The 288,358-nt window shown below is 43.1% G+C and overlaps 2 protein-coding genes across 4 annotated transcripts; one reads left to right on the plus strand and one right to left on the minus strand.

The window, feature by feature from the left end:
• The first annotated feature begins 3,209 nt into the window (after window positions 1-3,209).
• Window positions 3,210-133,400, plus strand: Gng12 (G protein subunit gamma 12). Of its 3 annotated transcripts, none has more exons than XM_090334632.1 (4): window positions 3,210-3,242; window positions 58,851-58,903; window positions 127,069-127,187; window positions 128,988-133,400. In XM_090334632.1, the coding sequence occupies exons 3-4, from the start codon at window positions 127,095-127,097 to the stop codon at window positions 129,111-129,113; spliced, it is 219 nt and encodes a 72-aa protein (XP_090190758.1). In that variant the 5' UTR covers window positions 3,210-3,242; window positions 58,851-58,903; window positions 127,069-127,094; the 3' UTR covers window positions 129,114-133,400. The 3 variants fall into 3 exon arrangements, with proteins under 3 accessions (XP_090190758.1, XP_090190759.1, XP_090190760.1); XM_090334633.1 differs by lacking the exon at window positions 3,210-3,242 and adding an exon at window positions 3,818-3,903; XM_090334634.1 differs by lacking the exon at window positions 3,210-3,242 and adding an exon at window positions 18,819-18,839.
• A 13,493-nt stretch (window positions 133,401-146,893) lies between these two features.
• Gadd45a (growth arrest and DNA damage inducible alpha) lies at window positions 146,894-149,884 on the minus strand. Its single transcript, XM_090334635.1, has 4 exons — window positions 149,596-149,884; window positions 149,064-149,165; window positions 148,620-148,857; window positions 146,894-147,570 (listed from the first exon to the last, which is right to left on the minus strand). The coding sequence occupies exons 1-4, from the start codon at window positions 149,637-149,639 to the stop codon at window positions 147,457-147,459; spliced, it is 498 nt and encodes a 165-aa protein (XP_090190761.1). The 5' UTR covers window positions 149,640-149,884; the 3' UTR covers window positions 146,894-147,456.
• Between the last annotated feature and the right edge of the window lie 138,474 nt (window positions 149,885-288,358).

Consider the following 288,358-nt stretch of genomic DNA (forward strand, 5'->3'; position numbering starts at 1 on the left):
CCCCTAGGGAAAAGGGATTTTCCTACCATGGAAGGAGCTTTATAAACAGTGCAGGCCCACCCTGGAGTTATCCCCATTAGGGGCAAAGGAGCCAGAGTATTATTACCTTCATACTTCTCTGTCTCTGCTTAAAGGCTAGATTCAAGGATAGAGAACAATAGTTACCAGGCACTCCTGGCTGCCCCATACCTTGAAAAGTAAATCCTACAGCTGAACATGGTACTGAGACCACGAGACCATGCAGGTGCTGGCAGGCCGGAAGTCCAAATTGACCTAGTGTACACCAACTGGAAAAGGATTCCAAGGGATATACAAGTGTTGGCATGGATTGAGAGAGTTAGTGATGTTCTTCAATGTAACCGAGGGTGAGAGAGATGCTTGATTATCAAACATATGATCATGGGTTAGTATTTCATCAGCACAATTACTAACTATGAAGGTAAAAAAAAGATAACAAAAGCAGGTCAATCAAGTATATAAACAGAAAATAGGAGGAAGAGCAATATGAACGTGAGATATGAGTCTCTGAAGTTCAGAAAACAGCAAAGAGGACTGGATCTGGGACTGTAGGTAAAAACACAAAATTTGGAGCTCAGTGACCTGTGCTTGAATCCTGCATCTGCCACTTTCAGACAGTATGGCCAAACTTAACTTGCCTGGTAGGGCTTTTAAGAGGATTAGAAGATCTAATATATGTAAAGCACTTAACATGACACCTGTCATACAGGAAGTGCTGGTTAAATGTTAGCTGTTATTACCTTACCTTTTATCTAATTAGCTCAGGGTTTCTCAAACTATCTGTACACTTGTCCCCCATACTCACAGGGAACTGGTACCAGAATCACCTCCCCCCAAACCACTTATAGCATAGTCTCACACAAATTTGTATAGAGTCTATGTATATCCTTCCCACCTTTTAATCATCCTTACTTATAATACCTAACAAAATGTAAATGCTATGTTGATAACTGTTATGAAAAAATATTTATAATTACTTCAGATTTTTTTCAAATGCCTTGTATCTACAGTTGGTTGAATCTGAGAATTTAGAGCCCACAAATATGGCTGCCACCTGCATTTTATTTTCAATTTGCTGTAGGCTGGTACTTTTGTATAACAAGATGATACAAGGTAGTCTGAGGGGAAAAAGGCATACAAAATAAAAGGTTATCTTTGTAATGATTAGACTCAACAGATTCTGTTGTGTTGTTAAGTTTCTATGTATTTACCTTCCATTGTTGTTCTGGTGACACTTTATAGTCTGGTGCTGTTCTAATATGGCCAGTGCTTGAATAGTCTGGAAACAGAAAGTCTTCAACAAGCCACTGAGCTCTTGATGCCTCTATCTCCAAGATTTTACTGAGAGGAAAGTATAGTACAATACATGAAAAGCCTGCCCCTGGAAAAGGAAACTAGCAATAAATGCGATTGTAGTAGTCAATTCTGGTGTCAGATTGCTCTGTATAAGGTGTCTTTGAGCTGTCAGTACCTGAAATCAGTCAAGTGTTTCCTAATGCTGTACAGCAGGAAATGAACGGCTTTGCTAACAGGCTATGGCTTGTACCCCAACAATCATGCCATCCACAGGTTGCTAAGACTATACTCCTTGAGCAAGGCATCCAACCATGCACTTCCTCTACTTGTGATGTCCCTTCTGCACTCTGCCCAGATGAATTCAGCAAGACTTGAGAAGGGGTCAAGAGGAAATCAAAGAGGAAGATAACTCCTTATTGCAGTCCTCAGTGCTCCCCCATGGGGGTGATGTCATTGTCTCCTCAGCATGCAGACATCCTTAGCAATGCTTTAAGACTCCACAACAGGTACGGGTTCTGCCCACATGGGTCCTGAGTAACCTACTTTGGCTTTACCTTCTCTTTTACCTCTATCCTGCCAAACAAGAAAGCAGACAGGAGCCGGTGAATGGGGGGCTCACACCTACGATCCTAGCTACTCAGGGAGTTGAGATCTAAGGACCCTGGCTTGAAGCCATCTGGGGCAGGAAAATTCACCAGACTTTTATCTCCAGCTCATCATCAAAAAGCCAGAAATTGAGCTGTGGTTCCAGTGGTAGAGCGCCAACCTTGAGCAAAAAAAACTCCAGACACTAAGTTCAAGCCCCAGTATTGGAACGTGCATATGTGAGGGTGAACACACACACACACACACACACACACACACACACACACAGGGAAATATGCACCACCACCACCACCAACAACAACCCTCCCCACCACCCCCACCCAGACCTGATACTTAGGAATACTCTAGAAGTCAACCAAGAGTTAAAATTTCAGAACATTTTAGTTCTCTTTCTGAAGTAGAAAGTTTTCGGGAGCAAACCTCTGTTCTTTGGCAAATCACCCCCATCACCCGGCACACGATGGTGTTCCCCAGTTCACTGATGGGCTGCATGAGCAGAGTGAAGTCTGCAAGCAGAAGCAGACCTTCAATCTACCCAACCCTGAATCCATCCAGAAAAGACCAACCAAATCCAATTAATTAATTGCACACCATTCTGCCAAGTTCTGAGCACTGGGACACGGAAATTCTATGGGCTAGAAGAGGGGGAGGAGAGAAGTTCAGGATGAGTGGATAGTACTTCAAATTTATCAATCTGATCATACCTTCATTTCTGGGAAACAAAAACCACCCCCTTAGCCTCAGGGCCCTTTAAATGTGACTGTGACTTGTTTTCCTCTGAAGTTTCTGGGAGTGGAGCCTAACTTTTGTGTAGGGGTTTGGCAGCGGCTCTTCATCACAGCCCAGGAACCTTAGGTATGGGGCCGGTCAAGGCGTTCGCCTGTCAAGTGAACTTGCCAGGAGTCTGGCCGGAGTGGGGACCCAAGAATCCTTGAACACCCCCACCCCAAGTGCCCGGAAAACTCGGGGAGGAGGAAGGCGAGGATGGCCTAACGTAGGTTGGAGTTCTCACAGCGTCCCAATCTGCAAGAGCCCAGGCGGGGGGGAAGGGGGAGTCCGGGTGTCGGGGTGAGGTGCCTTCCCGCGTTCCTCCCCCTCCCTCCCCCAGGGGCCTGAGCAAGCTCTGCGGACCGCAGCTTGAGCCCAAAGCTCCGCCCGTCGGGCCGCAAGCCCCGCCCCCAAGCAGTCCGCCCCCGCCCACCCGAGCAGGCGGAGCCCGCGCCCGAGGAGCGGGAGGAGGAGAGGTCGGAGCCGTCTCCAGGATCCCTTAGAGACCGAGTCCCGGCAGTGGCGGCGGCGGCGGCGGGCCAGCGCACTGGCAGGCGAGTGAGCGGGCGGGCGGGCGCCGGGGAGTCGGTCCCCGCCGGGAACTGGGGCGCAGCGCGGGGCGGTGGCCCCTCTGAGTCCCGCGAGCTGGGGAGGAGAGCTGGAGGGGGAGCGGGGGTGGGAGAAGGAAGGAGGGAAGAGTGTCCTGGAGGGCGGGGGCTGGTCTGGGCGCTGGGCGCTGGGCAGCCGGGTGGAGGAGAGAGGGCCTGGGACGCTGAAGCCGGGACGGAGTGCGCGCCCTCGACGGGCGTCGGCCCAGAGGCGCGGGAAGCCAGGGTCTCCGGGACCGGGCCCCGGGCCTCGGCGGCCGGGCAGGGTCGGGCAGGAGGAAGGCCCCCCGCGTGCCCCACCGCTTCCTCCCGGGCCCGCGGCGCCCCGCACCCGCGGGGGAGGCCCTCGGAGCCCGGCTTCCGAGAAGGCTGGCGTCTGGGGGAGCACCGGCGCGCCACGCCCCTCTCCCGACTGTCTTCCTCTTCTTTCTCCGGCGGGCGGGATAGGGGGGGGCGCAGCCTCAGTACGCCGTCGGGGGGGGTGGGTGGGTGGGGGTCTCCGGGAGGAACATAGCGGATCGCCGAGGGAACCCCCAGTGGCAGCTCCCCCCTTCCAGGGGGATCCAGGAGCCCACACCCCCAGCGCCGTCCTTGAGACCATTTGCAGGTGAGAAGGGGGAGGAGGTCAAAGTTCAGGCTTAAGCCATGCGTGATTTTTCTTGTTGTTGTAAAGATCGTACTGCCTGGCAGTTGATTCCGTGTACGCGGGTGACCGCCTTTCATTTTAATTAGGAAATATCAATAAGTGCTTTTTTATATATATAAAGTTTGTCACTAAGGTCTCCGCACCCTCACTTATCCCCCCCTCCCCCCACCCGCGCCTAAAGTATCTCGTGCACTTGGCTTCTACCATTCATAACTTCTCAACAGGGAGCCGGATTCTCACCGAGCTCCGGCGTGGAAGTTGTGTAAAGGATGTCAGAAGGAGCCTGTCACCTGGGGGGCGGAGGTGGCCCTGTGCTGAGTGGGTGGGGGGCGAGCCTGGCACCGAGCCCCGACCGGGGAGGGTCCCTGCGCCCACGTGCCAAGAGGCCCTTTCAATGGCTGCCCCGACTGGAAACAGACCGGTTATTTCTCAGACCTTGTGCACTTTGGGACAAACTTCACATGATCTGCTTCCTTCCCATCGGTTATTTCCTCTCGGCCCTGCTGTCTTTGCGGACACTGTTTATATTTCCTGGGGCGGTTGTGGCTTCGCCTGAATAGATTGTCTATAATGAATCTTTTGGATGGTCTGTGTCTGCTGTGTGTTCTCCGTTTTAAAAGCAGAGGCTTGGCTTTGTTTTGTTTTTTTAAAAAAGGAATAGTCCCCTGCTTGCACCGTTGCGGGTTGCTGCTGGACTGTGGATGTAAATCATCCCAGAAACCCAGCCCTTGCCTCTCCCCTCCCAAGGGAAGCCGAAAGGCAGGAAGGATTGCATTTTAATCTTGCCAAAGAATTCAAGTAAGGAGCTGGTCTACTTGTTTTGTTTTAGCAAGCCCCTTTCCCAAGACGCAAATATGTCATGCACACACGTTTTTAAAAGTCATCGAACGTGCAGACTTAAATGATAATAGAGGGTTTTCATATCCAGTTTCGGCCTCTTCACCTTTAACTGGCACCATAAAGCTCTGTTTTAAGTCCAATAAATGCTCAACAGTTTAAGTACTGTGTGGTTAAGTCTTATAAACCAGGCAGCTCCGTTTTAGCCCTAGTGATTTTTTACATCTGGAAACCCAATGGATAGAAATATATAAAAAGGTAAACCTGTGTTTCCTAAGAGTCAGAAAACTAGTGTAAAGAAAACTAGTTGAAAGGCCCAGTCTTGAGAGCTTAGCTCTCTTTAACAATTACGTTTGTGGTGTTGGGTTTCTGTTGTCACTTGCTAGAGAATGAGTTGTTGGTCAAGTTATGAGAGCAAAGGGCTTGTTAGTCAAAAACCTTGAGGAAATGGTTGCCTAATGCCTGATTGTTTTTTGTTGTTGTTGTTAAATACATCCTTCTAACAGGAAATAAAAGAAAACCTTGAATTTTGACAGTGCAAGACTCATTTGGTGGATTTATTTGTTTCTTTTGCCTTTTGTTTTAAGCCTATCCTAGGAAGGTAAATTCTGGAAGTAAATTTTCTTGAGCCCTAATTAGGAAGAGAAGCAGGTTAACAGTGGTTTGGGGGTAAAATTTGGTGGAAGATACGCATGGATGAGGAAACTCATTATTTAACCTTTGTCAGTTTGATTTGTTAAACAAGGGTATTAGTGGTCTCTAGCTTTACTGTAAGGATTAAAAAAAAAAACCTTTGGAAATTCTTAAGCTGAAACCACCCTTCAGTAAATATCTAAATTATTTATTTATGTAGTTTGCTTGGTCAGCAAGCTATTGGATAGATTCTAAGATGGCAGTCTGAACTTTGCTGGATGGAGAACATTTAAATTTCAAAGAAGTTGCTTCAACTTATGTGTGTGTGAATATTTATGTATATGTGAATACATGGTGTTTCATCCACAGCCTGTGAATGATCATGATTGAAAGATTAGCTTTAACATATTTTTAGGAACAACAGTTGCATCGCATTTTAAGATCAACTGGAAATGTTCCATAAATTGTCTTTTAATTTTTTAATGATTTATTTTTTGTTACAAATATTTGTGATGCTACAGGAAGTTAAACCATGAGCAGAAGAATCAGGATGGTTTTTAATTAAAGTGTGAAAAAAAAAGTGACCTGAGGATATCCAGTTATTTGCTTTTCCTGTACTGATGTCCAAGGCCAACAGATAAGCCTTAAAATGTGCTAGGACTGATTGTGGGTGTTTGCTTTATTTTTAAACTTTTGTGAGAATGGATGTTCATTCAATGTTGGGGGTGGGGAGGGAGTTCAACTCATTACATCACTGAATCCTTTGTTAAAAATCTGCAAAATTGAAAAAAGAATCCTCCCTCTTTAAAAAAATCTTCTTTAAGCTTCAGTATGTTTTCCCTTAATGCATGTGAGGTGCCTAGAACTTGAGAGATCAAATCTTAGCTCATGCTAATCTTGTTAATTGTTCCATGGGGACTCAGAAATTGTGGTTTATAGTAATTTTAAATAACTTCTAAGAGTTCAGTGTTATGAATTTTTTCTGGCCTATGACATTATACTCTGACACAGTAGAGGACTTGATGGAATGAATGATTGATTACTTTTACTCCTAAAACATCGTAACATAATGATGGATTCATGGTTGAGACTTCTGAATGTGTAGACTGGGGAAGCTACTTAATCTCTTTATGCTTCATAAAGAACTGTGTGAGGAATGAGTGCACCAATCTATGTGGAGCATCCATTTCAGTAAATGGTAAATTCAGTTATTGTTCCAAATGTTCTATAATGAACATACATTATTTTAATCACAGGAAAACAGCTACACAATATTATTTCCCCCAAATCTAAAAAGGCTCAGTAATTTAAGAGTTCTGCCAAATAGCTGGGTGCCAGTGGCTCATACCTGTAAACTTACTCAGGAGGCTGAAATATGAAGATCACTATTCAAAGCCAGCCCGGGCAAGAAGATCCATGAGACCCTTAATCTTTAATTAACTTCCAAAAAAATATTTAAAGCCAAAGTGGAGCTGTAGCCTTAGCTTTGGGCTTTAGGTAGAGCTTTAACCTTGAACATAAAAGTTCAAACACAGTACCCTTGCACTGAGTTCAAGCCTCAGGACAGGTACAAAAAGAAAAGAATTCTGCCATACAGTACCCACAAATTTAAGAGAATATACAGTAATTAGATAGTAGCTCCTTTTAAATGTCAATTGTGATACTAATTGAATAAGCTAGTTCTTCTAAACCTGCAGTCAATTTCCTTTAATAGAAACCTAAAAAAATCAGTGATACATGAAGTCTGTTATAAGTGCAGGGAAAAGCCATATATAGGTTATACTACATTATAAAATTACAACTAGTTTAAAATTTTATTGCCTTTTTTTAAAACAAAATTATGCTGCCTCTCTCCCAGTTTCTCCTATTTCACACCAACTAGCATGTATTTATAATAGGTAATGAATGCATGTGTGTACTTGTTACTGGTTTGTGACTACAGGTAGCAGAACTTTTATCATTGTCTTGGAAAAAAACACCACCTTTCATGGCCTAAACCTTTGCATTAAAAGGGAGGCTGTTTCAGAAGCTTGGATGTTTTATCTTTGTAAGAGGTATTTGCAAAATCCACTAGTAGGTAATAAGGATCTGCATATAGGCCAAGTCTACCAACCTTGACTTTGTAGAATGTGTCACTTCCAGGGTCCAGATCTTCATTGATGATCTGCATTTGTATTCCATCTTTAGTCAGTCTGTCAGACATGTAATAACAAGGAAGGATACATTAGGTTAACAGGAAATTTTCACAAATAAAAAGTGACTGTAGCACACTTACGTGACTCAACATACTGAGATGTGTTATACCTTGGACCCTTCCTGGGCCCTTCCAAGCCCTTTATAGTCTTGCAGAATTTCTACAACAGCCCAGATGAGGAGACTGAAATTCCCTAATGGTCTGAATTCAGTTCAAAGAGCAAGAACAGAATCAGCCCCATAGTTGGGCTGCCTGCACATCTCATGCATTGGGTGTTTACCAGGTCCCATGGTGCAGATGCATTATGTTAGAGGGGGGCCTACAGAGGCCTTTATGGAGGCAGCTTTGGAATGCTGTCAGTCAAATCAAGAGAAACATGAGCAGAGGATTCTTTCTACAAGATGAGTCACCAGAAGTCTCTTCATGGACTCATCCCCCTTGTGCCCTTGTGATCAATGCCTCCAAAATGAGTGTGTTACTCAGCAAGTCTGAAGTGAGTGCAAAGACCAGTTTTTCAGATACCTGTGAAGTGCTTCTCCCCAGGATACCTTGACAGTGCAGATGAGAGGAATGGAGACCAAGTCCTTCTCTCCAGTCAGCTCCTGCCAACAGGTTCTGAGCTCCCACCTTTCCTCCTCTCCCAGACAGGACTGAGGAGGCAGCTTGGATTAAGAGTAGAGTGTGGAGGTGATTTGACTAAAGGTAATTTCTAACTGGATTATTCCATTAACTTTCAAGTCTCTCTTGAAAATCATTCCTTGTCTCACTTAATGTTTGGTTTATCATGGCAGGTTTTATTGGGTCTCATAAAAGTGCTTAGCTGCCAGTGTCTGGTTGCCATCCTGGGACAAGGAAGGTTTTTGTCTTCTTTTAATGGGTCTGTCTGCCTTTCAGAAGATTACTAATGATCATGAAATCAGAGTGTTGCAAACTGTTCAGATTTGATACTTGCAGCTCTGCTGGAAGATTAGTTATAAACGCAAATGTTCTAGTTCTCTCTGAGTAAATAAGTTGCTAGAATTTTCCGCACCTTTCACTCATTGATTGCAAATAGTTGAGTTGGCGGTGGGGATGGGGGGCTTCCTTGCCTTTTTAGGCAAGGGCATATAATTGATCTGGAATCCCCTTTGGCTGAGGAGGAGGGAAGCCTAAGTCCTGGATGACTGGGCATGCTCAGTAGAGTGTAGTCTGAATCCACTACCACCACTGCTTTTGTGTTCCCACTAGAGACTTTCCCTCATTCAGCATGGCTGTGTGTAAATCTCCACAAGCCCATAGGGGTGGGGTCTTTAGTCTGCAGAGGCAAATAGGTTTCTCAGTAGCTTAGATGCTTCCAGCCAACATGTCCATGACCACCGGACACTAAGCCCTCAGTCAGCCCACCAGGATGTTGACACTCCCGTGTTTATGATGACCTCAGTGTTTTGCTTTTTTGGAGAGAAATTATTACAGGGGAGAAGCATGAGACTTCTCAAAGTGAATTCAAACGCATTAAACCCTGACATTGAAGACCCTATGTAGATAAAACCAACACAGAAGGTTTATTCAAGTTCAGTTGCAGGTAAATTAGAAATAAGGGTTTCAGAAACCAGTAGACTAGATTTCTGAGCTAGGTTTTACCTATCGTGGTGAAACCTTTTGAATGTTTAGACCACAACTTGCATATTAGACCATGGTACTTCATGTGGATGTATGCAATCACAATTGGCTGTTCAGACAAATTTTCATTGGAAGGTTGGATATTTAGCCAAAAAGTAGGATTGGATTGTGATTTATTTTCAGGACTGTGTTAAATGTTGGTGTAGGCTATTCACTATTCAAAACTCTAGTCAAGGAAGCAGATTCAGCGGGGAGTGGGTTGCAGATCCACCCATAGCCATGTATCCTGGGGTAGATCCTACCTTGCCAGGATGTAAGGTACTTCTTTGTGATGCTATCAAGCCTGCAAAGCTCGCTCTATTTAATTTTTTGGCTTTTGCAAACTTCTCTCCCCCCAAGACACAGACACACACACACAGAGTCAAAGGCACAGTATCTAGCAGCAATTCAAAGTCCTTTCAATCTCAGCAGCTCCATTAATTCTATGAGGAGCCTCAGTGTTGCACTAAAATATCAGTTAAATAAAAGCACATTCTTTGTGATATATGCATGAGCCATTGTTTTTTCCTAATTTAAAAAAAAAAAACATTGTATTTGTTAGGAAACACACATTCAGTGGTAACCAAGGCCCTTCCAATGGCCTTCTTCCTCTATTCCGTCACGCCTAAAGGCAGAGAGAACCAGCACTTACAGTGAACTAAACAGCAGCTTGTTTGCTACTCCTGTACATGCTGAGGTGATCACACCATCACATAGTGTGTGTGATGGGGGATGGAGTAGCAGTAACAGCTGGGTGTGTGGATAAAGAGTTGTGTATGTTCTGCCCAGCTATGCCCTCTTCCTTGGGGCAGTATGCAAAGAACAGTAGCTGCTGGAGCCTTTGCAATGGCATCTTTTAGGGGGGAAAAAAAGACTTTCTTGTTTGAGGAAGAAGTGGAGAGCCTTGTTGCCACAGCTACCAGAAACTCAAGAGTTTCTCTGCATCCCCTTAATGCCAACTGGTTCTTCTCATACAGCCCTTTCTCTTTAAAGGTGGGCCTGCAAAAAACAACAACAAAAAAAAATTAAAACAAACAAACAAAACAAAAAAAGGGCTGGCAGTATGGCCTAGTAGTCGAGTGCTTGCCTAGCATGCACGAAGACCAGGGTTCAATTCCTAGGTACCACATCCATAGAAAAAAAGCCGGAAATGGTGCTGAGGCTCAAGCGGTAGAGCTCTAGCCTTGAGAAAGTCGAAGGACAGTGCTCAGGCCCTGAGCTCAAGCCAAGGATTGGCAAAAAAACAAAAAAAAACAACAACAAAAAAAACCTGGGCCTGACTGCAGCAGACACAGCAGACCTGCTGTGAGAATTGGAATTCTCTCTTGGGCTCTGCTCCTGGGAGGAATTCACAGGCAGGTGGATGAATTCTGTTTGGTAAGTCTAGCTACTGAGGACCTGGTGCTAAGGATAAAGGTGCTGGTCTGTACTCAGAATCCTGCTGTTTTATGGGGAAATTATACTTTGTGGAAAAAGTCACAAGGCCCTAAACCATGAAGCCTTTTTCTCATTTAACCTGGTTAAATATAGTCTTCATCACGTAAATTCAGAATCCCCAAAGCGGAAATAACTAAGATAACAATTCTCAATGGATTCTCTATGAGATTTCTGTAAATAACAAACTTACGGATTGGATTTTCAGATGCTTTGGTATTATAAAATTCTAGACATTTCAACTTTTCAGGAACATCTCTTAAAATTAGATATTCCACACGTGTTTTCTTTTACTTAACATGCATATTTGATAAGTAGTATGCTTCAGCTACTATGTTGAAATCCAGGGAGCAAATAAATGTTCCTGGCATACTATCTAGCCTGACCCTAGTGTTTTACCTTGGCTTCCTGCTCGCCTGAAATTCTCCTTCTTCCTTCTTGCTTATATCAAGGGCTCCAGGCCACCCACACTCAATGGGACAGAAGTTGTCCTGTGCACACTCACTCTACTTACCTCTTGAACTCTGGACTGAGGTTCACTGACTTGCTGACTCCATGTGAGAACTTCCTGCCTAAGCCCAGGTCTCCCAGATCCTTCTCCTGAGCCGAATTCCTTAGCTTCATTCCCTCTACTCCTAGAAAAAACAGCGAATATAACACTTCATTTAACCCCCCCCCCAAAAAAAACCAAATCCCTGAGGTGATAGATTTATCTGATCTCCCAGACCCACTCACACATTAAAAGGAAAACATTAATAACAACCACCACAATAAAAAGAAGCCAGGTGCTGATGGTTCATGCCTGTAATCCTAGCTCCTCTGGAGGCTGAAATCTGAGGATCACTGTTTAAAGCCAGCCGTGGCAGGAAAGTCTTTGAGTCTCTTATCTTCAGAAAACTGGAATTAGAACTGTGGCGCAAAATATTAGTGCACTAGCCTTGAGCAAATAAAAGCTCAGAGAGAGTGCACAGGCCTTGAGTTCAAGCCCTATGACTGAAAAAAAGAAAAGAAAAAAAGAGAAACCCACTTTATCCCCATCTGAGCCTGTTTTTTACACTGCCTGCAAGTACTGACTTGTAAATGCAATCAAATAAGAACATGTAGTCAGTCCCACGTTGCTTACCCCTATAAATCCTAACTACTCAGGAGGCTGAGACCTGTAGTATCATGTTTTGAAACCAATCCACCAGATGTTTCCAAAATAACCAGCAAAAAAGGCAGGCTAGAAATGTGGCTCAAGTGGTAGGTAGAGTACCAGGTAGGAGCAAGTGGGAGATCCTGAGTTCCAACCTCAGAACTACCAATAAGAACAAAATAGGGGCCAGGAGTTTAGCCTAGTGAAGAGTGCTTGCCTAGCATGCACAAAGACCGGGGTTCGATTGCTCAATAACACATTCAGAGAAAAATGCTAGAAGTGGTGCTGAGGCTCAAGTGGTAGAGCTCTAGCCTTGAGAAAACCCAGGGACGGTGCTTAGGCTCTGAGCTCAAGTCAGGACTGGCAAAAAAAAAAAAAAAAAGCCAAACCACCAAATATGGTATGTTGATATGTTATTCTACATTCTTTTATGAAACCTGGCCTTGCTTTTTAAAATTAATATAGCCCAGAGATTGGTAAGCATAGACAAATTTCTTTCTTTTAAAAGCATAACTGTTTTTTAATAAATGCATATACCATGGACCATTCTCTGGGCTGTATTCATTTTTTGCAGTGAGGAATATAGGCTAAATAAGTTATTCTGCTAGTGCATCGATGTACCTCAAAACTGATTCACAGAAGTGAGTCAGCTGAGTCACTGAGCTCTGTATCCCCCCTCATGTATCCCAGCTCCTTCAGAGCTGAGTATTGGCTGACTCCCTCCTATAACTCTGCCAACAAAAAAAGTGTCAGCTTGTTTTGGTTTTGCAAGTCTGATTAGTGAGAAATGGCAATTTAGAAGAAAGATGTTCACATTGCTAGAGGAATAATGACGTTTGGGCCATCTGTATGCCTTGACTTGGCATCATCGGGGTCAGTAGATCCTCCTGTGGATCTTTCTTGACCTTTCCTCTGGGTTGCATCTCTGTCAGAATCTCTTAAATACAGACTTAAGAATGTAATGGCTCTTTGGGGGCCTAAGAATAGAGTAGGTTGCCAAATCATCAGTGCAAAATCAAGAGAGGTGGAAAGTAAGGTTTTATGCCAGTTGCTAATGTCTGAATTATAAATAGTTTTCAGCTAATGGTATTATTAACCTGGGGCTTCTCCAAAACCATGATGAAAATGATCTTCTAGTCTAGAATTTCTCCCCCTCAAACAAAAAAACAAGGGAGGGAATAACTGAAAATATGTAAATTCCTATCACATTTCTCACTAAATCTTTTAAGAACTCTAGAATTCTCCAGAAAAGTCACATATGTGAAACTTCCTTTTCTTTACTTTCTGAATTGGGCTCCTGTTCTCCCTTTAGTTCACCATCAGGGAGCTGTTCTACTTTCTTCTAGGTGTAAGAAGACAAAGGTTTAAACTGTAACATGAGAGAATGGGCCACATCCCAGAATCTTGGAAGACTGAAGTTGCATCTTGCTTTTGGAGATGTTCTTCAGGCAGCTCCTGGTTTGTTGTTTTTGGTTAAGAGTTTCATCTTTTTAAGAGTAAATTCTCTGAAATGCAAGAGAAATAATGATTTGGTAAAAAGATAGTTGTGCCTCTTTGTTTATAGGAATTCATAAGTAGTCCTATATGAAGCTGGTCTATACCTCCATCAGAAAAAAAAATCAGTAAGATATCTGGGTATGGTGGTACCTACCTGTACTCCTAGAACTTGGGAGGCTAACTTGGGTAGATTATGAGTTCAAAGCCAGCTGAACTGTCTACATAATCCCAGGCCAGCTTGTGTTGAAACTCTTGTTCAAAAACAAACCTGTAACGATAAACTCTTTCTCTGAGTCTTCTTACCAGCAACAAATGAACGTCATGAAGAATCCCAGAGGGGATCTTGCTTCCAGGTTGGGGTGCTGTGCCTTCTCAGTCTCCAATGCTGTCTGTATACTTTTTGTAGCCTTTATCTGGAATTCCCCCTATTGTATTGATTTCCTCCAGTCTAGAGCCAGTCCACAAAGACATGATCTCAGTCAGACATTCAGTCTCTAGTAACCAGAAAGATACCTTTGGATGCCCGCTTAATAGTGGGTGAGTAAATACTGTTGAAGGTCAACCTTCCGAATTCGCTGGGACTTTCTGGTCAGTGAGCTAGTGGTCCCAAGTCAGACACTGGTCTGAGGAGATAATACTGGATGCTCACAGGTCTTTGAATAGGATCCACTAACTTTTAGGATCTCTCTAGCGTCATCATAGATGATGGGTTGACAGCTCTAGTTGTTGTCGAAATCAGCTGCACAAGTCACCTGACCACTTAGTCTGCTGTCCATTTGGAAAACAAGAGATATTAGCACCATATTTCAACAACGCTAAGATTCCATCCATTACAAGACGTGCCACTTTTCTCTTGTGTCACTAAAGGGAAAAAAAATGCTACCAATCGCCTGCCAACCACAAACATCACCTACAAAGAAGATATTTGTTTTCTGACAAATTAGCACAAACTTAAGTAGTGTAGTACAACTCAAATTAATATGTCCAAATTCTTTAAGTCAAAAGTGAAGGTGAGTGTGGCTAGTTTTATTGGGTTGAAATTAAGTGTTGGCCCACTTCACTCTTAATGCGGGGCTCTGGGAAGAATCCATCTCCAGGTTCATTCATGTAGTTTTTAGTTCCTTGCAGAGAGAAGTTTTGGTTCTTTGCTGTCTTTCCAGGTATGGCCCACCACTCTTGTCTCTTAGAGACCTCTCTGGTACTTGGCTATACTACTCTGTATATCAGTTTTTGTCAGGCCTGAATCTCTCTGATATCACTTCTGCTCTATATGTCTGTCCCCAGCTAGAGAAAAATTTTCTGCTTTTAAGGGTTGTCTGGTTAGTTTAATTAGATTAGGCCCACACAGAGACTATGCCTCCTATCTCTATAACAAAGTATGTGAGCAAAAGAATCTTATAATTGATAAATATGGTCTTGGCCTTAGGAGTAGAGGAACTACTGATAAAGCCTTCCATATACTAATAATGGTGCTCAGGTGTTAACTGTTGTTGTAATTATAATTGACATTACAATCGTGGTGGTCACATAATATCCATCACCTTTAATCTCAACAAGTTTTTCATGTAGTTAATTCCTGTGCCAAACCCTAATTGAGAGAGTATAGTGTATGGGCAGTAAATTCAATGATAATTAAGATGGTGGTTATTCCGTGAGTTCCAGCTTTGTACTGGCTTCATACACATGTTTTTTTGTAGCAGTACTGAGGTAAGGAGCACTACCCACTTCATAAGGAGAAAGGTTTAGAGAGGTTGAATACTGTGGAAGGGTATGAAAATGGGTATGTCTGACTTGGACTTCATGCTGTCTTTATGGTGTTCTGTTGCCTGTCCCACTACCCTGTTGATACTGTGTAAAAAGTGGAACAGGATATGTCATGTGTTCACCTGTTAAACTTGAGGGGTAAGGCAGCCTGCTGGAAGGGGAAGGAACACAGGAGAGGAGCCATTGTGCTGGGGTCTCTCTCTCTTGTTTTCCAAACTTGTTTTGCTATTAGATGTTTGTCTTATTGAAGACAAAGCTCCTGTCTCTTTATCCATTTTTAAGGGGTTGTTGTTATTGTTATTGTTATTATTACCACTACAAGGTTTGAACTCTGGGCTATACTTCCTCAGATTGCTTGATAGGCAAGAATTCCACCACTTGAGCCACACCTCTAGCCCATCTTTTTGCTGGCTGTATGTGGGCTGGCTTTGAACTGTGGTCCTCCAGATCTCAATGCCTTAAGCAGCTAGGATTATAAGTATGAGCCATGGTTACCTTGGCAGTGACCTTTGTTTCATTTAATATACCTATGAGTTTGCCTACCTGTAGGGATAGGGTTTTGAACTAGATAGGCAAAGTCCATTCTGATAGGGATGAATTCTATGAAGGCAGCGAAGTGGGGAGTGAGAGATGAGAGATGCGCCACATGGATGCAGGCTTGCCTTAGCCAAGTCTTTAGTAAAGACCACTCTGCAGAGGTCACATCTGAATGGAGACCTGGGGGCACAGGGATATACAAGAAAGGAAGACCCTTTATTAGGAGGTGAGGGAGGAGAAGTAAGCAGGGCAAGATCATAGGGATCATCGTAAAGAGTCTGCTTGCACACGCGCGCGCACACACAGGCACACGCACACAATGTCTTTATGCAGGGGGAGGGAAACAGGGACAAAAACATAAGAAGAGGTATCAATGTGTGAGAAATGATGTACCCACTACCTGATGGATGTAACTGTAACTCCGCTGTACATTACCCCAATAAAAGAAAGAAAGAAAACAAAATAAAACAACAAAAAACAAAAATGTGTATATGCACATGTGGTCTGGATTTGATGAAAATGCAAGTAGCTTCACAGAGAAATCTGTGATTTGTTTACAAATAAGCTGTAGTGGGCTGTTGGGACCGTGTGTCCTCTGTGTATATTATGTTATTCTCAAGGAAGTGTTTTTACCTTACTTTCATTCTTGTGTTTCTTTGTATTTTTGTTGTTGTTGTTGTTGTTGTTGTTGTTTTTAACTATCTCACAGGGAACTGAGGCAAAGGGGAAAGGACAAAAAGAGGAAAGTGTTCTGCTAGAACTGAACTTTTAAAAAAATGGAGCTGCATATAGTGGAACGCCAGCTGTGAGTGAACAAGCTGAGTGAGAGCAGGAGGCCATTCTTCTGGCCCCCAAAACAAGGAGCCACAGGAACTCATCAAACAATTCAAGGACCATAGTTCTAGAATTTTCTCAAAACAACATCCAATCACCTACACAGGCTCTTCAGATTCAGGTAGACATTGTTGCTTTTACTTCTTGGTGGTCTGTTAGAGACTTCTCCCACTTTCTAGGTTACAGGACTCTGTAACTCCTGGGTCATGTGACTCACGTTTGTCTTCCTCACCTCTTACCCTTAGATTCCCTACCTCTGACCAAAGCCAGCCCCCGGCCCTTCCTGACCAACCCCTGCCTGTACAGAATACTACCTCCCTCCTGACCTCTGTCCTCCTTGCTGCCATGGGGGTTTCCTGTAAATCAGAGATCTAATGAGTTGCTTCCGGGCTGACAGCAGGGAATTGGTCGTGAGTTCTTAATGCCCAGATTCAAGGACTGGCTTTCCAGCTCTGAAACCTTGAAATGTTGTCAATTGCTCTTTGTCTGTTTGATCATCCCCCAAACTAGGGTGATAATAGTACCTGCAGTAGGTGGGAAGCACTTCCAGTAGAACCCTGGTACACTGGGCATTATTAGCTCTCAATCCCTTACCATAGGCTGTCCCCATCCTGCTTGCTGCTCTCCATGTCAACCCTCCCCCCACCCATTTAACAAAGGACAGCTAGATCTAAGCACTGACATGGAGAGGATACATTTAGTAATTTTTGTAACACTATGACCATTATTTTATATCTGTTGTATCCATTAAAAAGCTGCATTTTCATTTTGTCCAGTTTTAGCCATTCATTTTTATCACATTTTACAAAAACTATCCTTCCAGTAGGTCTTAGCTGGGGACCAGTGGCTCATGCCCTGGTGAAATCCCAGCTACTCAGGAGGCTGAGATCTGAGGATGGAGGTTTGAAGCCAACTGGGGCAGAAAAGTGTTGTTGAGACTCCAAAACCACTCAAAACCTGGGAGTGATGCTGTGGCTCATTGGTAGAGTGTTATCCTTGAGGCTTAGGGACAGTGGCCAGGCCCTAAGTTCAAACCCAACACTGACAAAAACAAAACAAGACAAAAACAACAACAAAAAAACCAGCAGGTTTTCTTGTCCAGATAGTGAGGATCAGTGCTGCATTCCTGTACACCCCATCCCCCAGTGTTATTCCCAGTTTCCTCTGCCTGGAGACAAGACACCTGTAATTATAAGACTGGATGAATAGGGTACTGTCTTGACTTTTGAGAGTTTCTCTCACACCATCCTCCTTTCTGCCTGTCTCTTGAGATCTAGCATATTGTTATGGTTTCTTTCATCCATTAACCAGACATTTATTCGATACCAGTGATTTACTAGGCCCTAGCAGTCCTTCATTCTTGCTGTAAGGGCCACCATGCTGATGTGATCGATAGATGGACAATAAGGAAGGAAAATCTGATAAATGTGACAGGAGTAACAGGAGGGTGGGGAGTCGGATGGTTTCACAGTTAAGGTATAGGCCATATGATAGAAGAGTAAGATCCATATTTTGGAGTCAAGCCTTGGCAAAGCCCTGCAGTGCCACTTACTAGCCCTGGACTGACCAAGTGACTGTCTCTCTGACCCTGAGATTCCTTATCTGTAAAGTAGAATAGTGGCCATTGCCCACCTCCTATGTTGTCTTGAGGCTTCATTTGAAATTGTATACCTAATGTGCTTGGATATACCTCTGACAGATGCTCCATGTTGCTCCCTGGTATCAACTGGCTCTCTCTTACCTCCATCTCTCGGCATATTTAAGTTTTCTTGTCTGAGTTTTCTGTGAAAAGTAGTCAACTAGAATACTAATGATTATAATGGATGAGGTAAGTATTTTTTATTTTCTGAAACTAGTCCTGGGGCTTGAACTAGGGCCCCAGGCACGGTCTCCGAGCTTTTTTGCTCAAAGCTAACCCTCTACCATTTGAGCCACAACTCTGTTTCCAGCTTTTTTGGTGCTCTTACGAGTCTCACAGGCTTTCCTTACCTGATCTGGCTTCAAACTGATCCTCAGATCTCAGTCTCCTGAGTAACTAGGACTAAATGTGTGTGTCACTGGCTCCTACTGGGTAATTTTACCCACAATTTCTGTTTTCCCCACTGTATTTCTATTTCCTCTGTAGAATGTGTTTTACTTTTTGAATTCGGTAGTGTGTTTCAATTTTTATATTGCTATTAACAGACTGTGTTGGGTGTGTAGAAGACACAATAAGTTACTAGAGAATTTGCAATGAATTAAAATAATATTAAAATCGTTTAGTTGACACTGGTGGCTCATGCCTATCATCCTATTTTTTAGCCTTAGATTTGAGAATTGAGGTTGGAATTCAGCCCAGACAGAAAAGTCTGTGAGACTCATCTCCAGTTAACCAGCAAAAAGCCACAAACTGAGGTAAGGCTCATGTGGTAGAGCACCAGCACTGAATGGAAAAAGCCAAGAAGTGAGAGCATGAGGCCTTGAGTTCATACATCAGACTGGCACCAAAATAAATAAATAGGGATGATCTAACTTCGGGAATTTTTCAAAAAGCTTTGTGAGGAGTCTGATCAAACAGTAATTTCCACCATGCAGATAGGAAGTTTGAGGCACTTTCTAAATAGCAAATCTTTACCCTGTGCACTGAGAGAGGACTATGCTAGCCTGGCTTAGGATGTCTTATCATTTACCTAGCCTGTGTCTAGACGGCTGAGTGGGCAGGATGAGGCAAGAGAGCCTCAGGCCTGCTCCATAGGTATTTTTCAGCCACACCCAGAAGGTATATGAACTGATCTGGAAACCAGGGAAAGAGCTGGAGGCTCTGAGAAAGAGAGGACTTAGTAACCAATTCTAGATGGTTAATTTGAGTTCTACACCATAAGAGGAGCCTGATGAAGGAAAGGGGTTGGGAAACCATGATTGCTCTTGCAGAGATGGCTCCAAGGGCAGTGGCTCTCATCCAGATTTCCCTCTTTAGCCAATGTCTTGGTACTGGCCCTACCTACCCACTCCCTTTGAAAAAAGTCCCTCTGCACTGTGCTTGTGAGCATGTTCTGCTAACCATCCAAGTGGGTATAATTGTTACTGTGTGCTAGGCAAAGGGGTGAGTGAACTCATAGGAAGGAATCTGAATTCTAGCTTTCCTGACTTGAACAGTGTTCAAAAGTTTGGCCTACATTATATCTCTTCTTCCTCCCCCTTCTCCTTCTCCTCCTCCTCCTTTGTGAAGAAAAATTGTTCTCAGAAGGATTAGCACCCCAGCATTTTCACTGGGGGCTGAAGTGACCCGAATCATGGCTTGCAGAGGTGCCTGCAGGTTCATATCAGCTAGGAGTCAGTTTGGAAATCACAGTGCCAACTATGCCCATCCGTGTGGTGTACCACCCAAGGGCAGCTGGCCCTTATCCGGTTTCCACGGGATTCTGGCACTGTAGGAGAACTCTGGAGGGACTTTCTCCTGAAGGATGGTAGGCAGGTATGATAATGAATCAGGCACTGATGGTTGAGGAGTCAGAATGTTGGTTTCCTTTCCTCATCACCTTGATCTGCAATCCATGTGAATCATAGATCCTGACTCACACTGTACTCTGTCTAATCTAGCTGTTACATTAACCCCCCCCCCCAAAAAAAAGATGCCAAAGTGATTCCTACTTACAAACAAACTATTGGTGTTACCCTGTTAAGTAAAAACAGAAAGGTTCCTTTCCTTTTCTAACACAGTCACAGCACTTCTGCAGAGGCACACAGGTATACAGGGCTCTTGTCTGAGGCCTGTCTCAGAGAAGTCACACTGGATGAATTCTTGTTTTATTTTAAAGCCCATGGGCTTCCGTAATATGCCAAATTTATATAGAAAGTCTAGGAGCAAAATGGTTTTTGCTGGGGTGGAGGTAGATAGTACTGGGGATTGAACTCAGTGTCTTATACTTACTTAGAGGGTTCTCTACCATTTGAACTATACCTCCAGTGCAAAGTCTGCTCTCTCCACCCCCACCCATGATATGGATACTGGCATTTCAGTTAGGCCTGAGCACTGTCCCATAGCTTTTTCATGCACTTCTGGCACTCTCCACTGGAGCCACAGTTCCACTTGGGAGATAAGAATCCTATGGACTTTTCTGCCCTGGCTGATTAGGATTCCAGGTGTGAGCCACTAGTATCCTGTATAAATTGTTTTAAAGGTTCTTGAGTTTTGACTAGAAATGGCTTCCATTGTCAACATCATATTTGTGTTGAGCCGCATATTTTATTTTTACTTAGGATTTAGTAAAGGTTGCAAAGGAAGGCAGCTTACAACCTTCACAGATAGCTTAGTTTTGTTTCATACAAATATAGGGCCCCCTCCCTTTTTTTTAGAAAAGAGAAATATTGTGCTGCGTGATTTATACTTGTAAACCTAGCTACTCAGGTTTCAGAGATCTCAGTTCCAGGCCTACCTACTTTCCTGGCTACCTTAAAGGTAGCTAGCTGGGCACGGTGGTTCATGCCTGTAATCTTAGCTACTCTGGAGGCTGAGATCTGAGGATCACAGTTGAGAGCCAGCCCTGGTACTAAAGTTTTATCTCCAGTTTTAACCACCAGAAAACCCAAAGTGGCACTGTGGATCAAGGAGTAGGGCAGTAGCATTGATCTGAAGAACTCAAGGACAATACCCAGGCCCAGAGTTCAAGTCCCACAACTGACCCCCCCCCAAAAAAAAGGTTCATAAAACATACCTCAACAGATAAAACAGAATATGGTGGTATTTCCCAGTTTTCCCAGTTTGAGTGGGAAGCATAAATAAGAGGGTACAGGCCATCCTAGGCAAAAGTGTAACCCTATCTCAGAATTAACCAGAGCAGAATAAGCAAGAGATGTGGCTCTGGCATTACGGCGTCTGCCTAACACTTCCGAAGCCCTGAGTTCAAATCACAGCATCACACGCAAAGAACCTCAGTTTTGTTTGGGCTCAATTTCCAGTGCTCACGCATTGCCCAGTTGTCCCTGAGAGCTAGACACTTTGGTGTGGCAACACTTTGCCCAGGCCACCAGAACTAAGGGTCCCTCAGGAGCTGTATAGTTGCAAACAGAATGAAGATGAAAACTGAAATCTCACAAATACAACTTGGTTTTGAAAGTTACTTTTTTCAAGCATTGGTTATAGGAAGGAGAAGAAAGTCCCTTCTTTTGTCTACCTACTCTTAACCAGTATAATTAGTTCATTTTAATACAATATAATTTAGTTTGTTCATTTGACAGAGGAGTAAACTATAAGAGAGGTTTGGGAACTTGCCCAGGCTACCTAGCTCGTGGGAAGCAGAGCACAGTTCAAACCTGTGTCTATCTGATTACCCCATCTTGTCCCTCTCAGACTAAAACTTACAATTGGTGTTCTTTTTCTAGCACATTTAGATGTGTGTGTGCGTGTGTGTGTGTGTGTGTGTGTGTGTGTGTGTGTGTTTAAATCATTCACAGAAGTTTGTCATGATCTGTATATAAAGCATAAAAGCTTGAGGCTTAGGGAATCGGCATGGAGTGGGAGCAAAGTCCAGGGAAGAGAAAAATGCCGGGTTAAAAGTTGTCAGCCACTGAGGCTGAGATCTGAGGATCAAGGTTCAAAGCCAGCTGAGGCACAAAAGGACCTGAAACTCTTATCTCCAATTAACCTCTAGAAAACAGGAAGTGGGACTTGGCTCAAAGGTAGGGTGGTAGCCCTGAGCTGAAGAGCCCGGGGACAGTGCCCAGGCCGAGTTCAAGCCCTATGACCCACAAAAAAACAAAAAACAAAAAACTTGTCAGCCATCACTCATGCACATGCACTTTAGATTGGCTTGCAGGTGCTGCTGGCTTGGTTGGCTTTTTCTTATTTGTGATAGGTGGGAATGGTGCAGATTGTTCATATGATTTTTGTTGATTGTTATACTGAAGGCAGGGTCTTTGGTTAGTTTACTAAAAAACAGTGCTGGGGAAATTTTAGTGTCAGTGTTGGAGAAGTGATAGAATTAAAGCTTTGGCATTCTCCAGAATTTCTGTAGGAAGAGTTAAGATCTGGAAAGATACTAGGGGCAAATCTGGCAGCTGTTTTCTAAGCAAAGTTTTATGTGTGTATACATACATGTATATACAGCATGCATATATAATATATATTACTATAACACATAATGTATAACATGTACAAGGCATGTATAGTATACACGTATGTAACATGTGATATATAAGATGTATCACATGTACACGTATATGAGAACATATAGAGATATATATATATATACATGCATAATGCTAGCACCTGTGTGTCTTACTTTGCTTGTGGGTTTGTTTTTTTATCTTATTTTATTTTATTGTAAAGGTGATAGAGGGGTTACAATTCCATAAGCAAGGTAATAAGTACATTTCTTTTCCAACAGTGTTTTGAAAATATACTTGATTAGTATTACAGAGGAGGCTCATGTAAGTGGCAGAACAGTAACCTGATCAGCAGGATTTAGATCAAAGCTCTGTTACACATTGCCTGTCTGACTTTGTACAACAGTGCCTCAGTGTCCTCTCCTGGAAAACAGAGGAAGTCAGACACAGTATCTTCCTGCTAAGCCCACTGTGGTGTGAGTTAATTCAGTCATTTTAGGATAATGCCCAACATGGAGGGATTACCAGATTAATAAGTGCTTGCAGTTGTTATTTTAATTAATTGAAGCTTAATTGATTGGATTTTAGTAACTTTAATGATAATGGGGAGAGTAAGGAGTCAATGGCTCATGCCTATAATCCTACTCAGGAGGCCGAGATATGAGGATCACGGTTTGAAGTCAGTCCAGGCAGGAAATTCTGTCAGACTGTCATCTCTAATAAACTACTCAGAAAGGACGAGAAGTGGCACTGTGGTTCAAGTGGTAGAGCGCTAGCCTTAAACAAGAAGAAGCTTAGGGACATTGTTTAGGCCCTGAGTTCCAGCCCCAGGACAGGCAATAAATAAATGGGGAGAGAGAAAAGGATGTGTGGAAAGTGCCACAATACAGCCTTTTATGATTTCTTCTAGGCGAGATAATTCTACTTAGTGATTTCAGTTTCATGTTTTTTTTTTTTTACACTGCATGTCACATGTGTATTCCTCATGTAAAGTAGGAAGATCACTTTACTGTTGACTGTTCTTCCAAGAGATATGTGTGACCTTTACACTTCTGGGATGGAGTGCAAAGAGACCCACTTGCTGGCTGCAGTTGTGTGGAGATGGGGCCTTCCATGCTTCAGCATTAACAGATGCCTAGAATCATAGGAAGCTAGGTCACTTTCATTTTGTGGTAAAAGAAAACATTCTGTTCTGGGGAAATAGAATCTTTCTCCAGACCCTAAATGGTGATTTGATTTACCATGTAGCTTGTAGGTTCTTAGAGGAAGGACACTGGGGACTGCTGGGGACAGCAGTCCTGCCTGGTAAGTAGTTTGGAGATTCTACTTGTAGTAATTTTTTATGCTAATTTTAAAGAAGTGACTATTTCTACAGGAGGTAGTGAAGTTCAAGGGCATTGTGCAGTTGAACTAATTTGATAGATTTCCAACCTGGAAGCTCTAGCAAAGAGGAACAGGTAGAGCCAAGAGTCTGTCATCTAGAGTGTTAGGAACAGAATTCTGGGATGACACAGCTGAAAGAGGTCTTTGTCATTGTGGAGCCTCCAGCTGCTTTTCACAGATGAGGAAACTGAGGCCCAGTAATTTTTGCTTGAGTCTACAGAACTGCCTTGAGGAAGCTCTGGGATTCCTGTTCCAGAACCTACAGCCTTTTCATAAAGACACAGATAATGACAGCTCCAGCAGAAGAATGCACTGTAGTGGCAGAAGTGTTGCCTGTTTCCTCTGGGAGCTACTTACCACATGTGGCTCTTTTGGGAACTTAAAATATGGCTAGTTGTCATCAAAAGCACAAATGCTTTTGCATTAGTTTCAGTTTAATCTAAGTTTATATGCCATATGTGGCCATTGGCTACCATATTGAGCAGACCACCTGTAGGGATATGAAGGAGGAGAATGGGGCCTGTCCATACCTGCAGCGTCAGTGCCACCAGTGGCTCATATCATTCCCAAGCATTTTCCCTAGATCTATCCATCTCTTCCCCTTCTCTAAGTGAAAGGTAGTCCTGAGGAATGAAGGTTTACTGGATCTCTATCTGAGGCCTCCTTCCCGTCTTGATGCTTTATGATTACATCTAGCTCTACACTAATCATCATAGTGACCTTTAGCAGGCTACAGACCTGGCCTATTCCTGTTTCCTCATCTCTCAGCTGCAGTTAACACCCATCTTCCTCTCTTTTAGACCTTGAACTAGGAACATGAGAGGATTTCCCTTTGCAAACTTGCCTTCTTCCCCTTCTCCCTCCTTTTTTTCCTTTTCTCCTTCCCCCACTCTTCCTCTTCCCCTCTCTCCCCCTTGCTTTCTCTTTAATAGTCTAGTATCTGAAATACTTTTGGTTTGATACTGTTTGTGGGTGGATTTTCTTTTCTGTCATATGCTGCCATTACATGAATTGTCAAAGTGCTCTTCATTGTTGGGGCAGAAAGACAACACACAGCCCACATGAAATATGAGCTGGAAGGCAAGGATACTGAGGTGAGATGACTGATTTCACCAGTGTGCCAGTTTTCAGATAAAGCTTGATTGAGTAGGCATTTTCTAGGCACCGTCACAGCCTGCTCTTTCATCTCAGAAACCACTTCTCTTGAGGACTATGCCTCTCTATTTTCATTTTCTTTCTTTACTCACCCTCCTCCTAGTTAAGTCCCATTTTGATCCTCAGTGCTGTGTGTTCTTCAGTAAGCAGAACCATGTCCTGATTGTTGCCTTGATTATAGCCTCTACATCAGTGGTTTCCAAACTTTATTCCTAGACAGTGATTTTTCAGCCCACATGCTGCAGCTCATTGATTGGCCTCAACTCCCTTCAGGAATGTGCCACAAAATTTTTATAAGACCAAAAGAGAAGAAAATGTATTTTTGCTATCACAGAGTTAGCATGTCTTATGCCCTGTTGTAAAGGCGCATGTACTTGTCTGAGTAATGGGCACTGAAACAGCAAGCAGGAGCTGGGAAAGAGCACTTTCAAAGGAACATAGGCTCAATGGTTTCCCTCATTTGTAATAATTAGTACACATCTAGGAATCTCCTAGCAGAGGATTACAATAACTCAAAACCTAGGTACATAAGGTCATATAGGATGAGACTAAATGAAAGGACCTCCAGGATATGGAAACAAGAGCCATATAATGTATGATTGTTGTTCTTAATGTACTATGTTATTTCTCATCTGTTTTGTTGCCCTTTGGTTAATCTCATATTGTTACAGTATCTTACCTTGTTATCTGGTTTATTGTATATACATTTATTTGTTTATTTGAAATAGGAAAGGGAAGGGAGGAAAACACAGGGAGTAGAGGAAGGGAAATGGGGACAAAAACATGAGTAGGGATATCATTGTGTGAGAAGTGATGCACCTAATATCTGGCAAATGTGAATATAACCCCTCTATACATTACAATAAAAAAGAAATTCTAAAAAAAAATAATTTTTTTTAAAAAGCTTCCCCTGTACACATGAGAGAGCCTCAATTGAACCAGCAGTAAGCTACTGGATGGTGAGCCTGGAGTATGACCCAATAGGAAATGGCTTAGCTGTGGATGTCCCTGGAAGCCTCAGGGAGTATTATTTTATTGCATCAGAGTCTGTCTTGTAATTATAGTTGAATGGTTGACAGTTGTGTTGAGTCTCTTCATTCTTTCAGTGGTATTGCTGAAGTTATATTGTCTGTAACTATGGCAATGACTGTTTTAGGTCCCATGGCGGGACCCTGAGGAAATATGCAAGCTCTCTTAACCCATTACACTCAGATTAATATGTTTTACAGGTTAGCTTTCTGAAAATGTGATGAGTGCATATAGAGATTACCTTCTTGAATACATGTTTGCTAAAACATGACATTGGAAATATGATGTAAAAATCAGTGTTAATGAAATCTTTAAGAAATTTGAAGATTGCTCTGCTTATAAAGGAAACAAAAAAGTTGCAAACTACTACTCTGGAACAACAGGCCTAAGGTTTTAGGAGCATCAGACTTGATTTTCTTGTAGTACAGTGGTTCCTAGCCTGTGGTCCAAGATGGGAAATGTGGGGTTGGATTTATTGCAAGGACTTGGCAAATCTAGATAAAAAGCAGGCACTGGCTGCCATCTGGATATTTTACAGATTAATGTATTTCTGTTTTAGCTTTAATCAATAAATTTACATTCTGGTGTAGTTTTAGGTTCATAGCAAAATTGAGCAGAAAGTACAAAGAGTTCCCCAATAACCACATTTTCCCAACAGCCTCGTCTCCACTGCTCACATTAGAGCAGTGATACATTACAGTTGATGAACTTACATTGACACATCCTCATCACATAAAGTTCATAGTTTACATTGAGGTTCATACTTGCTGTACTACAAATGGTAAACACATATTCACTACCGTGGTAGTCACACAATAATTTCACTTCCCTAATAATTCTCTGTGCTCTGTGTAGTCATTCATCCCTCTCCTCAACCCCTGGAAGCCACTGATATTTTCCAAATGGGTCTTTTTCTCTTAGTAATAAGCATTTATCTTCTGCCAAAGTCCATTTTGGCTGCTTCCAAGGTTGGGCAGTTATTTTAAAAAAATTTGCTATGAATTACCCATGTTTTGTTGTAGATATAAGTTTTCATTTTACCTAAGTACATACCAAAGAGATGATTACTGGATTCTGTGATAAGGTATGTTCAATTTTGTAAGAAATTTCTGAATTGTCTTCCAAAGTGGTTGCATCATTGCACATTTCTACTAGCAAGGAATAGGTAAGAGTTCCTGTTGCTTCACATCCTTACCGCCATTTGATGTCAGCATTTGGAATTTTGTCCATTCTAGTAGGACAAAAGTGGTATGCAATTGTATCTCATCGTTTTAATTTGTAATTCCTTATTGTTGTAGGATATTGAATAGGTTTTCATTCGCTTATTTGCCATCTGCATGTCTTCATTAATGAAATAGTTTTTTAAATGTCTTAGATTTTAATATATGGGTTTTTTTGTTTTCTTTTTGTCAGTCATGGGACTTGAACTCAAGGCCTGGGCACTGTCCCTGAGTTTCTTTTTGCTTAAGGCTAAGCGCTGTACCACTTGAGCCACAGTGCTGCTTCCAGCTCTTTGTGAGTAGTTTATGGACTTTTCTGTACAGTCTGGCTTTGAACCATGATCTTCAGATCTCAGCCTCCTGAGTAGCAAGGATTATAAGTGTGAGCTACCAGCATCCAGGCTTGTTTGCTTTCTTATTATTGAGTTTTAACAGTTCTTTATTTTGGATAACAGTCTTTAACAGAAGTTTCTTTTCCAAATATTTTCTCTCAGTTTGTAGCATGTCTTCGTGAAATACTCTTTTCATTATTTTTGGCAAAGCTGATAAAAGTTGACAGCTTCCAACTTAATTTTTCTCTTTTATGGATCATGCCTTTATTTGTTTTTGAAAATTCTTTTCCATATTCAAATTGATCTACATTCTATGTTGTCTTATAGGAGTTTTGTATTTAGGTGTGTGATAAATTTTGAGTTAGTTTATTCTTGAGAAGGTTATATGGATTGTTTTTATATTATTTAATGTATTTTATTGCAGGATGTTTATTTCAATATTTTCATGTACCCGTGGATAAATAATATATTGCAGTTCATTCATATTTAGTTGAACACTTCGAAGATAACCTTGTTACTTTAAAAACTGATTTGTGATCCTAGCTCCAACCACTCCTTAGATATTTGATGCTATAACTTGCATGTAGACATGGATGTTTGCGGTCTAGGAAAGGTTTCTGAGGTTTCATAGCCATTCATCTTCCTGTTCATGCATGATATAAGTCTTTGCCAGAGAATTGGAAGGATTTTTTTATATTCTTTTTTTATTGTAGGTTACATTATATTTGCCAGATAGAAGATGCATTACTTCACAAATGATGTGGATGTTCAATTCAAGCAGTTTTGTTGAAAACCTATCTTTGTATATCTCCTTTGTTCCTTTGCCAAAGATTAGCCAACTGTATTTATGCGAATCTGTTTCTGATTCTGTTGTCTCCCATTTATCTATTTGTCTATTCTTTTGCCAGTACCACAGTCTTGATGACTGTGGCTTTATACTAAATCTTGCAGTAAGTAGTATCAGTCCTCAAAATTTGTGCTTTAATAGTGAGCTGGCTATCCTTGCTGGGCCTTTTACTTCATATAAACTTTGGAATCAGTTTGTTGATATTTATAAACTAGTTTTCTGGGATTTGATTATGTTGATGCTGTAGATTAACTTCTTTATCACAGTGAGAACGTTTTATCAAATTTACTGAGGCTTTTTTTAGCCATAAATAAGGTTTGGATTTTTCCAAGTGCATTTTCTGCATTTGCTGTGATCATGTGGTGCTTCTTGATTAGCCTATGGATCTTATGGATTACATTAGTTGATTTTCAACTCTTGAATCAGCCTTACTGACTTGAAATAAACCCCATGTCTTTTTCTTCATAGGTTCAATTTGCTAGTACTTTGTGGAGGACTTTTGCATTTATGTTATTGAGAACTAACAGTGTGAGTTTTTTCTCTTCTAGTTATGTCATTTGACTGGTTTTAGTCTTAAGTAAATTTCAGCCTCGTACAATGAGTTAGGAAGTATTTCTTCTATCTTCTGAGATTCTATAGAATTGGTATAATTTCTTTTTTAAGCGTTTAGAAGAATACGGGTGACCCTTACCTAGCGTCATGGTTTCTTCTCCATACAGCTATTAAATAACTATAGATTAAGTTTAATTAACTGAAGCAGGCCTATTCAGATAGCTTCTTCTGTGAGTTTTAGTGGATTATGTCTTTTAAGAATTGATCCATTTCTTCTAGATTATCAAGCATATGAGCATAGGTTTATGAATAATAGTGCTTTATTAACCTTTTCATGTCCATGGAATCTTAGTAATGCCACCCTTTCAATTCCAACATTTGTGTGTCTAATTTGCTCTCTCCCCCTCACCCTTTTCCCCTTTCCCTCTCTCCCCCTTTTCTTCTCTCTCCCTTTTCCTTTCCCTCCCTCCATTTCGCCCTCTCCCTCCCTCCCCCTTCCCTCCCCCCTTTCTCTCTCCCTCTCTCTCCCTCCCCCCTCTCTCCCTCTTTCTTTCCTTCTCTCCCTCTTCCACCTTGAAGTCTCTGTAGAGACTTCAATGTTATTGACCTTTTCAATACATAAATGCATCCCAGGACTCATCTCTACCAAAAAGCCTGAAGTGTAGGTGTAACTCAACTGGTAGAGCATCAACCTTGAGCAAAGGTCTCAAGCTACAACATGAGCCCCTGAGTTCAAGCCTTGGTATTGGTGATTTTTAATCTCTTCGTATTGTCTCACTCCATTCTTTCTCATGTGGATTCTAAAAGATCAATATAATTATGATTTTTTTACTTCTTTGCAGGTTTTTCTGTTTATTTGTTTCTATTTTCTTCTGTCTCCTTTCAAGACATTCTGTTTGACTTTTTGAAGTTTGAATATACATCAAGGTATAATATGCATGAGGTTTTCTTTGGCAGTGGTGGGGGACTATTTGTTCTCTGAGTTTTCAGAATCTGGTTTGGTATCTGATGTTAATTTGGAAGGAGTCACAATAACTATTGATTGATGTAGTTCTCTGTTCCTTTCTCTGTTTCATATTCTTAATACATGAGTGTAGTTGTCTCATAGTTTTTGAATGGTTTGCTCTGTTTAGGGAATTTTGTTACTGTCATTATTTCCAATATTTGTTCTTATTGCTTTCCAAACTTGAAAGTTGCTATTGTCTTATTCTCAGACATAGGAATTCTCTTTTAAGCTATGTCAGTTCTGCTAACAAACCCATTAAGGACATGTTTCATTTCTTTTGTTTTTCTTTTTTTGTTTGTTTTTGTTTCTAGTTTTTTTTTTGAGGCTTCCATATATCTGCTTATATAATCCATCTAGTACTGAATTTAGTCTAGCTTTTACTTTAAAGCCTCTGGCATATTCATGTCAGTTTTTTTTTCTTTTTAATTCCTACTCTGGTAATTCTAACATTCCAGCCCTATCTGGCTGTAGTTCTGATGCTTGTCTCTTTGAAATATGTTTTTGATCTTTTCATATGCCTTGTAATTATTTCATCTACAAGCAGACACAATGTATGGATAGAATGAACTGTGGTCAATGAGCTTTGACAAATGTAGTAGCACAGTGTAGGGAAGGGCAACTTCTGTTCAGAGTAGGTCTTGGCCCTTCCATGAGCCTTTGCCCCTTGTGGGTGAACAGCTCAAGTGTTTCTTAGCGCTTTCCCTTCCCTTAGGTGGCACAGAATGACTGGAGGGTGCTGAAGTTTGGTCTTTCATTTCTCCAGTTAGATTAGGCTTTGATATGGACACACACACACACACACACACACACACTCTCTCTCTCTCTCTCTCTCTCTCTCTCTCTCTCTCTCTCTCTCTCTCTCTCTCTCTCTCTCTCTCTCTCTCTCTCTCTCTCTCTTGTTATTAGGACAGAGCAATCACTCTGAACTTGTATGCCCCACTGGCATTTTTGTGATAAGGACACTGGGCAGTCCTATCAGCTAGACAGAATTAATGTCGATCTAGCATCTTTTTGATTATGTTAAAAGTATAACTGTAACTGAGGGATTGGGGTAGTTGTTTTTGCTTTTATTGTTTATCAGTGGAAAGAAACTACTAGAAGAGATTGAGAGTTAGTCCACTGTGAAGCACTGTGTCTGATCGTCAGTTTGGGCACAGTGGAAGTTGGGGTGGCACAGTGTTAATGCCCTGATTTTCATTCAGGAAAATTGCAGGAGAGAGTAAAGCTAACAGGTTGGTGGCTAGCATTCTACCTCAGAGACAGGATTTCTTCCTTCTTACTCTCTCCTGAGGCCCTACCCACAACCCTTCATCAGCTTTCCTTCCCAGTCTCTTCTTTCTCCGATGCTCACTAAGATCAGTCTTGCTATCTGGTTTCCATCCCATCTGTCCTTCCTTCTGGACTTTTTATCCAGCAATTGTATTCTCTCCTGGATGTGTAGTTTACTTTTCTGCTTTCTCCTTCCAGTAATTTTTTTTTGATAAACTAATTATGTAGCAGAAAGTCCTTCCCCTTTCACAACAGGCTCTACTGGCAGTTACAGTCATGAGGCATTTACAGTGTGTTTCCAGGTTAGCCCCTGGATAAATTACATACATTCTCTAGGCATCTGCAAAAAGGGAACATAACTTCATGAGGTACTCATGACTGTAAAAGGAAACACATGTTTGTAAAGCTCTTCACACAGGCTTGCCCATGAAAGGGAGTATCCCCACTGCTTCCTCCTGATCCCCTTCTCTCAGTCCTCCCTGCCCTCTCTTCCCCCTTCCATGCATAGCCTTTCCCTACACCAATGCTTTTCAGCCATTTTCATTATCAGCAAATGGAGAGAACTACTTAAATGTGAATTAACTTGAGATAAAGTAAATACTAAGAAATAAGATTTTGTGGTAAAGTGCAAGAGTCAGAGTTCAGTCCCCATACAAATATTCATTGAGTAGGGTTGAGTTTTGGAGACTAGAAAGCACTATTATACCTACCGAAGATTGCTTTTATTCCCCTCTCTCAAAACCACTTTCTACCCATTGGTGGAGATAGTGTCAGTGTCCAGAGTGTTTATATTTGAAATCTACAAACTTCTTTTGAACCTCATCCTCCTTGTTCTCCATCTCTCCCTCTCTGTCTCTCATTTTTCTCTCTCATTCTTTCTCTCCACCTCTTTCTGTGGTCTGTCTGTCTCTCTTTTGTTTCATTATGATTTCTTAAGATAGGCTGTCTGCCTGTCTGCCTGCCTGCCTACCTACCTACCTACCTACCTTTCTTTTTGCCAGACCTAGGGCTTGAACTCAGAGCCTGCACTGCTTTCTCAAGGCTAGTACTTGACCACTTGAGCCATACTACTTCAACTTTTACTGTATATGTGGTACTGAGGAATGGAGCCCAGGGCTTCATGTTTGCTAGGCTGGCACTCTATCACCAGGCCACATTCCTGGCCAAGACAGGGTTTCTAAATGTAGCCCAGGCTAGTTTCAAAGTCATAATCCTTTTGTCTCAGCCTCCTGAGAGCTAGGATTACAGGCACGTGTTACTTCCTTGATCTCTCTTAACTTCTCTTAGCTCTCTGGCCAGAATGATACCATATGCTTCCTGTTACTTCTCTGGAGGATTCTTTCTTTTATCTGCTTTCTGGCAACCAACAGAACAATAGGGAAGGGCCATCTTATCATGTTCGGAATGTCCTAGACACAGTCGTATTGAGACAGAGAAAGACATACTCACACACCTTATCCCAGAACGCTACAGCAGAAAGCAGACAAAGGAGTAAGGAGGCAGGAAGAAGGAATCCAGTGGGATCCCTGGAAGAGGAGCTACACTGCCCAGACTGAGGCAGAGAGGAGTGTGTGGTGCTTGGAGGAAGGCACCAGGCAAGAATACAGGGGGAGCGTGAGAAGAGCTATACCATAGGAGCCCACCGCTTCTGAGGCACCACTGTGGCATCTCGCAGTGATTACTTTGCTCTACTCTTACCTTACGACCTTAAAAGTAGGAAATGCCTCTTTTTGAGAAACTGCTTCAGGTGAAGAAGAGTAAGGGTGCTGTATGTCCAGATGGCATGGATCCTAAGTGCTGCAGGTCAACAAGGGTGTGTTGTTTGAGACAAGTGCTTCCTTTTTGTTTCTAGTCCTGCTTTTCCATTTGCCACAGGCCCACAGGTGTGTCTCGATCCTTTACTCCGCCCTTCCATGACTTACCCATCTCTTCTATGCCTCAGGCTTTGTCCACATGCCCCTACTTTGTCAAGCACAATACCAGTCTACTTGGCACCTCACCTAGATGCCCTGTGGGACCTTTCATATCAGCCACTCACACCTGAAATCTTGGAATGACTAGGGCTGCTTTCATGTTCTCTGGTTAGGAAACCACAAGTAGGGCTTGTAGATGTATCTTCCGTCTGACACTAACTAGTTCACTGAGCAGTCTACAAATACCACCGCTACCCACCCTCCCTTTATTAGTATCCCATTGTGTAGTAAGGACCAAACAGGAAAGATAATTTGTCCAAATTCACAGTTAAGTGTCAGAATTGGGGAAAACCTATGAGAACTGTCTGATCCATCACACGTTTACTATAATGATTTATTTTTATTTTTTTGCCAGTCCTGGGCCTTGAACTCAGGGCCTGAGCACTGTCCTTGGGCTTGCTCAAGGCTAGAGCTCTACCACTTGAGTCACACCATTTTCAGTTTTTTCTTTGTATGTGGTACCAAGAAATCGAATCTGGGTATTCGTGCATGCTAGGCAAGTACTCTACCACTAAGCCAAACTCATGGTCCTCCTGTCATGATTTGAACATAGTCCAGTGAACTATGACCCAAATCTCTCCTCTTCCTGTCCATCTCTTTTCCAAGCCATCCCAGATCACAAATGTGATCAATCCCCAAAATTTCTTCACTCCATAGATGAACTGTAGTTCGACCTCCATGTACATACACATACACACAGACTGTGGTGTCTGCCACTTTGAAGGCATTGGCATATCTTCAAACAGGATGTAGCATAGTTGAAAACCTATGTTCAGTCCTGGAGTCATCATTTCAAAGCTCTGTGACTGGGAGCAGGGACTTTGTCTCTGAGCCTCATTGGCTTATTCATAGGAAGACAGTTATTGTGTGCTTGCCATATGCTGGGCTCAGTTTAAATATTTGTTACTGAAGGAAACAGGCATGGGCCTTGCCTTCAAAGAGCTCCCAAATAGCCTCCGGGGTGCACTTCAGACTGATGGGGGTGCTATGTAACAGGCTGTGTGGACCCTACAGACGTGATGTGCAGAGAGTACGTTTTACCCTGTACAGAGTGCTAACACATCTGGAGTTGTTTTTCTGTTGCCTCTACTCCAGGCACCTTCTACTTTTCTAGCTCTTAAGTTTTGCCTAAGCTCCTTCCAACTCTACTTTCTTTTCACTAGCCTGCATGATCGGAATGGCTTCCTGGAAGTCCTCTACTTAATTGAATTGTATTTAGTTATTGAGAGATTCAGCAGTTTATTTTTTGGTAAAGATTTTATTAACATTGATTTTTTTGCATCGTATATCAAATGTCAAGTTTAATAGATGGTATTCAAGAGTGAGATCTCTGTATTCAGTCACTGGCACATAAATTTAAGAACAAAATTAAAATTAAGCTGAGAATTTGTATGTCATAGATACATATCTATCTGTATAATATAACTTGTCTATAGAGTATTTATCCCATCATAGATTTTTATGTCTATGTAGTTATATCTCCAAGATCATGTCAATGACCTTGAGTATCTGAATATTGAGTTATTGCTCTTGTACTATTTGGATCTAATATCCACATATTAAGGATATCATGTGCCTTTTGTTCCTTTGGTCTTGACTTCTCTCACTCAACATGGTTTGCTCTAGTTTCATCCACTTTCCAGTGAATGCCATTATTTTATCTCATCAAATTCAGCAGTTTCTTACTAAAACTTTTTGAAAAAATATTTTTCAAAGTGTGGTCCACAGACCTTGTGGATTCTTTGATGGACTACAAGGTTAAATACACTTTATAATATTAAGATATTCTTAATATGTTTGTTGCGCTGACCTTTGAAGTAAAGGTCAGTAGATAAACTGCTGGTGCTTCCATGCTTATCACAGTGGTAATGCTTTCTTTACTCTCTCACTCTGAAAGTAAAAAGAAGTCAAAACAAAACCCACTTTTACTGAAGAATGCCGTTGAGGCAGTAAAAATTACTTGTTAAGGAGTAGAAGTGGGGCTCAAGTGGCAGAGCACTTAACCACTAACACCAAAAGAAAAGAGAGCTTATCAAGCTGCATCCTTTTAAAGCAATTATCTCTCTTTATCCTGCTGTGTGACAGTAGGGAAAAGAAAGCTCCTCTGCTGTAATAAAGCACAGTGCCTTGAGGAAAACACTTGTGTTATCATTTCAGTTACAAGCTGAACTAGCCATTTGTTCTTTTATCTAATACCATTTTTACTGGAAAGATTATTTAACTGAGAAGCTACAATAACTCAGATTTGGATATTGAACAAATATTTTATCAGGAAAAGTGAAGTCTACCTGTTACTTTAATTAAGCAAAACAACTATTGTTATTTGTTGCCTATAATAAAAAAAAAGAATTCTAGCTTTCAACAGAAATTAGAATTTTGGGAAGTTTGTGCCTGCCAATTGATGCTTGACCATGTCCCAGTACTTAAGACATTTTGATGAACCTTTTTGATATTGTGTATGTAACACAGTGTGAAAATGCATGTTGAAATCCTCCATTACTTGGTGAGCCACTGTTCCTCAGTGACCAACATGTGCTGTTAAGAGATCCTGCATTGGCTGGATATGGTGGCTCATACCTGTATTCCTAGCTACGATCTGAGGATCGTGGTTCAAAGCCATCCGTGGCACTAAAGTCCCTGAGACTTCATATCTTCAATTAATCACCAGAAAACTGGAAGTGGTGCTATGGCTCAAGGGGTAGGGTGGTAGCCTTGTGCTGAAGTGCTCAGGGACAGCACTGAGGCTGAGTTCAAATATCTTAACAGAGAGGGGGGAGGGAGAGAGAGGGAGAGAGATGGAGATATCGAGATCCTGCCTGGCTAGAGATTTATGTCACTTTGAGATAACTAATTTAATGTAGCACGGTATGGAACTTTTATCAAAAAGTGTTCCAGCTAACCTCTAAGAAACCATTGCTTGTCAAGTTTCAGTGTAGTTTCACAGAATGCTTAGTTATCACAAAAGGCTTCTCATACACCATCTATGTAAGGCCAGACTCTTCACAGACTGTAACTAAAGAATTGTGTCATCACAAATTAGATTATAGAAGCAGACATGAAAATTCATCTATCTGCTACTAAACAGATTTGCAAAGAAATATCACATGAAAAGATTTACAAACTATAAGGTTGTCTTTAAATTTTATTTTTTAAGCCTGTCATACTGGCTTCTCAGGAGGCTAAGATCTGAGGATCATGATTCAAAGCCAGACCAAACAGGAATATCCATGACACTTTTATCTCCAATTAACCACCAGGAAATCAGAAGTAACACTGTGATTCAAAATGGTAAGAGTACTATCCTTGAATAGAAAAGCTTGAAGATAGTGCCAGGCCCTGAATGAATGAATGAATGAATGAATAAATAATAAATAAATAAGCAAGCAAGCGAGCTTATTTTGTTTCAGAAAATGTAGTTGTTGCATAAAATGTTGCTTTTGTTAAGTTTTAGAGGATTTATCATTTTTAGTGCACTAGTTTTTCAATTTTCAATTGGAATTTCTTATAATAGATACCAGTAGGCTAAGCTAAATAAACAAAAGCCTCTTGAGATTCTCAAATTTGAAAAATATTAAAGAGTCCCTAAACTAAAAGATTAGAGAACGCTGTATTAGAACCATATTTGACCAGCTGTAGTCACATCCATGCAAACTGAGTGCCCTAGGAAATTTTATCCACACATATCGCTGTAGTGTGGCATTGATGGTACTTCCTAAATAGACAGTATTCTGCTGTCTTTAGCCTTGCATGGGATGTGTATTATTTATGAGTTCACTAGAAATGTGATAAATAGTTCTCCCAAAAAACGAATGACCATAAATATGCCTGCCTTGCCCGGGTCCCTGTCATATCACAAAATCTCTTATTTTGTCCTTATCCTGTTCTCTGGCTTTTAGTAGAGAATGAAATGCTCTTAAGATGATGAGAATAGGTGTGCTTAGACTTGGCAGCTTCCTAGGTAGGTTTAAGGGCAGGCCAAGGAAAGATTAAGGCTGATACTTCCAGCTCTACCCTCTAACTGGGAGGGGAGAGGGGCTAAAGGTTGAGTTGGCCAGTGATTTTCATCAGTCATGCCTATGTAATGACACTTCCATAAAAAGGTCAGGATTTGTAGAGCCTTCCGTTAGTGGAACACATGGAGGCCCCTGGAGAGGGTGTGGAAGTGCCAGCTTTCTTCCCATATGCCTTTCTGTATCCATTTCTTTATCTGGTGTTCATGTCTTTTGTAATACTCTTTATAATACAGTGGTGGCATGCATATGTCTCTGGGCTCTGTGAACTGAAAATTAATTGAACCCCAGGAAGGGTTGTGGGAACTTGAGTTCCACGCTAGCTGGTCAGAAGCATGTGGCTTTGGACTGGTGTCTAAAGTCATGAGGACTGAGCTCTGAACCTCTCAGATCTGGTGCTGTCTCCAGGTAGCTTGAGTCGAAGACACAACAGGCAGTGTCTGCTATAGAACCGCTTGCTTGCTTGCTTGGTATATTTGGGGAAAAACATACATATATGGCCACAGAAGTCCTCAGGGTTGAAACTGAATTTGATTCCCCCCACCGTCCCCCATATAGTTTCAGAAGGCCTTTCTAGAGCAGCTCATTGTGTGCTTGCTTTGGCAACATATTTATTAAAAATGAAATACTACAGAGGTTAGGTTGGCCATGGGCAGAATTTTTAAAGAGAAAAATTTTAAAGGCTCCTTTTCTCCACTGGGGAAGACAGCCTGAACTGTTCAAAAAGAACAGCATAGTATGATTTTTGTCTCCCCCTTCCCTTCTCCTGTACCCACAGCTGATGGGGTCAACAAGTGTCCTTGACACCAAGGGCTACTATAAGGAGAATAGCCCAGTGTTCTCACTCATGCTGTGCTCTGATTCTTTGGATGCACTTGAAATAGGAGATCCTTATGTAGAGATGAAAGATACCTAGAGGGAGTCAGCAAGTTTCTGGGAAGACAGTCATAGAAGTCACGAATGAAACAAACTCTTGAGTGATCAGAGAGGGGAAGGGATCCAAGGTGTGGTGGGAAGCTGCAGGATCAAAGGTTGAAGGGCTGGGTTCTGCTCAAGGTTGTGTTTACCCACTTGCTGCTGAGTGGAGACCAGAGTCCAGCTCTAATATAGCCTTTGCCCTTCCTAGTTCTCGAACTGGGCAAGGCCTATGTCTAGGACCCTTATCATGTGTGTCTTTATAACCAGTCTGTGTTCTTTCAGATCACCACAGAGAGTCTGTTGCTTTCCACCAAAGAGTCAGCTTATAAAACACGCACGCACGCACGGAATGGGAGAGGATGATGCCTTTAGAGGGAGGTAGAGTTAGCAAGGCCCGGCAGAAGTAGACCAGGGAATTCCAGGTCACAGTAACTGCAGGTCAAAGCACAAGAATGTGTGAGAAGGAGGAGGAGGATAAGGAAGAGGAAGTGAAAGTGAAAGTGTAATCATTACAGCACAGAGGGACCAGGTTGGTTAACTCAGGGGTCCACATTTTGTTTGTCCCTACTGCAAGTCAAGATTGAAATGGGGTTTATAGCACAGTGCTGGTAAATATGCCCAATAATGGTTTAATATTTCATCAGTGGTTCTTTGTTAGTTATTACTGTTACTTAAAAGTGATTTACCAAAGTTCACCAATCACTGGACAAGACAGAGTTAGCAAAAGGAAGGGTGGAGAAATAGAGGCAGAGGCAGAAAGCACCCTGTGTGTTGTCTCCACAAAGAAAGAATGTCACTGCAGAGCCCTGCTTGTCTGAGTGTGCATTGTGTTTGCCTATTGGGCTTACACATCACATAACATTCACTCTGTGGTGGCCCAAAGACACTGAGAAAATTTTGTGTGTGTAGCCTGCAAATAAATTATGTCTTTTAACAAGAAGACATTCATTTTCATCATGTTTTTCACAGGTATGTTTTTCAAACTTGGTCACATGTTAAATTGTGAGCGTATATTCTGCAAAATTTTCCAGCATTGATAATATCGGGGTGTGGATATAAAACAGAAAGGAGAGCCAATAATTGCATAATGTACTTTTATCGTACTATACATATGGCAAAGTACTCTAACAGGCCCAGATTCATGTCTTCTTGCCTGTTTCCATGGGCATAATTTTACATAGTTGACTTTTACACAACTAAGGTCAGTGTCATCCTCTCTGGTGCTTTGTTTTTGCATCTGATCTTGGTTTCTGTCACCCAGTTCCCTTTTCATGTGTTCTTTCTTACTTTATATTCTTTACTTTGTAATGACAATAAAAATAAGTCCCTGTACTAAGTGTCCACTGGTTTAACTTTTCATCCCAGCACTAGACATTTGGACTGTTTCCAGGGTTTCACACTTAGGAACATATTTGCTGTAAACATTATGTACAGAAAGCTTAGTCAGCTACTTTCTAATCACCTTTCTGGAGTGAGATTCTCTGCCAAGGACTTTGAAGTGGTATTAGCTCATTAAATTAAGAGTCTTGAGAACTGGCATTCAGGAATCCCTGAGACAGCAAATTAATTCTTCAGCTTATTTTGCTTCAGACATTTAGGTGCTGGGTATGTATGGAAGACTAGAGTACACCAGGCATGGTGAGCTAGGTAGGAAATTTCCTCAGAAACATACTGCAAGGTGAAGCTGTGGGTGTATAAGGTGTGGCGGCATTGTCATCGTGACTCAAATCTTCCAGGTGAAAGTGCACCTTTGCTCCAATCCCAGACATGATGTGAAATAATAACTAGTGTGAATGGTAGAATCTGGGTCAGTCAAAAAATGTAGAGTGTCAAAAAACAAAATAGATTCTATTTACTGTGTTAGGCAAACACAGTGAAGGCCACTGTTGGAGCTGCACAACATAGAGACTGCACAAGGCTTGTGAGTTCAGATGATATTGCCACATGGAGACTTGTATTTGGAACCTCATTTCCCTGACCCTGTTTGTATCTCTAGTACCTACTACAGTACCCAGCATGGCAGAAATAAAAGAAAATACTGATCGGTGGAGTGAAGTGAGAAAGATCAAGAGCCTTTAGGCTAAATAATATAAGTACATCTACAGTAAGTCATATTTACCATATTGTGTTGATGTTTGCTAAGCAAATTTTTCCACATCTAAGTTGAAGGAAGACCAAATTGAAGAAGCCACAAGCCCCTCTCTTGTTTCACATATATCAAGACTGAAGATGTAACAGAAATCTGCAAAGCTGACCTGTTTTGACTCTAAGAAGGATAGAGTGTTGTGCCACACTTCCAGAAATTATGGAAGAATCAGGTTCATCTTCCATTTGTCTTTAAGGACTTGTGCGCTCACCCCTCCCCTGCACCCTGTTGGTTGTGTGGTTTTGAATTTTAACTCACTTTGTCATAGTCATCAGTGGCTGTAACCATTTATCTTGTGATCAGATTCAAAGTGGAGAGTCATAGAGGCCCCTGTTCATCAGGTTGCTCCCTTTTTTGACGAAGAAACACAATCTTTTCCTCACTTTTCTTTTAGGCTCCCACTTTTGCTGAGCTCACAGACTCTGGTCTCTAATAACCTGGCTTTGTTAACAGAGAAGTGATCAGACTCTGCTGATGGCCAGTATTTTCACTCAAGTCAGCAGAATGGGAGGAGGAGGCAAAGGTTAAAGTTTAGTGGATTTGATTTACAGAAGATAATACTTACCTATGCTAAGGGATTCCAGGTTTGTAAGCACCTACTGTGGCTTGGTTTTAAGCTGAATAGAAATGTTTTGTGACATTATGTCTCTTTGTTGTATGTGGAGCTTTCTCACCCTTTTTGGATGTGTAGAATATACAAGCGAAAGAGTTCAAATAGGGAAATATTTTCTGGGGTTAGTACTGGGCCTCTGAAATGTTCCAACCCTGATGTACTCCAGAAACTGTGCTGAAACCAACCAGACTGTTAACAAAATACTTTCCCAACTAAGCCAAGTAAAGAGAGAGAGTGGGAGGGTAAAAGATTACACATATACCCCCTCCCCCCCACACACACAGTTTTTCAGGAGTCAGAAGAGGGGCCAGGGAAAGAGGGTTAGCAGTGAGGCTTTGCCCAAGACTGTAGAATTTGGGGGTTCTTCAGAATGTGTCAAAAACATGTGGTTTATGTTGGCTCAACTCAGGTTGGGTGTGTTCAGAGAGCAGACAGAAAGGAAGCAACTTGCATAGTCTGAATAGGATGCAGAGACTGTTGTAGGCAAGATTAAGTCCAGAGTTTAATTACACACACATTCTAGGAATTCAGAATTGTGGTTTCAGAAAAATAAAGTGTTTTGTGGGAAACTTTGACTTAGATGGCAAAATGTTTCCTTCATAATCGATATTTACCATTTTCTCCTTTTTAAAATTTTATTTTATTGTTGGGATGATGTACAGGGGGGTTACAGTTACATTCATCCGTTAGTGAGTACATTACTTATTGAATGAACATTGTTACCACTTCCCATGTTTTTCTCCCACTTTCCCTCCTCCCCACCTGTTTTCTCCTTTTGGATAAACCACCCAAGAACTTAAATTCCTAAATGATTAAATAGGATTATATACTGCCAACCTAGAAACATAAAGCCTTAAAGAAATACTTCCACATGTAAGTAAATAAATTGTCAAGATTTGCATATGATTGAATTTTATTTCTTAAAGAGTCAAAGAGTGGAACTGATACTCTTCAGTGTTTTCTATTTATGTTATGTGTAATGTTAAGTTGGATCAGGCTGTGGGCACTAGTGGCAAATTCCTATAATCCTAGCTACTCAGGAGGCTGAGATCTGAAGATATTGTGTTTCAGAGCCAACCAGTGCAAGAAAGTCTTTGAGATTCTCATCTCCAGGTAATCACCAGAAAGAGCTTAGGGATAGTGCCTAGGCACTGAGTTCAAGCCCCAAGACTAGCAAAAACAAAACAAAACAACCCATATATATGTATATGTTTATGTATGTGTTTTTACCAAATTCTTGAGCTGTGCTGTGTATGAATTATTTCTCAAGTGATTTGCATTTAAGAGTATCTTATTTTGCTGGGTGTAGTGATGAAGACTTTTACGCCTCGCACTATGGAGTCTGAGGTAGGAGAATTGTGAATCCAAGGTTAGTCTGGGCAAAAAACTGTTGTTAAGAAGAATTCCAAACTCTCATCTACAAACCTCCAGAAACACTGTGTTATAAGAAAGGAAGAAATGGCACCCTCGACAATTGCTAGTTGACTGAAATCTCTGAAGCTAAGACTTCCTAGGCATCCAAAGAAAGAAAAGGTGGAATCTGTGGGGAGGTAGTCACTGCCTTGCTGAGAAGATGCCAGGGCAGGCTGGGAAGATGCCAGGGCAGGCTGGGAGAATGACCAGCCCCTTGAAGCTAGCATTGCCCATTTAATGCGTCGTGATAAAAGGGGCTCATTCATGGAGCCCACTCCTCCAAAAAGCACTCATACTTGGCTAGGCAGCCAGAATCCCACATGCACTAGAAATGCCTGGCAGAAAAGTTTTGTACTTACTTCTGGGTCTTCTCCCAAAGCTTAAAAAAAAAAAAATTCCTAGTATTTTCTGTGGCTTGAAAGCCCAAAGTGCATGGTACCATACGAAAGTACCGCAGCAACCCACTTGGCGATGAAATCTGAGCCAGCTGCATTCAGATGAACTGAAGGAAACACCACTGCCATAGGTGAAACAGACAACTTCTTGATGGGATTGAGTCTGTGAGCCATTTTTTGTTTTTTGTTTTTTTAAGTAACAAAACTTTAAGCTAAGAGGCAAAAGACTACAAAATGTGCCAAATGCTTAGCAAAAAATTCAGGATCCCACTCTGAATTTTTATATATTGACTTCAACCTTGAAATCATTGCTTTTTCAAGGCAAGAGGTACTTTAGCCTCCTCTCCACCTCTCACATTCCTCCCTGCTGTAGTGTTTGAGAGAGGGCATAGGTTAGAGTCTATAGAGAGAGGCTTGTACTTTTTTCTTTTCTTTTCTTTTTTGGCCAGTCCTGGTACTTGAACTCAGGGCCTGGGCACTGTCTCTATCCTTGAGCCCAGTACCACTTCCAGCTTTCTTTGTGTCTGTGCTACGGAGGAATTGAACCCAGGGCTTCATGTATACTAGGCAAGCACTCTACTACTAGGCTATGTTCCTGGCCCTGAGGGTTGTACTTTTAAAACTATATGCTCTTTTATGATTCACTTAGGAAAAGGAGAACTATTTGTTTTCATAATATAACAACAGAAAATCAAGTTCCTAATAAAGTATTTCTGGCCAGTGAAGAATATGCATTCATTGAATAACTCCATTTTTGTTGACTGTCTAGTATGTGTGAGGCTTCGCCTCAGGCCTAGAGGCATAACAGTGAGCAAACAACACTCTATTCTCATGGAGTTTACATTCCAGTAAAAGAGAAACCCATAATTCAATAGTCAGAGCAGAGTTCCAGAAAGCTAAATTCTGTGAAGAAAAGCAAATTAGGAGTAGAAAAGAAAGGGCCTAGCCCTTTGAAAGAGATGATGTTGAGTCCAGTGCCAGTGACTCATACCTGTAATCCTCACAATTCAAGAGGCTGGGATCTGAGGATCATGGTTTAGAGCCAGCCCAGGAAGGAAAGTCCGTAAGAGTCTTATCTCCAGTTAACCACCAAAAAGCTAGAAATGGAGCTATGACTCAAGTGGTAGAGTGTTAGCCTTGAGCAAAAAAAGTTCAGGGCAGGGTCAACACCTAGGCCCCAAGTTTGAGCACCAGGACTAGCACAAAGGGATCAAGAAAGAAGGGGAGGAGGAGTGGAGTGGGGAAGAAAATTGGGGCATTGAGTTTTGCAGCCTATATGTCTGCAAGACATTCAAGCTGAAGGAAGAATGGATGTCAAGAATCTAGGAAGGACATTGCTCCTCTGGAGAGAAGTGAGGTCAAGATGGCTGGATAGAGTAGGCTGTCCAGTTCTTTCATGGTCTGGTGGCCCAAGAGGTCAACTTTAGTGTGCAGAATGAGCTGAGAGTTCTGAACAAGGCAGGAGGGAAGGGAAATGACTGATGTTCCCCCTTCTTGGGCAAAGACTAGACTGGAGAGCAGGGAGCAAGAATGAGGCCCAGAAGCTACAAGGAGCTACCTATACAGTCATCTGGGCAAGAGATGCTAACAACTTAGACGACAAGAGAGGACCAGCTAGGCTGAGATAGCATTGGATTCTGTAGGTATTTCAGTGTAAGGCTGTAGTTATTTTAGGATTTACTGATGGGATGTGGTGTCAGTGAGAAAGGAGCCAAAGGTACCTGAGAATGTTGACTTGAATGGAGATATGAGTGATGGTGACCACGCTGAAAGAGGAGGCCTGGAGGTATATAGTGTGGGAGATTGGATGTGTTCATTGTTATCTTCAGATGGCTAGATAGGCATTTAGGGAAAATGATAAGCCTATCAGATAAATAGTCCTGGATTTCCAAGAGGAGGCTGGGGCTAGAGACAGACTTAAGAGTCATCAGATTTGGGGGAGAGGAGAGAATTCTGCTGAGAAGCTTGAGAATACATACCATTTTCCCAAGACAGCTGGGGAAAAACATATTAGAACCTGGGTTGGGAGGATAAAGTTGTGGTTATCAAAGAGTGTGAAAGCCATGTGCTCTAGTGGTTTACACCTATAATCCTAGCTACTCAAAAGGCTGAAATCTGATCTGAGGATTGGGGTTCAAAGCCAGCCAGGCAGACAAATACAGGTGACTCCTATCTCCAATTTAATGAGCAAAAAGCCAAAACTGGAGACATAGCTCAAGTGGTAGTGTTCTAGCCATGACTGAAAAAGCCAAATGAAAGGTCCAGAGTTCAACCCCCAGTACACACACACACACACACACACACACACACATACACACACACAAAGTTAAAGACTGTCTCACATCATGAAAACTATCTTTGACAGTATAAGATAAATAACAGCTAAATGGTTTTCATTCATTTTATTTTTGTGGTGCTAGGAATTGAATCCAAGCCCTAATGCAAGTATTTGCAACTTCAGTTCTGCAACCAGCTTCCTGCATTACCTTCCCCCAAATCACTATAAACATTTTGGTTACAGATAATTAAGCATATGAACATATACATCTAAAGCTTTCCTTTTTTTATTTGTTAAAAGCCTATAATGTTTAAATAAAAAATTGTAGAGGATAATGAAGAAATGGCCTGCATGAAAGGCCGTACAATCAATTAATCAGTTAATGAGATAAAGGAGATGCCATGGAGAAGGGTTGAACATGGAAGTGGCTAGCTCCCAAGAATATCATTGTATGTTCTGAACTACATTTATTTGTATTCATTTACAAATTATTATTTTCTCTTTTTGTATTTTATTGTTGGGTTAACATATAGAGGGGTTACAGTTATATTCGTCAGGTAGTGGGTACATTACTTCTTGAACATTGATACCCCTACTCAGGTTTTTGTCCCATTTCCCTCCCCTCCAGCTTATTGTCTTCTTTTGACAGTCTTAGAACCCTGCACATACTGGGCAGCTACTAGACCACCCCTCCAGCCTATTTTGCCCTGGTTAATTTTGAGATGTGATCTCACTTTTTGCCTGATGCAGTCTAGACCATGACCACAACCCTCCTTCTTAGGTTTTTCTCCAATAGCAAGTATTAACATGCCTGGCTACTGGTCAACATAGAGTTTCACAAAGTCTTTGCTTAGGCTAGCCTCAAACTGCTATCCTCCAGGTTTCATTTGAGTAGTTAGGCATTATTGGCATGAACCATTGGCTCCTAAGCTTCTTTAAATCTCTTGTACAGTAAATTATTTTTTTTCCTTGTCTCTGGGTTTTGTTGGTTGGTTCGTTTTTTTTGGTGCAGTAGTAACTAGGTACTTGTCTGTTTCTGCAAAGGATGATATATAGATTGTCCAGATAACCCAGCATGTCCAGGCAGTAAAGTCTGTGAGACTCTTATGTCCAATTAATCTATAGGAGACCTGAAATGGCACTGTGGCTCAAAGTGGTACAGCACTAGCCTTGAGCAAAAAAGCTCAGGAACCATGCCCAGTACACTACCTGAGTTCAAGCCCCACAGCCAGACAAAGGGGATGGGAGGAAACAACAGTACTTACCCATGTTTTGGTGAACCCAATACCAAGGTAGATATTTCACATCACACCTATTCCAGATGTGAACATGTGTGTCCTGGCAAGAAATCTCACAGCCTCCTAAGGAGCTTCCCATTGACTTCTCTGAGCACAAAGCCTAGGGAAGTCAGCTCATCCATACATACCAAAGGCCTGGCAAAATGACAGGAAAATCTTTAGTGTCTTGTTTTTCCAATCCAGGCTTAAGCAGTGCCTTTGCTACATCCTGTCCTGATTGTGTCTCCTCAGTGTGTGGTGGACATAACCAGAATATTTCTATTACGATTCTTCTCATCCAAGTGGGATAGAAATGTAGATCTCAGTGTGAAATGAGAAGACTGAGCCTTGCTGGTCAGCTGTTTCCAACCGATAGCGAGCTCAGTTACCCAAAATATTACAATAAAATTGGATCATTGTTGACAAGGGAAACAAATAGAACATATACTGTCAGATACAAATATGACTAAATTTTACTTTCTATGTTTAATAAAAATTCAGCGTCTGTTTTACAATAGCTCTATTCAAGCACGATTGAATTTTGAAAATAGTTTTCCATTGCAAACTAATAAAAATGTCACATCATTGCTTTTTGTCAGAGAAAAATGGTAAGGCTCATGTCTTCATCCATTCCTATGATGAAATTTCCTTTGAGCACATTGGGCCTAGATGATTTTCATGGGACTTCCTGGTAGGATGGCTCTTAAGTCAGAATTTAACGATAGATCCTTGATGTTTATCTACTGCTTCTGTCTGAAGGCCATCTCACTTGTTTTACTCATTACCCTGCGGTAAGGAAAGGAATTATGTATGCTTGAACAGCCCTTGCTTCCTCTTACCACATGAGAGCTAAGTGTGGCAGCTCAGAGATCTGCTTTATCAAAGGCTCAAGCCTAGCTGCGTCACATGCACACTACTGGCCCACTTGTACACATATTGATCAGCCACCTCCCGCCTGTCAAGTACTACTATGAATACATTTTTGTTGGAGACTATAATAGTTCTTGTTGCTGCTGAAGCTTTTGCAACTCTGTTGAACAGTAAGATGGTAAACCATCTTGTTCCTGGTAAACAAAGATATATGAAAAAAATACTTTTGTTACTTACATGTAGTAGGCTATTTTCAGTATCAAAAGCTATACCTGAGAGACATTTGAGAAATTCTCAGTTAATGATGAAAACAGCATTAAATTCAGACCATTCTGACTAATTACTATTAACAGATGGTATTAAGGATATTTTTCTTTCATTTTAACATGATTAATCATTAAGACCCTACCTGGTGTTGTGCTTTGCAAGTAATTTTTAGTGTGAATTACTATAAATGAAATGAGTTCCAGAGAGGTCCCAGCTGTCCAGGTTAGTGTGGGATAGATCATATGATCTTTGCATCAATTCCCACACACACTAGTGCCCACTTCATGTGTCTCACAGATTTGGAATCTGGTAACCAGCTATCTTGGCTTTTGTGATACTGGCGGTGGAGCATGGAATATCCATTTTGAAACTAAGGAAGTTGCTGAGCACAGATAGTTTGTGCCTATAACCCTACTCAGGATGAAGTCTGAGGATCAAAGTTTGAAGCCATCGCAGGCAGAAAAGTTTGCAAGACTTATCTGTAATTAAGCAACAAGAAGCCAGAAGTGGAGCTGTGGCTAAAACAGTAGAGTGTTATCATTGAGTAAAAAAAAAACAAACGCTCAGGGATAGCACCTGCATCCTGAATTCAGGCCCCAGGACTAATAACAAACAACAACAACAACAACACAAAGACTAGAGAAGTCTGGGCAAGTGGGAGTTGCTTTCCCAGTTCAGAAGCAAGATCAGTTATTAGAAAGGAATATTACTAGATACTATCTGCTAAGACCAGCAGCTTACCATGTAAATGTAATGGAGCCTGCTCACTATACTGGTCTTGTCAGATTGAGAAACTGGTTCTTGATTTTTTTTTCTTGGAATTAGGACCAGTATTGTCTCCAATGAGATTGTGACTCGCGAGAGTAGTCAGTGTTCATGTCCTCAGATGGATGGATGTTCTTCTGGCAATGATTGCTTTTGCTTTATCAGTCTCAGGATGCTACAGATTCCAGGTCATTTCCATGAGCCACATAGTTCTCACTGCATTTGCCAGTGTTGGGTTTTGCCTGACAATTACCTCCTAGGGACTCTTTTTATTTGGATCTCTGGCCTCTGCACACTAAGCCCTTTGTAGCCTGAACCTTGGTCCTTCTTCAGGTTCTCTTTGACACTGTTCCCTACTGGGAGCCTTCCATGAGCATCCTAAGCTGGTTTAGGCACCCTCCTCTGCACTGTCATACTGCCCTGTACTTACCACAATTATATTCTGCCACCAGAGCTGTAATAGCTCAGCTGTCTTCAGTCTCTTCAGGGAAAGGCACCATATTGTGTTCTATGCTATACCCCAAAACATCTTCCGCTTTTCCATGTATTGAGTAGCTACCAGAGCAGTTTATAAAGAGCCAGGGGAACAAACTATAACCTGCCCTTCGCCTTCCTCTGTGGTTTGCTTTGGCCTTGCTATGTGGCTTTTCTGTTTGGCTTCAGTAGCTGTCCCTCCAGTCTCCCGGGGAGACATATCCACACTAGATCTTTCGTAGAAGAGCCAATCCTCTCCTTTCAGAAACTGCCTTCCAGTTCAATCACTTCTTCGTTTGTTCTGTAAGGCACTGGCAACTTTATGAAAATAAACACAAAATGCCCAACCCAACCAGGCAGGGTTACATAAATATCAGTGGGGAGGTGGGAATATATTGTATAGCATGTTTTTTTTTTTTTAAACATGGACTCAAAGTATTTCTCCTGTGATAAGTGTTTCAGTAAGGATAAAATCTTCCTCTTACCTCTGAAGATCTGGTGACTCGCAGAATTTTAGGTGTTTTTGTTTCATAATTCAATCTAGATTATTTTTCTTTCTTGCTAGTTAACACTGATCACTTCCTGTGAATTTTCCTGGTATTAGGAAACAGATGTTCATGGGGTTTTTTGTTTTGTTTTGTTTTTAATCAGTCTTTTCCAAGTGCTGACCAGGACTTTAGTACTTGTTAGATGTGTGTGGACATACGCACACTTGTTTTCTGAGGAGTGAATTTGTAAACAAAAGAATTTAACCTACAGAATCATACAGATTTTTCAAGGTGGGAGATGTGTGCAGGCATTCTGTTTAATATTGCTTCTGGCCTAAGGGCACATTGGGACTGATATGTGGCAGCATGCTTGCCAAAACACAGTGATATAGCAAAGAGCACACAGTTGATGTAGCCTGTATTTTAATGCTTTTATTTTAACCTATCTGCTAATTATATAAAATTCTTCCATCTCTGCCAAACATTGAATTAGTGTTCCTCTTGCCCAAGCAATTTAGGAACTACAACTAAAAATTAGAATGGACTCGGGATCTTTACCATGGAGTAGTTCAACATGTGTTAAAAAAAAAAAATCTGTGGTAGAAGGTTGATTGTGGAAATACAGGAAGCAGAGTGTCTCCTTGACCCAAAGAACAAGGGAAGCCTTGGTAGCAGTATCAGGTTATATCATGATAACATAAAACATAATTTAGGTAAAAGTTACTTTGATTACCTGCCTACAAGTGTCAGATTGTCCACCATTTTGGTGGATTCACTAAATTTGCTGATATTTCTTGAGATTTCAATGCAGCAGATTGGGTTGGTCCTCTAATATTTCATGTGAAGGCCTTTGCTTGGAACAGTGAGCTACGCTGAAGAAAAATCCATCTCTTCCTGTACCTGACAAGCTTCCTCTCATAAGGGTCCTATGGGTTCCTCATAAGGGTTCGCAGAAAGAGAGTCACAGAATCTAGTCTTGACAATTCCAGACCATAGATTCTGCCCTAGTCATCTGTCCGTTCTGCAGCTGTTTCCCTGTTGTACAGTGGGGTTGTTATACTCCAGCTCCCTCTCAGCCTGGCTGGCACGGTCAAAGTGGAGGTAAGCAGACTTGGGTGGGAAAAAAATAATTAAAAAAGAAAACTCAGGGGCCGGGAGTTTGGCCCAGTGGAAGAATGCTTGCCTAGCACGCACGAAGACCCGGGTTCGATTCCTCGGTACCACATACTTAGAAAAAGCCAGAAGTGGTGCTGAGGCTCAAGTGGTAGAGTTCTAGCCTTGAGAAAAATCCAAGGACAGTGCTCAGGCCCTGAGCTTAAGCCCAGGACTGGCAAAAAAAAAAAAAAAAGAAAAACTATTTGCCATAGCTCATGAGATTTAAATATGTTGTTGTATATTATTTGCTCAATGCCATGGAAGTGAAAAGGTGGTTAATTTTAAAATTGTACAAGTTTTAGGATATATATAGTACATATATATATATATATAGTAACTGTTGATACTCATAAGATCCTAACATACAAATAACATTTTTTCAAGAAGATAAACTATTAGTAATTAACAAACATGAAAAGGTTCATTCTCATAGAAGTGCAAACTAATAGTATCATTTTCTGTGTAAAACATTAGAGTTCATGCCTGTAATCCTAGCTACTCAGCAAGCTGAGATCAGGAGATTGTGGTTCCCAGGCAGGAAGTCCTTGAGACTCTTATTTTCAATTAACCACATGAAAATCAGAAGTGGAGCTGTGGCACAAAGTGGTAGAGTACTAGCCTTGAGCAAGAAAGCCTAGGAACCCTGAGGTAAAGCCTCATTACCAACAACAGCCAAAAAATAAAAAATTAGGATTTTTAGTATCTTGTTGGTATTATTACTGTATTTTAGTAAAAGTCGCCCCAAGGAAGGAAAAACACCTAGCAGTCCTTCTGTAAAATTTAAGGACACTAGACAAAATAAAGAATTAAAAAACCTAAATCACAGAAATATCTAAGGAAATTATACTTATAATAATAATAACTAGTGTTAGCCTAAATACCTAGCCTTGGAGGACTGATCCAGTGATTTATGGCCTTTTCATAGGAAAAGTACTGTGTATATGTTTAGAAATATTTGCAAAATAATTAAGATTTAAGGTGAAATGAAGAGAAGCAGTGATAGCCATCAATTAAAAAGACTTTTAAAAATATATTAGCACCATGCTAATATTTTTCAATAGCTATATACAAAAAGTATTCTCATTTTGCACCATGGGGAGTTGAGGGTTAGAGATAAATTGTTTGAAGACTTGGCAGCTTATTAGTCAAGAATCCACTATTTCCCTAGATCTGCCCAACTCTCAAACCTCTACTAAATTTATGACCAATGGCTTACAAACTACAGACAGTACCATACAAAAATACATGTCTAACAAAAGTAGAAGTCAAAAATAGCTAACACCAGGATGGTGGGAATATGGGTAGATTTCAGAGAAGCTTGGCATCTTTTTAAAACTGCCAGTGCCCTTTCCATAGAAAAACGTGGAACATATACTGTGTGCAAGATTTTATTTTTCTTTTATTCTTTACTCTCAGTCATGGGGCTTGAATTCAGGGGCTTGGGGCACTGTCCCTGAGCCTTTATGCTTGAGACTAGTACTTGACCACTTTTAGCTACAGTTCCACTTCTGGTTTTCTGATAGTTAATTGGCGATAAGTGTTTCATGGACTTTCTTACCCAGGATGGCTTTGAACCACCATCTTCAGATCTCAGCTTCCTAAGTAGCTAGGATTACAGGCATGAGCTGCCAGTGTCTTGAAAGTTTTTATTTTTAACTGATGTTTTCAGGTATCTTCTTGTTGTTGTTGTTGTTGTTTTTTTGGGTTTTTTTTTTTTTTTTTGGTTTTTTCTTTTGCCAGTCCTGGGCTTGAGCTCAGGGCTTGAGCACTGTCCTTGGACTTTCTCAAGGTAGAGCTGTACCGCTTGAGCCTCAGCACCACTTCCAGCTTTTTTCTATGTATGTGGTACCAAGGAATCGAACCCGGGTCTTCATGCATGCTAGGCAAGCACTTTAACCACTAGGCCAAACTCCTGGCCCTTCAGGTATCTCCTTAAAGTATAACAAAGTAGGATTGTATGGGTACTTTTAAATTTTCATACCGACTTTGGCCTTATCATAATACTTTTAGCTTCATCTTATCCATGCATTACTTGAGAGCATGTACCACCAGCTCCGTAATTAAAGCAGAGTTCTAGTCTACTGATGAAGGATGAGCAGCCCAGACCAGCTCTTCCAGATAGGAGCCAGTCTTGAGGTGGAGATGATGGTGTGGTGCCATCTGGATAAAGTAGGCCAGTTTGCCTCTTGGGTGTGTCATTTTCTGGGTCAGGAACCCTGGCACAATGGGCAAAACACTGACATTTTATTTCCTGCTTTTACCATTGGAACTTGAGACTTAATTTGTGATTCTTTGACATATACAGACAGCATTTCTTTATAGAGTTAATGTTCTTGCCTGCATTAACAATAACAGCCAAGTTTCTCCAGATGTAATAACAAGCATGTAATAATAAACATTTTATTTCCTTGATTTTGTCCCATCTATTTTTTTTCTATGTATGTGGTACCGAGGAATTTAGGTCTTCATGCATGCTATTATGACAAGCACTCTACCACTAGGCTAAACTCCTGGCTTCCATCTATTTTTTTAAATGGGTCCTGGGACTTGAATTCAGGGCCTGGGCACTGTCCCTGAGCTGCTTTTGCTCAAGGCTATCAGTCTACCACTTGAGTCATGGCACTGCTGCCACTTCCAGCCTTTACTGAGTAGTTTATTGGAGATAAGAGTCTCACGTACTTTCCTACCTCATGAGATATGATCCTCATATCTCATCATATCTCATCCTCCTGAGAAGCTAGGATTACAGGCATGAGCCACTGGTACCTGTCACTTTGTCCCATCTTGGTGGATCATGTACTTTCTATCACAACATTAGGGTCCTTCGTGTGTATCATAAACTTTCTCTCTCTTTGTATTTCTTTCTTTCTTTCTTTCTTTCTTTCTTTCTTTCTTTCTTTCTTTCTTTCTTTCTTTCTTTCTCTTTCCTTCCTTCCTTCTTTCCTTTCCTTTTCTTTTCTTTCGCAGTCTGGGGCTTGATGACTCCAGGCCTGGGCACTGTCTTTGGACACTTTTTACTCAAGGCTAGCACTCTGCCACTTGAGCCATAGCACCACTTCCAGCTTTTTCTGTGTATGTGGTACCAAGGAATCAAACCCAGGGCTTTGAGCATGCTAGGCACACATTCTACCACTAGGTCATACTCCCGGCCCCTCATAAACATTTTTGAATTTGTTTTGTCACTTGAAATAATCCTGTATCCAGATTTGCAAGTGAAAACAAATACACTTGCATAGGGATCAGTGGCCATATCTCCAGAACTGGAAGCATTTTCCAACATTCTTAGCATAGTGTATTCCAGTTTATAGGTGGGGACATTGTAGGCACATGCAAAGTAAGGGGTTTGCCAAAAGTCACTGGTAACAAGGACAGAGCTGAGAGTCAGGCCTACAAATCCAGAATTGACTCCATTTCTCTCCTCAGTATTTCCCTCTCCCACTAGCACATTAAAATGTAAGTTGAAACAAATACATGGAGTCTAATCAGAATCCAACTGCCAGTGCAACGCTGATGGTCTTCCAGGACTATAACTTTCTATGTTATAATTGAAACATGTTATAATTGAATCGAGGAGGTTATTGTGTGCATTCTAGACAAATTCCATTCAAAGGAACTTTTCACAGTGATAGAATTGTATGCCTTTGCTGGTCCATTGCAAGTGACAAAGTATTGAATTGTATCTTAATTCAAATGCCCATATGTACTGAGGACAGTGACTCTGTTAGAGTGCACAGTATTGGGCTTCTTGTTGTTTGCTTGTTTAATATTTTGTGTTTGTATTTTTAGTATTTTGAAACAAGGTCTCACTGTATAGCTCAGGCTGGCTTGGAGCTTGCTGTGTAGCCCAGGCTACCCTTGAACTCACAATCCTCCTTCCTTAGCCTCCAGAGTCCTGGGAGTTTAGGTGGATACCACCATGCCCGGTTTAGTTCTAGATTTCATAACTGCTTTCTGTCTGTGAATGTTTCAAAGTTAACCAGGTCAAGTCAGAATTCATGATTTTCTTTCTTGCTCAACCTGTTTCTCTACTTGAGTAAATGAAGTCATTGTTGACCCAGTTGCTTGAGTGAAAAAATAATCTCAGTTTCTTTTCTCACATCTACCACATCAGCAAATCCTAATTGTCCCAGAAACCCATTGATTTCTCTCCAGTTCTGCTGGTGCCATCATAGAAAGATACCTACATATTTCACCTTGAACAGTCAAGAGATTCAGAATTGGCCCTTAGCTGCTGATAACTCTTCAGACTCCTTCCAAGCACTGCCAAACAGACATAGCCAAACTTTTCATTAGGTCACATTGATCCCTTGTATTAAAATAAAATAGAACTTAACTTGGAAATTATCTTTTTTACTTCTTTCTGTATATATTCATTTTCTTGCTCCCATTACAAGTATAGGCCTCAAATCAAAAGTCATGTCCTCACTCACTGTTGTTATCTCCAGCAGCTACCATCATGCTCAGCACACAATCTATTCCCTATAAACCTCACAGCAATAGTTAATGTTGTTGCTGCTGTTGTTACTATTGTAAAGGGAGATGAGATAACAAATCAAACTACATTTATAATTTGTTAGTGATGGATAACGTTGCTGTTCCTGTTCAGAGAAAGTCTTAGCTCTCAGATGCAGTAGGCAAGGTGGGTGTCAGGGCTGATTTTTAAATCTGTGAGTGGCAGGGTGAGCCAGAGCCCTACTAGAATCTCTGATGTGAACTCAGAATGCTTTCTGTCTGTAGAGGTCTGTGCATGGTCTAGACCTTGAAACCTTTGTCTATTGTGGGGCTTGAACTCAGGGACTGAGCACTGTCCTTGGACTTTCTCAAGGCTAGAACTCTACCACTTGAGCCATGGTACCACTTCCAGCTTTTTCTATGTACGTGGTACTGAGGAATCGAACCCGGGTCTTTGTGCATGCTAGGCAAGCACTCTACCACTAGGCTAAACTCCTGATCACTTTTGTCTACTGTTAAGTGAGAGTAACAGTGCAAGATCACTTTTCATAGTCATCGAGAAGGAAGTTAGGTAATAATAGAAAGAAACATCGAACTCAGAAGAAAGATTAAGGCCTATCCAAGAGGCTAAATTGTAATGTGTCTCCTAGCATTCACTACCAGCCAAGTCCACTGAGTGCTACAACTTAAGATCCACATACAGAGTAGATGAGGCTAATGAACTTGAAAATGTGGTCAATCCTGCTAAACTGAGTCACTTTTGTTCCTTCTAATATTGAGCAGGTGTAGGAAATAATTGTTTCTTGGTACTGGATAGACTTAAAAGATGAAGTTAAGCTGGGCACCATGGCTCACACCTGTAATCCTAGCTACTCAGGAGGCTGAGATCCGAGAATTGTGGTTCAAAGCCAGCCTGGGCACTAAAGTCCATGAGACTCTTACCTCCAGTTAACTACTAAAAGGCAGAAGTAGAGCTGTGGCTCAAGGGTTAGGGCGATAGCCTTGAGCTGAAGAGCTCAGGGACAACACCCAGGCACAGGGGTAAGGTGGTAGCCTTGAGTTTAAGAGCTCAGGGACAGTGCCCAGACCCAGAGTTCAAGCTCCATGATGGACAAAAAAAAAAAGACTAAGTTAAAGCTTGTTTTGTTAATGTGCATATCTGGAGACTGTACCTTGTTGTTATTAGTTGTAAATTATACGATACATATTATAATGAGTGCTCTATATGTTATGACTGCCTGTGGATGAGGATCTCTATAAGATCTATGTATGAGTGTTTCTGTATATATATGTACATATATATGTGTGTATGTGCGTACTTATACCCCCACACACACACGCACGCACACATACACACCAAACACCTTGCTAGGTCTTGTAGACATAAAGATGATTTAGAGGATGATTCTCAACTTTCAAGGACCAGTGAGAAAGGAGAGTTATGGCAGGAATTAAAGGGATAATGGGAATAGACAGTAAAGGACCCTACCTAGTTGGCGGGAATGGGGTAGCTGTTAAGAGAGTAGGGTCCAGACCAGAATGTGTGGGTTCATGTCCTGGAACAGTCACTGACAGGCCTCTCACTTAACTTCTATGCCTTAGTTTACTTACCTGCTAAATAGGCAATAAAGGCTACCTCCATAGGATTACTAAAAGGACTAGCAGAGCTTGTGAAGCACTTGGACATAGTTCCGTGAAGCCATGCTTTTATTATTGTTAACTGAAGTAGTGCTATATAATTGTAAACTGAATTGAATAATTACTTAGTACTTGTACTTCGAAGTTGTGGCTGAAGGACAAGGAGACCATTGGAAGTGCTAGGAATGGAGACAGGTGCGAGGTCATGTGAACTTTGTCAGACAAGACAGCTTGAACTAGATCATAAAACCTAGAGGAATCCTTAAGGGATTTAGGGATTTTTCAGCAGGTTTAAGTTCCCATGTAGACGGGGCTGTATTGCTTGCAGTGGTTTCCACTCTTGGATCCACTGACCGACTCACCGCCCTCCTTCCTTCCTGTATGACGCGGCAGAGAGATCATGCATGTAAATTTGAGTGTGGATTAATGGCTCACTAAATGTAGATTAATAAAGTAGAAAGGATGTGTTTTCTCCCATGCTTTCAACTTAATTCTTTCAGTCTTAACTCCCTACCTCTGAAAAGACAGATACCAGGATGTCTATCATAACCATAGATAGACCCTTCCCTGTGACAAATCACAAAGACAAAATTTTTCATAAATCTCATACAGCACCTCTCCCTTCCACCTGGGCTATTCACACAGCCCCCCCCCTTCTCCTGCCCCCCCCCCCAGCTCCAGGCTCTTTGCAGTCCCTCTGATCCCAGACTTGCTATACTGGCTTTCCTGTTCCTACCCCTACATTGTCTTTTAATTTAGTTTTCTAGCACATCAGTATCCCTTCCAATTTGCCATCAGTGCTAGTATTTAAAACATGTTATGAGAGCAGACTTGAATCATTTGATGATAATTAAAACTGAAAGTAATTTTCTTATTTTGAACTGTTCAAATTTAATGACAGTATATTGGCTAAGAGCGTGGAATCAGGCAGACTGTCACTGTCTTACAACCCTGGATAAATGACTTGGCCTCCTTTGATTTCCTCATTACAAAGTGGGAATGATGATAAATTTAAACACTTCAAGTTATTATGAGGGCTAGTTAAAATAACAGGAACAAGAACTGTCCTGGCACATAGGAAATGCTGTATATTCGCTCTTTCTACTATATGATTTTCATTAAAATGACATGGTTAAAGGAGGTAATGGTGAATCACTAGGAAAAAGAAATAGGGTAAATAAAATTTATACACACATTTGACTTGCTTGGTGCCTGGCCATCACACGATAGCCACAAATGTATTCCCCAGACCTATGCTGTCCTGCATGTAGAAACCAGCCCTGTGTGCTGTTACTACGTGCACTCTGGTTGCCCTGAGTTGAGACGTACAAATGCATCTTGAAGATGTCCTTTGAAAAAAAGACAGAGGAGGAAAAGGAGAGATGCAAGTGTGCCAAGTAACATTTGTATCATAGGATGCACCAACCTATAGATCTGCTTTTATCATAAGAGGACCACAGTGAATAAAACTATCATATTAGGGACTTCTTTTGATTTTTGTCTGAGACTGGGACTTAACGTCAGTGTTTGATGCTTCCTCTTACTGGCTGGAGCTCTATCACTGGTGCCACACATCCAACCCATATCAGGGACGTTTTAAAGTCAGTACATTTTAGCCACTGTTGTCACAAACAGTTATTGGCATGATACATATGTTAATCAGTTTCACCTTAGTAGCTGTTACTATTTATGTATATTTCATAATGTCATGTTGTAAGTATCAAATATGCACAATAAAATTTGTTTTAAAGATGTTACTTTTATATAAAATGATGTTGAAATTATATTATTCTTGGTAAAGGGTTAAGTTTAAAATATTATTAAAATTAAAAGGTTTCCTTTTTAATATAGTGACTAGTAACATTTTATGTGACACACATTTGCATTCTGTTTCTTTTGAATAACACACCCTGAAACTCATCATTATTGGTAAGACAGAACTTTGTGGTAACTTTACTAGTGTCTATTGTTGGAAAGCCTGACATGCCCTCCTGTTGTCCTTCAGGTTAGACCAACCAACAGTTTTTATATGAGTCCACAGATGAAGCCCTGACTTTGTCCTAGCAGAAGGGACTGTGGGATGAAGGGAAAAGCAGCAGCAAAGGAAGTTTGTGCTGCCTTAGACGAGTTTGGATGAAAACACTACCATTTATAGTTATGCTGGCTTCAGACTTTCAGCACTTCCTGAAGTAAATGAGAAAACTCTCTCTATTCAAAAAGTTGAAACATGTAGGGAAAAAAAATACACTCCTCCTCCATTAGGAGCCAGAAAAAAAAAGGCTTCGTTAATCTTTAACTAAAAGAATAAATACTCCACATTATGGCAGTCTCTTGGGACCAAAACACATTTTCCAAATGTGATTTACTTATGGAATGTTTGTTTAATTCCGTTTCAGATTCACTCTCCTACTTGAAATCTGAAAACACTGGACCACACTAAATCTTACTGGTAAGTTTTCTTTCTTTATAAAACAAAGTGACTCTGGCATTATTTTTGAAATGATACTCACACTTCTAAGTTAGATGTATCCTTTCTGGTACTATGACTAGATGTCTATATATTTGTACTTTTTTTGCTTTCCAGAATGATTTATGATGTTCCCATGCCTTTCCAAAACAAACACACACACACACAAATCCAGATTAGATCATATTCTTTTGCTATGTGCATGGGCAAGGGAGAGCTAGGCCACTGAGTACCAAATATTATTCACTTTGCTTTGAAATGAAACTATTTCCATGTTCCTGTTGATGGTCTGCTTGTTTCAAATAGTATCCAAAACAACAAACTGTTACTTCTGCCAAGGAAGTCAGACAGTCCCCTGCAGTGTGTTGTAATGAAAATTGGCACAGAGTTACAACATATCAGAGCTACATTCCCCATTACTGATCTATATTTTAATTGTTATTACAAAAGTGGTGTATAGAGGGGTTAGTTACATAAGTGAGGTAATGAGTGCATTTCTTTTGGTGCAGTGTCACTCTGCTGTTGCTCACTGATCTATTTTTTTAATCTCATTTCTTAGCTCACCTAACCATGGCTGTTAAATAGTTAAAACTGGTTTTTTTTGTTGTTGTTGATAGAAAAAAATCCTGTAGAACTAAGAAAGAAGTGTACTTTTTAAGTGGAAATGCTTTTCAGACTTCATGTAGAATCACTGGTTTTGCAGCTGTACTGTTATTTTCAGAGTGTAGCAGTTGGCTTTTGCTATATAACAAACTACTCCCAAAATTCTCTCACTCAGAACAGCAGTTACTTATTGAACTGAGCCAACTGTGTAATTCTTCTAGTTTTAACTGAGATTATTCAAGTATAAGTCCTAAGTCAAAACTGGCTTTTTTTTCCCTTTGGGTCACCTGGCTGTTGGCTGAAGTGGTAACACTAGCTGAGCCATGTTCTTTGTTGCTCTTCAGTGAAATATTCCGTTCATTTGGTGATTGGCCATGGTGTCAAGAGAGACAGAATAGTCTTGAGGCTGGGTGTTCCCACTGGGTTCTGGAGGCTAAGGCAAGTTGTATAGCTAACCTGCACTCAGAGAGAGGTATACATAACTATTCTCCTTGGTGATCTAATTGCAAGGAGCATGGTTGCAGGGTGGAGAAGTATAACCAGTTAGCCATCTTCTATAGTATTTATAGATCACAACTGGGTAGAACATGAAGCCCATGCACAGCAAGAAGACTTAGGTCATGCTCTCATCTCATTGCCTGGACTTTGATCTTGATGAGCAACACTGTAGAGTCATAGTCTTACTTCTTACTATCTGGAAGGCCAGTCTGTTCAATGGGCTCCTCAATGGCTTTTCTGGTACCAGGTTTCCCACCTTCCAGCCTTGCTATACTGCACTTTCACACTAGCTCCCCCTAGTCACCCTCCAGTTCACCTTACCAGATATTCCTCTCTGGCCAGAATCTATCCCTGCCCCTCTACACTATCTGTCACACAAGCCTAGGCTTGTGGCTTTTCCACTCTCACTAGCTGGTCCTGTACTCTCTCACTCATCTTCCACTGTTCCCCTTACTCTTGCCAGACTTCGCTTTTTACCGTTTATCTCCAAGGCATCTCCTTCTGCATACCTCTTCTTTATATGGAATCTTTCCCATTTTTGCAAGGCCTACTGGAATCTTCTCTTCTCTGTATCCTGCCCTCACTCCTGCTCTCTGCAGTCTCACTGACTCCAAACTTTCAAGCTAAGTTGTACCCCCTCGACTGTTTTTACTTGGCTACTCTTCCTTCCTCGGTTGCTGTTAGCTTTTTGAGAGCAGAAGGTTCCATATGGCTTCCTAGTGCAGTGAGAACTTTTTCAACCAGGAAGTAACCTGGGCACTGCATCCATTGCCATAAAACAAACTCACATAGTTCCTTCTACCCTGGCCTTGCATATTTATTAGATTTGAGGTCCACCCAGGGATCTTAAAGCATGCCCCTCTCCAACACCACGATTCTTATGTGATATTGTATAGTTGGTGACCACTTGTTCTTGTTATAGAAAGAACAAGGCATTTTTATAAGACTTACATTAGACCTTCCAGCTCTGGGACCTTATAAATGCAATCTTTTCCTACTTGGAAAATAGAAATAATTTTCTGGTTTGAAAATTGCTAACAAGGTAAGATGAAGTATGTTAAAAAGCTTTAGAGGCCATAGTATAATTTAAGCATATCCACTGAATGTGCATCTGTGAGCAATCAGTGTTTTGAGGACAGTTACCTGCATGGTGGTGGTACAGCCCTAAGCAGTGAATAGTTGAACAGCAATTGGGAAGAGATAGACTTACTAATGACAACAGTGGTAATAAGTAGTATCTACTGAGGCTTTTGAAATATGATTTTGTTGTTATCATGGAGGTGCTGAGCAAAGGGGATGTACTTCTCTTTTGGCCAGTGTCATTCTCTACTGTTTCTCTGAGTGACACCTGTATGCCAGGAACCATGTTAGTTGCCGTACATAGAGCTATTTCAGAATCACATGATGATTCACTTGCCTATTTACTTGCATCTATTCCATTGTTATAGTTTATTCCATTGTTAGTGAATTATTTACATGGCTTATTATTATTATCATCATTCAAAATACCTTGTTAAAATATTCCTGTCCCTGAGAAAGGAAAAGAGGTAAGGTTCTGAGCTATCAGCTATTGCAAAGTCAAGCACAAGGTCCTATAGAGATGGTAGATCATTTTCATTTGGGGAAGAACTGAGTAAGCAGAACAAACTGTAGTACTAAAGAGAAGTAGGTGCTAGTGGCCAGGGATGAACCCAAGGGCACTGTCACCCAAGGAAGGAAGGAACATGCAGGAAGCAAGTCAGAAGGAAGATAAAAAGAAGGCTCAGGTATGTGATGACTTGGCAGCTTGACCCAGCACTATTCCTATCCAAAGCCTCCTTCCCTCCCTCAGCCTTCCTGAGTGGAGCTTTCCCGTAACTACTTGTCAAATGGGCTCCATTCACTGTTCAGTGTATTTTCTATCGTTTTTGTTTGCATACATTAATTTTACAATGGAGTTTCATTGTGCGCTATTTACATACATGCATGTAAGACATTTTGATCAGATTCATCCCCTTTTTATCATTTTTTCTTTGTCCCCTCTTTCTTCCCTCTCCTTTTTTAGTGGGCTCCATTATGCTGTTTCATGTAATGTACTTCTGTAATACTTGCATACACATCATTATCCTGTCCTTTCTTCTCACCCTCTACCTGCTGATTGCTCAAAAAAAAATGGGGGCGGCATGGCATATTATTACTTCTGCATAGAAGTGAAAACATGCAATATTTATCTTTCTGAGTTTGGCTTATTTCTCCTCACACAATAGTCATCACTTCCATATATTTTCCTGCATGTGACAGAATTTTATTCTTCTTCAGGCTGTTGCATATATACCACATTTTCTCTATCCAGTCATCAGTTGTTGGACATCTAAACAGGCTCCACATCTTGTGATAGTGGTACTGCTATAGCATAGGTGTGCAGGTATCTCTCTGTATATTAATTCGAATTCCTTTGGATATGTGCCTAAAAGCAGTATAAGAGGATCATATGGTAGTTCTGTTTTAATTTCTTGAGGCATGTCGGTATTGACTTCCTTAGTGGCTATACTAATACACATTCCCACCAACCCTTTCCCCTGTTTCATTTGTTTCCTTGATGATAGATAATTCTGTTTTCTGTGATGTTGGTTGAGGTAATCTAGTCTGTGTGCCTGTCTTTCAAAATTTTCAAGATGGCTCTTAAATATCCATATAATGTTTTAAGATTCAGAAGAGGGGGCAGGAAGCAGTGAAAATGGAAATGCATGGGGAGGGAGAAAGTAGGGTGAAGTCAGAGGTAAGATTAGGCCCCCAGTATATGGTGGAAGCTTACTCATTTGCCAGCAGATCATTGGCCCTCGATTTTCTGAGCAGCAGTCCCAGAAAGGACACACACACACTCACATAACAATTCATAGTGGCTGGAAGATAAAGCCAGTAGTTACTAAGAAGCAGCAATGTGAGTGATTCAAGGTTTTGGAGGTTCTTCAGGGTGCTCACGAGGAGAATAACACCAAGAATCCCTTCAGTAAGTGAGGACCAGGCTACCTTTAGATATGATGTAACACCTGAATGTGGTCCAAGAAAAATGCTTTCAGGCCCGGTATTCATTTCTCCATTGGCCTTGCTTGATCTGAGAATCGTAGTTTCCACTGGAATAACAAGTACCTCCATTCATTACCCCCCTTTTCCCTACAGCCTCATGATAGACTTCACAGATTGGCCTGGCTCCCTGATGCCAACGAGCCTTGGCACTTGTTGGTGAACTAGATTTGGCACTTGAATTGCAATCTACTTACCACCCCTTTCGCAAAAGAATACAAAAACAACCTTCTGCTTAGTGCTTTGTGAATTCTCTTTTTTTCATCTACCATTCCTTCTAAATTATGACTTCAGTCAATGGAATGGCTTTTTGATACTCAAAGTTTATACTGAGCCTGACTGCTTTGACCTGTGTCCCTATATCTGTGCTACATCTGATGCCTGTAACTGGACCATTCCCCATACTGGAATATTCAGTTCTTTGGAGCAAGTTTGAGAGGCTCATGGGAACTTCCCTCCACAGCCTTGTTTATTAGTAGCCAACTATAGACTTACGTTTCTATTGCATTTCAGGCTTTCTTCTTGATTTGTAACCTTAAAAATTATGAAAACAGGTAGCGTCTGCTTGATGACAATACTCATAAGATGAACCAGTGGTATAGAGGCTGATATGGGAGTTAGGTTAACACCCAGACTTTTTGTGGGAATTTCATAGATGGAAGCAACATTTATTTGGTCAGGATTATCATCATCATCATCATCATCATCATCATCAGAAAAGAGGCCAGAATTTCACAAGGACAATCCATAAAAAGAAATTTCCTTTGGGGAGTTATTTTTCTTAAGGGTTTATGTTGTTGTTGTTGTAGTCAACAGTAATCTTACCTAAACTAGTTTCTTGACTTACATGACTGGTATGTTCAAATTGCACAGGCTTCAGATATAGCTTAAAAATTACCCATCAACTATTTATGTTCTCTCCCCATCTGCCTCTCTCTGCACTCTGCCTTCTTAGCTCTCTCAGCTTCATTCTCAGGGATGCTGTCCCTCTCTGGTGGTAGACCTTAGCACCAGCCATCATTCACTCAGCACCAGCCATCATTTTCACTTGGATCTTATAGTTCTAACTATAGTACCAAAGCTTCGTGTTTACTGGCTCAGTTTGATTCCCTACCTGAATTAGTGCAGCCAGAAGTGACCGGTGGGCAGCAGTATCTCTCTGACCAGGGTCGTCGACCTGTTCTGAAAGATACCAGATTCAACCAGCACTACCTGAAATGGATTCTTCTTGGGAAAAAAAAAAAAAAGAAGGGCTCTCTCACCAAAAAGTTGAGAAACAGAGAAATTAGTAGTTCTTCACTTGGAATCCATCAGAGTTAAAAGTTTTCTAGACACCATTGGTCCACACTTGTAATCCTAGCTATTCAAGAGGCTGAGATCCAAATGTTGTAGTTTGAAGCCAGCCCAGGCAGGGAAAACTCATGAGATCCTATCTCCAGCAAAAAGGTAAGAGTTGAAACCCCAGGACCAGCACAAAAGAAAAAATTAAGTTCAACTAGGTGACATTGTTACCTACTTCAAGTTTCCTGTCACAGTGCAGACTACCAGCCATGAGCCTGTGGTGAGGATAGAAGGAAGGGCGGGCCCCAGGGTGAGTCCTGAGGACCTCATATTGTTTCCTGAGGATCTGCAGCAATCTTCCTTAACCTAGAGGCATTGACTGAGTTTCTGTGGATCTGTGTAATTATTAAAAACCGTGTGCATGTACTATTCTGCTGGGGAAAAAAAGCATCATGCTTTCCTCTAGTTTCTCACTTGAATCAGCTGCTGTCCTATTTCTAAAGAATTATTGCCTGACCTGCTCTCATTGTATTCGTTTTGGCTAGTTTATTCTTACGTATTTGTCTCAACTAGTGAAGTTCAGTATCCCTAGTAAACATTGCCCCTGGTGGAACAGACATAATGATGTCAGTGGCTGGGCATGTTGCATTAAATTATATGTTGAGGTTTTCAGGCCTATATGTAAACAATCATAGTTGCCATTTATCTAATACCAGGCTCTGTACTAAATGCTTTCTGTGCATGATCTGAACTGTATTTATGCACATGACTATAATTCTGAGTACCCCTGTCTGTTATAGAACCACCTGCTAGAATCAGCTTGTTCTAGCTGCCTCTGGGCATGGTCTCTTTTCCCTCATCCCTGTCTGCTGTGGGTCCTCCTCTTTCTACCTTCCCACCTGCAGAAGATAGCATTGGAGAATCCTTGTATTGAAAGAGGCCACTGAGATCATGCAGTTCTGTTTTTTCAAACTCTCTTCTTTGATTTTCTTACCCAGGGACCCCTGAGGAGGAAGAGTAGGAAGGAGCTTGCTTCAATTACAGTTGTTCTCTGAAAACCCCACTCATCTGAATGAATAAAGCAGTTCAGGGTTAGGTGTTACACTTGGTCTCGTACAGATTCCCAGAACTCTACTTACTTACCAACCCTGTGTGACCTAACTTCTCTGAGCTTCAGTTTCCCTCTCTGTCAAAAGGGACAAGATACTTGCCCCATGGAGTTGTTAGGGGGACTGAATGAGGTAATGTCTGTGAAGTCGTTGGCACAGTGCCTGCCATCCGTGCTTAGCAAATGTTAGCTATAACTGAAACATCATACAACATGCTCATAAGACATAATTAAGCCATGGTTTTCTTCTCATTTCCCACTGTTCCTTTTAAGTTTATTAGGTGGGGTATATTTTCCCACCTCTTAGATATTCCAGTAGTGTAAAGTCCTAAGGCCACTTAAAGTCCAAAGCTCTCATTCCTATCTCCCTTCTTCCTCTGCTATGTTCTCAAGCTCCAGCACTCTCTCTATCCTGGAGGGAGGAGATCTCCTTCACTCCTTACTCCTGTGGCTTTCTACACGACTACTATGATGACTACTATGCTGGATCTTTGGACCTCCCACAATCAGAAAGTGCTCTCCTCCTGTTGATTGCTTGCTCTCCCTTAGCAGCTCTGGTCTGTAGTCTGGCCCTCTCAAGGAGTCCTCTGACTTTCAAGCCCACCTGCTTATGGTAGCACCTGTTCTGAGGAGACCTATGTCAGTCTCCAAGAGTGTTTGCATTTCTTCAGGCCCTGCTGGGGAAGGGACAAAGCCATCTACTCTATGGTAGGCCATGATAGGCATTCACCATCCCCAATCACATTTCAGTCCTTCAGATAAATGTTCCATTCAGATGAGGCCTTTGAAACCCATCTTGGTGCTTGAGATGAAAGTGCAACCATTTCCACTCCACCTATGTTGGGGTTATCGAGATGTAAGCATTTCCTCATTGAGACCTCTTCTCTTTCAAGGTTCCAGTTCCTATCCTCCTTATTGGGTCCTAGAGCCTGCTAGGTTGATTTCTCAGAAATTTCCACATTACAGTCTGGGCTCTTGCTTTGGAATTTCCCAGTGTTGCATCTTGGTGCCACAGTGGAAACTTCCACTTTAGCATCTTGTTATACTAATTCTTAACCCCTGTCCCAGTACATGAAACTCCATTTCAGTGCCCTAAAGTGGTCCTTCATCCTCTGCTCATGACCTATCCAGGCGTGGGGCGTGTTCCTACTCCCTCCTGTCCTCCCAAACCCTCCCTTCGGGTTTTCAGGTAACTTGGACTTGTTGGAAAGGTGCTGCTGCTCCTCCCAAGCCAGAGCTTCTTGTCATATTCTTTTTAAGGGGATCGGGGTGTGCGTGTGTGTGTGTGTGTGTGTGTGTGTGTGTGTGTGTGTGTGTGTGTGTGTGTGTGTTGCCTGTCTTGAGAGAATGGCCTTTGAATGGCAGGGTTTCAAAGGGAGGCTCAGTCACTGTCTTCTCTTGTGACCATAGGGAAGCCTTTGACCTTTGTCCCTGGATAGATTTTCTCTGCCTGTATACCAAGATACACTTGATAGAATCCACAGTAAGCTAGTGTGTGTTTAGAAACTGCTCTATCACCATTTCCCATACACAGTCGCTCTTGATCCGAGAGCTGATTTGTTGCACCTCATGAGGGAGTGTTGATCAGGCCTCTTCCTGTTTATGAACTCTGCCCCATGAAACCACGCACAGTGGTCCACCTCCTTCCAGAGACCTGCCCTCCCCACCTTTCTTGCAGCTTCGCTCTTAATAGTCAAGTGTCCTTTGGAGGGAAAACTTCTCTGTCTCCTTCATACCAAACACGGTCAACTCAGCCTCTCTGGTGACATTGTTCGTTGTTTGTACATCGGACCACTCCAGCAATGAGTCCTTTAGGCCTCTACCCCATGGAGACAGCCACTCGAAGGAGCAAGAGACACATATGGGCAAGATGTTTGCGTCAGTGAAGTTGGAGTCACTTTGGGGACAGTGATGGAAGAGTGTGTTAAATACATTTTTAATATCTCCTTCATGGTCTTATCTCCTCAGCTAGGCTGGACTTTATCATGCATTCAGGTGCAAGCCTTGTTATTTTTTCTGGCTGTTAACAGTAATGGTGGGTGTAACACCACCCCCTTCTTTTTGTTTGTTTTATAGTGCTAGAGAGTGAACTCAGAGCCTTGTGCATGGTAGGCAAGTGTTCTACCACTGAGCTACATCACAGCTCTCATTGCCCTTCTTTCCCAGCTGACTTACCCTATGAGACATTGGCCTAAATGATATAGTCTGAGCTCAGAAAGCAGACCTAAACTCCCCCTAAACTGCTCATCTTTTTGCCTGAAAGAATATAGCACTTTCTTTGTGGCCACTTAAAGTTCTGGGAACATAAAATAGCTAATAGAACTTTAACACTCTTTCTCTTTATATGTTTGGTAGTGGGTGAGGTAGAGAATGTAATCACACAAACTAGAATCTAGACATTTCCTCAGCTACAAACAGTGGCTTAACTCTAAAAGTCCTCATCTATGAAGTGAGAATTCTACCATTTGCCTCACAAGAGATCTGTGTTAAAGGAAACAATGAATATAATGAATTCAGTGAGGCATGTTTAAAAAATAATAATAGTTAGCTACTACTATTGGCATTGGGCCATTATGACTTTTTTTTTTTTTGCCAGTCCTGGGGCATGAACTCAGGACCTGAGCACTGTCCTTGGACTTTGTCAAGGCTTGAGCTCTACAACTTGAGCCACAGCACCATTTCTAGCCTTTTCTATGTATGTGGTACTGAGGAATCAAACCTAGGTCTTCGTGTATGTTCGGCAAGCACTCTACCACTAAGCCAAACTCACGGCCCCAATTATGACAATTTTTTAAAACTTAAAATCCTTGGAACACCGAAAAGTTTCTTATATCAAATAGTATTTTGAAGGAAAGCCAAAATGTGTGCAACCACCTGCTTTTAAACTTTTCCTCTTACAAAATGCATCAGCTCTCTGTAATATAATACTGTGCAGAGGTAGCAAGGCACTGGGCTGCTGAGACTCACATCCATTGCTTTGCTCTCTATCTCTGTGATCTTACAGTGCTCTCCCCCTCTCTTCCCCTCTCCTCCCCTCTCTCCCTCCCTCCCTCTCTCTCCCTCCCTCTCTCTCTCCCTCCCTCTCTCTCTCTCTCCCTCTCTCTCTCTCTCCCTCCCTCTCTCTCTCTCTCTCTCCCTCCCTCTCCCTTTCCCTCTTCCTCTCTTTCTTCCCCTTCCTCCCTCCCTCCCTTCTTTCCTCCCTCCCTCCCTCCCTCCATTCCTCCCTCCTTTCCTTCTCTGTGGGTCATGGAGCTTGAACTGGGCCTGAGCATTGTTCCTGAGCTCTTCAGCTCAAGGCTACAGCCCTACCCTTGAGCCAAGTCCCCTTCCCATTTTCTAGAGGTTAATTAGTGTCTCAGATCCTCTTGTGGCTGGGCTGGCTTTGAATCTTGATCCTCAGATCTCAACCTCCTGGGTAGATAGGATTGCAGGTTGCCTCTCTCTTAACCTCAGTCACTGCATCAGTTAACATAGGGGTTCTACACATGGTAAGCACACAAATAATGGTGGCCATTATTCTCCTGTGACAGTATTGCCTGCATTTTACAGATAAGAACTTGAAGGATACTTTTTTCCTTGGCTTCATGAAACCACTTCTATATGCAAGATGTTGTTCCCACTATTCTGTATAATAAACAATACTTAGTAATTGATTGGCTTAAAATACAATACTTGTGGGCAGGGAGTTTGGCCCAGTTGCTAGAGTGTTTGCCTAATATTCACAAAGACTGGGGATCAATTCCTCTGTACCACACACATAGAAAAGCCAGAAGTGGTGCTGTGGCTCAAGTGCTGGCCTTGAGGAAAGCTCAAGGACAGTGCTCAGCCCCTTAGTTAAAACCCCAGGACTGGCAAAAAAAAATAAATAAAATACTTGCACATATGGGAAATAAACTGCATTGACTAAATTCAACAACTTTTCTAATTTCATTGAACAACTTCCCATATTTTTAGGCCTTAAAAATTTAAGTAATTTTGCTTCTAGATTAAGAGAAATATGTGTTTGAGTATACATACACATGCATATATATGTACATATATATATATATATATACAAATGCATGCACCCATGCTTATTTAATTTTTATTGCAGTATTAGGAACAACTCAAGGTCATGACCTAGCTACACAAGCACTCCACTACCATTTTATCCAAGTTCTTGTCTTAAGAAACTGATACATTATTTTTACAACGGTTATAAAAATATATAGTCATGGTTATATGTAGCTAAATGTTCTAAATTCATATTCTCCTATTGTGCACTTCTCAGTACAAAGAAGATGTGATCTCCCACAGTAGAAAAGGAGAAGGCAGGGCCAGGAGTTTGGCCTAGTGGTTAAAGTGCTTGCCTAGCATGCATGAAGACCCAGGTTCGATTCCTCGGTACCACATACCTAGAAAAAAGCCGGAAGTGGTGCTGAGGCTCAAGTGGTAGAGCTCTAGCCTTGAGAAAGTCCAAGGAGAGTGCTCAGGCCCTGAGCTCAAGCCCAGGACTGGCAAAAAAAAGAAAAAGAAAAGTAGAAGGCAGGGTCTAATGTACAGGGATGACCAAACTGAGGATGAGGTTTGTCCAGGCAGATGCTAAGCAACACTTGGTGCTTTTGCCCACGGTAGGTAGGTGTCCTATTCAACAGCTGCTCTCTAAGATCTGCCCTGAGCATTGAACAGTCCCAAGTTAGTAGAGCTCTACCCCTGCTCTCATCTAGTTTTCCTGACCACATGCCCATGCTGTGGCCTACAGGTGTGGGCATACGTACAGTGAGGACTTCAGCATTGTTGGCTGAGCCTATTTTTGTAACACTGTCTTCTGTGTCTGGACAATCTTTAGTAAGTATAATATCGAGTTGACCAAAAGCCTACCTTTTGGGGGCCGGGTGGGGGGGCGCATTCAGTTGTGGGGCTTGAATTCAGGGTCTGGGTACTGTGGCTGAGCTTTTTTTACTCCAGGCTAGCACTCTCCATTTCCATCCAGTTTTCAGGTAGTTAATTGGATATAGGAGTCTCCCAGATTTTGCTGTGCAAGGCTGGCTTTGAACTGCCATCCTCTCATCTCAGCCTTCTGAGTACCTAGGATTACAGGTGTGAGTTACTGGCACCCAACAAGAAGCCCACTTGTGATGGGTCATACTGACATTCTTCCTGGGGGAAATAATCATCTTTTTAAAACAAAATTCTTTCTTGGTGTTACTAGGGTTTTAACTCAGTTTTTGCACTTGTTAAGCAGGCATTCTACTGTAACCCTTCTTGGCTTCAGTTTGTTTGTTTTTTCCATATAGGCTCTTCCATTTCACCTGGTGCCAGCCTGCCCTGCAATCCTCTATTCTGTGCCTCTGTGTGGCTGGGATTGCAAGCACACAGAGGCACACACTGTGTCCAGCAGTACCCTTTCTTTATGAGGACTAGGAAACATGGCTTTTCAGCCAGAAAGAGGGAACATAGTGCAGCTTTGAGAGGACAGGCAGGCCAGGTGGCTGTCAGCAGGCCTTCTGTTGGTTAGCCAGCCAGTGTCTGATGAGTATCTATATGGAGGAAGAAGACTTCAGGCTGCTGGTGTTATGCCCACTTCCTTCTGAGGCTCCTAGGTCTATCCACTGAGGCATACGAAGCCCTATGGTCTTCGAGCAACTTGGTCTCTATTAAGGAGACAAGGCCACGCAAGCCCCTTGCCTGTCCAATGCTCAGAAGGAGGGCCCACTCGGGATCTAATGATGGCTAAGAAGTGTAAAGTTCATGATTTTTCAGGGCTGTCACTCATGCCCTATAACTCATGAACCCTCAAAATCATGGCAGATTCAGAACCCACAAAAATCAAGTCTCTGGGGGCCAGGAGTTTTGCCTAGTGGTAGAGTACTGACTTAGCATGCTTGAAGTCCTGGTTTTGATTCCTTGGTACCACATATACAGAAAAAGCTGAAAGGGGTGCTGTGGCTCAAGTGATAGAGCACTAGCCTTGAGAAAGCTCAAGGTCAATGCCCAGGCCCTGAGTTCAAGCTGCAGAACTGGCAAAAAAAAAAAAAAAAATCAGGTCTCTGCCTGGGCCGGGGGAAATGATTGGCACACCTTCCAGGCCTCTCCTCTGCCCTGCTGTGGGGGTCACCAAGATGTAAAACTCAAGTTTGCCTCTCCTGGAGATAGACTTTAGCCTGGCATATGCCCCTTTCTTTGTGCCCCTATGTGGCCAGATCTGAGCTCCCACAGGGGATTCCTGACTCTTAAAGGGAGGAAAAGCCAGGAACTGCTGTGTGGACTCCTTCCTAGCCACCCAACACCCTCCACAGTGTGGAAAGGTCCTACCATTCCTGCAGGAAGCAAAAGCCAAGCCCTTAGACCTACAGCAGCTCTGTGGTTGCTTGCAGAGAGGCCCTGCAGAGGAGGCCGCGTCGGAGGGAGCATCAGCTGGCTGAGATAGATAGACCCAGTGGAAAATTCTGAGACCAGGGAGAGGGGGGATAGACAGACAGACTGACTGAGTGATTGACTGACTGTGACATAATGAGAATGTCCTAAAACAGGAAGGAGGGAGGGACGGGGAGATAAAAAGGAAAAGAGAGAGAACATGAATATATCTGAAACTCTCATCGATAGCACCATAGCTCTGACCTCAAGTTTTAGATTGGGCTGGCCAGCCTTCAGATCTGTGTTGATGTCCTTTACCTGTTTCTGAACAAAAGGGCTGGAATTCTTCTCTTATCAGTCAGTGTGAAATGCATTCAAAAGAAATAGGGAAAGGAGAAACCCTTTTGTAAATGAGCATCTTTGTGGCAAGCAGGAAGTAAAAATCAAACTGAAAACTAATGTTTTGGTGATTGTGAAATATGAGTCAACTTTGCCCCCTGCAGGAGAACTAGAGAATTACTTAGAATGAGCCAACCAAGACATCCTTGTTTTGACTAAGCTTCTGGATTGTCAGCCTGTGAGGCGAGGACTTGATATGTATATGTGATTTTTTTTTTAACTTTTATTTTTTTTTCCTTTTTAATATTTTTTCATCCTTTAGACCATTATTTTAAACTTAAGGTTGAATAGTCTTTCATACATATAAGGAGTAAAATGTTTAAAATGTCACCAGATTTAAAACTCAAACCTATTAAATTTTCAGTGGGCATAATCAAATCAATGTATATCATTGGACAAACTCTTTCCTTCCTTGAGACTGCAATGAGACAAAACAAACCAGAAAACAGGATTTTTTTTTACCACTAACTGAAAATCTAGTAGAGATCCTAATTACAGACCCAGTACATTATATACATTGATATTTCTATTTAGTCCTACTAGTTTAAATTCTTTGTATTAGCTCAGTTATAATTGCCACTAACACCTGCCAGGAAGTAGCTTTCACTCACTGATAGGTTAATAATGACAATTTCATTATTATGCCAAACATTTTCTGGTGGTTTTGTTTGTGTTCTGTGCCAGTTCTGACCCGAAGTGGCAATTCCACTATTACTCACAATTCCAGTTTTGTTTGTTGTTTTGGGGTGGGTTTTTTTTGTGAGTTATGGGACTTGAACTTGCCCTGAAGGCTGACCCTATGCTTTTCTTGCTCTAGGCTAGTTCTCTGATGGATAATTGGAGATAAGAGTCACAGGGACTTTCCTACCCCAGGTGGCTTTGAACAGTGGTCCTCCAACCTCAGTCTCCTGAGTAGCTAGGATTATTAGGCATGAGCTTCCAGTACTTTGCTCCCTATACTTTTTGGTGTTTTGTTCTATTGTGTTGTGTTTTGTTCCAGTACCTTGAACTCACGGCTATAAGTGACAATTTTACTACTGCTCCCTATACTTTTTCGTGTTTAGTTTTGTGTGCCTTAAACTCAAGGCCTCTTGCTTTGCCTTGGCTTAAGCCATCATTCTACCACTTGAGCTATGCCTCTAGTTTTGGCTTTTTTTCTGGGTTAGTTGGAAATCAGAGCCTCAAAGTCTTGCTGAGGCTCTTTTTTTAAACCATGATCCTCAGATCTCAGCCTCCTAAGTATCTAGAATTTCAGACATGAGCCAGTAGCACCCAGCTTCCTATCCTTTTTTTATATAGTTTTCAAAGAAAAGTGCAAAGCAGATCCAGGAGGATAATGAGTGAAATATAGTAACTTATCAACTATTATCTGATTGTACATCTTTATTAGTCTTGTGTTAGTTATTCAACTATTTTGATTGATCAAATTTGACCCAATTTTTCAGCTTCTTCTATGTCCTATGTTAATAGAGACTTCATAAAAATCTCATCTACTGTCTTTTGTTCACCAAACTTCCCATCTCTGGATGAACATATTTATCATCTTCATTGTTTGGGATCTTTATCTCCTACAGTAGATGACACAATCATAGTATTTATATCAGCAATGACTTTAATTGATTCTTTTTCTTTTTCCTCTCAGAAACACTTGAGACACACTTAAGTGTTTCAGGGCATGATAATGTTAAGAGGCTATTTATTACTCATACATCAGTTTAATTACTTACTTGGGGATATTTTTCCTTAAAAGAGATGAAAGGAAAAGAGTATACACATTGTGTGAGTTACTGTGAATTATTTTTTAATATCTACCAGGACCTTCTCATAATTATTGATAATATTCCTAGTACCATATCTAATTTTTAATTTCATAGTTTTTTGATTTAGGAAAAATATTTGAGTACTATGTGTTTGACTCATTTGGCTCAAGAGAGATGTATTTTTCCCAGGATTAGTTCTTATGGAATTCTTGTTGTTGTTGTTGTTTGTGGGGTTTGAATTCAGGGCCTGGGCTTTGTCTCTGAGCCTCTGTACTCAAGGCTAGTTCTCTACTACTTGGACCACAGTGCCACTTCGGTTTTTGACTGATTAATTGGAGACAAGGCTGGCTTCTGCCTAGGCTGGCTTTGAACCATGATCTTCAGATCTCAGCCTCCTGAGTAGCTAGGATTACAGGCGTGAGACACCAGCACCTGGCTCTGACTCTTCTCTTTTTATGCTTCTTGGTAGAGATCTCTGGTGAAATCCTGAGGTCATGATGAGCCAGAAAAGAACTGAAATTCCCACTACACCAGATGAACCCAATACTTGAGTTGTAAACATTCATCTTTCTTGCCTGTGGTCACAGGCAAGAATACACACACACACACACACACACACACACACATACACACACACACACACACACACACACACACACAGACAAATCTTTCTTCTTTGTCATCTATTCCCTTTCCACTATTGAAAGTGATTACTAGTCTAAAGTTGGCATAGATTAATTTATGAGTTGTCTCTTGATGTCAGGAGATTTCAAGGCTGGGGTGAGCAAGCTCATAATGGTATTCAAGATTCCTCATAATTTTAGAACATCTTCTAGCATTTATCATTCAAAAATTGCAACATGCTAAAGTTGTGGTCTCTGCTAACAAGGGCAGCCAGGAAAGAGAAGGGTAGGTTTTAGAAATGGGTGCCTGGGAGAGATCAGAGTTTGTATTTTTAGTAAGGACAGTGTGACAGAATTATTTCATGGTAAATAAAGTTAGTTGATTGGTTATAGGAACCCTTTCCCAACCCATGAGGATGCCAAAATCCATGGAAATTCAAGTTGCTTATATAAAATGATGTGCTATTTTGCACATAGCCTACAGTCATGCTATTGTATCTTTAAATAAATTCTAGATTGCCTTTTAGTATACAATATAATGTACATACTCTATAAAAAGTTGTTAAACTATGTTAGATCCCACCCTAAAATCTGTGCGTGTTCAGGACAAACATGGGGTATTTTTTTCTCAAACATTTCCAGTCTATTGTTGGTTGATTGTACACATGTGAAACTTAGAATCTTCCCCTGTACAGCTATACAAGACTGTTTTTCTCCCAAAGAACCAGGCTCTTCTGGTAGAGCAATCTCTCCCAATATTTTCTCTCTCCTTTTTCTCTCATGGCCAGGAACTCCTGGGCTATATGTTTGCTAGATTGATACTTTACCACTTGAGCCATAGCCAGAACCTTTTTGCTTTAGTTTTTTTTTTTCTAGATATGTTTTTTGGGGGGTGGAGGGAGGAGGGGGTGGGCCAATCCAGATCATGATCTCTTCTATTCACACCTCCCACATAGTTCATATAGCTGCAATGATAGGCTTTGTGCCTGCACAACCAGCGCTTCTTGGTTGAGATAGGTGCATGCACATTTTTGGCCCATGCCGGCCTTGAACTATAATCCTCCCATCCATAGCTTCTTAAGTAGCTAAAATAATAGGTAAGAGCACCACACTCAGTTTTCTTCCAGCTATACCTGATTGCACTAACCTATGGGTTTCTCATCCTTTGCCACATTCCATATCATAAAATGTCTGTACCAGAGCCCTTTTTCTCATACCTAGGATACCGGCCCAGAGGAGATAATGAATACATGGTGCGTGGGTAGGTGGTGAGCCACCGGTGCCCTCCTTCCAAAGAACTTTTAGAAATCTCTTTGTATCAAGCTAGGATTGTAGCTGGGCAGTTGAGCACTTGCCTGGTGTGCATAAGGCACTGGGTTCCACCCCCATTTCCATAAAACACATTAAAGAGTTTTTTGAAGTATTAAGTCCAAGAACCTTATTTTCAGAAACTTACACCTTAAAAAAGGTATAAAAGACCTAATTTTTAAAACGTGACTTAAATGCCCCCCCCCCGTTTTTTTTTTAAAGCAAATATTTCTCTCCCGTGTAGGAGTCAAGGGTTAGGGGAGTGAGTTCATGTGTCAAGGGTTAGCTGAGTTAGTGTGTGTCAGTTTCTGTCAGGTAGCAGGGTAAGACCTCAGTACACAGTACACATCTTCTCTTGCCAAACTGTGAGGATAGATTCTTGTCCTGTTTGCTTATTGGCATATACTCACCAGCTTGGCACAGTGCCTGTATAGCTACTCGCTTGCTGTTTGCTAAATGACTGCAGGAAATATCTGCCTGTTGGTAGAATTTACAGTCTGACCAGGAACTCAGGCCCTACTCTGAGGCCTGGTGTTTTTCACAGTTCTATACTGGCTTTGGTTTTAGGCAAGTGGTTCTGTTTCTCTATGCTTAATTTCTCATCTTGAATGAGACCCACCAAGTCTGTCCCAGGCTGTGTGCCTGGTCAGCTTTTTGAGGAGGTGGTGTTTGTGCCTGAATGGCCACTAGGTGTCAGCATCGGGCAACTATCAGAAAAAGACAAGGCATTGGACTGATGACCCTAGCAAGAGGGGTGGAATAGTGAGAAACTAGTTCTCTCTGGCTGAGTTGACTGGGTGGCCTTTGGGAGGTTGGGAATTGCTCCAGGATTTGCATACATGGACTTTGGAGCCAAGTGTAGGTTACAGCCCACAACTCTGCTCACACCCTTAGGACCTCAGACATACTGGAACCTGACAGAGCCCTTGTTCCAGCACATGCATGTAACACGCTCAGCACTTTGCCAGAGTGGAAAAAACTTGCCACAGTCAGCAACTATGAAGGCTCCTTCTTTGATACTGTAAGACACGGCTCTTTTGTTCCATGCCAAGCCAAGTACCAAAGCTTGCGGGCTTTGTGCTTGTTCCCTATTTCTCAGAGCCAGATTTTAAAATAGACTCCTAAATGGTAGAGCAGACGTTGCTGGTCAGCACAGATTCTCCGGCAGCCTAGAATATTTGGAGGGACATTAGACCCTTAGGAGTGTTGCTTGGGAGCACAACTAGCACAGACCAGTGTTTGTACTGCAACTGGGAACTCAGACAGAGGTGGTGAGAGCAGTGTCTCTAAATGGCCCTTGCTGAAATTGCCAAAGGAAAGCATTTCTTGCCTTTATTTATTTGTTTATTTTTATTTTTTGCTAGTATTCAGGCTTGAACTTAGGACTTAAACATTGTCCTTGGGCTTTCTCAAGGCTGGAGTTCTACCACTTGAGCCACAGCAACACTTCCAGCTTTTTCTATGTATGTGGTACTGGGGAATCAAACTCTGGGTTTTCATGCATGTTAGGCAAGTATTCTACCACTAGGCTACAATCCCAGCCCAGTATTTCTTTACATGAGTCATGGCGTTCATATCTGAGTGCCTTTATTTATAAAATAATTGGAGACGGCTCTTGTAAGATAGCAATTGCTAGGATTTAATATGTATACAGTTAGCATGTTGAAGGTAATATGCTAAACACTGCACATGCATTTTTTCCATCTAATCCTTACCGCATCCCTGTGAGGTATGTGTCAGTTTTATTCCCATTTTATAGATAAGGAAAATGAGGTTCAGAGAGATTATAAGTAGTCAGCAGGTATTCAGTACTTACTAGAAGTCAGGCACCATTCCTAAGAGTGAGGAGTACTTTTTCTTCTTAGAACCCTATAAAATACGCAGTTATTACCTTCATTTTATATAGGCAGAAACAGAAGCACAGAGAAACGGTAGAGCTTTGTCAAAATCACCTAGGGAAGAAATGAAAGGATTAGAACACCATCTCCCATCTGATTCCAAAATATACTTTGTAACCACAATGCTATACTGCTTTCTACTGTACTTTGTGAATAGTAGGTCCTTGATAATTGCATATTGAATGCAATAATTAAGGGACCATAATTGGCCAATACAGAGAAGACTGTCCAAGGAGGAAGCCTACAGGCCTAACGCTCCCCCTGCTCAAAGCCACTCCCCTGCCTGTCTCCAGTAGTATTACGGGATGCACAGTTGCTCCACTTGCTGGATTTTATTCCTAACTATGTTGTTAATCATAACACATTTTTCTACTGGAGCAGGTCAGAAAGTATTCTTATCACAGCAAATGTGTTCAGGGAACCCTTTCACAGGGAGCATGGTAGTTTATTTCCCTCATGTTTTTCTGGAAAAGACACTCATGGGTTTGTTTGTTCTGGGATAAGTGTAGTGCACCCAGTGTCATCTCTTGAAGCCTTTAAAAGCCAGGGCCTAGCTGTTGAGTTCATCCCTCTAGACTGTACGTTTGTGGCACCCCCTGTGCACAGCACTCCCCTGCAGCCCCCAGTCAGCACGCTGCACAGTGCTGACAGCAGCCTGAGCTCAGGAAGTGTGCAGAACATTACTGCCTGCATCAGCAAGCTGCCCACCATTACCAGATGGAGCCATTGTGGTATTGCTACAGTCAGAGGAGAGAAAGCAGGACTTAGGTCATGTTGATCCTACCAGGTATACTGATTAGTCCCAGGGATTCCATTGCTGCTTCTTTTTAATGTGTCACCACAGAAGGAAACCTAAACAAAGCTAGACTAGAACCTCCTCATCAAGACCTGAGCTGATCATGGAGGCCTGGTTTTGCAGCATGTTTACTGTTGGGGAACTGAGTCATCTTAAGTCCTTTCTGCCAGAAGCTCCAGTTCAGCCTCCTTGAGACAAGCCCTATCTCTCTAAGTTTTTCTCCCTGTAAATGTAAGACTGCTTTTCACCTTAACCAAAAGCACTTACATCTTAAGGGAAGGGAGAGCGTGTAACTGTTAGGAGGGAGGAAAAAGTAGTTGAGCGAGGTACCCATGAAGACAGGAGCTGTGGGACTGACAGCCAGGTGGGAAAGCTCCATTTGTCATTGCTGCTTTATCCCTCCTTGCCTGTCCTTCCCAGCATGCAGTTGGAAGCGGTTGCTGCTTCCCTTGTCATTAGTGAGTGAGTGGACCATTGAGTAACTGGCAGTCATGTGAGTGAGAGATGAAAGAACTCAGGGCTCCCATGGCTATCTCCCTGCCTCTGTTCTGGAGCAGAGCATGCTACTGTTTTCACTTAACCGCACACTTAGGAAAATCATACTTTGGCAGTATGGAGAAAGGCATTTAAAGACCCTGGATTGCCTAGCCAGCGGGGCTGAGGCACACCAGAACCAGATACGGTCCACTGGCTGAGAATATATCTACTTTCTTCAGTCTGGTTGTTTGATTTCAGCAAGGCCCAGTTACTTGGTGGGACTTGGGGAAAAGCGGAGGGCCAAAAAGAGACATGGCCTTTTGAGCTGGGTTATAGAGGAGTCCAGTGGCTTTTGGACCAGAGCTTACGTAACTATGGATGACCAGGGTGACTGAGGAGGTAGGACCTCATGTCACACACTTTGCACACATGTGGATGCACACACAAACATATGTGGTTCAATAGGAGTTCTTCTTTGAAAGCAACAGACTGCTGTATTTTATCCCGACAAGTATTTTTACAAAAAAAAAAAGAAAAAAATATGTATTGATGCTAGGACTTGAGCTCAGGGTCCCACTCCCTTCCAAACACACACATACACACACACACACACTTTTTCATAACTAGTGTTCTACCACCTGAGCCACATCTCCATGTTGACATTTTGCTAGTTAATGGTGTGGGGGCGGGCGATCTGGTCAGGCTTTGAATCTTGAATCTCTAGATCTTAGCTTCCCAGGTAGCTAGGATTACAGCTGTAAGCCACTGGCACCCAGAGCAAAAGAAACTTTTAAATTACTCCATTCTGCCATGCTGCCTTCAATGCAAACCCACCTCTATCCTGCACCCGGAAACTGGAGACTAGTACCCAGAGCCATCACCTTTGAGCAACAACCAGGGTTCCGTGTGCTTTTGTAGACTCATGCCCAGCATCATAGCTGACCAACCTGTTTCCAGCCAGAGAAGGCCCTGTGATCTTACAGTGAAAATTACTATGGCAGGTCTCTTAGATTTCAATGCCATGTCTTTCATCCCTAATTCAGACAGAATGTGCCTTTTTTAACTATAAACCTAATCGTGTTTCACTCTTTTTTCTCCTTCTTTCTTTCTTTCTTTTTTTTTTTTTTTTGGCAGTACTGATTTTTGAACTCAGGGCTTTATACTTACTAAGCATCTGTTCCGCTCTACTCCCTGAGCCACACCTTTAGCTCTTTATCTTTCAGGCATTTTTTTAATAGGGTCTTTAATTTATTCCCGGGCCAATCTGAACTCTTCTTTATACTTCCCACATAGCTGGAATGACCACACACTGCCACACCTAGCTTTTACTGGTTGAAATGGGGTCTTGTGAACTGTTTGCCTGGGCTGCCCTTAAACTGATCTTCGCTTCCTGAGCAACTAGGATTACAAAAGCCACTGTAGTTGGCTTTTTCCTTCCTTGACTGATGAACTTCTTTGCGTTCTGATTTAGTGTAATTGTTTTTTGGGGGACCGTCCCTGATTCTGGCCTTTGAATCTTTATTGTAACCTCTACCTACCTCTAAGAACATCCTCCACTCTTCTTAGGTTGCTTTTGTTTCTCTACAGTCTCAAACTGTATCATCCCTTGATGACACTTGGTCTATGTGACCAGAGGCTGTAGCTCCAGGGCCTGGCACAAAGAAGACGTGCATTTAGTATGTACCCAGGCTTTACTTCCTTATACCTACCCAGATCTGCTTGTTCTATTTAAAGCTTTAGCATCTTAGTAGAATCAAGGCTGTCAAATAAACAAACAGAAGCCACTAGTGATGTCCTAGGACCAGGATAAATTTAGCACAGTTTGTTGATGATTACTGTTCATTGTTATGACTCTAGGACATTGTAAAAATCTTAAGTGCTCTTGACTCATCAGAGGCAAATTAAATTATTCACTTAGCAAACATTTTGAGCATGCATTTTGCATAGGCATGTGCTCAGTGCAATGGAGTGTGTGAGGATGGATTAGGTAGGTTTGGCATCCTAGAATGTACAGTGGCACTCTTTTGTTTTCATGTTTCTTCCTGTGTTGCACATTAAGAAAAAAAAAGATAAGAAATCCATTAAAGAAGGCACATCTTAAAGGATGCGGGAAGGACACAAGATGGTGGTAGCTGTTCATTTAATCCAGAGGTGAGATTAAACCAATAGCCTGAGGGGGAAGTGGGGGGCCTACATTCTAAAAGAAGAAGATTAGTACCTAACTGCTTCAAAGTCAAAGTAGGAAGTGAAAACCCCAAGACACTGTATTTGTTGTGAGCAGCAGGTAACAGAAAACTCAACACTAACTGGCTTAACCCCTGAGACCACTTATTGTTTCCTACTGCCTTGTAGTGTGTCTGTAGTGCAGGAATGCAGCAGCACAACACCATCACCAAGTGTTTGTCTCTTATTATGCCCTCTCTCCTCGGGCATGCAGGAAGGTCACAGGTGTCTCTGTCTCTCCTCCTGGTGCCAGCAAAGCTCAACACCTCTCCGTCCCTGTACTCTCTTCTTTAACACGAAGAGTCTCTTCTTTAACACAAAGAGTCCTTTGAAACCCCGCAGCTAGCTTCCTCTCGTAACCTGTTGGAAAGAAATAGTCAGGCACCTGCCCACCCTTAACTCCTGACCAGTGTACTGGGCCCCTTGTGTGGCCTACACGAATGTGGGTTTACCCTGGTCACATGAAGAAAGTGTGAAATGACTCAGCCAGCTCCAGGGAAAAATTAAAGGGTTATCAAGTAGCAGGCAAAGAGTGCCCACCACTGAGTGCCATACACACATGTACACACACACGAACACAGGTATAGATGCCTAGAGTACAAGATGGCCCTTCCTGGCGTTTGCTGTAGTGGAAGCTCAGGGAGCATGTGCTTTTTACCATCAGGAAATGGTGCAGGCCTGGGAGAGCATGTTATCCAGGCCTCCTGGAAGAAGTGATGTCTGAGTTGTAGAAGAACTTTAAATGGAGAGGGACACAGATTTCCCTTGCCGGAAGATCCGGGATGAGGCAGAAAGACTTGGAGAGAGCTGGCAGGAAGGCAAGGGGACCAGCTGCTCAGCAGTAAAATAATCCAGTGTGAGCTGCTCAGGGGCCCAGTAGGGTGGTGGCAGTGGGATCAAAGCAAACAAATGCACATGGCAAAGGGGGGTGCTGGAGGAGAGGGGTGCCCAGGAGGACTCGAGGGTGTCTGCCTTGGGCAGCTGCCTGGACAGGATGCCACTCCCTGAGCTAGAGACACAGTGGTAGGTGGAGGTCTGTGGTGGTGGGGTGGGAATGGCCAGTGCAGGTGCCAAAGAAGCATGGCCAGCATGTGGGAGGCAGGTGGAGTCAGAATGAAACAGAAAAAGCAATCAGGCCTGAAAGGGCACACTCATTCTCCTAACAATTCTTGCTGAGACTAGTAAAGAGAGTAAAGAGAGTAAAGTGTTGGGAGCAAAAGTCAAGGTCCCACCTCTCCTGGCCCAGGCAGGGACACAGGTTCTTTGAGAGGCTAGAATGAGCTGCACAAAGGAGAGAGACCAGAGGAGAGGACAAGGGACCGAAAAGGGACAACCCTTGCCCTGGTGCAGTAGGCTCACCAGGGGTCACCCACTTTTGCCTTGGTAGCATGCTCACACACCATCAGAGCTGCCACTGTTCCTGCTAGGGCACATATTCTTCCACAGCGAGGCCTGCAACAGCAGCAGCCCAGGCAGAATCTACTCAAGGGAGTCAGGCCCTTCTGGAAGAGGCTGCCTATCCTCCCCTCGCAGTCCAGTGCTCTGTTTACTATAGACCCCCCTTTCATTTGCTACTGACCAAACAACTTCTCTAAGTGCTAGGATTGGCAGAGAAAGGCAAAAACTAGTGCAGAGCAACAGCTATGAAGCAGTGGCCCTTGCCATGCTCAGCTGCACACACCAGGAACAGACTTGTACAAGTCATGGAGAGCCGCCCTGGCCCCAGCCTCATTTCTGGCTTGCCTGCCCACCATCTTTTTGGTTTGGATATAAATAACCCTCATTAGTAGCCATTGTTACAGATCACCTGTTAATTGTGAGAGCGAGTTGGAACTCAGGACCATCCTTTCATTTTTTTTTTTTTTTTACTAAATACCCAAATCAGCAGTATTCCATACCTGGGCATCCACATGTATATATAAAAAAAAATGAATTGTAGCTTGATAAACTAGGGACACAGTCACATTCACAGACCATCATAGTACACAGAAGTAAATACAGTGACAACACTGCAGGAAACCAAAAGGACCCCTCGTTCAGCCCAGGAACCACTGCTGGGGGCTGTAATTCAGGCTCTTTTTCTGTCCTTGGGATGTTTCTAATGACATAGGACATGTGATAGCACTTAGTGTCTAACAGTATCTGGCATATAAAGGCAGTACCTCTCTCATTTTAGTTGTAGCTCATATTTGCAAAGGAAATAGTAGCATAGAGAATGTTGCGTCAGTCAACTATCAATGGATAAAGATAAAAAATTAAAGTCTGAAATTAATAACAAGATTTTTGTTCTCCCAAATATGAGCCATTGTAACTCATTTGAGTCAATCAGAGCACAGTTAAAAGAAGGTATTAATTAACTCAGCTCTGGGCCCAATGGGAATGAACACTGTGATCCATTAGTGATGTCTGCCACGATCACAGAATAGGAAGAGGAAACATGCATGCCACAAATCTGCCATGACAAAAGTAGACTTATAGTTCAACTAGCTGGGATCTGACTACCTAAAACCTACTAGCCCACAAATCCCTGTACACTTAACATTTTTTGAGGACTGAGTCATACTTGCAAGGAGTCTCTTGGAATGCAGATACATTCAAACCAGTCTCAGACACTAGCCGCCTTTATACAGCTGCCCTCTGTTCATTGGTCACACCTGGAAGCAGACACCATCCTGAATAAGCAAGGAAAAATGAGTACAGAGCACTGATTTCTTTGTTGATGGAATTCCATTTTGCTCAGTGGCATAGAAGTGAGAGAAGATGTTACACTTTCTGAAGTGCTGACCTAAGTGTTGCTAACATGAAAATCCAGTTACCTAGAACATCTCATTAAAGGGTCATTTGAGTCAATCAAAGATGGAGCCATGGCTGTTACTAAGGGTCTCTTGTCTTGGTAATAACTCTTGCTGAAAGGCAGATATGTGGTGCAAATGCATTGGTACTTGTCATGCTTCAGTCATTAACCTGACATCTCTGTTATGCTGTGCTAACACTGCTTTGGATTAGATAGGCAGCTATCTAAGAACTCCAAAGTTAGAGGAGGTGAATTTTATTTGGTACATGTGTTCAGCAGGTTAGGTTTAAAACAGGTTCCTGTTGGGCTTATTTAGGTTTGGCCATCCTTTCTGCCAGTATTAGAGACACAGGTCATCCTGATTTTCATGTTGGAAAATCATCTAAACTTCTTTTCAGTACACTGATTGAAGTGAAAGTAAGTGGGAGGAAGGGTCAAGATGTAGTTTTGCAGGTTAGGTAAGTGTTGAGGAAGCCAACAGAGAGCAGTACAGTAGTCGACTTAGGAATACATGTATGTTGATACTCAGAACACAAGCACAGTAGCCTCAGCTTGCCTGAAAACCCCATATTGCATAGAGGACATTTGTCCCCTAGAGTTATCCTGCAGGTCCTGAATGACCTGGGAGCAATACACCCCCCCCCCACACACACACACTCCCCACACTGTCCTCACTGTGAGCCAGACATTGGCAGGGCTCATCCTTCCCTCTGAGCTCCAAGGGCTTTTACACAGGTGCAGTGCTGTTCTCACAGAGAGACTACTGCACAGTGTCCTGTGTCCTAGGAGGAAGCTCTCCTACAGATTCAGCCTTGTGCCTCAATATCTATAGGGTTTCCTTTTTTATTTCCTTCTGGTTGTGGGGCTTGAACTGAAGAAGCAGGCGCTGTTGATGAGTTCTTTTTTGCTCAAGGCTAGTGCTCCATCACTTGGTATAACACTCCATTTCTGGTTTTTGAGCGACTTAACTTTCTAGGCTTGTTTAGAACCCCACTTCTTAGGAACAGTGCCAAATGCCCTGTCTTCACGTTCTATGGCAGACTTTAAAAAAAAAATCTTGAAAAGGGCGAAAATGTATATACACCATTTTAGTGATGAATGAAAATGATTCTTTACCTTGCCAGTGTTAAGTCCCTAGTGCACAGATGACTGTCTGATGCTACATACATAAACTATAAAAAATATAGCTAATCAGGGCCGGGAATAGGGATTGGTATACAAGTCAGTGTTACTGTGACTAAGACCATTCGGTTAAGGTTAGGTCGAAGAGCTAACATGTCTTGTGCAGTCTGTAGACACTGAAAGTAAGTCCTGTACTCGGCAGAGGACATCGCCTTCTGAGAAGTACTTCCTAGAGGCAGCCAGGAATTACATCTGTAGCCTTCCTTTTGATGCTATAATTTAGCTATTCATGTACTGCCAGCCTGATGGGAGCCTTAGACAAATGTTAGAGCCTCCATTAAGAGGGTAGATAACTATGTAGAGGATATTCTGAGAAATGAGTGGGCCCGGAAACCCAAGCCCCAGTTCTAACAAAGTTTCTATGGGAAAACATGCCCCTTAAGGACCTTCTTTGAAACCCTGTCAGTTTATAAGTTGGTGCTAATGATACAAAGCGATCACCTACTGTTCTGTAAAATTCTCTGCACTGGTCTGTCATCAGGCATTTCTTGAGTAACTGCTGGGTGGATTATGCTGCAATAGGCATAGCCGAGAGAAAACAAAAGAAATAAGGAGCGTGTCTGCCCTCCAGAAGCATGCACCTCGATGGAGAGGGATAACCTGCCTGCAAAGCAACCCGAGAACTTTTACAGTGCCTGAGTCCACAAAGCAGGGAGTCCTGCAGGCAGCATCGTGAAGGAGGGAAGTGAGGCAAGCATGGTTAATCAGGAAAATGCAGGGGCTCCACCCACAGAGCATGTTCCCGATTGATGTGCAATCCCCAGAGGCACACGGAAGACTCATTTGTCTTGGAGAGCTGTGCATAAGCGTGGAGCAGTGGCTGCCCTGACTGTCATATGATCCCAGAATGCTGAGCAACTTGAGACCACAAATGGCATTGGGCATTACCTTATTAGGAAAAGGTTCAAGCTTTTTCTCCGTTCTTTTTTTTTTTAATATTATTGTTTCTTTTCTTCTTTTATTTTTGTTAAGGAAGATTGAGGTTCTAGGCAGACTGGACAGAAAGGGTCCCTCCCATCCCGAGTTCCAGCTGTGAAGCACACCCTGGTGAATCAGAACCCATTTGAGAGGCTGAGATTTGAAGGCTGATTTGGTGTGTTTCTGTGTAATTTTCTGGGAGAGTCTGAAAAGGAGACAGACTAGCCAGTGACTCAGTACCAGAGGGGCAGAGCCTCTGGCCTTGTTTGTGACAATGAGCTGTTGCTTTTAATTTCCCTCACGCTAGGGGGTCACCTGAGGGAAGAAGGGAAATTGAGAGAGTTGCAAGTGGGCTTGTGGTCGTTCTACTGGAAATGCTGATAGCTTGCTGCCTGCCCAAAGGGATGCAAGTGAGGCTGGGGGCCAGGTGAGGCTGGGGGCCAGGTGAGGCTGGCAGCCAGGTGAGGCGTCTGGATCAACCAGTCTGGCCTGACTAGAGGTTCCTAAAACAAGCCCTGTCCTCTGCTGTGCATACTACCTTGTGAGAAGTGTCCCCCAGGTGCTGCCATCAGCATGGAATTGCACTGAAACCCTTCCTTAGGAAGGGTAATTGTAATTTAGCATTTAGAAACACTGCGTCTTTTTTATGTGCATGCAAAGTAAAGATGGCCTTTCTGTTCAAAGAATCATCCTCATCAATAGCACAGCTTATTATTTACTATAGTAATGTAAACATACTCCATGTGATTTGTCCTGTTTAATTTCCCTTGTAGCCCTGGAAAAGATTATTAGTAGTAGTATTTTCTTCTAATAATATTTTCCTAGAATTGTGATTTTTTCTCTCTCACTAAAAGCCTCATTTTACAGATGAGAAAAGTGAGGTGTAGAAAGGCTGCATGGTTTGTCCAAACCCTCCCCACTCATGAATCACAAATCCAGGTCTTCCTCAACAAGGAATTACCTGATAACTGCCCTATTCTTCTTAGTCACCTTCTTATTTACCTTTTCTTACATCTCTCACTGCTGCTTTATTCTTCTGCATTGCTTAGGGAAACATAGAGCTCTATCCCCACCCCAGGGGAAAAAGGAAAAGCCTTAGAAAAATAAGTCAGATGAATGTATTTTGAAATGGGAGCTAGGGGTTGGAAGGAAGTCTTGGGTTAGCCAGCAGCAAGGGAGAGGCTCTCCTGGAATCAGCTTGTGCAGGAGGTTGGGGGTGGGGAGCAGCAGCATGTGAGGAAGCGAGTATGAGAAACAGAAAGTACCCAAAGCAGAATGGGACATGCAAAGAAAATGGGACAGTCAGCAAGGAAGGGTAGTGTTGCCTTCAAACTCTGCACGTCAGTGACTGGCTCCCCTCAACTTCCATCTCATATGCTCTTTGCACTGGGCAGAGGTCCCTTGTTTGGGGGAGAGTGTTGCCTACCAAAGAACAAAACCAGAACATTTAATTCTGAGTTTCTGTAGAGAGGATGATCACACTGGAAAAACAAGAATGGCAATGCATGTTAATTATCTCAGGAACTCCTAGAGGATGTCATCATCCCTAGGAGAGCAGAAGTGCAAGTCCCTCTCCTCCGTCCTCACTCTGTGCTTCTTGAGCCCTTCTCGCATTTCTGTAAATATTCCACAGCCCTGTGTATCACTGAGAGAGAAAGACATGCAGTTTTCCATAATGAAGATGGCATCTTCCCAGTGACCTCTAGTGCCTTGTGAGGAATGTTCTATCTGGATGATCTCAGCTGCATCCCGAGACCACCTTTCTCTGGCACCTAGCTGTGGAAAATCAAGAACCACAGTATTGATCTTTCACCCAACTCTCAAGTGTGCAGTCTTCCCTTTTTTAAAAGAAACATTTTACAAGCAGAAGAATCTCTTTTTTAAAAAGTGAATGCATTCATGTTGCAGGTTTCTTCTAGTTTTTTTTTTTTTTTTGTCTTCTAGAAAGATTATTTACCCTTTTCCCACCCTCATTACTCTTCTCCCCCTTCCCCCACTCCCCACCCACAATCCATGCAGAACTGTCTCTTGTTCTGATGTGGCAAGTTCTGTAATTATCTGTCCTCTGCAGATTTGGAAAATGAAACATTTCAGCCACTGTTTGCAGAGTCCCCCTTTGCCCCCAGAGAACAGAACTATGCTCTCCCGTGCTTCTCACGGTAGCAGCAGCCCCAAGTCCCACCCTGGAACTGCCTTGGCACGGCAGCCACATGGCTTGCATAGTGAACATTCTTGGACAATTGAAATAGCCAGAGCATCTCCACTGGGTTGTGGGTGTTTGTTCCGGGGAGAGGAGAGAGATGGTGACTTTCATGATGCTGCCCCCACACATATACATGAATACAGACCTTTAGAGATGAGCTGAAAGTTGTGTTTGTGAAGTTCTGATGTAGTCAAACCTTTAAGGTACTTCAGTCTCTATCCAGTGGCAGATAGCATTGTACTCGAGTTTTTCAACATTACCCACTCACCCCACCCTCATAATGCCAAGTTGGTGTGAAATTAGTCTTTCATAAGCACACCTTTCAGGAAAACATGCGTGGTCCTGACTGGTGTCTAATAAGGGATAAATATGCTAACATTCTTGTCCCAAAGACTATTTCCTGCACCACTCAGTATGCATAAGATTCCTTATGCCTAAACTAAGACAGAGACAGCCTGTTGGACCATCATTTGCAGTTTTGGTTTCAGAAATGGCTTGGGGAAAAATAGGAGTAATTTAGTTGAAACTCACTTGTTTTGTTTTGTTTTCTCCTGTTTGTTTGGGGTGAAATGTAGCACCCCTCCCAGAGAAACCACTTTGAGATATGCTGTTTGCTTTGAGGACATCAGCTTTGCCTCTCCCTTTCCAACTGGAATTTAAGTCTCTGCATTCTCTCACTCACCCACCTTTTTTTTTTTTTTTTAAATCTCCTTCACCTGCTTCAGATTCTGAGAAAGTTCCGTGCTTTGGAACATTAGAATACAATTAAATCATACCCATCCCTAAATTAGATATCAGAACTCGTTACGGTGTTCACATGATTTTGTACATAAATTTAAAAATCAAAACACCAACTGGTGAACTTGAGCCAAGCTCCCTATTTTTAAAATAGTACTAAGAAATTGCCAATTTTATTTTAGGCTGCATGGGCAGTCAGTAATGGGCGGCTACTTTCCCCCCACCCCCCCAACCCCCCACCCATAGCGCCCAACTTCAGCCACTAGGATACACTGCACAGAAAAGATGTTGGCTTTTCTTTTTTCTTTGTTTCTTTCTTCTTTTTTTTTCCTTTCTTTTTAATGTCTTGTAACTTTCCTTTTAGTTCTGGTGAATTTAAGAGTTCTTTGAGCTTGAAGGGAACATAGGGACTTTTTAAAATTAGGAATTTAGAAGATAAATTTCCGTATATATTCCTGCAAGAATCAACTTAATTATGCCTTTGTCAGCAGGTAGTTTATAGGGGAGTCAATTTTAAAAAAAGAAGAAGGCTCTGGCCTTTAATTATCCCAGTTGGCGTTCAGCTTCAGAAAGTCTGTGTACCTGCTGAGTATGTTAATTTAACTGAAGCATAGAGTCTTAACTATGCCATTTCCTGACCCTGACCACCTCCCAGGAAAGAATTTAGAAGACTGGTGATGCTGAGAGCTTTAACCCTCCTTCACCTTCACTTCGGTTTCTTGTTACTTTGGGCTGTCTGCAGATCTTTGTGTCATTTATTCATTTACATACAAAGTCATTTACTCATTAACTGGGGTGTTTATCCTTGAATAGACTCAGTCCCTAAGTTGCTAATTGCTGACTTTTTATCCAGGCCTCTATGTTTCAGGGGGGGTGATGGAGGAATGTGTAGGTGACATTTAAGGGAGACTATGTCATTAATGGTGCTCTGGCTCACTTCTGCAGTGAGTATGGGGGTCCCCTGTTACCCACCCCCCAGGTGCTGCTCTTAGGGAGGGGACGGGGCTTTCATTTTCACTTTCTTATTTGCTTCCCCACCCTGTGAAATGCTAACCAAGCACTGCATCTTACATATAGAAAAGTGGAAATTGAAGCTCAAAGGAAGAGTTTGTCTAAAGTTAGAGAATTCACACTGGAAGAACCGACTCCTCCTTCCGTGTGTCTTGTTCCACATGGGAGGAAGGAGGGCCAGCTCATATTCAGTTTTGGGACTAAAGCCTAGGACCCCTTGTCTTCAGTTCAACAGTATAGATGGAAAGCTACCCGGATGCCCAGCTGGTAAATATGATGAACTCACGCATTGACCAGTGTGGGTCCTGATTATGTGTATGTATACATTCTCCACTGATTTATTTGCTATCTGTGTAGAAGTACCCACAAAAGGAATTTTATTTATTTGTTTTGTTTTGTTATTGTGGTGTTCACCTTTATTCAAGCTTTATATTTTAATGAGATTTTTCTTTTGTAATTATCATATATTAATTGGTCTAATAATGGGTTTGATTATGACATTATGTGTGTATAATGTTCTTAGATCATATTCATCCTTTGTCCAGTCCCCATCCTCCCTTTTTCTGCTCTTCTTCCTGAGTAGTCCCCCTTCCTTTCATTTCTTTGATGTTTATCTTCCTGGATCTGATTTAATTCACATAATATGATCATGTTCAGTTCCATCCATTTTCTTGCAGATAACACTGTGCATGTGTCGGTGGGCACCTAGGCTAATGACATGTGCTATTTCTTGTGAATAGTGTCACAGTAAACATGAGTTTGCAGGTACCTTCCTCTAGGCTGACCTTATTCCTATGTGCTCTATAGGGCAGTGGAAGGCAGACATGAGTGAGCCCATGTATGGTCCTCTTACCACCTAAGTCCTAGCAGCTGCTTGGTGAACAGCAGCCACACACTGTTAATGCTATAACAGTGCCTGTCTGTGTTTCCACAGTACTGGACCAAGTATGGTGTCTGGGCAGACTGCAGATTGGTGGTACTCCACATATTGTGTCATTGCTGGGCACTGGTGTCTCACACCTGCAATCCTAGCTACTCAGATATTCTTCTCATATCAAAGAATCAATTCCTTAGAGAAGCACCTGAACACAGGAGCAAAATGGAGGAGAAACATGGTGGGTAGCCCCTGCCTTTCCCTGGACACATGAGGCTTTGATTACAGGCGGTAGCATCTAACGTAGCAGCACAAAAGTTCTGCGGATTAGCCCAGAATTGTCTTGGTGAGGAGGCAGATGAAGGCTAGCATTGAAGAGCAAAGGTATGTCTCTGATCTAACTGGAGTCCAGTTCCAGCTCTGCAGTCTATTAGCGCGCATGCGTGCACTCACACATACACGTCATTACCTCATTTCTGCTGACCATTTTTTAATCCTCCACTGAAAGATAAATACCTGTAATACACTTCAATACACTTAGCATCCAAATGATGTTCTAAAGTCTCATAAAGACCAAAATCTTTTTAAAAAGTAGGTTGACTAGCCTGCCTCGTAGTTGACCTCATTTCTACACACACAGAATTCAGTTGATAGACAGAAGGCGAAAACTGTATTAAGCTTTACAGGTGCCTATATTAGTTGCTGTTTTGAGTTTTTGAAGTTTAAAAAATATGCCATGAATGTACATAGTACTTTGAAGGTGAGGAAGCAAATTCAAACCAGGGCAAAAGTGAGGTAAATAAACTAAATAAATGGCCTTATTTCCCTGGGGCTCACCTAGCAAAACAGTCCCGTCTCTGTATGCAAGGGCCTCCTGGCCTGACACAGTCCTTATCCAATCCAGCCTCCTGTGGTTATTATTCTTTCCTTTGGTTGCCCTTTAGCTCTGTTGGCCACAGATAAAATATCTCTTGTCATCTGCTATTTAGAAACATCTTGTCATTGCTGGGCATTGATAGCTCACATCTATAATCCTAGCTACTCAGGAGGCTGAGATCTGAGATTTGGGATTCAAAGCCAGCCAGGAAAGGAAAGTCTGTGAGACTCTTAAGACTTTACCAAAAAAGGGGAGTGGGACTAGAACTGGAGCTGTGGCTTAGGGGTAGAGCACAGCCTTGAGTAAAAAAAAAAAAACTTCAAGGACAGTGCCCAGGTCCTCAGTCCAAGCCTCAGAACCAACATATAAGAAAAAGAAACATTGTATCATGGATAAGATACAGTTTTCTGCTATTTGTAAACAGCAGCATGTTCCATTTTGTTACCTTTGACTGGATTTTGATCATCCCACAGTAAGGAGCCCCTGGTTGATTGCTATTTGGATATTAAGCTTAGTACACATTGGGACCCATACATTGTGATACCACAGACCCAGGATTCAAACTCCTAAAGCACCAGGTAGCATGTCATTCTTACCTAGCAGTATCCCTTCTGCATGAGGCTGTAGGTCCAGTGCGCACTGTGAACGTTGTACTGGGCAGCCAAAAGCCTGATTCATAAGCAGCTTCCATATTTACCTTCCTAAGATGGTAGCCGTGTTCACAAGAAGTTCCCCTATCATTGTCAGTATTTATCATATCTATATGCTATCTAATATCACATTTGATGCTTTTCTTTTGTTGTGTTGGTTTGATTGATCTTATAAGTGTTACCACTAACACTCATCAATGAGAAAATTGATCTCTTTGATGCAGAGACCAACTAAATGTTACAATTCACCAGTGATCTTTCACTGATGAATTATGACTGTTGACTTAGTGACTATAACTTTAAAAAAGATTTCTTTTGGTTTTAGGTAGTATAGGTCACTTTGTACACCCTTATCTCTTCAACTTTCGGGGTTGTTGTTGTTGTGGGTCATGGGCCTGGGTGCTGTCCCTGAGCTCTTCAGCTCAACACTACTGTCCTACTCTTGAGCCAAGCCCCACTTCCCGTTTTCTAGAGTTTAATTAGAGATAAGAGTCTCAGGTCCTTTTGTGCCCAGGCTGGCTTTGAACCTTGATCCTCAGATCTCAGCCTCCTAAGTAGCTAGGATTACAGGCGTGAGCCACCAGCACCCAGCTTATCTCTTCAACTTCTTTGGACTCCATCTGTCATTTCAAGGCCCCTCAATTTCTTCCTCTTTTGAGATAATAACCATATTTCCAAGTAAGGGTGAAAATGAAAGCTCTAAGCACAATGCGTAACATAGTTAGGGTAGCAGCTACTCTCTGGTATGTGTGGGAGTTTTCTTCCCAGCTATATTACCAAGTTCGTACAGGTAGAAAATTCCTATATTCTTCGTTAGTGACTTGCCTCCCAAAGATATCCAATACATATTTATATTTATATTACAGAGGTTAGTTTTAGACTTGGTCAAGAAGAATACACTGAGAATAAAAGCATTTCTTGGTCTTAATAAATTCTGGCTGTCTTTGTGAATTTTATGAACTCTATTCAAGTCTTCTCTTGAACAAGGGTTACAGAATCTTCCAGTTTACTCTCATTCATGCTTTCTCCAAATAGAAAATCAAGAACTAAAACTCCTCTCAGCAGCTTGAAGTTTTTTGATTTGGTTGTGTGGGTGGGTGGGTGAGTGTTTGATTGGTTGCTTTGGTGGTATTGTGGACCACACCCAATCCCTCATGCTCTCTAGGTAAATGCTCTGCTCATCTACACCTCCAGCCAGCACTTGGTAGTTTTTTATTCCTAAACTTATCACTGTTCCCCATCACCTGTTTATAACATTGGAACAACTTCCAGACAATGGCTTACTCCATACTCACAGCTTCATCATTCCCCCAGGGTCCCACAAGTATAGCTTTATGGGAAGTAAGGCCACCTATTTCATGCGACTTCTGGACTCAACCCCACCTGAGCAACTATGTGGGACCAAGATCTCTGCACAAAAGCCAGAAATCTGAACTTTGATGTGAGAATTTCCAATTTCTAAATGTTGGCTCCATTAAAAAATATATATCAATGGGCCCAACAAGCCTGCAAGCCATCTTCATCCTTCCCCATTGTTAGTTGGTAACTTAACTTTTGCTTTAGACTTGACTTCCTTATTCCTGTTTTAGATTTTGCCTGAAGTGATACAGAATTGAAAAAAAATAATAATCTATTCTATGTCACACAGTTTGTGCAATTAATCATTATAGTCTCTGTAAACAATGTTGGAACGTGAGACCCATGTGCAGCTTTAGTGGTCAGTTTCGGTCTGAGAGATGCCAACTCCTCCAAACTGATGGTGAGTTGTTGGCCTTAAGGCACAGACTGTGGCCCTTTCCCTTATAGTAAACATTAGAAACAAATGCAGGACAGTTCACAGCACAGGTAGTTCTTTAAGGACTTTGGCTGCAAGGTGATGAACTTCCTTCCAGGTTCGGTGCTTTTTGTATGGCCCCCATTTTTGTATGGGGGAATAAAAAAGTTTACGTTTCTTGCCTCACACAAGAAGGTGCTAGCAGTGAAATCCAGGTGTGTAGTCAATCAGAGTAGCCAGGAACTTTGTTTATTCTTCCCAAAGGCCAGATGGTCAAACAGAACCTCCTAAATCATAATAGGTGCTGTTCATTCTTAGAACTAATCTTTAACCTAAGACACATTTCTCCATCTCTCTGATCTGTGTTAAAAAAAAAAAAGGAAAAGAAAAAATGACTGAGCCTCAACTTTAGATAATAAGGTTTTTGATTAATCGATGACTTTCAGATTCAAGTTGAAGCAAAAGCAGTATGAAGAACTAATTGGGAGAGTAGTTTTTTCTTGAGTTTTATGACTTTTTTAAGAACCAATAGATGAACATATAGAACATAGTTCATTCTTCCATTTTCATGGTCTATCTGCATGGTTATCAGGTTCTCAACTGTTGTTGTAACAAGAGCCTCACAAACTGGGTCACTTATACACAACAGATGTTTCTCTCTCAGTGTGGAGACTGAAGGTCCTAAGACAAGGTTCTGGCAGATTTAGTCCTCATCAGTGAGGACTTGCTTACACTTCCATGGTGTCTCCTGCCTTGTACTCACATGTGGAAGGGACACTCAGTACCTTGGGCCTATGTTGTAAGGGCACTGACGCATTGGTGAAGTTTGCACCTTCGCGATCTACCTACCCCCTCCTAGTACATTGGAGGGTAGGATTTCAACATAGGAATTTCAAAACCAGACCATAGCAGTTACATAGGAGACAGAATTCTGAAGTGAAACATAATGTTCTTCTCTGATTCTAGATCAGTGGTTGGAAGACTTGTTCTCAAAGGAACCAAAAAGTAAATATGTTAGGTTTTGTAGCAATAAACCTAACACATATGATCTCAGACATAACTATTCAGCTCTGCCATTGAAGAACAAAAGCAACCATGGATGCTACTAGATGTGCCTATGCTTTAATAAAGTATTATTTACAAACAGTGACCACAGACTAGATCTAATATACTTTATAGGCATCCACCGCCCATTCTTTATAGGTGAGGGAAAATATAGATGTATTATTTATTTATTTATATATTATCGGTATTGGTCATGGGGCTTGAACTCTGGGTTTGAGCGCTGTTCTGAGCTCTTCAGCTTGAGTCTACCACTCTACCAATTAAGTCACAACGCTACTTCCCGTTTTCTGGTGATTATTTGGAGATAAGAGTCTCACGGACTTTTGTGCCTGGGCTGGCTTTGAACCATGATCCTCAGATCTCACCTACCTGAGTAGCTAGGAATACAGGCATGAGCCCCCACCTTGATAAGTTATATTTTTAATTGTTCTTATTTCTCAACAGCAAAAGTAAATTGAATATTCATATCTGGGCACTCAGTGGCTCACACCTGTAATCCTAACTGCTCAGGAGACTAAGGTCTGGGGATTATGGCTCAAAACCAGCTTGGACAGGAAAGTTCATGATCCTCTTACCTCCATCAGAAAACTGGAAATGGCGCTGTGGTAGAGTACTAGCTTTGAACAAAAATAGCTCAGGAACAGCACCCAGGCCCTGAGTTCAAACCCCATGACTGACAAAAAAAAAAAAAAAAAGAACTAAAAATTATAGATGTAAGCCACCTGTACCCAGTTTACTGGGCAGTTATAATCATTTCAGTTTCATGGTAGCTTTTGTGACTAAGTTAGGTTTAGGCTAAGAAGGTCATGGGATCTCTGAAAATCTGAACTTGATATATCTAGCTCATTCCTGACACTGATTTGCCCTGGTTTACAGGAGTAGAAGCATTCATTTCTAACATTCTTCTCTCTGATATTTTTACTCACAAGAACATCATTAGGAGTAATACTCTAACCCAACGAACAGAAAACTTTGAAGGAAGATTTTCCTATAAATCTTCTATGATCCCCAAATAGGATACCTTTACCCTGTGAAATCCCCGTAGTGAGCACATTTCCCATAGAGCATTATTTTACACTAAATCCTATGTGATGTTGACCTACATCCTCTGCTATATCTCTACTGCTTCATTTGAAGATGGAAGGTGATTAGGGGGAATTAACATACAGCTAATTCCCCTGATCAACTGTAGATCTAAGTTCTAGGAGGGTAGTAATCATGTCTACTTTATTGATCTGTGTATACCTAGTATGATGCATACGTATGCATGCACATGCATACGTATATAAAATGAATAAATTAATCTGCAGATACACTTGCACAGTTAATGTAGTTTAATACAAAAGAAAATCACTAAGTGAATTCAAAAGCTAAAAACCTAGTGTGTCATTTCTTAGGAAAAGAAAATGGTTTATGATTTAAAAAAAAAAATCAATCAGGAGCCGGGAGTTTGGCCTAGTGGTAGAGTAATTGCCTAGCATACATGAAGGCCCGGGTTCGATTCCTCGGTACCACATACATAGAAAAAGCTGGAAGTGGTGAAGTGGCTCAAGTGGCAGAGTGCTAACCTTGAGAAAAGCCCAAGGACAGTGCTCAAGCCCTGAGTCCAAGCCCTGCGACTAGCAAAAAAAAAAAAAAAAAAAAAATCAGAGGTGGAGGTGGGGGGGAGGGAAATGGGGACCAAGACATGAGAAAGGGTATCAATGTATGTGAAGTAATGCACCTTCTATCTGACGAATGTAATGTAGCCCTTCTATTAATTACAATAAAAAAAATCAGAACTTCACAGCCCTAGGAGCTATTTAATACAAAGGCTAAAAATGTATGAGCAAGAACCATACTAGTTGGTACACACCTGTAATCATACCACACTCAGGAAGTGGAAGCAGAATTGCAAGTTCAAGACCAACCTGTCTCAAAAAAAAATAGAACAAGCAATGGTAAGGATATTAAACAGTTGTTTTTTTGTTTTGTTTTGTTTTTAAGGTATTTATGGAAGTCATACACTGACAATAAACTGAAAATTCCAAAAATAAAGGTATTACTCTTGTTCAAATATATGAAGATGGTTTGTAATTAAAAACAAAGAGAAGCTAGGCACCAACTTCAATGGCTCACACCTATAATCCTAGCGTCTCAGGAGGCTAAGATCTAAAGATGGAGGTTCTAAGCCATCCTAAGCAGGAAAGTCCATGAGACTCTTCTCTCCAATTAACCACTAGAAAACCAGAAGTGATGCTGTGGCTCAAAGTGGTACAGTGCTGGTAGCCTTGAGCAAAAGAGCTCAAGAACAGCCCACAGGCCCAGAGTTCAAGCTCTACAACTTGTCGAGAGAGAGGGGGGCGGAGAGAATATTTGTTAGCTTTTTGTAATTATGTATTGATGTAACCAATAGGTTCTAAAAGAACAGGTGTCTTTGGAAAAGGAGAATCTAGCAAGTGTCCATACATTAAAAACATCTTCAGATTTAAATGAGTGAGAAACATGGCCCAAGTTTTCATTTACTGATGCAAAAAGGGAAGAAAAGGTCAAATGAGTGACCCAAATAAACAATTAACTAGCAACTGGGCCTAGATAGACCCTGGGCCTCTTGAACCAGGCTCAAAGTTCTTTCTACCATTCTTGCACTGTTTTTGTCTGTTGGTACCAACTTTCTTCAACCAGTATGTGTTGTGTTTTTTTTAAGTTTCTGAAAGTCTTATTTACTAAATTGAGTTTAGTAAATATTTAGGAAAGCAGGGCAAAACAGGGACAAATAGAGAAAAAAGAGCATCCCCATATCCCAACATACAGGAGCTATGAGCAAAAGGCTCTATTCAATTATTTCTTTCTATTAAAGAATTTATTAACTGATTTTTACATCATATTTCAAATGATGTATTTAACAAACAAGTATTCAAGAAGAGAATCTATATACAACCACTGGCACTTAGATTTTAGAACATAATCAAAATTAGGCTAAGGGTTTGTATGTCATAGGTACATATTAATCTATGTAATAAAACATTATGTCTACAGAGTCATAGATTTTTATGTCTATATAGTTGTGTTTATATTTCCAGTACCATGTCCATAGCATTGGGTACGCAAATACTGAGCCCTCACTCTTGTATTGTTTGGGTCTAATCGCCACATATTAAAGATACCATGTGCTTTTTGTTCCTTTGGTCTTGACTTGTCTCACTCAACATGATTTGCTCTAGATTAATCCACTTCCCTGCATATGCCATTATTTTATCTTGTCTGTTGGCTACGTAGAATTCCATTGTATATATATACCACATTTTTTGTATCCATTCATCTGCAGTAGGGCATCTGGATTGTTTCCAACACCTGGTTATTGTGAATAGTGCAGAGATGAACATAACTGAGCAGGTGTCCTTATCATATCTTGGGTTATGATGTTCAGGATAGATGCCCAGGAGTGGTATGGCAGGATTGTAGGGAAGGTCAATTTTCAGTTCTTCAAGAAACCTCCACACTGCTTTCCAGAGTGGCTGAGCTAGCTTACAATCCCACCAGCAGTGTAGTAGGGTTTATTTTTCTCCACAATCCCGCCAGCATCTATCATTGTCCGAGTTCAAAATTTTGGCCATTCTTGTTGGGGTAAGGTGGTATCTTAGGGTTGTTTTTATTTGCATTGCTGTGTTTTTTAAAAGATATTTATATTTGTCCACAGAATTATTTGGGCAGTTTATTTGGCTGATGCTTTAGTATGACAGTTATGACATTATTTTAGCTAATTTCAAAACCCCTCTTGCAATTCCCTAAGCCTGTTCCACTTGGTAAGGCAAAAGAATAAGTGGCCCCTGAAAAGTTAATGAAAGTAAAGATTTTAATTTGTAGTAGACAGTTTACCAAATATATAATGTTCATGTTGAAAATTACTACAGGTGGCTCCCACCTGTAATAGCTGTTCAGGAGGCTGAAATCTGAGGATCAGGGTTCAAAGCCAGCCTGGGCAGGAAAGTCTGTGAAACTCTTCTCCCCAATTAGCCACCAGAAAACTGGAAGTAATTCTGTGGCTCCAAGTGGTGGAATACTAGCCTTGAGCAAAAAGCTCTTTAGGATAGTGCCCAGGCTCTGATTTCAAGCCGCATGATGGACCAAAAAGAAAAAATACATACATAGAAAAAGCTAAAAGTGAGCTAGGAGAGCGTGGCCTACTGGTAGAGTGATCACCTAGCATGCACAAAGACCCAGGTTTGATTCCTCGATATCACATACATAGAAAAAGCTGGAAGTGGTGCTGTGGCCCAAGTAGTAGAGCTGTAGCCTTGAGAAAGCCCAAAAGACAGTGCTCAGGCCCTGAGTTCAAGCCCCAGGACTGGCAAAAAAGAAAAAAAAAAAGCCACAGAAGCCAGAAAAGGGGACTCATTAGCCATATTTTACAGTCCACATTTTGTTTCTGTAGCTTTAGGACCTGAACAGGTATTGCTCATAGTCACTGACTCAAAGAGTCTCTGAGAAATAGACGAACCCCTCTCATCTTCAACGGGAGGAAATTGGGCTGATTAGAAGTGACTGAGGAAAACCTTTCAGGGAGTTCAGCTTGTAGCCCAGACCCCAAGGTTTTAATCATCCCCTTGCTCATTCCTTGTCCCCTGAGATTTCTGGCTCTGGCTTCCCCAGGCCGTGCTTGCCAGGGAATTATCTGTTCCTACCACATGGATGGGTTCCCTGGCAGAGACACTGCCCTGTGAGGGGCCACTGCTCCTGGATTAGTATCACAAGTGAGCCTATGAGCCATGAGACTGTGCACTGACAGGCATGTGTGTGTACACACACACGCCCCATAATATGCTGCCCTGCTAGGCCTAGGGCCAAGCCCAGGCTTCACTTACATGGTTGCACAACAAGAAGCAGATGAAATCCTGTGTGGAACTGCTCTAGTCCACTGAGAGTAATTTGCTTTAGGTGTCTTGGTCCTGAGTGCTGGGTTATACCTATGGCTTCCATATTGACTTCATCCTGAAGGGTTTTCTTCTTGTTTTATTTTTCAGCTCTTACATGTTTGGCAGTCATGACCAGAAGGAGGGGGGCACAGGAGTGTGGTGTTCACCTGGGTGGGAACTTTGTGTAGAGTCTGAGCTTCATGAACAAAGTCCTCCAACTCTTCTCCCACAGTGGCTGTGAGTGAAACGGCAGATGCATGAATCACTTCATGAGACGGGAACAGGAAGGCGTCCTAGTGATGCCAAGCCATTTTCAGTTCACTGATGAGAATTTACCCCCCAAAGCTAGCCTACACCTCCTCCCTTCCTCAGCGTGGTAGGTAGCTCATTCTCTGGTGAAGGAAGCCTACACACACACACACACACACACACACACACACACACACACACACACACACACACACACACAGCTCTCTGCATCTGGTGTGCTAAGGAAACTTTCTGCCTGTACTTTCCTCTTTTAAAAAATGTTTTCCCTTGCTTCTCTTTCCTTAGGATAGTTATGTATTCTGTGGTGCTGTAGAATTTTCTTCTGTGTGAGTTGTGTTCTGACAGTAACTATCACTCCAAAGTTGTATTTGCAGTGACTGCCTTTTGAAGTCTCGTAACTTCTTTGTTCTCAAATTATTTGATATTCTTTGTTATGCTGAGTTCCTGTTTATCCAGTGCCTATTCAGGAGCACATTTTAAGAACTTCATATATACATTTCATGCTCAAACAGCCCCATGAGATGGAAGAACTGTGGTCATTCTTCTCTGATCTCACGTGAGGAGACAGGCTCAGTTAGTCAGTTCAGAAAACCTCACAGCTAAATGCAAGAACCAGAACTGGAGCTCTGCTCTCCACATCTCTCTTTGCCAGCATTTATTTCATGTGGTCAGCACAGTGCTAGCTCATGAGGAGTCGCAAGGAAAACATTTCCATGTTCTAATAATTCGGGGAAATGCTGCAAACCATATGAATCTTGCAGAATAAATGTGTCTCAGTAGTAGAAAGGTCCTGAGAAGAGGACATGAAAAGAGCCTGCTTAGCTTTTCTTTGAGTTAGGGCTTTCCAAAATGTACATGATGTGGAACCCTACTCGCATGTAAACCTGTTCATTGCAACACACTTAGGGAAGTATAACATGAGTGTAAGAAGGCAATGTAATGATGGCTAGGTTCCTGGACTTTGGAGCCAGAGAAGTACCTGGATTCAAATCTCAGGTCTCTTGCTCCCCAAGTAAATGGTGTCGTTTCCTATGTCTTGCTTTTCTTGTTGGTGCAGTGGAGCATATATTGTGTATGCACTCGCTGGGAGATTGTGAGGATTGAGTCAGTGCTAGGAGGGATCTGAAGACAGTTGTGCCCACAGAGAAGTACTCGGTGTTCCAGATGTGACAGAAGGAATCCAAATATCTGCTACCTGTGGGTTCTGTCCACAGCCAAAGTGCTGTTTCATGGATCTTGAGAAAACATTGCAGAGGAAATGTGCTCCCACCCTCTTTCCCCTGGTGCTCTTCGCAGCTGCCTTGTCCCTTCTCTACCCCTCCCTAATCTGGTTTCTCCAGATAGTAGCCAGAACCTAAGCTCAGATCTAAGCAGTAGGTCTCAGCCCGTGAGTCAGGATTTGCATACACTCTTCCTGGGACAGGGGCTAGTTATCAGGGTTAGCCACACAATGTGGGTGGCCCCACAGAATCTGCAAAGAGCTTGCTGGTAAAAAGGGAACTAAGTTCCCTGTGTTTGAACATTGTAACTCTTCTCACCCGCTCCACTTCCAGGTGAAATGTTCAAAGCATTGAACTTCCACTGCTCCATTGAACTTACCCTGCTCCAGGTACCTGCAGCTGCCTTGTACTGCTCATCCATGGGGAAAGTTCACTGGGTGAGGAGCCTACAGTCCATCTGCATCTGGGTCTTACCCTGCTGCTCCCCTGCTGTTCTGAAACTGGTTCTGCATTGACCTCAGGGAAATCCTGTGGGAAGAAGACCAGTTCTAGAAATTGATTGATTTTCAAATTTGACCTGTGGTATCTGTTACATTGTCCTTTTTGCTTTTCCCATGTATTTTTTTAAAGTCTCAAAATGAGAAATTAAAGCTAGGAACACACTTCAGGTGTGTGTATGGGCAAGGCTAGTTATAGATATGTTTATTCTGTGAAAACTGCAGTTTGCAGAACTATATGTAAACATCTCATTTGTTTAAAATACCATGTCCATGTGTGTGTGTGTGTGTGTGTGTGTGTGTGTGTGTGTGTGTGTGTGTGTTTCTGTTTCTAAAGGTCAGTAGAAGATGTGGCAGGAAAGAAAAGAACAATGGACAATAGTTACCCTTTGCAGAGAAATTAGTTCACTTCTGATGCTGTTCATATGCATGCAGTTTCAGTTTTGTAGCATATTTCTTTTGTTATTTATTTTTTTAAACATGCTGAGCTGGCTCCAAAAATAGTGCTAGACTAAATAGTGGTGGCAGTAAAGGGTCTGAAGCCTGACTGGCTGAGGCCTTACGGTGAGACAGAGGCTCCTGGCTGCCGGTGGGCCTGTTTCAGGCCCAGTCAGCAGCCTGTGCTGCACACATGAAGTGGGGCTGTGCAGTGTGTGGCTTTGGATCTGTATAGTTTTGCTTTTCCTTTCCCATGCCTTTCCTCCCTCCCTAGGGTCAGCCAGGCCAGCTGCACACATCCTCCAAGGTTCAGCTTCCAAGTCTTACCCTTGGCTGTAATAAACCAGTGTAATCTTTACCCAGGCTCCAACCGAATGGAGGGACCCACCCCAAGCCCAAGTGCAGTGGCTCTAGTGCCAGGAGGGCAGTTGCTAGCCCCAGTTCACCTCTGCAGAGCCTTACTGCAACCCCCTGAAAGTGACTTTCCTGGAGGTCCTGAGGCAGAGCAGAAAGCAGCCAGTCTCGTCAGGAATCCTCAATTCAGTGAGTGTGGGCAAACATCTCATGTCTCTTTCTGCCTGTATTCTCTCCCATGCCGGATGGACAAAGTAATTTAGTTACAGTGAGCTTGTGAGGTAGGATAATAGAAGTGGAAGAGCTTCCAAAGTCGAAGCAGGTGGTGCACAAAGAAAAAGTAGCATAGTGAACATTCTTAGCTACAGAGTTATCATGCCCTGCTTACGTTTTTGGTAGCTTTCCATCTCCTTCCAACTCATCCTTTCCAGATCCCTTATACAGATTCCGGGCTTTCATAGCACTGGCCTTTGCCCTTATTGGCTGCAGATCCTGTAGGGCAATAACACCTCTCCCATGTAGCCTGCCAGATTTGGTCCAGCTGGAAGGTATCTGCCCTCCTCCAGAATTTTCCTTGGACTTACCTGTGCTCTCCTAATGCATCCTTTTTCTTTTCTTTTAAATTAAAATAGTAGATGCCTTTCTTCTGTTCCCACTGAGTAGAAAGCTTCTCATGAGCAAGGGTTAGGGATTGTTTATTTGTAAATCCTTAGTGCCTTTCAAGGCATCATAGCAGCCTCATCTGTGGGATGAAATAGTTATGAAAGGGAGAAAGGGGAAGATTTTAGTTGGAGGATGAGCAGAGACTAGATGAGAGAGAGGTAGCCTCTGGAAACAGGGTGGAATTCCAATGGGGGAGCGAGGAATAAGAAAGGGAAGGACTTCTGCAGTTTAAAAGAAAAGAAGAAAGAAATCCAGAAGCAAAAGCATGAGCAAGTCATAAAGGAAAGTTTTAGAGAAACTTCCAGAGCAACAGGTAGAGCAATTGCTCTTTGCCTTTTCTGGGTGGTGGGGACCATGTGTTGTGGGTAACTAAATACCTCACTCCAGAAAAAAAGTCCACACCACAATATCCCACAGAGGATCCCCAAAGTGAAAACAAAAGGAGACTGGAAGGACAGCTTGTGACCCCAGGCCACAAGGAAAGTGACATTGAAAACCAGTACTTGTGGCTTCACTCCTGTGGTCATAGCTATTCAAGAGGATGATAGTTCAAAGCCAGCTGGATCAGGAAAGTCTGTGAGACTCTTTTATCTCCAGTTAACCCCCGGACCAGCATGTTCACAGGTACATACATACACGCATAAGCCATTTGAGAGAGAAAAGATAACTTCAAAAAATGATGTGGTGAAAAAAAAATTACAACGTGGTGAGATGTCAGTCTGGGAACCAAAGCAAAGACAGGCTGAAAGGTAAAGATGGGCCCAAGCAAGCGCCATTAACCAAGGCTTAGCCATGTCAGTGGCAAAAAGTATAGTTGTACTGGGCACAGTGGCTCATGCCTGTAATCCTAGCTACTCAGGAGGCTGAGATTTGAGGATCGAGGTTCAAAGCCAACCTAGGCACTAAAGTCCGTGAAACTCTTATCTCCAATTAGCCACCAGAAAACCAGAAGTGGTGCCCAAGGGGTAGGGTAGTAGCCTTGAGCTCAAGAGCTCAGGGACAATGCCCAGGTGCAGAATTCAAGTCCCACAACCAACAACAACAACAACAAAAAGTATACTTGTTCTAGAAGCAGGAAATGTCACTAAAGTTCTGCTTCTCTTTCTTTTTCTTTTTCTTTAGGGTTTTTTGTTGTTGTTGTTTTTTAATGTCCAGGTAATGTGTAGAGGGGTTACAGTTACCTTTGTCAGATAGTGGGTGCAATACTTCTCAAACCTTAATATCCCCAAGTGCTGTTTCTTCTATTTCTCTGGATTGACAGTTTCATGTGTCTGTGCTTTAGAAGTGAACAGCTGCGGTGTCCTTACTCATGGTAACTGAACCAAAAATTTGAAGTTTTCTGAGATACCCTTTCCAAAACACTATGGCCAAAAGAGAACTGTGGGTATCTAGCATTCTGTTTTGGTTTTCTCTAAATATCCACCAATCCTATCTTCTCCTGTGGGCTTATCTGCCTTAGACATTCCCTTGGTGAGGAATACTGCCCTGTCTGCTCTCCTGCTCCCTCCATGGAACCTGGTCCCTGGTTGTATAGTTTGTTGGAGCTTCTGAGCAGTGAAGTGCTGATCCCTCCCCAACACAAACACACACACACACACACACACACACACACACACACACAGAGATATGGACACACAGATATGGACACATGTACACATCCCACTGCATAATTCTTTTGGCATCAGCTGCAGCTGTTTATATCACCTGTAGTTTACCTCAGTGATATTTTTAGCCTCCCCCCCCCCTTTATCATTAAGATGATAGATAAATGTTAAAATCTTACCCAGTGGGCTAAATAGTCTTGAAGATCAAGGAAGGGGAGGACTGTTCAGAGAGAAGCCTGAAGGTGGTATGCACAGAGAAGTGACTTGCCCAAGTCTGCCAGGGCATCGCTGTCATGGAAGACCTCAGGTTGTGAGTGAGCTACCCTGTCTTTTGTAGTCCTATGGCTTCTTAACAGAAGTACACATCACAATCAGGCAGAGCTTTTCTGGAATGCACTCTGGCCACATAGGACCATTAAGAGCTCATTCTGGATGTATGGGGTAAGGTTTGGATGTAGGTGCATTGAAAGAATTAACCAGGTGATTCTGAAAGGTGGTCCTGAGTTAACAGTCCATCTCTAGTGGCTTTGTTGGTGGCGTGTATCTTTAATGCTGCCATACCTCCTCAGTGCAAGTACAATCTGCTTCTAATAAAACATAAAGTAAGAATACACTAAACACTTCAGAGAAGAACTAAGAAATAGAAGTCTCCACACAAAAAGATTGTTATCCGTAGAAATAGCTCAGACCCACAAATTTGCAGGCTAATTCAAGAAATTCACACAGATCAAATAAAATCAAGTAATTAATTGACCCTCCCTATTGCAGTTGACATTTGGAAATGTACTCCGTAAATTGAAATCACTGGATGGTCTTTCCGTAGCTGGCTGACTACACTAGAAGTAGAAGAGCAAATCTTGGCAACAGACACTGAAGGGAGCAGTGCACACACCTGTGGCAGCTGTGGCCAATGATAGTGAGGTGTTCCCCAGCATGCACCAGGAATGTTTTCACTCACACATTCCCCCATCCCTAAGAAGTAGGAGCACCCAGGGGTCCTGTGAATAACAGCTCTGTTCACTTGCCAGTGTTTATGCTAACAAGTAATGGCTGTTTATAAGAATTACATGCATTTATTTATTCATGCTATTAAAATCAGTCGTACCATTTCAGTGTGTGATATAAACACATGCCATTTATTGGGTTTACATTGAACATAAAATAATCTCAGGTACTCCTGAAAAGATCCCCAGCATATACTTCTGAGAAAATCTGCTCCAACTTTCTCACAAAGAATTGAACTTGGCTCTATTTGATCTCTTATAAGAGTTAATCCCTGAGTCTATTAAGTGTACAGTTAAGTACATGAGTAAGTAAAAGGCCTTAATATTGTTGTATTATCTGTTAGGATTGACTTCAAAGTATATGCTACTCTCAGTGTCAGATTCATTGCCATTGGGAAACTGACCCTTTCTTCCATTCTTAAGAACTTGGCCTGCATTGGCAGATGTAAGCACAGAAGTGATTTAGAGCACTTCCTCCTTTCCAGAACTTGAAGTGAGGAAGTGTGTTTTCTGTATCCATCTTTTTTTCCATTTATGTCTTTTTTATTAAATATTTAGTAAAAATAAGTACCTCCAATAATTTGCAATCAGTTCTGTCCTGGGACAAGAATAAGGCATGCAATGTACCTGCCCCAAACTGCACCACACTGTTCAAGTTCTTTAGTACAGTTGATTTATGCTTGTTGTTCAGTAGCAGAATTCTGTATTCATCTTTATTCAAAAATGGAAGGTACCATGAGGACAGAGACCTGAGAAGGAGCTGCTTTTGAAACTAAAGCTGCCTACCAACTGACATAACTGAACCCCTCTATATGTTACCCTGACAATAAAATACAATTTAAAAATGTAAAAAAAAAAAAAGCCTAAATGCAAAGCTAAGCTCACCTTCCTCCCACCCACAAGTACAGGAATGGTGAGAAAGAACTTGTGCACTTTGGAGAGCCAAGTAAGCTTTCCTCAAGACACCCAAGAAGTTGAGCAAAAATGTTATTTATATCTTAGGTTGAACATGCTTATTTCAGTCCCTAATAAGACCTGATTGTGGTCCCTAAATGGGATCTAAGTAGCTAGTTTGTATAGTGTAATGTGTTTGTCTGGCAGCCATTACATTTAAAAAAGTATTCACTGAAGGAACCCTTTTGTAACGTGATGTCATCCCAATTTGTGTGAAAATTTCCCATTTTCGTATGCTGGGTTCTGGCCTCTTCTCATTACTCACCTAAAGTCTGAATTCATCATTTCTATGGATTCTTTATCGGGTTCCCACTCTGTGCCCAGCCCAAGGAACATTGCCCCTTTGTCCCTTAGGGATATTGTCCCTCTGTTTTCTGAGCTGTGGGGAAGTGTTGCAGGGGCTGTCACTTCCTACCAAGGCCACCTGTGTGCCTTACAATAAATCAAGTCAGCATCAGGTTATAGTGTGTATCTTAAAGAAGCATGCGACACTGAGTGCCTGCCCTCTACCTGCCACCATCAGATAAGAGGATTGCACTTAAGAATTTGTGAAATGCACAACGACCAGTTTTAAGGCAGCCATGTGAGACTCGGGGAACAGTTAAGTTACTCCAATATGGAGAGACAGGAATGCTTCAAATAGGTCTGGCCTGGAAGATCTGAATTGAATGTACCCACAGTAATTCTCGGCTGGAGTTTATGGACAAGTAATCCACTCAATATTTAATTTGGTGTCATTTCTCCACTGGGGCATGGGGAACTTTTGTTTTTGTGCTGAGGGTTGAACCTAGGGCTTCTCATGGCATTCTACCATGAGTCTATGCCATCTAAGTCTTTTCTCTCATTTGGTTTCAAGAATAGGGTCTCACTGCTATCTTTGCCCCCAGACTAGCTTCATATTTGCAGTTCTTTTGCCTTCTTGAGTAGTTGGGGTTATTGGCATCTGACACCACATGCACCCTCTCCAGTTCCTTTAAGTGGTATTTTGTCTTGATTTGTTTGTATCAACCATTGTTCTTAAGAGTCCCACACTCATTTAAAGAAAAATATTAGTGAATTTGGATTGATTTCTATTTCTGAGCAATAATACATTGCTCTTTTAGATGAACTAGAGAAATTCCAGTATTTCTAATAAGTCAGTGAACCAAAGCAGGAAATACTTTTTTTAGTGCCATGGTGAGGTTTGTACCTTTGGTGTTTGCCTTTATTTCCTGTATGCATGATTTCCTCAACATTTTATAAAAAAGAAAAAGCTAATCAACAAGTTCACTTTTAGATGGAAACTTACAATCAATTTAACCAAATTGAATTAGAACTACAAATACATTGGGATTATCTTTATCCCATTGCACATATGTAAATATTTAGATATTAAGAAGTTCAAAACAGTTCTTTATCTTGAAGACCAGCACAAAATGTTTATCCTGCTGCTCACTCCAGGTTTGAGCTCCACAGATTGAGCTTGTTCTCAAGTCTGGACATGCTGGGCTGGTGATATATGCTTTCCGTAGGCTCATGAGAGAAGGTAAGGTAAAGGAAGGAAGAAAAAAATCAGTCTCTTATTCTGCAGTTTGGACCATGAACAAGTTAAGGGTTTCTAGATCCCATTGAGCCATTGTGTGTGTGTGTGTGTGTGTGTGTGTGTGTGTGTGTGTGTGTGTGTGTGTGTGTGTGTGTGTGTGTGCGCGCGCGCGCGCGCACACTTTAGTCCTGGGGCTTGAATTCAGGGCCTGGATTCTATCCCTGAGCTTCAAGGCTAGTGCTCTACCACTTGAGCCACAACTCCACTTTCAGGTTTTTGGAGGATTCATTGGAGATCTTTTATCTCCAGTTAATCATGGACCTTTCCTGACAGGTTGGCTTTGATATGCCATCCTCAGATCTCAGCCTCCCCAGTAGCTAGGATTACAGGTGTGAGCCACCATCGCCCAGTGGGCCATTTATTTTTATCCGTGTTTCTGGACAAGTTAAACTTGAGCATCCAGATCTGCATGTGATGTGAAGTGGGGAGAGGACCCACATCATGGCTGAACAAAAAGATAGTTCTTTGTACTATGAACATTGAACCTACCAGGAAGGAAATAGGGTAATTGTTAATCTACATATCTCCCATTCTTCAGTGAAACATCATTCCTGGTCCTAGTAGTAATTATCACATGATAGTGTGTGACTATCCAAGATCATAGAATTTTTACTTCTAAACTTTTATTTTTGAAATCTTAAATATAGGCAGAGGTAGAATGGACCCTGTGCAAGCTGACTGTTGAAGATACTTGGCATCAACAATTAGCAACTAACTCATGGCCAATCTAAACTCCACCTACTCTCTGCTCTTGTCATTCTGGTCTTCCTCTCCCCTTCCTGTTCTTGATCTTTATATAAATCCTCTTGGACAATTCATGCTTGTTTGTACTTGGCAGCTTTTTTTTTACATACTGTGAGAGGTTTACTTAGTTGTGTGCATCAGAAGCTCTAATATTCCTAGAATAGGAATAGCTCAAGCTTCTCCATTTCCTCCTCTACTGCTTTTCTACCTCTGTATCTTCCAGGTTCTTCTCCACCCCCCCCTCCCTAGTTTCAAGCCCAGATCTGAGCTCCTCTGCTGGTGAGCCTTCTTCCATTGCCCATCACTTCTGCTTGCAGAAATGCTCTCATGCCAGCTATCTTGCAAACATAAACCCTGCTCCAAAAGATCTAAAATAATTGTCAACTTTGACCAAATATCACTCTGTGCCATTGCCTCTATCCCTCCCCACTAGAAACTACTCCCCCAAGATCTCCCATCACTATGTCCAATATGGTAGTCTTGCCTATATTCCTTTTAGCCCATAAAGTGACTACCGTCCTTTTTTGGTGACTGACAATTACGGGGTGCTTGAGTATGGGGATTTTTTTTAAGCCACATGTAGCCGAAAGCACAGAATCTGCAGCCAGACTTCAGGGTGGGTACAAACTCCTCCTTTATCTTTTCTCTGACCTTGGCCCTTTCCAAGCATCTGCCTCCCCTGATGCCTTCAATTCTAAACCAGGAAGAACAGTCTATAGCAACTTCATAGCATTGTTTTCAGGATTAAGGTTTTCTGTCAAGCCCTTAGGACAATGCTTGGCAAGTATAAGTGCTATATAACTTTACCTATTATCAGAAAGCTAAAGCAATATTTAAAACACCCCTCGATTCTCATCACCCAACAAGAGCTACATTTTAGAAGGTACATAATAGGGTCCCTGGATGTATTTAACTAAACATTTATACATGAACTGTTCCTTCTTCCTGTCTTTTCCTCCCCTAGCTTTTGTGGTGGTGTTTCCCTGTCAGGTGGCTCTTGCCCCTTCTCAGCTACTCTGAGGACAGCCTAGTTAGCGAAGGCCAGCAGGTGAATCCTTCATGCTTGCCCTCAAAGTCTGCCACCACCTCTTGCCTGCTACTCCCAGTTTAGCTCCAAGAACAAAGTTCTGTCCACTCTTGCAGTTTCTTATTTCTTACATCCAGCTTTTTTTATGTTTCATTTATTAATCTGTGTGAACTCTCATGGTCTAACTCCTATTGGTGATGTGAAAGTAGTAGGCAGTCCTAGGTAGCTTCTACCTTGCCCTCTTTTCTATATCATTTCATCGTTACAGCCCTATGCATTAGGTACTCTTATCTTATCTTACATGCAGAGGTTCTAGGAGTCCAAGTAAGTGACTTAACATCATGCTATTCTAAGTGGTAGAGCCCTAATTTGTACCCTATTTGACCCCAGAAACCTGTCCATATTGCCTGCTTCTAGACATTTACCATTCTTCCCAAGAGTCAGTGCAGGGAAAATTAGAGCAGCAGCCTCAGCTTGTTGCTCCACTTTCAACTCTCCCATTTGGATATGTGAGCCTTGTTTGTTTAGATGGGCAAGTTCCAATTTTCTTAGCAATATTAGAATGCAGGTTCTCTGCTTAGCATGGATCAGAGATAGACTCCACACAAGAATCCTAAAATCTCTCTTTTGCTCTATTAGCCCATTGACTCTGGTAGTACCCTAGCTGTACTGTGGACAACTTAAAGGGTCACGGGTCTTCAGGCAGATAAAATCTAACCTTGCTCAACCCAGTGAGTCAGTAGAAGGTCAGAGACCAGCCTCTCAGGAAGGCAGATGGGAAAAACTCCAGGTTTGTCACAGATAGAGAGGTACAAACTTCCTGAGTTTAGGTGTCAGAGTAGCCACAAGCCTCTTTGCCACAAGACTTCCCTAATCAGATTGATCTCATGGCCTTACAACTTCTTCAGGGTTCAAGTCATCTTTCCATTCCTCTTCATAGCGAAATGTCAGGAAATAGATCCCAGTGTATCTTAAATAGAGTGAATGTATCAGGCAGATCCTATTTAACAGCTCTAATTCAGAAATGACCTACTTCTGGTTCAATAGTTCCTACTATGCTTTAGGAATGGTGGGTGGAAAGGCACGTAGAACCCAGATTGCCAGAACCTACCAGGCTACCATGCTGTATTTTCTGGTCTGAGAGTGCACATCTCTCTTGAGAGATCCATCCCCAGGTGATGTCACAGTGGCGGCAGTGGCTGCTGCTGCTTCATCCACTCTGTAAGCCACTGCACTAGGGGACCTGGTAGCTGGAATTGCTCCACTCCATGACTCCTTCCCTTCACACATGGCTTATTAGCTCCTTTGGCACAGTGAAGTCCCATCCTAGGTATGACCTTATGATTGGAAGTCTCTTGCTTTCATTAGCATTTTTCCCCTGAAGCATGGAGTCCTTTTAGGACAATTTTTGTTGTTGCTGGTGGTCATGGGGCTTGAAAACTGAGTCTGGGTGTTGGCCCTGAGTTTTGTTTTGTTTTTTGTCATGGGGCTTGCCCTCTGGGCCTGGGCATTCTCCCTGAGCTCTTCAGCTTAAGGTTAGCATTCAACCACTGTGAGCCACAGTACCACTTCCCAGTTTTCTGGTGGTTAATTGGAGATAAAGTGTCTCACAGATTTTCCTGTCTGGGCTGGCTTTGAACCACAAACCCTCAGGTTTCCGCCTCCTGAATAACTAGGACTATAGGCCTGAAGCACTGATACTCAGCTTTAGGACAGTCTTCACTTTGTCCTTGCTTTGTCTCTGGCCTCAGAGGGTTTCTGGGGAGATGCAGTGAGAAGCAGGGTTAGGAGCACCAGGCTTCATGTAGCTCTGGCACTTACTAAAAGTATCACTGAGAACTGCAGCTCCCTGTTTAGAAAAATGGGTTAAAAATACTGAACTTAGGGCCGAGAGTTTGGCGTAGTGGTAGAGTGCTTGCCTAGCATGCACAAAGACCCAAGTTTGATTCCTTGGTACCACATACATAGAAAAAAAGCCGGAAGTGGTGCTGAGGCATCAAGTGGTAGAGCTCTAGCCTTGAGAAAGCCCAAGGACAGTGCTCAGGCCCAGAACTAGCAAAAAAAAAAGAAAAAAAAATACTGAACTTAACAAGATCTCTATAATATGTTAGTGAAAGTAAACACAGCACACAATAATGGATATAACATGCACCCATTTGTATTGTTAAGCTACATAGGCACAAGTGTGTCTATGTTGCTTCCGAAAGCACCATGGAAAATAAGCAAAAACTAGATTCTGTTGTAGATCATTTCATACTACTTTAAATGTTTACTGTATACTCATATTCTTTTCTAACAAAAAAGCTGATAAATAATAAAAATCTTGTCTGCATGGATGTTGTAAAGAATAAGTAAAATAATTTTACATAGCACCATTAACATAGTACCTAGCACAGAATAAGTACTGCCCTTTTTTTTTCAGTTGTAGTTGTCAAGTTCTTCCACTCACTTACTCCTTTGTTTCTGAGTAAACATAGGAGGCATCCACCTATCCTTAGCCATATATTCTTATGCAGATATACACAAATCTTTTCTCTGCCAATCTTGCTACACTAGGTGGAGAGTCAAACTGGTTTATTAGCACCATGGCTAGTATTGACTGTAAACAGATGTTTCTATGCATAGGCGGATCCTGGCCCAGTATAGCCGGAAAGGAACAGCTGTGGGTCCCTAGCAGAAGGTACCTTCCCACGTATCCACCTCCAACAGCTAAAAATCTGTTTTGGGTACAGTGTGCAGGTGTATGGTAACACTGCCCTGGGACCTAGGCAACACAGTAATAACCATACCATGGTGGAGGTGAAAGTTGACCTACTCAAGGCAGTTGGCCCAAATTGAATGCATAGGAGCCCCCGGAGCTCCACCCTGGTATCTCAGAGCTGTGCAGGGACCCAAGTAAGTAGGTATCTGTTGGCTCAGAATAGGCAGTACTTTGCAGGATACCTGTGGGAAGGAGAAGCAAGGTACATCCTGTTCCTACAAAAACAAACAGTGAGCATATAAACACCCCGAGGTGATAGGTTCATGCTGGCTGGTGTGTGGTTGCTGCAGTGTATGGCTTAACCTCACCAAGGAGTTGATTAAGGCCTGGTTCTCTGTCTGCCTTAGTCCATGTGAGAGAAGGTAGCATGGAACACCTCTTAATGGCTTTGTGATCTTGGCAAATTATATGACCTTGTGAGCTTTGGTCTCAGTACATTGATCCAGTCTCTTAAGATTGCAGAGAACTGTAAATGAACTAATACTATAGGGAGTGCTTGATACAGTCTCTGGTGTATAGTAATGAATAAATATATTTGCCATATTACCAAACTGTTTAGCTGAAAGATAATATTTACATGAAGTCAGTTGTATAACAATAAGTATTGAGTAGCATACAATTAATTGCTAACATAAAGGATTTACAGACCATTTTAGGAAATTGATAATAACTATTATACTCTCTTCAAGAAAGCACCCTGAGCTGAGTACTGGTGGCTCACATTTATGGAGGCTGAGATCTGAGGATCATGGTTAGAAGCTAGCCCAGACAGGGAAGTCTCTTATACTCATCTCCATGTAACCAGCAAAAAGCCAGAACTAGCTCAAATGGTAGAGTGCCATCCTTAAAAAAAGCTAAGGGATGGTGCCCAGGCCTCCAATAGTGACACACACACACACAAAAAAAGAAAGAACATGCACACACACACAAACAAACACCCACCAAATAATTACATTATTTCACATCATTTTGGGCAGTTTATGTGCATCTCCCCTGCTTGCCCTTTTTAGAGCATGTGCTAGCCTTCAGGAGTCATTGAACCTCTGAGCCATAAGCAAATAGCAGGAATCAGACAGTAAACTTGAGTGGGGGCTTAGGACTTGAAAACACAGCCCCCAGGCTGGTGTGACATGAGAGTGATACTGCAGCGGTAGAGGCTCTATGCCCAGTGTCTGAAGTCAGACTCTGTAGGCTCAAATTCCAGCCAAGCAGCTTATTTGCTGTTTGATAGTACACACATACTTGCCTTCCCTGGGCCTCAGTTTCTTCATGTGTAAAATGGGCAAGGGAGTGTAGCTTGAGAACAAAGCACTGGCTGGCATAAACCCTGGTGTCCAGCATTTAACAAGCTCTATGTAGAAAGAAGCTATTGCCATCCAAGTTTTGTGATAGTGAGAGAACAGTAGAGAGAGCCCTGAGTACAAAGACGAGCCCTTTGATATTTCTTGGGCAATCCCGTAGGAGCTGACTTCCACAAGAGTAAACCGAAATTGGGACTGTGTCTGCATAGACTAGATTGGAGGAAAATTAGACATGGCTACTGTTTTAAGATCATGGGGCACATTAGTTCAAGATAGTAGGAACAAAAAGTATGATAAGCCAAGATGATACTGTCTAGTGGAGTGGGCTGCTGTCACGTCCATAGGGTACTCAAACAGTGAATCCCCATGGAGATATGTTGTCAGGGTAAAATATAATACAATGTATAATCTTCATTCAAATATTTAGTGCTGAAAACCATAATCTCAGCAGTTTGAGGTTGTTTTTAAATTTTTCCCCAGTGCTGAGGCTTGAACTGAGGCCCATGCACTCTTTCAGCATTTTCCTTTCATGACCCATGCTCTACCACTTGAGCCATGTGTCCATTTCTGACTTTTTGCTAAAATTCCTGGAATTAACTGGTTGTAAAAGTCTTGAGATTTTTCTGCCCAAGCTGGCTTTGAACCTTGTTCCACAGATATCAACTCCTGCCTGAGTAGCTAGGATCATAGGCGTGAGTCACCAATTCCTAACAACTATCTCAGCATTTTTTTTTTTTGGGGGGGGAGAAGGATCAGTCATGGGGCTTGAACTCCAGGACTGTATACTCTCCCTGGGCTTTTACTCAAGGCTAGCTAGCGCTGTACCACTTTGAGCCATGGAGTCATTTCCAGTTTTCTGTGGTTAATTGTAGATAAGTCTCATGGACTTTCCTGCTCAGGCTGTCTTTGAACCATGATCCTCAGGTCAGCCTACTCAGTAGTTAGAGTTACAGGTATGAGCTATGAGCTACCAGCACCCAGCAGTAATTTTTTAAATAGAGATTGCTTCTCAGTTGTGTCCATCTTGAGCTAAATAAAGTATATTAAATTAATGTTCCTCTTTTCTGTTTTTATTTTCAGGGACCACTAAGCGCATTAAAATTATATTATGTTGCTCTCATTCCTAGTAGATACTCTTGGCCTAAGTAATTAGAAGGAAATTGAGGCAAAAGACTCAGAAACAAAGGCACAAAATTTCTGTCATAGGTGGTCATTGGACTTAAAATATTTTTAAAAAATTTGAAAACACATAAGCTTATACTCATATATACATGATCAAAACTGAGTAGAGGAATGATATAGGAAGGAGTGAGATTCTGTGGTGTAACTCCTTTGAACAATTACATGGCAGTTCAGCAACATGTATACTAGGAAGCCAAAATATGTCTTCGCTAAGGGGGCTGGGAACTTTCTAAAAGAAAGAGAACATATTACACACACACACACACACACACACACACACACACACACACACACGTTTGTTTGTTTATTTGAAATAGGGAAGGGGGAAATCAAAATGATTAGAAGGGGGTTAGGGGAGGGAAACGGAGACAAAAACATGAGAAAGGGGTATCAGTGTGCGAGAAGTAATGTACCTACAGTTACAAATGTAACTGTAACCCCTCTATACATTATCCCGACAATAAAATTTTAAAAAAAGAAAGAAAAAAATAATAAAAAAAATAAAAGGAAGAGAACAGACACATGAAAAGAGGAATAGTAGATGAATACAGCCATAATATTCAATGTATCTTCAAAAAATGGAACTAAGAAACTTGAGACAGGTCAGAATAGGATAGGTGGAATGGGGAGTGATAGAGGAATGACTCTGAACAACACACACTGTATATAGAAACTGACATTTAAATTGAAACCTCTTTGTACACTATTTAATGAAAACAATTTTATTATTATAAAGGGGGTATACAGAATGGTTACTATTTTCATACATCAGGTAATAAACACAATATCACTCCTTCAGTCATCCTAGTTTATCCTCCCATTCCTGCCCACAAGTTGTCGAGTGTTACCATAGTGTTTTTTCATTTTTTTAAAGGCTGCCTTGTAGTCACTGAAGAGTGTCACTCATGGAGAAAGAACAAACATGAGAAATAGACAAGTGTTTCACTGGGTTTTACCTGTGACTGTAGACCATTCAAGTGTAAATTTAAATAGACATGGACATAGGGATGGAGGTCAAAGGTCAAGGCTTCCTGTGAAATACATTGGACATAGCTGAAGTCATAGGGTAGATAGGGCATCATCTCTCTGAGGACCATTGTTGTGACAGGCAAGTGCTGAGTAAGTTGCATGTTCCTTCTGTATTCATTCTGGAAGCATCTTCTTGAGGTAGACATTATTATTACCCCTTCCCAATTTATATCAGAGAGAACTGAGGCTCGGGGAAATAACGTATCTTGACTGATAAAGCCTGTGTTGTGCTGCAACAGAACCCCAGCATTGAACCCGAAAATACCTGCCCCAAAAGAGGAGCAAAAACTATACCAAAGAACTACCACTGCACGGACCAAGATCAGGATTGTATAGCATCTGGGCACTTTTCAGAAGGGAGTGACTGTTAAGGAAATTGATTTACACTCTTTTTTTGTTTTTTCAGTTGGTCTTGGGACTTGAACTCTAGGTCTGGGTGTTGTCCCTGAGCTCTTTAGCTCAAGGCTATTGCCCTACCCCTGAGTCACAGTGCCACTGGTGGTTAATTGGAAAGAAGAGTCTCATGGACTTAAGTGCCCAGGCTAGCTTTGAACTGTGATCCTCAGATCTCAGCTTCCTGAGTAGTTAGGATTACAGGTGTGAGCCACTGTACCCGGCTTACCATTTTTTTTTTTTTTTGATTAGTTGTGGGGCTTAAACTCAAGGGCTGGACACTGGCTTTGAGCTTTTTCATTCAAGGCTAATCTCTACCATTTTGAACCACAGTACCATTACTGGTTTTCTGCTAGTTAATTGGAGATGAGTCTCATGAACTTCCCTGCCCCAGCTGACTTTGAACTGCAATCTTCAGATCGCAGCCTCTTGAGTACAGGTGTACTGTATTCTAGGATTACAGGTGTAAGCCATCAGCACCGGGCAGATTTAGACTACGTGGTTAAGTATGTCAAGTATGCCACACGTCAAGAGTGATTTCAAATTGAAGAGGCTTGATCTTGGAGGCTATGATCATTATTTTCAGGGTTTGCTCAGATCTTTCAACAGTTAAGCCGATATTGAAGTAATCTTTTCCTAAAGTGACTGCTTTGATTCGGGACAAAGAGGTAGTGTGTTCATCACTGGTGTTTCTCGGGAGAACCTGTATGAGAATCTCCATAAGAAGTTTTTAAATACAGCTTTCTGAGTCCTGCCCTAGACAGACTTAAGTCAGGTCTTTTTTTTTTTTTTTTTAAGCATCTGCCCCAGGTGTTCGTCTTTTTTTTTTTTTTTTTAAGCATCTGCCCCAGGTGTTCTGGACAGACACACAGTGAAGTTAGGAACTGGCTGCCCAGGCTTGGCAACTACCTCTCCTTCTAGATTTATTACCAGGTTTGGCTCATTTTTGTGGCTTCCTGCCAGCTTCTCCAGGTCACAGAGGAAGATGGGATCGTCTTGTGTCTTTCGAAGTAGTTTTACCTAGACTCCGGGACAGTTGTTCTTTTAACTAAGAACACCCTATTCTTATCTTCTGGCTTACTGCAAAGCTAGTTAGTTCCACACATCCAGCGATGGCGTGGGCACATGAGCAGCACTCCCTGAGTGGAGCCCAGGGTTGTCTTTTTGTGCAGCGCTGCTGGCTGACACCTGCCCTTCCTTTTTCCCAACACCTTCCTGTGCTCTTGCTGGTCAGAGGCAGACAGCAGCGTGGTGAAGAAGGACAGCGTCTTGGGAGTCACGTAGCCCTGAGCTCTGGCTCTACCATGTGAAGCCAGCATACTCTTAGGCAAGAATTGCCACCCCTGTCTGTGCTTCATCTGCAAGACAAATAATGAAAAGTGTATCTCCTAAAATGGTGAAGAGAATGAAATGCATTGGGTCGTGGCATCTCTCCTGACACAGACTGAGTACTCAGCAATGGTGGCAGTTGTCAGTTTTAACCAGTTAAACTTGTCCTTAGCATTATTCGGTGACATTACACTAGAAGGCAGGTCAAGCCAACTAGTAAAAGATACAAGACAAAGACCTCAAAGCATACCCAAATCTAAGATTAGCGTGCTACCTTTACGGGGTGAGCACTGCTAGAAAGAGCTGCTCTTGGTCTTTTTGTGATCCTGAATCTCTCAACTTCATTAACAGAGCTCTTCCCATTCCCATATTTTTCACCTCTCTATGCAGCCCTCTCTACCTCTCCCTCCCACACCTCATCCCCCCACCCCCTCTTCCTCCCTCCCTCTCCCCCCTCTCTCTCTCTCTCTTTCTCTCTCTCTTGCCAGTCCTGGGCTTGAGCTCAGGGCCTGAGCACTGTCCTTGGACTTTCTCAAGGCTAGAGCTCTACTGCTTGAGCCTCAGCACCACTTCCAGCTTTTTTCTATGTATGTGGTACCAAGGAATCAAACCCAGGTCTTTGTGCATGCTAGGCAAGCACTCTACCACTGAGCCAAACTCATGACCACACTTCTTCCTCTTTTATTCATACCCCCCACCCCTGCCTCATTTTCTTCCAACAAATCAGTCTTTTTGCCCCTTTCCTCTCAGAACAGGGCAGGGGCAGGGCAGGGCAGGGCATGGCATGTAGTGGGCAGGTTCCACCTCACCGCCTGTGACTTTGGGAGGTAAAGGACATTTTTTGCCCTAGTTATCCTTCTTCACACAACTTAGGTATTGAGGTGTATACCAATGATGACCTGCAGTACTAGACATCGTAATTGGCACTTGTAAGTTTTTTGCAGGTTAACTGGTGTGAGTTGTTCAGTAACAGTAAACAAAGTATACTTGGTAGCGTTAGCAGAAGGTCCTTAACTTAATAGTGAGAGAATGCCATTGTCACCTGATCATTGAGGCAGCCTTCAATAGCTCCCTATGGTGGACTCCAGTCACCATAGACCTGGGCTCTGGCCCAGTGGGGCATGCAGAATCAGGAGGCTGTCAGTACATACATCATACATGGTTGCTGTGACTGAACATGGAGATACGACCCCTCCCGCCAGGCACAGACACCAACAGCAACTTTTTTACAACCTGCTTATCTAAAATCCTTCTTATTTCCACCAGCCAGATCTCTTTCAAATACATTGACTAATGGAACTAACATCATCACACCCCAAGCAGCAAGAGAACCTAGGTATCATCATTTGCTGGCAATACTATAATGTCTACCACAGAACAGAGGCCTTAGGAACAAGTCCACTCTGAATTTGCTAACAACTGAGCCTCTGGGAGTAGAATTTGGCAATTTGTTTCTTCTGTCGATGGCTACTTACTTACGGTCTTCTCTCTGTTTCCAAATCCCTCTCTCTATCGATTTTTGCAGTACTGGAGTTTGAACTCAGGACCTCACACTTGCTGGAACGCTACTACTTCAACCACACTTAGCTCTGTTTGTTTTGACAGAATTTTTTTTTACCAGTCCTAGGGACTGTCTAGGCCCTGTTCTTGGGCTTTTTTCCTCAAAGCTAGCACTCTACCCTTGAGCCACAGCACCTCTTCCTGGCTTTTTCTGTATATGTGGTACCAAGGAATAGAACCCAGGGCTTTGTGCATGCTAGGCAAGCACTTGACCACTAGGCCGCATTCCTGCCCCCACCCCCGCTTTTTTTTTTTTGTCAGTCATGGGGCTTTAACTCTGGGCCTGGGTGCTGTCCCTGAACTCTTCAGCTCAAGGCTAGTGCTGTACCATGTTGAGCTACAGTGCCACTTCCAGTTTTCTAGTGGTTAATTGGAGATGAGTCTCACTGACTTTAGTGCCCAGACTAGCTTTGAACTGCAGTCCTCAGATCTCAGCCTTCTGAGTAGCTACTATTAGAGGTGTGAGCACTGGTGCCTGGCTTTGATAGAATTTTTTTTTTAAACATTTTTGTGAACTTTTCTGCTTACGCTGGCCTCCAACTGATCTTTCTGCTCTCAATCTCTTAAGTAGTGAGGAATAACAAGCCTGGGCTACACCAGGCCAAATTTCCCTTTTTTATAAGGATGCTAATGATATTGGATCAAGGCTGCCCTTGATAATTTCATCTTGGCATAATACCTCTATAATTACCGTACTTATCACTCAGTGACAGTGGAGATGTTAGGGGTTCGAATTTCAATGTATGAATTTGGGAGAGAACTTAGTTCCTCCCACAACACCAGGAGGTGTCACTTTTCACTTTCCAGCCCTGCAACTTGGTAAGGTCTGCCAGGAACCTAGCACCAATCTGTTAGGAATTACAAAGTGCTTGGTGCATACTACATGGTACATGATAAGATGCTGGGGGGAGTGGAATATATATATATATATATACACACATATATATATATATATGGCATTCACACATCTTTATTGGCTAGCTAGTTGCTCTGGTTGATTGCTGCTGTTCTTATGCTGGTGATTAAACCAAAGGCTTCACATATTGCAGGCAAGTATGGTACCACTGAGCTACAAACCCCAAAAGATGCTTATCTGATACTATTACCGGTCCTTTGATAATAGACAAGTGCTATTATCCCCATTTTTCCCATGAGAAAATTGAGGCTTCAGTAGTTTGTAACTCTCACCCAGGGCTTTCAAAGTGGGAAGTATCAGGAGTGAGCCCCCTGCTCGTCTCTGTATGTCTCCCTACCATCAGATGCCCAGAGCCTGAGGTGAAGACTGCCTCAGGAGTTCAAACTGAAATCCCCACGGGTTTGCTAGCAAATTGAAAGGGGCAGCCGTCACCCCTCTACAACCTGGTTTTTCCAGAAATCTGCCTTAACAGGGAAAACTTTTTCCAGTGTCATTAGACATTATAAAGTTAAAATGTGCCAGATGCGGTGGCTCATGCCTATGATCCTAACTATTCGGGAGGCTGAAATCTGAGAAACATGGTTGAAAGCCACCCCGGCCACTAAAGATCGTGAGAGTCTTATCTCCAATTAATCACTAGAAAATGGCAAGTGGTGCTGTGGCTCAAGGGGTAGGGCAGTAGCCTTGAGCTGAAGAACTCAGGGAGAGTGTCCAGGCCCAGAGTTCAAGCCCCATGACCCACCAAAAAAAATTTTTTTAAAGATGTATACACAATATAGCATTAACTACTAAGGAGGGGGAGGAATATCTAAATACCCTACCATCTGATTTGAGCCTATAGATTCTAATATAAGTGCTCATGAGAAAATAAAACATGATCATTGGGTTTTTTTGGTTTGTTTGTTTTACATAGACTGGGTCTTGCTATGTAGCCTAGGCTGGCCTCAACTTAAGATCTTCCTGCCTCGGTTTCTTGAGGGCTGAGACTTACCAGTGTGTGACACTATACCCAAATGAACAGCTTTTTGGAAAGCATGCTCTACACGCCCTGCATCCCCTCATTAGAAAGTTGATGCTTCCATTCACAAAGCCCAGAAACTTTTCAGCAGCCATCTCTTTTCTCTGGTCTCCAAGAGAAACATGGGCCAAGAACCTGAGCCTAGAGGTCTAGTGTTCATTACACATTCATGTTCATGGTTCATTGAGGGCAGCACCTGTCAGTCCTTCCAGCAACCCTGTGAGGCAGGTCTTGTCCCCATTTGCCAGAAAAGGGGTGTACAGAGAAATAGTCAGACACTGGAAGTTGAAGGCAGGACTGCAGGGTAAGTGGAAGGAAGCCTGTGGCTTTCTTTTTAACTTGGACTTTTATTACAACCACAAGAGGGGTGCTTTTGAAAGTTGGCTTCTCTCCAGTGATTCATTTATTAGCCAGGCCATGATGGCTTGTCATTGAGACCCTGAGACTTCCTGGTGCCTTCCTCCTAAAGTGTGCTTGGTGACACTTCCCAGCCACTCCCTCTTCTCCAGCTCTCAGCCTTCTCTATTAAGATTAAAATGCTTATATTTCCCTAATGACACATCTTGGGGGAGGGGGGAGTTGTTCTTGGAACCTGAGAATTCAGCTGAACCACAGAGTTAAAACCAATGCAAATGATATGACTAGCTCAAGGCTGCATGTGTATTCAAATGTGTTACCCATGTGTAAAACTGAAAGCAAGCTTACAGAAGTGCTAGCAGGTTTCAGCAGGTGGCCAGATGGCTGTCAGCTCAAGCTCACACTGGCCTTGACCTTGCTAAGCAGGCGAGCACTAAGGTCCTTGCTGGGAGCTACAGAGCATGTTCTCTGCTGGCTCATGTAGAAGAAAGAAGATAAGACACATAAGCAGACAAGAACCTTTAGTTCCATAGACTTAGGGCAACCAGTGACACCCTCCCCTCCAACCACAGATGACAAAGTATCAAAGTCACTCCTGATTAAGAACCACATTGTGAAATGTCCAGTGATGCCCTGAGTGGGTGTGAATCACCTTGAGTGGAATCACACCCTTTTCTTGAAACAACAAAAAGAGAGGCTTCTGGAGAAAAAGAAGGTGGAAGAGGAGGAGCCTTCAAACTGTTCAAGGTGCACCACACACTGGAGTACCATGAGGCCCGTGTGAAACAAGGATGGAATGGATAGCATCCATGCAGAATTGTAGTAAGGCTTCCAGGAAAACACCATAAGGTCTTACGTTCCATAAAAATGCCAGGTGTGTTTGCCTTAGAGGCTGTTCTGTATAAGTACAAACAGCCAGGCAGACATCCCCACCACTGAGGGAAGACCAGAGCAAGACCTCCCAAGGAGAAGAGATGGTCTTGTTCTGCCCAAGCCAGCTGTTGAGGCTGTGCAGAGCAGCTGCTCAAAAGAAGAGATTCCTTAGCTAGCCCCAACACTGAGAACACCCTCCTCCTACAGCAGCCCTTGCCTAGATACTCAACAGCTCAGCAGGGGAATTTGGAGACCCACCCTCCAAAAGGTTCCTCAACTTGAATTTCAATCTGATTTCCCCATAGGAACCAAGTTATAATCAAAGATTATATTGCTTTCCAGTGGCTTAGTGTACATTTTCTAGAAATGCCCACAAATATCCCATGTAGTTGTTGTCCTAAAGCTATTGCTACACAGTGTTCAGTAGACTGCTGATTGTACCTAAGATGTTGATGGTTGTGTCTGTGAAGTCTCAAACCTCTCCCATCTTCAAAACTTGAACTCGTTTTCTAACTGGGGTTCTTCATGTACCTACAGAGGGAAGGGGTTTCCAGCAAAGAAACTGTATTTGAATTGGGGAAGAGGGGAGGGAGAGGAGGCAAAGCAGTAAGAAGGCTGGGCTTCCTTGAAACTGAAGAGGAAAAGGTCTTAAGGCTTTGTTTACTTCTGTCTCTGTGAGGCTAGCCACTGTATCTACTCCAGCCAGCTGTTCTCAGTGCATAGTGCCAGAAGGACTCAATTTTAAAAGTGTTCAAGCTGTGCACCAGTGATTCACACTTTCAATCCTCAGAAGGCTGAGATCTAAGGATCACAGTTTGAAGCCAGCCCAGGCACGAAAGTCTATGAGACTCTAATCTCCAATAAACTACTCAGAAAAAGCCAGAAGTGGCACTATGGCTTAAGTGGTAAGGTAAAGAAGCTCAAGGTCAGCTTTGGAGCCCTAAGTTCAAGCCCCAGGACTGGCAAAAAAAAAAAATGTGTGTGTGTGTGTGTGTGTGTGTATATATATGTACATGCATACATTTATATGTTCATAGGCCAGACATGATATTTATATTTGTAATCTCTTGCTACTCAGGAAGCTGAGTGGGATCACTTGAGCCTAGAAGTTTAGAATCTGTCTGGGCAATTATCAAGACTCTATAAAGAAGGAAGGGAGGTGGGACCTAGTGGTAGAGTGCTTGCCTAGCATGCACAAAGACCCTGGTTCGATTGCTTGATACCATTTACATAGAAAAAGCCAAACGTGGTACTGTGGCTCAAATGGTAGAGCACTAGACCTTGAGTAAGCCTAGGGATAGTGCACAGGCCCTGAGTTCAAGCCCTAAGACTGGCCAAAAAAAAAAAAAGGAAAGAAAAGAAAAGAGATAGCCTGGGCTTTATAGAGTCTGAGAAGATGGAAAAGAACAGTTTTCAAGTAGCAAGAAGACAGTCCCTTGTAATGAATGCAAAATGAAAACCTTCCAGAAGCATAGATTTGTTTCTTCTTACTAGCTAGCTAGCTAGCAGTTTGAAATATCTCTTATGACACAGTAGGGATGGAGCAAAAGTTTCCATGTACTAGCTGCCAGTGTTTTTCACTACTTGAGAGGGACCTACCCTGATGTTACATACCTAGCTCCTAATTGCTTGGGGCCATGAAGGCAGAAGCAATGGCTGCTCTAGTTCTGATGTATGTGACCTGTTCAGCTGTTATAGGAAAACTTTGCTGTGCCTGGAAACTGTGCTCTAGAAGGTGCTTAGCAAAGGGAACATTCAGAAAATCTTGAGTGCAGCCACAGGCCACTTAAAGAAGTTACCAGGTTCATGTTCTTGGGGCTAGAGGCCTGGGACTGGCCACAGCTAGAAGGGAAGTTCAGTGTAACAGGCTAAAGGGCATGGCTTGATAACCAACTTGCTATACATGTGGCACTGGATGTGGGCCACAACCCCACGAAGGAAACCCTAGTCTTGCTCTTGGATGGTACCATACGGCAGGAATCTGAGGAAGAGCCCAGAGTCTGGCAGTGGGTTGAAACCAGGTCACCTAAGGCCTAGGACAAGGCCAAGCTACCCTGCCCTGCTCCATATCCTCCTCCCAGTTTCCTGTACTACAGAGTCTTCCTTACTCCTCAGAAATCCGGTGTTGGCTGGTACCAGTTCTTTCATTCTTGCTCAGAGACTCGAGTGTGACAGAATGGCCTCGGTGTGAGTGACCCCTAAGGATAAAAAAGCCTGTGTACTTGGTGGAGTATCTTAGTACTACGCTCAGCCTCAGGTGTGCATCAGTGAATTGACTCTTCCTACTAAAAAAAAAAAAAAAGTGATGCAATGGCATCTTTATATTACAAATAAGAAAAATTGAGCACAGAGCAGTGAGGCAGCCTGCCTGATTTCACCCAGCAGGGACACAACTAAAACCCAAGAAATGTGAGACTGACTTCTATAGTCTACACACAGCTAGGCACAGTTTTATTTATGCATGGATCCAAAGCTTCCTGTGCAGTCCTACCCAGATCCTTAGACTCAGTCCTTGAGAATCCTGTATGCAGTGGAACTCGGTTGTGGAGACCATGCGCTGTTGGTTTTTCTGCAGTCTGCTCTGGTGGAAGCCTGGGTGCCACTGTGAGCCCTCCAGAAGGCTGAGTCAGCCTGGGTTGGCCACTGGCGCCAGCATGCCCTTGCATACTAGCAGGGAGGCACACCTACTGTCCACCTGCTCCATGAGTCACAAGGCTGCCACACTGCTGCCACACCACCAGCTCTGCCTTTTCCTCTAGTTGCTACCGTGCCAAACTTGAACTTGACCATATATGGCAGAGACACCAGGAAGTGCTTGTTTCCAACCTGCCTTCCTCCTGAAGTGTGCCACTGGGTAGGTAACCAGACAGATCGAAGTTCAACTCCACTGCTTTGCATCAGGTGCTTGGGGAGAGAGTGTAGCAGGGCTGCCTAGAACCCAAGCACTCAGGGCAGAGAGGGAAGTCAGTCCTCAAAACCTTGTGACAGGCTTAGTGACAGTGTGGGCGAGTGAGACCAAGAGCGTCAAAGGAAGGAATGATAACCTTTCTGTAATTATTTCCGGATTAAGGCCACTGGCACGTTTTATTGGATGTTTCCTGTGAAACTCCCACAGGTCTTTCAGCTGCAAGGTTCTTCACTTTTACTGACTTATACACCTGTCCAGAGGGGATGATTGCGTGTCTGGACAGCACCTAAAACTGTGTTCTCTGTCAAGTTCTGTAGAGAAAGGGATCATTCAATAAATTCTGTTGCTAGGAACTGCCTTAGGCTAATAGTTGGATGAGACAGGCCAGAAGAAATAAAAGGAGACCCTCTATTAAAGGAGGCAGTTGTAATAGTAAAGGGGCATATAATGTGCCCTTTTGTGACAAATGCCAAGTTTTGTAACTTAACTACTGCAAATGTTTGTGTATTGGTTTGCTTCCAGAAAATCCTTTCTTTTTTTTTTTTTTTTTGCCAATCCCGGGGCTTGAACTCAGGGCCTGAGCACTGTCCTTGGGCTTTCTCAAGGTTAGAGCTCTACCACTTGAGCTGCAGCACCATTTCCAGCTTTTTCTATGTATGTGGTACCAGGGAATCAAACCCGGGGCTGGGGGAAAGCTGTAACGATTTGGAAAACGCATCCATTTCCCTCAAGTAACACGTATTCGTAGGAAGGTTTAAGCAACTTAAAAGATGAGTGCTATTTACCCTTTAAAAAAAAATTCTCTTCAGATTTAAGGGAGGAGCAGCCATCAAAGATGTCCAGCAAAACAGCAAGCACTAACAACATAGCCCAAGCTAGGAGAACGGTGCAGCAATTAAGATTGGAAGCCTCCATTGAAAGAATAAAGGTAAGAAGCTGGACAGGATGAACTGTGCATTCTGTTCCCCTGTTCTTCCAAACCCAGGATACAACTGGGAGAAGATAAGGCCATTTATTTCACTGGGTTTGGGGGATTTTCCTAGAGTAGGCTCAGAGTATCAGAACTGTAATTTTCTTTTCCTACCTATCAAGGTTTTCATTTCAAAACCACTGAGGAACCAGCTATCTGAGTTAGCCCCTTTGTTGTGGGGGAAGGGGGTGGAGGAACCCTGCTCAGGCTTTCCTGGGGTCTTCCTTCCCTGCAGGAGGTGGTCAAGTCTTACAGGGTCATTGTGTTCTAACTGGATAGTGGCATGCATATCCACTTTCTGCCCCCGGGCTTAGTAATTCCAGATAGAAGGGACTTCCCACAGAGGAGCCCATTTCTGTAGACCACCTACCTTTCAGGCCTTTTCCCCTTCAGTCCCCAAGAGATAACTAGGCAGTGGAATGTTGTGACTAATGCTGTATCCTAGAAACAGAAACAGTCCCTGATAAATTCCTCTGGGCCTGGAGATAGTTACCTGTCTGAAAGCACAAGTGCACACACCCTCCCTCACACGTCCAGCTGTCCTATGTTCCTGCCTCAGCTATCTGATCTGGTCACTGCTGGCATGACCCAGCCAATTTCAGCAAGTGAGCATAGGGTTTCCTGTGTCTGGCTCATACCAGAGTAAGTTGTAGTTTCTTCCCATGCTGGTTTTAGCCTTTAATTTCCCCAGGCCCCACCCCCAACCATAAATCTTGAAGCTCACCAATTTGGCTCTAGGGTTGATTCCAAGTCCATAATTCAGTTCTTAAACTCTGTTCTGCATTCCAGCCTATTTTTCTTGAATAGAAACTATGATATTGCTTCCCTGTGATTCATAAACTCTAGTCCTTCCTTGTCCCCCCTTGAGTTTCATGCCTACAGAAGAACAATACCAGCCAATGTTCATATTTTCTTTACCAGAATCCCCAGTTGTTAACATTTGACCATGTTTGTGTGTTTCTTTGCACTTGTGCAGAAGGTATTTTTTAATTTAATTTAATTTTTTGTCAATCATGGGGCTTGAACTCAGCCTGGGCACTGTCACTGAGTTCTTCAGCTCAAAGCTAGTGCTCTACCATTTTAAGCCACAGCACCACTTCCAGTTTCCTGGTGGTTAGAGATAAGAGTCTCACAGACTTGCATGGCAGGGCTGGCTTTGAACCGTGATCCTCAGATCTTAGCCTCCTGAGTAGCTTGACCCACTGGCAGCCAGCTAAGACTTTTTTTTTTTTTTTTTTTTTTTTGCCAGTCTTAGAGCTTAAACTCAGGGTCTGGGCACTATCCTTGGGCCTCTTTGTACTCAAGACTAATAATATCTACTACTTGAGCCACAGCACCATTTCTGGTTTTTTCTGAGTAGCTTATTGGAGATAAAAGTTTCATAGACTTTTCTGTCCTGGCTGGCTTTGAACCGTTAATCTTCAGCTCTCATCCACCTGAGAAACTAGGATTATAGGCATGAGCCACCAGCATCCAGCTGCTTAGCTGTTTTGACATAAGAATGCAAGCTAACTAGCTGGTGGGGTGTCGTGGGTCGTCACATCACTGCTCAGTATGATCACTTGCTATGGAGGGTCTTACATGTCAGGCACTGTTCCCCTCCTACTTGCCAAGTAATAGAGAATGATAATGCTCCAGCACGGGTGCTTGTTTACATCTGTGCCAGGGCACCTCAGCGCTTCACCCAAACCTACTCTTTTGCTTTGTAAATAAAGTTTTGTATTTCTTTTTGTTTGCCTCCATTTCTGCCCACACCAGGTATCAAAAGCATCAGCAGACCTCATGTCCTACTGTGAGGAACATGCCAGGAGCGACCCTCTGCTGATAGGCATACCAACCTCCGAAAACCCTTTCAAGGATAAAAAAACCTGCACCATCTTATAGTGCCACAGGGAGCCAGCTCCCTCCTCGCCTCTTCTCAACAAAGCAAATTATGAGCAGCTCCACGAGGAGCTGTCCCTTCAGCTTGTCTGGTAACCACTGCTAATAACTAAAATGCTCTTCACTTGGAATTATAGACTCTCAAGTCTTCATTTGCCAAGTTGCTCTGTCCTTAAAATACCTTTACTGATTTCATACAGAATAACCACCTCGTATTCCATTTGGTAACTATGATATTCTATTGAATTACTGTATAAAGTTGGCCTGGACCTTTTTAAAAAATATAATTATATCATCGATTCAGATATGTCAAGATCTAAATTGCCTAAGCAATTGTTAAATTAAAAGGCCAAGAATTACTTCAGTCCTTTTGTATTATATTATGTTCTTAATAAAGTTTGTGCCAACCTGTACAGTGTACACGGGGGAGGGGTGTGTTGTGTATGTGTATATTGTTACGAATACACCTGTCAACATCTGTTTTCCTGTTGAGACATGCTTCTCTATAATATCAGTTAATTCCATTAGTTAATTCCATGAGCTGTGTGTAGGTAGAATAATCCGTTTCCTCCAGTTTATTATACGCCAAGTAAAGAAAGCCTACCCTAAAGATATTGTGTTCATTATAGTCAAGTATAACAGTCAATTCTTGTTTCTTGAAATCTAGCTAGACCTCTTAGGCTGTGATAAACCATGGTAATTAAACATTAAAAGATGAACTGAAACCCTTTCATATGGTATTATTTCACAAAGAGCCTTGGGCTTCAGTGATTCTGAATCTAGGAAAGTAAAGGAGAGCCTTAGGCTGACCCAGGCACCTACGCTGTGGGGCTGGTGGTCTCTGGTGGATTCAGGGGAGACACCTGAAATTTCTACCCAGGTGATTGGAATGAGACATTCAGTGATCTCTGAGCACAACCAAGAAGGGAGCAGAAATGTGTTCAGCCTGCTGCTTGGCATGACCCAGTTCTACATGTTGCCCTCTGTCTTTTCCCTCACCTGTCTTGTTTCTTTCCTCTCCATTAATACGTGTTCAGAGATTTCCCTCCCAAGTCCTGAGCTGTCTTCAGATAACCTGTAGTTTCATCCCTGCCTTGTCCACAGACCATCCAAGGGGAAGATGGGCCTCCAGAGCCATGGACGGGGGACTTGCACAGAGGGCATTCCTTGGCCCACAGTTTCTAGCATCTGAATATTTGCCCTTCTGATCATGAAGGCAGCATCCTCTGGCCAAAGGCCATCTTGACCCTGTCACGGCAAAAGAGAGGGTTCTTTTTTATTTTATTATCAAGTAGTTATACAGTTGCCTAAGTGAGGTAATGGGTACAATGCATCGTGATCAGTGCCACTGCTTCCATTGTTTTCTCCCACTTCCTCCCGCCCTCGCCTATCCTTACCCTCCGTGTACCTAGTTTCAATTTTTATATAATGTACCTTGCACATAATGGCTGGCTTTTTAAATGTTCATTTAAAGGCCAAACCATACATTAAGCCTTAATATTTTCCCAATTTATTAAAGTCCATACTAGTGAAGGATTAAAAATTTATTCTTAAAAAAGATTCAATCCCCAGGAGATATTTACTTACATGTTATACCCTGAAAAGCAGTCCTCCTAAAAAGCTCTGAATATTGTGCCATTGACAGGGAAGAAGGACCCGGAAAGTCTCAATATTCTCTGGCCATGTGTTCACTGCTCACTTTCCCAGCAAATCAGAGGAAAAAGAAAGCATTTACCTTTCAAGGGTGGAAATCAGGTCAGAAATATTCACTAAAAAGGCAATTTTGACATTAGTGCTTCAATTAATGAAATGTTTCCTCTCTCCTACTCCTTCCCTCCCTCCCTTCCCCCTCTCTTACCCTCCTTCCTTCTCTCCCTTCCCTCTCCCCTCCTTCTCTCCTTCGTCCCCTCCCTGCCTCCCTTTTCCTCTCCCTCTCCTAGTCCTGGAGCTTGAACTCTGGACCTCAGCGCTATCCCTGAGCTGCTTTGCTCAGGACTAGTATTCAAACAATTGAGCCACAGCATCACTTCCAGCTTTTTCTGAGTAGTTTATTGGAGAAAGGGCCTCACAGACTTTCCTGCCTACACTGGCCTCGAACCATGATCTTTAGATCTCAGTCAGCCTCTTGATTAGGGTTATGGGCATGAGCCACTGGCACCCAGTGTGCTCTCTCTCTCTTTTTGTTTTACAAGCACATTTTTTTTACTGATAGTTCCAGAACACTAATCTTATCTCCACTCTTAATTTTCAGTATGCTTCTTTAAATATTTATAACCCAGCTTATTACAGAATACCTTAGTAAATTTCATAATACCATCAGGCTGCCATGCTTGGCAGGGAGCCTTATTCTTTAGTACTCAGACATACTCTTTGGCCTCACAGGAAACAGACTGGCTTTGCTGTGCCTTTGTTCACGTGCTTCTAGTGGTAGAAATAGCCTTGAGGTCCCAGATCTCATTTCTTTTCCCTGGTCAAGTAAAATAAAGGCTGGAGTATAAATGTCCAGTCGCTCACTTCCTAACTAGGTAGAAAGCATGGTTGCAAAAAACCAGAATTGAATCCTTTGGTTCTAGACCCAAGAGAGGGAAATGTATAGCCAAATAACTGATTTCTTTATAACTAGATAGCTATGTGAGAAAATATAATATATGTATACTGTATGTATGATATGCAGAGGTCACTTTTATTTATCTGGCTTTATTCTGTAAGCCATAATCAAGCTACATACAGCAGTTGGTTTATGAAATAATAAAATGCCCAGCATATATTTTCCTGCACACACTTGGGCATACACAGGCTTGCTTCTCTGCTCTGCCTCCCTAAAACTATTTACTTATGTACAATAAAGTCTATCATAGTCTTTCTTCTAGCCTAAGTAGTCCATCAGATATCTGTTCAGTTGAGGCCTCAGGACCATGACAAGACAGAGTAGACAAAAATAATCCCCTGACTCCCAAGTAGTTAACAGAAAACACACTTTTTAAACAGCATTAAAAAAAAAAAAAAAAACTTTATGCTCCAGTGGTTCACGAGTCATGGATCATAGTGAACTTTTTTTTTCTTTGAAGAAGTTAAGGTTTTTACTTCTTTACCTTGTTATGATGAAAATTACCATACTTCTCTTTTAAGGGAAGGGGGCCTGATTTTTCTTCTCCAAATTTGAACTGTTTTTGTACTTTACTAATTGTTAAACTATCAAGAAAAAGAAAACTTTATACCAGTGATTTAGGAATGTTGGTGCATATATTAAGTCATGCAGCAAAAGATGTGCCAAGTTTTCTCCTCTGACAGCACCTTCTCTTGCAGTTATGACTCGAGTAGTGCCATCTGATTGATCTTTCTTCACTTTCATTCAAGATACAGGGAGCTCCAAAAGTAATCATATCTACAAGTTCTCCCCCAAGGGGGAAACTAATACCGATATGTTATGAATTGTACTGATTTATGGAAAAAATACATTGACTCAAGTGTAATTATATGTGTATATTAAAGCCAAGAACTTACTGAGATCAGTGGCCTGGGCTTTGGCCTTACATCATTTTCTAGCTGGCCACATACTGTGTGACTTTGGACAAGGCGTTTCATGTCTTGAGCCCTTCTAGCCCCTTTGTAGCAGGGTGCTTTCTGAAAGTAGAGGATGACTGAGTTCGCCCCTGTTGTTAGTTGCCTTGGTTCAATGACCCTGCCCCTCTGCTGGTCCTGCCAAAGTGTTGGTGCTACGAGCTGCTTCAAGTAAAAAATGGACTTGTCTATCTATAATGTGTGCTAAGTAGATAGCTTGGAAAGGCCTTTTCATGATACAGTGCTATCTTCCTGGTTCTATGGACTTAATATAATGTCTCATGGTTAGCCATGTAGCTATAAACACCTATTTCTGGATAGCTCAGTAGATTTCCACTTGATACATTGTTGATGGTGTTATTTTTTGAACATTCTTTGGCTACTCCAGTCTGTCCAGCACCTTGATAACCTTAACACTGTGATTGCTGTTTGGAACTCTGTTCTTTTAAGAACTGAAAAGCACTTACTTCACAGCTAGCATGTTCACATCGATTTGAAAGAAGTTTTGTAACACCACCGTTACTTAGCAGAGTGTGGTGGTTCATGCCTGTAGTCCCAGCATTTGTGATCCTGGAGACAGGATCAAGGTCAGCATTGGGCTACCTAGAGAGACCCTGTCTCCAAAATGCCATTGCTTTCTTTACCGGACCAGTGCCTCATTGTATTGTTCTACTTGTGTTTTGCTCAATGAATGAATAAAAGATTGTTTCTCTCCTGTTTTTCCTTTCATTAAGTCAACAGTTTTTTTAAGCACCTCTGTGAACTGAATGTTGAGTTGGGTTCTGATAACACAAAGGGAAATCACGTACCAACCAGGTACCAGGGGCTCATGCCTATAACAATAGTTACTCGGGAAGCTGAGAACTGAGGATCGCAGTTCAAAGCCAGCCTAGGTAGGAAAGCCTGTAAGACTCATCGCCATAGAACCACCAAAAAGCTGGAAGTAGAGCTGTGCAGCACTAGCCTTAGGGGGTGGGGGCGGGAAAGCTCAGCAACAACAAGCACCAGACCCTGAGTTCTAGGATTGGACACACACACGACTCAGTTCAGACCCTGAGAAACACAAGCCTAGAGCATCCAGAGTGGATGGCAGATACCAGAACCTACCACCATGCCCCTGCATGAGCAGTTCTCATCCATCAAGTGACCTATAGGTGCCCTGAGAGCCCAAAGGAAGGGGGCACCTGTTCCACATCAAGAGGTCTTCCTTCCAACCAGGTGCTGGGGCTGGGGGGCTGGGGCAGCGGGAGCACCATCCACATTGCCATGAAGTCCTGGGAGGAGAGGGCAGAGAGAAGTGGACTCGAAGCTGGGGAGCAGCAGTGTGATCAACTGGGAAGCTCAGGAGGTCATTAAACGGTGATGCAGTGATCCCCAGCAGGAGACCCAGCTGTGACCATGGAAACGGATAACAGGTCATTAGAGCCGCTGCCATCACGAAGGAGATATTCAGTAGGTGTGGTTATTCCTCTAGTCTCCCAACCCCTTCCCGGCAGGGATTCTGGCCAAACACAGGAGGGAGGGCAAAGTCTTCCAAGGAGGAAAGAAAAGAACCAGGAGCTAGGAGCCAGCCCCTCCTCTGAGAACCCGCGTACACAAAGAGGGGAGAGAGATGCTTACCCAGCCCTCGCTAGTGAAGGGTGAAGAACGTGGGTACTTAGGAGAAATGAGGGACAACTGGTCAGCACTTTCCCTGAGGCTTGTGACAATGGCAGCATCTGCACTGAGATAGGTAGGACTAGGTAGAAATGAGCTGTATGAAGACAGAAGGGAGGGTGAGGGAAAGTGGTAGATGACCTGTTCATGACCTCAGTGTCAGAGCAAGATGCAAACCTGCAGGAGCTGGTGGCTCAGCATGGCGATTCAGGGCACTCAGCCTTTCAACTCTGCAGACCTGTGTTGCCCACAGCCTTCCATCAACATGAGTGTCAGAGAGATACACGGACACATGGTTTTACTAGGAACCCTTTTGTTGGAGTCTTGAGAACTAGTCACCCCGCCTACATCTGCAGTCCTGGCTGACAGCTCTGACCGTGTTCACAGAACTTGGTCCCACCATGAATTTAGCCATCTCTGCCCAGCCTGGTATGTGGAGCTGAACTTCCACTCTACTTGCACTCACTGTTCTTGCACTGTGAACAGAAAATAACCTTTGCCTTCAGATAAGCCCTGCTGTTCCAACTGCTGTCTCCTTACCCAGGCTGTGCCAATATACTGCGGCTGTGTAACTGTAGGCTGAGCTATACAGATAGGTGCTGTTAGTTAAAGAAACCTTTGCCTCAACTATCAACTCTTTCCGAAATCAGTACTTTTTGCCCTGAAAGAAATTGAAATCCAATGAAATTCATGTTGTTTGAATAACTTCATGGGTTGATCTATAGCAGACTTTTTGACCCTATCATATAGAAGAATGGAAAGAGCCATACTTAGTACCAAGGAATAGGACTTAATGGAAAAATTTGAGCCATCATTCGTATTATTACAAATGTGGCATTGTTAATCAGGTATGGTGGTACACAACTATAATCCCAGCAGTAGAGAGATAGAAGCAGGAATATCAAGCGTTCCAGATAGGCCAAGGGTAGCAGCAACACTATCAAAAGAAAAAAAAATTAAAAAAGCATTTCTATAACACCCTTATTGGACCTGTCCCCAGAGGATTAGAGCTCATCCCTACTAGAATTAGCACCTCACAGACTCTCACTAATGAGATTAAGATGGAAGCTATAACTCCTTTCACCTCCTGACTCACTGACCCGTAAGTTGGTGTAAGGTCATCCACCTAAACTTTTGGCCAACTCATTGGGTAAAGTGAAGCGATGGAATACAGCCCCATCGGAGTGGTACTGTGGAGTATACGTGTACAACATGGCACCCCAATCATCAAATGGACCCCTTCCTTTCTGCCAGTATCATGGCTAATGCCAGCCTGTTTTCCCAGACCATGAAGCTGATAGCATCAAGTTGTTCAGCTATTTTCTTGAACAAAAAGGCAAACTAAGGGAGTTGGGTGCCAGTAGCTCACAACTACAATCCTATATAATCAGGAGGCTGAAGTCTGAGGATTGTGGTTCAAAGACAGCTCAGGCAAGAAATTTCATGAAACTCTTACCTCCAATAACCTCATAAAAGCTGCAGTGGCACTGTGGTTTAATTGGTAGAGCGGTGGCCTTGAGTGAAAGAAGCTCACAGACAGCACCTAAGCCCAGAGTTCAAGTCCCAGGACAAGCAAAAAAAATAAAATAAAAAATAAATAAAAGCTAAGAGATAGTGCCCAGGCACTGAGTTAAAGGCTCAGTACTGGCACACATACATACATACACCCCCCCCCCCCACACACACACACACAGAGATGGAGAGACAGAGAAAGTATATTGGGTATGCCTTAAAAAAGACAAAACCATGAATTCTTCAGAACAGTGATTATTATTCACGATGACATCATACAGTCACCCATATCACAAGAGATCCCAGAACCCCAGTGGGGCCCTGAGCTACAGATAAGACCCAAAAAGCCCAGTGTGGTGGCTCACATCTGTAATCCTAGCTCCTCAGGAGGCTGAGATCTGAGGATCGAGGTTCAAAGCCAGCCCCGGCACTAAAGACCGTGAGATTCTTATCTCCAATTAACCACTAGAAAACAGGAAATAGGGCTTGGTTCAAGGGTAGGGTGGTAGCCTTGAGCTGAAGAGCTCAGGGACAGAGTTCAAGTCCCATGACTGACAAAAAAAAAAAAAAAAAAAAAAAAAAAATGAAGAAAAGAAAAAGACTCAAACACCATGTTTTTCTGTGCATATACCTCATATAATGTTGAATTTATAAATTAAGCACAATAAGAGATGAATAGCTACCTAATAATAAAACAGAAGGATCATAATATACTGTAAAAAAAAAATGAAGCTCATGAAATAGTTACAATCTGTGAAATTTTCCATTTCATGTTTTCCAGTGTCAGTGACTGCCTAACAAACCTTGGAGGGTGAAACAGAATGAAGGGAGATGACTGCACCCCCACATCTGGAGATGGATATTCTGTTCTCGTTGCAACAATCGGCTGAGTGACCTCGAGTGGTGTTTCCTCATCCATTACAAAGGGTTTAGGCTAGATACTATTTAATACCCCCTACACACACACACACACACACACACACACACACACACACACACACAAACTCAGCTTTAAATTCCATAGAAATCTGAGAGGGGAGAGCAACTCACTTATGGTCACTCTGCTCCTTGAATTAAAAATCAGGAGAAGCAAAGCCAGGGTATGGAGTCATAGAAGGGTGTGCGGGTTTGCTGTGGATAATTATAGGTATTTGAAAGATATTTAAAGAAACACTTCCTGATACTTCAGCAGCTGACTTCTCAGCAAGGACTGGAAAACTGAACTGGAAAGAGTATTTTGGACATTGACTGCTTACAACAAATAGCACAAACGAAGCAAAGGTTTGCAGCAAACCAAAGTATCTTCTAAGGTGAGCTCATAAAACTCTGAAGTGTGAGTGACAGGGCCTTTGGTTTTCAGAGGCAGGACAAAGAGGAATTCATTTTTGTTTTTTTGAGCTGCCCTCGGAATGTAGCAGCTTCTATTAGCACCGTGGTGAGATTGTCCTTGGATAAACTCATGAGAGACAAGGACGTCTCAGGATAGTTTGGACAGGAATAATAGGGACTGAGCAGTAGGTGGGAAACACGCATTCCTATACAGTGTGGTAAATGCTATTATTAAATGTTGCTCCTCCTCAATGAGTCGGGAAAGTTTCTCCAGAGGAGACAAGCTATCAGATGGACTTTGGAGGATACATATGAGTCTATTGGTGAAGAATTAAAATGGGAGAATCTCAGCAGTGAAAAGAGCCTGTGCAAAAGCTTTAGGTTCTCAAGAAGTCTGGGGTGTCTAGGCAACAGAAATCTTTGTGGCAGAAGTCTAGATTATTGATAAGCCTTAGGAGAAAGGTTGAGTCAAATCATAGACGCTTGCATCGAATTGTATTGTGAGGCAAGGGGGTGGAGATATTTAAGCTTCTGGATATAACCTTTGTTATCATGAAGATAATTACAAGACCAACTGTGATGACTCAAGCTTGTAATTCCAGCTACTTGGGAGACAGAGACCCTGAGGATCATCATTCAAGGCCAGTGAGCATTTTAAAAAGGCCCTGTCTCAATCAATAGAGCTGGCTAGAGGTGTGTATTCATGGTCCCCCTATGTCAGAGGCAGAGGAAAACAGAAGTCTGAAGCATGGAGACATCCTGACAATAACGGAAGGGATATGGAGGAAGGCAAAGACCAAGTGGTAAAATGTTGACTAGCTAGTGTCATGCCTTGAGTTCAAACCCCAATAATGCCTGGCCAGGGACAGCAGGAGGGCAGAGGAAGATAATTACAACAAAAAGAACAAATTCTAGTGAAGAAAATGATGGCGCTGTTTCGAACTTGTGCTGGGTCTCTAACATTTTTATTTCATAATTCTTTTGCCAGTCACTGTTCAACTTGTCCATTCCAAATCCTGCAACCATCCTCAAAGCCCCTCACTTCCATTAGTTTCTCTTTTCATTTTTGTCAGTTGTAGGACTTTGAACTCAGGGCCTGGGCTCTGTCCCTGAGCTCTTTCACTCAAAGCTAGTGCTCTACCACTTTGAGCCACAGCTCCACTTCTGCTTACCAGAAGTGGTTAACTGGAGATAAGAGTCTCCGGGACTTTCTTGTTTGTGCTGGCTTTAAGTTGAAATCCTCAGATCTCAGCCGCCTGAGTAGCTAGGATTACAAGCATGAACCACCAGGTCCTGGCCCCATCTCTCATCTGTGAAAATAATCAACCTTGACCTCTCCAACACATACACACACACACACACACACACACACACACACATACACACGCACATCTACTCCTATTCTATGCCAAACCCTCCCTCTTCACTTTCCCCACCCCCTCCCTTTCTTAGCACTTCTCAATGGAAGGTCTGCAATCTCTTCCCTACTCCCATTTTCTCAGAGGACTGGAATCTGCATTTATTATTAACTGCTGCTGCTGCAAAGAAAGTGATTTAAAAGAAAAAAAAAGGACCAGTTATCCCTAACTTCAAAATTTAATGAAACTTTACAACCTGCCTAAAAACATGTATCATTATTTTTGTAAACTCCCCATCTCACAGGTACTCACTCTCCCATCCCCTGGCCCCCTCTGTCTCTTCTTTAGTCTGTCCTTAAATTTCCACCTTCAGCCTCAAGTATCTACTCCAGATCCATTCCTCCTCTTCTCCCCTTCCTCGTTTTTCTTAAAGATCATAACTATTAGGTGGAAGAGGCCAGATCTTAACACCTTGCCCCAAATTTTCTACTGCATACTGAGCTCTTCTTTTAATATACACCAAGGTCTCACTATGTTGCGCTGTCCTATCTCAAATTCTTAAACTCAAGCAATCCCTGTGCCTCACGCAGCCTCCTCAGTAGCTGGGAACTATAGGCATATGACACCATGCCTAGCCTGACTGAACATTTTGAAGCGTTATGCAAGGATACTAGTCTAGTCTTAGACTAAACTCACTCCCTCAAATTTAATTGGCAACATAATTAACACTAGACTATCCACACTGGAAGCCAGCGAGACATTCAAGAATTTCCTCTCGTTCTTTACCCTGATCCCCAACGCATGTGTGTCTATTTGTTTTCCCTGTTTCCTAACTGGCTGAAAGGATTTGAGCCCTTCCCAGCCCTTGACTGAACTGCAAATGTCTCCCACTCCAGCACCCACGATTGCCCCTGGCATTAGGGGAATTGTCTTGGTTTACTTGTAACTAACTCTGTTTTAGCCCTAAAGTCATGCATTCCAGAAATTTCTCCATTTCCATTGCCCACCCTATTTTTAGTTGTCAACAAAACTAGACTAGATAATTAGAAATCCACGAGCCCAACTTCTGGGATAGCTGGATTTGGGAGCTTGCCTTTCTGGTTTCTTCTTTGCCTCTTTGTGTTGAATAGACTTAATTTCTGTGGTTGGCACAATGGCAGGCAGTAATCATAGACCTGTTCATCAACTAGGCAATACCAAGAGATTCTGCTTTGGCTGGAAAGTCTCAGGAAGATCTCTGATTGGCTGGCTGAAGTTACGTATCTAATTCTGAACCAATCCGGTGATCAGGAAAGATAGACTAGGCCTGCATGACAAATGTCCCCTGGAGGCTGGAATGAGTGGGGCCAAGAAAGGTTGGTGAAAGGAAGAGTGAGAAGAGTAGGATAGAACAATAAGAATCATCTCCACTCCACTCCCTTGAAATCCCTTCCAGAACACTCTGGCCTGGACAGCTAAATCCATCTGAGAAGAATAAACCAGACAACACTGAAATTTGAGCTTTTTTTCCTATGTCAAATCCTCAAAACCATCTTGCTGCCTTCAGGACAAAGTCTATGATCCAGAAAAGGGCAAACAGAGTCCTCAGTGATTTGTCTCTGTCTACCTTTCCAGCTTGTCTGTCTCCACTCCCTTCCTTAACACCTAATCCTCCAGTAAATATCACAGAAAGGGGCCCACCTGGGCCAAACAAAGGGGCCCACCTGGGCCAAACCTGGCTTCTCCGACAGACTCCTAATCAGGCGTCAAGACTCAAGTCAGCGTCACCCACTCCTGGAAGCCCCTCACACCCACTCTGCACATACCTGCACGCATACATTGTGCTTTGCCAGGCTTGCTATGATGCCACACGGTCTAGAAAGCTGTGTATTTCTGTCCCCTCCTTCATGGTTTTGCTATGCAGCCCAGTCTAGCCTTGAACTCAAAATAATGCCACCTTAGTGTCCTAAGGGCTGTGATTACAGACAACCATGAATATGGAACCAATCTGTTCTGCTAATCCCAAAAGGAATTAAATAATTCCTGGAGAAGAGCAAATAGGTCTCTGGAAATGAATACAACTTGCTGGATTCAGTTATGCTAGGCTATGTAGATTGCTGTATTAGTGGCACTCTAATTTGCAAGCCTAGAATAATTGCACAGGATACACACTCCACATACATAAAAAATGACTGACTTGTGGATGTGTGATTGGTTATGAGGTTCTATATTGATGCTTCTAGCAACTGAGCTAAATGCTTTCTATGCTTTATATTTTTAAGCACCATGACAACCCACCACTATATGCCTTTTTTTTTTATGTCCCCCCTTTTCAGAAGAGCAGTTAGTGAAGGTTAGAAAAGTTAGGCTAGTGGGTGGGGGGAGAGAAACAGGGACAAAAACATGAGAAGGAATATCAATGTGTGAGAAGTGATGTGCCTACTACCTGACAATGTAACCGTAACCCCTCTATACATTATCCTGACAATAAAATTTAAAAATAATAAATAAATAAAAATATCAAAGTGAAAAATGGCAAAAAAAAAAAAAAGGTAGGCTAACTTTCCCTAATTGTTGCTTGGATCCAGTGAGCCATATCTTGTTAAGTGGTAACTCATTTTATTTCTTTCTTTACATACGTATGTATACAGTGCCAGTCCTGGGGCTGAACTGAAGGCCTGGGTGCTGTCCCTGGGCTTTTGGACCAAAGGCTAGCACTTTACCACTTGAGGCACAGCTCTACTTATGACTTGTGGTGGTTAATCGGAAATTTGCGTCTCATGGACTTTCCTGCCTGGACTGGCTTGGAGCCTACTCCTCAGATCCTAGCCTTCTGAGTAATTAGGATTACAGGCCTGAGCCAGTGGTACCTGGCTGCTGGTGGTAACTTTGATGACATAAGGACCATACAGTGATAGAATCAAGCCTTAATTGATGATTCTGTTTTATGCATAGTTTTTTTTTTTTTTTCTGAGACCTTTAATTCCAGAAAAGATGTTAGCAAGAAAGCACAGCTACAAAGATCCCTGTTGCAGAGCTGTGGTTCTGTGATAAGATGAAAGTGAACAATTCTTAGAAGTCTCTCCTCCTAGCTTTGTGTCTCCTTTAGTTTTCCCCAGGCACAGTCCCACTTATCTCTTAAGTAAAAGATTAGATTCAATTAGTTTCATTCTCCCCCAGGCTAACCTCTGCTGTCGGCACGCTGGCTGGCTGGCTGGCCTCTGAGTAAAGAGTACTGAATTCACAGGAAATTTCTGTGCTCCAATTCCTCTGTCAATAGAACCTTGGAGATGGATGGCTCTTGATCTCTCTGAGCCACAGTTGCTAATTTAGCAGGGAAACAAAGGAATAGATGTGAAAGCACATTGTAAGCCTGAAAGTGCTGTTTGATGTAAGAAATATGGGAACTCCATTCTCTTTTAAGCCCCTACTCTGACTCTGAGCAAGACTCTGGGTAACACAACTGTACCCTGTCAGGTGACTCTTCCTCGAGTGCACAGCTGATTGTTGGCATATCTTGATAGGTCTCTGGAAGGATCAGCTCAACTCAAAGGCAAGGGCCAGTGTGTTGATGAACCTTTTCAAGTCTAAAAAGGTTCAGTAAATTAGTTAGTTCCAACTCTGTCCTTTGTTACAACAACCAGCACTTTGGTCTGAGAGTGAGACTCGAACTCTGCACTTGACATTTTTCTCACTGTCCGGCACTCTACTGTGCCACGGTTCCAACGCCATCCCTAACTGGCAAATGGTTCTGATATACCTCTTCCTGGTAATCTCTCAGCAACAGCTGCAGAGACGCATCTCTGAGCATTCAGCTCCTAGGGCCAAACAGCCAGAAGACATAAGTGGCTGACTCCCTTTGTGGGGCTTGCAGTGGATGGCTATTCAGATCTGCAGTAGGAGCTGCGCCTCACATTTCTCAAATGACAAGAATTACCTGAAGCCCTGGCTAAAGCCCTTTATAGCCTTCTCCCTGTCCTACTTTATCTAAAATGTCTGGGAAAGCTTCAGATTATTGTATTGAGCATCAGGGCCATGTTTTCTTCAACAGCTTGAGAAGTCTTGTTTGTGCAAACATTTCACTTAACACAGGACTATTCTGAACCCTAAGCAGAGATCTGTTAGGTTTTTTTCCCCTTGAGGAAGTAGAAGGGCAGATGACAAGTGGCCTGCACATGCATATAAACACTGAGGAAGGAAGCCCTGTGAGAGTAAAAGTAGACTTAACAATATGGCTAACTCTATGTCTGGGTGGGATCTGTGAATATCTTGACTAAAGAACAAGGGCCTACCGCTGCTGCATTCAGCAATTTTTGAAGAGACAATAGAAATCAAGATTTACAACTGATTTTTTTTCAGTTGTTAAATATCATGTGAATCGAATTCCAATTGGATACCAGTTTCCAACTTTGCATGAAAACTTCCTAAGTCATACACTCATCTTTTCCTGGCTCCCTCATAGTAGTGACAACATCGTGTCTCTTCTCTGGATTTCCCCAAGTTATTTGTTTTTACACCTCCCTACCCCACCCCCACCTCACCCTACTCCACTCCACTCCCCACCTACACTTATGTGTTGATGATCAAACCCAAGGCCTTGTGCATGCCAAGTGAGCACTCTACCACTGACTAGTTTTAAACTCCCCCCCCTCTTTTTTTTTTTTTTTGTATGTGCCCTTACTAGGGTTTGAACTCAGGACCTAGCCTCCCGTTCCTTAGCTTTTTTCTCAAGGCTATTTCTGTACCATGTGAGCCCCTCACTTTTTGCTTTTTGGTGTTTAAATGGAGTGAAGACATTCCTGCCCAGGATGACTTTGAACTAATCTCAGCTTCCCTGTCCCCCCTTCCCGCCCACCCCCATCCCTGTCATTAAGATTACAATCACAAACCACCAGCACCAGACTTCTAGATTTCCTTCTTCTGCCCCCCACCCTTTTGATGCTGGTATGAAACTTGGAACTCAGTACTTGGGTGTCCTAAGCCTTTTTGCTCAAGACCAGCACTCTACCACTCAAACTACAGCTCCAATTCCAGTTTTGGGGGTAGTTAATTGGAGATAAAAGTCTTGCAGGTTGGCTTCAAACCTCAACCCTCAGGATCTCAGTGTTCTGACTGAGTAGCTAGAATTACAGGTGTGAGCCACTGCTGCCCAATCTTCCTTATGGCTTCTTGAGGGAAAGCACTCCAATAATTGATATCTTTGTAGTTTCTGCAAAAACAATCAGCATTCTATTCAAGCCATCAAGTGATTTTTAGTGTTTGCAAAAAAAAAAAAAAAAGATGCCAGCTTGTTTTACCTTTTTCACCATTCCCTCTCTATAGTCCTTGTGGAGCTTTCTACACTTGAATTCTGTTGCTAGGCATTTTCTGCTTTAGACAGTACGTATCAATGCACTTCTTTTGCTGCTTCATAAGATGTGAATTCTTTGTGACTACAGTATATGTCTAATTTTCTTTCTTTCTTTCTTTCTTTCTTTCTTTCTTTCTTTCTTTCTTTCTTTTTTTTGCCAGTCCTGGGCTTGAGCTCAGGGCCTGAGCACTGTCCTTGGGCTTTCTCAAGGCTAGAGCTCTACCACTTGAGCCTCAGCACCACTTCCAGCTTTTTGCTACGTATGTGGGGTACCGAGGAATCGAACCCAGGTCTTCGTGCATGCTAGGCAAGCACTCTACCACTAGGCCAAACTCCCGGCCCCTTTTATTTCTTTCTTTAAAGGAAAGGAAAAAAATGGCTCTTTATTTGAGCGGCATTGGCGTGGTGTTAGATCATGCCATTGACTTTGGTTCATTTGAAGAAAGCATGCTTAACTGTTTTTCAGCCCTTTACCACATAGTAAATAATAAAAGTTCACACATAGGTTTGAAAATAAAAATATTTCATAAGAGTAGCAGTAAGGCATCTAAAAACATGCTTTCCAGAAGCTTCTAATGGACAGCATATAAACAGCGCTTTCCTATAAATGACCTTTTATCTTCATTTATCTAGCATAGGAGATTAGCTACTACTCTGAGTCCTTTCACTATAAAAGTTTAACTTATTGAGTGGATTTCTTAGTTATACAAAGGAGGAAGCAACATTATTTATAAAACTCAGGTTTAAAAAATAGATATTTTCTGGGCCAGGAGTCTGGCCTAGTGCTAAAAGTGCTTGCCTAGCATGCATGAAGACTCGGGTTCAATTCCTTGGTACCACGTACATAGAAAAAAGCCAGAAGTGGTGCTGAGGCTCAAGTGGTAGAGCTCGAGCCTTGAGAAAGTCCAACGACAGGGCTCAGGCCCTGAGCTCAAGCCCAGGACTGGCAAAAACAAAAACAAAAAACAATCCCAAAATAGGCATTTTCTACTTTCAAGTTACAACTTACCTTAGGTAGATGTGGGGATTTTTGTTCTGGATGCAAAGTTCTACCGTGCTTGAGAATTAGACTTAAGGATGTTTAAAATAACAAAGGAAGAATATTAGCTTCAACTATTTACAATTAACTCAATTGTTTCAGTTTGGATGTCTCAATACATGTTAACTTTAGATTATGTTTAATCAAGAATGAATAACAAAAAGAAAAACAAAGGCATTACATGAATTGTTGATGTTTTTTCCACAAGCAAAACAATTTGAGGAAGGCATTGTACAATTTCATATTTCTAAATAGGATGGGTTTAGGCAATGCAGAACTCCATTTTGGTGATATATCAGAGGCCTATAACTTGGGTTTTAGTCATAAACCTACTCTATTGAGCAAGTATCACATGCTAGGTAGCAAGCATTTATTTCTTTGCCCTCACTGGGTCCTCATGCTGATGACTGAACCCAGGACCTCACACATAGTAGAAAGCATGTACTCCCACAAAGCCACATCTCTAGCCTTACATTTCTGACTCTGAATTATTCATTACTTAATAAATAATCATACAGCACTTATTGACATCTAGCACACATACTATAACTACTGGGCTACAACTATGCACTTGCTATTAGTTCTTGCCTCTTGGAATGCTGCAGAGCTGTAGATGTGATAACTGTGCAAGATGAGTAGCTTTATCTCCTTTTTACAGGTGAGAAATTTAGGATGGAGGACTAACCCAGACAGGTTGCCATGCATGTACCTTTCTCCAAAGCTGCTTTTCCTTACTCAACCTATCTGATACAAATTACTCATCGGCACAATAGTTGTAAAAAATGACTAGAAAATCCTCACTTTAATGGGAAGGTTAAAAAACAACCACAAAACCTTGCTGTTTACAACTCATTGCTTTCAGTCTTCTGGTAATAAGAAAAACATACATTGCATTTCAGTTGTGTTTAGGATTGTGCACTGGCAGACAGACTTGGGAAGTCTAACTAAGGCTCTAGAATTCCCGCATTTCTAGCAGATGTGGAAAAGCAGGAACTAAGGTGAAAGGTTCGTAGGCTTTTATTAGGATATGTAGAAGAAACTTTAGTTGCTTGTTTATTTTTTCTCTACTCTTTTTTGTTGTTCCTGATTGTATGGGGGCAGAGGGCCCCCAAGATTAAGTATGAGTATGAATTTGAGAAGACATAGAAACATGCTGTGAAACCATACTAGGCCTTGCCTCAGTAAACATTTTTGCTTTCTTTGATTCGGTCTCCTTGAGATTGTTGTCATTAATTATTAAATGACTGTCCTAACTACGAGATGATCATTCTGCTGAAGCCTTTCATTTCTTTCCCTTTTCTTTTCTGCTCTCTTTTCCATCTGACATACTGCACAACTTTCTTACCAGGAAGTCACATCCTAATAGAACTTTGCACCTAAAGGTTGTCCCTGCCTCAGCAGCTATCTCTCCCAGCTCTCCCCCCCCTCCGCCATCTTCCTATAACACTGGATATGCCACTTGCTTCTGCAGGCTGAATGCCTCTACAGACTGCTCAAGCTGACCGGAGGAAGCCCAAAGGGATCAGGGTGACACAAGAATGCTCTTCAGTCTGAGCCTAATCCCCACCTAGCCTTTGCAACTGTAAGTATTTCTCCCTTATCTTTCTACACCAGAAGCAAGAGTCACTAAGTTCCCAGAACAGGTTGTGGTCTTGCAGGCTTTCCATACCTTTGCACAAACAAGTACAGCGGCTACCAATATCCCTTTCTCCACTCTACTTGTCCTGATGCAATTTTGAAGACCCAAATAGAGTGACCTCTTCTCAAGAAAATTTTCACTCACCTTCCAGTAGCTTTAGTAACTTTCCTCTCTGCTTCTATGACATTTTGCATACAATTTGACTAACCCAACTGTATTTAGATTCTGCAAGGAGTCTAACCTTTTCTTTTCTCAAATCCCAACCTCAACATGCATCTTAACCGCCTTTTCTACTCTTCTGTGAAGCAGGTCATCTGTTACTAAAGTCCAAGAAACAAAAGCACACACTGAAAAATGATGCAATTATTCCATACCAGTTTATTGTAGGCATTGTTTCAAAATTTTCTGCATAAATAACCTTTCATGTCATAAAATAACTTAGTACAATTTATAATAAAACTTTTGAGAATTTTAACATCTCATCAAAATACAATAAAATATGGTTTCAAAATAATGATTAACCTTTTCGACTTTTCTTGGACTTGAGAGCATATAAATCAAAAAAATACCCAAACTACTGCTGCAAATTTAAAGTTTAACAAAGTGTATTTGGTTTATTTCAATATAACTCTGTCATCCTAAATTAATACAGAGCTTTTCTTCCTGCATAGTTCTTTTGTAATTTTTGTTCCTTTTGACTTGTATTTCTGTTTCAACACAGCTTCCTTCTTCATTTTTACCTCTTTTCATCTGCAAAGTCATCTATCTCCGGGCCCTCGGAACATGTAGTTGAACTCACTCAGCCCCTTGACATTAGTTTCTGTAATCCTTGCATCAATGTAGGGGAGTAACTGCTTGAGTAACTACAAAGGTATTTCAAAACTTCAGTGCAATTCGGTTCAGTTATTTTCATTCAGATGCCATCACCGTTCAGGGAGATTAATCACGGGAACCCACTGATCCATGTAGCGACTTTCCCGGCAAAAACAAATAAGTTGACTCAAGGCTGGATCCTTCCATTGTGATGCATGAGGATTCTGGAAAGAAATTTAGAAGAATTAACTTCCCATAAAAAGCAAAGCAGTACTTGATAATTATTGCGTTGTTTGAAAGGATAATCATTCGAACAGTCAGTATTTTCAGTTTATGCCATCAAGACAAGTTATAAGCCCAAGAAATAAAATTTCTGCTAGGTAGCTGTGTTTCTCTCAAAATCATGAAGGGTTAATTATCTACTGACCTAATAAACATGTGCAGCCCACATTGCTGTGTATTCAGTTTTGCACGACAGAATCACTCACAGACTTGCTATCCTACTTCCTCGATCATATTTGCACCATGGCAGAACCACTGTAAAACAATTCTGCAAGTGTTTCCACCATGTGTCTAACACAGAGCTACACAGCAGTTAACTCGCCCTGCCACCTGTTGCCTTTAGAAAAGATAAGAGTTTTTCAGGAGTAGCCAAATAAATAGGCTGCTTACTTCCCTCTACCAATCCAAAAAAAAAAAGGGGGGGGGGAGAATTCTAGCACATTTACTTTTGAAACAGTATCGACCCACTGAAGATTTTAATCAGGAAGGAGGGGGAAAAAGTCCACTACAAAATGCCAGTTTGCAAAGAAAAAAAAAATTCCATTCCCTCTCCTTAATGCATTTCTAGGGAATTCATAAGGGCCGTCTCTTTACACCGATCCTATTTTTAGCTGTGACTGGCAGCGAATGAAGCTGACTTCTTAATGAGGGGGTGAGCCAGGAATTTATTTGGCTTTATCTAATCTGCCCTGCTAAAAGAATTAGTCACGCGAGGTAGTGCAGATGGAGTAGGGAGTAGCTGGGCTGACTGCTGACTCACAGGGATCTCTTCCGCCGCTGGCGGCCGCCAACGTGCTTAGACATGTTCTGTACCGAGAAAATCCTGATGATGAAACTGGAACATCTCAGCCGAAAGTCCGCCACACGCCAGTGGGGCAAAGGCGGCAGCACCCCGCAGTCCCCTCCTCTCCATCCCAAGGCTGCCCGCCGCCGCCGCCGCCGGGCCACGCGGCGCCGGCTCCAGCCTCCCCACGACCCGGCCCTTCCTCACCGTCACCAGCACGCAGTGCAGGTCCGGGGGCTGCGCGGCGCCCTCGCTGGCTGTGGGGTTCGTCTCGCTCTCCAGCAGCAGCAGCTCGGCCAGGCGCCCCGGGTTGCTGACGCGCAGGATGTTGATGTCGTTCTCGCAGCAGAAAGCCTGGATCAGGGTGAAGTGGATCTGCAGAGCCACGTCCCTGTCGTCGTCCTCGTCCGCCGCCAGCAGGCACAGCACCACGTTATCGGGGTCACTAAGGACAAGCGGGTGCCGAACCTGTGAGCCCGCCATCCACCGCACCCCCGCAGGGTCCCAGCCGGTCACCCCCCCCCCATCTCGGACATGAAGATGACAGGCGGGAAGGGACGCGGGGTACCCCGGGGTGGGGGTGGGGAATGACCTCCGCTGCCTGGGGCAGGAAGGGGGGGTGCACCAGGGGACGGCGAGGACCCTACTTACACGTTGAGCAGCTTGGCGGCCTCGTACACCCCCACGGTGATGGTGCGCTGACTCAGGGCTTTGCTGAGCACTTCCTCCAGGGCATCGCCCACCTTGTCCATCCTACAAGCGGCGTGAGGGGAGGGGGGCATCAGTCCCGGGGGACCTTCGGGGGGGCATCGCTCCCCCCCTTTCCCCTCCTTGCATCCCTCCAGATCCACGCACCCGCCACTCTGCAAACCCGAAGCTGCTCCGGGCCACGTCACCCCCCACGACCCCTGCCGTGCCCCGAGGCCAGCTTCCCCGGGAGCCACGGCCACCAGCCGCCTCTGCCTTCGCAAAGGCCCGGGGGGGACTTGGCCCAGGTTCGGTGCACGCTCTCTCGATCTGCAGACACCCCTCCCTTACCGAGGGTTCCCGACACCCGGAGGTGCCCGGAACAAACTTTTCCGCTCGCTCTTTTGCACACCTTCCACCGCCTCGCTGCACCCAGGTGCGCGGGCAGGGAGCGGAGGGTTCAAAGCCGCGAAGTACACCCACACCGGCAGCTTACCTTTCGGTCTTCTGCTCTCCAGCCGAGAATTCTTCCAAAGTCATATTGCAACTGCAGATCCCTCACCGAGAGCGCGGCGTGAGGGCTGCTCCTGCCACCATGGGCGCGCGGGCGCCGGCTCTCTGCGCTCGCTCCCAGGCTCCGTGCAGAGCGCTCCCGACTCACCCAGTCCCCGCTGCCTCTCTCACCCAACCGGGTTCCTCCGGCTGCGCCCGCCCTGCTCGCTTGCTCTGCACGCCCGAGGGCCCTTCGCCTAGACCAGCGACACCTAACTCCGCAGCTGCCTCACAGCCACTGGAGGACAAAAGGCCTGTCTCCCCGGAGTTATTCGGTCAAGACTCAGCCAACCACAGCTCGTCTCATTTGCATGCAGCGTGGCTATTGGGTATGCAAATTGGCCTGGTTCGGCAATTTGACCCCATCTCCTGGAGCCAGGCTGGAAAGACCGGAAGGGGGCGGAGCTACGCTGGAGCCCAATCTCGGGGACCCGGGACCCGGAAGGTGGGGTCCTGAGCGGGCTCCCTGACCGAGTTTGTGGGGGCCATCTGGAGCACTGGGCTTTGCAGTGGCGGAAGGTCTCCTTGGATCGGGTTGAAGGAGCCTGCCAATCGTTTTTCTAGTTGGTGAACTTTTTTTTTTTTAAAGGATCGTTTCATGTCTTTTGTTTTAAGGGGTTGCTATTAAAATCTATTTCTAGGAGTTAATGAATTCAGGTCTAGTAATTATTAGTAAGCAGGTTACATTTAAAAAGTGTCCAGACCTCCCTGGCAAAGTTTACTTCAGAAGTGTTGTTTATATAAGTCTAGGGCAAAGCTGCTTATTAGTCGTAGTATTATTTCGGTGCCCTGATGGCTGGTTTGATTTATTTTGGGGGAGGGAGGTTGTAAGGGTTGGAAGCTCAAAAAAGAAAAACCCCAACACACTTGTGTTTAATGATGGCAACCAACCAAGTTGGAATCTTTTCCACAGAAAGCTGAAAGGCTCCCCACCCCACCCTGTGTAACTCTGGAAAACTCTTGACACCTCAGAGCTTTTGCCCTGGGAGCTGGTGGCAACTTGGGAAAATACTAAATACTAGCCTGACAACTCCCCCCCTCCCCAATTTACCATTTCAAAAAGTCCTTTAAAACAATCCTTCTTCACATGTACAGCCGAGGGACAAATTATCTGACACCCACACAAACCAGCCCCAACCTAAATTCTAAATGCTCTCCATCTGCCAGGCCTGAGCTTCTTTTGTAAGACAAGTATGTCACTACCTTACACGAGAATCTATGATCTCACTATGAATTATTGATGTTAAATGCTGAATCATGAAGCTGAAGCTATAGGACGTTTTAGTCATCTGCTTAAATTTCACCTTTGAGATAATGACAACTTGTAGGTGGAAAGCAAACGTTTACAACTGCAAGTAGGAGTTACACATTTTAAGAACACAAACTCTAATGTATAGACTTTCACTGAATAGTTCAGAAGTCACTTCTATTTTACAAGTTCACGCAATCAATGACAAAGTATTTTATTAACCTACTGATCATGGCAAAAATGCCTTCTCCCCCCACCCAGTATGTGCAACCTGAGCAGTAATATGTTATCAAGGTCATTGCTCAGCTCATACTCACCAAAGTTAATTTTGCAAAGGCACAAAGAAAGTCTGCATCCTTATGTTTTTAGCCTTCTAGACAAAATATTCTCCAGCTTTCTTGCTCTTGATTTAGTAGGAAAAGAAAAATGATCAGTTGGTTTTGTGGTTCCTATATCTGAACTTTCATTGTGAATAACCTTTAACTGTGTTGTCAGCACCAGACAATGTTTAGGTAAAGCAAAGATCATTGTCAGTGAATAATTCACCCCAGGGTGCTTGTGTATCTCACATCCTAACATGGATGTCTTTGTTAAAGAATTCCTCCACTCTGGAGTTTGGGATGTAGCTCAGTGGTGGTACTTGCCTGTCATGAGCAAGGTCCAGAGTTTGAATTCCAGCATTGCAAAACAACAATAAAGCTTTAACACTGAAGCTTAGGTAAGTATTGAAACATTTTCAGTTTTGCAGACAAAACCTGAGTTACACAACATAGTATGAGTCATGATTAAGAGACTGTTGAACTGTATTATGTGAAATTTCAGGATTCTCTCCAGTAGACATTTCTTGGAGGTTCTTTGGAAGGAAGTGTGACAGTAAGCAGACGAATAATTAGAGGATCATGGGAATTTCTTGTCAGCAGAGACTGTGACTTCATCCTCTTGGTGTCCTCAGCACCTAGCACAATTCCTGCATTTAGTAGAAACACAAGAGAGTGTTTATTGAGTTGAACAGAATCTGAGAATTAGCTATGATCTCAGAATCCTGCAGTTCTAATCATTTCATGAACTTTCTCTGAAATACTGTACCTCTGTTAGTTTAAAAAGAAAGAAAAGCTTTTTGATATTTCATTATATATTAAGCTGTGTACCATTTCTGGTTCTTTGCCTATGAAGAGCTTCTGAACTAATTGGTAGAGCCACACTTGACTGGATTTTGGGACAGAATGGTATTCACTGTCATGAGCTAGCTATGCTGAAAGTCCCATGATTCCAGTCATCTGAATGGTATCTGGGGACAGCAGGATTGTGTATTGTTTATACCAGTTCAAATAAAGCAGTCCTAATAGCATTTCAACATCCATCAACCATATACACTAAAACTTTGGTATGAAATAATAAAAATGTTGATTTAGTTTCTTGCTCAGAAAACTGTATTGCAGTATATACATATGGCCTCATGAGAAAGTTATTTGTTCAAGTGTTGTGAGGGTTTTCTCTGTGAGATAATCTCAGTCCTCCAGTGTTCAAAAATATTCATTTGTCATACTTTCTGACTCAGATTTGTTAAGTCATTTTTATCTTATTGCTGATTCTACCTAGAATGTTTCATCAGGGATTAGCTCTGGAGCTGAGCCTTGTGGATGGACTAGGAACTGCATTTAGCTTCATAGTTAGAGTGCAGTTATTCTTTAGTGAGGTCATAAGAGTATTGATTTCATAAATGCTTATTAGTACTGGAGGAATTTGGTATCTAATGGTAAATTCTGGGGGATTTCATAGGTCAGTATGAGAGATTAGTGTAATAGCTCCAATATGTGAAGTGTAGTTATTTATTTAAAAAGAGTCAAGTTCCAGGCTGGCCTGGAATTTGCTATGTAGCCCAAGCTAGACTTGAACTCTTCTTGTCTTGAGTACTGGGATTATAGGTGTTTGTGATCACACCCAGCTAATAAGTGAAATTATTTTAAAATCTACTCCAGAAACTACTAGTATATAAGACTAGAATGATATCTTTAATATTTATAAGAATGCTGAATGATTATATTTGGACATTATATGGAAATACATATTCAAAAATTATTTTAACACTCTATATGCTTTACACAATAAAATCTTTTGGACATTATCTCCATTCTTAGATACATATATTCTTACTACTGATTTCATAACACAGAATTATTATATTTCCTTCTTTCAAAAAGTAGTTTTCAAGGGCTGGGAGTTTGGCCTAGTGGTAGAATATTTGCCTAGATGTATGAAGAATGGAGTTCAATTCCTCAGTACCATATACATAGAAAAAGCTGGAAGTGGTGCTGTGGCTCAGGTGGTAGAGCTCTAGCCTTGAGAAAGCCCAAGGACAATGCTAAGGCCCCAAGTTCAAGCCCCAGGGCCTTGAGTAGTAGTTAATACTTTACTCCTAACGGAAATATGCTTGTTATTTCAGTATTAGTCAGATGTGTTCATATTAAAAGAGATTAGACCGTGACAGATGGATTTGCCATCTACCCAGAATTGTATTATATTCCAGTGGTAGGGTCTCAAAAAGTCTCTGGATTTCTGCTCTTATTATTTTATTTATTGTTTGCGCAAATCTGGTAAGATAATTTTATCAAAGTTGGCCTTGTAATACTCTTATTTTTCCCAGAGATTATTCAGACAAGATTTACTGCCACCTAAAAATTTTATTTATTTATTTATTGTCGGTTGTGGGGCTTGAACTCTGGACCTGGGCGTTGTCCCTGAACTCTTCCATTCAAGGCTACCCTTTGAGCCACAGCGCCACTTCCAGTTTTCTAGTGGTTAATTGGAGATGAGAGTCTCATGGACTTGAGTGCCTGGGCTGGCTTTGAATGGTGATCTTCAGATCTCAGCCTCCTGTGTAGCTAGGATAACAGACATAAGCCACCACACCCAGATTAAAAAATCTATTTTCATGATCAAATTTTTTGTTTTAATGCAATGTACATGTAATCCCCCCCCCAAAAAAAACCCGACAAATACAATACCCCTTTTGTATTCAGGAAGTTGTTCATAGCTGGTGGTGCTATTCTGGGATGTTGAAAACATCATACTTTGAAGGTTATACTTAGCCCTTTGTCCTTCTTCTTCTCCTTATCTTTCTTCTCCTACTCTACTTCCTCCTACCTCCCCCTTATCGACTTCCTGTCCACCATGATGTGAGAAGCTTCTGCCATATGTTTCCATGGCCCATGGTGTTTAGCCCATCAGTGTGGCCAGTGACTATCAACTGGAAACTCTAAAACTGTGAACCAGAATGGATCTTTCCTCCCTTACATTGTTTACATCAAATGTTTTGTCACAGTGATCTAAAGTCTGACTCACAAAACTTAATATAAAGGTTTAATTTCTTGAACCATTATAGTAGCATGCAGAATTCCAAGATGAACCTTAACAATCACCAGTCCCTGATGTCACACTCTACATAATATCCTTCATTCAAATGTGTGTGTGGGGGGGGGGGAGAACTATGGCCAGCTTTAATGAATAGAATATGGCAATAACCAGATGCTGGTGGCTCACACCTATAAACCTAGCTACTCAGGAACCTGAGATCTGAGGATCATGGTTTAAAGCCAAGCCAGACAGGAAAGTCCATGATACTCTTTATCTCCAGTTAACCACCAGAAAACTGGAAGTGGACATGTGCTTCAAAGTAGTAGAGTGCTAGCCTTGAGCAGAAAGAGATCTGGGATAGTACCCAAGCCCATTACTGACCAAAAAAAAAAAAAATATATATATATATCAATTGTAATATTGAATTACAATTGTATGATTGTATTATCTTCCATTACAAAGGTGAAAGGACTTGGCTGGTGTAATTAGGGTCCTTGATCAGTTGTTTCTCAACTAGGAAAGGGAAATTCTGCTAGATAAGTTTGACCTATTCAGATGAGACTTTCAGAAGTGAACAAGGTTCTCTCTGAACAGAGATGGAATCTGTTTCTCTATGGTAGGCTTGAAGAAAGCAAGCTGCAGTTCTAAGGTAACAAATTTTTCTAACAATATGAATAAACCAGAAATAAATTCTTTATCTTAGTCAAGGCTCCAGATTGAATACAGTGTGACCAACATTGATCTGAGCCTTCTAAGATCTCAAGGGGATAATACAACTAAGTTTTTCCCAGGCTTCTGAGATTTTATGAAAGTAAATTTACAGGTTTTTTTTTTTTTTTTTTGCTAGTCGTGGGCTTAAGCTCAGGGCCTGAGGACTGTCCTTGGATTTTTCTCAAGGCTAGAACTCTACCACTTGAGCCTCAGCACCACTTCTGGCTTTTTCTAAGTATGTGGTACCGAGGAATCGAACCCGGGTCTTCGTGCATGCTAGGCAAGCACTCTACCACTAGGCCAAACTCCCGGCCAAATTTACAGTTTTTAAGCACTAAATTAGTGGTAATCTGTTACCTACTATTAAAAACAAAAGTAATAGTTGAGCTCATACATATAATCCTAGCTACTTTGAAGGCTCGGAATGGGAAGATTTTCAATTTAACTACAGCCTGGGCAGAAAAGTTCCAAAAATACCTTTTTCCTCCCATTATGGGACATAGTGGCACATGTCATATGGCTGAAATTGGGAGTATTGAGGTTCCAGACCAACCCCAGGAAAAAGTTCACAAGACTTTTTTTTTTTTGCTAGTCTTGGGGCTTGAACTCAGGGCCTGGATCACTTTCTGCTCAAGGCTAGCCTTGGGCTTTCTCAAGGCTAGCGCTCTGCCACTTGAACCACAGCACCACTTCCAGATTTTTCTATATATGACGTACTGAGGAATTGAACCCCGGTCTTCGTGCATGCTAAGTAAGCACTGTACCGCTAGGCCAAACTCCCAGCCCCTACATGGTGCTTTTTACAAGCCTGCCATTACAGTTACAACAGAAAACATTAGGTGGATTGTGGATTTAGAAATATGCCTTGGCAGGAAGCAAAACCTTACCTCAAAAATAATCACTCAAAAAAAGGATTGAACGCATGGCTCAGTGGTAGAGTGCCTGCCTAACCAGTTCAAACCCTAGTACTTCCAAGTAAACCCTAAACTAATAATCCTGGGCCATTTTTTTGTGTGTTCAGTAAAACTTTATTAAATTTGTCTTCAGCTGTTAAGAATCATGGTGGCAGGGGGGAGGGAAATGGGGACAAAAATATGTGTGAGAACTACTACCTGATGAATGTAACTGTAACCCCTCTATACATTATCCCAACAGTTAAAAAAAAAAAGAATCGTGGTAGTAGAGTCATGGTGTTGTTTTGAGCTTTGAGCCAACAGCCTGGAGATACCAGCTGTTTTTCAGGCAGGACCCAGCCAAGCAACATGTCAAAGGAAGAGGACTTCTTCAAGAGGCCACTTACCCCGTTTCTGTGCCTCCTCAGTACAAACTGTGTCAGAAGGCTTCTTAATAGGCTCGTCACTGGTGAGTGCACTGGTAATGTATGGGCCATTGGTAGATTGTTCCTGCACCTTGAACTGATTTCCATATGAATAGAATGAGAAGAGATAGATGACTCTATTCACACATCAACTTCATTGCGAAGATTCCCTTTTCTGCTTGGGTTCAGTCTTTGAACCTCTTCTCTACCTAGCCTCAGTCTTTTAGTGACCTCATCTGGTCTCGTGACCTTAAATATTTCTATGCTGATGACTCCCAAACATATTCTCAACCTGGTTAATCATTTCTCCTGGACCTCAGAGCTTACTCATCGTCTGTATGTCTATGAACAAAAAGCAGCTTGGACATGGATGACAAAACCTGCCCTCCCCATTTCCTCCTAAATCTATTCTTGCTGTAGAATAATGATAACTGTTCTTCCCATTGCCTGGCCCCAAATCCTGTGAATTCTTCTTCTTCATCCTTTTCTTTTAAAATCCATATCCAGTTCACTGGCAAATCTCATTGGTCCTTCTTCACAATGTAAAACCCTGCATACTTTCCTTATGTCCACACTACCACCACCAGCTCCACTACAGAGCCACCCCCCTCCCCGCAGTACCATATCCATCCCCAAACTACCATGACAATGATCACCACATCATCCCCACATCACCATCACCATAATATCACAACTATTAAAACCACTCCCACTACCCCACACATTACCACCAGCCCGGTATTACTGCTACCACCACTTACATCACCACTACAAGCACCGGTACCACCACCCCATTACTACTACCATTACTACTGCCTCCATACTACCACCACCACTACGCCATGATCACTCCCACACCACTGCTGAACAACCACTCTTCTCTACTTCTATACTACACTACCATATAACCACTACTACCACCCTCCAACCTCACCACCACAACTGCTATACTACCACTGCACTTCCATCACCACTACTGCCATTATGCCATCACAACACTCCAAAACCTCCACACAACCACATTATCATCATGATCACCAAACCAATACCACAACCACACTACCACTACTGCCATTGCCATACTATCACTATACCACCTTCATGACTACTAAGATCCCCATACTATATCACCATACCATACCATACCACCATACTATCACAACTACCCAACCCTACTGCCACCACAACCACTAACCCCTATACAGTACCACCATCCATACTACATTACCTCCAATACCACCACTTTTTTTTATTTTGCCAGTTCCTGGGCTTGATCTCAGGTCCTGAACACTGTCCTTGGGCTTTCTCAAGGCTCTACCACTTGAGCCACACTTCCGGCTTTTTCTGTGTATGTGGTACCGAGGAATCCAACCTGGGCCTTCGTGCATGCTAGGCAAGCACTCCACCACTAGGCCAAACTCTGGTCCCTGATACCACCACTTTTATTACCAACACCACAGTACCACCATCACCACAGTACCACTGTACTACCACAACCACCAAAACTCCTACCACTACCACCATGCTACCACCATCGTTATCATATCACTCCAAAATCCTCTTCTCTTTAAGGGGAATATTGTCACCTAGAAGGGACAGTATTGTCTAAAATGTAATGTACTTATCACCTGACTTATGAAAAGGTAATCCCTCTGTGTATCATCATTATAATAACAATTAAAATATTAAAACTATTCAGCACTGGTAGCTCAGGCCTGTAAACCTAACTACTCAGGAGGCTGAAATCTGAGGATCGCAGTTCAAAGCCAGCCTGGACAGAAAAGTCCATGAGACTCTTATCTCCACCAGGCAACCATACATGGCTCTGTTACTCAAAGTGGTAGAATGCTAGCCCTGAGCTCTTCAGCTCAAGGATAGCACTCAGACCCAGAGTTTAAGCCCCACAACTGATTTAAAATATATAATAAACCCATTATTGCTATGCAAATAAAAACTGAACATATGTCAAAACTCCGGTCACCTTTTAACATATCTGTACATGTATAGACTATGTGTGTTATCTGCTTCCTTTTTCCTGTCCACTGAATTCCTCAAGTACAAGTTCAATGGGGAAATGTTTTGTTCGTTCACTGATTAATCTCTAAATGGCCAGATCAGTACCTTGCACAGGGCAGACCTTCCATAAATACATGTCCAATCACATACTGTTGAAGAAATAAGAGTGCAAATTTAAACATGCAATGAATGAACCAGAACATAGGTCAACAGAACTTCTGGTATGTTTTTGCCTTTTAGAAAAGGAGCTTACTTTGATGCAATCTTATTTTGCTACATGTTTTTTTTTTAAGTTGTAGAAGACTTTGAGCAATTACCTATGTATTGTTCTTCATATTTCCTCCATACAAATGTTTTCCCTGTATATTTTTTTTCCAGGAGTTAGATTCTAGTACATTTGAGAAAAGAAGGATTTGTCACCTCTCCCAGTCTGTACTGAATGCACATATAAAACCAATAGATTAAAAGGTACTTAATTGGCAAGCTTTGAGGATCATTCTTTCAGCATAGCAGAAAGAGATTATAATTATGAGGAAAACAACCTGAAGGTCCCCTCCCACTAGGTGCTGTGGACTGGATTCAGCCCTCACGAGTCCATCGCTGAACCTCTTGAAGGGGTTCATTAAGATGCTTTTTGAACTAAAAGATTTCAAAGAACAAAGATAAGGTGTTTGGTAATAGAAACAGTGTTCAAGAAACACAGATGAAAATGCAAACCAGGAAATTGAACAATGTTCAAGAGATTGAAACCAAAAGACATAGAGGGAAAGGAAAATAACTGTCATCTAAAAATGAACCTCTCTGGCTTTTGTGCTTTGAAGCAATTTAATCTTTACTAACCAGAAATTGTTTTGTCTAAAATTGCTTACGATTCCTTTTGTCCTTGTTCTTATTATACTAACATGCATTCTTATATTTGTCTTTGGTCGTCCTTTGCTTTGGCAGTGAAATGTCTTCAGCTCTGGAAGATATTAAATATTAAAACTGGGTAATTTAAGATTAAGCCCTATAAGACTGTGTGTGTGTGCCCTTTTGAAGAGGGCCTAGGACATGGTCCTTTGGGGCCTGCCTTTCTGATGACTGATCTCAGAGGTTGACACAGCATTTTTATCTGACAGCATTGTTTTCTGGGTTACTTTGTATTGTAAACATCCAAAGTAGCCTCATTTTAGTAACCAAAGAATACGGGGGACAGGCTGTGATGTGGCTGTTCATTATGAACACTTTACTTTTGCGCTTCATGGACCATCGCATGTGGCGAAGTGATGGATTGTGTTTAACATTCTGTTGTTGACCTATACAGATTCACCATATGTTCCTGCTCATCCCCTTAAGATACAGGAGGGAATGTGGCTTGTTAGTACCACTGGCCACTAAGCAGAAATGTGTCACGGATTTTGCTTTTTCAGCTGAACCTTGCCCTTGACAAGCTGTCCTCCCTACTATAGGAAAACATTATCATCAAATACAAGAAGGCCTGTGTATAGGCTTAGTTGGTGTGTATTTAAGGAAAACTTGACTTTTGAATTAGAGCTATCTAGCTACTTTGCATACATAACTAACTAATGATACATCTAGTTTGATAACCCTCCAAGAATGTGGCTTGAACCATGTGTCACCTCAGGCAGGTTGTTTACCCTCTCCATTCCTAAGTTTCCTCATTTGTCAAATGCTTGTATGAAGCCAAGAGTGTTGCCTACGGGTAGAGTGCTTGCCTAGCTTGCAGGAAGCCTGGGGTTCGATTCCTTAGTACTACATACACAGAAAAGGCTGGAAGTGGTGCTGTGGCTCCAGTGGTAGAATTCTAGCATTGCGAAAGCCCAAAGCTAGTGCCCAGGTCCTGAGTTCAAGCCCCACAATAGGAAAAAAAAGTGTATGATTTTTTTTTTTAAAAGAAAATCCTCTTTTCCTAAGACATGGTAGGAATAATCCCTACATAGACATCTAGAAGCAGAAGTGTGACTTCATCAGCCTGGGGGCGGGGAGGTGGAGGCAAGAGAATGGGGAAGGGGTACATGTCTGCAGGTTCAGGCTTCCTCTCGCACCCAGCAAATGCCCCAGAGCCTCAAGACACCCTTCATGACTAGAAATGGAAAAGTTTTTCCTCTATGTCCCTTCCAGCTCTAACCTTTCTACCTCGTTTTGTCATACTGTAACTTCCCACAGTCACTGAAAACCCTGTCATAACTCACCTTACCACAAAAATGGTATGTTTTTCTAGACTTTAAAAATTCAACAGCCACAGAATGTGTCAGAGGAATTAAAAACACAGCCAACCCAGTGCTCCCTGCTTTGACACTGATTTTTTTCAAAACTTTCAATCCATCTCCACAGTTCCGTTGAGGTTCTGTTATAACTTGCTGCGTGCACCTCAGTGTATTGTCTGGTTACCAAATGCTGTGGTATATGGTGGTTGGCACTGTGTTCCAATAAACAGGCCACACCTGGGAGCTGGCGAGAACTCTCCCATCTGAAGAAAAACAGCCAGAGCAGATGGTAAAACGAATGAAAACCAGGTGGGGTCATTGTTTAATGGCCATCTGAATTAAGTTTGGCTAATTTGACATGTCTTTAATTATCCTTAGCAACTGGACCCTCTACTCTATTTTAAAAGTTGATGTTTAGATCTTTTATGCAAACTATCAAAACAAGTCCATCTGTGATCCTGAAGCTACACTCCCCTTACATCCAGTCTCAACCCTCTTTTCTGTAGTCCTAAGTAGCTCCTCGATACTATGTTTCAATGTGCTCTACAAGTGACTTATTCTCAATCACTTCTTGTCATCATGACAGGATGCATTCCCCTTCCTTTATTTCTAAGGTTTTGTTAATAAAAAGTTCTCCTTTTAACTTAAGATATTTATTAGTATACCTTTTTCTTTTCCAGTCCTGGGGCTTGAACTCAGGGCCTGGACGCTGTCCTTGGACACTATTTGCTCAAGGCTAGTGCTCTGCCACTTGAGCTACAGCTCCACATCCCAGCCTTTTCTGTGTTTATGGTACCGAGGAATTGAACCAAGGGCTTTGGATAGGCAAGCACTCTACCACTAGGCTATGCTTAGTTTGTTTTTATTTATTTATTTATTTATTTATTTTTTTGCCAGTCCTGGGCTTGAGCTCAGGGCCTGAGCACTGTCCTTGGACTTTCTCAAGGCTAGAGCTCTACCACTTGAGCCTCAGCACCACTTCCGGCTTTTTTCTATGTATGTAGTACCAAGGAATCGAACCTGGGTCTTCATGCATGCTAGGCAAGCACTTTAACCACTAGGCCAAACTCCCGGCCCCTAGTTTGTTTTTTTTTTTCAATCAAAGATGTTAAAAACTTAAACCCATTGCTCTCCATTTAGAAGAATTCCTCATAAAATGTTTGCTGAAGAAAGTTTGCTTCCAGAATGTTTCAAAAAGTTCAGGAATTGTGCCATCTCCAACACTGTTATTAATTCAAAGCTGTCAACTTCCTTAATGACATTCCTTTTCTGATTAGATGTGTTACATCTTAATAAAAGCAGCTCATTTGTTTAATGCTTGTCTTATGCTCAGCAGGAGAATAAAATTCTCAGTTTGATATTACCCAGACTTTTAGGATAATCCAGGAGGTAGATATTGCCACCTTCATTTTACTGCCAATAAGATGCAGCCTATTTAAAGAAAAGAAGAAAGGTTCAGCTGGCTAGCTGTGCGCCAGTAGCTCAGTCTTATAATCATGGCTATTCAGGAGGCTGAGATCTGAGGATCATGGTTCTAAGCCAGCCTCAGCAGAAAAGATTCTTAACTCCAATAGATTATACAGGAAAAGGCCAGAAGTGGCCTGTGGCTCAAGTGCTAGAGCACTAGCTTTAAGCAAAAGTAGGCTCAGGGACAGCACTAAGGCCATGAGTTCAATTCCTAGGACTGGCAAAATAAAGTAAAATAATAAAAAGGGTTGGCTATTTCTCTGCTTAAAGACACATTGGTAAATGGCTGAGCCAAAATGCAAACTCTCATCTGTGGAATTTGGAGTGTCATGTTGGAAACCACATGTGCCTTTCTCCTAAAGTCATAGCAGTTCACAATGGTGTCAGTGGAGTCTTCAGAATCAGATTTGGGCAGGTCACCTCACATCTTGTGTCTCCTTCCTGACAAAAGCCATCTTTATAAGATTATTACAAAGATTAAACAAGATAAATACATGATCATAAAGCCCAGACACACAGTAGGATGTCATCCATGTTAATTATATGATACCCATTTTCTGTTTGTACATTGTACTATTATTTGGTCCATCTAAGTAAATTATTATTTCTTTTCTTTTTCTCTTTTGGGTCATTTATATGGACCATCCTTGCTGATGGGCAAATGATTGGACTTCCCAGTTCTCACGCTGAGTTGTACAAAATTCCTCTTAATTTTAGTGCAGCTATAATGGGACTGTCTCTGAAGTTGAACCAACCACGTTCTCTCCATGGAGGCACTTTAGGTCATTAGGCCATTTTGATCATGTAAAGGATGTGTTTCTGCGTGTTAAGAAATGGGGCTTGATGTTATTCAAGCCCTTCTGCATGTGTTTTTATGTACAGAACAATGAAGTTTTGAAACTCACTTTAGAATCCCCTTGTGTTTTCCTTTATCCTCTGAGAGCTTCCTGTATTTGTGAACTCCTTTCAAATCACTGACTGCAGCCTTCACATCTGGATCCTCCCCACCCACTGCAGAGCGCATAAATTAACTGGTAGCATCCTGTAAATGTCACAGGCAGAAGCAGGCCTGGGTGCTTTCGGTATCTTGCAGCTGCTCCTGAATCTGAGCCTCAACACTGGCTCTAGCTGATGTCATAGACCGCTGCTGGGCACCAGATTGGTTTGTAGTACCCAAAGCTGACCCCTCCCCTTTCCCTCTCCTCCCCTGCCTTGCTGGAGTGCTGGAGCCCATTAGAAACTCTTAGTTGTCATTTGATCTCTGTCTGGCTGCTGTCACTAAAGTTGCCTTTTATCACTTGCCAAAAGTGTAAAGCTTTCTCACAGATCTTTGCTTCTTGCTTTTCTGATTTTTCTGGGTGGTTCCAAGTAATTCTCCTCTGTCTATGTACCACCAGCAGGAAGCAAAGGACCTATTAGAATATTTACCCACATGTTGTTGCCTGGTGGATTTGGGTTTAATAATTTTTTTTAAGTGTTAAAGGTGGGTTGTGCCTTTGTTGACTTCAAACAGGATGCCTTAAGTTTGATGTGGTTTGAATTTCTGATATAAATGAGAGATTGCCTGTGTGATCCGAAGCTGTGGTGAGTTTTATGAGGATGTAGATCACAACAGTCTAGCCATACAATTATCTGGGTCCCTGTATGGAATTAGAATCTATACAGATTAAACAATAAATATAACAGTAGGATGCCATAAATTGGATCTTCTAACAGTTTAATAATCTGAGGGGGTCAGAAGAATGAGTTTTAAGGTGATGGTTAGTGTACTTAGTCGCTAGGATATCCTCCTGCACAGAAGCTGATTGTAAATCTGGTGCCAGCCTAAAGAATGACTGCAGTGATCACTGGGTCCTGGGCTTTAGCAATCTCAGTGCCATTGTTGGCCAAGGAAGCCATTTAAGGAGTGCAGATCACATTTAAGAAGTGCTGGTGATGATGACAATGATGACAGCTAAAGGCTCCACAAGTCTTAGAAGCAAATCCAGGATCCTGATCTTTATATAATTGAGCACATTAGTTCCCTAAGAGCTAATTATGAAAAGTCTTTCACATATTGTTTTACTATACTGTTTATTTAAAACAATTAGAAAGCATTGACTTCCCTGTGAATCCATACTCTCTCTCTTTCTCTCTCTCTCTCTCTCTCTCTCTCTGTCTCTCTCTCTCTCTCTCTCTCTCTCTATATATATATATATATATATATATATATATAATGTGTAAAACATAATTTGGAAGGAAATATGTGACAAGCCCATAGATCATATTGTCTTTCTAATTTTTACTTGCTTTTTTAAAGTAATGTTTTATTTAATAAGTATATTTTATTTAAAGTATTTTAAATTGAAGTGAAAGTTATAGTCAGTGAAACACATCATAAATATCTAGGCTGAGTTTGTATGTGTGTGCTACTACCAGGGCTTAAATTCAGAGCCTCAGAGTCTCATCTTTTTCTCTCACAGTTCACTTTTTCAGTCACTTCTTTTTTGCTCATGTCTGGTGTTCTACCACTTGAACCACATCTCCAGTCCAACTTGTTTGCTGGTTAAGTAAAGATGGAGATGAGTCTTTAATTTCTAGCTATTGTTTGAACCATCATCCTCTAATCTCAGCCTCCTGAATAGTGAGGATTACAAAAGTAAAACATCTATAACAAGCTAAAATCTGAGTTTTGATAAATGTATACACTTATGCAACTCAATCAAGAAATAAGCCCATCCAGGTATAGTAGTGGCAAACACCATTAGGAGGTAGAAGTAGAAACATCACATGTTAAAGACCATCCAGCCAACATTAAGGAGGAAGACTTTATCTCAAACAAAGTGGAAAGCACTTTGCTTACATATGTGAAGCTCTAGGACGAATCCCCACTACTTAAAAAAAATGTTTCTAACATTTCTGTTATCCCAGGAAGCTCCATTCTGCCCTGCTCCACTCTATCCCCACAGTACATTAATTAATTAATTTCTACCAGCACAGAGCAGTATGAAGCATTATTTTTGGGCCAGTCCTGAGGCTCAAACTCAGTACTTGAGCACTATCCTTGGGCTTTCTCAAGGCTAGAGCTCTACCACTTGAGCCACAGCAATTCTTCTGACTTGTTTTTCTATGTATGCGGTACTGAGGAATCGAACCCAGGCCTAAGTGCATGCTAGGTGAACACTCTACCACCAGGCCAAACTCCTAGCCCCTTGTTTCTTTTCTTCCTTCCTTCCTTCCTTCCTTCCTTCCTTCCTTCCTTCCTTCCTTCCTTCCTTCCTTCCTTCCTTCCTTCCTTTTTTTTGTTGGTCATGGGACTTGAACTCTGGGCCTGGGCATTGTACCTGAGCTCTTTAGCTCAAGGTTACCACTCTACCACTTGAGCCATAGCACCACTTCTGGTTTTCAGGTTGTTAACTGGAGGTAAGAGTTTTATGGACCTTAGTGCCTGGGCTGGCTTTGAATTGCCATCCTCAGATCTCAGCCTCCTGAGTAGCTAGGATTACAGGTGTGAGCTACTGTGCCTGGCTAGCTGCAGCTTCTTTCTGAGTAGTTCAATGAAGTTTAAGAGTCTCATGAACTTTTCTGCTTAGGCTGGCTTTGAACCATGATCCTCAAATCTCAGCCTCTTGAGTAGCTAAGATTACTGGCATGAGACACTGATACCTGGCTTCAATTTTGTATTAGAAAACAAAAACAAAACATAGTGCTTTGTTGTTGTTTTGTGACACAGTCTTGCTTTGTAATCCAGGCTGGCCTAAAATGCAGGATCCTCTTGCCTTAGCTTCCCAAGTATGGGAATTACAGATATATACCAATACATATAGCTCATGATCCCCCCCTTTTTTTAAAATCCTACCAGATTTCACCTTCGCAGTCCGGAGATGATGATAATGATATAGAAAAGACTTAAGGAAGAACATTTAAGAGTTAAATACTGAAGCCCAAGAGAACTCATAGGAGACAGTGACAATCATGGAGGATATTATAAACACTCAGATCCATGACCTCATTACAATGGGAAAAGGTAAGAAGATACTAAACTGTAGATTTTAAGAGGTAGGTGAAGGACTGACTGTCTTGCTCACTGTATCCTTTGTGACTTTACCTAGCACAGAGCACTGACTCAATAAATACTTGTGGGATGAATAAATGAATACAGCTGAGTTAGTCAACAAATACTTATGTACTCTTCTACTCTTACCATGTGCCATGTATCATGGAGATACAAAGGTGAAATAACATGGAGACTACAATAGTATCTTCTGGGGAAGACTGGTAATACGCAAAGTGTCTTAGACATAGGCACAATAATACTGCCAGGGATCAAAGAGGATGGAGCTTGGTAAGCCTGAAAGCATGCACAGTCAGCAGTCAGCAGTAGGGCTGAGTTTTGGCCAATGATTGGCTATGATGAGTAGGTATCTCTCTCTCTCTCTCTCTCTCTCTCTCTCTCTCTCTCTCTCTCTCTCTCTCTCTCTCTCTCTCTCTCTCTCCCCCTCTCATCATTAGTCAAAAGAAGCCTAGGTCACGGAAACACTAGAACAAGCATCAGACATCTGCAATGGCTGGCACAGGGCAAAATGGTGACTTGGAATTTTACTTGGTAATCATCTGTTCTCTTGGGTACCTTTTCTTCCTCTCGTTCATGCTTCTCCTTGGATTCCACAAACTCTTGTGTGTTCTCTAGGTATCTGATAACTCATCCTTAGTGTCATTGGATTCAGAGTCTTCCACATGGTCCTTTCTCAGTATTTGTGATCCTCCTCCCCCTTCCCCCCCCAAAAAAAACACCCACACCCATACTCAGGCCTTGTTGGCTCCATTGCTGAGAATCCTAGACTCAGGAAATCACTCTCAAATGTACTCAACTTTCTTAGACACACTTAAAACCTGACCACATTTGAATCTCCTCCCCAGTTAATGAGACCACAAAATCTCTGCGAGGATGGTCATGAGTCTACCCACTTTAAGAATATACCACCGAACACAATTTTTTTTTTTTTGCCAGTCCTGGGCTTGAGCTCAGGGCCTGAGCACTGTCCTTGGACTTTCTCAAGGCTAGAGCTCTACCACTTGAGCCTCAGCACCACTTCCGGCTTTTTTTCTATGTATGTGGTACCAAGGAATCAAACCCGGGTCTTCATGCATGCTAGGCAAGCACTTTAACCATTAGGCCAAACTCCTGGCCCCCCGAACACAATTTTTAAGGGAGAGAAGGTCACTGGATTTGAGTAAACCACCCAAACCATGATTAAAACAAAAACAAAACAATTCCATACAACTGTCCTTGCATCTCAAGATGAGATCTCAGTTTGATGAGTACGTTTATGAATCAAATAAGGTAAACTTACTCACACTGATGAATAAAGATTCAACATTTAGTCACATAGTCACATGCTCTTGTTAAGCACCTACTGTATGGAGGAAGGCATCAAGTATGATATCCATAGTGAGGAACAAGACAGAGTTCCAGCAGAGCTGATCTTGTTGATGCATGGAGACAACCAATGATAGAATTAATTGTTCAGTTACACTTGTGGTAGGTCCACCATGAAACAAGTACAGGTTGCTTTGGGGAGTTGATAACAGGGGATGTGATCAAGTGGTCATGTCAAGAACTTCCAAGGCAATGACTGAAATGTGAGACTGGAAACAATTTGTGGTAAGAAGGAAAGAGAAGCACGCCCCATTTGTTGGATGGAGATTCTGGGTTTCTCTGTGTGATGAAGGTATCTTGGGCTCTGATCCAGGGAAGCCTATTCCAGGCCTCAGGCAGGTGGGGTCATGAAGGACCTTCCTACTTGGAATCTTCCGGAATGAATCAATCAATTAAGCAATCAATCAATTTAACCTTCATCTGGTTTTACTTTTTCTATAGCCTGTACTGGAGCTTGAGCTCAGGGTCTTGAGATTGCTCAGCTGACTCACACAGCTGGTACTTTACCACCCAAAGCACTCCTCTCTTCTTTCCTTGCTTCCTTCCTTTCCCTCCTTTCCCTCCTTTCCTTCCTTCCCTCCTTTCTTTTCTTCCTTCCTTCCTTCCTTCCTTCCTTCCTTCCTTCCTTCCTTCCTTCCTTCTTTCCTTCCTCCCTCCCTCCCTGCCTTCCTCCCCCTCTTTCTTTCTTTCTTCCTTCCTTCCTTCCTTCCTTCCTTTCTTTCTTTCATCAATTGTGGGGCTTGAACTCATGGCCTGGGCACTGTTACTGAGCTTTTTTCACTCTAGGCTAATGCTCTACCACTTTGAACCACAGCACCACTTCCAGTTTTCTACTAGTTAACTGGAGATCCAAGTCTCATGCATTCCCCTGCCCAGACTGGCTTTGAACTTCAATCCTCAGATCTCAGTCTCCCAAGTAGTTAGGATTACAGGCATGAATTACTAGCTCCTGGTTATAAATCATGTTATACACAAAGTGAAGAGAGGATGAATAATTTAATGTTGCATCTGTATCCCCCCATAATTACAAGAGCTATGATCTTTTAGCCAGGCTGTATGCCCAGTGACTAGCACACTGATGAATGTCGCCCTGTTAGAAACACTAAAGATGGGGTCGAGAATGTAGTCAGAGGTAGAGTACTTGCCTATCATACTCAAGCACTGGATTCAGTTCTCAGCATCACTGGGGAATGTTATTGGGCAGGGGAAGAAAATATTAAAGGGAAGTTTTAAAAGTGATATTTCCCTAGAATCAGAAAACCACAGAAAAATCAGCTTTGTTGTTGTTTTTAAAAAATTATTTCAGGGACAAGATGAGGGCAGGGGTGGGGGGGAGGGAAATGGGGACCAAGACATGAGAAAGGGTATCAATGTATGTGAAGTAATGCACCTTCTATCTGGTGAATACAACATAATGCACCGTCTATCTGGTGAATACAACGTAACCCTTCTATTAATTACAATGAAAAATATATGAAAAAATAATTATTTCAGGGGCTGGGAGTGCTTGCCCAAAGACCGGGGTTCGATTCCTCAGTACCACAAACATAGAAAAAAACCCGGAAGTAGTGCTGAGACTCAAGTGGTAGAGCTCTAGCCTTGAGAAAGTTCAAGGACAGTGCTCAGGTCCTGAGCTCAAGCCCAGGACTGGCAAAAAATTTAAAAAAAATTATTTCAAGCCAGGTGCTGATGGCTCCCACCTAACTGCTCAGAAAGCTGAGTCCTGAGGATTGCCATTCAAAGCCAGAAGAAAACTATATAAGACACTTATCTCTAACAGCAAAAACAAAACAAAACAAAAAAACCCTGGAAGTGGAGCTATGGCTCAAGTGGTAGAATACCAGACTTGAGTGGAAAAAGCCAAGTGAGAGTAAGAAGTCCTGAGTTCAAGCTCCAGTAGTGGCACACACATACATACACACACACACACACACACACACACACACACACACACACACCACTTCACATAGGTAATTTCACAAAGGAAATTTTACAATGAGTGAGAAGTTACATAAATAGAAACCTTCAGCCACTGAACACAAGAACGTACCTTCTTAGCGTTATAAAGCAGGAAGTTAGCTTCCTAAGATCCAGGCATTCATTGTCCATACACATGAAATTGATATTGGCAGATTTACCTCAAACTTCTGAAGTTCTAATGTGTTATTTAATGTTATCCTTATTATTGTAGATCAAATCCAAATAGTGCTAGTAAACCACAGAGAATTCGGAAAGCCTCCTGGGAAGTTCAGTAACTGAGAAATTGCATCAGAAGGGTGTAAGCCTCAGTTCTTTCTATTTCATGGGAAAAACTTCAGTGACCCCAAAAAACCATGGTTCTTTGGAAAGAGATCAAGAAACAAATAAATAGTCTCTTCATGTGTTGCTTTGCCTGTGGGAGTTGTAGAAATGGAAGTCTGCACAACAGCTTCACTTTGTGAATTTTGTGCACAGGAATGTTGTGCATTCTCCAGGGTGGGAAATGTCCCTGTTAAGAAATGAAAAAATGACACTGAATAATTGTGTCATGCACTGCTTTAAATCAGTACGCCCGGCCAAAGTGAAGTGATGCTGTTTTCTCTTAAACTTTACAAACTTGGCCCACCAAGTCCTTGTCTGATGAGCTGCCTGTGAACGTTAGAGTCACCTCCTGCAGACCACACCTCCTCATTTATCACATATCCCTTTCTTGGAAATCCCTGTGGAAAGGGTCCAAGGAAAAGGCTAGAGTCTCTCAGGCTCATGCAGTCACCACAGCTGCTATATTTTTCCCCTGTGTTTCATGGTTACCTTCTCGTCTGCTTCCAGTGGGACTGCCAGGGATTTCATCTAGCAAATTAATTCAATCAGGTTATAGCACTTCAGAGAAACCTTCTGTGGGATAAAACCTTTTCTGGGACAAAATCCAGGCTACTTAGCAAGGTTTGGCCTCTACCAACCTCAGCAGTGTCATTTCCTGCCTCATAACGTCCTTCTTTCCAGGTACTTCTTGTTCCAGCAACGCCGAAGCATTTATGGTGCTATCAGCTCCAGCTTTACGGGTGTGACACCTGAGCTGTTGCATAAGCCTGTGCTCACAAGTGCTCCCAGTTTGATTTAAGGCTCTGTTATAAGTTAGGCAACTCTTAATAATTTGCATACCAGAGGCCTCACATCATTATTTTGTACTGGTCTCTGAAAACTAGATAGCCAGCCCTGATGCCCAAACACCTTGAACACTTTGAATATTCTTTTGCTTTTTAAAACCTAATCTGAATACCATGTATTTATGAACGTTGCCTTGATGCCTCACCTTTTACATTCTTTGCCTGTGCTTTGCACAGCCCCTGCATGTTCCACACTTCTGTGCAATGTGATGATGACTTCCTTACCTACCTGTCTTCTTTAACCAGACCTTGAACTCCTCGTAAAGTATGGTGGCTTGCATCTATAATCCTACCTGCTCGGGAGGCAGAGGTCAGAAGAAGCAGCATTCCAGGCCAGCCCAGGCAAAATGTTTAAGAGACCCACCTCAAGAGGAAAAGATCAGCTAAGGGTGTGGAACACTGATCTTCCCGATTCGCACACAAGAAGCATATGTTAGAGGAATAAAATCCAGGCCTGAGCTGGGCAAAAAATGAGATGCAATTTCAAAAATTACCAATGCAAAAAACCCTTCCCCCCCTTTTTTGTGGAGGTACACCTCAAGTACTAGTTTGAGTCTCAAAAACAAAACAGAAACAGCACATAAAGCAACAATAACAACAACAAAACATCTGAACTCCATTGTGACAGACTTCATGTCAGGTCCAGGTAGAGAAGCAGACCAAAAGAAACAACAACAACAACCACAACAACAAACCCCACCCCACTAGAACAAGACTGTGTGATCCTGAATAAGTCATGTCTTTCTTGGTTTCCCTTTATCAGAACAGTTTCCCTTCTTAATCACAGAACTTATCTGTGATATTTATGTAAGAATATATACAAAATGCTTGGAACAGATTGGCTGAATAAATGTTGTTTGACAATCTTTTTATTCCTTGGGCCTGACTCAATAGCTAGAACCTTTCTTCCTGATAATTTATTAGATGCCCATTGTGTGTAGTTTCTGTGCTAATCACCTGAATTCAAGACCTATTCTCTGCTGTCAGAGTTTAGCTTTCATCCGGGATGAAACTAAGAACCACCCTAGCACAGCATGCTAACGTGCTACAATCCAGGTGCTTCCAGAGTACAGAGGATCAGCCTGATGAGACTAAACTTCATGAGAATTACTCAGGATGAAAAAGTTACTGAACTAGGAGAAATGAAGTGTTTTCAGGAGAGGGAACATATACAAAGGCACAAATGTGTGAGAAAATCTGTGGAACTACATGTCATTCTATGTGCCCTTTTGGTAGTGGCTTCCTGGATGTTGGAATTTTGTGTGTCTTGTAGGAGGGTCTGGGGTCTGGGGCTTAGATTCAAAGTGTAGTACTATCCCTTAGCCTTTATGCTCAAGACTAGTACACTACCACTTGAGTCACAGCTTCACTTCCAGCTTTTTTAGTGGCTCTCTAAAGAATAGAGTTTTGTCAGGGTAGGGTGGTAGCCTTTAGCTGAATTGCTCAGGGACAGCACCCAGGCCGAGTTCAAGCCCCATGACCCACAAAAAAAAAAAAAAAAAAAAAGTTTTGTTGGCTGGCTTTGAACTCCTCAGATCCTCAGATCTTAGCTTCCTGAGTACAGTAGTTAGTATTACAGGTGTGAGCCACTGATGCCTGAGTGGACATTGTGTTGTGAAAGACCAGTCCCAATGGGAAGACTGATGGCACACATTTGCTCCATTAGCAGAAGAGAGCACTGCAAGGCTGCACAGTACATATCTGCCATTACTGACATTTCTCTAGGGGCCTCATTAGCTTAGATTTTTTTTATCCTGACATCTATGGGGAATAAGTGAAAGATTTTAAGCATGTGAGTGACATGATCATATTACAGAGTAGGTCCTCCATGAGTGCTTATTGGATTGAACTGATTCTGAACCCCATGCCGCCCATTAATAAAGTGTCAGATAGCATGCAAATGGTCTAAACCCAGCAAATAAAGCCTGTATAACGGAGCTTTTCCTGTTCTAAGGCCCTATGCTAAGTGCTGAAAGAATTAGGACAGTGTCCAAAGGTGCTTAACACACTTCCATGGTGTGGCTTACACAGTAAACTGCTGTCGCACATTAGTGTTTCAGACCAAGGATTAAAGTGCTGTTAATAATTTATTCGGCTATATTGCCGCATGCCATAAGCTGGATGGATCCCTAAAGAAAGCCTGCCAGAGAGCCTTCTGGACCAGTGACCATTTGGAGCTTGCAAATCAAAGAAAATAATTGGTAGAAAAGGATTGCTATGTTTTATATATTTATATATCCCTATTTCCAGTGGATCTTTAGGTAGAAAAGACTTCAAGCTTTGCTATTTTTGAAAATGAGAGATGCACACAGGCTTACTATTCTTAGCAAAATAAATAAATAAATGAGAGCTGGGCATGGTGTTTTATGTCTTTAATCCTAGCACTTTAGTGGTTGAGCTAGGAAGGTCATAAGTTCAAGACCACCTTGGATTACAAATGAAATTCTGTTTCAAAACAATAACAGGGCCTCTTTATCAGATAAGTATACATGTAGGAAAGTTTATGTATTTTTTTTAACCAGTCTTGGGGCTTGAATTCAGGGCCTGAGCACTTTCCTTGAGCTTTTCTCAAGGCTAGAGCTCTACCACTTAAGCCACATCACCACTTTCAGTTTTTTCTATGTATGTGGTACCGAGGAATTGAACCAGGTCTTCGTGCATGCTAGGCAAGCACTCTACCACTAGGCCAAACTCCTGGCCAAGTTAGTATATCTTAAGTTGCTCATGCCAAGCAATATTTGAATTTCTGTTCTGTACCAAAAATAAAAAGGAAGCTATTGTTGATATATCTTATTTAATTATAAGTAGAATGTCTAAAAGCAAATGCGTTTCTCAAATACTGCCTAGAAAGAATTAAAAGAATCCATGTAAATTTTGTGACTTAAATTTGTACCTCATTTCCCCTCTCCTTATTGGTCTGTTTTGTCCTTTCAGCTTTCTGTCGTTTTCCTGCTTTCATTTTCCATCACCTTAAAGGATGACACTGGTCAGAATAAAAATGAAAGAGTTTTGTGTTTATGTAAATATTCATGTGCAGTCATTTGTGGGGTTGGGGTAAGGAAAGGATTTCAAATGTGAACAGTTTTAACGGACAATGCCATGTATGCTTTACTAATATTTAGCATGCTTCCTAAGAGATAGTTGAGCCTTATTTTTGAGTTGAAAGAAGAAATAAAGTCGCACAGAATGTACTAATCCTTACAAATGTGCATAACCAGGAAGATTTAGGTCAGTGTGATCCCTCTATCAAAGCTCTCAACAATCAGTTCTTCATTTGGGCAGTAAGGTTACTCAGGCCCTTTGTTCTAAAAGCATCTGTGCCACAAGACAACTAAGAAGGTAAATGATGAAGTCAACAAGTGGAAACCAAAGAAAACTCCTCCTTTCTGCTGCATTCTTATTGTTTCCTTAATTTATGCTTTTGTCAAAACAGGAAGACCTCCAGGGTCTCAAACAAGATGCTCCCACTCCAGTCCAGCTGTTCCTTGTTCTCAGGAAGGATTTTTTAGCTTCTTTCCCCCAAGCCTGTGGAACATGCAAGAGGTCTGGGAAAGAGAAGATGACTTTGTTCTGTGTTTATTTGGGAGGAGGTTCTCTCTCTCTCTCTCTCTCTCTCTCTCTCTCTCTCTCTCTCTCTCTCTCTCTCTCTCTCTCTCTCTATCTTTCTCTCTCTTTCTTCCAGTGTCTATATTGTCCTGGGTTTCTGCTGGGCAGTTTTACAGGGATTAAAGACTAAAGTCTTCACAATCTTGCTTGTTTCTGCTTCACAAAAGTTATCTAATTTCAAGAATCCTAAGTGGCTGGAGCTAAGGTTCAGCCCCAAGTTTACCCTCCTCCCTTCCCTTTCGTGGTGCGCCTGTCTCTATCTTTTTTGGTTAACTACTAAGAACCTCACTGTGAGGATTCCAAATCCCTCCCTTGGAATGGACATCAACATTGTCGTTTATCTTTCCAATGCATCTAGCCTCAACTATTATCATGGCCATTACCCTACAATGACCCAGTGTTTGAGAAGAGACGCGATGGCAAGTACTTTCTGCACTGTCACAAACATGATAGATCTCCAGGTCCATAACATGACCATTAGAATGTGTTACCCAACCAACTAGCACAAGTATGACTGCACTATCACTCTCTTTTTTCTGAGCACTAAACCCCTGCCAGTGATGATTTGTAGTATTTTGTCATCCCATTTGACCTCCACAATGCAAATATGAAGTAATGTTACTACTGTCTTCATCTCACTTCCTTCATGCCTACCTGTAACACAGGAGAAAAGAATTCCATCTCAGTAGCATTATTGTATCTATAAAGCGAATTGGTAACCACACCCCAAATGACCTAACTTTCTCTACCTTTCACTCATTAACCCACTATGAAGGAGTCACCGAAAGTTTCTCTGTTAGACTCTCAGGAGATTAAGGTTCAGGGAATTTATAACTTAGTGTAGCATTAGCTTACAGCACAAATCAAATTGATCCCTTCAGTGGAACAGTCCAAATTCAAGAACTAAGTATATTCTTCACTCTGTATAGAAGTTCTATTATATTACTATTATCTATAGCATCTATGAAGTTATATTGTTATGAAAGTTACATTATTTTAACTGAGTTCTCCAAAGTCTTGAAAATCACGTTACAGCCCAATCTTGACTTACTCAGCTGTTTTAATAATATTTCTTTTCTACAGTTCCTAAACTTCAACATGCAAATTTTGAAATGGAGTTATTGATTCATTTATTCATTCATTCATCCAGAGACCATTTTTAAATGCGTATTGCATTTAAAATGCTTATTGTATTGAGCTAGACATTAGCATTCAACAAGATGCTGTTCCTCTCCAAATAAACTAATAGCTTGGTGAGAGAGGACAATAAATGCACTAGGTGCTATAATGAAAAATAAAGGAGAGTGTGAATAAATAAGTTTTTCATTGCTATAATAAAAATACATGAGGCAGACTACTTTATTAAGAAAGGAAATTTATTTGGAGTCTGACTTCTCCAAGTATAAAGTGGGAGTTCTTGTCTGCCCCTCCCCCTTACCCCCAACTGCATGAGATCCTGGCACATGCACTTGTATCTCTGTTCATGTGGCCTCTTTCTTTCTTCCTCCTCTTCTTCCTCCTCCTCCTCCTTCTGCTCCTCTTCCTCCTCATCCTCTTTCTTCTTCTTTTTGCCAGTCCTGGGGCTTGAACTCAGGGCCTGAGGACTATTCTTGGGCTTTCTCAAGGCTAGAGCTCTACCACTTGTCACAGCACCACTTCTGCCTTTTTTCTATGTATGTGGTACCAGGGAATCTAACTAAGGTCTTCGTGCATGCTAGGCAAGCACTCTACCACTATGTCAAACTTCTGGCCCAACTTATTTCCTTCTTATGAAAGCCACCAGGATTTAAACATAGAGGCACAACACTAATAATCTAACCTAATCACTTCCCAAAAGTGCCAAATAGAGCAACATAGTTAGATTAAGCTCCCACTCTCTTGATACTATTAGCATAAAAATTTGGGGCTTAAAGATATGGAACCAACCTAGATGTCCCTCAGTTGATGAGTGGATCAACAAGATGTGGTATTCATACCCAATGGAGTTCTATGCTGCTGTCAGAAAGAACGCCATCACCCCATTTGTAAGGAAATGGAAAGACTTAAAAAAATCATATTAAGTGAAGTAAGGCAGACTCAAAGGAACATAGGCTCAATGGTTTCCCTCATTTTTCATAATCAGTAGAAACCTTGGGCTCTCCTAGCAGAGATTTACAAGAGAACAAAACCTAGATACATAAGGCCATATAGGATGAGGCTAAATGAAAGGACCTGCAGGATATAGAAACAAAAGCCATATAATGAGTGACTGTTGTCCTTAATGTACTATGTTATCTCTCATCTCTTTTGCTGTCCCTTGGTTATTTCATATTGTTACAATATTCCACCTTGTTATCTGATATATTATATATATGCTTATTTGGTTATTTAAAATTGGATAGGGAAGGGGGGAAAACAAGATGAGTGGCGGGGTAGGGGGGGGAGGGAGGGAAATGGGGACCATGACATGAGAAAGGGTATCAATGTGTGTGAAGTAATGTAACCCTTCTATTAATTACAATTAAAAATATATGAAAAAAATTGGGGGCTTAAAGTCTTGCTTGAGTTTGAGGCAAACAACCTATCTTCCTATTACAGCAGTGGAACTGTAAGAATTTCTTCCCTTGTACACTGTTAGTCACAATCTACTTGAAACCTGTTGTATTACATCACAATGCATTGTTATAAGATTTGTTTTGAAGAGCCATATCTTTTAAAGATATTAAGAAAATGTATAATTAAGCTGACATTTCATATTTGTGCAATTTCCAGATCTTTCCATTCCTTCTTGTGAATCCCAATTCCCAACTGGCAAAATTTCCCTTTAGCCTGAAGGGCTTTTGTGTTTGTCTGTGTGTGCGTGTGCTAGTCTAGGGCTTGAATTCAGGGCCCTGGAGCTGTGCCTGAGCTTTTTGCTCAAAACTAGTACTCTACTACAACTCCATTTCCAGCTTTTTGGTGGTTAATTAGAGGTAAGAGTCTCATCGGCTTTCCTACATGAGCTAGCTTTAAACAGTAATCCTCAGATTTTAACCTCTTGAGTGACTAAAATTACAGGCAGAGCCAATATATTTGGTATATTTTTATCCTTGTTGTATTTTACTTCAATTTAATTTCTCAAATATAATCAACACATAGTTCTGAATTGATGAGGTTTTCTTTTCCATTCTTGTTATTTTGAGACAAGTCCTAAATAGCCCAAATTGACCTCAACTTGTGATACTTTTGTTTCAGTCTCCAGTTTTGAGATGATAGGTATGAGCCTTTCGTTAATCACCTAAGTATTCCAGCCAATGTCTTGTGATTTCCGTTCTCTCTGACGAGATCATATCAGGTGTTTAAAACTTTTATTGTCCTCTTTTTTATTTTGTCAGTTGTGGGACTTGAACTTTGGGCGTGGGCAGACTTTGTAAGTACTGGAACTAGCTTTGAACCACAATCCTCAGCTCTCAGCCTCCTGAGTAGGTAGGATTACAGGCGTGAGTCTGTATTACTTATACAAGGGTGTGGGGGGTTCATTGTAACATATTCATACTTACAAACAAGGTATCCTGATCAAACATATCCTTCCATCTCTCTCCTTTACCCTCTATCCCTCTTCCTCAGACAACTCAAACAGCTGTCACTGTTCTAGTTTCACTCATGCCTATGGAGGGTTCAACCATGTTTGCCCTCATCTACCCTCTCCTTCTGGTCCCCTACAGCCTCCCCCCACCCAGCCTCTTTGTTATTTATTTCTTTTGTTTTGTTTTCATGCTAGTTAGTACTGGAGCTTGAGCGCAGAGCCTGCTTGACTTTTTTTCTGCTCAAGGCTGATGCCCTGTCACACAGCCTGTTTCACTTTACTGTGTGAAAATGGGAGAAGAGATGGGGTCATATACAGACAACCTTAAAAGGCTACAATAACAAGTGTGGGCCAGTGGAACAAGGGATCATGTGTCTGACCACATATCAGAAATTTAGGTGGTGGCCAGGGAAGAATGTGACATGCAGGGGTTTCTTGTTTTTAAACATAGAAGATGCTAGCTCATGTTATTATTCCAGTGAAAATGATTCACTGGAGAGAAAACAATGGTGGAGGAGGACGGCAACCATGAAGTATTAATGCCCTTGGAAGGGCAGGAGGTGATGGCCTCTGGAATCAAGCCACTGATCTTAGCCTCTTCCCTTGCTAACCAGAAGGAATGAAAAGATGGGCCTAGATTCGGTTAGGTTTAGGACTTGCAGTGGGAGAAAGATGAAGCAACTTCTGAAAAACTTCTTTTTCCTCAATGAAGTGTGTTGGTGGTGCTGTGAGCAGGAGTGAGAGTGTAGGAGGCCTTAGAAATGGCCGGTGGAGAGTGAAGACTTGCAAGGAGCTTGTGCTCAGTGCCTCGTGTGGGCACCCCTTCCCTCTACTTAGGGTGTCCACTCCAGCCAATTCGGGCCACTTTTGGTGGAGGGTTACTTTCTGCTGTGGCTGTGGCTGGAAAAAGGAGAAAGCTCTGTCGGTAGGTAATGAGTAAGGATGAGCAGAAGGGGCAGCTGTCTTCCTGGCAGACTCATCGTCCTGCATCTGCATTGCACACATTTCTAGAGATCTGTTTACAGCATTTTGCAATCCACGAGGGCTGAGGGAGGCCTCTTCTGAGAGTTTGGCTTCCTGACCAAATGTTTTTGCTAAGCCATCTCTACCCCACGTTTTCTCAGGTCATTCTTGTACTTGTTTGGCACATTTTTACATGTGCTATTTGCAAGGCACTGGAGTGATCATTGATGGCTTCCTGTATTGTGTGTTCACTCTCAGTGTGATTCTGTACTGTGATACAGATTCTATCATGTGTGCAAGTGCATGTGTGAAGTATATTGTCTCATATATGGTAAATCTATTTCTATTTATGATATAATTTGTGTTTTTACTTGTCTATGTGGCACTGTAGCCATTCAACGAAGGTGGAAAGAGCTCCTTAATAAATTAAAATGTCTTTATTATAAATACTTAATGCTTAAAAGGCAGACTTCAGCAGCGCTGCAGACAGACCCTGTCCTCAGATCACCTACAACCAGACAGTTAAGACACAGAGGAGATGGTGGGATGTTCTAGAACATGCAGGATTTGGAGTTGAGTTTGAAGTCTATGGCAATAAAACTAATTTGCGATCTGGGACAAGTTGTCTGAAAAGTAAAGTCTTGGATCTTTGTGAGAAATAAATAAGGTAATGTAGGAAAGGGATTTAATATAGCTCATGAGCAGAGGATGAGCTCAATAAAATTATCCCGCCACTGAAAAAAGTCTCGCTGATTAGGAGCTGCATTTGGCACGAGGATCATCGTGTTCTCATATGGGAAGTAGGGAGCGTAGTAAGGGACTTTCTCGTGATGGTTCAAGGAGAGGTACAGCTGCTGTGTTATGAGATTCACTTGGTCTGTTTAATATCCTGCAGAGGAGATATTTTTCACCTATTTTTGTATCGGGGTTTGAACTCAGATCCTTAAGCTCCCAATTAGCTTTTTCTCTCGAGGCTAGGGCTCTATCATTTCAGCCAAGGATCCATTTCTGGCTTTTTGTCAATTCATGGAGATAAATGTTGGGGATTTGTCTGCTCAAGCTGACTTCAAACCTCAGATATCAGATCTCAGCCTCCTGAATAGGCAGGATTATAGTCATGAGTTACCCAGACCCAGTTCCAGGCAGTCTTTTAACTACGTGTTGGTAATCATAGCCATTTCAGCAGTATTGGAAATCCTACTAGCAAGAAGTAAAAGTTAGGGCTGGGAATGTGACTTAGTGGCAGAGTGCTTGCCTACCATGTATGAAGCCCTGGGTTCAATTCCTCAGTACCACAGAAAAAGCTGGAAGTGGTGCTGTATCTCAAGTGGGCGAGTGCTAGCCTTGAGCAAAAGAAGCTCAGAGATAGTGCCCAGGCTGGAGTTCAAGCTCCAGGACTGGCAAGAAAAAAAAAAAAAGAAAGAAAAAGAAAAAGGAGAAAGAAAGAAGTGAAAGTAGAAGGATCTTGGTAGAAGGATCTGAATTTAGCTGTGAGAGCCTCAGGACTTTTATAGATGGATAGGGATGAACTTTTCCTGAGGCGGAGAGCAACTGAAGAAAAGAAAGCTAGGGATCTGAGCAGAGGCAGGCTTGTTCTTATGGAGACTTTTTTCTTTGACCCTACCGAGGTATATAGCTATAGATGAGGCCCAAATGATTGGCTAGATCCAGACATGGGAGAACTAGATATTCAAATGTGACATTTGTCTTTAAGTGTATTAGGAGCAAGAGAAACCTTTGACTTGGTAGGCTGTCTTGGAACTCAGGACACAGGCTAAGCTAGAAACAAAGATGGGATCTATCTGCACAGAGGTAGTTTAAAAAACAAATCCTATCAGGCAATTTCACAGAGCTTTAGAGTCTGCCCCTGGCTTTCATATCCAAGGTTTTGCAGATCATCATAATGATGTGGCCAGTGGGGCAGGGGTGACCACCATTAAGTGAGTAACTGTGTGTGAAATGTCTACTTCAGAGTGGGTACTTAATTAAGGTCACTTCCTTTTTTATAGATCAAACAATGAGGGTGAACCATGCTCAACAACTTTATCAAGTTCACCGAACTTGTGTTGCTGTTGGAACCTGAACGCAGTTCATCAGCTTCCAGCTTCCCCCATCTCAGCCCCCCCCCCGGCCCTAGTATTTTCAGTATCATTTAGTCAATGAATATACTTACTATGTGTCCCAGTTGTAAAAATACTGGGCCACACGGAGGCAAAGATAAATACACAAAAAATGCTCACAATCCGTAGGGAAAGTGTGCTTTTATGCCAATGTAGAGGCAGTGGTGGGCATGCGAGGTTAACGGATGGGGCTGGGGAAGAATGGTTCTACAGAGAAGGCAAGCTGTGCTCCTACAAATGATTGCGTCTCACCCTCAGCCCTCACAGGACATCAAGTATTGATGGACATGCTGGGACCCACAAGGCCCCTCTACCCACCAAAAAAAAAAAAAAAAAAAGGATAAGCAGAGCAGATGAGCACTGGCCCAGCTCACATACAGATGTGGCTGCCCTGGTGTGTACTTGCAGAGGAGCAGATGGGAGGAGTGTAGTAGCTGACAGCTAACAGCTGGTGCCCACTGGCAGTGACCATTGCTTTCTTACTGAGACAACACTCCAGTGCTGCTCCTGGGTCTTGTCAACATGAGACGAAAGTACTGGGGCTAGGTCATCCTTGCCTAACACGGGAGTCCTCTAACAAATACTCTGCCCAAGAGCTCATTAGCCTGGTCTACTTCCTCATGAGAGGCTGTTGAGAGGAATATAATTGGGAGTTACTGGGAGGATCGATCGTCCAAGGTCAAAAACAAAAAAAAAGATTTCCATCAGTATGGTGTTGGTGGCCTATGCCTATAATCTTAGCCACTCGGGAGGCTGAGATCTGAGAATTACAGTTGAAGGCCAGGCCAGGTTGGAAAGTCCATGAGACTCTTATCTCCTATTAACCACCAAAAACCCATAAGTGATGCTGTGGCTCAAAGGAGTAGAATGCTAGACTTCAGTGAAAAAAGGTCAGGAATAGCACCCAGGCCCTGAGGTGAAGCCCCGTGACTGACACCGACAACAACAACAAAAGGGTCCCAGTCAGCCTGGCACTGATGGTTCATGCCTGTAATCCCAGCTATCAGTAAGCTAAGAACTGAGGATCTTGTTCAAAGCCAGCCCTGGCAGGAAAATCGGTGATACTTATCTCCAATTAATCACCAGAAAACCAGAAGTGGAGCTGTGGCTTAAAGTGATAGAGCACCAGCATGGAGCACAAAAGCTTAAGGACAGGGCCCAAGACCTAAGGTCAAGCCCCAAGCATGGGAGGAAAAAAGCTAGAAGTGGTGCTGTGGCTTAAGTGGTAGATAGCTGTCGTTGAGCAAAAGAAGCTGACGGGCAGTGGCAGTGGTGTTTGTGTGTGCTGGAGGAAAGGGGCTAGGAATAAAAGGAACTTTTATCTACAATCTAGATCATTTGAGGGCAGAGAATTAGGAAAGTTTATGGCAAGTGTCCAGAAATGTATCGAATTGTGTGCCACAGTGCCTGAGCAAAATAGCCAGGCGGTGGCCTGAATTACGTGGTGGGCTCCAGGGCTCAAAGATGAGGTGGAAAAAAAAAATCATGAAAATAACCCAGAGTTGGAAATGAGCCAGGGGATGTGGCAGAAAGTCAAGGGAGGAGAGGGAGGCTAAATGCCAATGATGTGCTGACTGCTGCATACCTAAACAAATCCAGGCCCTCACAGAGCTCCCCTGCTAAAAATAAGGAGAGCTGTTCTTGTACCCATAGATCTATGCCATCAAACTCCACAACGGCTCTGCCTTGCTACCAGCCTGTCTCTGGATAGACTGTCTTCCTGGCCACTTGAAAACATTTCTTAGAGATCAGCCTCTTTGCTGTGTCAGTAGTCTGAATTGCCCTTTGGGCCTGCCTCACTGTTGCACTCCCAACCACCCAACCTCCAGCTACCAGTAATGGTCCCCAAGCCCTCAAGGACTCCCATCAATGACTCAGTGGGCTGACTTGGCACTTCTAGAACTTCTCATCCTTCCTACTTTACTAAAGCAGATGTAGGTCTGTAACACCCCGATGATCTCATTTTGACCTCACTTTTGTTTTTGTAATTTGTTTTTGAAAACAATTGTCCTGAAACTCCATTCTCTTCCTTCTCCTTGTCTTCCTCCTAGAACTGCTCCATGTCTCCTTGACTAGAAAACTTTAAGTGGTAAATCTGACATTGTGTTGCATTTGCCTTCCCACGTGATTCCCCAGCCCTCTCCACGTTCACTGGCACCATTTCAACTCTTCACATTGCTCCAAAGTTCTCACTTGAGCCAGTGTCATGGCTCAGCACCCGCCCTGCTCATGCTGAAGAATCTGCCAGTGTCTGCCTGCTGCTTGCTGTCTGCTGTTCTGTCCAGAGGGCTTTGGGCTACCCCCCCCACCCCACACACGCTGTTGCTATTCTCCATTTGAGAGGGATCTGTTTGTTTTTTCAAGTGGCCTCTTACACTAGCACTGTCTATGCTTTATTGCCTTTTTCTCTTCTTTCCCCCCACCTCTTTGCAGGCTGGCCACCTAGGGGGAAAACCACGCTTCTTCAGGAGTCTTAAGTGTCCTTCACTTGCATATGTGTGGGCAGCCAGGCATCAAGCCAGCTGTGTCTGGGGCGGCCCAGAGCTCAGAGGATACAGAGGGAACTGACTTTGTTTAATAAAGGGAGCAGCCAGACAATGTTAACTGTGAAAGATGAGGGGCTGGGGGATGACACATGTGTAGGAGGAAATGTTCTCTCCTTCTCACCCTTTCTTTTGTCTGTGCTGGGACCACACTTACACGGGCCATGTGGCTTCTGACTGGTGTTGGGAAGTCAGTCTCCACCAAAGCCTTTCTTGGAAATGTCCAGGACTCTGCTCGCTCCATTTCCAGTCTCCTTCTACTCCATTCCAGATTCTGCAGAATTGCTGACCTTCAATTCCTTCTGTTTGTCTCCAGAAGCTGGTGTAGGCCCCAGGCTTCCTGTGTTTGTACCATCAGCACTCCCTGAGTACTTGTGCTGTTTTGATTTTTCAGCTGCCCAGGCAGAACAGCCCATGCTAGCTTTGGTTGTGTTTTGGTCTATCCAACCTTAGACACTGCTGTCTAGCCTCTCCCTCCATGGCCCTTTAGAGGCTGTCCCACTTGGGAAGGTCAAGGGGGTGAAATAGAAGTCCCAAGAAATGTTTAAAGAATACGTATTCCCAGGTGGCAGAAATGAGAGAAGGAAGACATTGCAAGGAAGAAGTAGAAAGACATTTAGACTAGATTAGATGGACTACAATAGATTACATTTAGAATAGAATAGATTGTGGGCTGGAGCTCAGTAGGAGGGTGCTCGCCAAGCATGCAAAAGGGTTTAATCCCCATCACTCCCCCCAAAAGCCCCATGCTTTAGTTCTTTGCAATTTGAGCAAAAGTAACAGGGATAGGGTGGGTGTTTAATCCACTGCATCTGACAAGTGGTTAAGAAGACCATGACTCCAAAATCAATAGAGATCTTAAGACGGATCAACATTGGAGTGGGATGTAAGAGGATGTGACACCAAGCTAGACCATCCATTCATCACTGGCTTAAATGCTACTTAAGATAACTGTCACTCCATGATCACAAAGAGGGTGAGGTTGGCTTTGTTCTTCCATTGACTTAGTATTTTGGACAGGAGCCCAGTGTGTGTCTGATGCTAGATGCCACAGGAAACACAAAGCAATATAACACACAGAAAGGGACAGCTCCCAAGAAAATGCACACATACCTCAAGTTAATTTAGGGTAAAGAAACAAAAGGTGCTGTGAGAAAGGATATGACAGTCTGTTTAGTTAGTTCTCTAGTTCCTTATGAGGGAACTACCTGAAGGGGGTTACTGTACGTTTATGGGAAAGATGGGCCTTTAAGGGACCTTGATAAGTGGGTAAGATTGCAAAAGGAAAGAGTCCTTGCACTTAGTGAATTACTGGGATCTTAGTATAATAATAAACTCTGCCCTGGCACAGCTCTAAAGGTGTCTCTGTGCCCAGGAACCTAAGTGTGTAGGTTAAAGACATATTCAGCTTTCAGGAATGAGGTGCTACTTGAACAGTATCTTTGTCAGGAAAGCTATTTAATCATCTCACGTGGCAGCCAGTTCACAGTCTGTGGGCTGTAGCTGTCTGCATATGTCAACAGGGGTTCGGACTATTGTTCCTTCACTCTGCCATCCTCTGTGTAGTAGTTTTGGATGTGATAGGCTAATTTCCTGACAGTCATACTTGGTAGCTACAACTCACAGAACTACCTTGCAAGAATGAAGAAAGGTGTCAGAGCCAAAGACATTCACTGTGTGAAGTGTGTCCTTCCATTTTAGGCAAAAAGGCCTTTGCTACAGGCCCAGTGGCAAACTCACTATGAAATCTCATTGGCCAGCGTGGAGTCCAGGACTACCCCCTAGCAGAGAGTTCAATTAATCAGGATTCTTTCCGAGCCTCACTGAGGTTAAGGGAGCTCTGTTTACTATGAGTTCTAATGAAACTAGAAGTGGGCAGTCCGCACAGTCTAGCTGCAAGCTACTCTCCGGCATTGAGAACTTGAACTTTGGCTATGACAATAAAGGGGCTAATTTGAGTGTGTGTGTGTGTGTGTGTGTGTGTGTGTGTGTGTGTACCTATGCTAGTCCTGAGGTTTGAACTCAGTGTCTGGCCGCTGTCTGGAGATTTTTTTTTGCTCAAGGCTAGCATTCTATCACTTGAACCACAGCTCTACTTCCAGCATTTCAGTGGTTAACTGGAGCTAAGTGTCTCAAGCACTTTCCTGCCTGGGATGATTTGAACTGTGATCCTCAGATCTCAGCCTCCTGGCTAGCTAGAATTACATGTCTAAACATCAGTGCTCAGCCAGGGGCTAGGTTTTTAATGTTGCTAAATGTTAACTAAATGTAAAATCTTAGTTATTTGAAAACTATGTATATATGTAATAATTTATGTCTGAATCTACTTTTTCAGTGGTTGATATTATGAAAACTAAAAGTTAGTGCATACCTGGTGAAAATTTATTATCCAGATTAAGATATAAGTGTAGATCATATGATGAATTCTGAAGAATGAGAGTCATGAAGTTACAAATAATTTTTATATTGATTATATGCTGAAATGGTTATATTTTGAGCATACTTGGTAAATATGTATATTGTTTAAATGACTTTTACCTGTCTCTCATTTACTTTTTGACATTCATGGGGTTTGAACACCACTTTAAGCAACAACTCCACTCCTGTTTTTTAAGTGGTTAATTGGAAATAAGAGTTTCATGGACTTTACTGCCCTGTCTGACTTTGAACTGAGATCCTCAGATCTCAGCCACCTGGGTAGCTAGGATAACAGGTCACTTATTCTTTTTTTAAGTCCGGGGACTTAAACTCAAGGCCTGGGCATTTTCTCTAAGCCTTTTTTCCTCAAGGCTAGCATTCTACCACTTGAGCCACAACTCCACTTCCAACTTTTTGGAAGTTTATTGGAAATAAGAGTCTCATGGACTTTCTGCTAGGGCTGGCTTCAAACTGCAATCCTCAGATCCCAGCCTCCCAACCAGCTTAGGATTATAGTTGTGAGCCACTTCACCTGGCTTGCTGTTTTTGTTTTTTAAGATGGCCATTAGAAAATTCTCAACTACATTTATTTCTCCCGAATAACACTGCTCTGGTGTATAGTGAGCGTTCAGATGTTCATTGAATGTATGTATGAGATCAGTTGACAATAGTCACTCAGAAAGCCTCCAGACTGAGTCAAACAAAGTGGCTCATGTCTGTAATTTCAGCTATATAGGAGACAGAGGTCAGAAGGATTTCAGCTGGAATCCAGCCTAGGCAAATAGCCATACTTTATATTAATAACTAAGCTGGGCATGGTGGCATTGGCATATGGTACCAGATATGTAGCAGACCATAGGTAAGAGAATCACAGTCCAGGGCAGCCCCAGGCAAAACGAAAAGTTACAAAAATGCTCCCAAGATCCTTTCTGCAAAATAATGTAAAACAAAAAGGGCTGGATCTCCATGGCCTCTCTTTCCCTTGTCCCTCGCAGCCTCCTCTGTGCTGAAATATGCTTCCTGGTCATACCATGGCATATTCACTGGCAAGACAGGGACTTCCCTCAGGGGAAAGCTTTGAAAAGACAGAGGGAGGGAGGAGCAGGACCTATGGCTGAGGGACTGTGAAGAATTTCAAGTCCTTATGATGTAGCAAAATAAATGGGGGTTTAGGACATCAAATTTCAGAAGTCCTTGGGTTTCAGATTTGTCCCTTTCTGTTTTTTTGTTTTGTTTTGTTTTGTTTTTAAGATTTCCAGGCAGTTCATTGAGTATGCTCATTTGGAAGTTTTCCTTTCACAAGAAGGGAGGTTTTATACTTCTGGGAAGATTCTTGTTATCAGTTCTTGCTATCCCTTGGCTCTGATGACACAAAGCAGACAAGAGCACTTAGGCTCTTGGAAGAAGGTGGGGTAGGGGATATGGTGGCCACCCACGCTGCACTGCAGGCTGCACCCCAGGAAGGCTCCACCCTGCTCTGGGTGGAGGCACTGCTGAGGTAAATGGCAAGGAAGATGTGCCCTGAGTCCCCAGGCCATCTCTCAGCTTGTGATCATTACAGAATCAGCTGCTCTCTGCTCCCCAGAAGACAAGCAAGAAGCCACATGAGCACGTGTAGCTCACGTGGGGCGGGGCCAGGGGCGGGGCATCATTTCACATTTTCCATTCCAGGTCCTTAAATTCAAGCTGAAAGTCGCTTCAGTTTTTAAAGTTCATTTTGTGAGTCTCATGCATCAAATACTTACTGAATACTGGCCATGTGCTATGCAATGTGAAATGATTGATTAATTTGAAGTAGACAAAAATTACTTATGTAGCTGAATTATAAATAAGCGATGCTTTTATTTATCTGAGGGTCCAGAAATCTAGGTGGTATTCAGTCTTCTTTTTGTAGAATTCTGTGTTGTACTGGGCTAGTTCTTACATTTGCCAAGTGTTGGCTGTAGTCTCTCACATGACTGTATTTAAAAAAAAAAAAAAAGGTGGATTTGAATGGCAGCTGGTATATCTGCAACCCCTGGGGCCTGATTGGGTGTTTCTTTTTTCTTCTTAGTCTCTGATGGAAATGAAGCCTTTCTCTCCATATGGCCTTACTCTCTCAACAGGTTTATCAGTCATTTTTACATGGCAAGTAGCTTTCATGAGAGCAAAAATGAAACAACTTCCCCAATGTTCCTTAAAATAGTAACCCAGAATGGGCAGTGTCACTTCCAATTGAATCTTTTGTTGAAAGTAGCCACAGGCCAGCCAAGATTCATCAGGAGGGAAAATACCAGTTCAAAACTCGGTAGGAGGAAGGGTGTGGGGATGCTGAGACAGGAGGGGACAACTCATTCCCAAGCTTGGGTTCCCCATCTAGAAAGGAAGACAGAAAAGGCCTAGCTATCTTTATAAGAGTAGAGTGAAACTAAAAGGTGAAACATACATGAGAGATATGCACAAATCATAATTCTGTTCAATATTATTAGAATTAAATTATAGATGCATTCTATTATTACTGTGATTATATCCCAATCATGATTTAATGAGATCAACATCATGCTGATTACCACAAAGAGACGGGAATCAACAACAACAAAAAGCCATCCTCCCATACCAGGTCTGTCCTTTCTGGAGTCCTCAGGCTCCTGGACTGGGAGGCCATATTTTTAAATCTATAGGTTTTCTGACACTCATTCTTATTGCTTTTGGGGAAAGCATAGTGTCTTCCCTCTTGGAACACTGGTACTTCCTGGGATACTTTTATGATGGAAAATTAAAAAGCAGAAGGTTGCAGGGCCACAAACTCCATTTATGTTGGAACTCAGATATTTGAATAAAAAGATAATTTCTACGTTGCTCAAGATTTTGTAAACCAATATTACCCAATGAAGACAGGGAAGGAAGAGTTGCCATGAATGCATCTGAAGGCAGGAGTGATCCATCTGAGGGTGTGAGCAAATCATCTTAGACATGAGTCTTGGACAATATTCTGTCTTTTCCTGTCTCTTCCCTGGTGTCTTCCCTAGTTGGCTGGTATCTGTATCTAGGTTTTGGAGCTTTCAGGAAAAACATGCCATATATTGCTTACGTACATGAAATCAAGCAACCGAAATCAGGTATTTCAGCTATAGCCACAACTACACAAAAGTAACTAAAAGCTTCAATACACACATATTATGAAGATACAATTCAGTCCATGCCACAAGAGTATTCCTATATTGCCTATTATGTTTTCATTCATGTGTAAATATACATCAGACATGCACCTATATTAAAGTGCAAATATTTTCTCATAAATCACAACTTTTCATCTGTTAGTGACGTTTTTGCCATAAGTACTTAGGTTTTTGTTCATCTTTTTTTTTTTTTTTTTTTGCCAGTCCTGGGCTTGAGCTCAGGACCTGAGCATTGTCCTTGGACTTTCTCAAGGCTAGAGCTCTCAGCACCACTTCCAGTTTTTTTCTATGTACGTGATACTGAGGAATCAAACCCGGGTCTTTGTGCATGCTAAGCAAGTACTCTACCATTAGGCCAAACTCCTGGCCCGTTCATCTCTTTCTCTATGGCATTTTATGACTTTTCTGTGAAAACTCAAGACAGAAAGTTATTATTGCTTTTTCTATATTTTTGGAGAAATCACCTATAAATCTTTTGAGTCTAATGTCTTTTGTGCCATCTGTACATTTTAAACTATCAGCTTAATTCCTTTAATGGCTATTCCTTTCTTAATGTTTTCTACTTCTGGGACAATATTGTTTAGTCATATTTTCTTAGAAAATCATTCTCTTATCTGAAGTTTAGTGAACTAAAGTTGTATAGAATATAACTATTAAAAGTTTTTCTTGATATTTGTGTTAACTTCTCATGCTTGATAATGCCTATTAAGCATTTCTTTTTTATTATTCTTTTTAGCCAAATAACTGTTTTACCTTTAAGGAAAAAAAACAAAACAAAACACTTCTATGGGATTTTGCTTTTTTATTGTGGTACTGAGGATGGATTCCAGGGCCTGTACTCTACCACTGAGCAGAGACCCTGCTCCAGTCTTGTGATTTTAAGGGATTATTTTATTTTACTACCCTCAAAATGGGTGTGTGTGTGTATTTGTGTATATGTGGATAGATAGATAGGTAGATAGATAAACAGATAGATGCATACATACATACTTACATGCATGCATGCATACATGCATACAGATAGTACAGATATACTTCATTTTACTTTCCCCATTCACATTTCTTGACAAAGGAGTTTCAATTTAATATTTTAAAAACATTTCCCCTGCATATTTTATTAATTCCTGCTTCTATAGTAATTAATTTCATTTCTTACTACTTACTTGGGATTGTTTTGTTCATTTCTTTTTTTTTCTATTTTAGTATGTAAAATGTAAGGGTAGAGTTTTCTGCTGCAAATCACTTGGCCATGTACCATTGGTTTTGATGTGTGTTGCTCTCCTTGTGGTCCTATTCCAAGTAGTTGATTTCCTCTCCAAACCAGGAGAGCTTTAGAAGTATGTTTTTCTGTATCAGGAGTGTAGATTTTTCTTGGATTCTCATTTGTTAATTTCTAAATTTGTTACATTTTGGTCAGTGAGTGCGGCCTATATAATAACAGATTTTAAAACGCCTTCTTATTTCCTTTGGGCATAGAACAGAGTCAAACTTTGCGTGTGTGTTTTTAACAATAAAATAAGTAGGAAGCATTGTTTTTCTCTTCCAACATAAGCAATGACTTAGTGTTATTCAATAATAAAACTATCATTGGCTTGTTTATTCAACAGATTTTTTTTTGAGCCCCTGTGCACTCAAGGAACCATAGGGGACACAAAAATAAGTAAGCAAGAAGAGCCAGACACCAGTGGCTTTCACCTATTACCCTAGCTACTCAGGCTGAGAATACAGTTTGAGCCAGCCCTGGTAGGAAAATCTGTGAGACTCTTATCTTCAATTAGCCATCAGAACAGCAAAAGTAGAGGCTTAACAATACCAGTGTGCATGTGCATGTGTGCACATACATGTGCACACACACACATTTACACACAGCATGCAACAGCAGACAAAATTTGGCCTATATGAGTTTACATCCTAGTCAGAGAAATGGACAGAATCATAAAATTTCCTAATGAAACAATGGGTTGAGGCATGTACACTCAGTTGACTGAAGTACAAACACTCAGTTGTATTTTTGTTTTGTCAGATTTTTTTTGTTCTATCAGTCATGGACCTTGAACTCAGGGCCTGGGCTCTGTCCCTGAGCTTTTAAGGTCAAGGCTACTGCTCTACTACTTTGAGTCATTGAGGTACTTCTGGCTTTCTGGTGGTTAATTGCAGATAAGAATCTTGCAGACTTTCCTGCCTGGGCTGAACTGAAACCACAGTCCTCAGATCTCAGCCTCCTAAGTAGCTAGAATTACAGGTGTGAGCCTCCAGAGCCTGGCCACATTCAATTGTTGATGTGTCGCAGGTCCTATGACCTAAGGAAGTTTTTCTAACGTGATCAGATTTTCAAAGGAGGATTGGCTTTCAACCATTAAAAGGGCTGGAGAGATAGGTGTATAGGCAGAGGAACAAGTTAATGGTTCCTGAGGTAGGATGCATTTGAGGCCTGGAATTTGGTCATTGTGACTGTAGCACCCAGAGCTAGATGGCTAGCTGGGCTACTAAGTGAGAGCACTCCTCAAGAAATAAGTAAATAAGCCAGGCACCAGTGGTTCATGCCTATAATCCTAGCTACTCAGGAGGCTGAGATCTAAGGATCACAGTTCAAACCTCCCAGACAGTAAAGTCTCTGAGACTGTTATCACCAATTAACCACCTTAAAACCAGAAGTGTATCTGTGATAGAGCATTGGCCTTTTGCAAAAAAGCTCAAGGGCAGTGCCAAGGGCCTGAGTTCAAGCCTTAGGACCAGTACTCTGTGTGTGTGCCAGTACTGGAGTTGGAGCTTGAATACAGGGCCTCTCTCTTACTTAGCATTTCACTAGCATTCTATCACTTGAGACATACCTCCATTTCTAGTTTTATAGTGACTAATTGGAGATAAGAGTCACTCCCATTTTTCTGTTCTGGCTAGCTTTGAACTCAGTCTTTTGAATAGCTAAGATTGCAGACTTGAGACATCAATGACAGTTATGAGCTGTTTTTAAATCACACATGTCAATCGCCATGCCTGACTCTCTTTCTCAGAGAAATATTCAACTGCTATTCAGTGGAAAGTGAGTTAGTTTTGTAGTTTTGCTTTTCCCAGTGTGATTATCCTCACATATATACATATATGTGCACACATACTGAAGCACACATGTGTACTTCTGTGTACACTGTGCACATTGCTGATTGGGTGTGGGGTGGCCTTTGGATCCAACAGCAATCAATCCATAGGCCAGCCAACAGATTTATAGAATATCACAGGATACAAAGCTTTGTCCAAACTAGGCATATAGAGGAAATCAGGCTATTAAAGACATTAAAGAGCCGGGAGCCAGTGGCTCACACCTGTACGCCTAGTTACTCAGGAGGCTGAGATCTGAGGATCATGGCTCAAAGCCACAAAAGTCAATGAGACTCTTATCTCCAGTTAACCACCAGGAAACTGGCACTAGCCTTGAGCTGAAGAGCACAGGGACAGTGTTCAGGCCCAGAGTTCAAGCTCCATGACTGACAAAAGAAAGAAAGAAAGAAAGAAAGAAAGAAAGAAAGAAAGAAAGAAAAGAAAAAAAAAAAGACCCTGAAGTAGGAAGGTGAAGAGCCAGAGAAGCCATGCTGGGCCTGAAAGTTCAAGGCATAGAAACCATACAGATACCAGGAAGATACTGTGAGGCAGAGAAGAGATTCAGCGATGGAGGGAGAAATTCTACTTCACAGAGGACACAGATAAAAAGCCAAGAACAAGCCAGAACTTAGAGGGCAGAGTCACATGTGTGGTGGAAATTGGAGGGAAATAATCCACACGCTGCAGCCAGGGGACCTAATTCCCACTGTCTCTAAAGGCTACCCACAGAATGGCCCCCACTCTCAGCTTGGAGTGAGAAGCCTCCCTTCCACCTCAGGCCTTATCAGACCCCATTCTCAGAATATGCCTGAAGAATCGCTGCTCCATGTGGCCTAAGGGACTCTATCATCCTGTGTGCAGATAAAGAAGAGACTAAGAAAGACATAGTAGCTCATACAGTGGCTACCAGCTAAATTGGTGGTACTGGGATTTCCAGGGGCTAAGCATAGTGGTACATGCACATAATCCCTGCTATGGGAGGTAGAAGTGGGAAGATCACAGTTCAAGGCTAGCCTGGGCAAAAATCCCAAGGCTCAACCTGAAAAGTAAAAGTAAAAAGACTGCTGTTGTATGGATTAAGTGACAGAGCATTGACAGTGAGCTTGAGACCCCTGATTTCAAACTCTAGTAACACCAAAGAAAGAAAGAAAGAAACTCAAATTTAGTAAGTCCCAAAGCTTTATCCACAAGTAGCATGATATCTTTTATTATAGTGGAAAAGATTTGCTTCAAAAAAAAATAAAATACATAGTTTTATCTATATTGAAAAAAAAAAAGATTTGCTTCAAACTAATTGCTCAGATCTTTAGTCTTTCTTTACCTTGGACACAAACACAGAAGCATGAAACTTTCTAATTAAGTAAGCCAAGTTATTTGGATTTATTGGCTTGTTGTTAAATATTATGACTTAATAGTGGTCAACACAAGAATGCTATTGCTTCTGAGTGGACTGCACACACATTTTTCCACCGAGTCAGTGCTTTGAGGGGAGAAACAGAGGAGGTAGTGGGGACACCTGAAGAGACAAGTTTATAATTCCACTTCTCAGATCTGGTTCTAGCCTTCCAGATCTGGAACCAGATTATTTATTTACTCAGGGAATGGCTCTGGGAGAAAGAAAAGGATTATATAAGGAAACTCTAGAAATCACTAGAAAGTACGTTGCTGGGAGTTTGGAGTAGTAAAGGAACAGAACTGGGTATCAAATCCCTGAGCAAGTCTTCAGTGTGAGATTTTATTTTCCAGTATCAGTGGCAAAGGATTTCAGAATGAAGTCAGTGAGTGTCTCCAAAACTGTGAGGTCTCATGCCCATGGAGAGGGTAAAGGTCAAAGTTATAGGCTTGGTAGACAATCCATAACACAGCAGAAAGCTTCTGAAGCCAGCTGCCTGGTCAACCCAGCAATCCTTTCTCTTTTGGACCCCTTTATTCCTTCCAAATTGTCCAAGTCCAGTGCTGAGCATAGAGCATTCTTACTTGCTTGCTTGATTGCTTTTTGTCCATTTTGGGAATTGAACTTGGGGACTGGGTACTGTCCTTGAACTCTTTTGCTCAAGGCTAGGGCCACTTTGAGTCATAGCTCCACTTGCAAATATCAAGGGGTAAATTGGAGATAAGGGTCTCATGGAGACTTTTATCTGGCTGGCTTCAAACTGCAGTCCTCAAATCTCAGCCTGTTGAGTAGCTAAGATTACAGGCGTGGGCCATTGGCATCCACCTTGTATTCTCTCTCTCTCTCTCTCTCTCTCTCTCTCTCTCTCTCTCTCTCTCTCTCTCTCTCTCTCTCTGTCTCTCTCTCTCTCTCTCTCTCTCTCTCTGTCTCTCTCTCTCTCTCTGTCTCTCTCTCTCTCTCTCTGTCTCTCTCTCTCCCTCCCTCCCTCTCTTTCTGTTTGAAAACAGTATTGAAGTTTGAACTTAAGACTTCATGTTAGGCTGGCTTTATACAACTGAGCCACTACTCAGCACTATTTTTCTATGGGTCTTCTAAAGATAGAATCTTAATTCCCGCCCCAGCATGTGTCTGGAATGCAGTACACTTATTTCAGGCTTCCTTTCGTTGCTGGGATGACAGGCAGCTGCCACCACATCCAGCTCACCTCTGTAGAGAGGGAATCTTGCAGATTTTCCTGTCCTGACTGGTTTGGAATTGCCATCTTTACAATTTCAGTCTTCCATTTAGCTTAGGGACGACAGGCCCACACACTATTTTGCCCAGCCATTGATTGAGAAGGGCGAGAAGAGACTTACGAACTTTCCTGCTTGGGCTATCCTCAGACCTCAATCCTCCTGTTCTCAGACCCCCAAGTAGGTCTAGCTACTTAGGGGTGTGAGCCATGAGCACCTGTCAAGGTCTTCATCTTTGATGTCTGCTTCCAGTGAATCCTAGGAGTGTATCTTTCACAGCTGAAGGTATTTCCCTTCCTAATCTTTGTTAAGTCACCTTTTACCCAGTTCCTGGTGTTTATCCTGTCAAGCCCAGCATGGCCATGACCCAGAGACCAGGTAGATTCACATGGGTGAGGCAGGCTAGGAGAGGCTCAGTGGGGCAACAAGCCCCTATTCACATGTCCTAGGAAGCTCAGCAGACTGACAGCTTCCAGGTCTAGGAGACAGGTCATAGAGTCCATGGCAAAGGTCAAAGCCAGCCACAGAGGTAGTCATGTGATTTGCAGACTGTCAACTGTATCTGTCTTTCTTCATCTTTCTTTATCCATATATCCACCATATGGGGTCTCACTGAATGCTTTTCTTTAGTTAAAGAAAATTACTATACCCTTATAGTATATAAAAAACAAGAATCACTAGTTTCAAAATGAAGAAGGAAGCTTTAAAATCAATTTACATTAACTAATAGGGTAGAAATCACTGTGCTAGTTTCATGGGAAACTAGCTCAGCGTCATCAGAGTCTACCTGCTCCCCTCTGACCTGACTTGACAATGGAAAATCCAGGCCTGGATTTGTGTTAACCCTATTCATGGTTCTGTTTCTAGCATCTGTGGCTAGGAGACTCCAGGAAGGTGGTATAAGTTGGGCCTCATTATCTCCCCTGGCAACTAAGGGAAGGGAGAACAGACATACCTGCTTTGCACACTGTTGAAAAAGTGGATGAAATGTGCAATGAAATCATGTAGCACAAGGCCTGGCACAGAGCAGTCTTTCCATATGCTTCTTCCATATGCTTCCAATGCTGTCTAATTTTTCCCATAGTTCTCTCTAAAAGTGCACTTGTGATTTTTTAGACCATCTATTACCTTACAATCTGGGAGATGCTACTTTTATGAGGCAGACCAAAGTTTGATATAAAATGGAAGGTGTGTGTGTGTGCGCGCGCACATGTGCGCGCACGCATGCACATGCCCCAGTACTGCAGCTAGAACTCAGGGCCTATGTACTGTCCATTAGCTTTTTTGCTCAAGACTGATGCTTTGTCACCAGAGTCACAGCTCCACTTCAGGCTTTTTGGTGATTATTGGAGATAACAGTCTCACAGACTTTCCTGCCCAAACTGGCTTGCAACTGAGATACTCAGATCTTAGCTTCCTGAGTTCTTGGGATTATAGAGGTGAGCCACAGGCACACATCTTATGAAAGGAACCTAAGAATGAGAAAGGTAAATTATAGTGCTGTTATTCCTAAGGACAGAAGCAGTCAAATAAACAATGATTCATGCAGTCCACTTAACCAAGCTAAAATGTATCTTTATGAAGGGATTCAAGGCAGTCTTCAGAGCAGTGTTCCAATAGTTCTTTAGAGAAACCAGAACTGGAATCCTAACTAGATTCTTGGCAATACAGGCTGGATGGAGGCTGATCAGTTCGAGTCCACAGTCCACAAGTCCGGACTTCCCAGTCAAGTGAGCTACAGCCAGAAGCCAGGATGATTCTCAGCCAAGGTCACAGGGTGCTCAGGCTCCACCCAGCAGCTTCTGGGCCTCCTGCTACAGAATTTCCCAGATGAAACATCCCCCTTCCTGTAAAGCTTAGTGCCTGAGGCCTTGACCTTCTCTTACTTTTAAATACGTCCTTTCTTTCCCAACAGCCTACCAGACTTCCCTCCATAGGCCCAGAGTGTATTCACAATATCACTTCACCTTTTATCCAGCATACTGGGTTGCCTTCTGCCTTCCTCCCTTGCCTGCCCTCCTTTCCACAGCTCTCTCATCGTCTTGATCTTCTATTTCATTCTACCGTCTCCTTCTCTGTCTCCCTTTCTCTCTCCCTGGCTTCTGTGTTTGCTTCCTCATGAATGCTCACTGAACCCTTAATTCATGTGGTAGGTACTATGCTAAGGGTTACAGTAGTTACAGGACCCTTGTGCTTGTACAATTTCTAATCTAAAAGGGAAGACCAATTCTAAGAAACAAGTGCTCATGTAATTATTAGACAAACAATAACACTACAAATAAGAGCCAAATGAGGGCCTGGGAGTGTGGCCTAGTGCTAGAATGCTTGCCTAGCATGCACGAAGCCCTGGGTTCAATTCCTTAGTACCACATACACAGAAAAAGCTGAAAATGGTGCTGTGTCTCAAATGGCAGAGTGCTAACCTTGAGAAAAAGAGTCTAAGGACAGTGCCCAGGCCCTGAGTTCAAGCCCCAGAACTGTCAAAAAAATAAAAGAAAAAGAAAAAAGAAAACCAAGTGAGCCATAGTCTACAGAACTCACTTGATATTTTCCACATGTGATTATCATGTCAATTTAACTGGACTAGAAACATCCTATACCACAAGAGTTATGTTGTCTTGAATTATATCTCCAGGATAATTATTTAGAGTCAGAACATACATAATGGACACTAATTTTTAGAATCAATGAGTGCAATACCTTAAAATGTAATCATTTGCCGCACATATGCCATAAGGCTCATGAGGAAAACTCACAGGTGGCAAATCTCCCCATCTGTGCCATCCTTCCCCTGCCCTACCAACAGCCAATGAGATTCTACATGTCTACTGTAGTAAGGAGAGGGTGAAGGTCAGGTGCCTTAGATTCTCTGTTCTTAACTCCTACCTTAGGAAGACCTATTAGGAAATCTTTTTCTAATAACCACCACCTCCCGCCTTTGTCAACCTCTTATAATACCACACTCTGAGAGATATATTTTATTTTTTACTTTATTTGTAGGTTGTAGTGCTTCAACTCAGGGTCTGGGTGCTGACCCTGAGCCCTTTTGCTCAGGGCTAGCATTCCACCCCCTTGAACCATAGTTCCACTTCCATTATTTTGGTGGTTGATTGGAGGTAAATGTCTCAAGGACATTCCTACCTGAAATGTCTATGAACTGTGATCCTCAAATATCAGCCTCCTGAGTGACTAGCATTATAGATGTGAGCCACTAGTGCTACCCTAGGGGATAAAGTTAAAAAGGAAATTTATCCCTCTCATTTCCGGAAGCTGGAAAGTCCAGTCCAGTGCCAAGGTGCTGGCATTCAAGGAAGGCCTTGGTGATACATTACCACATGATGGAAGGCAGAGGGGCAAGCAGGGAGGCAAGAATGGGCTGCACTTACTTCCATAACAAGTCCTTTCTCCGAACAATCCACTCCCATAGTCAGAGCTCTAATCCATCCATGAAGACTGGGCCCTCACTTCTGTGTGGTGCTGGAGCTTCCTTCCTCCCAATAGCACTTCAGAAAGAATGCAATACTTCCCCCAATACCACCTCAGTGGGGAGAAATTTGGATGATATAATCACACCATCACAGGGAGCAATAAAAGGACATTCATACTACATAGCTTAATGCCTTTTTTTTCTTGATGTACGAGATATATTTGTTTGTTCGGTGTTTTAGTTTTGCTTTTTAAAATTTTTTTCCAGCCAAAAAAAAAAAAAAAAAAAAAGCTCCTAGGTTGGCCTCAACCTAGTGGACCTTCTGTCTCACCCTTCTTCATGCTGAGGTTTCAGGTGTATACCACTTTTATAAGGTGAATCCAGTCAGGAGTGAGAGATCAAACTGAGAGTCTTCATTAGAAGGCCAAGGACCACAGGAAGACTCCTGCAGCAAAGACCTGAAGCCCTGGAAATATACTTAGTATCATAAAAAATAATTTGAGCCATGAGAGCTGGAGAGGGGGGAAAAGGTCAGAGAAATACAACAAACCACATCAGCTCCAATGGAGAGCTGCAGTGGGATGCCATGTTGACTGGGAGGGGCAGGAGACATCGAGACATGACCCAGAAACAGGAGGCATGGCTTAATGGTGCCTGAGCTGGTTCAGGTCTAAAGAGGGTCACATCAGGGGCAGGGTCATCAGGGGTTTGAGAGATCACCACCCAAGACTGGCAGGTCCAGTAACCTATTGTCCAAGTCCACTTCTCTACCTCTAAAAATTCAAGCCCACCCACCACCTGGGAGGTAGGACTTCCCCGCCTCCACCATGAAGACAGATGGCAGCAGTCAAACCCAATTCCCTATCAACCACCATGTGATCAAGATGATACCGGTTAGCTTCAGTATCCCTACTTCACCACATTGGAAGTAGCCTGAAAGCATTCGGGACTACTGTTACTTCAGGCAAACAAATGTCTTGCAATTCACATCCACTTGAGACTGGCTGTCTCAACTACATGGGAAGTGGGGGGATTGTTGAGAGTCTTGTCGGGTGAGCCATTACAGAAAGAAACTAGTCAAAAATAGGAAGGGCAACTTTCATGAGAAATAGTGAAACAATGAAGGATGGGAGGAAGCACGGTAAGGACTATTCAGTACCAGCTAAGAGGTAGACAGTGAGTGAGGAACTTTTTTGTTGCCAGGCCCGCCGGGAAGATTAAAAAACTAAGTGTGAGGGCCAGGAGTTTGGCCTAGTGATAGAGTGCTTGCCTAGCATGCATGAAGACCTGGTTCAATTCCTTGGTACCACATATATAGAAAAGCTGGAAAAAGGTGCTGTGGCTCAAGTGGTAGAGCACGGGCCTTGAGGAAAGCCCAAGGGCAGTGCTCAGGCCCTGAGTTTAAGCCCCAGGACTGGCAAAAAAAAAAAAAAAAAAAAAAAAAAAAAAGAGTAAGCATGATAATCAGGCACCCTGAGGGGTGGATATCAGGCTATGGCCTTGACCTGATAAGAATCTGTCCTAGTTGGCAGTGATGTGACAGTAAATCTTGAATCTTGACTGCTTTTTTGGACTGAATTACTGTGTGCCAGACCACATACACACAAAAGCAAGAGACACAGCATCTCTAACTTTCTGGTTCAGGACACAGTCTTTTTCTCCTCCATATATAGGGAATATAAGGTCCTGTAAGGTCACCTTCAGTGCTGTATATGCCCTGGTGAGCATGTCACAGTGAAAAAGGGATGGTTGGACAGTCAACTCATTTTGGATGAGCAATTGGCCAGTGTGCTCGCTCATAAACCCAGAGTTTTATTGCTGTAAAGGATAATCGTAGCCATCTAGTGCAGAATCTCTGAACTAGTTCAGTACCATTGCTTGCAGGGTGAGGCTGAGGTCAAGGCACAGGAAATGACTTTCTCAGAGATCATTACTATCAGCAGAGCCATGACCTGCTCACCAGGTGCCTTCACCTGCTTCCACGTCTCAGGAGGTGAGTGCTCAATTCACAGTAAACTTCCCGGCTGTCACCAATGTTGCTTTATTAGGCTCATCACACACCCGGTGGCACTTAGGTGGTATTTTCCTACTTTTGAGTGCAGAAGCCAAAGAATCATCCTAAGCTGACATGTGTCATAGCAGGCCTGGAATCTGGATGTTTTGTTTCACTTTCCAGTGCTCTTTCAGGTCCTCGTGCTATCTTCTCTGTGATGGTGACACAGGAGCACAGCCCAGCCTGCTTTGTCTATGTAGCAGCTGGGTTGCTAGGCTGCTCCCTGGGGGCTAGAGTCAGCCCAAAGATCCCAAGTTAAGATGAGGGCTTCTTTCCTAGTGACTGTAGGAGTGGAAACCAGGCTGGACCACATGAGCAGTGCAGGCACACAGTTGGGGAGACAGCAAAGCAGAGGCCCCAGAGGCTCTGACAGAAGGAAACACTCAAATTTCATATTACCTATTGAGCCTTGGTGGGGCTTAAGCCATCTTTACTTCCAGGTTTGTGCTATACTTCCAGCTGATGGTTGGGTATAGATGTGTTACAGGAGAAGAAAAGAGAGCTGAGGAAAACTGGCAGCTGCAATGAATCTAAGAGGCTTGAGGGCACCCTCAGGACTGACCTGAAGCCAAGATGAGGAAGTTAGAAGAGTCAAGGACAGTCTCTAGATTTTAGCTGAGATAACTGACCTGCCCCAGGACAGAGGGAGAAGAGTTCTATAGGGCGAAAGATCAAGAATCCTGATTTTAGACATAATGAGACAGAAGTACTCAAAAGAAGTTTCCACCTAGATTCCACCAAATCTTTGACATGATCTGGGACCAAGGTTTCTCTATGGGTCTTTAAAAACTTCACTGCTGGGCCAGGAGTTTGACCCAGTGGTAGAGTGCTTGCCTAGCATGCACAAAGACCTGGGTTCAATTTCTTGGTACCACATACATAGAAAAAGCTTAAAGTAGTGCTGTGGCTCAAGTGGTAGACTCTAGACTTGAGAAAAGTCCAAGGATAGTGCTTAGGCCCTGAGTTCAAGCCTCACAACTAGCCAAAAACCTTCACTGCTTTCTTTTGTAATTTTTGTTGTTATTATCAAGGTGATATACAGGGTAACAGTTATATAAGTCAGGTAATGAGTGTCTTTTTTTAGACAATGTTACTCCTTCCCTTGCTCTCTCCCAGTAGCCCCCACCTCCCAACCCTACTCACAAGCTGTATAGTTCATTTTCAATCTAGTGTCTAGTAAGTACCAGTGCTACATTTATTCACCCTTGACCCTCCATTTTTGTGGAGCCTCTTACCAAAAGACAGATAAATGAACAAAGAAGACAAAAAGAAAAGCTAGCAAAAACAAAATAAAATCCCCTGTTTTTGTTTCCTGGAGTTCAGGTATTGGTCTTTTATCTGGAAGATAATCCCAAAGAACAGGAAGTGAGAACAAGTAGGTGAAATAAGGACAAATGGAATGCTAATAAAGCAAGAGGATTAATTTGTCCTCCACCAAAACACTGTCACAGGGCCCCCCTGGGACCACCTGAGGAACATCTACACTAGCTGAGGACTGTCTACTCCAGAGGTAAGGGGTGGAAGTCTTGGTCTGCAATGTCCTGCCTTACCCCAGGGCTTCCTTATGGAGCATCCATGTACTACTCCCTGCCTTTCCCAGTCATTTTACATAGATGCACTGGGTCTCAGGTGCTTCAGAGCACTAGACAGAATGTGTGAGCACTCGAGGAGGGACATTACCATCCTGTCTCAGTCCAAAGCCTGAGAGAGCTGCTAGCCAGAGCTGCTGCTATGTGAGATGTGGAACAAGAGGCATCTACACAAGCCTGACTCCTGGCTCAATACGTGTCATTGGAGGCTCTGGAGACAGGGTGGGGCTGGAGATGAAGTTCTGGGAAACATCTGTATCTGGGTAGTTGAAGCCATGAGGAAATTATGCTGTGGACACTGTGCAGAGCTGAGGACAGCACCCTGGGGCAGGTTGAAGGATAGGGAGAGGAAGGTGACCCAGTCACCTCTTTATGAGGGAGGCCTACTCCCTGGCACTGCTGCTGCACCAGGAATTACGTTTGCAACACATAGATTTGGGTGACATACTCAGACCATCACAGGGATGAATGAAAGGAGAATCATTCTGTCTATCTTTATGGCTTTCTGTTTGGGGCACAACAGTGTTTATTTTCTTGTTTCTTGTTTTTTTTTTTGTTTTGTAGGTTTTTAAAAATAGGCTCTTACCACGTAGCCCAGGCTATCCACAAACATGATTTTCCTGTCCCAGCCCCTATAATCTGAGATTACAGATGGGCACCACCATGCCAGGCATGGCCTGAAAGCATTATGACTACTGTTACTATGGACACAGTTCTTTCAGTTCACACCGCTTTCTACCTCAGTTACATGGGAGGCAGGAAAGAATCAAAAAATCTTGCTATAAGAATAGCTAGTCAAAAATCAGAAATGCAATTTTTAGTAGCAACAGAAAAGAAAACACATATGGAATGCACATTTCCCCTCAGACTCACAGTAATGGTAACATGCAGAAGGATGGAAGGCTCAGCATTGGCCTAGGAGATGCAAGGATAACCTGCAAGTGTGCAGATGAAAGTCTCCAGTACCTCACTCCCCATGAGAAAGCCCTCTGCTGGCAGTCAGAAGTCCTGGGTGTCATCAGCAAGAGGAAGTTGAATAGAGCGGTGGTTTTGAAGACCAGTAAATATCGGCCTGATGTATGCACACAAGATGGGAAACCGGAAGGAAGAGAGCAATCTGTAGAGTGATGAAGACTGCCCTTGAGCAGGACAAGGGTGGTGAAGTGGAGAGACAAATGACAGGCCACATGTCAGATCACACGCGGCCAGGAGCTAAGGGAGATCACCTGATCTTGAACTCAGGCCCTCACACTTGCCAAGCAGGTGCAATGCCATTTGAGCCACACACCTCAAGGCCTTTCTACATCAGTGATTCTTCTGGAGACTTTAAGTGAGACTATATTAGCAAGAGTCTTCTTTTTCGCCCAGAACTAGTCTTGGGCCATGATCTTCCCACCTATGCCTCCTGCAGAGCTGGGATCACAGGCATGCCCCACCTTGTTCATTCCTTTTTAGGTTTCTTGGAACAATGTTGTGTGCTGAGATTGGAGAATAGGAAATAGAACTAGCCACCATCCTTCTCCTGTGAGGGCTGGCATTTGATCGCTGCTATCAGTAGTGAGCACAACAGCTACTTATTTAAGCTTTTTCAAGTTGCTGAGGATGCTGACAGACTAATACCCCAGAGCTTTTAAACACAGGCCTGGGGAATTACTGATTCTCCAGTCAGAAACTAGTCCTGGGCAAGGATGCTAACTGGTGTTGTTTGTTACACAGATTTTTGAGGGACTATTTTGTACCAGACACTGATCTAAGTGCTCAGATTACGTTAAGATGAGTATGTGTTAGAAGAGATACCCTCCTTTCCTTGATTTTATACTCTAATAGTTATATTAGTCAGGAGAACCCAAGCTATGCTGTATTAATAAATGGCTACAAAATATAAGTGACTCCAAAGAACAATGCTTTAGTCAAGCACCAGTGGTTCATGCCTGTAATCCTAGCTACTCAGGAGGCTAAAATCTGATGATCACAGTTCAAAGCCAGCCCAGGCAGGAAAGTCCATAAGACTCCTATCTTCAATTTACCTCCAGAAAACCAAAAGTGCCTCTGTGGTTCAATAGAGCACTAGCCTTGAGCATAAAAGCCTGGGGACAGTGCCCGAGCCTTGAGTTCAAGCCCGATGACTGACAAAAAATATTGCTTTATTTATTGCTCTTTCACACAAAGATCATTGGATTTCTCCAGAGCACCTGTACTCCATGCAGTGACTCAGCTGCTCAGGATGCTTCACCATCTTGACCTGAGGTTCTATGACTTCAGTTTTCCACCTGAAGGAAGAACAGACAGACACACCAAAGAACTTCCAATAAAACTTCTCAGTACTGCAGCTTGGAAGTGAGCTTCACATGATCTTAGGTTTTTTTTTTTATTATCTCACTAAACAACGAAGAAAACTAGGAAACTTGAGGAAGCACATGACTCTTTAGTGTTACTGTCTATTCCATATGGCAGGAGCCAGTCTATAGGTGTACCTAAGTTACACACACTGATAGAAGGTGGTTAATGCCATGGGGGGAAGCAGAGAAGGATGAAGAGGGCTGGTAATGTTAGAGAGAGAGCCGAGAGAGGGAGAGGCCTTTGAGGAAAGCCCTAAACAGGGAACTGTTTGAAATAATCAATGCAATGGCTCTCAGGCAGGAAGATGACTTAAAAAGGCAAAAGAAATAAGCTAGGCACCCGTGGCTCATGCCTGTAATCCTAGAACTCAGGAGCCTGAGTTCTGAAGATTCAGAACCTGGCTGGTTCAAAGCCAGGCCAGGCAGCAAAATCCATAGGACTCCAGTTAAACAAAAAGATAAAAATGGGGCCATGATGGGGCTGGGAGTTTGGCCTAGTGGTTAAAGTGCTTGCCTAGCATGCATGAAAACCCGGGTTCGATTCCTTGGTACCACATACATAGAAAAAAAGCCAGAAGTGGTGCTGAGGCTCAAGTGGTAGAGCTCTAGCCTTGAGAAAGTCCAAGGACAGTGCTCAGGACCTGAGCTCAAGCCCAAGACTGGCAAAAAAAAAAAAAAATGGGGCCATGAGTGTGGCCTAGGGATAGAATGCTAGCCTAGCATGCACAAAGCTCTGGGTTTGATTCCTCCATACCACATACACAGAAAAAGCCAGAAGTGGAGCTGTGGCTCAAACAGCAGTGTGCTAGCCTTGAGCAAAATGTGCCAAGGACAGTGCTCGGGCTCTGAGTTCAAGTCCAGAACTGGGGGAAAAAAAACAACAGAAATAGAGTTGTGGCTCAAGTGGTAGGGTCCCAGCCTTGAGAAAAAAGGTTCAGGAACAGTGCCCAAGCCCTGAATTCAGGCCCTAGGACTGGGATGGAAGGAAGGAAGGGAAGGAAGGAAGGAAGGAAGGGAAGGAAAGAAGGAAGAAAGGGAAGGAAGGAAGGAAGGAAGGAAGGAAGGAAGGAAGGAGAGGAGAGGGAGGGAGGGAAGGAAAGAGGGAGAAGGGAGGGAGGGAGGGAAGAAGGAAGGAAAAGAAAGAGAAAGGGAGAAAAAAGAAGTAAATGAAGGAGAAGAAGAAAGAAGGAATGAAAGGGAAGGAGGGAGAGAAGAAGGAAAAAAGAAAGAAAAGCAGAAGCAAGGTTCAAGAGGTGTGGGAAGAAAGGGAAGGGAAGGAAAATAAAACCAGTTTGTAGATTGTAGGAAGCTATGCAAGACATTTATTAAGCATTGGCTTTTGCTCTGATGGAAATATGATCACCCTGGAGAATGGGCCACAGGGGTAGAAGTGGCAAAAGGGAGAAGACAGAGGACACTGCAGTCATGTAAAGCAGGGGAGCATGGAAGCTTGGACCTAGATGGTAGCAGGAGTGAATTCTGGAATTGCTTGGAGCCTCTGCCATGGGCAGAGTCTCTGAGGCTTCTTTGCTCTCATCAGCCATGACTGAGCAGGTTCCAACAGTGCAGAGTCCCTCGGGGAGGGTGTAAGGCCATGGCACGAGCAGAGGGAAGGGCCCCAGAGTGTCTCACCTTGGGGTGAGAAGGAAGTAGGTTCTGAACAGTTCCTGATGGGCTAAGGATTTTCCCTCCAGAACTCAAGGAAGTGCTGCATGATAACTATGCCCTTTCCCTACTAGATCGTCATTCTGCAGTCTCCTCACTATCTTCCATCACAGGCTGGAGGCCGGAGGCCCACAGAGCCAAGGGTGACCCAAGAGCCAGGCCTGGATCCCAGAGCTGCTGCTGCATCTTTGCTTTTGCCTCTCATGGCCAGTTCTTATCAAGATTGTAAGAGCTAGCGGTGGGGCAGGGAAGGCGGTCTATCTTGCCTATGTATTCTCTTCCAGCCTGTTCCTCTGCCCTGAGCATAGACTTTGGAGCCCCATTGCCCAGCAGAACTGTTCATATCAAACTCCTTGAAGAAGGTAGAGGTATAGGATGTGAAACAAAAAGCCAGTTGTCTGTAGAATGGTAACAAAGGAAGGCACACACTTGGCATCACGAAAACTGCTTCCAAACTGGAGGCTGAGAGATAGAAAAGTGTAATTCAAGCCCAGGCTTAAAAGTCCATCAGACGGCCGAGAGTTTGGCCTAGTGGTAGAGTGCTTGCCCAGCATTCACAAAGACCTTGCTTCAATTCCTGGGTACTACATATATAGAAAAAGCCAGAAATGGTGTTGTGGCTCAAGTAGTAGAGTTCTAGCCTTGAGAAAACCCAAGGATAGGAAGTCACAGTGGCTGAGAGGTTAAGGCATTGGACTGGAGAAAGCTCAGGGACAATACTCAGGCCCTGAGTTCAAGGCCCAGGACTGGTTAAAAAAAAAAAGTCCACCAGACCCTATTTCCAATGAACAAGCAAAAAAAAAAAAATAGGCAGAAGGAATGGTTGGGTGGTAGAGTTATAGCCTAAGTAAACAAGCCAAGCAGGTATGAATTCAAGCCCTAGGATAAAAAAAAAACCCAAAACCATTTTCCTTATAGATCAGTTATGGTGTGTTATAAGGTTAGTGCTACTTTAGTAAGCTTTAGTTTCCGTGTCTGAAAAGCTGGGGACAAGACCCCTATTTCATAGGATTGGTGCAATAGTTACAATGCACACAAAATGCTCAGAATGGAGGATGTGACCAATGTGACCAAGTGGCTCACCTCAAGTCTAGTATCAAACACCATCTTTACTTTTCTTGACTAAAAATGTCCAAAGGAAATGCTCAGAATTCCAGCTCTCCTGTGGCTGGCCAGGGAGATATAAATAGAAGTCCTTGACTCCTCTAAATAAAAGGACAGGGTTTCTGAGAAGTAATGCTCCACTTCTCTCTCTTCCCACTTCTTTTCGTGTCTAGAATTCATCATCAGCATCAGCATCACCACCATCATCATCCCCATTTGCAACAGCAGCAACTCTGCCACCATCACCACCATCATCATCATCACCATCACTGTCAATCATCATCATATCTGTTCTCCCATAATTGCAAGAACCGCCAACTCAGCTTTGGATTTTATTATCTAATTGAAGGATCAATTAAGATTTGTTAGTGTAACCTCTAAAGCAACATTTCTCAGGGATTGTTCCAAGAACATTGGTTTCTTCAGATATTAATACATGTTCTGAGAAAAGGAAAAGCTTTACTGTCAAGTGAAAAATCATGGTACCGCAGAGATTTTTTAAAATTTATTTTTATTGTAAAGGTGATGTACAGAAAGGTTACAGGGGTTATAGGTCATATAATGAGTACATTTCTTTTTGAACAGTGTCACCCCTTCCCTTGTTTTCCCCCAATTTTCCCCTTTCCAGCCCCGCTCGCCCCCTGAGATCTTTGTAATGGTGGTTCTTAAGGTGGAATACCAAGTGAGGACTTTCCAAAAGAGACATGTTATAGGAGAAAATTTCCAACCAACTTCAGGTCCTCAACCCCTGTAAGTTACTTTCCAAAAAACTGAGTATATCAGGAGTCCTTGAGTTTCTCCTATGGTCTTTCTCCCTTGTATCTTTTCACCATGTCTTTTTTCTTAACTGACAAAAGAAAAGCACACCTGTCGAAATTTCCCAGGGTACACTACTCCAAATGTAGCAATGTACCATGCTACAGAGACCATTTCAAATATCAGAATTTAACTGAATTTCTTTGAAAGCCATGTGGTTCCCAATTCTTAGTATCTTAATTGAATTGTCAGATGATGTACATATGATATATATATGTCCGATTACATATATAACATATATATATATATATATTCATAGGGCTTGAACTCTGGGCCTAGGCGCTGTCCCTGAGCTTTTCAGCTCATGGCTAATACGCTACCATTTGAGCCACAGCACCACTTCCAGTTTTCTGGTGATTAATTGAAGACTTGACTTTGGTATCCAGGCGGGCTTTGAACCATGGTCTTTAGATCTCAACTTCCTGAATAGTGAGGATAACTGGTGAGTCACTGACACACAGCTCCTTAAAAATATTTTATACTAACTTGTGATGTTTATCTTGTATCTTTGAAATAGTTTAGACTTCAGTGGCAGTGCTACTAAATCCATTCCCAACTATTTACTTACATGGATAGTTTTTCAATGCTGGTCTTCTTACAAATAATAAATAAATAATTGATCTGTGAATAAGAAAACAATTGAAGAAAAGCAATTTAGCTTCTCAGTCACTGAAATGTATATTTATATTTAACTAGTGTGTAGCAAAATTTATATTTGTCTGTTGTTTTGACCATTCAATATTAGTAACAACTAAATCCAGAAAAAAACACACTTGCATCCTTCAACTAATATATATATACATATATAGATATATGTATATATACACACACACACATAATTTTGTTTTGTTTTGTTTTAGAGGAAGAGAAATATGATAGAATGACCAACACAAAGGTTTTCCAGCATCAAAACATTCTTTTAGGATAAAATTCTGTTGTGGGAGTAGAATGAAGAAAAAAATAATGATATGCTTATGAAAAAAGAGCTTGCTCAGGTCTGGGATTGTATGAAGCTCTGGGTTCAACACCAGCGCTGAAGAAAGAAGGAGGAAAGTGGTATTCTGTTGCTATAGAGTGCAGGATTCTTTGGGAAACATCAAAGAAAGCAATGTAAGAGCTTTTTTTTTAAGGGGCAATATTTGCAATATGTCATAAATTACATACTTTACAACTATTTAAACTATAGAGAAACTTTTAAGATGTTTACTTAAACTGGATGAAGAGTGTATAGCTTTAAAATATTTTGGAGGCATATGCAGGCAAATATTTGGAGATGGCTATCTTCAGAAGATATGTTTTCATGAACAGATAAAAATATTAAGTAAATGAAAATGATATTGTAGAAATGGTGTTTTTACCAATTACCATTTGTTGATCACACAAAGTAGCATTGCCTCTTGTTTTTCTCCTACTTAATCACAAAACAGGTGTTTAAAATCTAGTTATTTAATCTATTGATAATAGTGAATCTAACCTATAGAAGGTGAAATCACTGTCCCAAATCAAATAGCTTTAACAAGAGGTACTCCTGAAGACCCAATATAAGAGAAATGGGGGGAGGGGAAGAAGAAGGAGGAGGGTGGAAGAAAAAAAAATGAGGACAGAGTGAAAAATAACATAAAGCAAAATGAATGTTGTCAAAAAAGCTGAGTAAGGAAAATAAGCTTCCCAAAGGATGATGGGAAGATGTCCTGGTATTTTGTGTACACGGTATGCTCTATTCTTATGAAATGCACATGCTGGAGCCCAGCAGCTCTAAAAAGAGATACTAGTGCAAACACTATCATCAGTCAAAAATTATGAAAAAGTGGATGAGGAGTTGAGTGCTTGCCTAACATGCATGAAGCCCTGGGTTCAATTCCTTGGTACCACATACACAGAAAAAGAAAAAGCTAGAACTGATGCTATGGCTTAAATGGTAGAGTGCTAATCTTGAGGAAGCCCAAGGACAGTGCCCAGGCCCTGAGTTCAATAAATAAATAATTAAAAAAAAAAAAACACACACACAAAACAGGGCTGGGAGTTTGGCCTAGTGGTTGAGTATTTGCCTAGCATGCATGAAGACCCGGGTTCGATTCCTTGGTACCACATACATAGTAAAAGTCGGAAGTGGTGCTGAGGCTCAAGTGGTAGAGCTCTAGCCTTGAGAAAGTCCAAGGACAGTGCTCAGGCCCTGAGCTCAAGCCCAGGACTGGCAAAAAAAAACAAAAAAACAAAAACAGAAACAGCAACAAAACCTCTGCTCCTATTCATTCCATCATTTGTAAGTGTCAGCCCTGTAGTATCCAGTTACTCTTCCCTGTGGAATTGTCTTCCTCCCATACTGACCAGCTTGGGGAGTGCACTGTCTGAACACCCACACACAGCACCTCAACTCTGACCCGCTATCCATTCCCTTTTTGGTCTGTTATGGTTTGGATACACAACAGTCTCCAAAGGCTTATGTGTTGCAGACGTGGTCTACACCAGCTGATGTGATCTGGGAGGTTGTAGAATTTGGGGAGGTAAGGACTATCTGGAGGAAGTGGGTTCCCAGGGCAAGGAGGGGAGGGTGCCTTTGTGAGTTATAACAGGTCAAGCTCCTGTTGCTTTCCGTTTCCTGTCCACCATGAGGGGAAGAAACGCTTTCCCTATACACTTACATTGCCATAAATTTTTGCCCCCACACATGCATGGATTGGAGCCCTCTGAAACTGTGAGCCAACATAAATCTTTCTTCCTTTAAGTTGTTCTCTCTGTGATTGGCCATAGTGTCAATAAAAGCAACTAATTCATGGTCTGCACTAAAACCTGGAGCAAATCTTTAACTGATTAATAATAATTTATGACTATTTCCACCATCTACTTCTTTTCCTCTCACCTTCTACTTTGTAGATCTTAAACTACACGTAGGAGTAAGAGTGTTTGACTGCGAAGAGCTCAACAAATGTGTAGAATAAATGACCTAATTTGATATGATCTGTGATTGACCTCGTTCCTCAGGCAGTGCTGAGCCAAGAAAGAGGAGGTGGACAGGAAAACTCCTTGTTCTTTAGACTATTGGGGTCCTACCTCCTTTTGGAAGTCTCCTATTTCCTCTCTCACCAATCAGATGAGGGTATATGAATTTCTTCAAATCTCTTAAGTCACCTGTACTCACTTTTATCAAAAGGTTGATCTTTTGTTTTCCTGGAACAGTGGATGTACTTGGCTGTGTCTTCACTAGACTGGGTCTTGGGTAACTAACTGCAACTGGTACAAAATGTAAAGACAATGAATGTTGTTGAGTCAATTAATGAACTATTGGAAAGCTGAAAACAGCAACTGTATGCAACAGGAAGCAAATGCAGAGCTAGGAGAGACAGAGAAAGAGAGGCACATTTTGCTACTGGGGTGAAAGGCGATGGGAAAGCTTTTCTGAATTGTCTTGAAGGGCCATTGGGAGGGCTGTGGATCTAGCTCAGCGGTAAAGCATGTGCTTAGCATGTGTGAGTCTCTGGGTCAGAAAAAAAGGCGGGGGGGAATACTAGATGAGCTGAAGTTTCTCTAGGGAGTGCAAGAAAGAGTACCGCAGGCTGGGAAATAGCATGGACAAAGACACGTAGGCAAAGAAGCACTACCTGGCAAGACCGAGAGCAGCTTCGTGTGGGAGGAGAAGGGGCAGATCTTGCTAGAGAGGTCATCTTTAAAAAGTTTCAAAAGATCTTGAAGAAGTGTGAAGATGTAAGAACGGAAGTCATTGAAGTGATTTGCACACGAAGTAATAACATGGCCCAATCTCTAAAAGCACAAAAAGAAAAAGAAAATCGTTTCCTTTTCAGTAAATAAAAAGTTGTAACTTTCTCTGAAAAAGTCTTCATTTTTCATACAAATAAGAGACAAAGGACAGTTGCATTGATTCTTCCTTTGTCTGGTCTGAGGAGGCAGCTTTTTCTCCTACCCTTGTTTTCTGACAAGTGTCAGCAGCCAGGGCATCATGCAGCTGGGAAAACAGGATTTTGTTTGGCTCTGAGCGATGTGGGTGAGCGCTAGTCTGGGCAGTGTGTCAGCTCCTTCCTGAAAGTCTGGGTCAAGGAAGTCCACAACATGACCTTGTTTACCCAATTTTGCTTTCAGTGTGGAGAACACTGGTTCTGATTACTGCAAAGGTGTATGTGGTCGCCCTTGGCTCACAACCCTGTAATTCCTTTGAAAAGATGATCTGATTGGGCCAACTGTGACCTTATTTGAATACTTCTGTTCCTTTTGAAACAGCCAGATGAAAAGTGATGCATTATTTTCCCAGCAGCTTTTGTTCCTGGCTAACCATAATAGTGAGTTGGATCATTTAGAGTAATTCTGCAGGACTGCATTTGCTGGGCTGGTGGATTCAGAGGCAGGGAAGGCAGTGGGGGTGGTGTGTGTGTGGGGGGGGTGAGAATGTTGAGTGACCAGTCTGAAGCAACTCCTCTAGCCCAGACACGTGAGGGGTACTGCTAATCAACAAAAGCTGTCTGCATGTCTGCTTGCTTCCAAGTACTGAACAGACACTAAGATATCAAGATGAATAAGACAGTTTCTAAAAACCCATCAAAGGGAAAAGCCAACTCTTAAGTCTGCCTTCCCCCAGATTGCCTAATGCAATGTCTAGTGTAAGCGGGGGAGCCTCAGTAAATACCAAATGTCTAAATAAACAGGTCTAGTTCAATTATGTACAATAAATATTTACTAAGTATCTGTGTGGCCTAACATGTGTTAGGTAGCAGAAAGAAGAAGACAAGAAGTTGATACTCATATCCTCAAATCACTCATGGTATGGTGTGCGAAACAGATTCTAAATCATAGTTCCACCTATATGAATCAGAGATCTCACCTGTATGAATCAGAGATCTTAAGATGCTAAGTGTGGGTGGCTCATGCCTGTAATCCTAGCTACTCAGGATTCTGAGATCTGAGGATGGCTATTCCAATCCAATCTGGGCAAGAAAATCTGAGACTCTTTATTTCTAATTAACTAGAAAAAAGGCAGAAGTGAAGGCTCAAGTGTAGAGCTAGCCTTAAGTGAAAAAGCTAAGAAAGAATGCAAGTTTCTAATTTCAAGCCCAGTACCAGCACAAGAGGAGAGGAGAGGAAGGGGGGGAAGGAGAGAGGAGAGAAGAGGAGAGGAGAGGAGAGAAGAGGAGAGAAGAAGAGAGGAGAAGAGAGGAGAGGAGAGGAGGGGGGGGGAGATATCTCAAGAATCCCAAGTTTCAAAGAAAATCTTTGTTATAAAATCTTGCCTCTAGATATCTCAGATCTCTCTTGATAACCCCCAGAAATTGTTCTGCAAACCTCTAGATTTCCCTCCTGAAAGAAAGCTGTGAAAGGGTATCAGTGTGTGAGAAGTAATGCACCTACTACCTGGCAAATATAACTGTAACCCCTCTATACAATAAAATAAATAAATGGAATAACAGCTGCCACAGTAGAGAGATTTGAGAAGGCTGCTTCAGTCTTATACCCAGTCTGGTTGGCCAGTGTGGTACCTTGTTGGTGGACAGCATTTTAGAATCACTCCCACAGGTAGTAATAGAAGCCATTTATATGAGGAAACCCAGAAGGGAACAACAGCTTCAGGATCTGCCAAGGGTTGAAAGTGAACTATACAGCTTTCTTAGAGCCCAGGCCAGAAGAGCTATTTTATGTCTCTCTCTCTGTCTACTCCAAACCTCTGCCCCAACTAGCCTTAGAACAGGCATGAACCCAAGATTCAAGGAATGGTGAAATCCAGGGGCAAAGGTTCCTTGCATCATTCCATGTGACTAACTCTAGATTTCATGTATAGAAATTTATTTTTGAAATAGTCATGAAACACTTTTTCTTCTACAAGTGACTTTAATAGTTTTATTTATTGTTCCTTCCTATTCTGAGCCAACACAGTCCATAAGCGCAATTTGGCAATGATCTTGGTTCAAATGATCTTTCCTGCTGAGTCATTAGTCTCTTGTGAGGTGTAATATTCCAGAGCTTTCTCAGAACCAGGTTAGAAATATTTAGGGTGAATCCTCCTCGTTGGAGAGAGAGGATTGAGTTTGTTTCCTTTGTACTCCTTGTGAAAGATAGTGCTTAGAACCCAGGAATATTAGGGGACCTTTCATATTCTGAAGAACCAGGAAAGAAGGAAGGGAAGGAGACAGGGAAAGAGAGAGGAGGAGGGAATGGGAGGGAGGGAGGGAGAGAGAAGGAAAGAACTCTTGTCAATCTCTCCTCAATATGGAATTAAAAATTCTTGAGTCTGAAGGACCAATTTCCCACTTGCCGAATGCAGCCAACTTCGCCCTAGAGGCTTCTTGGTAGAAACCACAATTATTTCATGAAACCTGTCAACTGTTCCTAGCTCATATGTTAGAAGTAAAACAATGAAACAAATTATGCTTGTCAGTGTTCCATAGGTGAGTGAAATTTGGCTTCTTTAAATTCAGGTATTGGACACTTAAGAACACATCAGTTCTTTCTTTCTTTTTTATTTTATTGTAATTAGTAAAAGGGTTACATGATATTTGCCAGATAGAAGGTGCATTAATTCACATACATTGATACCCTTTCACATGTCACATCAGTTCTTTCATTCACTGTTCTTGCTTGTACCTTCCCCCACCCAAAGTGGGATTTCAAAATATTATTTTAAAATATATTACCAACACAAGATTTGTTGCTAGTCTCATCTTCCATCACCTCTTGCTTTGCACATAAGATCCTGAACTCTGTTCTCAAGCACACACTACACAATTCCCCTCCCAGACATCTCCCGTGCCATCCACTCCATACAATGACCCCTTCCCTCAGCTCACCTTGGGAGAATGGTCTCTCCAAGATGCTTCTGCTCACTTTCCTTCCTAGATTAATTGCCCAATGTCTGTGTTCTCCAGCATCCACAGCTTATCTCCATCAATGTGCTTACAACTCTCTTGCAAGTACCAAGTGTGAGTATGTGCCTGTCCTCCCCTCTCTCCAGACCTGTGGACACATGTCTTTCACACATTTCATATACTGTCTGAGACAGTAGGTCCTTATATCAATCATCTGCTGCTGGGTAACAAATTAGAGCAGAATTCAGCAGCTACCACGACAGCTGTAGAGAGTACAATCAGCTGTAGCTTACTTCAGTGATTGTGGTCCAGGGGACTCCCACCAGGCTATAGTCATTTCAAGAGTTAGTGGAGGAGGGGCTTCTTTCCAGCTCATTCAGTGGTTGCCAGCTGTGGCCCTCAGATTTGCTTCTATCTCCATCACAGGGCAATCTGCAGGTACTGCTGGTTGTTGTGTGAATCCATTATTTACTATGGGCTTCTCCAACAGTGTTACTCACAGAATGGCAGCTGAGTGAAGGAGAGAAAGAGAGACAGAGGGACAGAGATACAATGCAATCAGAGTCTTTTTATCACCTTATCTCAGAAATGACATCCTATCACTTTTGCTGTATCCTGTTCACTGAAATTAGTCAGGAGGTCCAGCCCATTTTCAAGGGAGGGATTATGTAAAAAGATGGGAGCCTGGAACCTGTTCAAAGCTGACTACTACAGTTTAAAAAAAAAAAGTCAACAAATGAATGGGCCTATCTGTTTAGAATGAGCCTTCCCTTCCCCCAAGATCTAAAGCATCTTAACTCCTATTAAAGAACAACATGATCGAAACATAGTGCATGAGCATGTATACTGGTGGATTTTAAGTAATCGAGTAGACACAGTGCAGAATATTCAACTAGCATTCAGTATATAATTTCTGAGTAAGTCATTAGGTAAAAGAAAGGATCTCTGAGACAAGCACATTAATACCCATTTTTCAAAAACAGAATCTTCTAGCTGGGCGGCCGCAGTGGTTCATGCCTATAATCCTAGCTACTCAGGAGGCTCAGATCTGAGGATCAGGATTCAAAGCCAGCCCAGGCACAAAAGGACCCGAGACTCTTATGTCCAATTAACCTCTAGAAAATGGAAAGTGGGGCTTGACTCAAGGCTAGGGTGATAGCCTTGGGCTGAAGAGCTCAGGAACAGTGTCCAGGCCGAGTTCAAGCCCCCCCCCCCAAAAATAAAAAAAACAGAATTTTCTATATTTAGTGAGGCACATAGCACTGGAGACTACATTTCCCAATATCCTTTGCAACTAGATGTGGTCAAGCTATTAATTTTTGGCTAATCCAATAGGAATAGAAACTTAGGCAAGCACTTTTAGTTCTCCTTTCCCATCGACTGGGTTACAGAGGTTTAGGTGGGCCCTTCCAAGGAAGTTACTACAAGTCTGGCAGGACCACCTATCAAACCATTACCCATACATAAAGAGATCTCAATTCATGTCTCATGAAAGCCCCTATGCAGAGTCTCATTGTCTGATCTGTACAGCGTGTCACCTACAAGACACAAAACTTATAAAGCAATCAAGAAAAATGGCTGCCACCAGTCTTCCCACCAGGACAAGTTGTGGATTCTTCTTTAGGTAGAGGTGTTTTGTTTTTGCTTTTGTTTACACACACACACACACACACACACACACACACACAACACAACACAACACACACAAATTTTATTCTTTTCCTCCAGGAAGAAAAGAGTTCTCAGCAGCAGTTTCCAGGTCTGTCCTGGAAAAGGGACAGTCCAGGAGCTCCTCTGGCCTCTGTGGTCCTCAAGGCCGGCGTGCTCTCAGGGGTTGACCAGCACTCCAGCCTGGAGCAGCTGCTCCCTCTGCTTCTCCAGCTGGGGAGAATCCACAGCCGGCGCTGGAGCCCTTCATTCTGTTTGTATACTTTTACAGCATACAGATGGAAGGCTCCAACCAATCCCTCATGGATGCCAAAATAAAACACTTACCTGGCCCTTGCTCCCTGCTAAGTCCGCTCCGAGGGGATGATCAAGTCTTCCCAAAACACAGGAAGCACAGTGGAAGGAAGTAGGATGTTTTCTTACCCAGACTGAAGAGCCTGTTAATAAGATAGCTGTATGCCAAGTGGAGAGTTATTTGGAGGTTTTTTTCTTTCCTCTCATGGGAAAGTGAATTGGAGAACGAAAGGAACTCCAGGCTGAGGTCTACAGTTCCGCTCTCTTGTGAAGTTGGGCATGCTCTGAAGCACCTGCTCTTTCTGTCCTCCCCCAATCCTCCCCCTTCCCTACACCCCTACGCATTCTAGATATCACAGGAGGCAGCCAGCTCAATTTCCAGCCAGGATTCCCAGGGAGAAATCTATTCTATTTTATTGCTGCTGTGTTTGGGGGGAGGAAGATGGCAAATCTCAGCTGAAGAACTGTGGCGATTTCCAGGTGGCACCTGGTAAACAGTAGGTGAAGAACAACAGGAGCCACATACTCTGGAAGTCCAAGTACATGGTGCTGAAATTCTCCATGTGCCAGGGAGAGTCACTGAGTACTCAGGTCTTTGACAAAAAGAGTTAAGTTGACTTCAGTGGAGGATGCAGAGAAAATCATGCAAAATGAGATGGGATGAAATAAGGGTTAACAGAGCAGAGACAGAAGGGAGATAGATTCTATTCTGTGGAATCCAGCAGCACTGACTTTAACAAAAGGGCTGTTCAGCTCGGTGGCTTAAGTCACAGCCTCTTGAGTCAGCCACTGTGTGAGTGTCCTAGGGGGCTATAACAAAGTATCACAAATTGGGTGGTTCAAACATCAGAAATGTATTGTCCCCCAGTTCCAGAGGCTGGGAGTCTGAGAGCAAAGTGTTGGCAGGATTGATCCTTCTGAGGGCTGGGGGAGAGAATATGTCCCAGACCACTCGCCTGGCCTCTGGTGGCTTGTTGGCCATCACTGGCCTGCAGAAACATCATCCAATCTTGGCTCCATCTTCACATACTATCCTCTAGGGTCTACTGTGTGTCTTTACATCCAAAGTTGCAGAGCTACTGCATCCCGAGCCACCTTGATGACTTCATCTTCACTTTATCAGTTGTGAGGATCCTTTCTCCAAATATGGTCGCATTTACACATTCCAGGGTCAGTGGGGGGTGGGGGTGGGCAGCAGGATTCATTCCCTAACAATAGCCTTGGGGGTTTGAATTCCAACTCTGCCTCTACTCAACGGCTGTGTGGTCTGAGGAAAATCACTGGGTGCGTGGTCTTCCAAAAACTGCTTCAGGTTTCAACTCCAGTAACCTGTCTCAAATGGGACAATGAATCTTTTTTAGATGAAGTCTTGTTCCGTAGCCCACAGAGGCTTTGAACTCATAATCACCCTGTTCAAGCCTCCAAACTGTGGGATTACGAGGTGTGCCTCTACACTTGATCTCAAAGAAATCTCTTGATGCAAGGCTTACTTCAAAGTAAGTGCGTGGTGCACAGAGCACCCACAAAGCCAAGCCCTCCATCACCTGTCTCAGAGGAATAAGGCGGAGAGGCCGTAGACAAGTTTCCATTTCGCCTATTTCTTCTCTCCTCCCCCCCACCCCTGCTGCTTAGCCTGGTGCCTCGAATTTTTGAGGCTCATTAAATATTTTCTGCAGTTTATGACTCTATAACCGGAGTTAATTTTTACTTTGAGCAACTATACCCGCAGGGTGACAGAAACTAAAGGCTGTCAATTGGGGTTTCCTTTGCCCTTTTGCTAGGATTGTGGTTTCAGTGAATCGTGACTGCACAGGACTCAGAGCCATGGCATGGAAACTTGTGCTTATTTCATGGATCTGTCCAGGCTTCTGATGGAGACCCCCAGGATTCCCGCGGGCCCCAAGACAACAGTCCCCAAAAGCTTCATTCCTGTTCTAGTTCCTCTGAGGTCCCACAAGGCGCTCAGCCTCCTCCATGTCCCACCAGGACACACAGGGTGCCTGTCTTACTCTGTACCGGGCAAAAGAAGAGAGTGGCTCTCAGGGTCTGAGTCACTCCCCACTGTGGTTTCCTGCTTCCTGCGTGGTACCCTGTCCTTGGTTCCCCAAAGCTTTCTGGTTGGATGCAGCCCCCAAGGACCCCGTTCTCTACCACAACTGCTTCCCCTGCTATTCTTAACTCTCCACTTCCCTATGGGCAGCTGGGCTGAGAAAATCTTTTCCCCCTACTGACTTTTCTCAGTCCTTTTGGGTCCCCTCCTCCATCCTCTCCCTCCATGTGAACTCAGGGTTTTGGAAAGCAAAGTGAGAAGGCAGCTGTGAGCTCTGTGTACCTCCTTCCCTGACACCTCCCTCCCCAGAGGCCTGGGTCCAGTCCAGTCTGTGGCCACAAGGGGAAATACCAGGAAAAAAGACACACACACACACACACACACACACACACACACACACACACACACACACACACACATCTCAACTTGTTTCAGTGAATACCTGGGCAGTGGCCCAGGACCCTTGGGAGCATGCAGAGCCAGATGTGGGGGTAGGTAAGGGGGGAGGCTCTCTCCACCAGCACCTGTGCTCTCCACAGAAGGCCAGATCCCCAACACCTTTTCTACCTAGAAGTCAAAGTTCAGGCCCCCGTGCTCCCCAGCCACCTAGCTCAGAGGGACCATCTCCTTTCTCCTGTGTGCTCACAAGCATGGCTGCAGTTCTAATGAGCATTTGCACAGTTGCCTGGTGCCACTCTGGTTAATATTCTACAGGCCTGGCCTCCCTACTACCAGGAACCAGTTCTTACTCACTCGGTGCAGTAAAGTGAAAGCTTTGTCGCTCACTGCTGGGTCACCTTGGCTTAGTTTTCTCCTAGGTAAAATAGTGGGATAAGGAAGTCCACCCACTGGGTTACTGGGAGAGTTAAGTAGCCTGCACCTGACAGGCAGTGGCTCTTGTTAGTTAGCTTTGGCTGCCAGTAGCACGACCAGGCTCCCTTTGTAACACCTTCAGGGAGGGGTTGTCATGCTGAGGACTTTGCTACAAAAGAAGGGACATCACTTTAGACTTCACCCAACAGAAGGTGGCTCACTGTCACCCATCTGGTCCTTTCTTTTTTGTTTTTCCTATACTAATACTAGGGCTTGATCTCAGGGCCTGTGTGCTGTACCTTAGATTTTTTTTTTTCTCAAGGCTAGCATTCTACCACTTGAACTACAATACCACTTCTGACTTTTGAGTAGTTTATTGGAGACAACAGTCTTAAAGACTTTCCTGCCTGAGCTGGCTTTGAATTTGACTTTGATTCTCAGATTTAGCCTCCTAAATAGCTAGGAGTATAGATGTGAGTCATACCTATACTCTTAGGTAAGGGCTTAAGACTATGGTCTTAAACCATCTCCAGTACCGAATAGTGTCAGAAGTGGCATTGTGGCTCAAGTGGTAGAGAGCTAGCCTTGAGCACACAAGCTCAGGGACAGAGCCCAGACCCTGAGTTTAAGCCCCAGGACCAGGACACATACACACACACACACACACACACACATACACACACACACACACACACACATACACACACACACACACACACACACACACACACACACACACACAGAGGCATATGTAAGCCAGGTGCTGGTGGCTCAAGTCTGTAATCCTAGCTACTCAGGAGGCTGAGATCTGATGATCATAGTTCAAAACCAGCCTAGGCAGTCAAGTCCATGAAACTCCAGTTAACCACCAGAACACTGGAAGTGGAGCTGTGACTCAAAATGGTAGAGCTCTAGCCTTGAGCAAAAGCTAGGACAGTGCCCAGGCATGAAATTCAAGCTCCATGATGGAAATAAATAAATAAACCAAAGGTATATGTAGCAAAAGAGTTACTATTGTGGAAGTAATCAGTGTTGACCCACTCAGTAACTAAGCATTCTGAACAGCCAGCCATCACACATCTGAAAAGGGGTCCACAGGATGTTGAGGAACAACAAAAAAGGACAGAGTGGCAGAATGGCTACCAACAGGGTTAAAACAAACAAAACATTGCTTCCTTGTGGTCATTGGTGGATTCCTATTGCGTCCATTGAAAGCCTTCCCTTTCTCCAAAAAGGGCTTAAGGAGGCCTGGAAGATTAGGAATTCTACCTCAAAACGTCATCTGGAGATTAGCTTTGCAGCCTGTCAGTAGGTGACAGGACCAAGATAGTCCAGACTCTGGGAAGAGCATATGCCAGGGGAGGTTGTGTGAACATTCTAGGCCTGGCTGCTATTTTTCCAAGAAAGCAGATTGCTATTCTCAGCTGTTCCCTCACCTCAGTTTCCCATCCCGTTCGGTTTCTTCCTGTTCAAATTCATTTTCTCAACAGGGTCTTGCTCAACTACCAATGACTCTCAGCTCTTGAGAGCCAATTGTTAAATTTTCAGGAAATTTGCAAGACAGTGAGTAAACACAGCCAGTAATAAAAATTAAATAAATATAAACTTATCATTAAAGTATATTGGGACCCAGCTCATTGACTCACACCAATGGTCCCAACTTCGTGGGAAGTGGAGATCAGAAGACTCTGGATTCAAAGTCAGCCTAAATTAAATAGTGAATGAGAGGTGCTGGAAGTTTGGCCTAGTGGTAGAGCGCTTGCCTAGCATGCACAAAGTCCTGGGTTCGATTCCTCAGTACCACATACATAGAAAAAAGCCAGAAGTGGTGCTGTGGCTAAAGTGGTAAGCTCTAGCCTTGAGAAAGCCCAAGGACAGGGCTTAGTCCCTGAGCCTAAGCCCAGGACTGGCAAAAAAAAAAGGAATGAGATACCATCTCAATTAGCTTGGAATCATGAAGGCTTTTGATCCCAGCTAGGAGGATCACAAGCCGAGGCTAGCTCCAAGCATATATAAAAGACTCTGCCTATCTGAAAAATAACTAAAATAAGAAAAGCGTAGGGGGTGTGGCTCAAGTGGTAGGGAGCCTGACTAACAAGTATGAGGCCCTGAGTTCAAATCCTAGATAATCAGATAATTAATTTAAAGAGGTTATTATTGATATTATTAGCAAATAATATTGGGCATGTAATATTATTACATATTATATGGAATTATTAAAAAGATATTGAAAACTAAGACAAAAAAACACTAAAAATTCATCCTTTTCTCCATTTCACTATCATCTACACTCACGGTCAGTAGAACTCTTTGTATCTGCCTAATCCATTTCTACCATGTACTTCTGTCTTCATGGCATCACCACTGAATTGGGCCATAGCTCCAGCTTTCTTTCTCTAGAAAGCCCTCATTAAACATTTACCAGCTGGGGGTTTGGCCTAGTCATAGAGTGCTTGCCTAGCATGCACGAAGACCCAGGTTCAATTCCTAGAAAAAAGCTAGAAGTGATGCTGTGGCTTATGTGGTGGAGCTCTAGCCCTGAGAAAGCCCAAAGATAATGCCCAGGCCCTGAGTTCAAGCCCCAGGACTGGCAAAAAATAAATAAATACTGCATTTACCAGCACACTCCTACTAACCATCTCTCAAAATGGAACTTACTTCCCCACCCTCAGTCTCACTTACACAGGTTTATTTTCTTCCATGAACAGATTAGCATCCCTGTATTCATGGGTCAGAAGGTGATCCATGAAGGCAGAGCTGTTCTGAAATGTTCTTCATGCAGCCCCAGTACCGGCAAGGCTGTGTGTAAGGGAGCTCCATCTGAACTGCTCAAGTGGTGGGAACAGTAGGCAATCTGTGACTGATTCACACAGCCTGCCCCCACCCCGAGTCTCCCTGCCTTCCTCCATCTTGCAGTCTCCTGGTCTACACCAAGAGAACCTATGAAGGCCTCCTCAAGAGGCCATGACAGGGCTAGGATGCAGCTCAGTGGCAAAGCACTTGCCTAGCATGTGCAATATCCTGAGTTCAATCCCCAGCGCCAAAAAAGAAAAGACCAAAAAAAAAAAAAGAGGCCATGACTGACTTTTGTAGTAACCTAGCTAAGAAATGTTGAGGTAGACATTGAGATCCAAACTTCTGAAAAGAAGGAGGTTGCCATTTGGGGGAGGTAGTGGATGAGCTGGCTTTGTTTTAACATAGTAATCGAACCCTGTGTTGCTGGCTGAGTTGTACCGCATCCCCCTTCAAATGTTGAATTTCCCAGCCCAGCAGCTTGAATGTAATGAATCTGGAGGTAAGATCTTGAAAGAGGTGATTAAGTGCATCAGCTTTGGGAGTGGGCGCTAATCCACTATGCCTGGTATGTCACAGGACGAGGAGGAGCTTCCAGGTATATGCAACACACCGCCCAGGCCAGGTGAAAATAGTGAGAGGAAGTTAAAGATAGAGGCATTGAAAGAAACAAAAGTGGGCCCTAATCTTAAGATTCCCTACCCATAATGGTGAGAAGATGTCTTGTTTACCAGACACTGTGTCTGTGGGCCTTCACTGTGCCAGCTCAAGCACATTCACACACCTTGATTCCTCTTGCCTGAGGGGTGTTAACTGTATTCTGTTTCCTCTGCTGCAGAAGATAAAAAAAATAAGTGAGTGATCTGAGGTTTGTCTTCTCCCCACATTGATACATCTCTAAAAGAAGCCTGGCCTATCTCCTTCCCCTGCCTCAGGGCATCTGTTGACTCCCTAGACCATTTTTCTTCCTCGCTAATAGAGGAGAAACTAGGCATTAAGAAGATTGTCAGTAGGTCCTGGAAGGAGAGAGGCAGATTGTGAGAGACAAGAGGTGATAAAGGTCTGAGGGTGCCACTGACCAGTTCCTTGGGGGCATCACAGAACGGCTGTCAGACACCTTGTTAAGCTGATGGTCTAAATCTTTATTCAGTGAACCACTGGATCCCAAAGCCTGGATTATGGGTATTTCAGCAACTGATGGTGTGAATTTCCAACTGCAAGGGCTGCTGGGAGGTTTCTCTGGACGGCAGGGGTTATTCAGTGTCAATCAAAGCTGACACTAACTGTACTATTCATCCAAAGGGAAAGAGAGGTTCCTTGTGAAATCTGATTGAACTTAAAGCTACAGAGAGCATACATAGCAATTTTTGCCCACCTGAATTGGTGAATCGAGATTCAAACCAACCATACTTTATTTTTGAGCTATGATACTCTAAAACAGGATAGAAACAGGCTCAAGGCAAAAATGAAAATACTTTCAGCAAGAGAATGAAGCCAAGAGAAAGGAGGAATAAGCTAGCCAGTGTTTTTCCTTCAGCTTTTTGTTGTCTCCTGAAGAGGACTAATTATGCTTGTCATCTTCATCAGAAGGAGGGGGTGAAGATTAACAAGCTAATGTGGGGGAAAGCTCTTAGAGCTCAGTAGATGAAAGAGGATCTAATTAGCAGGGCCTGCAAGGACTGCAGGCGGGCAGGAAGGCAAGGGCGAGGGCAGACTGTGTGTCTTAGCCAAGGGTTCCTTGTAGTTCCTGCAATGGGCTTCTCCCATTTTTCACTCAAGCCTTCCACAGCAAGAGAATAACCTCCCTCATTTCCATCCAGCCCTAGAGTTCTGTGATACTTCCTATGTGGAAGACAAATACACACCACTGAGTTGTACCAAGAAGGAAAAGGTACAATGCTCACCCCTCCTCACAGGCCGACCCAAATGTGCAAGGTGAATAATGCACAGGGCAATGAGCACACTGTAAAGTTAAGTACACGATGGCATGAGAAGACTTAAGTCCACATCCTGATTCCACCACTTCCAGGTTAGGAGAACCAGGGTCCAAACGTAGCTGCATTTGCCCGTGGGGTTAAACATCATTTTGCTAGATGCCATGGAGCCCAGTGAAGTGGACGTCTTGCCTCGTACTTATTGGCACATTATAGGTGCACATTATTTTGCCTTAGTAGTTACTGGCACATTATAGGTGCTTTAAAGAATTGCTTGGAGTGAATTTACTTGTTCAACCAATACTTTTTTCATGATTTACTATGGGCCAGGGAGTCTGGTCAGGGGTAGACGGTGTTAAGCGGCAAAGCCAAAGCTCTGTCCTCAAGCCGATGTGCTGTGTGTCTGGAATAGATGATCTCCATCAGCTAAATTCTTTCTTTGAGCCTTGTTCCTCTTTTTTTTTTTTTTTTTTTTTTTTGCCAGTGATGGGACTTGAACTCTGGTCCAGGCCTGGGCATTGTCCCTGAGCATTTCAGCTCAAGGCTATGGACTGTGTTCCTCTTAAAAGGAATTGCTTGACTATTTTTTTTTAATGATATAAAGCTGGATATGGATGGCTCACACCTGTAATCGTAGCTACTCAGGAGACTGAGATCTGAGGATTGTATATGTAAACCAGCTCATGAGACTTTTATTTCCAGTTAACTATAAAAAAAAAAGTCAGAAATGGAGATCAGTGGTAGACTGATAGCCTTGAACAAAAGAACTCAAGGTCAGCCCCAGGCCCTGGGTTCAAGCCCCAGAATTGGCACAAAAATTTTAAAAATACATATCTGTGTATTCACATATATATCTATACATACATGAACACACACACACACACACATACATATATATGCCAAAACCTGCTCATAGATTTCCACTTCAAGAATTACAGGAGTTAATTAGTTCAGAACATCCAAAATTAGCTAACTCAAGCATTTTGAAGTGTAAATCTGCAGCAAGTCTTTAACCTTTCACCTTCAATTCCGCAATCAGAAACTAGGCTGCAGTTTTACCTGTTATGTAAATGGCAGCCTGGAGGGAGTGGAAACAGGCAGTCTGCTTGCTGGAGAGTCTGCTTTCTCTGTCCAGAAACTGGAAGACTGGTTCCCACCAGGCCCCTTTCAGCATTTAACGGTTGTTACCACCTCAGCACAAGGGGGTGTAAATATTTAGATAACCTCCCCAGCTGGATCGTAGGTACAAGTCCCTGGGGCAGGGACCCTGGGTTCTAGACAGAATCTTCTGGGCCTACGATGCAGTGGCTAGAGTGTGGGCTGGCTGGAAAGGTGGCACAGGGGTGGGTTGGAGACAATTTCTAGGCCTGTGAACTTTAGCTGTTCAGAGTGAGAACTTTTCTTATCTCCCCAGGTGGCTGCAATACCCCCCAAAGGATCAGGGCAACTGTGGCCTGATTTAAAAAAAAAAAAAAGTCTAGCTTTCTGGTGCCTAAAGAGCAAATAGTCAATAAATGCCTGCCAAATTCTTGGGAAGTTCTCTGGAAGGTGACAGCACTTGGGAATAATAGTCTTCATCATGTGCATGCATTCATTTATTCACTCATCCATTTATTCACTCCTTTCCCATGTGAAAAGTTTAGCAGCTTTGGACAAGCCCTAAGTTCAAATCTCCTACTCACTAATTTCAGCAAGTCACTCAAGCTCCTTCAACTTCAACTTTCCCATCTGCAGACTAGATGAGATTCACCAGGGAGGCTGTATAAGTGTTTAATGAGATACTATATAGCAAACACTGGACAGAGAATGGCTGTGAGCTCGCCCACTGGGCTGCCCACCACCAGGAGGGAAACTGGCATTTCAGACTGTTTTGTAAAGCATTAGGAGATCCCAGCAGCTGGGAGCAAACAAGCAGCAGTGTGTGGCAGAGACTCCCAAATGGAGCCCCACCCAACAGGCCCTGCCTTTGCCCTAACTGCCTGCAGGCTACTCTCAAACACTGCCGGGGACTGTGGGTGGCAAGAAGTATCTGCTTTGAAGTTGGCAACTGCACCCAAAATCCTCCTTGCTTTTAAAAACAACCCCAAACCTAACCTCAACAATAAACCTCTCTGTGTGGCCGGCACTGGATGACAGCGCTCTCCACTTCATTAAGACTCTGGGTACCAGAAAGCTTCTCTTCAATTGCAAGCCCCTGAGGGAGGCCCTGGGGCATTTGGGTCATTTAGCCCCTTAACTCTAGAGGGTGGGCACAATACTCCTAAGAGGTAGTCTATTCTGTGCTTAGTCTGCCTTTTCAATTGTTGCAAATCACACAAAACATAAGGTTTACTCTGTGTGTGTGTGTGTGTTAGTACTGGGACTTGATCTCAGTGCCAGGTTTTTACTCTTATAGCTAGTACCCTACTATTTGAGTCATACCTTTACCTTTGGCTTTCTAATAATAAGAATCTTACAGATTTTCCTGCCTGGTCTGGCTATAAACCAGGATTCACAGATCGCAGCCTGAATAGCTAGGATTACAGGCATGATCTACCAGTGCTAGGCCTAGCTTGTCTTTGAAAATGTGGTAAAGCACATAAAATATAAGGTTTAATATCTTAAAGTACCACAGCTCATTTGTAAACAACACTGATGGAAAGCTAAGGGCAATCGCTGTCATCACTAATATTCCCAGGACTCCATATATAACAAGAGGCACTGTAGGTTGTTCTCAAACAACCCTCCATCCTACACTTCCACCAGCTGCTGGCAAGCAACCTTCTGCTTTTTGTTCGTGTGAATCTGACCACTCCAGGCCCCTCCTACAAGTGGAATCACATAAAAGTTGTTCTTTTGTTATGATACTTTTCACTTAGCTTAACATCCTTAAAATGATTCCAGTTTCCTTCTTTTTCTTTATTTTCTTTTTTTCCTATTTATTTGCTTGTCATTTTTGGAGCTTGAACTCTGTGCCTAGGCACTGTCTTGGAGCTTCTTTTGCTAGGCTAGAGCTCTCTTTCCAGCTTTTCTCTAATTGGAGATAAGAGTCTCATGGACTTTCCTGTAGGGACTGTCTAACCACGATCCTCAGATCTCAGCTTCCTAAATAGCTAGAATTACAGGTGTGAGGCACTAGCGTCCAGCTGATTTCCTTCTTTTTTTCCAAAGGCTAAATATTGTTCCACTGTATGTATTCGCTACATCTCTTTTATTCACGCATCCACTGCTTCTACCTTTTGACTAGGCTAAATGATGCTTCTCTGAACATAAAGGTATCTAAGACTGCATTCAATTTTTAGAAGAGTTGCTGGATGGTATGATTATTTGTTCATTTAGGTGGTATTAGTGGATGAACTCAGGGTCTCTTGCTTGATAAGCAGGTGCTCTATCACCTGGATCACAGACCTTTTGGCTTTAGTTATTTTGAGTCAGGATTTCAAGTGTATGCTCTGGCTGTCCTGGACCATGATCCTCCTGTTTTATGTTTCCTGAATGACTGGAATGACAGAGGCTCACACCAAACCCATTTGTTGGTTGAGTTTGGGTTTCATGAACATTTTACCCAACATGGCCTCAAATCTTGAGCTCCCTGATCTCCACCTCTGAAGTAGCTGGAATTATAGGCATGAGCCACTGCATCTTGGCCTATTCTCAAGGACCACTGTATTGTTTTATATAGTGGCAAAACCATTTTACATTTGTACCAAGAGTAACATAGGAATTCCAATTTCTCTATACCTGTAACAATACTCAACCTTTCTTGTTTTTCTGGGTTTGGGGTGGGGTTTTGGTTTTTGACAAGTAGTTACCATAGTGCTGATGAGGAAAGTATTTCATTTTGGTTTTGATTTTGTGGTTTATGTATAGAGTTTATGTCACTAAAGATTGACTCCAGAAACTTGTGCTTATTAGGCAAATGATAAAATTGGATCACCAGTCCTATTCATGTGTTTGTTTACCACTTGCTTTGGGTGTTTTTTCGATGTTATTTCACCATCACAGCAAATACATCCTGTGAATAAGAGCTCATTCAGTCACCGCTTTTCCCGTGATGGCATGTTGTCATTTGGTTGGTCTGTCTTTGAAGAAACCTGTCACACAGTGATTGGAGGATCACTTCCTTTTATCCCCACACCTAAAAGAACTGGTGTCTCACTTGCTGATAGAGCAAATCTGGCAGAATTTGGTTCAAGGCCTGCTTTCCTAACAGCCTACCTCCAGGTACAAGATGAAGAGGGCTGGCCCCATTTACCTCTGATCACCAGGGCTACTGATGGTGCTAAGTCAACATCAGCCTCAGCCTGCTAGTAAGATACTGTATAGGCTAGAAAGTCAGGCCCTGATCAGTGACTGACACTTCCTCTCAGGGCAGCCTCGATGGCAACAGAACCTGGGCTGGCTCAGGTAGAGCAGAAGCCATCTGCTCTGTACAGCAGGCCACTGCCCAGCATCAGAGGTCAAGGTGAGTTCCTTAGCCTGAACCCAAATGTGTTCTCTAGAATTAGCCCTGGGCCTTTCTTTTGCTTTGGAGAACAGAGTACTTCAGCCTTTAGAAAGTCAGGATAGAGCTCACTCCAGGTTCCCAGCCCAGGGTCTCTGCTGGTGGCAATGTCTTGTCATCACAGGGAGGCCTTGCCTCCCAAATTTTCCCAGGCCTGAAAAGTTGTCTCTCCTGTGCATGCATCATTTAGCTGAATAAAACTGATTCTGACTGTGCAACCAAACTTTGTGTCCCAACTTAACTCCATGAATCAACAGAAACAAATCCCATCTCTCCTTCAGGTCCTCCTACTATGTGTCAGGTTACCACTGAGCTTACGACAACCCCTGAGCTCCAGACTTCAGAGGGCCCCTTACTAGTAGAGTCCTTAATTATGTAAGGAAATAAATAAACTAACAAAGATTGGACCAGAAGCAAAGTGGCTCATGACTATAGTCCTAGCTAGTCAGAAGGCTGACATCTGAGAATCGAGGTTTGAAGCCATCCTGTTCAGAGAAGTCCATGGGAGTCTTATCTCAATTAACCACCACCACCACCAACAACAACAATAACAAAGCCAGAAGCAGAGGTATGAATCACGTGGTAAAGCTCTATCCTTGCGTGAAAAAGCTAAGGGAGCTGGGCTTGGTGGCTCACGCCTGTAATCCTAGCTACTTAGGAGGCTAAGATCTGAGGATCAAGGTTTAAAGCCAGCCCAGGCACAAAAGGACCCAAGACTCTTATCTCCAATTAACCTCTAGAAAACAGGAAGTGGGGGCTTGGCTCAAGGATAGGGTGGCAACCTTGAGCTAAAGAGCTCAGGAACAGTGCCCAGGCTGAGTTCAAGCCCCATAACCCACAAAAAAAAAAAAAAAAAAAAAAAAAAAGAGCTAAGGGATAATATCCAGGCTCTAGGTTAAAGCTCAAGTACCAGCACCTGTACGTGCGCACACACACACACACACACACACACACACACACACACACGTGCGCGCGCGTGCGTGCACTCACACACACTTAAAATCAAATGTTGAATTTTTTAAAAAGGAATAAACCCATGGGCATCTCCCTCTATAAGAAGTCCTGCACCCAGACAGAGGTGCCTCGGAGCTTATACTCCACAAGTGTCTGCAGACTTCCATACCCTTCCAGCCCAGCACCTTCCTCTAGAGAAAGTGACACCTAGAAGCACCCACCATGCTGACAAACACCATCACGTGCTGTGATAGTCACACCCAGAAGGGTGTGACAGACCCTGCTGGGCAAGAAGCAGCCTTGTTAGCCACAGAACCACAGAAGTGGAGCCTGTGACCCCCTCTAGGAGCTGGGGCAAACCTTCCTCAGGAAGGGATGTCTCAGGTGATGCTTGCAAAAGGAAGGCATAGTACCCGAGTACTTATATCTAAGTCACATGACAGCTGAGTATCTCTGCAAATGTGCAACCCTCCAATGGTTCTTCCTCTGGATCTCACATCTATTTCCAGCACTGGAGTTTGAACTCAGAGCTTGTGCTTATTATACAGATGCTTTATGACTTGAACCACATTCTGGTTCTTTTGTAGATTTTTCAGACAGGGTCTTATATTGTTTGCCCAGGGCCAGCCTCAGAGATCCTCTTATCACTACCCCCTGAGATTACAGGAATGTGCTACTACATCTGGCTCCTACTCTACATCTTTACTTAGTGGATAGATCCCTTTTTAAGTATTAGCTGCAGAAGAGAAGCCTCTCTTCATTAATCTACCTAAAGAGTTAACCCACTATCATCCCTAACATACTCACTCAGGTCATTTACAGCCACACTGTCTTGTTAAATCTTTGTAATGAAGAAAAACGTGACCTGACATTTGTATATTTATATTTTTGCTCTCATTTTTAATGCTTGCCTTGTCTACCCCCTGCCCCGAATAAATTTTGCTTTTCCCTGCCACTTGCCTAGGAGACTACCTGCACTCAAAACATACTTGTTGAAAAGTGAATTGTAAATCAAGTATTCCAAATTTCAAACTCTATAGGGAAAGCCCTATAGCTAGATTTACTATAAGGGAGAGACATATTCAATAAAAGCAAAGATTTTTTTCAGGTGGAATTCAAAAGGGCTTTCAAATAAGTAGAGATGAAAATGGTGGGGCTATTTTAGAAAGGAGCAAAGTATAGGAAGCTACCATGAAATGTCTGTTACAAAACCTGTTCATTTCTGCTTCTCTGCAACCCTGCAAGAAAAGTATCATTACCCCATTTACTGGTAGAGAGACAGGCTTGGCAAGGTGGAGTACCTTGACCTGGGGCCATACAACAGAGGGTGAGGTTTGTCTGGATTGGGGGTGTTTGACTCCAGGCCCCCAGACTTCAGGCAGCACAATCACTTTCCCCTCTTCCTTGATCTCCTAAAGCCTCACTGTCCTCCTCCCCCAGGATGACAATAACATGTTCTGTGGGATTCCAGGAAGGGTTGCAAATAATGCCAAAGAAATGTCTACCCAGGGCTGAGCACAGGCAGTGCCTTTGTGGCACTCATTCTTATCATTACCAGTGAAATTAACCAATGAGAGTAGTCTAGACATGAAGCCAAGGCCAGGTGAACTCCAAAGCCTGTACATGTCTAATGGAGTTGGGTGGGGCCTTGTCAAACTTGCTGCAAAAGGAATGATACCAGCTGTATGCTAACTCACAACTGTAATCCAAGCTACTCAGGAATGGAGAGCTGCTGAGCAAGGTTCAAAGCCAGCCTAGGCAGAAAAGTCCATGAACCTCTTTCTTGGCGCAGAAAAGCCCAGGAAGAGTATAAGACCCTGAGTTCAAGCACCAATACAACATAATAAAAAAGGGAAGATGCTCCGAGCATCTAAGCATTGATTCTGAGAGTAGATTTAGTTTCCACCTCAAGCCTCATGAGCCAATAGTAATTAGATTTATGTGTTCTTCCATTTCTGGCTGAGTGGAGCCAGTCACCCAGGGTATTATAGGACATAGGTAAGGTAGCTAGGTAAAATGCTCACTGCAGTTTGGATACAGACTTATACAGTCTTGGGTGATCTCCACTGTTGGTCTATGAAATAGGGATAAGGATAGGAGAGTGTCAGGGATGAAAGGATTGAAAGCGTTAATGTGCATAGAGCACCAATGTCTATGAATCTGGCAGCTGTTGCTCCAAACTAAGTGCTCGTTTTGTTGTTATTCGCTCCTGCCAGTTCTGAGAGAGCAGTGCATTGTTTAAGGAACCAGGACTGTGTGTTTGTGCAGAACTCACTTCCTAGCATGAGATTTGTCAGGTTTATAATCAGCCAATTCGAATCTGTTCAAGTGTGTAAGGGTCAGGACGTGCAAGGATCCCAACACAGAACCCATAAGGAGGCAAACAAGTCATACTGTTCCTGTTTTTGAGTCACAGGGAAGGCTTGGAGGCTATTTTTAGCTATTGTAGGTTTGGATTCTAGGGAGGGCCTTAGAGTGATGTTTGTTACATTGAGTTTTAACATACTGCAGAGAACTGAAGGGAACTGTTTCAGGTTGTTTTTCATTAATCAGAGAATGTCTTTTTTTTAAATTTCAAGTTGAAATGTTCAGACTTAAAACAGGCAGTCAGCAAACAGTACCTGATCCACAGATTTGACCTAATAAAAACAAACCCTTTGCTCCAGCAAGTTTCCTCAAAACAGGAACAAAAAGCCATATATACAGTATTGCCTTTGCTTGAATAAGTCATTCTTCTACGAAAAAATATTTTGGTGATTACATTATTGTGTGCCCCACAAAAATAAACTTGGGAAGAGTATATTGACTGGAGAATGAAAGCAATATTTTCCTATGGAATGTTCCTGAACTCGTGCAGGTGCAAACATCTCTCCTCTAGATGATAACTAGCCAACAGTGGCCAGGGAGGAAATTGCTAAAGCAGATACAGATGATCTGGTTTAGGAAATGTGGATGTGATGTAGTAAATCAACCATGTCTTTCATAATCAACCTCAACATGTTCATTTAAGAAGCATTTGGCCAGGTGCCGGAGCCTCACACCTGTAATCCTAGCTACTGAGGAGGCTAAAATCAGAGAGCTGTGGTTCAAAGTCAGTATAGGTAAACAAATCTGAAAGACTTTTTTCTCCAGTTCACCAACAAAAAGCCTGAAGTGAAGATGTGATTCAATGACAGAGCACCAGTCTTCAGTGAAAAAGCTAAGAGTGTTAGGGCATGGAGCCAGGAGTTTGGCCTTAGTGGTAGAGTTATTGCCTAGCACTCGGTACCACATCCAAAGAAAAGCTGAAACTGATGCTGTGGCTCAAGTGGCATAGCACTAGCCTTGAGAAAAGCCCAAGGACAGTGCTCAGGCCCTGAGTTCAGTCCCCAGGACAGACAAAAAAAATAAAATAGGTGTTAGAGCATGAGATCCTGAAACCAAGTCCCATACGGGACACAAAGAAGGAAGAGGACAGAAAAATCAGGAGGAGGGGGAGGAGGGGGAGGAGAAGGAGGGGGAGGAGGAGGAGGAGGAGGAAGTAATTTTTTCATCTCTGCCACAAGGCTAAGAATTTATAGAGAAAATGGCAGGGTAAACTTGTATACATATGGAAAGACAAACAAGTGAACTCCTCTGTGACCTCCTTCCCATGCTCCAAAATGAAAGAATGTAAGAAAGAGAAAAGTATGGGATCCAGAAAGAAGTAGCTCCACCTGAGAGAAGCCCAGGAGTCCAAGGTGACAGGGAGGGGTTCCAGTGACAGCTGTGTATCAGACATGCGCCACCTGTCCACATCTGAGCCTATTAGAAACTCACCAACCCAATCACTCCAAAAAAGATGAAATGACAGAGTATTAGTCACGTTTGGAAATATTTACAAAATTTATGTTGCCTCAATCATATTTAAGATTGAACTAAAATAAATGTACTGAAAATGAAGCAATAGTAATGAAGGAAATAATTTCAGAGGCAACAGAATATTGTGTAGGAAAGAAACAAAGCAAAACAAAGCTCTCATGTTCTGCGTGACACAGCTGTGCCAATACCAATGTGGCTAAAATTAAATTTTGTCAGCTGGATACATATGGCTCTTGCCTATTTAGGAGGCTGAGATCTGAGGATCCTGGTTTGAAGCCAGCCTGGAGAGGAAATTCTATGAGACTCTTATTTCTAACTACCAAACTCTGGAAATAGATATATAGCAAAGTGGTAGAGTGCTAGCTTTCAGTAAAAAAGCTAAGGGACAGTGCACAGAGCCTGAGTTCAAGCCCTGGTATCAGCACACACAAACATAAGTTTAGTCTATATTAGGAAGATAAGAACAGGGAGTGTGTGTGTGTGTGTGTGTGTGTGTGTGTGTGTGTGTGTTCACACATACATCTCATGGGTGGCAGGGTAGCAAAACTAAATTGCTATCTACCATGGGACAAATCCAGTGTAAAATGCTTGAAACATCAACCCCAAAATAGCAATCCCAGCATGGTCTTGAAAAATATGGAGATGAAAAATAAAAGGAGTCTTTAAAAGTGTTGGAGATGAACTGGGCACTGGTGGCTCATGCTTGAAATTTTACCTACTCAGGAGGCTAAGGGCTAAGGATCACAGTTTAAAGCCAGCCTGAGCAAGAAAGTCTGTAAGACTGTTGTCTCTAATTAACTATCAGAAAACCGGAAGTGGAGCTGCGGCTCAAAGTGGTAGAGCACTAGCATTGAGCAAAAGAGCTCAGGGAGAGCATCCAGGCCCTGAGTTCAAGACCCATGGCCATTAAAAAAAAAAAAAGTGCTGGAGCTGGTTATCTGAAAAGTGTGTGGTATAGATTTGAGGAAGGAGCAGAAGCAGGGGAGTAAGTACTATGGTTATTTATATATATATGATTATTTTAATTACATGCATATATAAGTTGGGTCACCATAAAATTAAGTTGGAAATACAAGCTTCCTAAGAACACCAAGTGCTGGAATTCCTTGCTATGTTTGTTAGCAAACACAAAAGTCATGTGCACATCTCATGAAAACTTTTTGAAGAAAGAACTGTGGTCACATGAGTTTCTCGGGCTGACCGGGCACTTTATTTTATTTCTCTATTTGGTAAAGTTGGCTTGTTGATAAAACATCATCTACTTAAAATGAGAGGGGAGATAATAACAGTATCTACACTATGAGGTTATCCGAGAGGGTCAAATGGGGAAAGCCAGGTATTCAGTCTATAAATATTGGTAATTATTCTCTGTTCTCTTGTAATCTTAGGTGGCTATCTCCAAGTGAAAGGGGGAGTGCTAGGGGAAGAGCATGGTGCTTGGGTATCTCCTTCTAAAGCCATGGATGGATGGATAGCTTCTAAGGCTGGATGGCTGCAATATTAGGTGTGGAGGACAAGGCCCATACCCTGAGGATGGTGACTCAATCAGATAAAAGGGAACATGACCAGCTGGGGACACTACCCGTATTCCCTGTATTCCTGGCTACTCGGGAGCTTGAGATCTGGGGATTTTAGTTTAAGCCAGCCCAAGCAGACAAATCTGAGAGATTCCAAGGAACCAGGAAAGAGCCAGGCATGGGACCATGGTCCAAATAATAAAATACCAGCCACGAGGACATCAAGTCCAGAGTTCAAGCCCCAGTATGGGCATGACCTCTTCAACTTCCAATCTGTAATATAAGGTTGCAACATACTCCATTATAAGTCCCAGAAAGATATCTGTCCTTTCACTTTTTCTGCACCAGGTTGGTACTCTATCACTTGAGCCACAGCTCCACTTCTGGCTTTTTGTTGCCTGGCTGATACCTCTTGAATTCATGAATGTTGTCATGATTTATCTGTCTTGAGTAAGACCTGAGTGCCTGAAGTCTTTTTTTTTTTCTGGTCCTGGGGCTTGAACTCAGGTCTGGGCACTGATCCCCTAAACTTTTTTTCTTTCTATTTTCCCCCCCTCAAGTCTAGCATTCTACCAGTTGAGCCATAGTGCTGCTTCTGGCCTTTTCTGAGTAGTTTATTGGAAATAAGTCTCATCAACTTCCCTCCCTGGCTCGCTTCATACCATGATCATCTCAGATCTCAGCCTCTTGCGTAGCTAGGATTCTAGGCATGAGCCAGCAGCCCCAGCCTAAAGGCTTGATAAGGATGCAAATTGAAGAGACTGTAGGGATCAAGGCAAAGAAAATGGCAAGAATGTGTTTTGGCCAAGAGAAGAGTGTGGATGCTGGTGCTGAAGATAGGAGAGATTCAGAGTTAGGGAACAGAAAGAAAGATGGTAGATAGAAGAGAAAAGTTACAAGAAGCAAGGGCCAGTGAAGTCAGTAATTATAAGATCTCATAAACCATGTTAAGGACTTTTGACTTTGATTCAGAAACAAAGATGTGTCTGCATGGTTAATTGTGGGACATGGGGGAAGGTTGGAGATGGAGAGCTTGTTTGGAGATGCCAGCAGGGAAGCATTGTGACTGAAGGTTATCCTCTTCAAGGGCTTAGTTCTGGAGCCACATGGTATGGAGAGGCGGAAGTTATCTCCAGCTTAATTGGTATATCAACTGAACCAACCCTGGGACCAATGGAATGACAGATGTCACAGTTAAATTGTTCTCATGTCCTAGATTGGAGATGGGAAAGAATGGAGACAACAAGACTACTTAAGAGATTGTTTTAGTCGTGTCAGCAAGTAGTAAAAGGCGTCTGGTGAGTGGTGGGAGTAGAAGGTATGATGGTGATGAGCAGACCGAAACAGGTTCAGATACAGATAGGTTTTATTGACTCAATCCAAAGATAATGAGAGAATAGGCACTGTGGCCAGTCTAGGTTCCTGGCTCTTCCTCTGATAGGAGGCCAGGGAAGTAAGCAGGAGTGGATGTGGGGATGAGGGACCACAACCTCCCCCAGAGCTGTGGCACTGGCTCCATCTTCACCACCTCTATGACAAGCATGAGAAGTGGGCATATCACCTTTTTGTTTTCTAAAGTCCTATCTTGATCCCTCCACAAAGCCAAACTGAGTTTTGTAGCTGTCCCTTGAATAATATTCGATGTTTGATTAATAAGTTAAACAACCTATTGATTTCATTGATTCAAAAAAAAAAAATCAGGCAAGCCAATTAAAAAGACCTGAGAACAAAGACTGACCAGACCAGCTGTTTGCCAGCACTGGTCAGTTGCTGGAGCGGGAAGCCTTGTCAAGCTCAATCAACGGGGTGAAGTTAGTAGTCCGCGATGACACGTCCTCGGGTCTGCCATTGTTCTCTTGGCCCCTATCAAGCTTTGCCTCCTGCCTCCAGGGATCTGAAAGGAAACAAAGCATTCTTCTTCTGAGCCCCATTTTGGCTTCAGTGGTTTGTCATCATGGAGCTGTAACAGTTGTCCCACAGGCTCAGGTGTGGACCAGGGCGCGTCCAGAACATGCTACTGTTTATGCTGTATCTGCTTCCTCACAGATTCTCTGTGTAACACAGCCTCCTGGAGCTTTCCTCCCAGGAGGGCCGAATCATCACAGAAGGCAAGGGAAGGCACAGTCACAGTCATACTTCCTGTCCTTAGCTTTTCAATTCCTAAGCCTCTGGGCGAGCCATACAGGCCAACCCCTGAATTACTGCCATTCTGAGACAGAAAGTCCCATGTGGAGCCACCTGCCCTCCGCCCTCCCCCTCCAAGGAATCCTAATCCCTGATGAATGAATGCAAACCCCATGACTTACTGGGTCAAGATTTTTTTTTTATAAAAGATGGCTGTGAATTTGTACCTTGGCCTAGAAAGATGAAGCCAAGCAGAGGCAAAAGCACAGACACTGGCAATCAATTGAGGTCCTTGGGCTGCAATGTAGAAGAAACCAAAGTAGGCCACATGCCCAGGAGGGTGACATGATTGGGGGGGGGGGAGGATCCAGAACTGTGTTGTACAGTATCAAAGACAATTGTGCTAGCTGGGAGTTTGGCCTAGTGGTAGAGTGCTTGCCTAGCATGCACAAAGACATGGGTTCAATTCCTCTGTACCACATACACAGAAAAAAGCTGGAAGTGGTGCTGTAGCTCAAGTGGTCAAGGACTAACCTTGAGGAAAAAGCTCAAGGACATGGCATGGCTCAGGCCCTGAGTTCATGCCCCAGGACTAGCAAATGACACATGTGTGGCTACTTAATTTTAAGTAAATAATAATTTCAATGAATTGATTTGTGTTAAATTAATGGATTAAATTTAAATTTGTTTTACTTTACAAAATTCAGTTTGAGTGCTAGTGGCTCACACAGCTATAATTCTAGCTACAAGATCAGATCTAAAGGGTTGCAGCTCAAGGCCAGTTGGGACAAAAAAAAGGGGGGGTGGTTTCCAGAAGAAAAAGAGGAATTAATATTCAGTTCATCAGCGGCACAACATAGATTTAGAAATTGTTTTTACAGTACTGGAGTTTGAACTCAGGGACTGGCACTAGCTAGGCAGGTGTCCTGTCACTTGAACTACACTCAAAGTACTTTTTTGCTTTAATTATTTGGGGGTCAGATCTCCCAAGCTTGCCTGGAACCTACTTTTCTATCTATGAATCTCAAATAGCTATGTGTCAGGTAGTTTATTGGTTTTTGGTAACAGGCAAATGACAGGTAGTTATTGGTTAAGGAGTGATCTGATCTTGCTAATTTTTTTCCAGGCTAGTTTCAGATTGTGATCCTTTCAATCTCTGCATCCTGAGTAGCTGTCTATAAAAACATTTCTATCATCATAAATGGTCCTGTTTTCCAGTGTTGGTCTGGAAGACATACCAAGGTGCAGATTATGAAATCTCAGGTCTTAAAGGGGACAAAAACATGATAAGGGGTATCAAGAAGTAATGGACCCACAACCTGATGAATGTAACTATACTGCCTCTATACATTACCTGACAATAAAATACATTAAAAAAAAAAAAAGAATCTCAGGTCTTGGCTTGGTTCTAGCTCTGGATCCAATTCACCTGCAACTCAACTCTACCTGAGCCATAAAATAACCTGTACTCCTACCCACCCACTTCTGCTCCCATCACTGCCTTGGACTATGTAAGAGCAGATCCTAGAAAGTGGCACAGGGGCTCAATATTGTGAATGCTAGCCTTGTGTAAAAAGAGCTCAGGGACATCCTCAGGACTTGGGTTCAAGCCCAATGACTGAAAAAGAAATGAGTAGATTCCAGTTCTTCTATAAGGTTTTTATAATCCAAAGAATCTCAGATATGACTCATATTAATAACAAAAATACTGATAATCACTACAGTTTATCAAGTGCTTCTATGTGTGAACAACTCCATGTCTTTCTTTGTATACACATAGTCTTGTTTAATCCTGTTAGGAACCTAATAATTTAGAGATTTAGTCTCTATTTAGTAGACAAGAGAACCATACACAGAGAGGTTGAGAAAGTTGTCCAGAGTTACAAAGCAAGTCAATAACAAAGCAAGAGTGAGACTAGTCTTGCATCTTCAGCGTCTGACACACAGGATCTGGCTTGACTTGGGACCAGAAAAGCAGACATACAAATTGACACTAGGGCCTTACCCTATTATGTAGTACAAAGGAACCTGACTACTTTGGAGATCTCTAGACACTGGAGCAACTCCTTAGAGTTGGTCTGCTTCTAACCACATCTCTGTCTGTCCCCTTTTCCACCTTCCCCCACTCCCCCTTCTCTGTAGAATGAAAATTTGAGTGACAAAACTCTGAGCTCAGCTTGCCCTTGCAGCAAAACAGCCGATCAAGAGAGAACTACATGTCCAGTGAACTTGGGACCTGCCAGCGGATTTCCCTGATGCTGGAACTCTGCTGAAAATGAACCTCAGTGGATTGCCAAGAGACCATGCAAGGCACATGTGGGTGAGTGCGAGAGGGGTGGGCGAGAGGGAAAGTCAGCACATACTTCTCTGCTGAACTTAATTTCCCATTTGGCTTGGCAGCTTGTTTTGAATGATACCAGGCCAATCCAAGAATTCCATGCCCACATCACTCCTTTAACCGGAACCCACGAATATAGCCCCCTGGGACCTGGCTCTATCTCTGGGCAGACATCAAAACAACTTGGCTTTCACTTTGAAACCCTAAGAGTCTTCTAAACACAACCCACTTCCTCACCTTTTTATTTCCTTCTGAGGGGGGAAAATGTGAGGGCCAGACTTTGTCAGCTGTAACACCCCAGGATTTACTGCTGGCCTCTGGAAGCCCCAAGGTTGCCAGGCTGTGGGGGTTCTCTATGCTTGCTGTGGGTTTTGCCTTTCTTGTGCTTCCAAGGCCCCACATGGCTCCTTCCTGCCTGCTTTCCTCCTTCCAGGACCAGGCTGATGAGTAGGCATGGCCTCTCCCAACCCCTCATCACCCTCTGCAGCTGCCTTTAAGCTACGACTCAGGGAAGGCGGAAGCTCAAAACGCATCCTAACTCCTTCCCAGCCTGTGACACACATCTGTCAGAACTCGGCAGGGTCCCAGGGCTCCACTTTCAGATGCTCCAAAACTTTGGATCCCAGCCAGGGTAAGATGGAGTGGAGGGTGAGAGTGTGGCAATGGTAGGAAGGAAGACACTGATATTTAGTGGACAGTTCCCAGTGATCATCCCGGGATGGTAGTGGCATGTGCCACATGCAGGGTTCTCCCAATGAGAGAACCTGGGAGAAATTCTGACCTATGCCTGCATTCTTAGGGTAAGAGATGAGCAGCCCCAGGTCTCCTTTCTCCTGGAAGGCCTCAGAAACACCTGATCACTCCCCAGGTAGGGAGGCGATGCATCTCTCTGTGTCCTCATGGCATCATATGGGTCTCTTTTTTTGTGGATCTTACCCACCTAGAAAGCGCCTCTCTCCTCAATCACCTTCCTACCAAGGCAGGTACAAAAGGCAGCTGGAAAGTGCACACTTGTAGAAAAGATGAGCAGGTTCTGGCTACTCCTTGAATTTCTGGGGGAGGTGCAGGGAGGGGCCCCATGTGCTGAACAAAGTTGAAGCTCTAATCCAAAGATAGTATCCTGGCCCCATTACATGCTGTCTGTGCACTGGAGCCAGTTTAAGCCATCTGTGCTTCGATTGCTTCATTTAGAAAATCAAGACTGAAGACTGGAAATGAGACTTAGTGGTAGAGCGCTTGCCTCACATGCATAAAGCCCTGGGTTCAATTCCTCAGTACCACATAAACAGAAAAGGTCAGAAGTGGTACTGTGGCTCAAGTGGTAAAGTGCCAGCTTTGAGATAAAAGTTAAGGACACTGCCCAGTCCCTGATACTAGCACAACAGAATAAATAAGTAAGTAAGTAAATAAATAAAAATTATATCTAAAACGTTCCAAGATTCAAAAGTTTTGAGTGTCATGTATATGCCAAAATTAATTATTTAGTTGAATCAGTCGTGTAACAGTTTGAATATTGGATTATGTATATTTAACCTGTACATTTATAGTCATCAAAACAGTCTGATACTCTCAATAAACTCTCAATAAATATAAGATTAAAAATAATAATAGGGGATGGGAGTTTGGCCTAGTGATAGAGTGTTTGCCTAGCATGTATGAAGACCTGGGTTTGATTCCTTGGTACCACATACATAGAAAAAAGCCGGAAATGGTGCTGAGGCTCAAGTGGTAGAGCTCTAGCCTTGAGAAAGTCTAAGCCCAGAATAGGCTTGAGGCCTTTGCCTATCATTTCTACAGCCTTAGAGACTGCCTTGTTTTCCCCAGATGGTCCAGGCTTTCTTCCCTGTTTCACTTAGGTGTTTATTAAAATGCTATTTCCTCAGAGTCTGAACACCAGACTTGATGGAAGAGGATACAGCCTTACCCAGCGTCAGCTTTCATCCTGGATTATCTGACACCAATTCTCTCATTTGTGCAATCCTTCTTTGATTTTTTGAAACTATTTGTACTTAAGTATCATCTCTGTGATGCTCTTCCCAGGACCTAGATAATGTCTGTCACATGGCAGGTACTTGAGAAATGATTTTTTGAATGAATCGTTGGATGATAGTCAATGGTGAATGAGTGAATGGTGGGATAATTGAGTAAATGAATGAATGGCTCTACAGATCTCTTTGAGGGGCCTTCTGTGAACCATTTCCACCATCCCTTTGCTTCACATCCAAACCTGCTCCCCAGCTCCTCTTCCTCCTCAGTTGACCCACTTTGACAAAGCCATGCTCCCTGTCTTAGAAGACAGATTTCTGGCACAAGCACTAAGGGATTTGTTGACTAGTTCAGAAAGATCAGCTGTCCCAGTGACAGCTGTTAAGGGGACTCAGCAAGCAAAACAGTCTAGTAGGAGGGACAGAGTAGAGTGACACCTACATCTGTATTAGAGCTAGGTAAGGGAAGTACAGGGAACAGGAGTCTCTTACCCACTTGTAGGATGGGAGTTACCCTGGGACTCAAAGCTAGGCCCATTCATAGCCTCACCCTGAACAAAGCACGTAAAAATGGCATGCAGGTAATCTTCTGGATTTATCATGAGCCCAAAAAAGTACCTGGAGAACCAAGCTGTTGTGAAACTCACCACTTATCAGTCCAGAAGCTCAGATTCAGTATCATCAGAGAAGTTTGTCAAAAGCCCCAAGGAGGAAGTGTGAGCTATGTAATTCACAATGAGAACACCTGCTACTTTCCACAGTGAACTTGGCCTCCAGATGTGGTGGAGTGAGTAGGGGAGGGATGGGAAGGGAATGTTTCACCAGCCTTTTGAAACATACTTTTGGCATATGACTCACATACCCAGAGACTTTCTCTTTTATTTGTATAGTCCTAGAAGACCCCTGCTCATCATAATTCCTTAATACGATTTTTAAAATAATTTTCAGAAGGAGGGTATTGTGTGTTGAATTGTGACTCTTCACCTAATTTATACATTGCAGTCTTAGGCGTCAGAATGTGAACTTCGTGAGAACAGAGATCATTAGATGAATGAAGTCTATTGGAGAGCCTAACCCAATATGACTGGTATTTTTGTGAGAAAAGAGATTTAGATAGACAAAGGGAAGAGATGCAAGAAGAGGGTATGCCCAAGCTGCGATGATGTCCTTCAAAGGAACTGACCTTGTGGAAATCCTGATCTCAAACTACAGCCTCCAAAACTCTAAAACAACAACTCTCTCATGATTAAGCCACTCAATTTGGAATACTTGGTACAGCTGCTCTGGAAAAGTAACCCAGAGTGAACACTTAACTCTTCTTTAGACAGAGAAGGATCTGTCCATGCATTTCCTAATCTTCTGTGAATCATGTGTTTTATTGTGGGACTCTATACATTGTATTCTGTTATATGTATGAGTTAGACAGTTCTGGGATGGACACTCAAGAAATCCTGTCCCTGATTTTATAGCCTTCACTGCCTGATAGGAAAAAATGAGAATGCATAAAGAGCAAAGGCAGAAGTGTTTACACAGTACAAAGGCAATATCGGGAGAAATACCTACCATAGAGAAAGGAAATAGCCAGGTGACATCTAAGCTGAGACAGAACCTTCACTCACAAATGCCAGCAACCTGGATCATTGAAAGACTGTTTGCAATTTAAAAAAAAAGAAAAAAAGAAAGAGGAGGAGGAGGAGGAAAGGAAGAAATAGTTCTGGCTGAAATCAAAGCATCCTCTGCTTATCCTTAGTTATGGACACCTGAACAATCTGCCTCATCCTAGTTCTTGAACTTCTGCATAAATGACAAATCAGTGGAGCACCAGTGACTCATGCCTGCAATCCTAGTCACTCAGAAGGCTGAGATCTGAGGATCATGGTTCAAAGTTTGCCTGGACAGGAAAGTCCATGAGACTCTTATCTCCAATTAACCACCAAGAAACTGCAAGTGTAGCTGTGGCTCAAGTTGTGGAGTGCTAGCTTTTAGCAATAAAAAAGCTCAGGGACAATGCCCAGACCCTGAGTTCAAGCCCAAGACCAGTGCACGCACACACACACACACACACACACACACACACACACGCACGCACACACACACCACATTCACTAGGAGCCAGTGGTTCATGTCTCTTACCCAGGAGGCTGAGACACTAGTCATTTTCAGCTATCTGGATCTATTTGGAGAATCCCTTCATAGTATGGGTCTTGGGAAGAGAAGGGACACCCTTCTGTTAGCAAGTAAAACAGTCCAATAGGAGAGTGACAACAGCATATGTATTGGAACCAGGTGAGGAATTCCAGGGAAGATGGGGGCCCAGAGTAATCTCATATCCACATATATGAGAAGATGAAAGAAAGCAGTCAGGCCCTGACAAGAAGGACTGCTACCTGTCTGCTGGACTCAGTCATTTAGATGCCTTTAACTGGAACCAATGGTGCAAAAACACCAAAAGCTGTGTCTGGTGCTAGCCTCAGCAAAGAGCCACCAATCACAGCAATGCCACACCAAGTCTTCACCAGACAGTCCCTGGACCTACATTATACCCTCAGCTGCCAAGATTACCTTATTTCCTGCCCTTTTCTTTTCTTTTTTGGTCAGACATGGGGCTTGAACTTGGGGCCTGTGTGCTGTCCCTGAGCTCTTTTCGCTCAAGGCTAGCATTCTACTACTTTGAGCCACAGCACCACTTTCAGTTTTCTGATGGTTAATGCGAGGTATAAGTCTCACAGATTTTCCTGTAGGGTCTGGCTTTGAATCATGATCCTCAGACATCATATTCCTGAGTAGCTGGGATTACAGGGAAGAGCCACTAGCTCCTGACGCCTGTCCTTTTCAACACCTGATTCCAATCTTCTTGTTATTTCATGCACTGTCCAATATCGTTCCAATAAATTCTTGTTCTCTTGAAATTACACAGAATTGGTGCCTGATTATTTGTAATCAAGAACCCCCATGAAGCCAGGTGTGGTGGCTCACGCCTGTAATCCTAGCTTCTTGGGAGGCTGAGATCTGAGGATTGCAGTTCAAAACCAGCAGGGGCAATGACTATGAGGCTCTTTTTGTGTGTGGGGGGAAGAGAGGGGTCATAGGATTTGAACTCTGGGCCTTGGCGCTGTCCCTGAGATCTTCAGCTTAAGGTTACTGCCCTACTCCTGGAGCCACAGCCCTACTTCCCATTTTCTAGGCTGACTTTGAACCATGATCCTCAGATCTCAGCCTCCTGAGTAGCTAGGATTACAGGCATGAGCCACCTCACCTGGCTCAAGACCATGAGACTCTTATCTCCAATCAACCACCAGAAAACCAGAAGTGGCACTGTGGCTCAAGGGGTAGAGTGGTAGCCTTGAGCTGAAGAGCTCAGGGACAATGCCCAGGCCCAGAGAGTCCAAACCCCATGATTGACAAAAAAAAAAAAAAAAAAGAAAGAAAGAAAGAAAAGAAACAACCCTCATGACAACTAATAACTACAAATTACTGAGCAGTTAAGAGCCAGAAATTATTCTAAGTTCTTTGTGATTTTTGCTTGTTTGTTTTTGTGTTCGTCCTAGGGCTTGAACTCAGGGCCTGGACACTATCCTTGGGCTTTCTCAAGATTAGTGCTCTACCACTTAAACCACAGCACCACTTTCAGCTTTTTCTGTGTATCTGGTTCTGAGGAATCAAACCCAGGACTTCATGCATGCTAGGCAAGCATTCTACCACTAGTCCATGCTCCTGGCCTTATATGGGTTATTGAACTTTAACTTTGTAAAAAACCTTAGGACAATGGGCTCTGTTGCTTCCATGTGACAATGAAAAATTTGAGGTGTACCAAGATTGCATAGGTTACTCAAGGTCAACAGCCCAGAAGAGACAAAGTCATGTTGCAAAATGAGCTCATCTGACTGAAAGGGTCTTCCTCTAGTCACATCCTAAGTGCTTGTGGATGCTTTCCTACCTAGTCAAGTGGCTTGGATCTTGTATCATGGAATCCTCACTGCTCCTTGAGGTTAGAAGTTTTAATCTTTGTTTTACAAATGAGGAAACTGAGACTCCGAAGGATTAAAAATGACGTACCAATATTTATTATAAACCTTAAAGCTGTGTCTGCCTCTTGACACAGTAATTGTAAGTCTAGGCATTGGAAACATAATCAGAGGATTGTAATGTATTACAGGAAAAACCAAAATGCCATCTTGTGTTCAACTACTCAGGAATGGACAAAAATAAGTAAAAGAATACCAAGAGATGGAAGATTATATGTGTTTAAAAACTAAGGATGTAGGTTCTGCATCTCTTAGGCAGTCCCTAAGGGATGTAGGCAGAGATAGAGGTGTAACTACTTGCGCAAGGCCCTGGGTTCCATCCCCAGCACAAGGAAAAAAAGAAAAAGAAAGCAGTCCATACAAGCTCAGAGACAAAGGGCACATGTTTTCTCTCATATGCAGAGTGTAGATCGAATATATACTGGAACATGGTAAATTATACAGGGGCCTAGACATTCACACACAGTGCAATCAAAGGATATTTTTAGGAGAGGAACACAAAGGCACAACACCTATGTGTCTCTGATCATATAAAATAGTATCTATTGAAATGAACTCCTGCAGGAAATGGGAAAAGAGCCTTTTTTTTTCTTTGTTGCTGTCTTCGTTTCTGTTCTTTTTGTCTTGTTTATCGGTTTTGGGGAGTTTAAGTGGGAGACATAGAAATGGAGGGACAAAAGGTCAACAAGTGCAGCAGTGATATTCACTGGTGGGAACAGGAGAGAAAAACTGAGGGAGAGAGAGAGAGAGGGAGAGAAGAGAGAGAGAGAGAGAGAGAGAGAGAGAGAGAGAGAGAGAGAGAGAGAGAGAGATGGCATTGTCCAAAAAGTGTACTTATTACCTGACTTATGTAACTGTAACCCCTCTGTATATCACTTTTATAATAACAATTTTGAAAAATTTTCAAAGTAAGTGGGTGCCATGGCTCACGCCTATAATCCTAGTTATTCAAGAGGCTGAGATCTGAGGATCAAGATTCAAAGCCAGCTCGAGACTCTTATCTCCAATGAACCTTAGAAAATGGGACGTGGGGCTTGGCTCAAGGGTAGGGCGGTAGCTTTGTGCTGAGGGACAATGCCCAGGCCCAGGGGTAGCGTGGTAGCCTTGAGCTGAAAAGCTCAAGGGCAGTGCCCAGGCCGAGTTCAAGTCCCATGACCCCCCCCCAAAATTTTTTTCAAAGTAGGCAGTAGAGGGAAAACAGTGGTTTCCTGGACTCCAGAACTGAGGATATTCAGGAATCTGGGAACAGTGGAAATGTTCCAGATCTTGACTCTGGTGCTGGTTATATGACGCATATAGTCGCCAAAATTAACTAGACTATCCACATGAAAACTATTGTGTTTCTTATATATAAATTATTCCTGCCTCCATTAAAAAATCCTTCAATACAAAATGATTTTTAATCGAGGACAACATACATAAAATATTGAGGGAAAAAGGTTACAAAACAATATCTACAACATATTCATTTCCTTGGGTGTTCCATACACAGAGAAGAGAATGAAACATTCAAAGATAACAATGGTGGGGGTGGGGTGGGGATGAATGATTTAGATCCTCTTTATATGTTTCAGGATTCTTTGGTGTCAGAAACAACAAGCATTAAAAAAAAATTTAATGGCTTGTCTACATTACAACAATATCAGTTAGAGGCAGGAAGCTGGGAATTCTGATCTCCCCGCCCCCACTCCCTGCAGTCAAGTTCCTGGTCTTTTCTCCTATGCCAGGCTTTCTCTTCTGTACAGGAAAATGCTACATTGCATGCCTGGAAAACAATCTCATCTAAGATGTGTTCTTGCCTGCTGGGAACTTGAACTCTTCAAGGAAGGGAGGGAAGGAAGAGTGGTAACATCTAATTAGGAGACTCAAGGAGGCTGCACTCAGAGATGAGCCAGGAAGGAGAGTGGGCTGGGGAGGACCTGAGGTGGGTCTGGGAAGGGTGGCCCCTGGGGTGGGGCCAGGAAGGACAAAGACTGGCAAGGGTTAGGTGCATGATGGAAAAGGACCAGTGACTTGCTGTGAGATCCCACGTTGCTATAGAGCATCCCATGTAAAGGTGGCTCTGGGGAATGGAGATACATTATCAGGTCCCTCAAAGGAACCCTGGAGCATTTGGGAGCCAACAGACCACTTCACAGATGGCAGGACAGGACTCACTTTAAGGCCCCTTTGGGGGACACATATAACAGGGATATCTGGATAGTAGCAGGATGCCCCTTTCTTCCTTGTATCATGGGGTCCTGAGAGCTTATATGATAATGCAGGCCTGTGACAGGTACTGAGTACAGGATGATATGTGCTTGTGAAATGATGGAAAGTAATGTTGACATCTTGAATTGAGATGGGGAAAAGAGGTGAGTTCCAGAGCCAGATTGCTTGGCTTGGCGTCCAGGCTGCTTCCTGGCAGTGTGGTATTAGGAAAGTCACTGAACAACCCTGGGCTTTGGTTTCCTGTCTATAAAATGTGATCGTGAGGACATCTGCCTCTTAGGGGTCCTGTGAGCCTCCAGTGAGTTAACACAGGTAAAGCACCTAGATGAATGTGAGCTCCAAAGATTATTTTAGTCCAACCCCAAACCTTAAAGATAAGGAAAATAAAGTTCAAAGGAAGTGACTTGCCCAAGATCACAAAAGGAATTGGAGAATGGAGAGTCTAACTCTGTAAATCAGTCTCTGGAATAAGAAGATGCCATGGTTGGTGCTTAGCGTCATCCTAGGCCTGGTGTGGTCACCACGAGAAGCAATCTACACAAGAAGCAGGGAGTGCTAAGATCTGGAGTGCTGCCCTCCTTGGGTGAACAGTGAGGTTGGGGGGCAGGGTGGGAACAGATCATCCTGGGCTGGGTGAAGACAGGAGCCCCTTCCAAGTAGGGTTTCAGCCTGGGACTTTCAGGTGGGGAAACATTTTGGGCAGTGGGATTCCTTATTTTATGGGTAGCAGGTACATAGGGACAGGAACACTCTTCTTCCTCCTCTTGACTCCATAGACTCTCTGTCCGTACCCCAGCAGAAAGTATGAAAACCCTTGGAAATCAGACAATCTGGGTTGCAATCCTGCCCAGCGCTCCAAGGCCTGATTCTGTAAAATAGACTTACAAAGACCCTGTTGACTAGGATGTAAGACCAAACATTCCGAGAGGTGTCAGACGTTGAGATGAGTCTCTCCTCTCTTGTGCTGGTCCTTCCTCTTCTCTGGCCTTCCATACTACGAAATCCTCCTAGGCCTCTGGAATGAGGGATAGGTTGCAAGCTGAGACAGGGAGCAATTCAAATCAAATCTTGGAACAGTTTAAATTCCCTTCCCCTGAGATCAGCCTTCCTTTGGCGGAGTGGAGTGGGAAAGGGATGGTTCAGTATAGAGAAACACAGGCTCTGGGAAAGGGTATTGTGAAGACAGCAGGAGAAGGATCTAGAAGAGAACTGGTTGGCACTGGAGCAGGTATGATCAGCCCCAGGCCAAGGAGAGGCTTCACCAGCTTTCCTTTGGTGGAAAGGCCCCCAACATTTATTAAGCAAAACTTAGTACTACTCACAATTCTCCTCCCCCCCAGCTTAGGCTAGACTTGAACTTGTCATCTTCCTGTCACAGTGCTGAGATTATAGGTATATGTTGGCACCACCACTAGCTCAGTCACCCTGCCAGAACCTAGGACTATAACTTTGAATTATCCATGAATCTTATCCTAGAAAACTCTGATGTTTTGGGATATGCTAGCAAGAAAATAAATCGTTTTAATCAAAATGATTATAGCATGAATTTTTAAAATAGCACAAAAGACAGAATGACTGATGTTTGAGGTACTCATGTGGAAGGTGGGTTTTGAAGGGTGGATGAGAGTTCACCAGGAAGATAGTCTAAGGAAAGGGAAATGACATTCAGTTCCATTGAAGTGCAAATGATGAGATGAGGTGAGTTTGAGAGATGAGACTGAAGAGGGAAAGAGAAAGTGAGAGAAGGAAGAAGAGGGGGGAGGCAGGGCGGAAGAGGGAGGGAGGGTTGCAAGCATGTGGCATGTTAGCCTTTATGCTGGAGTGGTGGTGGTTGATGAAGGGCTTTGTGTGAATGAAGGACAAGACTCATCTGGACCACGTATGATTCCTCCTGCGATCCCTGTACTCAGGAGACTGAAGCAGAAGGATTAAAAGTTCAAGGCCAGCCTGGGCTACACCGTGAACTACAGGTCAGCCTAAAGTTCTATCTCAACAAAGAGGGAGGAGGGTGGGGATGCAGGAAAAGATTTGTTTTCCTGTGATCCAGGACAAAGGATAAGGAGGGGAACTAAGAATTGAGGTGGCAAACAGCAACCCACTTCTCCACCCCACAGCACATATGGTGTGTTACCCTCCCTCAGCCAGTGTGGCAGCTATGTGTATGTTTATTTTCCCTCCAGGACCAGGTTGAAAGCACTTTTCCTCTCTGTATTTCTGAGCCAAGGAAAGGGTTCACAGTTGGCACCAAGGTGTCCTGAAAGGCATAGAGCTAAGGGAGATGAACATGGCAGAGGGTGGAGGGGCGGGGACGACGACCAGGACACACAGCATGCTGTCATTTCAGGGCCCAAAGAGCCCTCCAGGCCCTTTTGCTCACTCACTTTCCACTGTTTATCCTTCACCACGCTGCAAAGAAATGTCTTAGCCACCTTCTAGATTGTTCTGCAAGCCAACAGAAAGTCCAAAGCGTTCCCTTGCACGTTTACCCACTCTCTTTAAGGAAATAACACTTAATCAGGGAAGGAAGGACCAGCTGGTGGGAGTCGGAGGCAGCCTGCCCCCTTGTTTGTCTCCCTTCTCATTGAAATGTTCCTATTTATCTGGAATTGGATTTTCCAGTGGGCCAAGGCCACGCACCACACTCGGCTTTCCTCACCCTTCTAGAACATACCCTTTACTTTCTGTCTCATGTGTGTGGGCACAGACAGGGTAGTTGCAGGTTAACTGGGGCAGAAAAGTTGTTACCACCTGCTGTCTGCAGCAATCACTTATGTAAAACGAGCTGATTGCAGCAAGCCCGGCCCAGCACAGAACTCCCCTCCCCCACCCGCCCCATGCCACCCTGTGAGCTCTGTGCCACCAGCCAGGCCAGCGCTGCCCAGGGCTGTGTGGGGTGCTGGAAAGAGTGCCTCCCAGAAGGGCTGGAGCGTGTGGGCAGAGAAGTCAGCCCAGCGAGGTCTGTGAGTCCAAGCAGCACCTGTTCCCAGGGAGTAAATAATACTTTGGCCCTTGTGTCCTAACGCCTGCCTGTCGCCGGGCAGGCATCTAGTTCATCCTTCTTTGGGGGCAGCCAGCCTCACACCAGCCTGTAAAATTATGCTGTGGACCAGAAAGCAAAGGTCCTGAGGGCTTCTGCTCCTTGCAAAACTCAATGTCCTTTCAAACTCTCCTGTCCCTGCGGCTGCTCATCTGCAGGGCTCCTGTGCTGTGCCTGCCAAATATTTGGAGCCCATGACCCCAGGCTCCGGAGAGAAGTGGGGTGGTGGGGGCAGAGAGCCTGAGACTGCACTGGGCCACAGTCCCAGGAGGACAGGTGCTGGTGGCTGCAGCCTCATCCCTCTTCCCCCTTCCTTCCTCTCCTCCCCCTTGTCTCGCCCCTGTTTACAATCTGTTCCTGGGACAATATTTGAAGTATTCTAAAAATGGGCGTCATAGGCCGAGATGGAATGTCAGGCCCATTGTGTGGAAGGGGAATTAGTGAGTTTAAGGCTGGGAAGACTAATTGCTCTGTTTGGGAATGAATCAGAGTTCAGCAATCATGGTTTTGCAAGAACATCAGTCATTAGTTGAGGTAATAGTGTAGTGGCTAAGACTCCAGTGCTGAGACCAAGCAGGCCTGGGTGTGAATCCCAGCTTGGCTGCTGGTTGAGCTGTAGGTAAACTTAGGTAAATTCTTGTGGGCCTGCTTGTTGCGTGCCCAGCCCCTTCAGATTTGCCCAGGACTTTCTAAGAACTGAGAGATCCCTCCCTTGTCTGGACACACCTGGTCAGACACACCTTTTCTTTCCAGAGTGGGTAAGATGCATGCATCATCACCAGGCCTGGCACACAATGTGATGCAAGAGACAGTCTCAAGCCCTGTCATTGTGCCAGCATGGATACATTTCCTCACTTATTAACTAGCTGGTGCTCTCTCTTCCTCAATAGGACATTAAACTGTCCACAGTTGGTAACACTTGCCAATGGTTAGTAGCTAGAAAGACAAGGATGGATGCCTTCTTTAAATTAGCTGGGCTACATCCATCTCTGTGCCCTTTTATGCTGGACCACATCACCTCCAATTCATACCATGTATTGGGTAATGCACAAGTCTGCGCTAGATGTCACTTCTTGCTGCCCCTGCCTTCCAGCCTTCCTCCTTGAAGGTGACAAATTCCCACTGCAGGTGTCACCTTCTCCAGGAACCTGTGCTGATCTTTTCCATCTTTACGCTGCAAGGTATCCTTTCTGTACCTCTGTGGTTTCATCTCCCTCCCAGTTCTGAAGCATTTATGAATTGACTGTGTCTGCGAGCTCCTTGGAGGCAAAGATTGTGTCTGACCTCTCAGCTGTCCCAGCGCCAAGGGTGGTTCCTCAGACAAACTCAGTGCTTCATAATGCGGCAGAACTGAATAGAATCCACAGAGGGACAAAGTGTTTGATACTTCTCAGACTAATGATTATACTAATTATAATGCTACCATTGCCTTAGTACTTACGATATATGAGACTTCAGATTAAGCACATTGACTTCCTTATTTTATTTACCCAGCACACTCATGGGTTTTTAATAAATGCCAGATAAGAGAATAAGAGTGCTGCCTGAAGTCACATAGTGGCAGATCTGAACTCTTCATTCCAGATGTGTTTAATGTGCTCTTCACATCTGGGTTTCTGCAGGGATGAAGACCTCTGCGCCTACCTCAGTTCCGTGGATGTGCCAGGCATGCATTCCCAGCTAGCTGTCAACTAGGGTAGATAGCATGGGACAGAGGCTGGAAATCCTGCTAAGGAGAGCAGCCCTAGCATAGGGCACTGTTCTCGGGGCCTCCTGTGAGGCCAGCTGTTAAAAATGGGGTACTGTCAGAAGTTGCCACATTCCTAAGCTGGTACCAAAAAATCTTCCTAATTCCAGAGCTCATTTTTCATTCTGGTATCTTCCTGTCCATTCTCATCTTCCCAGGGTGAGGTGAAGTCTGAGAAAGCAAAGGAATGCCGTTGAATTGTCTTCAACAAATTCTTGGCTGATAAGACCTGGGGGGTTTCCAGACACTTTTCTAGGCCTGTTCCAGCCAAGAGCATGAGGCTAAGCTAGAGTGACTCAGCTGTGGAAAGCCTGGGCTGTGGAAGGTTCCCAAGAAGTCAAGTTGTGCATACATGTCTCCAGCCTTCAACTAGGGCAGGAAGCCACAGGCAGGCCTAGTGTCCCCTGAGCCCCGTTGTGGAGGGGACTGGCAGAGTGAACGTGGGCCCTGGGGTGAGAGAGGCCTGGTCTGGAAGAGTTGGTGACAAATCCCAGAATGGTCTTGGAACTGGGTGGTGGTTTTGAGTCCTGACCTTGCTGCTTTCTGGTGGTGTGATCACAGCTAATTAGGTAGCCTTCCTAGACCTCAGGAAAGTAGGAAGAGCCTAGTGCCTGCTTCAGGGCGTTGCTGGGAGATTTTAAAAATTGCTCTGTCCACAGTGCATAATCCTGTCAACAGCACTGAGCAGGGAAGTCACTTAGCAGTGATAGTAGCCATTGCTAAGTGGGCTGGAGATTGCTGCAAGGGGATGGAGGGTGGGTACAAGTCCAGCCAAGTCTCCTGGGTCCACCAGCTGTGAGTCTGCTCACTATGGCACCCTTTACTGCTCCCAGCCTGGGCAGCACGTACTGTGAGCCCCTGGCCCCCCACTCACAAAAGCATGTTTTCTACAGGCTAGCATCTGCAGGAAGGACCCGCTTACTCCCAGCCCATTGTGTTTGCAGCATGGGTGTTTTGCCTTGGCAAGCTGCAAGTGCATGACTGTGACATTGTCTCACAGGACTTTTCCTCCAAAGGTCAGGCTGGGTTTGCCTTCTGACCATGGAGGGATTTGGTTCTGGTAAATTTCCTCTGGACACATCTCATGAGGACCCAGACACACTCCACCACTTGGTTTGTGCGCTCTCTCTCTCTCTTTCTCTCTCTCTCTCTCTCTCTCTCTCTCTCTCTCTCTCTCTCTCTCTCTCTCTCTCTCTCTCTCTCTCTCTCTCTCTCTCTCCCCCTCTCTCTCTATCTCTCCTCTCTCTCTTTCCTTCCCCCCACCAGAGTCAGAAGCACATGGAAAATTTGTGCTCACATGAAGAAAGATGTTTTAATATCAGATAATATCTTTCCTTCTCTGACTTGGAAGTGTCTCAAAGAAAAGCCAAATTGCCTCTTGCTGATACTAAATAGCCTGCCAAGTGCGGTCACACTTTCTTGTCAAGTCAACAAGTCCTTGGTAAGTGTTTGGAGACAGAATCACCAAATCTTCATGGATAAAAAGTGCTGTGAGACTGTTACACCCATGAAGAGACTAAACCCTGCAGAAAAGGTATGTGCCAAAATTACCAGCCAACTAACTCCAGGAGAGGCAAGATTTGGGGAATCCTCTCTCCTCTCTCCATCCAGTAGCTGTGTCTTGGTATCATTGCTGTGATGCTGGGGGGTGGGACTAACACCAAAAATTAAAGGGACACAAACTTTTTATCAAAACAAAACAATAGATTAAATGTTAGGTACATGATTGTGTATGTGGGCTGGAGTTGGGGTGGGGGGGATTGAACTCAGGGCCTGGGTGCTATCCCTTAGCTTTTTTTTTTTTTTTCCCAGTCCTGGGCTTGAGCTCAGGGCCTAAGCACTTTCTTGGACTTTCTCAAGGCTAGAGCTCTACCGCCTGAGCCTTAGCACCACTCTGGCTTTTTTCTATGTATGTGGTACCGACAAATCGAACCTGGGTCTTCGTGCATACTAGGCAAGCACTCTACCAACCCCCCCGGCCTCCCTCCTCCCCCCCCCCCCCGCCCCCCGGCCCTATCCCTTAGCTTTTTGCTCAAAGCTACAACTTCTACCACTTGAGTCACAGCTTCACTTCCAGCTTTTTGGTGATTAATTGGAAACGAGGGTCTTTCAAATTTTCTGCTTGGGCTGGATCTGATCTCAGCCTCCTGAATAGAGAGGATTGTAAGTATGAGCCACCAGCTTGAGGCTGAGAAGTCAATTGTTATTGTGTTAAGCCAGTGCTGTTTGTGTGAAGGCTTTATTATCATAACAGACTTCTAGTTTCTCCTGACTGATCCTGGTAAGACTAAGGGAAAGCTTGGGTTACCAGAGGCTTCATGCAACTCCTGGTCCATTATACCACCAATACAAGTCAATGCCACGCTTGCCAATGGGCCCAGCCTGGCTCACCCAACGGAATGAGCTGAATCATGGATGGCAAGAAGGGAAGACAGCTGTCAGATCCCAGCTCCTGAAAAAAGGCTTTAGATAGACAGGGACAGATTGGCTCTACTGACTATGTATGTGCATGTGTACACGCACACACACACACACTTTCTCTCTCTCACACATGCACACTCATAGCACTGACTTATAGTCACTTTTCCAATACACACTCTCACATACACATTCAAAGTACTGCCTTATATCCATTTTTCCGAACAGATAACATTATACAGAAAATGTGTTAATCTAAAAGCTATTGTAAACATTGCAACAGAGGTCAGTTTCAATTAACAAGATTTCTATTTGTCTGGGTTTTTTTTTTAAGTTGTAAAAGAGTTCTGAGAATAACTAGTTACATGATCAAATTAGCTTTTCACTCTCTGTAAAAAAAAAGATATAACAAACATTTGCTATTGATGTCAACAGTACTTCTTTAAAAACTGTTTTATTTGCTTAACTGAATCCAATCAGAATTGAAAAGCCGGTTTCTAGTGTGCACTTGGGGCTTGCACTTGTAACCCTAGCTATTCAGGAAGCTGAGATCTACAGAATTATTGCTCAAAGCCAGTCAAGACAGAGTAGACTGTGAAATTCTCTATCCAAATAGCCAGCGAAACACTGGGCTGGCAGCATGGCTTAGGTGGTAGAATGCCAGTCAATGAATCAAGCTAAGCAAGCACAAAGCCCTGAGTTCAAGCTCCAGTGTCAGTTAAAGTATACAACTATAAAATATGCATATTCATGTGTAATTCTTTAAAAGATACCATCTATTGTTCTGCTCCTTATGAGAACAAATCAAGACTTTCCACAATTGTAGGAGGGCAAACAACAAATGTAAGATGGGCTGAGGTGAGGTTTAATAGTAGAGTCCTTGCCTGGTATATGTGGAGGCCCTAAAAAAAGAAGGGGTGAGGAAGGGAAAGAAAAAGGAAGGGAGAGCAGAGAGAGAGAGAGAGAGAGAGAGAGAGAGAGAGAGAGAGAGAGAGAGAGAGAGAGAGAGAGAGAGAGAGAGAGAGGTGTGTTAAGTGGGTAGAGGAGAAGGCAGGGAAGAAATTAGAAAGCCTGGGAATGGAGGAGAAGAGAATGACTACATATATTATCTCATTTAACCACAGAACAACCATTGCAGATCATTACAGATTTCCACTTTAGGAATGAAGAGGGTTAAATACCACATCCCAGCATAGAGTCAGATTAGACCTTGTATCTGCATGACTCTTAAACGAGTGCTTTTCCAGGCTATGTTCCCTCCCCCTGGCAGCTAGGTGGCATTTGGTAGTGGTTTGGTGCACACACTCTCAGCCAGAGTATCTGTGTTCAATTTTGGTCTCACCACTTCTTAGCTAGGTGACCTTGGATGATCTATGTAATATCCGGCTTCAGGTTCATTATCAACAAAAGACAGCGATCACTTCACGAAGATATCTTCAACATCACTTGATTTCCAACAAGTAAAGGCCTTAGGGAAACCCCCTTTGCAAACTTATACCTCTGTAATCCTTAGCAACCATCACGCTTTTGAGCTCCTCCCCCATGTCCACGCAGGAGCCGGGGCCTGGGCCCTCGGAGAATCCAGCTAGTCAGGGAGGAGCCTACCTCCTCAGAACTCCAGACTCAGTATTCCAGTCTATACAGCAGCCAGGATCCCAGCTGCTCCATGCTCTTCTTTTGGGGTATGTGTGGGGGTGTGTGGGGAGGTGTGTACCAGTCCTCGGGCTTGAATTCAGGGTCAGGGTATATGCTGTCATTCAGCTTTTGTGCTCAAGGCTAGCACTCTACCACTCGAGCCACAGCTCCACTTCTAGCTTTTTGGTGTTTAGAGATAATAGTCTTATGGACTTTCCTGCCCGGGCTGGTTTCTGGCCTTTTTTGCAGGTGATTTCCAACTAGGACACAGGTAGAGCAGGTGACAGGAACTAATTGCAGAAAGCCAGTCAACAAAAGTGAAGCTCCTAGCCAAGGCAGCGCAGGCAGGAAAGTCTGTGAAACTCTTATCTCCAGTTCATCACTAGAAAACTGGAAGTAGAAATGAGGCTCAAAGTGGTAAAGTGCTAGCTTTGAGCCATTAAAAGCTCAGGGACAGTGCCTAGGTCCTGAGTTCGAGCACTACAACCAGCAAAACAAAACCAACAAAACAAAACAAAAAACCAACAAATGAAAAGAAGCAATGAAGCTTCATATGTTCCTTCTGACTATTTTCTTCTCTTAGTTACCATCTTGGGCTTCTACTTGATGCAGTAACAGTGTCCCATTTAGTTCCCATTGTAGTTAGAGTATGGCTCAACATCACATAACTACTAAATGGAAGAACAAGGATTTGAACCAGGCTCTGATTTCACCATTGCACTCCAGAGCAACAAGGAAGATCCTTTTCAGAGGTCTTCAGGACAGGCATTCTTCCTATTATAACTGGAGCACTGATCAGCACCTACCTGCCTACTCATAAATAATCAAGACTCAACTGATAGCTGCTTGCTTAACACCAATAATGCTTTCCCTTAAACTCTCCTGCTCAGAGCTGATTAACCCAAGTTTAACTGAAGAGAGACTGAAATGACTGTTTCTTCATTTATTCGTTCACTCACTTGCTCAGTGAGTATGAATGGGATACCTTGTTTGTACCAGGCACTTTGCTAGGTACTCAGGAATGAAAGTGAACCAGGGAAGACCATTGTACTCCTCAAGCAGGCTTTACAAGGATTCTGCAGCCTGATGGATGTTTTCATCTTCTGTGACACCAGCTTGGCGCCAGTGGCTCACGCCTGTAATCCTAGCTACTCAGGAGGCTGAGATTTGAGGATTACAGTTCAAAGCCAGCCTTGGCATGAAAGGCTGTGAGATTCTTATCTCCTATGTCTAACTTCTAGGGATTCTGATTTAATTATTATGATACAGGGCTCCCAAAGTCTTTATGTTTGTTTTTTTTTGTTGTTGTTAATATTTTTCTTGTGAGACAGGGTCTTATTTACATAGTCAAAGCTGGAATTGAAATTGCAATCCTCCTATTTTAGCTTCCCATGTGTTGGGATTCGAGGCTGTGCCATGGTGCCCAGAAATGTTTATTTGTTTGTTTTAATTGTTTACTTTAGAACACATTTAGATTTGCAGAAATGTAAAGCTAGTACAGAATATAACTCCTGTATGTGTCACACCCAGCTTCCCGTTATTAACATTCTTACATCAGTGAGTAAATCTGTCACAATTAATGGACAATTATTGGTGCGCTTCTAATAAAGTCCATACTTTATTTGATTTCCTGTTTTTCTTCAATGTCCTTTTGCTGGCCAAAGATTCCATTTAAGCTACCACATTACATTGTGCTGTCATATTTCCTTAAGCTTCTCTTGGCTCCAATAATTTCTTTCCTTTCGTAATTTTTTTTTAAGATCCTCAGAATCTCAAGTAGCCAGGGTTGAAGACTTCTAGTTTAAGGTAAAAAACTTGGCAGACTGGGGCCAGGAGTTTGGCCTAGTGGTAGAGTGCTTGCCTAGCATGCATGAAGACCCGGGTTCAATTCCTTGGTCCCATATACATAGAAAAAAGCCAGAAGTGGTGCTGAGGCTCAAGTGGTAGAGCTCTAGCCTTGAGAAAGTCCAAGGACAGTGATCAGGCCCTGAGCTCAAGCCCAGGACTGGCAAAACAACAACAACAAAAAAAAAACAAACAAAAATCTTGGCAGATTAGAGCTGGATTGTCTGTACAATTTGGGACCTATTGCTTATTAGCTATATGACCTTAGTCAAGCCAAACAACCCCTTGGCATTTCCATGTTCTCTTATGGAGATGTTAATAGAAACTAGATCCTAAGTTGTTCCTAAGATGAGGGTAGGGTGTCTGAACCTCTCAGAGCTTGGGCCTGGAGAAAATATATAGTATTTGCATAATAACAATACACGTTACAGTACCAAAACTAAATAATTCTACTCATAGCCAGAGATGGGGCAGCTCTGGCTGGCCATGTTAGGAAATGACCCATGTGGAAACATAGATCAGTACTATAGATGCAGGGTGGGATTCAAACTCATGAACAATAAAGAGAAGTGCAGGATGGGGTTATGACAGTGCCAAGGGCTACACACTTTGGAGAGACCATCTGAATGACTTTCTGAAAGGAATGGACATGTCTCTGTAGCAAGAACCAATCATTCTAACTTCCTGGTGGACTGTGGGTGACCACATCATTACCCAGTAAGGAGAAAAGCAGCCAGTCTGCTGACAACTGAGGAATGTGGGGCATTGGCCCTTGGAAATTGAGAAGGCTTTGGGCATCTATGCAGTCCAGACCTCCAGCTGCCACTGCTCTCTGGCGCCACCTCCTGGTGTCAGCTGGGTGGCACATCAATGCCAGGATCGGCCACAATAGGCCACCCTCTCTCCCCCTCCACCCTCACTGAGAATCTGTTGAGTTTGTCGTTGTTGTTGTTTTAGGAGAAACTTAAGGCTTGGGCACATCAAATAAAACCAGTTTCTTAGAGGAAAAAATCCAGTCCCGAAAAGGAAAACCAACACTATTGGTCATATCAGAACCCAGATTATAATATAGTGACATAATTGAGAAATTCTAAGACATTTAGAATTAGCCTCCTGATACAAAATGACCTATTCCACTGAAAATTTGTAATGCTCTAACTCAGTAAGTGATGATGTCTATAGGACAAGCTAGGACCCTCCCCCACACACACACTACTACTGCAGTGGGGTCAAACCCAGCGACTTGTGTCTACCAGGGAAGATCTCCACCATGGACTGACATCCCAGCACTAGCTTTCTAACATTGAGCAGGAGTCCATGAGGGGACATTGCTTTGGAGGGAGTCTGGGTTTCCTTGCCTTGCACATAGGGCAGCATCAGTGTCTACAATACCTGGGCAGCCCCAGGGCGTCATACAGCCTGGAGCAGCATTCCCACGATCTTTGCATTCATCTCTTGGTTGAAGGGAACATCTGCTTCTGTTCCCAGGGCCAGGGAACGGCTCTGTGCTGCCCCCTCCCACCTCACCCCGCCCCCACTCCCAAGTATAGGGGCCCTTACCCAAGGCCTGCAGGGATCATACCACACATTCGGAGGCCTGCTGACCTGGTGCCATGACACTAATGATTTTAGCCCTAGCCAAGCTTTGCTACCTCAGTGTTGATCTCTAAATTAAGCCCCTTGTTCCAATGTCGCTTTTCATCCTAAGTGGCAGGAAGTCATTTTTGCCAGGGGTATGTTTTTGGTTTTGTTTTTAGATGAAGAAACTGGAGATAGGAAGAACTATTATCTCAAGGTGGTTCCCTCCAATTTCCTCAATGTGCCAGCACATTGTCTACAATTCTTATGCTTCTGACACCTAGAAAGAGTCATGGATGATTTAAAAAGTAATAAATATCGATGCACAGAAAAGATTTCTTGGCATTGTGGAAATGTTTCCATGCCCTCTTCTTTTGATGAAATAAGAGCCTTGCTGTATGATCTTGGATAAGTTACTTAACTTCCCTAACCCTCTCTCTGTTTCTTCCTAATGTGGGGGTAGAGTGAGAGGAGAATGTCATTGAGAAGGAAAAGCAAATGCTAAATGGAACACTTGGTACATGGAAAGAGTTCAGTCACTAACAGCCAGGACTACAGTTAATCCCACCATGGCTTTGTGAGGCAGAGTGAGAATTCTCCCCCATTTATGGATGAGGAATTTGAGGCTCAGAGAGGCAGAGCCTGCCAGGGCTCAGGTCTCCCAGACACTCAGCCAGGGCCCCTTCCTCACACCACACACAATCTGCCTGCTCTTCTCCCTGCCTCAAAGTGGCAATTCTTGGTGGAACTGGAGATGATGCAGCTGGAGACGCACCCAAGTCAGAGGGAAGCACGGCAGAGATAGAAAATCCCTTAGCCAAGTGTGAGCTGGACACCCAGAATGAAGGATGGGAAGAAGTGTGGAAGAGAGGCAGGACAAGTGTGTGAGGTTCTTAGGATTTAAAGAGGAAAGGCCAAAGGCCAGTGAAGGCTGACCCAGGAAGACATACAGCAACACAAGAGGCTGGACAGAGGGTCATGGAAAGTCACTCAGAGATGGGCAGAAAGAGAGGAAGACTTGGCTATAGAGATTCCAAGACAGCCTTGACTATGTCTTATTGGGGCATGATCTAGGAGAATTCAGTTGCCACGGTAGACTCAGCCAAAAGATTCTTGTAGAATTCCTTGTAATATGAGGAGTGGGGGGGGGGGTGGAGAAGAGGAGAAGGAGGAATTGAAGGAGAAAGAAGAAGAGGCAGAAGAGGAAAACGGTAAAGGATAAGAAAAAAGAAAAGAAGAGTGTCCTTCGTTTCTGTCCTCAGCTGAAACAGGATTTGATTTTTGGAATGTTCTAGGAGTCCATGTGACATCCACATGTCAGTCCGGTGAAAGTACCCAGAATTCTCTTAAGCTCTATCTTCCAAAGACTGCAGAGCTATCCAGCTCTAGTGCCTTCCAGTGTGTGATGCCTCCCTTCTAAGCAGGCTCTGCTTGCATACCTCTGGTGATGAGATGCTCACCACCTCCCAAGAGGTTTCTTCATATATTTTTCAGGATTCCTTCAGTTGCAAGTGACAAGAGGGAAAAAAAAGGATAAAGGCCCAGCTGCAATGCCTTTTAGCAAATATAAGTGAACAAATAAAGGATGCACTTTACAATGGACCCATATTCCAGTCAAGGGCTTCAAACCTTTGGGAACTGATCTGTGACAGCATTGTCACTCAAATCTGGGACCCAACCCTGGAAGCCCTGCTTGGTTCAGGGCTCTGCCCAGCTGAAGCTGACTTCAAGCTTGCTTTAGTCTTGAGTCCTCCATTTACATCTGCTGCTCCCTTCCCCTCCCATCCTCCAGTCTAGGCCCCTAAGGCACTAGTAAATATCTGCCCCCTAAATCCCACCCTAGAACTCCCCTTGAGGGGAAGGAAGTTGCAGCTCAATAGCTCACTGATTTGGAAGATATTTGGCCATCAGGCTCAGCTGGATCCAGGGGCTCAGGAGGAGAGAGTCCAAACACTGTGTTGTGTTTTCTCTGGGCTCTGCTCTCCTTTGACTCAACTTCACTTTCATGGAGGCTTTCCAGAATGGTCTTCAGTAACAACAGGCATCCATAAGGAAAGTGGTGGGGGGGGGAGGGAGAGGAGAGCAGTACTTTTTACCAACAGCTCCATAAGAGTAAAAAAATGTTGCCCTTAATCAAGCTGGGAGTTTGGCCTAGTGGTAGAGTGCTTGCCTAGCATGCACGAGGACTGGGTTCGATTCCTTAGTACCCCATACATAGAAAAAAGCCAGAAGTGGTGCTGTGGCTCAAGTGATAGAGCTCTAGCCTTGAGAAAGCCCAACGACAGTGCCCAGGATTGGCAAAAAAAAAAAAAAAAAAAAAAAAAAAAATCACGGAGGCCTAAGAGGATGGGACTGGGAGAAGAGAGAGGCTGCTTTCCTAGCACATGTGGTTCTGAGTCCAGAAAACAGGGAAGTGCACATCAGGCAGGCATCCACTGTGAAGGTCTGTGATGATTTCGCTTCGTAGGGATCTGTCTCCATGCTCTTTCACTCCTACAGCTGCAGAAGGTGAAGTCTAGGCCTTCTTCCTATACTTGGAGTCCCTCCATCTCCTCCTTCAGCCTGCCTCTCTCCAGTCCTGCTCTCCAATCCTCAGGCCCCAAGCCCTCATCTCACCAGGCATTCTCCTCGACACAACCTGGTTATTTGGTTTTTGTGTTTTTTTATCTTATTTTTTTTAACCCAAATGTGCAGTCCAGAATGAAATTCCATGCTCTTACCACCTTCTAGAGGAGTTTGGGCCCATCCTGCCCCTCCTCTAGGAATTCCACTTCTGTAAATAGTGTCCAAGAGCAAAATAATGAATCTTCTTAGAGGACACAACATCCACAGGTGCTGGTGGATGTAACCCTAGCTACTCAAGAGGCTGAGATCTGAGGATCCAGTTTGAAGCCAGCCCTGGCAGGAAAGTCTATGAGACTCTATCCCCAGTTAACCACCAGACAACTGGAAGTGGAGTGGTGGCTCACACCTACAATTATACATACACATGCCCACCCAACTGCATAAGTACATTGTACATAATCTACATACTACATAACACTACCTGCATACTCACATATAAACTACATGCACAACTAGATACACTACATATATATGACTACATGCACACCCACACAACCACAACACACACACACACTACACAGTCACACACAACTTTACACACAGTGCACAACTATTGCACTCACACACGATAGTAGCTTCAAGAAAAGTGCTCACTCCTAGTATATAAAATTCAGTAAAACCATACAGGTACCTAACAAACTTGACTTTACCATCATTTACATGTTACATGGGAAAAAATCCCAAAATTCATAATATAAAACTGAAAACTCCAATCTCATGTGGCTACTGTATCTGACTTTGTTACCTGGTCTATTTGTTTATTTGAAATAGGGAAGAGAACGGGAAAAACAAGATGATTGGGAGGAGGTGGGGGGAGAGAAAGGGGGACAAAAACATGAGACAGGGTATCAATGTTCGAGAAGTAATGTACCGGCTATCTGATGAATGTAACTGTAACCCCTCTATATATTACCCCAAAAACAAAACACAAAAGTAATAATTTTTAAAAAGCTTGAAACCTCCTATCCTGGCTGTCTGCCTTGATTCCTCTGCCCATCAATGGGTTTGCAAGACAGCCGGAGGTGGAAGGATCGCTAGAGAACCAGGAAGAGGAGAAGGGAGGACAGGGAGTGCAGCTGGCTGGGGTGGGGGGGCAGCAGAGGGTAATTTTCCCACCTCAAATGACATGGTGTGGAAAAGTCATTGAACTGAATGCTTGCAAGATAAAGCTAGAAAACATCGATCCCAAATAATAATAATAATAATAATAATAATAATAATAATAAATGTATTGAGAAACTAGGCTTTTAAAAAGGCAATGAGTAGCATGGTACTTGTTCAGAGTGCTTTTCTCTTACTTCCTTAAGGATGAGTAAATTAGACACTATTTATCTAATTGCTTACACTTACTACTAATCTCAGTGGAAATGAAATTGCTGAACCTGCAAAGGTGATAAAGCTTTGAAAGATGTAGACAGGTGTGGCTCCTGGCTCCAGAAGGCTCCTTTCTCCAGTGTGCCTGCCCTCCTCTCCCTCCCCACCCCAGGTTCCCCACCCTGAACTCTTTCCGTGAATCACACCTGCCCAGGAGGCTCTAAGCCTTGGGCTGCAACTCCCCAGGGGAAACAAGTCAGAACCATAAAAAAGCATTTGAACCACAGATCAACCATCTTCCAGCTGCCTGGGCCACCCTCTCCACTTTGTGGCAATCCAATAACCTGACCTCTCACTTGACCTGTTTCCTGGTTCTGGTCCATCTCCCTCCTGCCAGGATCTGGCTCTAGCACCTCACCCCCTTGGTGTGGCATTTCAGCAAAGCCTTTCCTTGCTTCCTTGGCTGGGGCCTCTGCCTCCACTGCTTCCTCTCTGCATAATCCCTCCACACACCTGCACCCAGGCTATTGCGTCAGAGGCTCTTAGTAACCAGATGGTCTGAGAAGGGGCATATGTTGTTACTTTTTAATTTCTTTTTAATCATTAAAGAAGTTTAAGGGACCCAAAGAGGTACAGAATCGACTCATTTTGAAGATATATGTGAGGCAAGTAGCAGGTGGAGGGAGGGAGGGAGGAAGGGAGGGAAGGCCAGAGAGAGGCAAAGAGAGAGAGATGGGAAGATAGGAGGGGAGGGGGTAGAATGAGGAGGCAAGGAAGAAGGAAGAAGAGAGAAGAGAGGAGGAAGAGGTTAGAGAAAGAGGGGAAGGGAGAGGGGAGAGAAAGGAGGGAGGAGGAAGGGGCCAAAGTGGCAGCAGGAAGATAAAGGAGTTCGTGTAATGGATTAGTAGAAAGAGTGGAGGGAGTCCACTGAATAAAGCTCTTTCCCACATTAATATTTTTTGTATTCGATCTTTGCTTTTTCCAACACACTGAGTTCCACCTGACCAGGGTGGTTCCCTCTGCCCGGGCAGGCCATGCCCTCATCTGGCTCCTTCTTACTCATTCTGCAGATCTCTGCTCAGCAGGGCCTCCCTGGACCCCGAGGTCTCCTCCTCAGTTGTAAATTCTCTTCTCACCTCTTTTTTTTTTTCCTGCATCCTCTACTTAATGGCAATTACTGTATGGAATCAGCCGTTATCTGTTGAAGGCCTCTCTTTTCCACTAGAATATAAGGCTGTGAGGTAGGGATCTTATCGTGTCCCTTTCTCTGCAGCTGTGTCTAATGACTCCTAGACCTTTTAGTTAGGTGAGCCAATACACTGTAAGTTTATCCCCTAGAAAGTGGATTCTGAAATGGGGTTTACAGTAGAGAATATTTATTAAGGAGCTCCCTAATAAAGGCGAGAGGGGGGTACAGAAGATGCAGAGAGAGACCTCCAATGACAGCCTCAACTGACCCCAGAGGAGCCCTGGAGCTAGGGTGACCTTCCCAACTTAGCAGAGTGGGATGGCGATGACCAGGTTTGGAAACCCTGTCAGGGACCATTCACTGCCTGTGGGTCATCCCACTCATGGATCTTGGGCAAGGCGACTGTGAGACTGAGCAACGACCAAACGTTCTGAGGCTGAACCAAAAGGTCCTCTAGGATGGTCACTCTTGGCAACTATAGTGGCAGTAGGAACCACTAGATGTTTGCTTTCCTTCCATCTTCCCATTCACCTGTCTCACACAAATATACAGAAAGAGAGAAAAAGAGCGGGGAGGGGAAGAGAGAGAGAGAGAGAGAGAGAGAGAGAGAGAGAGAGAGAGAGAGAGAGAGAGAGAGAGAGAGAGAGAGAGAGAGAGAGGCTTTCTCAGTTTCATGTGCCCCACCATGACAGAGGAAGAGCTAGTTAGCATGTCACAGTGGAAGTTGGAAAAAGTATGCTTGAGTGGAAAAGATTAATTTTTAAGGAAGTGGGGGATAAAAAGACCACTGAAGCCACACCTAAGCCTTATTTGAAAACAGGAGCAAACAACTAATGCACACCAATTGTTGCACAGAATCACTTGCTATATATCATTATATCTCCCCAGTGAGCAACAGCCATTCCTGTTTCCTTTTACTAGAGGAAACTGAACCTCATAAAGTTGACATAACTTGCTTAGACTCACACAGAGATTCAAGTATCCAAGTGGTGCCAGATGCAAACCCAGTTCTTCCTGAATAAAGGTTTATTGCTCAACCTTGCGCCAGGAGACCTTGGCTTCTGCACGTTGTCAGCCAGCCATGCACCTGGAAACAGAACTCTTCAGCTGTAAGTTGGGCCTTGTGGTGGTGGCCAGAAAGACCCAGTGGGCAGCAGCCAGGGACTTGGCACTCTGAAGCCAATGCCCCTTGTCTGCTTGTCTTTTGGATGAACCCCAACCTGATAACCTGACCCAGCTTGACCCTTGGTTGCTCTATTTACTGTGTGAGTCAGTGCAGCTCTCCTGACCCGAGGCTGTACTCTGACTAATTAACCTGGCCATCATCAAGCGGGCCCATAACCTGCTCTCTGATGCCCTGCCTGTTTGGATGAATGATCACATCCAATGTAACACATGTAGGTGTTTTTCCTCTACGGAAATCTGTAAACCTCCCATTGTGTGTATACTTCATGAAAAGGTCAACTGGAGCTAGCCCTGCTTACTTGCTCAACTCCTCTGGTCAAGATCAAAATCTCCTTTAGCTTTGATTCCGGTATGCAGCACAATGTCTGGTCAAAGCAAATGCTTATGATCCGTACATTTTATGACAGCAAAAACAACCACCACACCAACAATAAGCAAAGCTAGTGTCATTCAAAACTATCATGACAGCAACACCAAGGGCTAATTTGTTCTATTGTATCAGAAAGATCTAGAGGTAAGACATCTTTAATCTACTTAACCATGCATACTGAATTGACACTTGCCGAATTCTAGGCACTGCGCTCAGTAATAGTCTTTCCTCATTGTAGTATAAGAAGATGCAGTTCTTACTTCACGACCTTACAAACCACACAGGAAGCTGATTCTTAACTAATTGTTAGCCAAATAGCAGCCACGGTGATAAGGAGCACAGAGGAGGCTCACAGAGCCAGTCTGATGCAGTCTGCAGGAATATAGGGACCTCCTATGGAAAGGACATTTGAGTGTAGACGTCACAGATGAACCCACACAAGAGAAAACAAAGTGAACAGGAAGATTTCCTCAGCCTGTGAATCCAATGGACAGGACAAAGCCTGCAAGGCGAGAGAATGAGAAGTTGGAGAAACAGGGCAGAGTGACACTGGGCAACCCTGGACGGAGGGTGTAACTAGGTCATTCAGGGCACAGTGATCCCAGGCAAAGGAGTCACTTTTTCATGAAAGAAATGGGAAACCATTGGCCAGGCAAGGGTGGCAACTAAGGAGGCTGAGATCCAGAGCCACACTGGTGACACCCTGTGGTGACTCCTCCCCCGCCCCCCCAAAAAATGAATGTGGGGAATCAGAGAGAAGGTTTTTGTCTATCAGGAGACTCTGATGTCTTGGACTATAGTACTGGAGGGGAAAGGGATGAGCAAGAGACAGATATGAAGACTTTTCTGGAGGCTTCTGAGCTGCCACTCTCCATGATTATCCAATCATGTAGTGAGGGGGTGAAAGGAAGGGAGGGGTCCATGTGGACTCCTCTAGGATGTCTTCTTTCAGTGGTGTCTTCTGTGGTTAGGAATCTGTAGGGAGGAGCAAGTGGAAGAGGAAGCTGATGAGCTCATTCTGAGTATGTCAAGTTTACAAGGCCAACGTCCAGATGAGACTAGGATGGCAGCTAGGGAGTTAAGCTACATGGGCCTGAGCTCAGAAAACAGATCTGAAACTGAGGGGTACAGAGGGACTTGTCATCAGATAGTGAGCAGCAGCAGCTGGGATTCGATGGGAGACCACTTAGGGTGGGAATAGAATGAAAGAGCAAATTCTGTGTGAGAGGAGCCAGAGGCCAGAAAAGAGAAGACACTATGAGCAAGGACAAAGGCTCAGGAAGACCCCAGAATGATCACAAGTGCTACCGCTGCTTCTCCTGCCTTGGGCTTGGAGCTTACTGGACCAGCTCCAGTGAAGGTCAGCCAAATGCTTTTGAGGGAGAACTAGACGTCTCCGATTAGGTGGCTAGGGTAGGAAATGGCTGCTCGATCCTGCACTCATGGGAATGACACAATGACACCACACAAAATATCCATCATGTTCCACCAGGCCAGGCAGGCTCCAGGTCCTCAAATGTATGCACCTCCTGTAGCTACTACAATAAGTCGCCTCATCTCCAATCTCCCAGGCCAAAACCATATGAGGACCTCCTCCATGCTTGAGCTCCAAGACAGAAAAACAAACCACAAGACTTCCTGTGGAAACATGAGATGTATCAAGAAGATACATGTATGAGAAGATGAGTGAGAAGCAATGCACCTACTATCTGGTGAATATAACTGTAACCCCTCTATACATTACAATGAAAAAATAAGTCAAATAGGTTTGGAAAGTTAAAATGCTCATTATTCCAGGAATAAAAGTATGACCCAAGTAGTGGTTAAAAAAAAAAGACTTCGGGGCCGGGAGTTTGGCCTAGTGGTTAAAGTGCTTGCCTAGCATGCATGAAGACCCGGGTTCAATTCCTTGGTACCACATATATAGAAAAGCCAGAAGTGGTGCTGAGGCTCAAGTGGTAGAGCTCTAGCCTTGAGAAAGTCCAAGGCCAGGGCACAGGCCCTGAGCTCAAGCCCAGGACTGGCAAAAAAAAAAAAAAAAAAAAAAAAAAAGACTTCCTGTAGGGCATGACCACCTCTTGACCATTCAAACCAGGATTCTGTCCTTAATGGTGCCTTTAAGGGCACTGTATATCTTACAAAACTCGGCAAAAAGATGGTGAGCCCCTTATAGGGCAAGTCTCTTCTTTCTACTTGTAACTAAATATAATTTGTCGGCTTTAAACAATTTTCTACCTTTAAAAAAATGTAAAGGTGATAAATAGAGGGATTGTAGTTACATAAATCAGGTATTGAATACATTTATTGATTGATTGATTGATTGATTGCCAGTCCTGGTGCATGAACTCAGGGCCTGAGCACTGCCCTTGGGCTTTCTCAAGGCTAGCGCTCTACAACATGAGTCACAGCACCACTTCCAGCTTTTTTTCTGTGTATGTGATACTGAGGAATCGAACCCAGGTGTTTTTGCATGCTAGACAACTCTACCAACTAGGCCAAACTCCCAGCTGAGTGCATTTATTTATTTATTTATTTTTTGCCAGTCCTGGGCTTAAGCTCAGGGCCTGAGCACTGTCCTTGGATTTTTCTCAAGGCTAGAGCTCTACCACTTGAGCCTCAGCACCACTTCTGGCTTTTTCTAAGTATGTGGTACCAAGGAATCGAACCTGGGTCTTCGTGCATGCTAGGCAAGCACTCTACCACTAGGCCAAACTCCCAGCCCCTGCATTTATTTTTTAACAGTATCACCTCTTCCCTGTTTCCTTCCAGTTTCTTCCTTGCCCAACCCTCCTCTTCCCCACGTTGTATACTTCATTTTCAACATGGTATCTACTATCACTGGCTGCATTAGTTCAACCTTTGTCCCGCCATTTCTGTGTTTCTCCTTCTCCTCCCCAAATCAGATAAGCTTACATATAAGACAAAAGGTATAGAAATTTTTTAAAAAGAGAGAGAGAAAACCACAAAAAGGAAAATTTAAAAAAATCTCTTGTTTTCATGTCTTAAAGTTCATTTTGATAAACATCATTTTATATGATCATATGCACGTAAGTATTAGGCCCTTGTGATCCTCTCCTAAGAATATCCTCCTTTGGTCTCACTGTGGGAATTTGTGGAGTGCTGTTTAATTTACCATGTCCAAATATAATTTTTTTGTGTTTTACTCTCCACTGGCATTCTAATTACTACAAATGAGGGATATCATGCAACCTATGTTTCTTTGGGCCTGGCTTACTTTGCTTAATATAATCCTGTCTTTGAATGCTTTATTGGGTGGAGAAAATGGACCCACACCCTTAGGCCACCTCACTGTGACAAGGCTATCTCAGGGGAAGGGACAGAACTGCAAGCTTGCATTCTGACCACCCTTAATGATTAGTCAAGGTCCACAAGCACAAGGGAAAAGTTGCAGTTCTGGATGAGAGACGCCATGTGAAACTGCTCTCCTCTTCCTTCCCTATTTGCAACTTTGGAATGCTGGACACCTATGGGCTTCACCCCAAACTGGAGGAAACCTCATGTCTGAAGGGCAGACTCTATTCCTTGAATGCCAATGCATGGCTGGAAGAGCTAACCCAGGAAATGGAGCTAGCTCTCTATGAGCTCACCCACAACTGGCTCGCCACAAAACATCCATCCAGCTGTCAAGCTTTGTGGTCCTCAAACTGAATTATGTAAGCTCAGCGGATTTGTTAAGAGCAGTTTGTCAATTTTACAGCACAAAAGCAAGGAGGAGTCTGACAGATTTATGCAGGGCATGACCTAGGTACCTTTCCCTACAAAATCCCTAATAAAATGTGTGGTTAACTGATACATGATGTAAGATTACTTTAGCAGCAGCAGCAGCATCCAGGAAATGCCAGAATTCTTGTATATCCTGAATATACTTCTATACAAGCACACACATATCAAGATATAGTATACGGGCCGGGAGTTTGGCCTAGTGGTTAAAGTGCTTGCCTAGCATGCATGAAGACCCGGGTTCGATTCCTCTGTACCACATACATAGAAAAAAAAAAGTCGGAAGTGGTGCTGAGACTCAAGTGGTAGAGCTCTAGCCTTGAGAAAAAGTCCAAGGACAGTGCTCAAGCCCAGGACTGGCAAAAAAAAAAAAGAAATTTAAGGCCGGGAGTTTGGCCTAGTGGTTAAAGTGCTTGCCTAGCATGCATGAAGACCCGAGTTTGAGTCCCCGGTACCACATACATAGAAAAAAGCCGGAAGTGGTGCTGAGGCTCAAGTGGTAGAGCTCTAGCCTTGAGAAAGTCCAAGGACAGTGCTCAGGCCCTGAGCTCAAGCCCAGGACTAGCAAAAAAAAAAAAAAAAAAAAAAGATATAGTATACATCTCTGTGGATACATGAGCATGTACAAATAATTTTTGTAATTGGGCAAGTATTACTGGGAGTGACGTCTTGAATTCTTTTTTATTTAATTTTTAATTATTATAAGGTGATGTACAGAGGGTTTACAGTTACATAAGTCAGATAGAGAATATGTATGTTTCTTTTTGGACAATGTCAACCCTTCCCTTGCTCTCTCCCAGCTTTTCCAACTCATCCCTGCCCATTTTTAATATGGTGTCCAGTGAGTATTACTGCTCTGTTTAAAATTCTGTGTGTGTGTGTGTGTGTGTGTGTGTGTGTGTGTGTGTGTGTGTGTGTGTGTGTGTGTGTGTGTGTGTATGCTGATCTTGGGGTTTGAATTCAGGGCCTGGGCACTTTCCCTGAGCTTTTTTACTCATGTCCAGCTCTCTACTTTTTGAGCCAGAGTTATACTCTGGCTTTGGGTGGCTAATTAGAGATGAGTCTTCGGGACTGTACTACCCCAACTGGCTTTGAACCAGATCTCAGCCTCCTGAGTAGCTAGGATTACAAGTGTGAGTCACTGATACCTTGCCATATCAAAAAAAGCAAAGCATAGTTCAAGCAATTTCAACGAGTAGTACATTGCCTTCTATTTCAAGGAAAACAGCACTTGGCCTAGTTCCTAGCACTTACCAAAGAACGGCAGGCTTTTGGAAGAAGGTATAGATGACAGAAATCTTGGGAGTAATGTGGAACTCCAGCCACTGGAGACGAGACAGGGGAAGGCTTTCCAGGTAGAAAGGAAGAACTTGAGCAGAGGTAGGAAAGGGTATCCAAGGCCTTGGGCAATGTCCTCAGATGTAACAGAAAACAAAAGCAGACAGTCAAGTTGAAGAGCCTTGACTGGAATAATTTGGAATTTGTAGGAGGTGGGGAGTAGGAAACCTTTGAAAGGCTTTCATAAAACCCTGATGTGGTCAAAGTTATCAGTTGACCTACTCTGGCCACAAGATTAGAATTGGAAATGAAAAATATGGACATTGTAATACTAGACAAGGCCAGAATTCATAATAGTGATATGGATGGATACTTTATAACACAGAAAGATGTGCTAAATAAACACCAAAGATTAAGTCAGTTGCAAATGATGTATATTACATAACCTTATGTCTATAGATGTAAAATACATGCATGTACACCAGATATATTTGCACAGAAAAAGTCTGCAAAAGATATATCCTAAAGAGAAGGCATGGTGATACATGCCTCTAATCCTAGTTGCTCAGAAAATAGAGGCTTTGCCAAGAGCAAAGTTCTATAGACTCTGTCTGAAAAGCAAAATGGCTGTGGCATGGCTCAAGTATGTTATTGTAATCTGTAGACTCTGAGTTCAACGCTCAGCACTAAAAAAAAAAAAAAAAAAGGAAAGGAAAGGAAAAGAAATGCCCTTGGGTCTGGAGATGTAGCTAGGCTCAAAGGTAGAATGCTTGCTTAGCACACATGAGGTACTGTGTTTGATTTACAAGAAAAGAAATAACATTCAATTATAAACGTTAGCTATTTCTGGTTTGTGGTATTATAAGCTGACTTTCATTTTTCAGATAATTTTTGTGTATTTTACATTATTTGCTGAGATGTACATTTTCTTGCGCTAAGAGAAGAAAAGAGAAAAGAAGGTGAGGCAAGAAAAAAAGAAGGGAGGGCCTGGAGTTTGGAGTGGTAAGAGTGCTTGCCTAGCATGCATGAAGACCTGGGTTCGATTCCTCAGTACCACGTATATAGAAAAAGGCTAGAGATGGTGCTGTGGCTCCAGTGGTAGAATGCCCAAGGACAGTGCTCAGGCCCTGAGTTCAAGGCCCAGGACTGCCAAAAAACAAAAAAAAGAAAGGAAGAAAGAAAGAAGGAAGGAAGGAAGGAAGGAAGGAAGGAAGGAAGGAAGGAAGGAAGGAAGAAAAGAAAGAAAGAAAGAAAGAAAGAAAGAGAGAGAGAGAGAGAGAGAGAGAGAGAGAGAGAGAGAGAGAGAGAGAAGGAGATAGAATCTATTTCTATCAATCAAAGAGTTCGCCCAAGTATTTTCTCCAATAACAGGCCCATGTGCCTTGGTATAGGCCTGTGCCTCTTCTCTCACCACCAGAGATCATGGCACCCTGACCTGCTAAGGAGGCAGCCACCCGAATGGGAGGACACAGTCTCCACTTACAAAGGCCTCAGCATGGCCAGTCCTAGCACGTGAGAGCCTTGTGGTTTGGCTTGACTGAAGACAGCCAATACCTATGACCCTGAGCTGCCAATTGCACCACTCAGGCTCAGAAACTTGTTGCCAGTTTTCAGGATCATTGAGACCAATTGTCCTTAATCACCGTGTTTCATAGCAGTGAAAACAAACTGAGTGAAAGTTCCATGCCTCCAGAACATTCTCTAAATTCAAAAGCTCTTTTGACTTTAGCATGTGGGCAGCGAGGGAATCCAGCAGTGGACGCCTGGGAAGCGAGCATGACCTTCCAATTTCATTTCCTGTCTAGGGCCTACCATGCTTTCTCCCTCCCTCCTTCCCTCCCTTCTTCCCTCCCTCAATCTTCCTGCTCAGATCAGGGGCCTCTGCAGGCAACATGCTTCCTACCTTTCTGCCTCCTTTATTTCTGGACTCCCTCTTCTGAGCAGCTTCTTGGGGATCCACCTGAAGTTAACTCTCTTGGTTCCTATACTTCTTGTAGCACTGTCTTTCTAGAATGGTCAAATTCTGTGTGTATGTGCCTTGAACTCAGGGCTTCATGGGCTGGCCTAGCTTTTTCCCTCAAGGCTGGGATGCTACCACTTAGTCCACACCCCCACTTCCAGCATTTTGCTGGTTAATGGGAGATAAGAATCTCACCGATTTTTTTTTTCTTCCCAGGCTAGCTTTGAACTGCAATCCTCAGATCTCAGCCTCCTGAATAGCTAGGGTTTCTGGTGTAAGCCACCGGGACCCACAATAATTTGTACTTAACTGTGAATCTGTCTCTTATCAAGTGTATGGCAGTGGGGCATGGCTGGTTTCACTGGCACAGAGCTCACAGAAGCTGGCTGGTGGAAGCCCTCCCATTCCTGACATGATGACAGCCAAGGAAGGTTCTGACTCCTGTTAGCGTCCTCTGAGGACAGAGTGAGCCATGCTTTCCCCCAGCCCCTTCACTTGCTCCCTGGAATCCATGCCTATGAGATTAGAGAAGAAAGAAAGAAAGAAGGAAAGAAAGAAAGAGAGAGAGAGAGAGAGAGAGAGAAAGAAAGAAAGGAGAGAAAGAGAGAGAGAGAGAGAAAAAGAAAGAAAGAAAGAAAGAAAGTTCATCATCGTGTTCTCCTAAAGAACAGAACTCATTTTCTCTAAAAATGAATCATATCTTTCCTTAGAAGGTAACACTGTAGCCAGACGTCATGGCCCAAGCCTTTAATCCTCGCTACTGAGATCTGAGGATCAAGGTTCAAAGCCAGCCTGGGCACAAAAGGACCTGAGACTCTTATCTCCAATTAACATCTAGAAAACGGGAATTGGGGATTGGCTCAAGGGTAGGGCAGTAGCCTAGTAGCCTTGAGCTGAAGAGCTCAGGACAATACCCAGGCCGAGTTCAAGCCCCATGACCCAAAAAAAGAAGGAGGAAGAGGTAGAGGAGGAGGAAGAGGAGATAACACTACAGAGCTCAGCTTTGGTTTTAAATACTCTGTTTCAGTGACTTTGAATCCAATTCACTATACATCTTAATCTTTCTGTGCTTGGATGTGTGCCTTAAATCCCACAGGTACCACAATTACAGAGTTCATTTTGAGTCCTTTCAATAATATACCTTGCAGTGATAAGGGAGTTCAATTTGAGGAAATGGTGGACTGATCATCTGTGTGTGTGCATGTGTGTGTGTGTGTGTGTGTGTGTGTGTGTGTGTGTGTGTATGCGTGTATATGTGCCGTTATGTTACTAGGAATTGAACTCAGCTCCATGCACTCCCACTCAGCTTTTTCATTCAAGGCTAGAATGCTGCTGCTTGAGACACGCACCTCTACTTCTGGCTTTTTACTAGCTAGTTGGAGAAGAGTCTCACAGACTTTTCCACTTCGACTGGCTTCAAACTGTGATCCTCAGATCTCAGCCTCTTCAGTAGCAATCATCTTTTTAGTTTTCCTGCCATGAGGGTCATCTTACCCAGATATAGGTAGAGGAAGGAGCCATAGAAGGATTTTGAAGACATGCCATAAACATGGAAGCTTTGCTCCTGACAAGTTCTCTGCCTTGTGCTAGTGGGAATTCAGCAGGAATGTGCCTCTGTTGAACTGGAATAACCTGCTGGGGGCGGGGTGGGGGAGGGAAAGGGGTGTGGGTATTGGGCTGGATACTTCCTTACAGGCACAAAGGGTTTTGGAGGCATGGGCTAAGCCTGTGTCTCAGGCTCTCTCCCAAGGGACCCCAGGAGATGGCATTTATTGCCTAGCTGGTCTCCAGGTCTGCTTTCTGGCCCCATGCACACCTGACTTCCTCCCTCTTCTCCACTTGGATCCTTCCCCAGGCAGCAAACCAGGTTCTAACCAGGTGAGAGAAGGAAACCTGGCTTCCAGAAACACTCAGAGCACCCCCTCCCTGGGGACAAGCTACTGCTGAGGTCTGATGACAACTAGAAACCCAATGGATTGAGTTATTGTGAGAACACCAGCTTTTCAGAGTTCTGAAGGTTCATGCTGACCAGAGCAGCAGACTATTGCTCCCAGCTGAAAAACAGATCCTGAAGGCAAATGATGCAGAGGAGACTTGATGAGCAGGAAATCCAGGCAGGGATTGAACAGGACTCTGACGCAACACACTGCCCCCTGCTCCGGGGGCTGCTTTGCCAGTGAGTGCCAGGTCAGGTATACTGGCCAGGCTTCCTTCTGTACTTGACAGAAAATGGAAAGACAGTGCCGACATTTGTCATTTTCTAAGCCTCCATGTGGTTGGCCAGTGTCCATCTGTCACCATGAGGTCCCTCTCCTTACAGAAAGATCAAGGCTCTGTTTCCTCTGCTGTTATCATTGCTAATATTAACTTGGGATGGCCTATTCAAGAGTACATTTAAACACAACCACTTAGATCACATACACACACAAATATTGTGTGTGTGTGCACGTGCGCGCACGCATGCGTGTGTGTGTGTGTGTGTGTGTGTGTGTCTGTATGTTGCTACAGTGTGGATGTTGAATCCTTTACACTTTGATTTACACACTCCTCAGCCCTCTTGGCTGTCATTTTCTAGAGACTTGCGGGAGAGGAAATGATCTATTTTCTAAATAAGGAACTTAATTCCTCCTTGACACCTTAGACAAGGAAACTCTGCCTCCTCCCAGGGCTGGGAAACCTGCAGGGCTGGTCCCAGGGCACTGAGATGTTACTGGGTTTGAGTGCCCAGAGGAGAGAGCAAGCTAGCAGCCCCAGGCTACAGGCTGCTGGTCTTGGGTCTGCATTGCTCAGTGTTGAAGGCCTTCTAAGGGAAGGTTGAAAATACATCCTCTAGCTACACAGAACAGGGTTGCATCCTAGGTTCCTAGTTTGCTGCAAAGGTACTGAGCCTTTATTTTTAAAGTGTAATAATAATAATAATTGTACCTATTAAATATTTACAAAGTAAGGTATATATATTACATTGCACAGTGCTTTGGCCCTTAGTAACCAAGAGTCCTTTCTGCTTCTCTTCCTAACTTTTTTTTTTTTACCAGTCCTGGCTTGAACTCAGGACCTGAGTACTGACCTTGGGCTTTCTCAAGGCTAGAGCTCTACCACTTGAGCCACAGCACCACTTCCAGCTTTTTTCTAGGTATGGGGTACCAAGGAATCAAACCCTGGTCTTTGTGTACACTAGGCAAGCACTCTACCACTAGGCCCCCCTCCTGGCACTTTCTTTCTTTCTTTTCTTTTTTTTTTTTTTTGTAGGTCATGGGGCTTGAACTCTGGGCCTGGGCATTGTCTTTGAGCTCTTCAGCTCAAGGCTAGTGCTCTATCACTTGAGCCACAGTGACACTTTTGGTTTTCTGAGGGTTATTTGGAGATAAGAATCTCATGGTCTCTTGTGCCTAGGCTGCCTTTGAACCTCAATCCTCAGATCTGAGCCTCCTGAGTAGCTAGGACTAGAGGCGTGAGTGAGCAGCACCTGGTTCTTCCTAGCTTTCTTAGCCTTAGTTCTCCATCCTCTTCACTATGCCCACCCTATCCACCAAGGCATTTTTAAGACAATGAGAAAAGCCTAGCTGCTTTTTTTTTTCTTATAATTCCAGCCTCCCATCCCTAAAGGGCTTGGATTTAGAGCTTCGTATTCTCAGTTTGCTTGCTTGTGGCTCTACCACTTGAGTCATGCCTCCAGACCTGCATTTTTTGCTGGCTTCAGGAGAGAGAGTATTGAAGACTTTTCTGTTCACGCAGCCTTTGAGTCTCAATCCTCAAATCTCAGCCCCTTGAGTGGTTTGTACTCACCACTGGCTCTCAGTACTACAATATCTTGGACATATTAAAATAGCCATAATTATGTACTTGTCACCTAAGCCAGACTCTAAAATAATGAGAAGGACAGTGAGGAAATAGGAGTAGAGAAGAAAAATGATTAGCCATGAGCTGGTAGTTGTGGAAGCTAGATAATATGCACAAAGGGTGTTCATTCAGTTGTTCTCTGTACTTTGGGGTATAGTGGAAATTTTCCAGAGTAAAACATTCTTCAAAGGAAACAACTTATGATGGAGTGTTGTAAAATATAGAGTTTAAAAGAGGTGCGAATCCAGATCCTGCTCGTGAGGAACGGCATCTAATAGGAGAGTCAGGGAATGCTAATGGGCAGTGAGAATCTGTGCCCTGCACTCAGCTGCGGTCTGCGTCTATCCACGACTGCATGACTGATGCGCTCCAGTGATTCAGAGGCACAGTACAGAATGGACCTCATTTCCATCCCTGGTTTACAAATTACTTCTTCTGAAAGGCAGTCCATCTTTCTCCCTTCCAGGCTAAGGTGGGCCTTCCTGAACCCTGATCATGACTCACAAAGTATCTTTGTGCCAGGGAGGAAATGTAACCTACTCTTCTAAGCTCATGCCTTTCATCCTGGCTACTTGAGAGGCTGAGGTCTGAGGATGGCGGCTCAGAGCTAGTTCACGCAGGAAAGTCTGTAAGACTCTTATCTCCAGTGAAACAACAAAAAAGCCAGAAGTGGCCCAAGTGGTAGAGCACCAGTCTTGAGCAAAAAAGCTCAGGGACAGAGCTCAGGTCCTGAGTTCAAGCCTCAGGATTAGCACCAAAAAAAAAGTGAAATATGAGACTCTGATCTCCAATTAACCACACACAAACAAAAGCCAGAAGTGGAGCTCTGTCTGGCTCAAGTGGTAGAGCACTAGCTTTGACAACTAAAGCTCAGAGACAGCACCAGAGCCCTGGGTTTGAGTCCCAAGCCCAGCACACATAAAAACCAAACCAGCTCCACTGCCCAGTTCCCATGCTCAGGATCTGACGGTGGTAGACCCATGAGGCTGGTGCCCCCATGTGGTAAAAGTGTGAACACTCGGCTGAACCTAAGCAACTCGACCCATCTATTTGTAATTACAGAAGGCTCTGGATTCAGTTGTGCACAAACACGAGCCTTGATTAATGCATAGTGAACAAATGGCCTCAAATCTTCAGCATAAGTTAAGCTTGCATAAAACCTAGCTTTTGAATTGTGATTATCTATTGAGTTCTTTGGCCAGCCCCTCTTCCTTGGACTAGATCAGTGACTTCAAACCCTGCTGCAGGCTAGCTTTCCCAACCTAGCCTAGAATCTTCACTCCCTTACCCATAACATAGGAATGGCAGCACCAACCGAACCTGGGACTCACAGAGCGCTGTGCTAGGCCGCAGGAAGAGAGGCCTCAAAGCCCTGAATGCAGCATGTGGGTAGAGTTACCAAGGCCTCAACCTGTCCTCCACAGCCTGGCACATCTGATTCACCAGCCTCATTGAGCCCTGAGTGGTGCTGAGCTAATGTTTGAACGAATTTTAAAGAAGACAAGAGCTTTAAAACAGGATGGATCACTTCCAGTTTAGATAAGTACTAAAAAGGGCAAAGGGCAACTTTTCTCTTCCTTTTAATTCTCTTTCCAAAAGAGAGGTTACAAGCTTCACTATGAGTGTCTGTGGCCACGCACTGGCCACCCCTTTTTATCCTAGCTACTCAGGAAGCTGAGATCTGAGGGTTAAGGCCCAAAGCCATCCCAAGTAAGAAAAATCTGTGAGACTCGTATCTTCAATTAAACATCAAAAAGCAGGAAGCCGGTCTGTGGCTCAGGTGGCAGAGTGCCAGCAGATATACAGCAAGTCTGAGGCACAGCAGCAATCAATGTGCAGGTGACCACCTGATTCCGTCAGTGTTGTGAAGCCATGGCGTGACTTCCTGAAATGTCCTTGCCCTCCACCCCTGTGGGTCTTGGTGGAAACACAGAGAGGGATACCTAATACCTAGTGTATATATGTGAATATGCAACTCAGAGACTTGAGGGCTCAGGTGAGGGGATGACAGGTGGGGAGGGGGAGAATGATGGAAGGGAGATGTTGATCAAAATTTATTGTATTCATAAACTGACATGTTGAATTGAAATCCCTTTGAACAAATTTGTCTATCTATCTATCTATCTATCTATCTATCTATCTATCTATCTATCTATCATCAGTCCTGGGGCTTGACCTCAGGGCCTTGGGCACTGTCCTTGGACACATTTTGCTAGCCACAGTGCCACTTGTGGCTTTTTCTGTGTATGTGGTACAGAGGAATGGAATCCAAGGCTTCATGCATGCTAGGCAAGCACTCTATCCCCAGGCCACACTCCCTACCCTGAACAATTATTGAGAGCCCAAAAAGCCAGAAGTCATAAGACACAAATAGTCTTCCCTATGTTTGTGACATGCTAATCATCAGATTAGTGAGAATAAAGGAGGAATTTGTGGTTGCAGACTGCACTTCTCACTCATGAACTTGGAAAGAATTTTTTATTCAAAAGTCATGTCCATGACAATTCAGGAAGAATTGTTTAGGCCTCAAAAACAGACAGCTCGTCTCTGTTGACTTACTTTAGACACACATATGATGGTTTAATTCCTGTGCATATGTGTTGGTGCTAGGGATTAAATTCACGGCTTAGGCATTGTACTTCACAATTCTACTTCTGGCTTTTTTTGCTGGTTCATTGGAGATAAGAGTCTCGTGGCCTTTTCTTGCCCACACTGGCAACCTCCTGGTTAGTTAGGATTAAAGGTTTGAGCCTTAGGACCAAGTTTTGGTTGATTATAAAAACAAAATGAAGGCCGGGAGTTTGGCCTAGTGGTTAAAGTGCTTGCCTAGCATGCATGAAGACCCGGGTTCGACTCCTCGGTACCACATACATAGAAAAAAGCCAGAAGTTGTGCTGAGGCTCAAGTGGTAGAGCACTAGCCTTGAGAAAGTCCAAGGACAGAGCTCAGGGCCTGAGCTCAAGCCCAGGACTGGCAAAAAAAAAACCAAAATGAAGTCTTGAGCTGAGAACATGGCTTAGTGATAGAATGCTTTCCTAGTATGCATGAAGCCCTGGGTTCGATTCCTCAGTACCACATACACAGAAAAGGCTGGAAGTAGTGCTGAGGCTCAAGTGATAGAGCACTAGGCTTGAGCAAAAAAGCTCAAGGACAGTGCCCAGGCCCTGATTTCAAGCCCCAGGACCGACAAAAAAATTGAAAAAAAAAATGAAGTCATCCCCAAACCTTTAGGAGAAATGGCTTAAAAGAAATGAAACTGCCTGGTCTAAGAATAGCTCAGCGTTTCCCTCCACATTGATATTGCTGCGTCAGGCACACACACACACACACACACACACACACACACACACACACACACACACACGTGCATCCTGTAGCTAGTAAAGCCTGGGTAAAATCTGGTCCTTCTCTTCCCTTTGTTAAGAGTGGATGTGGACTCACTGCCACAATGCCAACCCCCTTCCTGCCCCCCTGGCTTAGCTCTTGACTCCCCACCAATTTTTGCCTCTCTAGTTAACCTGTCAGCCTCTCCTCACTATTAGGTCTCTATCGTTGTTTGTTGCATTGTCAGGAAATGCCCTACAGCCATGGTTTGTGTTTTCCCACCTCAGTTGTAGAGAAGCAGATAATCAGCTGCCTGAGATAGTCCAAGGATACCCCTTCAGATCCCAATAACGACAATGACATTGCTAAGCCAAATGCTGTTGCCCATCCCTGGAGGATGAGATTCAGAGGATCACAGTTCAAAGCTAGTCCAGGCAGAAAAATCCATAAGACTTCATCTCCAGAAGAGCCAGCAAAAGCCATGGCTGGAGGTATACCCTAAGTGATAGTGTCAGCTGAATGAGCAAGCAGGGTAGACAGGAGGACATAAGTTTAAAACTCACTAGAAAAGAGAGAAAGAAGGGAAGGAAGGAAGGAAGGAAGGAAGGAAGGAAGGAAGGAAGGAAGGAAGGAAGGAAATTGCTAACTTTCCGATAGGTGAGAGGCGCCTCCCCCTTCCAAAGCTGTACACGTTGCCTTGGGGGAGCCAAGTGGTCAGAAGTTAGCTCTGAGACATGGCCAAATTTCACATGTTTATTGGAGCTACTTGTTCACTGCTCCCTCCTTGCTGAGCTGCAAAGACCTATTCTTAGTGTAAGTGATGAAGTCAGATAACAGATGACAATGCTAAGGCTTCTTCCCTCACTGTGTGACATTTGGCAAGGTATTTAACATCTCTGAGCCTCAGTTTTCTTATTCAGTACATAGGAAGTTATGGCAGTGCTTTTCCACAAGGAAACTTCTCTAGTCACTGGGCATAGAGCTTGGGCTGTTGGCTGAAGAGAATGTTCTGCCCAAGGACCCCAGGGAAGAGAAAGGAGGTGGCACTGAAACCTGCAAGTTGTTTACACAGTCCCTGGCTCACACTGCATGTGACAACGCAGGTAGGGTTCCCCTTCTTTCCTTTGTAGTAAAGACATCGACATGGGAGAGGAGGTGTGCCTACCTGGGGAGGTGCTCTGGAGAAAACCCTGTGGGAAAAGAAGGGGTGAAGGCTTCTAGTAAGGTCATGGCCAAGGTCAAGGTGAGAGGAAAGTGGAGCCTTGAGCAGGTACTGGAGAGGACTGACAAGGACCAGAGCGGCCAGAGCTTACCCATGTGGGGTAGAGCAGGCTGGGAGGACGGCAATACATGGCGCTGGGTGAGTTAGCATGGCTCTGTGCTGCAGATGCTGGGGCTGGAGGCAGGTGGTGCTCTCAATTGAGGACTCTGGGGAGGAAGGGGTAAATGTACAGCCAGGCCCCTTGTCCACTATCTCTGCAAGGCAGTGTCTCCTCCATACTAACCCTGGGGGAAAAAACGCATTTTGCTAAGCGTTCCAGAATGTTCCCAGTCGGAGATCAAAAGAACCTGCAGAGGCAGCAGCTTTAAACACACCCATCCCAAGCTTTCCCTACCCTGCCTTTTCTGCATGGCTTTCCAAGCTCAGATGGCCTGCCCCCCCCCCCAGCTGGGTGAGGGGCAGACAAGAGGGGTGCACGTGCGCCCACAGCTCGGAACGATTGCCGCCAGCCCACGTTGTTTTGCTTGGAAATGAAGAAACCTGGCAGTGAAAACAGCCAACGAGGCAGCAGAGGATTCCGCAGTTAAGGACCAGGCAATTCTGCCCCCTGCTGACATTTCCCTGCAAGTTCCCTTTGAGCCAGCTGGTATCTTTCAAGCTTCATTAAACTACAAAGGATGGGAAGAAAGTGTCCCATCCTGAGCCTCGACCCCAGACAAGCAGAGGGCAAACTGCTCGATTTTTTTTTCCCAGTGGGGACATTCTAAAAGACCTGTCTCCAACCCTGGATCCCCAAGCTAGCATTTAACCTGATGCCTGCGCACAATGGGGTCTTGCCGTCCCTTAGAACCAAAGGACAAAGCAGGGAAGATGAGGCTCGGAGAAGGACAAGAACTTGCCTGACATCACACAGCTAATACATGGTGATGATTGGATTTGAATCTCAACTGCTTCCCCCAGTGCCACCCTGCTGCCCTTTCAGCCCATGTGCTCCAGCTCAGCCTGCCCAAGCTGACACTGCCATGAGGGCTCAGACAGCAGTGCTCTCTTGGACCTGGGCCCTGGGGTGAATGATGGACAAGTGTAGTGGGTTCTTGTTTTCCAGCAGTATAGAAAGAAAACTAGGAACCATGAGCAGTCACAGGGAAGCTGTCAACAGTTTATTTAACAAAGAGAAAGTAAAGGTCATTCAGGCGTGTGACCCAGAAACCAGTTATATCTGGGCTCTCCGGGTTGATTTTTGTTAATGGTATCCCTAGGTCCCAACCCTTTTCTCCTCCCTTCAGGAAACGTGTCAGATTGTGATTGTCTTGCTAAAACAGGCAAAGGCCCTCCCTGGGGCTGCAGGATGATGAGTGGGGCTGTGCCTCATAAACAATAGGCACAGGACTGTGGGCTGGCTTTGCAAAGGTGGCTTCTAGGGGGCACTGTTCACCCACCCCAAACCCACACACACACAACACACACACCTATAACACATGCATACATATACACATACAATGCACTTTTGTGTGTGTGTGCCAGTACTGGGGCTTGAACTCAAGGTCTGGATGTTATCCCTAAGTTGTTGTTATTGTTTTTCTTTTGCTGAAGGCTAGTGTTCCATCACTTGAACCAGCTCTACTTCTTACTTTTTTGGGGGGGGGAGGTAGGGTCATCGGAGATTATCAAGAATAACGAAGATGGGGCCTGGAGTGTGGCTTAATGGTAGAGTGCTGGTCTGGCACGAAGCCTTGGGTTCAGTTCCTCAATACCACATACACAGAAAAAGCTGGAAGTGGTGCTGTATGCTGTGTCTCAAGTGACACAGTGCTAGCTTTGTGTAAAAGTATACAAGGATAGCCTGGTGTGATGGCTCACGCCTGTCATCCTAGCTACTCAGGAGGCTGAGATCAAGGTTCAAAGCCAGTCTAGGCACTAAAGACCGTAAGACTCTTATTTCTAATTCATCACTAGAAAATGGAAAGTAGGGCTGTGGCTCCAGGAGTAGCGTGGTAGCCTTGAGCTGAAGAGCTCAGGGACAATGTCCAGACCCAGAGTTCAAGCCCCATGACCGACAAAAAAATGAATGATGAGGAAAGTTGGTGTGTGTTTTTTTAAACTGTATCAAGATATAAATCATGTGTCCTAAAAGTCCCTGGTGCAACTGAATAAGCTTCCGTGGGTTTGCCAAGCTGCAGAGCCCCTTGACAGAGGCAATCATCTCCGTGGATCCTACCACAGAAAGCTCACAACTCATGCCCCATCCTCTGGAGTGAGCCAGTGACTCCAGATCTGCGCAGAAGAAGAAGGGATGGGGAAGGAAGGAAGGAAAGAAGGAAGGGAAGGAAGGAAGGAAAGAGCAGGAAAGCCTATAAGGATGGGAGACCCCTGTCCACTTTGGGACATAACAGGGATGTTTTGGAAATCATTTGGGATTTGGAGAAACAATCTAATCTTGGGAGGACAGATGTGCAAAGCTGGATTCTCAAAACTAATTTATAAATTTCTCAGGGACAAAACCCTCATTTTGAGGGTCAAGTTTAGGTTCAGATACCAAAGCAAATCTCAGTAGGGAATGTAACTGTGGGCAAAGACGTGGAGAGGTAATCTGGGATGTAGTTCAGTGGCAAAGAGCTTGCCTAACCAGGGCAACATCACAGGTTCAAGTCCCCAGTACAAATTTTAAAAAGAAAAGAAAAGAAAGGTGATAAGAATAGGAGGCCTTCAGGGAAGAGGATCTCACAAAATCTGGGGTCATATTGTTTAATTACTTTAGGAAGTCAATGGAAGGGGGGACACATTGGATCCCCAATCCTAGAAACACTTGTTATATTCTGAAAATAGAAGGAAATTGGGCGGGGGGGGGGCAGGCATCAAGGAAGGACTGTGTGAGCAAATATCTATTGGGAAAAAAGAATAAAAAGCAGAATAATATCACTACAGTGAAAGATTATCCAGAACATGTACCACAAACCTCAATCTACTATTTTTCACAATAATTTTTAAAAATTGTGTAAGTTATGAAAGTTATAAGTTATGAAAAACAACATGCCTGTTATCATAGCTATTCAGGAGACTGAGATCTGAGGACCCTGACTTGAAGCCAGCCTACAGGTGGAGGTTTGGCTCAGTTTGTAAGAGTGCCAGCCTTGACAGGGGTGAGAGAATCTGATGGAAGTTTAAGGCCCGAGTTGCCATAAATTCAACTCCCGGTAAGGTTCTTCCTCCCCCTGTCCCCCCTAAAAGCCAGGTACCAGGCACCAGTAGTCCATGACTATAATCCTAGCTGGTGGGGAGGCTGAGATCTGATGATTGTAGTTTGAAGCCAGTTTGGGCAGAACTTAGAGAAAAGTGATAAATATTAAAAAAGAGGCAAAAATATCCTATATCTGATACATATTATATATGAAAGGTTTTCAGAGATGCAAACTAAAGCAATGAAACAAAAGGAATTAACTAGAAACTAATGCTTTCTGAAAAATTAAAGACATAAAATTCAAAACTACATATTAAAAGACTGATTTCAGGCACACTGAGAGAGTGGTGACCGAAGGCCTGGATGTTTGGGAGAGTAGAGTGAGGAGAGAGGTCGGGCAAAGGTTGTACAGTTCAGCAGGGCAGGGAGATAGGAAGTAGCCAAGTGGTTGCCTGGGTGATGACGTGGGAGGAGACAGATGGGGGATGACTGGAAGACAGAGAGGAAGGAATTGGGAATGACAGCAGATGTACTTTCTTTCCCAGGTGATGAAGACACCCCAGAACTGAGAGTAGTGGTGATTATTGCACTCTGAGCATACTAAACACTGTTATCTGATAAACAGAGGAGCTACATGATTTGTGATTGTTTCTGAAATCTTAAAACAATAAACATATGCACATATTGAACCTATAAATGGAATATATTGGGGAAATCAGCCTAGAATAGCTCTCTACCCTGACATGACTGGATTTTTAGAGAAAATGGGGAATAATGACTTTTTTTGGTCAGTTGTGGGACTTGAACTCAAAGCTACTTGAGGGGTACCTTAAGCCACCACACCACTTTGAATAATTGGAGATGAGTCTCATGGACTTTTTAGTGCCCGGGCTGGCTTTGAACAATAGTCCTCAGATCTCAGCCTCCCAGGTAGCTAGGATTATAGGGGTGAGCCCCTGTGCCAGGCTGGGAAAAAATAGTTTTATGAGAGAAATAACACCAAAGTTGGAGACAGGTCTCAAGTGGTGAAGGTATGAGGTTCAAACCTTACCAAAAAGAAAAAGGAAAGAAAAAGGACATCAGAATCAGAATGTTGTCCGAATGTGAACATCTATGCATGAACTTAGACATCAACGAGGTCATATTTGGATACTGAAAGAAAATGAGAGGCTCAACGAATGCATCAAAGTGGAAAGGCAACTCCCTGAGAGGAGTTAGAGAAACTTTCCAGGGGTACTTTTTGAGGAGTCTATCCAAGAAAACTCCAGACAAAACAGATGAACATGAGAACAGTAACATGTGGGCTATGTAAGTAATTCAGCCAGGAAGGGAAGGTGGGTGACAGAATTAGGACACCATGATGTTGCAACCTCTCTTGAATTATTACATCTATTCTTTCATCATTGCCAGCTTCCAACAGCACAGAAAAAGAGACAGAGATCAATCATAGCACCATGGTAGATGTAGTTAACACAATGTCTAACAAGCCGCTAGAGCCAGCCACTATTCAACAGGAAATGCAGGAGAGACAGATCTATACCACAAAAATACAGTGTGCAAAATCCAAGTCACTGGAAACTCTACAGAGCAAGCAATATTTCTTATCAGATATATATATATATATATATATATATATATATATAAAGAAGTTGTAGGGGAAGAGGAAGTGGCACTGTGGCTGAAGAGGTAGGGCAATAGCCTTGAGCTGAAGAGTTCAGGGCCGATGGCCAGTCCCAGAGTTCAACTCCCACGACTGACAATAAAAAAGTAGAGCAGGATCAGAAAGAATGACATCACCCCATTTGTAAGGAAATGGAAAGACTTGTAAAAAAATCATATTAAGTGAAATAAGCCAGACGCAAAGGAACATAGGCTCAGTGGTTTCCCTCATTTGTAGTAATTAGTACAAACCTTGGACTCTCCTAGCAGAGGATTACAATAGCTCAAAACTTAGATACATAAGGCCATATAGGATGAGGCTAAATGAAAGGCCCTCCAGGATATGGAAACAAGAGCCATATAATGTGGGATTGTTGTTCTTAGTGTAGTATGTTATTTCTCATCTCTTTGTTGTCCCTTGGTTATTCTCATATTGTTACATACCTTACCTTGTTATCTGGTATATTGTATATATGATTATTTGTTTCTTTGAAATAGGAAAGGGAAGGGGGAAAACAAGATGAGGGGAGGAGGAGGAGGGAAGGAAATGGAGACAAAAACATGAGAAGGGGTATCAATGTTTGTGAAGTACTGCACCTTCTATCTGGTGAATATAACTATAACCCTTCTGTTAATTACAATGAAAAATTGTAAAAAGAATAAGAAAAAAATGGGGCAGGGGTAGGCAGTGGTATCTCTCACCTATAATCCTAGCTACTCAAGAAGCTGAGATCTGAGGATCTCGGTTCAACGACAGCTAGGACAGGAAAGTCCGTGAGATTCTTATTGCCAATTAACCACCAGATCTGGAAGTGAAGCTGGGATTCAAAGTAGTAGAGCACTAACCTTGAGCTCAAGAGCTCAGGGACAGCATCCAGGCCCAGAGTTCAAGCCCCAACAAAAATGGGGGGGGGGCTGGAAAGGGATAGTTTAGAGTTAAAAAAAAAAATTCAGAGCCCAGCATGGTAGAGCGTGTCTCTAAACCTCACCACATGGACAGCAGAGGTAGGAGGCCAGAGGTTCAGTATTTGTTTTGAGATCAGCAGACCTGAAGCACTAGGCACTAGCAAGAAGGATCCCCAAAACAATCAAAGAAGGATTTTTTTTTTTGGCTGGTATCGGTGTTTGAACTCAGGACCTTAAGGCTCTCAGCTTGCTTGCTTGATTGGTGTTCTACCACTTGAGTAGTGCCTCCAGCATGGACTTTTACTGGTTAATTAGAAATGGTGCCTCACAAATATCACTGCTTCTGTTGGCTTCTAGCTAGGGTCCTTTGAATCTCAGCCACCTAAGTAGCTGATATTATAGACATGAGCACCTGGTGCTGGGCGGCGGTTTTCACTGCTTTCTATCATTCCATGCTTTGTCAAGTCTGTACTTTCTCAGATACTTTAATCCACATGAATTTGTTTTTGTTTTGTTTTGTTTTGTTTTGCCAGTCCTAGGGCTTGAACTCAGGGCCTGAGCACTGTCCCTGGGCTTTCTCAAGGTTAGTACTCTACCACTTGAGCCACAGCGCCACTTCAGTATTTTCTGTGTATGTGGTAGCAAGGAATTGAACCCAGGGCTTCATGCATACTAGGCAAGCACTTTACCACTAGGCCAAACTCCTGGCCCCACACATGAATTTGTTGTCATTTTTTCTAGTTGGGTTTCTGTGCTTGCAAATAAGGTAGTGGACAACTTTCTACACTCTTCTTTCCTAACATTATTTTGATAGTACATATCATGTTCTGTAATCTACACCATTCAGACAAGACTTTATATATTTAATATG

The sequence above is a fragment of the Megascapheus bottae genome, chromosome 6, assembly GCF_031878675.1.
Source record: "Megascapheus bottae isolate mThoBot1 chromosome 6, mThoBot2.hap1, whole genome shotgun sequence".
Lineage (NCBI taxonomy): Eukaryota > Metazoa > Chordata > Mammalia > Rodentia > Geomyidae > Megascapheus > Megascapheus bottae.

Bases quoted from the DNA above. Each gene is read 5' to 3' on its own strand.
- Gadd45a (XM_090334635.1), bottom strand. From the start codon at position 149,639: ATGACTTTGGAAGAATTCTCGGCTGGAGAGCAGAAGACCGAAAG. The intron at 149,166-149,595 runs GTAAGCTGCCGG...CGCCGCTTGTAG, and splicing joins GGAGAGCAGAAGACCGAAAG to GATGGACAAGGTGGGCGATG. The intron at 147,571-148,619 runs GTGAGGAAGGGC...ATTTCTTTCCAG, and splicing joins TGCACTGCGTGCTGGTGACG to AATCCTCATGCATCACAATG.
- Gng12 (XM_090334632.1), top strand. From the start codon at position 127,095: ATGTCCAGCAAAACAGCAAGCACTAACAACATAGCCCAAGCTAGGAGA. The intron at 127,188-128,987 runs GTAAGAAGCTGG...TGCCCACACCAG, and splicing joins CCTCCATTGAAAGAATAAAG to GTATCAAAAGCATCAGCAGA.